Genomic DNA, 239,640 nt, shown 5'->3' with positions numbered 1-239,640 from the left:
CTGTGCTCTGGATAAAACTTAGCAAAAACTTCTTGAGTTGCCACTTGATTGTGGGCACCCCAACCCGTGCTTGTTTCATGCTTATTCCCTTCTTCCTCTTACCCTGTCATTTTCAGAAACCTTTGTATCATAAGTTGCAGAAATGTAAGTCCCGGCTGTATGATTGCTCTTCACTGTTTTACAAAACTCAGGTAGTCTTCCGTAAAGCTTCAAAGCTTTTTCCTCCCCAGGAAAAGCATCCTGGTGCTTTAATGCTTTAATGTCTCAGGGACACCTCAGAACTTCAGGGCACTCCCCATGTGATGTGTAAAAGACCATGTCTCCTCAGAGTGTAGATCCATTCAGGGAACTCTGCTAAGAGACCAGTGACAGGTAAGTGTTAAGTAAAATGGCTGTTACAAATGTGTTTTCAACAAATTTCTGTTATATCTGAAAATACAGTAAATGGCTTGTAAGCCCAGTTTAAGTGGTGTTAGCATTCCGACATTAACCTGGCAACAACTCTGAAGCACAGTTTAAGATACACAGGAGTTTAGTCGCAAATGTGGTCGCTACCAGTAAAAATGTGTTATGTGTACATGGATCTCACAAGCTCTTGTAACATAAAGTGAGTATGTAACAAAGGAGCAAGTAGAGGAGTTGATGTCCTCTTTCCAAATCACACAAAGTGGTCAGTCCAAGCAAAACATTTTGGAGGAAAGAAGGGACCTTTGACGGGGGAGATTGTTTTATTTTTAAATAAGCTATTTTTGCACTGATTACTGGTATGAACTAAAATGAACTCAGTTCCTATGTTTCTTAACTTCTAATGAACACTGTGATAAAAGCTGCAAGGGGTTTTACACTAACGGTGCCTTCCAGTTTTTAAATTCTGTTTGTTGTGACTGTCTGTGGTATGGAGTCATTCCAAAGCTTTTCCCCTTATCTATTTGCATATGTAAGAAAAAAGATAAGGCATATTTGCTCAAGTTTACAAGTATTTTCTCAAAAAGCACACTTTTTTCAAAATAACATAAATTTGCTGGAAAAAAAATGTATTTCAGCCTGATCATATGGCTTACTGTAAGAATTTCAGTCTGGGTTCATTTGTTTTCTCTCCGCTCTGAGCTTTGCGGGAGGAGTGTTGGCTGCCACTGTTAATGCTGAAGGATTCGGTTAACATCAAAAATCAAGTAAAGATTCAAAGAGTGGAGAAATGCAGGTTGCTGTGGAAATAACATGTGAAAAATAATCTCTGTAGCTCTATAGGAAGGACACACTTTGGTTATTTTCTACAGATACAGAGAACTGTTGGACATGTATCCTGACTGTTGCGGAATGAGGATGGCCAGGGTGTGCCAAGGACTTACATAGGATGAGGCTTTAAATCCATCTTAGACTGAGAATAGGACAATTATTAATAAACACTTTGAAACCTCTTTTTGCATTTTGCGTATTACTCTTATTCCGTAGGATGATTTTGGAGGTAACCTGCTAAGCGGGTGTGCTTCTGGAAGAGAAATAAGTGGCAGTGACTCACACATAACATAGGATGGATATTTGCCTATAAGTATACTGTCGATTTCTCATTGCCTTGAACAGGAGAAATGGCATTTTCCACATTTATGATCAAGGTTATTTCAGTCATACATAGAAGCCAGTCTTTTTTTTTTTTTCTTTTTCTTCCATAAAACAACTTGTGCTTTCTGCTTTTCCATGCCTTCCAAGGAATTTTTGGAAAGATAGAGATCAGCACATACAGACAGACAGAAGGACTTCAGATGGGCAGTGTGTCTCGTGAGAATTGCTTTTAAGTATGACATGGCCTCTTAGACTTGTTGCACAGTGTTTACACGACACGTACTAGTATTTCATTCTCTGCTTTAAACCAGGTCTTTCCTCACGTTTGATAGCTAAACAGGCTTGCTACATGAGGATTCCCTCAAAAAGGCAGTTGTCTGTTGGAAAGGAAGCCATGGTTCCTTTCCTACTGTGTGTTGTAGCAAGGTCATCTTGTTGAATCAAAGCTTTCCCCCACCTTAAGTTCATCTACTTTTGGTTTCGTAAACTGATGCCACTTCAGTGTGGGCAGAGAGAGAGGACAATATGCTATTCCCCAGTCCTCCCACGGTCCTTTTTCAGATTCTTATTTGTACAATTTTCTAACAAATAAACGCAAGGATTACCCCAAGGCCTCCTCCTTTGAGTAGTCATGTTCACAGTTCTTTAGTCACAAGCAGAAATTTCATTTCATACCCATGTGTGTGCTAGCTGTCCATAACATTTCATATTTCAGTCACCTTTTGCTTAATTTTTTTTCTTTTCAGTTGAGTGTTTTTCATCCATTTTGTTTTTGTCTTTGTTTTGTTCCCCATTCAGGAGCAATTATGTTTGCCTCTACATATTTTAGAAGAGAAGGGTTTGACACAGGTAGCTGTGACTGTCCAGGCGCTCCTGGAGCTGGCACCCCCAAAGCAGCAGCAACTTCACCACTTGTCTGCTGTGTAAAGACCTCCGGGACCTTTTGGGTTACCTTGGCTAAGCAGAAGGACGTGAAGACTTTACTGCCCATGCAGTGCATCCAAACACACAGAGCTCTGTTCTAAGGAAAGGAGTTTCCGTGATTCCTGACAGGAATGTTTTACTTTGTTTCTCCATTTTTTTGGAGATGACAACAGGTTCCAATAACGTTTTTATTATCAATATTTTTGCCCCTTATTTAAAGAAAAAAAAAAATAGAGTTTGCTGGGAGGAGGGCAGGGAATTCCAGTGGCTGGCTGTTGGAGCTGGCTGTAGAAACTGACCTTGTAGACTGACCATGAAGACATGGGTGTAGAGTTTGGAAAGCGATTCCTAGGGGAATTCGTTTGTTAAAAAAAAAAAAAAAAAAAAAGTTGCTGCAGTAGGCACATAGGGAATGAAATTTCTTTCCTTCCCCACAGGGTTCAAAGAAAGGGAGTTTCTTTGCCTCCAAAGAACAACAGCTGTTTCTATTTTATATATATGTATAAAATTGCAACACACAATCTTAACCTGCAGTGTTTGATAACAGGGACGAACTTCATGCAGCTGTAACTTGTGTTGGCATGTCCTCATTACTTAAAATTTGAAGGGGAAAAAAAGAGTGGATTTCCCCCCCTCCCCGCCCCAGGAAAAAATACTGCATGTTTTCTCTGCAAGAAACATCTTAGTAAAAGATACCAAACCAGAACTGTTCAAATTGTATTAATCACATGAGCATTATTGCTGGGTTCACCTTCTATTTGGGTTTTAACATTTATCTGGAAATTTTTCCAATATCAGGAGGGAGATCTCCTGCCTCCTCTCACCTCCCCTTCTGGTCATGTAGGGATGTGTTTGGTTACTCGGTAGTTTTGTCAAATGATGACTAGATGTCATCCAGAACCATGCATGCATTTTCGCTGCAGTGTGACGAATTGCAGCCTGACATGCTAATCATTAGAAACCCGTTATCAAATAATACATTTATTAGGGGCTGAAGCATCCCATGCAGACATGCCAACACTGGTGACTGTCCCAGCTGCTAGGAAATTTATCATTTTGAGAACACAATTACTGAATTTCCAGAGGTGGACTGCATATTGCAAAAGTTAGCTTCTATTTGTGGGTTTAACAAGGCTTTAATAACTAAAGCCTTTTATCATTGGAATTTGTGTAGAGATGCACTGATTTTACAGAACTACCGTTACTTCCTTCCTCTTTCCTTAACATAAAAATGGAAATTCAATATACAGGAATGGGAGAGGCAGCCAACAAGTTTTGCATTTTGCCGGAAAGTTGACCAGCAAAACAAAGACTAGCTCTGTGTGCTCTGGTCCTAGTGACAAGGCCAAGCTCACTACCAGATCAGCTGCAGTAATGCCACACACCACAACCCCCCCCCCCCTCCCCAAGATGTTGCAAAATCCAGTTCTCCACTCATGCAGTTCTTTTGTTAGGTTTTGGCCAATTTAAAGCGTCCCAGAACGTTATGCTACTAATACATGGTGCCGGGGGTCTGAGACCACCTTGAGGCATCGGAGGTATTGCATCTGGGGATATATTTGAAGCAGAATACACCAAGAGGATTTCATGGGGATAAAGGAAGGAGAAGAAATGGGAATAAGCTAGCTAAAAGTAATTTTTGCTGAAAGAAACCTGCCATGGGAACACTCCAAGGACTGGTCTTAGCCGGATTCTTCCCCTTTTGATTTGCAGTTTTGCTTCTGCTCTGTTATGCTTCATGTATTTCTTTCAAGGTCTGTTGTGGTGACTGTTGAATCCCTTATTTCACATAACTATTCCAGTTGCTTCTTATTGGCATTGGCTGATCACATTGCAAGTGGGGAAGAACACCTGAAGGGTATTTAAAACTGCACAGCTGAAAAGAGAAACCTTTTCATACTGGGTAAGCGTGTTGCCCTGAGCCCTGCAAGAAATGAGAATGCCAATAACTTGCAACACACACAGGAAGAGAGCAGCTCCGTACAGATGTACTTTCCTCCTGAAGTAGGTCTTGTGTTTCGCTTAATTTTGCTTGCAAGGAGTGTTGGTAACTCTTAAAGGATTGGATAAAAGTGTCTGAAGTCTCTGCTGTAGTTTGCTGGGTAGAAGGTTCTGCCTCTCGTGGCCAGCAGTACAGACCACAAGTGTTTCTTGTATGTTTGTCTCTGCGCATAATTTGAAAGGGGGGCACTGACTTCATCTTAGTTTTCAAAATTAGGTCATTTGTATTGTTACAGGGGCATGTTAACTTTTTAATAGTACACCCTTTGTGGCCTATTTAAATATTCCCGTTTTAAGAAAACTGTTCCCTTCATGGAATTGTGAGGGTGTGTTGTTTGCTCCAGGCCAGCTTCCAGCACTTGGGGAAAATGAAACTTAGCGGTATTCAGGTTGGTGGAAGTTTGACATTTCATTAATGCTAGTTTTTAGGAATTAATGGGGTGAGGAGTTGAGCCTGAACTGCAAGAAATGGCCATTTCCTACCGTGTCTGGTTAACGCAGCTGCTCTTCTGTACGGGCGGTGCGCACGCACAGCAGCTGGGTTGGTGTGAAGAGCAGTGGCTGCGTGGCTGGGCAGGCGTTGTGTCCCCGGCATCGCTCGCTTTGGTCTCAGCAACGGTTCGCTCTGGCAGTTTCATGTGGTCATGTTAGTTTGACGTGTATAATTCTGTGTTTTCATGCTGGCAAACACTAAATCTTGACCAGATGTTTAGGACAAAACTCCAAACCTGAAGTTTCATCATATGGTTTATTTAATGTATTACACCAAAAACAACTCCAGTTCTGTTTTGCAAAATGGGTTGGGATTTTTTCAGTGTATTTATGTGCAATTTTTTGTTGTATCCCGTGAAAAGACTGTTTTAAAGAAAACATGTATAAAATTCTACTTTGTGTGTTAAAGCAAAGAGGCAATTGTCTTTCCTCCCTGGGGCATTTGTGTTGGAGGACGTGGGAGGAATCCATCGGAGTGTTCCATGCTGGCTGGTGTTCGTACACTGACTCCATTGTGTCGCCAGCCTTCCTCAAACCACGGCGGGCGCTGAGCAGCGTTCGAGGCTCAGCAAGGTTACGCGCTCGACACCGAGCGGCGCGGGCACTCGGGAGTCCCTGACGGCGTTGTGGTGGTCGGGGCAAAACAGCCGGGGTTTGGGTCTTCCCCCTTGTGAAGGGGGAGGCTTCCGTAAAGGCCCTGGCCTTGGTGGCCCGCTTCAAATAAATCGGAGGCAACTTTTTACAGCGCCGAGAACGCCTCTGGCGTTCTTGGTAGTGACACAATGGCAAATGATATTTTTACCCTTTTATGACTATAAATGGTTCTTTGAAAAAAATGTTTTAGAAACAGAGGACTTCTAAGGTGAATTTGGACATCTAAAAAATTCTTTTGTATAGATATTGTGATGTTTTACAAAGCAATCTAATTTTGTTATTTCTGAAAACAGTGTAAACGTGTAATTAATAGAGTAAAGGATTTAAAGCTTCATCCCATGCTGTATGTCTGTAAATACATTCCATAATTTCTGTTACATATAAATGTGTCTGAATATTGTATACTTTATTTTAAATTGCCTGTATTCTGCCAGTAGTGTGAACTTCTAGCACATTGATAATATAAAAGGAAACCATGGGTAATTTGAAATAAAGTTTTAAAACTTCTGTGAATTACAGTATTTTTCCTGCCATTTTTCTGTTGCATCAATGACTGCCACATCCTCTGTGTCGGGTGTTTATTCCCCTTCCCCATCGTCACAGCTGGCAGTTAATGGACCCAGGTTGTTTCTCTGGTTTTCAGAGTTAACCAGAATAGAAAAATTCCAGCATTTTTACACACATTCTGCAGCCACACCAGAAGCTTTTTCTTGGGGATATTTTTAACCTTCCCCAGACACTGAGAAGCAATGATTTTGTACAGAAACCTTGCTCCTCCCTCCCCCCCTTCTAAGTAAAGTGTACATTCTAGGTTTGGGGAGTTTGCTGCTGCCAGTACTGGTGCTCCTTGCCATTCTTGTCTTTTGCTTGGTTTTATCCTATTGTGGGTTTGGTCTGTTAAACTTGCACCCCTTCTTCATACCCCAGCAGCATTTAAAAGGTTTGTTCTTACTAGCCAAAGCGTTTGTTCCTCTTCCCTCCTTACAGCTCGTTTTTGTTATTTAAAGAATAAAAAATGCAAGGCCTAGAAATTGCCAGAGATCCACAAACCCTCACGACTTTGTACACGCTGTGTACCCCGTGGTACCGTTCCCTGCTCACCAGGCTGGCTTGGCATCCTTTTTTGACCTCCTGGTGACTCCGTTGGTCACTTGGGACAGCTCCGTTCCTGCCTTCCTCAGGGCTGCCCAGCTCTCTCCCGGTGTTCACGTCTGCCCCTCTGTCTAAAGCCTGCTCCTAACCAGCTTCTCAATCTCCAGCCTTGCTTCTCCATTTACCTCCGTGGAAACCAGTTTCTCCAAAGGGTTTGTGATTTCCAGTTTTCCCTGCAGAAAATATCATGGATGTGTACTTTGATCCCATCTCTCGGTAGCTGGAAAAAACGAGCGGTGCCAACCCTGGCGAAGTTCCTCAAAACTGCCGGGTTTTGGGACACTGCTCTCTGCACCCATCACTGGATGCGCTCGGCCCATTTACTTGGCAGCTGTATGGCCAAGAAACAGAAGTCCGCTGCGGTTTCTGGCCGAGCAGGGTAAGGCTCGCGGGGAGAGCAGCGCCTGCGGCGCAGGCTGGTGCGGCGGGGGCGGCCGGGAGGAGCTGGCTGTTCTCACCTGGGAGGCGTGAGCTGGGGGGTCGGCCAGGTTAAAAGCCTTTGCCCCTGTCACGCTGTCACCCAGTGGCCAGGACACTCGTGCTGGGACTTGAGATTTCAGCACCCCCCCATCTTACTGGAATAGCACACCCAATTCTGCTCTTGCTTTTATTATTATTATTTCATTTTTTAAATAAAAACTACCCCTTCCCCTATACACACAGACACAGAGCTTCCTGATTTTGGAAGCAGACTTTGCTGTGCCCATGCAATTTATGGTTTTGGAGTTCTTTTTGTTTTTTCTCTTTGAGATACCGGTCACTGAATTAGAAGTTTTGAATTATTTCACGATCCAGTGCAGTGCGTTAACTTCCTACTGGCTTGTTCACTGCGGCTCCAGGGACTTGATGTACCATAAAAACGAGTGCTCTTACACTGGCCTTGGCAACTGGGTCTTGAAGGGGAGCCCGGCCTCAGCAGAATCCCTGGATGCAGAGGATTTTTCAGAATTATCTTATATATTATTCTCTGCTGAAAAGCAAGCAAAGCCCAGCCCATGCCATGCTTCAGATTTCAGTTGTTTGGTTGCATTAGTAATGCGTGCCTAGAGTTTGATATAAACGGTGGAGATCTACCTCCCCTTTTTCCTTAGCTCAAAACCTCTGAAGAGTTTATGATCAAACTTCCTTCCACCCGGACGCGTCACCTGTTAACACCCACCATGTACAGAAGATGCTAGTTCTAAATTAAATGTAGCAAGTCAGCAGCGCATGAGGAAGAGGAGTTAAAATTAGGAGCATAACTCCCGTGGTTGCTCTGCGGTGCCTCCTGCAATAAGGAGCCGCGGTGCGGACGTGGGGTGTAAGCACGCTCCTGGCTCGGCTCCTGCAGGCAGCGGGCTGGAGCGATCCCTGTTCTTGCCACCACGTGTAAGCGGTAAGCAGGGGCTGGTCACAAAGGGCACGGCAGACTTCGTATGCTTCGAGCTCATTCTCCTGTGTGGGAGCATCAGCAACCAGCCAGCGCAAGCACAGGGCTAATTTTGCTTTGTGCGCAGACCTGCATGTGACTGACAGTCGTGTCAGGAGAGGGGGCTCCCCTCTTGGTTAAAAAAGCAGCACGCTGCTCCCCGACAGCTTCGCACCCTGCCAACTGCCTCGTCTCGCTGCGCAGAGATGGCAGCCAGGGCGGTGGGTACGGCTGTGACGGGTCAGCTCCTGCAGGCAGCGCGGCCGGCTGTCTTTTTCCGTTGTTCCTTCCCTCGGTCGGAAGGCATTTGGAGCTATTCTGCCTATGTGCTGACGTTTTGCAGGACTGCAGGAATGGAAACCTGCGTGCTTTGGCTGCCCTCGTGTTTACACTGCAAACTGTCAGCAGTTTTCCCCCTGCCGACCTAATGCCGGCACTGAGAGCAGGGACAGCGCTGCTTGTGCCCAGGTGCGGGGGACTCAGCCTCCCTGCCTTACTCAGCACCACAGGGACCGCCACGCTTCAGCCACGGCCAGTGCTTTGGGGTCTGCAGAGGAGGTTCTCGGTGCAGAGCATCCCATGCAGGTGAGTTACTGGGCTGCTAACAGGATCACCTCCCACTAGCTGTCATGTTGCCATAAAGCACTTTGGTGGGTACAGCGTTTCTCACTGCTTTGATGCAGTTCCCCTTTCTAGTGGAGAAACAGTGTCGCTGCTGTACAAGGGCAGCTTCAACATCTTAAGAGTTACTGCAGCTTCACCTTAACTGTCTCTGTCACAAACTGTGTTCTCCAGAATAGTCTGAGCTCTGTTGCATGGTTTATTTCTGTCATGTCAGACAGACAGACCGCAGTGCCCTGCCCAGCAATAGCCCTGGAGTGTGTTTGTGGCCAGGTTTCGTTACTTATCGTGTCTTTTTCTTTGCTCCAGCTTTTTCCTTTTTCCTTTTATCTTTCTGCTTTGATAGCTGTTTCTCCCAAATCTTCCTGAGGGCCTGATAGGGGCCAAGGTTTCTGCGGACCATTGTACCTCTCCACCAGGCCTGCAGCTGGAAGCAAGAGAGAGAGGTCTTAGGCGAAATCACTTGCTGGGTCACCTGGTACAGCTCAATGGCCAGAGCATCTCTCCTGCACTCCCCAGCTGCAGGAGGGAACCCATGGCCCACGCGGCAGCGGTTGGGCCTGTGCTGGTTACACTGAAGGTACCCACATCGGGGCCGAGGGCATCTGTTGCTGGTGGCACGGGGATGAGCAGGGGAACTGCCCCACAACCCTCCCTGTACCACCCACCCTGTGGGGCTGGTGTGATGGACACAGCCCCAAATCATTCAAGGAGACTGGCTTCTCCCCTTTCGCTCCCTTCTCAAACCTGCAGCTAGCTGCTGGCTTTGTGTCTGCCCCAGAAGAAAGGGACAGGCTTTATCTGTCCTTTGCTTGTGCCACCCCATACCAGCCAACTTTCTCAGGCCATTTTCTGCCTGAACAAAGCCTGTGGTGCAAATGATTAACTCCCAGCTGCTGATGGGACAGCACTGCTTCAGCTTTGCTCCCCTTTACCTTCAGGACGCTCTTCAGCTCCAGGGCATCTTGCTCTAGTTGTCTTCTTTTAGCCTCCTTTTCCACCCGGTCACTGATGATGGTTTCCTCAAACATCTGGCACTGCAAGATAGCGCAGGGGTGGCAACAACCACATGAAAAACACGTGCCCTGAACTGTAGGGCCAACCTCCCGGGCTCACTCTGCCCAGCAGCTTCCCAGGGCTCACCTGCACCCTGGTGCAAGGATTCTTCTCCACTGGCTGCCTACTGCTCTCGTCCTTGCTACCTGCTTTTCACAGCCCAGCCGGGGCTGCTCTGGCCCGTGGGTCATGGTGCAGGTCCCCATGCTGCGCACCAAGGAGCTCCCTGGCAGCCCAAGGGTAACACCTAAGTGTGGACCTCCCCTCCCCCCCCCCCCCCCCCCCTTTATTTGATCTTTCCTGAACCCAGATGGCAAATGTTGCTCATTACCACCATCAGTCCTAAGGCACTGAGAGCTGCTGCCAAAGTGAAACCTCTCACGGCCTGGGTGTAATTAACCCTCTGATCCTGTGCCGTAAAATGGCTGTCTGATGGCGTCTCAGGCAACAGATGGTGGTGGGATGGGCCTGTGCTTCCCCAGGCTAGGCAGCAAATGGTGTACAAACACACTTGGGACACTGAGATGACAGTGTACAGAGTGAAAAATGAGCGCACAAGCAGGGAAACATCTAACTTGGTCCCATCATCTCAGACTCACTGACAGTAAGGAATGATTACAAGTTAATTCCTTCTGGCTTTAAAACACCTCTTTTTCTAGACACTTCTCTCTGCCCTGTGTTGCCTGCTCCACTGTGCCTGCGTAGCTGTGATCAGAGCCCAGCAGTTAACCAAGAAACTGATGTGGAGCAGGAATGGTTTTAACTGGAATCAGTTCCCTTACAACAACACCGTGCAGCTGTGAATGTGCATCTGCAGGAAGGGGTGGATCTGCCTTCTCCAGTCTCAGCCTGGCAAACCCAGATGTTGCTAGACGGAGCAGATTTGTCCAGACTAAGGCAACAAACTAAGGTGAGGCATGCTGATGGGATGGAGCCGTGTCTTTGCCCTTCACAAAGGCTGTCAATAACTCTCTGATTACTTGCTGGTATTTGAAAATAGCTGTAGGGGAAACATCATCATCCCTCCTTGATGTCACAGGTGGCAAATAGAAGATGAATGCTCAGTCCCTGCCTTCCCAGGACGATGATTATCATCACACCCTACACCTCAAGATTACTGATTTTTTTTTCCATTGTCCTGGCTCCTTATCTGAATGAGAGTAGGAAAAAGCCAGGATGCAGTTTTGTATGGCTGAGCACTGAGATGCTGCTGCTGTCTTACCTCCTTGGCAAGTCTCTGCAGCATTTCCAAGTTGCTTGCCTTTGATGCTTTTAGAGCATCCAGTTCTTCATCTTTAGCATCTGTGTCATTTTCGTACTTGTCCACCCAGTATTCCAGCTTCTCTTCCACCATCTGCATGGGGATAGAGGGGTGCTTAGCATGGTACAAAGAGTGTACAGGGGCAAGGTTTGCTACTGTTATCTGGCCTGCTTTCAGGATGATTGTAAGAGTCACATAAATTTTGCATGGTCACTGTTTCCTTCTCATCTAAGCCTTGAAAGGATCGAACACCTAGGGCTAGTGATAAACGACTGGTGGTTTGCAGGCCCCTCACTGGGCGTTCACCATGGAAGCCGCAGCACTGGACTGGGGATGAAGAGAGACTGGGTTGTGCTTTCATTGGTGCATGAAGGAGGGAGAAGCACGGGGGGTTACTTTTGTGGACAGTCAATCCTGGTGAAGTAAATGACAACCAGAAGCTATTCCTTGTGTGCATACAGAGGGTGGGGGATTTAAGAAACAGAATTTGATAGTGAGAAAGCTTTTATCCTCTGCCTGACTCCCTGCCGGCTTTCTGGATTAAACGCAGCGCACCAGGAATAAGGTCCCAGGGGATAGCACTTCACACTATTTCAGGTTGTGAACTTGGCTTTGTCTCACTCGTGAATAGGAGGGCAGGTGTTGCTGAAACAGTCACCCAGATGACTTCCTCCCATTCACGAATAACTTCTCCATAGCAACAACCATGATTGCTTGCATGGAAAAATAATCTGAGGAAAAGCATCAATCTCATTACGGTATCACAGCTGGACACACAAGGGAGATGGAGGGCATGGTCATCCTCTTCTCTGTGGGCCCCTATAAAGCCACCAGCTGCTGTCTGAGTACAGAGAGAGTTGCACTTTGCCTTCTGGTAGGGGTCAAATAGGCTGCAGCTTCTATGTGCAAAGTCCCCTCACTGTGAGGCGTTGATCAGACTAAGGTTCCGGGATATGGAGGACACTATTTAATTGCTCCCAAGATACAGCACTTTTTTGCACTTAAATTTTTAAAAATTTATTATCTTCTATTATATTTCATACTGGCAGTGATGTTGGGTACCCTGCCATATTACAGGTTTTCTTCCAGTCATGTGGTTTATGAGATGCTTTCCAGCGTTGTTCACTGTAATGGGCACTGCTGTGATGCTGTCACCAACTCTGGAAAGCTCTGAGCCTCCAGATCAACAGCATAAGGACATTCATAGTTGTTTGCTGCTGAAAATGGGTACCATAACTGTGAGTTAGCGATTATCCAACCCTGATTCTCCCTCAGATTAAGACAAGGCAAAGCTGGGCTGGCAGTTTGTGTCATTTCCTTCTTAGTTCCCCGCTCTGTGCAACACTTGGGTCTGTGAAACTGTTGCTCTCACTTTGCACTCTTCACTGAGTCGCTGGGAGCCCCAGCTACTGCCAAGGAAGGTCTAAATAAATTCCAGTTAGCTGAATGCAACTATCTGAGGGTGGAAAAATCTGTAACACCTGAATAAACAATGCCAATCATCACATGAACTCTAATTTTAAGGAAATGTATCCAAATGTAGCAAATGCCAAGTCTGGGAGAGCTAAGTTAATTATGACTTGACGATAAGTAGTCATTCAAACAGTAGCAATCATGAACCTGGCAAATTTGATGGAGCAATAACTGGTTTTCTTTAAGCACTAATTGATGATACAATGTTTTATCACTTGCTATTTTAAGCATTAGCAGACAGTCACACATACCTTATGGTGTTGCCTGAGGAAATTTTCAATCTCCACGTGGACTCGAACCTCCTCATCAGTTTTGCTCCTCAACTTCTGTGATCAGCACAGACAGAAAACATGAGAGACAGTGTTAGTGCATACGTGTGTGCGCACACGTGCTGCTGAAAGCCGAGCTGGTGAGCAAGAGTGCAGGATCTCTCTGTGTAGTCCACAGGCATTTTTCCCAGTGACAAAATTAACCGAGGCAGTCCTTGCCCCTGGGCCATCCATGAAAAAGGGCCAACTAGATCAGACCTTGATCAGTCAAAAAAAAAGCTTGCAAAACCAGAACAGTTTTCTAGTCCAGTTCACCTTATGGCCACACGAACAGCTCTATCAGCATAATGTTCTGTGGGCAATGCTGGGCTGCTCATGTTGCTAAATGGCCTTGTAACTATACCCTTTGGACATAGTTATGGGTCTGTTTCTCTGACGATGGTATTAGTTTAAGCAGTCCCTGCCTCCAGCCACTGTCTCCTGCAGCCATGCCAGCCATGCTGTTTGCAGGACCATACAGAAAAGCAATGGAAGATACAAAGATATCTATCCTGGATGAGTTTCCTGATCCAGTTCAAACAGTTGTGTTGGTGACTGTGATGGAGAACAGAAAGGGCATCTGGGGAAAGAGGGAGGACTCCTTCCTTACTAGCTGGAGGTGCCTTCCAGTAGGGGCCATGGGGAAGGCCTTACCTGAATTTCCTTGTCCAGGGCATTCTCTGCATTGCTGCACTTCTTCTGTGTTTGGTGGACCTGGAGGTCTGTGCTTTTCTTCATGTAGCAGCTCTCTGTGTTCATTTTGGCCTTCATCTCTTGGAGCTCGTCTCTGAGGTAGGCAATCATACTATCTTGGTTCTAGTGGAGGAGAAAGAAGAAGCACAAAAGCAAGCCTGGAGACTGAGGTCAGCTCACTGTTTCTTAATCTCTCCACTCCCTGATGAAGTCAGAAGAGACAAGGCTATAGGCTCACACTTTCCCTGAGTGTTGCCCCATTTCGGCCTCTACTTCAAAGGGAAGTTTGATTTGTAACCCATACAAAAGGCAATAAACCCATCAGCGAGGAGTGACTACCTCTGGAGAGGGTGGAGTGATGAACAGAGTGGGACAAGAAGCCAGGCCTTCTGGTCTCTGGTCCAGGACTGGATTCAGGCATGCTTACTATAAGCATGAAAGAAGCCCAATAATTTCAGCTGCTTAAAGTTAGGCTTTATAAACCTCTTGGATTAGGCCATCTCAGTGAGTGAGCATCTGTAAGAGGAGGATAATGCCTCAGCCCCACGTACGCCACAGTTTGATTTCCTGAAGTATACTCCCTTCCTTGGATTCATTTTTTCTAGTCAGGCAGCAACTGTATAAACACAACCTTAGGAACAGGTGAAAATCTAATCTTGACTCACTCATATGTTTAAACAGTTCTTTCTTGAAATCTTACCAGGTAGATGGTGCCGCTTTGTTATAAAAGCATACACCCAGGGCAAGGAAGAAGTGCCAAGGAAAAGCTGGCTATGAGCTCCCAGCTTCTCCCCATGCCTTGTTTTGCAATGGAGCTGAGCTTTCCTGGGGGAATTCTGTCCCCAGGAGCTCCCCTATGGGCAAGAATCCTGAGCCAACATGCCCTGTTTGTCCAGCTTTTTGAGTGTGCTCAGGAAGCACAGTGCATTTGCTTGATTTGGTAATGTTGTTTTGTTTACTCCTTTTTAATGAATTTCTTTGAGTAACAGATGAAAGTTCATTGATCTGGGGTTGGAACTTGGAAGAACTGCCCGTAAAATGAAAAACTCTAGACTTTTGTATTCAGAGTTAAAAAGGTCATCAAAGTCTCCTGTGCAATTATGCAAGATCAATCTTAATGCCTCCGTTTTGGCACCCGATTGCTCCATTACAGCCTTTCTCTTTGCTTTCCTGCCATGCTATGACGGGTCTGACATTCGCCAGCCAAACCTTGCAGCTGAAGATGAAATACTGAAGTGCTGGCGTTTAAGTGTTTTGAAGCCCACATATCTTGTCTCTGAAGCGCCCTTGCATTCCTTAGCTGTGTAAACATGGAAAAATGCCACAGGAAGAAGCCAGCTCAATAGCGCTGTGTTTAAAAGCCTCTGCAGCATGACTCACTTGGAAAAGGTTTCCTTATAAGAAGAGTCTGGAACAGTTAAAAGGAAAATCCTTCCCTCTGCACCCCTTGTTGGACATAGTTAGAAAGAGTAGAGTATATTTATAAGGCTCAGGACAATTAGGGGCCTTGGCTGATGCTGTTTTGTGGGTTTAAAAGTCATGCGTTCACATTTTTTTGAAGGTTTCCAACATCAGATACTATTTTATGGCCGTATCATCATATGACTGTAGACAGCTACAGACATGACCTATTTGTGCCCTATTAAGGTTTCTGGTAACGGCCTTTATTTTCCCTGGTATGAAATTTTGGTGGCCATTGGGAATGGTTGTGTTCCTGGTCAGTACACATGGGAGGTGACCATACCACTTTATTTTGAGATTGTTTTCCTGTGTCATGGTGGAATCATGTCTAAATTGAGGGGCTGGCGGAGAGACTGGGGAGATGCTAATGAGAAACACTGATTTTTTTGTGGCGCTGAGGCTCAGCAAAGCCAGGCGCTGCTAATGTCAGTGTGTTACTGCTATCTGCTAAGGATCTGCAAACAGGTCAGAAAAGAAGGGTTCAGCCTAGGTTACAAAGCACTCAGATATTACAGAGGTGGGGCAAAGCATGAGCACTTCACCAGGTTATTTTCTTTTTAATTTCATATTTTAGTGAAAAAGTGCTTTTGATTCCAGCACCCCAGGCCTCAGCCAGGATGGGGGCCCATCTGCTCTGTTTGTTTTCTTTATCGTATGGCATGTTTGTGATTTGGATTTGGTCTGTGGTGTTGTAAAACATCTTCGTTAGAGGTGGGGAGTCTGGGGGCTTGGTTACACAATCCAAAGCAGACGGGAAGTGAAATGCAAAACCCCACGGGTGGTTTACAGTAACGCATTCATGTGGAGAGGGAAAGTCGGCTGCAGGCGTGTGGGCAGCTACCGCAGCCCAGCTGGTGGACCTGGCGCCGCAGAACTGGGGCACATTCGGTATTAGGCTGCAGGTAGTAAATGCAGCAGTAAATGTCCACAACCTGTGGGTACCATCTGTGGAGTACGCTGTTCCCTGAACTTCAGGGGCAGGCACTGGGAAAATGAGTTATATTTATTCATTCTGGTTTATCATAGCAAAGGGCCCAGCCAGGACATGGGGCGCTTTCATAGTTAATGCAGTAAACCTCTGGTCTGCTTATTTGGGATGACTTCAGCGTTGAATCTGCCAAACCAAAGATGCAAAATCATAACTCATGTGTCCAAAACTATCACAAAACTGGCAGCGACCAAGATCAAAACCCAGAAAATAGTCGTCAAGAGCCAGTCTGCTTTGAAAGCAGGTAAACAAGCTGATTTTCTCTGATCTCTCAGCTCACAGACATCAGCTCAGAGGCGTGTCTGCTGCTGTTATCCAGTGCCATAGGAGCCTGCCCCACAGATGCTGCTTGGCTGCAAAAGTAACTGTGCTTAGCTGGAGAGGGTATGCGCACGCCTGTATTTTCATTTACTTTGATTTATCTCTCTTGCAAGTGCCACCTAGGTCTCTCAGCTCTTCCACAGCAATTAGTATTTACAGTCACTCAAAATACAGCTGGTTACAAAAATAGCAAACAGGAGTAAACAGTCCAAGGAATTCCTCCAGCAGTCAGATAAACCCCCTGCCGCCAGCAGCACACCCAGCGCCTGCCATTTGGCAGGCACTTGGAGGGGGCAGGGGAACGGGTGCTGTGCTATGTGGAGGCAGCGAGCATGCCGGCAGCGAGCCCTGCTGCCTGCCTCCTCGCTTCCACACCCAGCACGTATGGGCTCAAGTCTCTCCACTGGCAGCTGCAATATCTCAGCTTGCAAAGCCTGAAGATATGCTTAGATCTACACACCTGCTGCAGCCTGGGCTTGCTCCCCCTGAAACCACAACGTGCAGCCCTGCAGACACTTCAATAAGGCCGTAGCCCACATCTCTGCTGCCAGAACATCCCCATGCTGCGCACCCCCAAGAAATGCCTCAGCCAAAAGGACAGCAGGCCTGGAAGGTCACCCAACTTCAGCATAACAGCTTCTGCAGCCCTCTGCTAGCTCACCTCCAATCCCAACAACTGCGGGAGTGAGCTCTGTGAGGGGCAGTTTGCCGGCAGAGGGAGCAGACCCATTGGCAGCAGCACTCTTTTCAAAAGTTCTGTCCCTCTGGAGCCAGGTTTGGATCTAGTGTACCAGCTCTGGGTCCTGCTGAGCTGCCCTGGGACTCTGCCAGCAGTGGGATGAAGTCACCCAGGAGCAAAGGACCATCACAAACCTTGTGCCTTCTACTGTAATCACCCGGTGCGTTTCTCCAGTAGAAACATGCACCAGTGGGTGCGTATATATGTTTAACACATTTGCCCAGAACACTTCATGGATGCATTTGTCCTCCTGGGAGAGGGTAAGGAAAGAAACATGACAGATCTTAGTCGCACTACTACAAGCACTACCGAGTGACGCACTGATACAGTGGAGCTGGGTGTGTTACGAGAGCCCACGCAGAATAAAAGTTACGGACCTGTTTTCACTGGTACCGTGGTGCAACATTGTGGTTTTCTGTCTGGTAGGTAGCCTGCAATATTACTGCTTGTTAAAAAATTATACCATGACTTGCACAGATGTATGGCATGAGTATACCACAAAACCTACAGGATATAAAAAAGTCTTTGGGTGAATTGCAATGCAGGAATTCTGAAGTTTACTTTTCCTAAATTTTTATGTTAAACTATGTAATTCTTTATGATATTAACTTGTTTCAAAATCTGTACAGACTGACATCATTTGTCCAGGAAACCAGAAAAAGTGAGTATTTTTGTACAAGCTAGGAAGTGAACACTGCAGCATCTAACAGAACTCCTGCAGCCAAACTAGAGCTACAGGCGATGCTCCTCCATGGATGGGTAAGAGCAAAACCAGACTGATCATCTCAGCTCCTTTAGAGAGGCTTTCCAAGAGGAAAGAAAACAAAATAAATAAGAACATTTAGCATTTGATTTGTGTTCTATTAGAAAGAAAAATGAGCTGAGCAGGCTAATACAGCATTAATTAGCATCTCATTAAATGGTAGTAAGGCTGAAAATACAAACATACAGGCAACGTGCATGAAGCAAAGACCGTGTTTTTCTGGTTCCATGATTAGATTTGCTCACTTTTGTTTTCTCATCCACTAGACTGGAGACAACCATGTAGGCTTTTGTCTACAGGTCTGTGCATTATTATTGTTCAAAGTACTCCCAAATCAGCAAGCTGTATTTTTGTTTTTAATTAGTTGGCAAGGTGACAAATCATGCAAGTGTCTGTAAAACTGCCTATGGGAAAATCCCTTGGGAGACACAGTGAGACACCATTTTTTTTGGCACAGGAGGAAAGCAGTACTTGAAAGTAGTCTTGTCTTTGATTTGTTATCAAAGCTGAAACTATAAGGAAGCCCAGAAAAGGGCTTTTAAGCTGGAAATATAAAAACAAAATCCCAGATGACTGCAGATCCCACTTGATGAGGCAAAAAGCAAGAACCTAATTAGCAGAAGGTACTGAAAGAACATGGAGAAGAGCAACCTCTCAGCATGGGAGCTACACACCTTCTTATGACTGCAAGAGGTAGGAGAGGTGCAGGGCAGGACACAGAGAAGTGCCCAGCCTGACTGCACAGTGCCAGGACATTGCTGCTAGTGCAAGATGGGGTGATTACAGCCCCCTGTACACCAGTCCCTGGGAAGGCATTAAACCAGAACCGGATACATATATTGTGTGCACAGACACTGTGAGGTTTGAGGAGCACTACACAGAAGAAGAACTACCTCATCATATTCACTAGCTTGGGGGTGGGAGAACAGGAGCTTTGCAGGAGCCATCCGAATCTGACTGAGAAGGGACAATGTGCAGAAGCAAATGGACAACATACAGTCTCTGAGCCTGACAAACTATCCAACTTACTTTGTTTAACTGCCACACAGATGTCAAGGGACTTTTGGGTTGTCCCATAGGGCCTGGAAATAGGCTCCCATACCATTTCCAGTGGCAGTCAGTAAGTATATGTTGAGGTATACTGTTCCCTTTTTCAGTCCTGGCTCTGATCTCTACATCCTTTAGATATTCTGTTTAAATCTGTAGGGAAAAAAGTTCATCCTGTATTTCTCTTTTAGTTCCCACAACTGTTCTTTCTTGGTTTGTCTCCTAACTTGCTAACTGCCCATTTCCTTCAGTGACTCCTCTTCTTTCTCTGCTCTGTTATGTCCACACTTTTTTTCCAGTGTTCTTTTTGTCTTGCTACACTTCCCAGTGTATGTTGTGCATTTCCAGGATCTCTGCTAGTAGATGAGTACTGGCCTAAATGAATTTTCCCATCTTGTACACTCCTGCTTTCTTCTCTGCTGTTCTAATATCTCCCCTGAACTTCTGGTGTTATAGATAGCTGCATATGCTACCACCGCCAATAGATCCTTCATGTTCTTACAACCATCCTGTATTTACAATTAAACTTTCCACTCACATGCATCCAGGCTGCCAACACAAAACCTTCACGTTCTATAAACTGTACTTCACCAGCATGTCAGTGGCTTAAAATTCCTCTCTGTAGCCAACTATATCCTGGCTTGATTACTGTCTGCACTTTTGTCCAAAGACAAAATTCAGTCATACTGATTCTTTCCTCAGATGCCCTTGCTGTCCTCTTGCTCAGTACTGAACCAAGCATCAGATTCTTGTTCCTTCTTCCAGTCCTTGTATGGCTCTGAACCTGCCTGCCTTTTGCTTGTTTTCTGTCACATACTCTTTCCTGCCTCAGCAAGGTTAGGCTACATTTCCATGTTTCTGCACATGTTTTTGCATGTGCTTTTGCTCTAAAGCATGCACAAGCATCAAGTCTGAGCTGTCTGGAGAGCATCAAAGTGACCAGTGATATGCCATTCAATTGATCTGCACTTGTGTAGCAAGTCTGACATGTCCAGGATGCCCCAGATTTGCTGTGCATGCACACACCATTTGCATGCTGCAGACAGAAGGGCTGAAGCTTTCCAGAAAGATCAAGTTGACAGCATATGTGCAATAACATTGATCTGCCCTTGTGTAGGACTCCCATATTTGGGATTTGCTACTATCTGTAAGCCTAGAAAAATAGATTAAAATCGTGAAGTTTTCCCCAGACAAAATTATAGGTAGAAAAATTACATGCCCTTATGCCAGGTGTCTGTCTTTCTCACTCCCTCATTGTCACACTTTCTTCTGTGTCAGGTGTCACGTCTGCATGAGTAAGTATTACAGAACCTTAGATACTGCTATCTGCAGATAACCTCTTTCTTACTGATTGCATGTGTCTGTGCTTTGCCACTCCCAGCACTGTTTTGGGCGTATTCTAAATAGATCATGGTCTCTCATGACTATGAGCATTTTGAGCTCCCATTTGAAAACCATTGGACACTGCTCTTAAAGTTGTTAGCAGGCTTATTCAGAATACAAATCTTTATTGCAGTTATTCTGCTTCTATATTCTTAAATGATGGATCATTATATATGCCACACATCCGCTCATCTGAGTGCTAGTTCCTGGGCAGCAGAGGCGAGCTTGCTAACAGGCTTCCCCCCTGGCGTGATGCCCAGTGCTAAGTGATCTCACCTGAAGTTCTATTTCAGTTTGTTTCTTGACATCTTGCAGCTGTTTCTCAAGTGACTTTATCTCCTTCTTTCCTTCCTCCTCCCTGAAGAAAAATGGGAAAATACAATCACTTGAATATATCAAAAAAGACAAGAGCTGTTTACCTAGAAGGGGAACTTCCTGTCTCCTGATACATTGCGGCACCCAGCTGAACACTGCCCTGCTTATCCCACTCCCTCAATGAGTTTCTAGCTGCTGAACTAAAAGAAGTGCACACAAAAGCTTGGCCTGCTTCTTCAGACCAGCAGAAGACAAGCTGCTTCCCGTGGCTGAGTAGCAAAAAATGCATTCATCTCTTCACCCTGAGCCTCGGGGAGGCAGCACATCTGCGAGTCAGGAACAGAGACTTCTCACCAAAGCTAGTGTCTTGGTTTAGTAAATCCTGAAAGAAGAGGCGCACAGGCTGAGCAAGGAGGATGCAAATGAAAGGGAGAATGAGCCGAAAACCAGGGGATGCTCTTGTTGAAAGCCCAGAGTGGACTTGAGGATGACGCAGTTCCTATAGCAGAGAGGGAAGATGCCTATCATTGAGTCACAGCTTCTGCATTTCAAGCAAAAGTCTCCCTGATTCTGTGCAGAAGCATGCCTAATCAGCAGACAGTGCCAAACTGTGTAAGTTTCATTATACGTATGGAGAATGTTTTTTTCATATCAGACTTACAATCCTCCAAAAAACACTGCCTCGGGTTCTGAGATCCATGAAGGGATGTGAGTGAAGGCCAAAAGCTAGAGAGGTGTTTACCTGTCTAAAACAAAACAGATGCAGTAATGTTCTAGGTCTTATTTCACTTGGAGTGCTTTTCTAAGTTTTTATGCTTATGATTTGATTTAAAGCTAGTAAATACTACAGTTGGTACCTGAGACTTCGTACCCTATCCCAACCTTACAATCAAATATGTATTTCATTTTCAGAGGCCTTAGCTGCGTGACTGTGATGAACAAAAGCTCCTGATAAGGAGTTCCAGTCTTACTGCAGACTGCTTTCAGACTAGTCTTGTTGACGCAAAACCAGACAAGTATATATTGTATTGAAAGACAGATCAAGTTCATTCCATGAAAAGAATATGTAGTAGAACAAACAACACGATATGATAAACAACTAGATATGGTTGACAGAATGGAATAAAACGGATTATGTCCTTTCTACCTTCCAGTATTGGATAGTTGTTCCACAAGCAATTGCTGCTTTCATTTTTGCTTTCTGTCCTTTCCATGGATAAACAATAAAACCCTTGGGTTTAGACAGTGGAAGAATTGGGTTTCATGCTTGAAATCACACATTTCACTGGAAGCTGGGGACTTGCCCCGGAGGCAGACCCCTGAGCCACCACCAGAGCTGTTCCAGTAGGTTGGACTCGTGACAAATCATGACTTAGAGCAGCTTTGCTGTCTACCCTGAGCTGCTACACAGAACAAAGTAGCTTTAAAATGGTCAAATAATTCTCTGATGACTGCTATTCTCTCTGACGGGCTTGGGATTGAACCAGAGCTTCCCATGCTAAAAAAACTCCAAACCTCTAGTGCACAGAAGTTTGAGCTGAGGAATCACCAGTTTGAGTTGAGATGATAACACATCTGTACCCCATACGATTTGGGACAGAAGAGGATCTATAGTGCAGTGGCTGGTGCATTAGCTTTAAATAAGACAACTGCCTCTGTCACCATCTGTGCTATCCCCTCGCTGCTACTGGGAAAAGGGAGCATATTAGCATATGGGTCAGAGCAGATTCTCCTGGGCATCACATAACCTAGAGACCATATGTTGCTGGCCCTGGTTTGAACAGATTCTCTGTTGCTCTGGCTTTCACTGGGGACAAGAGTTAAAGATCAGGGAGCTCCTACATCACATGTTTTAATTGATACGTGGCAGCATTTGCATTAGCGCAGACACTGGTGTCCACTGTGGTCAAAGCTCAGGCAATTCCTAGCTCAGATCAGTATCAGAACCATCAGTTATTTCTTTCTGAAGGGGAAAGAAGTGCGTTTTGTAAAGCAGACAGAATAATTCAAGTAGAAAAAAGTAGAATCCTTTCTGTATTTTGGTTTGTTTTTTTTTCCTTTTTAGCACATACTGAGCAGGAATGGGCTTTGGCTTTCAGCAGGTAAGCAGGGAAGTACTGAACACAACACTGACCTGATGAGAATGTCATGAAACTTGCTCTTTTTTGCCTTCTCTCTCTCATTAGCTTCTGTTAGGCTATTAAATGTTCCTGATTCCTGCATCTTTTTCATAGTGACTGTAATTACATCACTTGCATACTGCCTGCCAGGAAGAGAAGGAACACAACAGTAATTTATAGATGCTGGTATTACAGTGTCTGGCACCTTTATCCATTATTGTTTACAGCTAAAAAAGTAAGGAAATATAAGATCCCATTTCTGTTCCTGTGTCCTATCAAACCCAGGAGTGCTTCTCTCATGGTATCTGCTTCTTGTACATCTGGAGAACTCTGTATTAGGAGTTGGTGAAGTTGATAATTTAAAAATGCTGCCCTGGATGCTACTCTAGCAAATAGCAAAGAGGCACAAACATATCCATTGCTCTGCCAGACTGTGCTGCCATTAGGAAGAAGGCTGCTGGCCTGCAGGAGTGGTGGCAAATAGGTGGATCTCAGAAAACGAGACCTGGGGGTGCAGACAAGTGTGTCTATGAAGGGATATCTGGGTGCCAAAAATATCCCAGTACAGCACTAGGGTGATCTTAACAAATACATGGGCTTGCCCAGTTTATTGAATGTCATGGTGCATGTGGTGTTTATATTTTAGCTGCATTTTCTTAATTTGTGTTAGGATCTTCTTTAAGCCCTTTGTTGAAATAACATTAAAGGACAGAAGCCAGGATGCAGAAAAATGCATACTGAATGCTCAGCTCCCCAGTCTGTCTTTTAAACCAAAGATTGCTGGTATTTCTGCAAATCGAGGCACTGGATTAGGTGCAGGAATAAAATTTATTTTAAAAAAAGAAAGAAGTTCTTTGGTCTTTATATACATTACCTGCTCTATAAAGGGGAATGGCTGTAGCTACCATAGAGGCTCTGTGTGCCCTGCAGAATAACTGAGTTCATGAGACAGTCATAGAATAGAATCATAGAATCATAGAATCATTTAGGTTGGAAAAGACCTTTAAGATCATCCAGTCCAACCGTTAACCTAGCACTGCCAAGTCCACCACTAAACCAGTTAAGGGTAGAGTAATAATTTCATGTTTCCTGGCTTGGTGGCTGGATTATTTTTTAATGAAATTAAAACTAGGAATCATTAAGGTTGGAAAGGACCTCTAAGATCATCAGTTTAACCATCAACCCAACACCACCATGTCCACTAAACCATGTCCCAGAGTGCCACGTCTACATGTTTTTTGAACACTTCCAGGGATGGTGACTCCACCACCTCTCTGGGCAGTCTTTCCATGAAGAAATTTTTCCTGATATCCAATCTAAACCTCCCCTGACACAACTTGAGGCCATTTCCTCTTGTCCTATTGCTAACTACTTGGGAGAAGAGACCAACACCCACCTCACTACAACCTCCTTTCAGGTAGTTGTAGAGAGCAATAAGGTCTCCCCTCAGCCTCTTCTTCTTCAAATGCTCAGATTGCACTTTGCCTGTATATATCTGCTAGGGGAACCTGACTCCAGATACCAGAACATGAGCACTGGCTTTTACCTGGCATGAATTCTACCCAAGCAACCATTATCAACTGGGTAATATTTTGCAACTCCATTCAGAATAAACTGATTGTCATTACTTGGCATCCAGAGGCAAGTAAAGGCCAGAACTAAATGGCCTACAAAGCTAGACCCCAGTGCTCTCTTTAGAAGTACTCCTTCCAGATCAAGAGTGAGGTACACCAGCAGTGGGAGAATGGAAAGCTTGTGGTTTTGCTTTCAAGAGATAGACTAAGAACTTTACAGCTCTGAGCATCCCCGACAGTCATCATATTTGTGCTTCACTCACCTGTCAGCCTGAATTTTTCTGAGCTTCTCTACAGACAGAGCACTGTGTTTCATGGCTCTATTGGAAAGATGATGGGTACTTTTTAGATCTTCAGTTTTCCCCAGCTGCTGCTTGTGTTTGATGCTTTTCAGAGACATGGAGGTAACTGTTCCCCCACTCCCTGGCCTTGCCGACATAAGCTCTTGGTAGTTAATGTCCAGGTCCTTTTGGGTCTCTGTGATTTCTTTCATTTCCTGGATGCCAGTCTAAAAGGGAATGAGAGAGATGTGCTTGCACATTGGGCAGTAGAAATAAACCCTCTGCGACGTTATGTGAGCGGAAGAAATATTAATAATAAACTAGAATGAAGCCATTCTAAGAGCAGTTGATAGCGTATGTTACATTCTGCAAAGAGTAGAAGAGCCGGAACATTTATCTTGGTTAGCTTTGAGCACACAATGTAGGCTTATTAAAGTTTAAGGGATCAAAAGTCCTAAAGTGACAGGATTAGAAAAGGCCTCAAAAGGTGAATTCATCTGCCCCAAGAGATGGTGGTTCAGGCTGTGTCATTCCTGACATGTTCTTAATGACCTCCAGCAATGGAGACTATGCACGCTCCTGCCAGTGCCAGCACTTCACAACAATCTTTACCATAAGAAAGTTTTTTCTCCTCAGCTGCAGTTGAGCCCCTGGCTTCTTGTCCTAGTCTCCGTAGGCACAGAGAACAAATAATTCCATCCTTCTTTGCAGCAGCTTTTATGTACTGGAAGACTGTTAGTCTGTTGCCCCTCTGCCTTCTCTCCATCTTAGCCATTTCCTACTGCCTGTCACCATGACCTTTCCCTACAATATTATTATTATAACAAGAGCTGAGGTGTGTGGAAATAGAAATGATAGACATCAGCTATCTGCTTAGCTGGTTTTTTGAGAGAGTGACAGCAGAGGAAGTATAACATGAATTCAAAGAAGAAATTCAAAATATTGGCAGATCTCTTATACATGAAAAGGTATCTTGTGGCCATATCCAATTTTACTGAAAAAGAAAAAGCCCCAGAAAAGCAAAAGCACATTATAAAATCAGCTGAGGCCTTACTTCTATGAATTTCTCTGCTTTATGTACTATGGCTAAGAATGCAGGCATATACACTGGGACATAAAAAGAGAAAATTTTCTTGCCCGCCTACTGGCATCTCTGGCTCAACACTTAATAGCAGTACCACTGAGGCCAGCTAACGCAGTCACTGCCAGCCCCATCCTAGTCCATAGCTGCCTACTCCTCACCCTGGCTGCTTGGGGAAATGGATTAGAGAACTCACTGAGCTGAAACATTTTCCAGCAAATAGGAAAAAAAAAAGTTTATTTTTGGCAGCACCAGTTCTCAGTCCAGATCTGTTCACAACCACACACACGTTTGTGCCAACACAGCACAGAGGGCAGAGTAAAAACAAGCGGTCAGGGCAGCAACTGTGTATGCCAGTAGTAGTACTTCCAAGAAGTTACTTGTCAAGCAAGGCTCCATTAGTGGTCTGCGATGCTGCCATAGTCTGTGAGGGCAGTGCACAGGGCACTGCAAGGGGCTGCTTCATTCTGAGTATCTTGGACATCTCCGGATGGGACAAATCAGCCTCTGGCAGTGCCTGACTCACCACTGACTACAGAAGAAGTCTAGGTGTGACTACATGCTTAATTTTTGGACAGTTAAATTTACATTAAATGAATCGCATGCAAAGTATACACAGACAAATGAAAAGTACATAGTTAATTAGAAAAAAAGGGTTTAAATAGTTTGCTGGTGATGGCTGTACTTCAGAAAGAACTAATTTTGGCAAACAAACTGCTTTAATATCATGTAGATTTTATGAATGTTCCGATAGATGGTTTTTTAAAGTCTGGGAAAGTTCAAGACAGGCTGTAACTGGACTGTCTGTAAACAGTAGGGACTTACACACTAATAATTACCAAATAACTATGTAAGAGCAAAGAGTTTGTAAACTGCCTGTGTTACCATCTGTGTAGTCTCCTAGCTGTTTATCTTTTGCTAGTCTTTTGCCCAAAATTCAGCAAATAGAAAGGCTGCCTTCCTCTGGGGAATGCACTGCATGAAGCAATATACAAGAGTCCCCGATTTGGAAAATCAATGAGGTGCTGGCCAACACTGTGATTAATCCTCTCAAAAATGTCATCAACTGAAATTTAGGTGTCTGGCTTTGAAAATGTCATTGATTTTTTTGACTGACAGAGCTCCAGGGTGCTTTGCAAATACAGGTCTTCTACAAATATGATGATAGCAGCCAAATGTAAACTAAGAAACAGGGAGGAGTAGCAAATTACAGAGCACCAAAGTTAGCAAGTAGCTTCCCTAAGCCATTTTCTTGTTTCTAAATTGTTTCCTTCTCGATTTGTTTTGGGATCTTTAAGAACACAAGTAGGGTTTATAGTCTGTGAGAAAATTGTGTTTTAAGAAATGACTTGGTAAAAATGAGCATCTGTCATTGAAGAGAACAGTTAAGGTGTTTTCTCTATAATTTAAGTGTACCTTTAGTAGGTCTATCAACCTGAGTCTGTGTGTCTGAAGAACAATTCCTACTGTCCTAGACATATGCTCTTTCTCTGTGTTTTTGCTCCTGGCACATGAGAGGTTTCCCACCCAGCTCTGTGAGGGAGAAACATCCTCTGGAAACAGGTGAAGCTGGCTCACAGGACTCTTTTAAGGGGAGGAGTGCCCTCTATTGCACAGTCTAAGCATCGTTCACGCCCTGAAATTTACTGTAACACCAGCCTTGGCTGCTTTGCAATGGAATTTTTGGAAAGGTGGTAGTATGGAAAGGAAAAGCGCAGAAAACAACATATTGATTTACCTTCCTCTTGCATTCTTAAGTGGTACATTAAACAGAGTGAACAGCATTAGATCTGAAAACTCGGATCCCAGTTTTTATTTTCCATCCTGGTCACACACTTGTTTTTAGTTCCTCTTAAAAAAGAGTTTCAAACCTGCTTAAACTAGAAACAGCCTGCTATGTCATTTAAAATATATGACAACAGAACTTAGAACCATTTACCCCTCAGGATGGTCCCATCCTGTTTCCTGTGTCTGCCAGCTACCAGAAATATCACAACACCTTTCTCCACAGCAACAAACCTCTGCCTGAGCGTTAGGGCTTCTTCTCTGTTCTTTATATCTCTGCCCAAACACTCTTAGTTATGATGCCTATTAGAAATCAACTAATTAATAATGGTCATTGAGAATGGGTAGTTACTAATATATGTTCAAGTGGAATCTTTCTGAATTATTGTCTGTGAGGACTAAAGGAACTTTAGCATGGACTTAGAGAGGAACAGAAATACCTTGGGTTTGAGTATTTTCAAATATCCTGTTCTTCTGCATTTTTAAAATAGCTGTGTATCTAGATAAGAACCTAGATATATTTTGTTTCCTTTTCCCTAATCCTTTGCTTGTCATCTAACCACCGTGATTTTAAAATTATAAGCCCAGGAACCTCATCTTGGGTCAGTGGGGTCCTTTGCACAAAGTCCTGATAAAGGCTTCTCAGTGATGCTGCATTGGTCATCCATTTTATTGTGTTTCTTCACCCAATGGTCATGGAGCACTTTGCAGAAAAAATATCTGAGTTGATTTTTAAAAAACGCTGCTAGAAGACATAAAACCAAGACAAGAAGAAAACCAAGACAGATTTCTTTAAAGAGCAAGAATAGAGGCACATACGTGGCTGATGTCTGTCTTGCCCTCATACGGAACTGGCATGATGTATCCAAGAATTGAGAGCTGATCAACACAATTCTCCAGCACAGCAGTAAACAGCAGAGCTTCCAGATGAGTGAATTTTTCCATTTCTGTAGTCTCTGTGCTCTTTCTAAGAGGAACAAAGGCAAAAGATACCAATGAGAAAGACAGTATGGTGTTAGTAACAGTAGTTTAAACTGAAGGTAGACCTGAAATAGCCTTATTTGCAGCCTTTCATATACTTCCCTAGCTTTGTTTATAGCCTTTCATACACTGTTTATAAGAGGAGCCATCCTCTGCTAATGGCTGCATGCAGGGACAGGGGGAATGTTTAGCTTTCACAAAACAAAGTAGGTCCTGGTCCCTCCTATGGTAGATCGGGTAGATAGGCTGAGAAGGGAAGGATATGGAAGGCACAAACTGGGTGAGGTGGCCTCACCATTCAGTTCAAGGGGGAGCAGTGTTTCATGATGGAATTTGTTCTTTGGGAAACAATGGAATGAAGGTGCCTTTTTAAAAGGAAAAAAATAAATCCACATATCTTATAAAATCTCAGATGGTGAGCCTTCGTGCTCTAATCATTCCTTGTTATTACTGCATAGCCTTAACATTTTTATGACCCCAATCCCGTCAGCAGGAACTGTTACCACCTTAAGATGTTGAAAGTCAAACAAGAACCAATATCTGGACTAAGTAAACTATCTTTACCATTCTGTGTTGTTTTATTTTAAATTGCATTTCCAATACGAAACTGCTCTGATATACACTTAAGCATCCCTTTGCCTTGCTTACAGATGGAATATTGTGAAAGCACATCTAGGGAATGGTGGAAGTTCACTATTAATCCAAGTGAAATTGGTCCATTTAGATAAATGCATAAGAAAACACCTGCATAACAATGGAGGAATTCTCCAAAATGTTTAATGTTTTGGTAAGCCATTGGACAATCCCTCCAAACCCTATACTCACAAAACAGCTATGTCTTGTATAACACCTAGCACAACTGGAGTCTGAGATGACTGAGATCCTGAATGTCATGGCAATGGAAGCATCAACATCCACTAACAGAATCTTCATTTGGCTGCTATACCCACAACTGGATTTGTGTCATCTGTAAAACCCTTGAATAAACATATTCTAGGTCTGCAGAATATTACAGTGCAATCTGTAAGCATGCCAAGGAAATACATCAGACAATGCCTGTTAGCATGATTAACAGGGTAAGACTTGGGCATGTTCTATGAAAATTAAAGAGATTTAGATGCAGTTATACTCTAGATCACTGAAAAACAGTGATTTTTCATAAGCAACAAGTGTTTAAAAAAACACATGCTTACTGTAACCTCTCTGAAACTGTTACCATTTGTCCTCATCCTTTTTTGTTGGTTTTGTTGAAGAAAATATAGTAGTTTACAGTTACAGAACATGAAATTAATTTTACTTGGGCAGAAAATACAGGTCACTTTTCAGTGCAGGTTTAATAGGTGTCTATTAGTAACATAATATGTAAACCAAACAAAAATAACTTAGATTTTATATATTTGTTTCTTGATGTCCCTGTCTCTTGCAGTAAATTGTTTAATACAATATGTATTGAAATGTACTGTCCTTTGTAACAGGGCACGTCTTTCCTTGTGCACAAGACTACAGCTAGAAAGCCTAGTGTACGAGTGGCAGTCTTCTTCATGACAGCTACATGGATAGTCCATGAGACTGGTATATTGCTCCTTTCAGCCTAAACCCTTTTCTTTGATTAACTGAATAATATCTTCAAAATGCAAGACTACCAGGTGCAGAGCCTTGCATTGAGGATTTTCACAAGAATTTCTGCTATGAGGTTGGGAGCACAGGGTGGAAGAGAGGGCTCAGGAGTGTCATGACTCTAATGTTATGAACCATGAATAATGCAAAGTGCTATGATGTAGCAGGACTGGTATCTTCAACAGATATACGGAAGTATTTAGTGCCACTGCATAAGGCATCAGTAAACCTCAGAAAAGGCATGGTGCATGTTTCTAGTAATTTGTATTAAAAAACATGCACAGGTACAGAAGATGACTACTGGGGTGATCATGGGAATAGAAATTCTGTTCTACAAGAGGTTGAAAGAATTGAGGACTGTGATTACTCTCATATGAAGAGTAGATACCCCCTAGAGACAGAGCTATTTAAGTTAAAGGATAATACTGGTCCAGGGTCAAAGGAGTGTAATTTCCTCTAAACCAGGCAATTATGATAAGGTTTCTAACTTCTGGATGGATGAAGATACGGAACAGCCTTTCAGACAAGATAATGCCAGAGGCAGCCTAAATTATTTCAAGAAGAAACATGTTTAAATCATGGCAAGAAAAGATAACAGCAAAGGAGTGATTCTGCATTTTATCAATATGTTTACTATCCTTCTTCTACTATTTATACTGACTTACCTAATTAATCCCACTGTTCGGGGTTTTTGATGGTCACCTGTGACTAAGAAGGAACTGTTTCCTCCCTTTACTTCTGAGACTTTTTCTCTCCTTCCTCTTAATTATATATATAAAAAAAAAAAAAGCCACAGCTTGAGATAGGAATCTGATAATATCATTAACAAATAAATAATAATCTGTATAATAAACTAAAAGCATCACTTTTCCTTTCTTTTCAAACTTGGAATCAGTGATAGAAGTGGAGATGCAGAAATTAAGTATTTTTACATAGAGAAGTCAGACAATGTCTCTTTCCAGTCAACGGACACTAGTAAAATACTTTTAAAATGTTTTACTCATTTTTATTTTTTTAAGAAATTGATGATCCATATTTTGAATCTAAACAACATGAGAATAATCTATTACATGTGGAGTCCTAATGGTAAAAATATGGTGAAAAAAGATTTGTTGTGGGAGAGCTGTGACAGATGATTACAACAGCATTTTTGAAAGAAGAAATAACACTTGCAGCTCTCATAGGAAAAAGTGACTTATTTGGAAACAAAGGAGGATGCAATAGCTTTTCCTCTATCCCATCAGCAACTTCCGTCCAAGAGAGAATTAACTGAAGATATTAATAATGCATGTTAAGAAAGCTCACAGCTGGAATGTTTCTGTAAAGCCAGCTGGTTTGCTCCTCCTATGTATCTCCTCTTATATACTCACTCAGCAGATGCATGTGCCAAGCCAGAATGCTCTGGGCTTATGTTGACCTGGAAGTGAGAAGGAGACTGCTGTCTGGGGCATTAAGAAATACTACAAATAGCGAACTGCTTTCCCTGGATTTTTAGCATTAACACAGTGCCCACAGACCATCCTGATTCAGCCATTGGCATCAGGCTTAATCACTGCACTTTGCTCAACTCCTTCATTGAACTCTATAATAAAAAAAAAGAGGTACATGAAGGATTCAGCTTCCCCCAAGAGTTTAGGTTGACATTCTTTCCCTGCTGATCTAAAGGGAAAGAAATAATTTTTAAAACAACTGTATAAAAGGTCTGGCCTCCTATTCCTTTGGGGATTGCAACTCCCTCTGCTGTGTGAGAGTCTTGGATGCACATTTCTCCCATCCCGCTGCCTGATAAACTAAAATGGCTTCAAAGGCAACATTTTTTGCAGCATTCCTTTTAAGGAGATACCGATGAACTCCAGTGAGAAAATTCAAGTGAGAATGTCACATCTCCTTTAGCTCTGTTTTGCAAATGATTGGCAAAGAGAGATTCTGAATATCCACGGTGGCAGTGGCTAGGCCATAAATCAGAAATACCTTAGTTTTTACCAAAAAAATGTCTCTTAGGCAAGCAAAACAGTTGTGGCCTTACAGAACTCTGCCTACCACTACCAATGTTAGAACATAAGTTGCCCATTTGAAAAAAAAAAGTTATGTATAAGAAAATCATATATAAAAGAAAAGAAACCTTGAAAAGCTGAAGTAATCTTGTTTTTGGCTTAGAGATGCAATTTAGGTTTCATCCTGACTGTAGAGAAAGACTTTCCGCTCCTGGTCTCTGAGGCTGTACTGATGAGAACCCAGGAGAACCGAGTGCAGGAATGAAAGACATGGTGCTGCTTTTAGCTGTATGTCCCATATGGGACTAAATCTGTATGAGACAGGAAAAGATAAGATTTAGGGAGCATTTATTGGCTGTGGCATCTCTACTGCTGGAAAACAGAATGTTTTGACAGATGGTTTCTTCTCCTCAAAGCAGGGATTGTGTCCTTTCCCTGAGCAGAGGTTCCAAGCACACATTTGATACTGTTAACTGGGTAGATTACTAGGCGTTGCTTTGCTTTCTACCTCTTCCTTAAAGTAGATGCCAACAGAATAATTTGGAGAATTCATAATATTCCACCCCTTCTCTGTTCCTACTTCCTGATAATTTAATCTCTCTAAGAAAAACCTCTGCTTATACATGCTTACAACACATTGAGTGCTTCTACCCTGGCCCAGCAAAGTACAGATAGACTTAATTCTCCTCCTGGATCGGGATCTAATTCCTCAGTCCAGGTTCAAGCTCTTCAAGCCCAGCTGGTGACAAGATGATGGTAGATTTTGCTCCTGAGATCCAATTTTTCATAAAAGCACCCTGGGCACACATTCAAATGCAGCTTAAGACACTTAGGAACAAAGTTACAGTGCAAGTCTGGACGGCAGGGCACATTTCATATTGGAGTAAGTTCCTAAATCACTTAAAGTGCACCGAAAATGCACCTGGATTTCTGGTTATGTGAGGGAAGTGACAGAAATCAGGAGTAAATGACCCTGACTTCGGAAAATGGGTAAGTACATGCTTCCACCGGTTCTTATTTAGAAAAACTCAGGATTGTGTGACTTCATTACAGGGATTTGAGCATAGAAATACATGTTTTCTGTCACCGGTGATACCGGGAGTAAAATAAATGTTGAGATGATTCACTAATTCAAGGTGAGAGCGGAGAAAGATGGGCAGGGCTGGGAGAGCAGCCATCAGAAGAGGGCCGCGGAGCCCTGGTCACCCCAGGAGCACCATGCGCTGCCCTTCACCTCCTCCTGCCCCCTCGTAGGGCTCCTCGGCTTGTTCCACCGCCGCAGCCGGTTCACCGCCGCCGGGCTGCAGCCCCGCTCGCCCTGCCAGGCCTCCCCTCAACCTCCGCGCCGGGATTTACCGCCCCCGCGCCCGGCTCCCACCCCGGCCGGCCGCAGGGCCCTGCCCACAGCGGCTGGGCCGGCGGTACCGTACCGGGCCGGGCACCCCCTGCCCGCCCGCCCGCTGCCGGTGCTGGCCCCGGCCCGGCCCCGGCCCGCTGCGGCGCTCACCAGGACGCGGCGGCGGTAGCGCCGGTCTCCATGGCGACCACCACGCTCCGGGGGCCTCGCGGGGCTGCCCCGGCGGGTGCCTGCACGGCGGGCCGGGGGCCGCCCCGCCCCGGATCGCCACCCGGAGGAGAAAGGGGACGCGGGGGACGGGGAGAGGGACGGCGCTGGGGGCCGCTGTACCCACCCCGCCGGGGCCGCCGCCGTTCGTCCGCTCAGGCGGTGCCACGGCCGCCCGCGGGGGGTCCTTCCAGGCCCATATCCCGGAGGGCAGCGCGGCTGATCTCCCTTTCGCCGCCATCTTGGCTCGCCGCCGTGGGGGTGAGCAGGGGAGCAGCGGCGCGGAGTGACAGGCGGGGGGGGAGCTGCCCCCGCCATGGGACCGTCGGCGGGCGCGGGGCTCCCGGGGCGTTGCGGCTGGCGCCGTGCGGAGCGGGTAGAGGGCGGGATGGCGCCGATGTGCGGCGGATGGTCCCGGCCGCAGGTTGAGGCCCGCAGCTGCAGGGGGGCTGAGGCGCCTGGAGCGTCCCGTTCTGTGGGGAAGCGGAGGGGTCCTCTTCCCTCCCCCGTGAGGCGGAGGCCGTCCTGGGGAGGCTGGCGGCCCTCGTGCCCTCGTCGCTGTGCTGTGGGTGGCCCCCGGCCGGCGGGATGCTCTGGTCCGGACCGGGCCTGCGGCAGCTCCCGCTCGCTCGGCTGGACAGAGCTGCCGGCCTGGGAGGCTCATGGCTTGTGTGTCCTTTCTAGGCCTGCTGGGACCAGGGCTTCAGGAGGACGCCATGACCGGGAGGTGAGTGACCTGCCCCGCTGAGATGGCTCTCGGGTCGTTGTTACAGTGTTCCTTTGACAGATCTTGCAAACTGAGCATTTCTGAGAGTGTTTTGTGATCCGTTTTCCTGTGGCTGCTCTCATTTTCCAGGACAGCTCATCTGTCCAGTATCCTGCTGGGTCCTCTGTTAACTGCCCACAGTTGTGTCTCTTTCTTCTGAAGCCTCTGCCTTAAACTGGTTGTAGCTGTTCCTGTGGTGTGCTACGCTTTCCCGGGCCTGTTAATAGATGTGGGATATTAATGGTGGCTTTGTTAGCACAGGGTTTGTGAACCTTCAGCATACAGCAGAGGCTTTGATATTGTTTCCTTGAGTAAGGGAGGTACTATGCCATCGAGTTTTCTTAAGGATACAGGGGTTGAGGTTGTAAATGGTGAAGTCTGAATCACAGCGTTTTGTCTTAGTATTTATCTGTGGAGTTTATCTTCTGTTGTGCATGCATGGAAGGAAGAACTGGATAGCTTTGTTTAATAATGCTGTATTATGGGACAGTTGCTGGATGCAGTTTGAGACAGTGGTGTCATGTACACAATGTGTGGAATGAGCCTTATAATTGCTTTATGTGCATAGTACAAACAGGTCTTTGTCGTGAAGAATTGTTGGGGAGTTTGTGTCATGTCACTTGTCGGGCGGGGGGGCTGTCTCTCTGGCTGTCCCCATAGACCGCAGTTAATTCTTTTGAGGCTACGAATAGTCAATATCTTCTGCTATAGCAGTTACTGCAATGCAGGAGACTCAGTTTATGTGGTGTATAGAAAAAAAGTGGTATTTCCTCATCACAGAGTGTTTGTAGACATTTGAAAACATAGCACTTACTAATGTTGAAGTGCTCTGGTTTTCTTATGAAGCCTGTAGTGTCAAAAGTTCATAACAAGACAAAAGAGGCAAAGTTCTCATAAATACTTCATGTCCCAGTTACTTAGGTTTCCTCTGTTGACTAAATGTAAGGATTTGCAGTCATTAAGTAAAAGCAAAAACAGGGTTTTTTCCTCACCTGAATTTCTACTGGTGTGGAAATAGTTCCTACGGAAACAGAATGTTATTTGGTTTTGCATTTGATAGTTTGGAGTGAATTATAATTTGTAAATGTTTTCAATGCCTTTAGGCTGTGGTGTAAGGCCATTTTTGCTGGCTACAAACGTGGCCTCCGAAACCAGCGGGAGCACACTGCCCTTCTGAAAATTGAAGGTGTTTATGCCCGTCAGGAGACAGACTTCTACTTGGGCAAGAGGTGTGCCTATGTATACAAAGCTAAAAAGTAAGTAACTTTTTGTTGTTATGCTAAATTAGCCAATTCCTGTATCAGCTTTTCTAAATGCCAGGATGTGAACAGTCTGTTTATAGAGCTTTTTGTTAGAACAAAAATAAATTGGGCTCAGTTTATCAATAGAATGTCCATAGAGTACTGTGTAGACCAGTTTCCTGGGCTGGTTTCATTTTTAAAGTCCTTGGTTATTTTTGCTTAATTGGCCTGTGTGTTCTTAACTCAGATCATGAAGTTATGTGAAATAATCATTCACTGTTATAAATGATATGGTAGAGAGCCAACGGGATGAGAAACAAATTTTGCCTGAGACTGGCAAAAACTGAAGGCAGCTTGATAGAGTAAATTGAAGTGAGGTGAACTTGTGTTGAGTACTATGAGCTATTGAGTTACTTTAACAGCAGAATTATTTTGTGAAGCCTGGAGGAATTTTTATCCTGGCTTTTGCGTGCCCATGTCAGAGCACTGTCACTTCTGCTGTGCCAGTATTGGTGGAGGCCTTAAGAACAGTCACTTACTACCTTCCACTTATTTTTTTCTTTGAGTGTAGTTGTTAACAGAGTTCAGATATGGGAGTTCAGAATTGCCCTGAATAAAATTGATCAGACTGTTAACTTGACCACTATTGTTTCCAAGCTGGCATATGGCTTTTGTTCTAAAGCAGTTTTTGCAGTCTTATACCAGTGGTTGAAATTGATGAGTTTTTGGTTTGATCATCTTAGCATTAGTGTTTTCCAGACTTTTAAGTTTTGTTACTTGTTACTAGTTCTCCAGTGGTGCTTCTGACAAATTACAAGCTGCAATACCTATTTGGAAGGTATAGTGAAAATCCCAGGTCTAGCAAATTTCACAGGTAAATAAATGGAATGTGGTCCAACTAAGTATGGCTGTGGAATACAGTTATGGAAGTGCCTTAAAGAGGCTGTGTTGTCTGCCCCATCACCGGTCAGTCCCATACAGAGCTGTGACTGGCGTGCTCAGTGGTTCTTGTCCTCTCTTTCTTCAGCAACACTGTAACCCCCGGTGGCAAGCCCAACAGGACACGAGTGATCTGGGGGAAGGTAACCCGTGCCCATGGGAACAGCGGCATGGTTCGTGCCAAGTTCCGCTCCAACCTTCCTGCCAAGGCCATTGGACACAGAATCCGGGTGGTAAGTGGATTTATTTTATCAACAATATATGTGTTGGTAGTTTTCAGGGTGCCTTTTAAGCCCACATAGTATGAGGGAAAGCTTGAACTGTGGTTTTCTTCTTTTGTGTATTCAGCATGGCTCTTTGATAAGTGCTCCTTTTGGAGCTAGGAGAAGTTTATTGCTGGCTTCTTGTGCTGAGGGGGGTTGCCTCGCTGTCTGGAAAAGCTCTTTGAGTTCAGGGAGTCTTCCTCAGCTCCCTTCTAAAGCTATCTTGATTTCTTTTCCCTGGATATTGTACGTGTATTTTTGTACCTTTCAACTCCAGTTCCTACCTGTTGACAGATTTTTCTCCTACCTCCCAAGTGTTTTAACTGAGGGCTGTGTTGTCCTGACCTCTCCACTAGGACCTGGTTTAGCTGCAAAGGCTTCAATGAGACTGTCCCCTTTAGGTCCATCACCTAAAGTTTTAATGTCTTCCTAGTGATGCTGCTACACTTTTTCATCCTTGCATATCTTCTGTGTAAGTGGGGGGTAGGAGGGTGGTCACTTTTGTAGTAGATGAAGAGATCGATGATCTAGATTGTAACTGCAAAACTTGCATTTAAAATAGTACGTTCCAGTAACAGGATTTCTAACGTGATTCTAATCTTGTCTTTTACAGATGCTGTATCCATCTAGGATCTAAATTTTTATTGGAAATAAAATGGAGAATCTGTTTAATTTTTGTATGTTTCTATTTTTATCCCCTCCACCTATTTTGAGGGACTTTGTTCTTTTTCAGTAGCATATCAGAATTCACAGCGCAGGGATGGAGCAGTGACTCTAAGCTAGAAATGGAGATTTGACCCGTGCTTGGCAAGGCGTTTGTAACAGACTACATTCTAAAGACAAATACCTGGCAGCCTTTACTGCGACCTGTCTGTGCCTCCCATCATGGACTCTGAATGGTTTGCAGAGCTAAACAGTAAATGTTTACAAACTCATAAACTGCACACAAGCTTTCTGTAGAACATGAGAATACTTCCTTGCCTGCCTACTAGAGGGGAACTTCTTATTCCCCTTTCTCTTGTACTTGGCAATGTCTGCTGTTGAGACAAAACTGTAATGGGACACTAAATCCTAGCAGGTGTAAGTCCTAGCTCACATTTAAAAATAGTGCTTCTAGTAGAATCACAAAGAATGAGACCGAACATACCTGGGCAGCATGCATGCCTGTAGCATCTGTTCTGTGAAATTTATTCAGACGCGTTTTTATCACAAAATTCTGTAGTGCCTTGGTGTTAATACTTGCTGGTTTCCTGGCCTGCCTTATCACAATATGTAACATGGGGTGGAGAGGATGCTTGCATCGAACTAGTGTATCACTTCCATGAGTTCTTTAAGGTTTGTTGAACAAGAAGGTGGTGAAAAATGAATTTAAAGATTCTTAAAGTGCAATTATTGGAGTTTCTTAGTACATCCCTCAAGAATACTGGGTAGTTTTAAGGGAGGTTTCAGGCAACTGCAGGTTGGCATGGTTACTGCTGATGTCACAGTCCTGAAATGACCTGTCGATACCCTGGGCGGGTGGTGCCGTTGATTCCATGTCATTGTTCGGTCATTTGGAAAGCACCCCTAGTTAGTGAGGCAGGTAAGTCGTTGCCCTTGCCTTCCCTCGGTCCAGCTCAAGTGCAGGTCCCTCCTCCCTGTGAGCAAGAGCTTCCCTCTCCTGGCCAGGAGCCCTCTGAGCTGGGGGCTTTGCTTGTCTCCTGCGGTGGGCTGGTATTTTATAACTAATCCCCTTCGTCTGAAGGAGGTGGAGTAGTTGTGTATTCAGAGTATGTTATTGGGTAAATGAAGATTTTTCTTTTGAATGGCAATTCAAAAAAAACTGGACCTGGCTACTGAGCTCTGGTATAGAAGGTTTTTTTTCTGGACTTGCTTCAGGAACTAAGCCTGCTGCTACTGCTGTCTCCAACAGCAGGAGAGCGCTTGCAATGGGAAGCTGCATTTTTTAAGCATATGAAGAGAAACTGCAGCTTATGGGATGCTGGGTCAGGTCAAGCAGGGCTTTAGTATTCCGCAAATACCAACAGGCTGTACACATAGGATTCAAAGAAGGATGGGGTGGAACACAAATTGAATTTCCGGTTTTAGGTATTACCAGAGGAAGGAGGAGGAGGAAACATAGTGGGCAAATTGGACTGTAACAGCAGGTTGGTAGGACTGTGATCCCGATCATATGGTTGGGCTCTGCTAATGAGAAGGTAATAAGTGCTCTTGAGTTTGAAGATGCCCAAAAATGATCCCTTTCCCCTTTCATCTTTTTCTAATGTACCAGAATACTGAGGTACAAAGCCTGTTACTGGGATGTCCAATATCAAATAGCATATGGCAGCTACAATTTTTGAATCTGTGTGTCAAAACTCTGCTATTTCCTTTCACATTCATTTGGTCCCACCAAAACCAGCGTGTTTGCTTGTATGTGGTGGCTGCAGAGAGCAGCAGGCGTAGCCTGTTTCAAGGCCTGTGCAATGCAAGTACCTTTGCTACAGCAAACCCCTTCCCCTGCTTTTCCCAGCAGCGCAGTAAAAGGACTTGTGTAGGAGGAAGCTATGGCATCGGAGGAGCCTGCTGTCTGCTCCTTTGTGGACCGAACCACCTGGGAGCTCCTCAACCTGGTGGACATAGTGGGGAGGCGGAACGGACGGATGCTGGTGATGGAGGTGGACAATGAGAATGCGAGAACTCCCTCGTTGCTGGTGGATTTTGCCCAGGACCTGTGTGGCACAGCTGACATCAGGGCTAAACTACAGCAGGCGGAGAGGGTGGAAGAGGAAGAGGAGGGGGAGGTTCGGCCGCATCTGGTTTTTATGCTGTGGCAAGCCACTGTGTTGAAGCAGCTCGTGCAGTGGGATCACCTGGATGAGGCCCTCTGGGATGTGAGGAACCTCCTCCCCTGCCTGCCAGACGTGCTGGTGCTTGTGTTGATCCGTCCAGAGCCCCAGGAGCAGCTGGACCAGGCAGTGGGAGCACTTAGGAGAATGCAGTGTCTGCTGGATGGGGCCTGGCAACTGGTGGTGGAGGCAGCGATCTACAGCCCTGGCCAGCCTGATGGTATCCTGGAGACAAAGAGAGCTGCATGTAGAGCACTGAGAGAAGTCTTAAACTGCCATGAAGGTATCCTGGGACATAACACAGGGGCGAGGGTCAAAGAGACAGGCTTTTTGGAAACAAAAGCATGCTCAGGGTGGGGCATGGAAGGGTCTGAGGGACAGTGTAGACCAAAGTGATGCTTGGTGGCTGGGCTCAGATATGGGAGGAAGATAAACTGGACCTTGCAGGCAATGTGAGCAGGAAATGAGAACGAGGGCTGAAGTGCTGGGATGGGGATGGACAATGTAAGTCTGAACCAACTGTGTGTCCTCTTCCAAGTTGGACGGTGGTGGCTCTTGCTCCTTGCCCCAAAACACACATGGCTATGGAGATGCTGCTCAGTGTAAGAACTGCAGTCCTCACTCCACGGCCGGGGCTTTCCGTGGTTATGTTAACAGCTCTCCGGTCTCACTAACCCTGCATTCTTCATTGGAGGGGTGTGCCAACTTCTTTGGGTGAGCCACAGGCCAAAGCTTTGAGCAGGGTGATGGCTGCTGTTCTTCTGTCATGTGCATTTCCTCCCTTAGAAGTCGACTCCCAGGGTCCATTTATTGTTTCGCTCCCAGAGTTCAGTTACTGCTGTGCTCTGCCTGAACATATGCGACACAAGGTATCGAAGACAGCTGGAGAATGAATTCCCTTGGGCAGCAGTATCTGGCAGGTTGGTTTTAGCGCTGTTCACCTGGATGTCCCTTTGTAGAAATAATTCCCTCCTGGTGCCTTGCTTGTCTGCCCAGTCCTTCTGCACGGACATGATTCAGTATGTGGCTGCTGCCAGAAGGGGACACTGCTCCTTCACTGTCATGCTGTCCTTGCCACAATTTGCTGCATTGGCTGAACAATCTACCCCAGGAAACTTCTATCAAAAAATCACTGAGTTTCTGCTTTACATGAAATGCCTTGCTTGAATATCAAAATGTCCCTGAGAAACCTACTGGGCTGTCCCCAAGAAACCAGCTGCCAACAGAGAGGGAGTGAGAGCAGGCCAGCTGCCTCTGTGTTTTAGACTGTCCGAAAATTGAGATAGTGAAAGAAACCCAGAGGTAAGACCTAAGACTGCTTTTTCCCATGAGAGCCTGAATGCAGGGGTCTTTGCTAGTTCTCATCAGCGCAAAGCTCCTGAAATTCCCCAGGGTTCTTTGTAGTCACAGGATGGCGGGAGAGCAAAGTTGCTGCCCCCTCTTGCTTATTGGACAGGGTGCTGCAACCAAGATGAAGGTCCGTCTGGTGTTGCAGTGCTATTTGCCATTAGTGCATTGGCCTTTCCCAAGATACTGTCCTCACGCCAGAATAGTTGAAGGGTCCAGGATGAGCTGTCTAAACTCATTACTCTCATCCATGGGATTCTGCCCACCTACCCTGATGGAATGACCTGGGGATGGTTATGTGCATAGCATGCTCTGCAACTTGGTATTTCACAGGCAGCCGCTCCAGGCATGCCTGGTAGCTCAGCGTGGTGTGTTTGGGCCTGCGACAGCTTGCTGTCGTTCATGCTATGTTTTCATGCTTGCTGCCTGAGCAGCCCATGAATGTCCTGTCCCTTCAGTATGATGGGTGAAAGAAGCTTGCTGTATCTTGACCCCACCTCCGCTGAAGTCTGTAGATCAGGGTCAGAATGCTGGCTTATGGATGTGTCAGCACAGCTCTTGTGGGAGGACTGGGAGTGGGGTGGGCTGAACCCACAGCGTGTATAGGGCTGAGAATGGGCTGGAGTGAGGATGGTCCTGATCTGAGCCCTTCTGTAGCAGGAAATCAATCAGCATCCTCTTCAAACTAGAGGCACCGCAAGTAAAACAGTACATTCACGTTCACTCCTTCTCATCCTGGGGGGAGGAAATCTATGCAGATGAAAACCCAACGTTTAGCCCACTGTCTGTTAAAGGGGCTGTTTCAGGGAGCTGACCTTACATACAAGTGGGTATCAATAGACCTCCAGCATGTTGAATTACTGGGATGGGTTATTTTGGGTGGGAGGAACTGTGGGAATAGTAGATGAGTTTTGTTTCTAAGGCCAATGGCCCATGTAATAGCTCAACTCATTTCACATTCTCTCTGGGCATGGCAAGGCTTTACGGTTAGCTGCATGTTTTTGCATTGGGAGTTTATTTGCATTTCTTCTCTGTTTTTTTTACAGATCTTCTATCCACCTAGGATCTTAACTATCACCAAAAGAAGTATTAAAAATCTAGTGTTTATTTAATTTCCCTGTGTGTCTGTGTACCTATAAGCTTTAAAGTCGTACATCAAAGACTATGAAACTCCTGCTGAAGCTGCAGGTTTGTGCAATATAGTACAGAAGGGTTGGGATTTGAGGGTGGTACAGAGCCTCTGAACCAACATTTCTCAGGGAAAGGATCCTCCAGGATATTTTTCAAATACGGGTTCTTTCCACATCCTTAAGGACACTGTGGCTTTACAAAGCAAAGCAACCTTACTGTAGGTGTTTGGGTGGTGCCTCTTAGAGGAGGTGCTGGTTCTGTGGAAAAAAAAATGCTTTAAAGCATGGGGGGAAAATGACCTTGTCCAGTTGTCTAAACATAATGATAACACACTTGACCCAATTGCTCTGTTGTGGAAGAGACTTTCCATGAGCAATTGGCCATCTTAAGATAAATTTCCCCTTTTGTTAGAGAGGACACTGGGTTTTGGGGTGGCTTTGTTTTTTTTTTTTTTTTCTGGATCAAGCTAAAGCAGAAATAGTTCCCTTGAGTCAATGCAAGATGTATACAGCTCAGGCTGTTTGTGTGTGCAGAAAGTTTGGCTTTGAGACTCCTGATCAGCACATTAGGGTATCCTTAAAGCAAGTAGCCGTGATGAGGTCCTGTGTTTCTGTTATTTCCTGTAGCATCTGAAACATGCGGTTAACCATCCAAATCCAGGCACACTCCATGCAGCTCTCTCAAGTTTCTCCTCTGGCAGCATGTTTGTGCTGTGTCCTGGCACTTCTGCGTGGGGTGATGTGCGGCACTGCTGAGTGCTGCTGGTGGAAGGGGAAGCTTTGAGGCATACGAAATCCTGGCCAGGACCTGGGAGCACAGGGATGCCCTGCAGGGGCAAATGATGTAGCCAGAGGGATGTGTGGCTGGGATGGGGGGGATTGTGGTCACCCAGACAGCTGAGGAGGGGAGGAGGCAGAATGCCATGGGTGCTCTCAAGCTGCGTACATGCTTTGTTCTCCAGCTAAACTTGGGTGGATATTCAGGAGTCTTGGAGCTCCCTTCTCTGCTGCTGTGACTGCTCCCCCAACCTGCTGCAGTCCAACAAAGGCAAGTCACGGGAGATCTGCTCTTTAAATGTTGAATGCCCTTCTCATTTTGACTAATGCAGGGTTGGCAAGTTTTCGTGTGATAGCTCTGCTGCCAGGCTAGCAGGAGCACTGCGATCCAGCAAAGCAGGAACAAGCAGCTGTGGCCTGAAACCTCTCCAACCAGCTCAGCTAGAGCCCAAAGAGGAGACGTACCAGCAAGCATTAGGAGCACTGCTGCATGGCCCAGAAGTCTGCCAAGGGCAACTGGTCTCTTCCCAGGACAGAGAACAACCTGCTCTGCTCAGCTGGCATCACATGCTGTGAGAGCAGCAGGGAGCAGCCGTCCTGTGGGCTCCTGGCATATGAGCATCTGAGTACTACCTCTGGAAGATAATCTTTATCAAGACAGCACCTGAGCCAAGCTTTGCCATCCAGACCAAGCTTTGCCCATTTCCAAAAACCCTTGCCTAGCTCTGCTCCTCACTGATCTGCCACATTGTGCCTACATGCCAGGGCAAAGTCCAACTGCCCTTCGGTGCCCTGTAGTGTACCAGAAGGGCACCTTGCCAGCTGGTTATCTGTGGCCTCTTTCAGGGCTCAACGGTGTCAAACCAGGCAGATCCAAACTCTTCCCAGCGGAGCAGCAGAGAGCGGAGCGGGCTGAGGGGCAGCCTCCATCGCTCTCCAAGGGGACAGGCAGAGACATCCCTCCTAACACATGATCAGGACTGCCCCAACACCATGGGCTGCCCACACATGGCCCTGTGCCAGGTCCTCATCCTCCTCTTCAGAAATACCTTCCTATGCCCCTCTGCCATCCAGAAAGGGATGATGACTCAAGGAAACCTATGGAAACTTAGGACAATTGCAGAGATGGGCAGGATGAGGCATGGCTTTCAAAGGAAATGGGATTTGGGAGAAGAGAGGCGGGGAAAGCTTTGGGGTTCCTCATCAGGAAGCCAGGCTGTGTTTGAGCTGTGGGGCAGCCACCCTCTTCCCAGCTTTATTTGCTTACGGGGTGTAACCTCCACTGAGTGGAGCTCAGAGGGGTGTGATGACTTGGATGGATCCAGGCCAGGGCTGAGTCTGCACAGGCTGCCGGGGGACCAAAACTGGGGCTGCCTCAGTGGTCCCTGGCGGTGGCTGGGCCTGGGGCGTGGGAAGCTGGGACAGAACAAAGTGACCATCCAGTTTGGATTCAGTTGTGACTGAACTTGTCACAGGAAGGATCCATGTCTGGTTTGATACAGTTCAAGCTTCAGTGGGTGAAAAGTGGGGAGGGTCTGGGTTCAGGGGCTAGAAAGGTTGAGGGAAGTTTTGGAGAAGGTCGGTGGAGGAGATGGGAAGAATCATGGAGGAGTGAACAGGAGATGGGCTAGATGGGGATCAGTGGGACTGGGATGTTCAGGGCAAGGGGATAGGTGGGGTTTGGAGTATTTTCTTCACTACAACTACCTCCTCTGCCTCTTCTTTGGGGCACCCAAGATGATCTCTATGGATGAAGAGCTCGAGGAGTGCTGGTTCCCCGCAGTAATGCTCCTGGTAGCGCTGCACAAGTAAAGCAGATGCTTTCCAGCATCTTGTAATGATGACGTGTTTTTTCAAAGCAGTAAGTGGAAGCACGTTTGGAGAACAGGCCTGTGAAAGAGCACTCGTGCAAAGGTTTGCTAAGGCTTAGCTTGTCAGCAGCCAGTTCCCACTCCTAGCTGGCTCAGGGGCTTTTCCAAGTACCCCCGTGAGCACCGAGGCTGCTGAGAGGAAGAGTTTAAGGAGCTGGGCGACACGGGGGTTCAGAGCTGCTCTCACAGATTCCCTCCTGCTTTTTGAGCCTCTCTGCACTCCTATTATCAAAATTGGCATGAGAATCCTTTTTCCTGTCCTCTTTCTACTCTTTTCAGAAGAGAGGTTGATCTTCGTAAATGCATCTCTTAAGGGGCCTAATCCAATGGACATTTGATTTTGTTTAGACTTCAAGGCACTACTAATACACATGATAAATTTACTTCTCTGAACAAAGCATCATCTCTTCCTCCTTTGAAGTCCAAAATGAGCAGATGTTGTGTTTGCTCTGAACAGCTATGGGCATATGTAAGAGATGTGATTACCCTCATTTAGGGCTAGTCGCAGAGATTTTCTACAAATGTGTCTGTCAGATGGATGTTTGAAGGAGTGTCAAGCCTTGTAAATACATCTGTGTTTTTGCTCAGATGCCTGCCAGAGCTCTGAAGTCACTTTGATGGGGACTACAAATACTGCTGAGGTCATGACTACCTCTGAACTGTTTGATCTGTACCCCTTTAAGTAACACAAAGGAGGATAAAGTTGTATTTGCTGTTAGATCTTACCTCTGTTAATGAGTAAAAAAATGTAAACAAGGTTGTTTGGGTATTGTGGGTGACATTCACCTTTCCAAACAGCCTCTGCTGATGATGGTACATGTGTACCCAAAATTAACTAGAGAATTGCAGTGGCCACGAACAACAGCTCTGTCTGGTCCCAAATACTAGTTTTCAGAGTCTGCGCTGGCAGTTTAAACACCAGGGCCACTGCAGAGAAATAGCCAGTGGTGCTCCTTCTGAGCTGAGTTAGGAGGATCATTTCAATTTTTTCTATCCCTTCTCTGCAGGAATCATCTTCATAAAGTTGGGGAATTGCCTGCTTGAAAGCCCACTTCCTGAGGCACTTTGGGGGCTCTATGCGAGTCACTGGCACAGCACTGCTTGAAAAGAACCCTGCGAGACCCGTGCTGTAATGGTCTTTGCACATCAGACAGGGCATAACTGGCACCACCACACCACGGGCTGTGCTGGCACCTCAACATGCTGTGGGTCTTGTTGTGGCAGTTTGCAAGGAGCATCCTGTCTCAGAGCCACCTTCAAGAGACCTGGGCTTCCCTGGTCAAACTGGCTGAAGCAAATGTCTGTCTGCAGCTTGTTCCTTGCAGGGAGCAGCCAAAGCTGCTGGTCCCTCTTCCCAGAGACCTTCTGCTTGTGACTGGCTTATGAACAAATCTGTGTGAGGGCTGTACCTGAAATTCTGTAGTGGGGGAAAATATGAACAGAGAAACCCCAAGGTGAGGGCTTCTGGGGACCAGCACCCACTCCTGTCCCCTCCTGCTGCTGCTGGCACAGCTCATGATGCTGATTACACCCAGGGCTTTTCTACACGGGACCATGAGCAGGATTCTGACCAGATGAGAGAAAAATCCTTGTAAATACAAAATCTGGGCAACACAAAGGCCAGACCTGACTGTTGAATTATGTCTGACTTTGTAGCTTTGCCATGTTGACAGCTGCTCTCATGACTACCACGCTGGCATGGAAGCATGTCTTGTGACAATAGACTCTGATCTTTGGAAGAGGAGCCTAATCCTCCTGTTTTATTTCCAACCCCCCAGCTTGCTTATCAGCACTTCTTAATGTGAAAGTTACTTTTGCTAGGATGCAGGGCAGAAAGCCTCTCTGAAACCCTTGCCCAGGCTGCCTGGCCCCCGCAGTGCTGGCTTAGGGCAGCATTTGCTAAGCCTGTCATAGCTGGGGCAAACCTTTTCCTGGCTTAAAGTTGGTGGCACAGCGACCTGCCTGAGCTGCCACACCTCTGCTGTGCCTGGGGACCAGCCCGTGGCATGTCCCTTCCCCGCGGTGGCTGCTGATCTGCCAGGCGGCGGGGACGGGTGGCCAAGAGGACAGGCAGGGAGCAGGCGTGCTGGCTCAGCCGCCTTCGTGGCACGTGAGTGTGCCCCAACGCACACGTTGGGAATCACCGATCCAGGGAAGGCACATGGATTTCTGCTCTGCTTTCACTTCCCATGCTCTTGGAGCCTCCTCCGCCCATCGTGCAGAGGTGGTTTGGCTCCGAATGGCCTCAGAGAGCAACAGGCCAAGGTGACTCCAGCCGTTTGCACCTTTGAGCTGTTTATCCCATCTTGTGATAAGACGTTACCTGTTTGCAGGAGCCTGTTCTGATGTGGAACAGGGGAAGTGCTTACCACGTGCCATGAATCGGAGCTTACCGGTTCATCTGCCCGGCACACCGACACCACGCAACTGCCAGGGCCGGGCACAGCAGCTGCCATCACGTGGCTTTCATTCACCGTCGGCTGGCAGGGCTGGCTCGTGGGCTGCAGGCCTTCCCCTGCGCTGGGGCCGCGTAGCGTGTGCCAGCACCGCAGCTCTGATTATAGCTCTGTACTTATCCCTGCAAACATTTTGCGCTTTGATGGGAGGGGCACGTGTGTGTCACTGTGGCACGCTGCTGATGCTGGTGTGGCTGTGACTGTGGAAGGGGATGGATGTGGTGTTTGCGGAGGGGAAGCCGAAGGGCACTGGCTTGGGTAAGGACTCGGAGGTGCAGCGTATGGGGTGGGGGCTGCAGCTTGGCTTTGCACTTGTGCACGAATTGGGGAACTTGTGACCAGTGGGGTGGGTACGGCCTTTGAGGGGGTAATTGTTTCCCAAAGCGGCATTCTTTCCCAAATGTGGCTGTGGCCTGGCCAGGCTGTGCAGCAGCGTAGTGCCTCCTACAGCACACGATGCCCGCAGAGGCCACTCCATCACTGCCTGGGGTACGGTGTGTGACACCCTGGGGGGCATGTTGTACCCTTGGGGGGGCTGCGATCAGCTGCTCCTCTATCAAGGTCTTACGAGTAAAGGCTTTGCAGTCTCACAGCCTTCCTTCAGCCCTCTCTCAGCTTCCTAGCCCCTCCCCAGCGCGTTTTTTGCCTGAATTTTATCACCTCCCCACTGGTAACGGGACGAGCCTCGCAGGAGCCTGTGCGAGGGCTCCGGGCTGGCTGCGGGGCAGATCTGGGGGGCCCGGGTCCCGTCTGGTTCGCTCTGTGCCGTGCCCGCCCGGCAGCAGGCAGGGGCTGTGCACCGGCGGGAGCTGGGGGGGTGCCGGTGCCGGTCCCGGGACGGGGCCGGAGGTGCTGCAGGCCGCCGGGCGTGGGGCGGTGGGGGTATCCTTCACCCCCCCCCCCGCCGCTGCATGGGGCGGTGCGTGGCGCGGGGGGGCCGGCGCTGGAGCTGGTGCCCGGGTGCGGGGCCGGGTGCGCGGGGGCGGGTGGCGGGGCCAGTGGGCGGTGCGGGGCCGGGGGCGGGGCGCGGGGCCGGGCGGGGCGCGCGGCGGCGGCGGCGGGGGATGGCGGCGGCGGAGCTGCAGGAGCTGCGGGCGCTGGTGGAGCGGGCGGGCGGGCGGCGGGCCGTGCTGCTGGTGGCCGAGGTGGCGGAGGGGGCTCCGGCGGCGGCCACGCTGGCCGCCTTCGCCCGCGACCTCCTGGGCGACGAGGCGCCGCCGGGGCCGGGGGGCCGGTCCCGGTCGCGGCGGCTGGCGGGCGGCGGGCGGCGGGCGCTGGCGGCGCGGCTGCTGCTGGTGCTGTGCCGCGGCGGGGCGGCGCGGAGCCGCGGGGCCCGGGCCCGCCTGCGGGAGGTGGTGCGGGACGTGCGCGGCCGCCTGCCCCCCGCGCCGCCGCCCGCCGTCGTCGGCGTCCTCCTGCCCGGCGGGGACGGGGAGGACGCGGCGGTGCTGGACGCCACGCTGCGGCGGCACTTCCCGGCGCCCGGCACGGTGCAGGCGGCCCGGTACGGCCCCGGCAGCCCCGCCGCCCTGCGCGACTGCCGCGCCGCCGCCTGCCGCGCCCTGCGGGCCGCCCTGCAGCACCCCGCAGGTACCGGGGCCCCGGCCGGGGGGCAGCGGGTGGCCGGGCCCCTCCCTCCCGCCCTCACCCACCGGGGGGCCGTGGGCTTTTGCGATGGGATTTGCCCCGTTTTCCCGCGGGATATTCTCCTCCTCGGTGGGACCTAGCCCATCCCGGTGGGATCTGACCATCCTTGATGGGATCTTCCCCCCACCCCAGTGGGATCTGGCTTTTCCCAATGTGAGCTCACCATTCCTGATGGGATCCCCCACCCTGCTCCAGTGGGATCTGGCTTTTCCTAATGCGAACTCACCATTCCTGATGGGATCCCCTCCCCACCCCAGTGGGATCTGGCTTTTCCCAATGCGAGCTCACCATTCCTGATGGGATCCCCTCCCCTGCTCCAGTGGGATCTGGCTTTTCCCAATGTGAGCTCACCATTCCTGATGGGATCCCGTCCCCACTCCAGTTGGATCTGGCTTTTCCTAATGCGAACTCACCATTCCTGATGGGATCCCCTCCCCACTCCAATGGGATCTGGCTTTTCCCAGTGTGAGCTCACCATTCCTGATGGGATCCCCCACCCTGCTCCAGTTGGATCTGGCTTTTCCCAGTGTGAGCTAACCATTCCTGATGGGATCCCCCACCCTGCTCCAGTGGGATCTGGCTTTTCCTAATGCGAACTCACCATTCCTGATGGGATCCCCTCCCCACTCCAATGGGATCTGGCTTTTCCCAATGTGAGCTCACCATTCCTGATGGGATCCCCTCCCCTGCTCCAGTGGGATCTGGCTTTTCCCAATGTGAGCTCACCATTCCTGATGGGATCCCGTCCCCACTCCAGTTGGATCTGGCTTTTCCCAGTGTGAGCTCACCATTCCTGATGGGATCCCCCACCCTGCTCCAGTGGGATCTGGCTTTTCCCAGTGTGAGCTCACCATTCCTGATGGGATCCCCCACCCTGCTCCAGTGGGATCTGGCTTTTCCCAATGCGAGCTCACCATTCCTGATGGGATCCCCTCCCCACTCCAGTGGGATCTGGCTTTTCCCAATGTGAGCCCACCATTCCTGATGGGATCCCCCACCCTGCTCCAGTGGGATCTGGCTTTTCCCAATGTGAGCTCACCATTCCTGATGGGATCCCCCACCCTGCTCCAGTGGGATCTGGCTTTTCCCAGTGTGAGCTCACCATTCCTGATGGGATCCCCCACCCTGCTCCAGTGGGATCTGGCTTTTCCCAGTGTGAGCTCACCATTCCTGATGGGATCCCCCACCCTGCTCCAGTGGGATCTGGCTTTTCCCAGTGTGAGCTCACCATTCCTGATGGGATCCCCCACCCTGCTCCAGTGGGATCTGGCTTTTCCCAATGCGAGCTCACCATTCCTGATGGGATCCCGTCCCCACTCCAGTGGGATCTGGCTTTTCCCAATGTGAGCCCACCATTCCTGATGGGATCCCCCACCCTGCTCCAGTGGGATCTGGCTTTTCCCAGTGTGAGCTCACCATTCCTGATGGGATCCCCCACCCTGCTCCAGTGGGATCTGGCTTTTCCCAGTGTGAGCTAACCATTCCTGATGGGATCCCCCACCCTGCTCCAGTGGGATCTGGCTTTTCCCAGTGTGAGCTCACCATTCCTGATGGGATCCCCCACCCTGCTCCAGTTGGATCTGGCTTTTCCCAGTGTGAGCTCACCATTCCTGATGGGATCCCCCACCCTGCTCCAGTGGGATCTGGCTTTTCCCAATGTGAGCTCACCATTCCTGATGGGATCCCGTCCCCACTCCAGTTGGATCTGGCTTTTCCCAGTGTGAGCTCACCATTCCTGATGGGATCCCCCACCCTGCTCCAGTGGGATCTGGCTTTTCCCAATGTGAGCTCACCATTCCTGATGGGATCCCCCACCCTGCTCCAGTGGGATCTGGCTTTTCCCAATGTGAGCTCACCATTCCTGATGGGATCCCCTCCCCACCCCAGTGGGATCTGGCTTTTCCCAATGTGAGCCCACCATTCCTGATGGGATCCCCCACCCTGCTCCAGTGGGATCTGGCTTTTCCTAATGCGAGCTCACCATTCCTGATGGGATCTCCCCCCCCCGCCCCCAATCAGATCTGGCTTTCCCCAATGGGATCTCTTTCATGCTGGTGGGATGAGAGCCTTCCCAATGGGATCTGCTTCTTTCTGACGGGGTTCCCAGTCCTGGCAGCTGGGGAGGATAAACCAGCGGGTTGGGAAGCACTAGAGCAGCTCTTGGATAGCAGGGATGTGGCAGCTGACGGCTGTGACGCGGTGGCCACCCGTGCTTATGGATGTTGTTGTTGGGGACACAGGACTGGGGTGCAGCCCTTGCTGTAGGGTGCAGGCAGGACCTGACCTTCCTGCGGGAGGAAGGTGCTTGTGCTGGCCTCGCATAATGAGTAAGAACAACAGCAAGGAGTGTTTGGGTTTAAAACCACGTGTCTGTTGGTGGCCAGTTTAAGCAACATGAGGCTGGCAGGATGAAAGCTGGGTGTCAAAGAGGCCTTGAGGAACAGCATTTGCCCTGGGGCGAAAGGCGAGTCAAGTTTGTGTGCAAATGCTGGGCAGGCTCTGCCCTCACGGCAGCCACACAAAACAGCCCAGGCTCACTTTAATCTTTGGCACTGCCTGTTGTGGGCTGTTTCCCTTTCCTCCTCCCTTCTCTCATTTTTCCCACTTTTCCCTTGCTCCCCATCATTTCTAGGGGCTCTGGTGTTCTGCTCTCTCCCTACCTTTACCTCAAGGGATCCTGGCACTTGCCTGCAGCACTACATTGACAGGGTCCTCTGGGATCCCAGAGCTGCTGCAGCTCAGGTGCCTCTTTGAGGCAGCTCAGTCCAGAATCCTGGATCTGAACGTTGAGGAGCTTTGAGATGGCTGGGACCCGCTGTGAGGGCGCAGGACAGTCTTCTGCCAACCCTTTGTGCTGAGGCATACATGATCCCCTTTCCAGCTTCTCTCCTTTCATGGGCTTTTGTCTTCCTCACATTGTTCCTGCTGCAAGAATTTCTGGTGTGCTTGCAGACACCAGTGAACCCTCTGGTCCTGGTCGCGGCAGCCTGGTGGGACAGCAGCTGCAGAGGTAGAAAAACATCTCTGTATATATATGTAACCTTTTCCTACCTCTGCACATTGCTGGCACTTGGCTCAGTACATGTATTTTTGTGGCTAGCTGTGGCTTTGTCCTTCATGCAGACGTGGAAGCAGCATCGCAGCCAGCAGGGTAGAAAAAGGAGCAGAAGGAGCCAGAGCAGGTGTTTCAGCCTCTTTGTGTGTGCTGTGTAAGCATGGTGGGTGGGAGGACTCAGCGTGTTGTTTTAATTCACCTCTGATCTGCTGCCTAGTGCTCTTAGTCATGTAAGTGTCCCAGGACCTGCGTGTGTAATGAGGATGCTCATCAGCTGCAGGGTTCAGCCTTAGGCAGGGGCAGCTTCTTTCCATGCACCTGTGAGCGCTACCTTCCGAAATCTCCATGTGGCCAGAGGGATCCCAGGCATAGTCGTGCCTCTGGAGAGCTGGGGGCCTGGCAGTGTCAGGCACCAGCTTCATTGCAGCCTGGTCTCCTTCACCCCGTGGCTTTCCCCACAAGCAAAGTACAAGGGGAATAATATCTTTAATGTAATGTGAAGGAGGACTGTGGGAAAGATGGGCGTGGGGCTGTGAAACACCCTGCAAAGCAGGTTCTAGGGATGCCACTGTAAAGATGTCCTCGGTTGGGGCTAAGCTTGTCTTGTTTCCCCTCTTGACTTTGAAAAGGGCTTGTGCTAAGCTGACGAAAGATGCTCTTGCATCTGGATTAGGATGCTGGGAGGTCTACAGAGTGTAAGGCTCTGTGTACGTGTGCTTGTGCCCTTTTTATTTCAGCCCAGCCTCAAAGCCTTTTCCTCTTCTACACGCATGGCTGCTCAGCTCTGCCCATGACAGTTGCGCTGGAGCTGCAGCCCCCCCAGGCTGGGAAGGTCCTGGACACTGTTACTCATGCGGTGGAGCTGGGACAAGAATCGCAGTGGGCTTCCTGCGTCTCCCCTGCATCTGGGGGCTAAGCAGAAACGTGCTGGGCTGCTATCCTGTCATGCCTCAGTGGTGTCCAGAGCTCCCATGCATTGTGAGGAGGGCATGTGTTTACAGCTGGAGGTTTTGGTTTGTTGACTGGCAGGAAACACTGTGAACCCTTTAGTGTCGCAACAGTTTGATAAGCTGAAGGACACTGAAGTGGTTTATCATTTGTTATCTTACTAGGAGGTGAAAGGCTGGATGATATTTCAATGGAGATGCTGAACTGCTGCTGTTGGAGACCTTATAAAATATGCTGGTGTAGTGTTTTACAAGCTGCTGTAGTGTTTTACTATAATGGCTTGAAAGCCTGTAGTAACTTACTGTGACCTTCGTTGTCCTCCAGAATAAATACTATACATTGATGGAGGCCACGTGCTTTCTGCATTTTGCAAGCAGTTACAGCTGTAGTTTTCAGTATGCTGCAAGTCTGCATGTCCAGCAGGTCTCCCTGGGAGGGAGGAATTGCTTAATAAAATGGGGAGCTGTAAACAGGTTGATGTGGCAGAAGCTGTGTGACAGCACGAAAGAAGAACTTCCTTCTGCAGGAATGCCCTAACCGTGTCAGTCCCCAGCCTCGCCACGTGTGCCAGCTGAGATCCTGCCAGGTTTCTTGCTCGTTCTGGGCTGCTGCATCCAGGAGGGTTTTGGCAGTGAGGTGGCAAAGTAGAAACTGACACCAGGGGCAAATTTCCAGGGTAGCAGAGAGGTTTCAGCCTGAAATAAGGATTGGCAGGAGCTGCTCTGCGCTTTCCAGCGGTGGGCTCTGTGGAGTGGACCCAGTTTTGCTGCAAGGAGTTGGGTTCATGGAGGGGAGATGTTGCGAGTCAGCAGTGGAGAGGTGGGGGAGCAGCAGGGCTGACCCACTGCCGGTCTGAACTTACCTTCTTTGATTTATTCAGAAGAGGAGAAAGACAGGGAGAGGTGGAGGCTCCTATCCTTCCTGCGGTGCATTTCTTGGAGCCGGAGGAGCTGGAGAAAAGGTCACGAAGCAAAAGCTGCAAACAACGTTCATGAAGGTATGCCCAGCTCCCTCCCTTGTCCTCCCACTGTGACTGTCAGAGGTTCCTCACCGACTCGCTGGTGGTCCTGATGCCCAAACCCCTTGCTGGTGGCCTCCTTAAGCCATTTCCAGCTCCGCAGCTGACGTCTCTTCCCTGGCTGTGGTTCGGCCAGAACCTGAAGACAACCAGTGCACATCTGGCTGCTATGTTGCCGCCTCCCTGTTTTCTGACCTTTTGCTTGTCTAAATAAAACCACGCTCGGTCCAGCGCCCAACTACACCCCTGGGAGCACTGCTGAACTCAGCTGTGTTTTGCCAGAGTTTCTGGCTGCAGAACTGCTGTCTGTCTAAAAATGAATTGGAAGCATCACCCTGATCTTACGTGATGTTTTCTGCAAACAAGGCTGGAAGGAGTGTTCCCAAACCACTTGCATTTGGGGCTGGTGGGGAGGAGGAAGAGGGCAGTCAGCCTTGGGCTCCCTGATTCTAAAGGAAATTGTTCAGGTAACAAATAGCCTAGCGTTCAGCCTTTGCTGTACCGTTGGCACTTCTGCTTGCCTTTCCCAGCAGTGATTGTCTTTTTGCAGAGAGCCCCTATGCCAGAGGCTACAAAGTGCATGGCGTGGAGATCCAGACTGCTCTACGGAGCACATAGAGGAGGGGAAGCTCCTTCACTGTAAAAAGAATAGAATAGAATAAAATAGAATATTTTCAGTTGGAAGGAACCTACAATGATCATCTAGTCCAACTGCCTGACCACTTCAGGGCTGACCAAAAGCTAAAGCATGTTATTAAGGGCATTGTCCAAATGCCTCTTAAACACAGGAAATACTTAAAAAGCATAAGGGTCAGAGAAAACAACTGAAATGCCCAATTTGTGCAGCAGTCATGTCAGAAAATTCAAGTGCCTGATCTTGCTGTCAGTGCCAGGCAGGTGAAGCCTCGTGGCCACGCAGCTTGTTCTGAGATTACTGAGACCGCAGGAGGCCAGGGAGCTGGGCCCTGTGCTCCTTCGCTCCTTCGCTGTTTGTTGAAGCAATGTTGAGTTTGTAAAACAAAATGAAAATCAGTTAATGAAAAAAATCAGCTCTGCTTAGGTTGTGAGTATGTATCAATTGCTTCATCCCATGCTTTCTTTTTATCTTAAGTTGCATTTTGCATGAAGGGTTTCCCATTCACATCTCCCTTGACCCCTCTCTGCTCTTTGCAGATGACCTGCAGGACCCCAAGGAAGAAGTGGCTCTGACCAGCCTGGCCCCCAATGGAAACTACGAAGAAGCTGCCGGAGGCGTGGGCACCTAGGGCTGCTGGGCGCCCAGCACAGTCCACGACCCGGGTCTGCCCGGTGGATTTGGAGTAGTGGGAAGAGGAGCTGGTGCATGCCCACTCACCCTCTCCTCCGAGGACCCACTGCTCTGGGGAGAAGCTGCTTGGCTTAACTCACCGGGGTCTTCTGTAGCTGCCAACAGCCTCTGAGGTCCATGACAGAGAGCCGTCCCCTGCTGCACCCTACTGCCCCAGAGTGCCTGGAGCTGCTGATGGACACTGGGCTTCTGAGAAGCCCTTTGGGGATGTATCTCATGTCCTGGGCGAGATGATGTGGGGACTTCGGGTGTTAAATGCAGCCCCCTGCTGAAGAAAGAGGAACGCTTTCTAATTCTGAGCAGAGTTCCCTGATGAGATTGCCGGGGCTGGCCTCCCTGGCAAACAGATTCTGCTGCCTTGTTTTCCTGCTTTATTGCTGCTTTAAAGTTCCCACCCTCTCTCTGATTAGGGGAAAAAAAAAAAGATAAATAACACAGTGGCCTGGAGACTGCAATGGGACTAAATACGAGGTCTTGGATCTACCAGCTACTGAAAAGGCTTGAATGTAACTGTGTAATGTGAAGAAATGCAGTAACAGCCCACTGTGGGTAAGATACTGATAGTAATGGCATCTGGAGCAGTGTGGTTTGGGAGCAGGATCCATCCCTCTGGCTTGTCCTGGTGCTCACAGACTGACTGATGGACTGCCTGGGTTGGAGGGGGTGGCAGACGGACACTACGGTGTGGCTGGTGCTAGAGGGGATTGTAGGAGAGGCCCGTCTTACCTGTGACATCTTCACAGCCGTGTGGTGGCAGGTCTTGGAGGTGGCCTGCAGCATTCCTCTCAACAAGATGTGGCTGCTTCATAAATAAATAAATATAAAAATAATGTATTTAAGTAGTTCCAAAGGGCTGCCTGTAGCCTGTGGGGCAACGCAATTAATTACAAATCCTTGGTTTGTGAGGAATAGTATTATAATGGTAGGAATACCTTTTTTATTTTTACTTTAATGCAACATAAAACAGGTCTTGTTTTATTTTTAGTACAAGCTGAGTTTTGTTTGGCACTGGCTGTCCTTTTGGAGTTTCAGGCAAGAAACTTCAGCTCATCATGTCCTGCCTACCTCTTCTCTGGGTTAGCTGCTGAATTATGGCAGTACATCCTCCATGCACATCCATCCTTTCTCTCGCTCGTTTTTTCCCAATGGCAGCTGAAGCGTCTGCAGTCCTGCCAGTTCTGGCCAGCACTCTCTCCCAGCAGCATGCCTTCAGCATCCCTCTAGCTCTTACCTGGAGTAGGGGATGGGTTGTTTACCCAGCTCTGCTCGTGATCATGATCATCAACATTTTTTAACAAACCGTTTTTCTGTGCCTCAGTTTCCCCAACGGCAGGATGGGGGCAGCAACACCTACCTACCTCACTGGAGTAATGATGGTAACGCTGGAGTGGAGCTTAGCAGCTTTTGGGTTTAGAGTTGGTCCCTTTTGTGATGGTGCTTTGCTGTTTTGGCTGGGAGAGAGCGGCTGATGGTGTGTGCGACGTGCTGGCAGGGTTGAGCGGGAGAGATGGGGAGCATTTCCGGGTGTGCTTAGCAAGTCTCTGTGTTATCATGCTGCTGGTTTGAATATGTTGGAATAGTTAGGCTTGGTCTACATAGGAAAGCGTCGCCTGAAATGCAGCCATAAGGTGCTGTAGCTGCTCTGTAAGAAGGCGGGAGCGGGTAGGTGGATGCCAAATCCCTGCGAGCAGTGTGTGGGGAAGTGCATGTCACATCTCTTCACAGAAGAAACTGTGGGTATGGGCTGGGGAGAGTGAGCCTCAGAAGCAGCTGACATTGGCAGAGCGTGTTGCTCTGCAGAGAGAGCACTGAACCCGCTCTCCTTCCAGCCTCCAGGATGTCTGTAGGTTCTCTTTGCTTATGACCAGGTGGAAAATACAAATGTAACCAAGTGACTTAATAAAGTCACTCGGTGTGGGTGGCTGTATTCATGACCCCGGGCCTCAGCACGAAGTAGTAAGTGCATCTTAGTGAGATGAAGGTATTTGCCTGCTCCGTCCCTGGCATGAGTGCGTAGGTCTGCTGTGCGGTGGAGTCCCTCTGCTCCGTCTTCACAGCAGAGCCCAGGTTGTTGGGCAGTTACGTACTTTCCCAATAAAGCCCTTGGTTCAGTGAGTCCAGTAGGGCTTAATAGTACAATCAGGTGAATCTTTATTTTCTTGCAGTATTTGGCCTTCGCTGTCTAGAATTTACCAGTGAAGAGGTGGCCCAAGAGTACAGATTTGCAGTGAAGCCTACCTTGGTGCTACAAATCCAATGGATTTATTTACTGGTAATTTTTAAGTAAATGATGCAAGTTTACCCTTGCAGTGAGACTTTTGTGGAAGCGGATGAACTGCCTGGGGTTTAGGAGGTATGAGTGGGAATACATTTGGCCAAAAGTATTGTTTTTCTTTGACTGGGGAATAAAAGTGACTTGGACTCTTTAATTCTTTTTTTTCTTTTTTTTTTTTTCACTAGCTGGGCATATGGAGGTGCAGCAGATAGTTTTACATGTTTAATTGATTTAATAATTTAAGGGCACTGTTACCTTATGTGCTTGCTGTAAAGAATAAAGACATTTAATTTCTGAATAGGAATGTGCTTCAGTTTGGTTTTTGTTTGCCATGGTGTTATCCTTAAAGTAGCATTATGCATGGTTTAACTGATATTTCTCTTGATTTAAATAAAAGGTATATTGGGAGGCAATGGAACTGACCTCAGTATATGGTATCCAGAAGATCAGCAGCATTGGTCTGTGTGCAGCTCAGGTAGGCTGCTCACCTGTGGGCAGTGGGGAAGGCTGGAGACCTTCTCAGTTGTCTGAGAAGAGCGGGGCTGACCCTCTCGGTGTTGTGGGTAGGGCTCGGATAACTTTTGTTAATAAAATTCACTGAGGCCATTAGGTTTCCTTGAGGAATTCAAGCCTTTCAGAAAGTCTTTTTTCCTATTTAGTAGAAACAGGTAGAAATCAATGCTGCTGAAGTCTGGGTGCTTTGATTTCTTCTTGTGCAGCACTGTTGCTGTTGAGATGGATTTTCCTTGGTGCAAATGCACCCGCCTGAATTTCCCATCTGTCTATACTGGAACCAAAACGGGAGCCAAAATGACTCCATGCTCCACCACAAGTGGGGCACCTTCAGGTACCCATATGTGTGGGAGATCTGGACACTGCCCTGTGCCACAGAGCGATGGATGGGGAAAAGGATTTGGTGCGGGGCTGTCAGATGCATCTGTACATGTGTTTCCCTTTTTAAGGGAGAAATGGGTTTGGGGGAGGCCTTTCCCCACAGCTGTAAGGTGTGTGAGAGGAGTCGGGGCCCACAGAGGAGGCCTGCAAGAGGTGGTAAATCCATGGGGTAAAGTCCCTAATCCCTGCAATGCCATGGGACATGCCTGTGCCCCAAAAGATCACAGAACCATAGAATCGTTTAGGTTGGAAAAGACCTTTAAGATCATCGAGCCCAACCATTAACCTAGCACTGCCAAGGCCACCACTAAACCATGTCCCTAAGCGCCACGTCTACACGTCTCTTAAATCCCTCCAAGCACTCAAGCACTTCCCTGGGCAGCCTGGTCCGATGCTTGATGCCACCCCGTTGCGGGCAGCGCGGCCTGGCAGGGGGGAGCCGCCGCCTGCAGCCTGGCGGGGGGGGGCAGCCGTTTGGGGACGGCGCAAACAGGGGCACTCACGGGCTCACCCCTGGGGACCCCACAGCGCGGGGCCCCGCAGCCCCCCTTGCCGCCGCCCCAGGCAGTAGGGCGCAGGCAGGGCAGCGCTGCCCGCCCTCCTGGGCCAGGCAGGAGGGGGCCGTGTGGGGTTGGGGGGGGTCCCGTGTGAGGCCGCGGGGTGCGTGGGGCGCCTGAAGGCGAGCAGGGCGAGGTGCGAGGGCCCGGCATGCGGAGCTGTCCCGCTGGCGCCTGGCTGGTTCTCCGCCGCCCCGCGCAGGCGATCGCCACGGGCACCTTTCCCGGGAGCAGCGGGGTCCTGCCGGAAGGGGCCCTTCGCGGCACTTCCGGGCCGGGCGGCGGCGGAGCGGTAGCGGCGCGGCGCGGACCCCGGGCGGCGGCGGCACCACCGCACCTGGGCCGGAGCGGACCCCACCTCCCTCCGCGGGCCGGGCGGGCGACACCATGATCACCTCGGCCGGTGAGGGAGCGGCGCGGGGTAGCGTTGCCCGCCGGGGTTTCGCTGAGTCAGGGCCGTGACTGGGCACCGCCGCAGGCCGCGGGGGCGCCGGCCGCAGCGCTCCGTGGGGCCGCCCGTCACGGGGGCCTCCCCCCGCCCCGGTCACGCCTGGCCGGTGGCCGCCGTGCGCCCCGGCGGGAGCGGGAGGCCGCCCCGGTGCCCGGCGGCTCGCCGCAACCGGCACGTTAAGGCTGAGCCGCGGGAGGCGGCGGGGGCTGCCCCATGCCCGGTGCTTGCCCGTGCCCCGGGGCGGCCTCCCGCCCTCCCCCGGGTGCTGCGGCGGCCTGAGCCGGACCGGCTCTCCGGCGGGCTCGGTGGGGACGCGCGGGAAGCAGAGGCGGCTGCCTGCTGCCCGTCCCGGCGCCGCCTCCGCCTCCCGCCGGTGCTGCGTGAGGGCACGCTGCCGGCTTTGCGGGCTCCCCGCAGAGCACCGGGGTGCTGCTGCGCCGCAGGTGTGAGCTGAAGGCCTTCACCTGCTGACAGGGAATAACGCGCAGGAGGTGTGAAACCGGTGGGCAGCAGGAGATTCAGCAGGCAATGAGAAAGGGGGAAGAGGCAGACTTCAATTTTGGAGGGGGTCAGAAGCGCAAATGTCTTGCAGAGGAAAAGCCGGCCTGAAGACTCCAAGCTAATGAAGCGTGTGAGGAGTTAGATGTTAAACACTGTTTCTGGATCTACTGAGAGCTTCATAGTGTAAAAAAATAGGAGAAATATTTCCAAAAGTACTCAGGCCAGAAATTAATATGTGACTGGCTGTGGTTTGGTGAGAGAAACAGTGCAGAGGATAATGGTCTGCAAGCAGTGTTCTCTTTCTGAACCCTTTGCTTTATGTTTAAGTCTTATCTTAGCTGAGGAGAAGTAGGAATTCATTTCAAAGGAGTTTTAAAAAGGTAGAAATGGTATGTTGAATAGGAGTGAGATTGTTTCCTCCTGATAGATCAGGTAAATGCAGGAGCTTATGTTTTTTAAAAAAAGTGAAATCATACATTTGGAGTAGAGTTGCAGCAAACAGCTGGAAGGAGCGCTGTGGGGTGGGCTGCTGAACCTGCCTTGCCTAAGGGCCACATCAGTGCTCCTTCAGTTGTTACTGACAGACACGTGTCTAACCTGGTTTTAAAAAATCTCTGATAACGGATGTTCTACAACATTGTTAGGTAAAGTGAGTAACTGTCTTACTGTCAGAAGACTTTTCTTATCATCAAACTTCAATCTTTGAAGCTCCAAATAAAGCTTGGTTTTACTATTCCTGTTCATATCTGACACAAAGATCAGATTATTCTCTTTTTGCTGGCAGCTGCCCTGTACATGTAGGAACTCTGTACCCTTCCCAGATTTCTGTAGACTAACCAGTTACAGACCTCCAGCCAGCCTTCATAAGTCCCAATTGCTAGACCTTTTTGTTCTTATCGTTCAGTTCTGAACACCCTGGTTTGCTCCTAACTCTTAAAACACGGTGCCCAGCACTGGACACAGCGGTCTGGCTCAGGTGTGGTGCAAGTGGCAAGCAGAGGGAAGGATTGCTTCATATATCTGCCAAGAAATGCTCTCACGTACAGTGTGGAGTTTGGGCTCTGTGCCTCTCACTGTAGCCATACAATATTATTGATCATGTTTCATCTTCATCCACTGTACTATTCGGATTCCTTTCTATATTTGTACATTTTAGTTTTGACCTGCACACTCTCCTTTTATTTGTCAAGATCTTTTGAAAGCCCAGTTCAGCCCTCCAGTAGGCTTGCTGGCCTTTCCAGTTTGATGTCTTATTTAGATTTTAAAAGGTTATCAATCTCTACAACACATGAAAGAATAAAAGCAGTGAATTGTGTTGGACTTGGATCAGATCCTCTTCCAACCTTTTCAGTTGCATCCTTGCAGTCTGATAATGAAACCACCTATAACCATTCTTCAGACTGAGCTCCCCAAATAACTGTGAAATTCTCAGTTGTGTCAATTAAATAGTATTTCTGTAGCTGTTCGTACAAATGTTCTGGGACAGCGTCAGGAATCTTGTTAAAGCTGCAAGATATGACATCTTCTCTTAGCCAAGAGGCCTGTTTCCTTGGCATGAAAAAAGTTAGGATGTTTTGACATGATCAGTCAGTTAGGATGTTTTGACTTGCCCCTTGGGGAAGTTGGAAGTGATCCGCTAAAAAGCAGTCGGCAAACTAGTGATGGAGCTGGAAGTAAATCCCAGATTCTCTGAGTTCCTGTCTAATATGTTTTCTTCTAAGAAGGATCATCTCTTATAAACAGTGTACCTTTTCAGTTTTAAATTCTGAACTATTTTATTTCATGTTTAATGCAAACTTGGATCTGATCTCTTAATTTTAATACTGAAGATTTTAAACCAGCATTCCAGAGAGCACCTTCTTTCCTGTTCTGCTGGTTTTGAACTAAATAACATGTTCACTTTTGAAACAGAGGGAGTCCAAAACTGACTATGATCTTGTTTTGCAGCTGGAATTATCTCTCTTCTGGATGAAGAAGAGCCACAGCTCAAGGTAAGCTCTGACATCTGGGAGCAAATAACAGCAAATGCATTATGTTGAGAGCTTAAAATCAGAAATTAGTGGATCTCAATAATTAATGGTTGGACAGCAACAGGTGGGCCCCAAATCATATCTAGCGTGAAGCTGAAAGGAAGGGCTTAATAACATGATGTCAGGTGGCAAGCTTCCTTGTTTTGAACATGGATCAAACTGGAGCTTCACGTGCAAAGATCTCTATTCACCAAAGCTCCCAGCTCTCTGATGATAATGGTGGTTTGTTACTTAAAAGTGTTGCAGAGACTGCCTTTTGACTACGTAAAATTCAAAGCTGAAGAACATCTTGAGTTTTTAGCATAATTTAAGTGATGTAAAACAAAATCACAGTTACAGTTTTCACTTGGGGGAAAAAAAAAAGATCACAGTAGTGGCAGGAGAAGAAAACAGCAACAGAAACTTTACGGTCCACAGAGTATATGAATCCATAGGACAACACCAAATACTCAAAGTGGTGATGTATTGATGATGCTTGTTAGTTACTTGAGCATTAACACAGCCCCTTTTAGGAGGGGACGTGCATCTGGTAATATTGGTAATCCCCTAAATGTTTTGCTTGGAAACAGACATAGGTGGTGATAGATCCCAATGAGCTCTGCTTTTGCTCTGAACTGGTTATGAGTGGGCTGATTCTAGCCTGCATATCATTTATCTGCTAAAGTACTGTGTCCAAATAAATAAAAATAGTTGGCTGGCATAGACCACAGGCTATGTGCTACACAGAGGTTGCCCCAAAGACTTTGAAAGCTTTGTATTTTAAGGAATTTCACCTATCGGTCATTTTAGCCAGTCATTTATCACAGAGAGGCCATGGGAAGGAACATCAGGGTTGTCTTGCCTGTTAAATGAACAGCCCTTTATTTGCAAAGGACTTGCAAAGATTAGTGAATGCTTGCAAAGATCTTTTAAAGTAGAATTTACCCTTGAAATGGGTCAGTGTTTATGATATCAGTCTTAGGGGGTACTTCATTTTTACTGTGGAAAGGTAATAAATGCATTTTTAATATAATATAACTTTTTACTATTTTTTGTAGGAGTTTGCTCTTCACAAATTGAATGCTGTCGTCAATGACTTCTGGGCAGAAATCTCTGAGTCAGTGGACAAAATGTAAGAGAAGGCACTTATTACTTCAGGGTGTGCTGCTTAAATATAACATGAGATATGAAGCGAATGTAGTTCTGGTTGCTTGATACTGGCTAGTACAACGTCTAGCTCTGTATTTTCCGGAAAGCACTGATATAAGTGGATGTGGGGTTGGAGCTGTAGTCCCAAAGATGCAAGTTTGCTCAAGCTGTCATGTGGCCCTAAAGAGAACTGAGCACATGGAGCTGATGCTTTTCTCTCTCTTCTTTGCAGTGAAGTTCTGTATGAAGATGAGGGCTTCCGGAGCCGTCAGTTTGCTGCTCTAGTTGCTTCCAAAGTTTTTTACCACCTGGGAGCTTTTGAGGAATCGCTGAACTATGCCCTGGGTGCAGGTGACCTCTTCAATGTCAACGACAACTCGGAATATGTGGAGACGATCATTGGTAAACAACTGTTGCTGCAAAAGAAAAGCTCTTGTGTTGTCAAAACTACTGTAACTTTGAGATTTTACTTGATTTAGCTGCTTTTCTCCATATTCCTCTTCCTTTCCTTGTATTCATTTAAACTGATGCTGCAGCTAATTTTACACAGTTTATTTGTGCTTTCTTTCTCCTGCTTTGGGATTCTGTAATGGAACTGACTTAGGAGTTCTGGCATTTTTTTCCTATTCTTAACCCTTATTCTATTGCGAGTTCCTAATAAGAAAATTGCTTTGGTTGTTTATTGTCCTTTCTCTCTTTTGTGTGCTAATGTTGTTATCAATTTCAGCATAACTTGGGAAATAATCAGCTAATAAGTGTAGCTGCACACCTAACTGAGGGGTACAATTTCTTTTTTATCCACCCTTAACAAGATAGCAAGTCAGATGTTGAATGCATGTATAATTTGAATGTCTTTTAAAAGTCTCATCTGCTGGTATCACTCACCTTGTACAGGATATCATGGACCAGGGCTGGCTTTCAGTCTCTGCAGCTGGTGCTTACGGTGGAGCTGGGAAGTCTCCTACTGCTGTTCCCTCATTTATTGAAAATATCATGCCACTTGAACAAAAATCATGTCCTTGGTTCCATTTTAAAAATACCTGCTTGGTTTCAGCACTAAAATCAGAGTTTGTTAGAAGAGAATATAAGCATCTTGCACTACTATCTGTATGTGACTACACAAATAGTTCTTGTGCCTCACCTTTGTGTAGTTTCCCATATGCTGTATTTGCTAATAGAATGCGTGTATGCACATACTGGTCTCTTCATCTGTAAAAAACTGCAAATGCTGACTTTTTCCCCCCCTGTATTCGTTCAATATCTTTTCAGCAAAATGTATCGACCACTATACCAAGCAGTGTGTGGAGAATGCAGAGCTGCCAGAAGGGGAGAAGAAACCTGTCGATGAAAGGCTAGAAGGGATAGTGAACAAAATGTTCCAGCGGTGCTTGGATGATCACAAGTACAAGCAGGCCATTGGCATTGCTCTAGAGACACGCAGGCTGGACATCTTTGAGAAAACCATCCTTGAATCGGTATGTGCAAGAGACAGGAGGTGCATGTAGCTAGTCTCTTCCAGGTATGGATCCAAAAGTGAAGTGCAAGATCCATGTTGCTATGGAACTTGCCCAGTTTTGTATGAACTGAATAAAAGATGAAACTCAGGGGTGTTTGGTTCAACATGTTCATGGAAGGCAGAGCCACTCAGGACTATCAAGTATAGAGAGACCTCTACTGAGCTGCAAGTTGCTGGGAGAATATTCCCAGGAAGCTTGGCTATGTGCCCTCTTCTTAAGGTATTCCGTGTCAGCTACTAGCAGAGATACCATACTGGACTAGGCAGATCTTAGGTCTGGCGTAATGTAAGAACAGCTCCTTTATTTTGTTGTGCCTGTCATCTGCTGTAATTCACTGTGGGAAGGGATCCTTAGGGCTAGGTAAGTGATTTATTTATGGCAGGCAAAACAAAAAAATCCAGTAGTTGTGAGCTACTCTGATTTTCAGTAAGTGGCTGTGTGCAGTCTTAGCTGGCCCTGATTGCAAAGCAGTACAGTCTGGCTTTAACATCATTCACTGAGGCTTTAAGGTAAGTCGTGTTACCTAGTAATGGCAGTAAGAGAAGCATGCCTGTAGTCATTTGCAGCAGCTCAGCGGTTGTGTGTAATCTTGTGATGCTGTAGTATCTCAATCGTATGCCAGCCACATGATTTAAATCCTTTACATTCTACCACTTTCACTTTACAGCTTTCTCACATTTTTGGATGTCTCCCATTTCTGTATATGGGAATGAATATCATAAGGCATCCATCTTTCTTTCTGTTCTGTTTGCTGTCCTATGCATTTACTAACTTAATTTCCCATTACAAATCCCTCATTTCAAATTACCTTTCTGAAGTCTAGTAACCAAATCTGTTTCTCAGTCTCTAGCAAGAAATAAGCGTGTTGGGGATCTTTTCTTGGTGCATGGTTTGTTTTGCTGACATTTTATGTTACTGCAGTGAATTTCACTGCATTTGAGAATGGTTGTTCAAACAAGAAAGGTGAAGAAGGGGAAATAGGTATTGAACTTTTAAATTAATCTTTGGCATGTTTTAACTACTGAATTAAATATTAGTCCTGTACATTTTTGGTAGTATTTTTTCTTTAAGCTGCAATACACTTGCATATAAGCTTTTCTGAAATTGGGAAAGGAAACTGTGAAGGTTTATATGTCATGTCTTTTGCTCTGCTTTTTAAAATCAAAAGGAGATACCTTTATTTTAATTTTTAAATCCTGCTTATTGGTCCAAACCCAGACTTGATATCCCTGAATTTTATTTCAGAATGATGTTCCTGGGATGCTAGCCTACAGCTTGAAGCTCTGTATGTCTTTGATGCAGAATAAACAGTTCCGTAATAAAGTCTTGAGAGTTCTAGTTAAAATCTACATGAATCTGGAGAAACCAGACTTCATCAACGTGTGCCAGGTAAACTCCTCATTGACGTTTAAAGATCAATCAAAAGTTACTCTTCTTTAGATGCATTTGACTTGACATCTACTGATCTCTCTTTTTTATTCAGTTAAATGAAATATCTTTTCCTGGTTGTGTGCTTCAAATATACATCAAAGTGAGATCAACTTGAAAAAGAGATGCAAATATTGCACATTTGGTCAATTTATAGAGAAAGAAACACATTCAAAGGCAGTTTGGGGACATAGACAACCCTGTCAGAATATTTCAAGCCTACGTAGGGAGTATCAGATAATAGATTCACAGCTTGAAATTTTATTTATTCCTACAAAGAATATTTACAGTGCTTTGTTTTTTGGTAAGCCATTGTCTGAAAGTGTTTAGACAACCAGTTACGAAGTTACTCAGATGTTCTCAGGCCTTTGCCGATCTTGGTACGCCATGTACGTGTGACTCAGGAGTGTTATGCCTGTTCCTTTTTAGCTGAGACATCCCTACAAAATGACTGATGCTTCTCTAGTGTGCTTTTGAAATTTCTGTGTTTAGTAGGACAACATTGTCAGTTTCTAAAGATAATAGGAAATAGGAAATTGGAAGAATTTCCTGGAATTCTGCATTCCTGGAATGCAGAAATAGGAAGTCTTGAATGGTGTGTCTTGAATTTGTAATACTTGGTCTTGGTTTTAAACTGACCTATGAAAAATCTTCAGAGATTTCTGTTATCTCCTATGAGAGAGAGAATTTTTCTTTCTTTGAAGGGGTGTTCTGTGGAAGCAGCAGATGAGGGAATGGCGGAAATGGAGTGTGGCTTTGGGTAGTGTTGCTTTTTCCTTCTGAAGTATATAATGTCTTCTCCTTCCCCCCACCCCGTTCTTCCCTTTCTCCCACTCAGTGCCTGATATTCCTGGATGACCCACAGGCTGTGAGCGACATCTTGGAAAAACTGGTGAAGGAAGATAATCTCCTCATGGCCTACCAAATTTGCTTTGATCTGTATGAAAGCGCTAGCCAGCAGTTCTTGTCTTCAGTGATCCAGAATCTCCGCACGGTTGGCACTCCCATTGCCTCTGTGCCTGGATCCACCAACACTGGCACCGTCCCTGGATCAGAGAAAGACAGGTGGGGAGATTGGCTTGAGAAGAGGCATAATTGTTGGGTTACAATCCTGCCCTGATGGAGCCTCCTGTTCTGTGTATGGATGCCCATTACAAGCAATTGAGTTACTCCCCTTCATTTAAGTCAGGGTGATAGACAAGACATGCTATTTGCTCAGGGCAAAATTGTATGTTACCAGAATCCACTGTTGTTTGAAAAAATGCATTTTCCTTTGCAGTTGAGGTAAGTATGGCGCGGTTACTGTGGCTCAGCTAATGAGCAGTAATTCATTAAGCCATAGTGTGAATTGCTCAGGAGCGCTCTGATGTTGTGTGGTCTTTACAGCCACTTGTAAAGCTAAGGAAGGGGAGAGTTCAAGCAAAAAGCTCATCACAGCTATGTGCAAGTTTGGTTTCACATCATAGCTTGTGGTCTGCTACCTGCTTGTGGGAAGAGTGAGCTCAGATGATACTGTAGTGCTGTAGACCCTTTTGTACTTGCAGTTAAAAGGAGCTACTTCAAATCTAGTCTGAGTTTTGTCAAAGTCCTGACATTTAAAACTTGTTCATTGGTCAGCATTACTGGATCTTAGCTGCAGGAAGCCACTGTTAAGAAAATCAAAGTTGGCACTAACTGTTCCATCTTCTTTATTTCTTCTTTTGATGGCTTACAGGTAATTGACATAGTTTTGTTTTAAACTTCTGTTTTTAGAGGATTGGCTAATCCATGCTAAGGCTGCTGCCCACCTCTGGGGCAGCATGGAGTAAGTTTGTGCTCCATCTGCTCTTTAATCACCAGAGCTGTCATGTCTGTAGACAACGTGATCCCTGCACTGTCTTTGATAGTGTGTGCTGGAGAATGCTGCCTAGATCAAGGCTGGCTAAATATAAGGGCTTATGCAGCTGTGAGGAACTGGGTCTGAATGCTTTTCAATCAGTGATACGGGCATAGCAAGCATTGTCCTCTCTTCTTTTCCAGTGAAATAAAAGGAAGGGCACAGAATAATTTTAAGTCAGTCTGTGAAGCATTAGGACAAGGTGCTAACAACAGCTTAATATGTTTAATTTCCATTTCAACACTCTAGTATCCATTGTACTAGTGATGAACTCAAGGCCTCTGGGTGAGGGTGTAATTATCCTTGCTGCTTTGTTGACCTTGTTTTCTCACCTGTCTCTGCCTGTTCATTCCCTGCCAGCGTCTCTATTTTTGTTGTCTTTATAGATGGAATAAGAGGGTGGGGTTTTCTGGGCCTTTGTCTTCAAGTTCCCTGAAAATTGAATTGGGGAAGAGTTTGCCTCTCAGCAGTGACCTCCAGATAGTCAGCCCTTGTCATGTCAAAGTCCTGTTTCCAGTCATCATCTCCCAGATCCCAGGCTGCTCTTTCAGGACAGTGTTCAGCCATAATTACAGCACTTGACTACTTATGAATGGTGAACTGGGTTGCATTTTTCATTTGTATTTTATTTCAGTGATGCTATGGAAGCAGAAGAGAAACCAGGAAGCACTTGTGCAGGGAAGTCTGCAGAAATTGTGAGTGCTGTTCCCAAAATATACCTTGCTTAGTTTTTGTTATGTGTTCTCTTTGAATCTCTGGGGTTGCTAAATTGGTTTGGCTAATGAAGAGTGGAATTCCACTCTGTCTTCCTTGGAGACAAGGTGACAGATGATCTCTGAGGATCAAATATCTGACAGTCTAAAAAGCCAGCAGTTCAGATGCTGAAAGTTGGGGAAGAGTGGGAAGTGGGTAGATTTTGGTGGGAATTACTGAGCCCCGAAAAAGGGGACAAAAGGATCTGGTTCACATGTTTGCTTTTTATTGATATTGAAATAATTAGCTCATTCCAGAAGAAAGGGCCTGAAATTTGCTGCTGAGAACCTTAGATGATAAATTAGCTTCATGCATTTTTTTTTCTTCTTCTGAAATCCGGCTGTAGTTCTGGCTGGATAGATCAGATGCTGTTCTGTAGGAACGGCAGGAGGGGATGCTGACGTAATGTAGTTTTTTTCCACGAAGGGGGAAGTTGTTGCCACTGGCTAGCATGGTGGCTGTGTTACTGGGCCAGCTGGTTAGAATCTCTTTTTTTAGTTTCTTTTCCCAAGTATTGGAGAAAGTGAGTTGACTTCTAACATGCACATACAATTGCATTTCAGCAAGTAGAATACCTAATGCAATTCTGACACTTCTAATGCTGAGGGAAGGAAATGCTGCTAGAGAGGAAAGTAAAACCCAAGACAAGTTTTGGTTTTTTTTCTTTTCTTTTTCCCCATGCTGCTTGTTTACAAACTAGACTTGGGAATCTTTGAGAGATTCTTGCAGATCACTTAAAAATTAATCAAGGGCAAACAGAAGTGTTTTCTTGAAATTACATTCCACAAGGATAACAAAAGGGGTCAAGTTTCTTGCCCCATCAAGGAATCTGTAAACAGTGATTTTGTGCAGGAAAGGTGTCTTGAATCAGTTTCTGCCGCATTGGCATTGCTGACTGTGCCAAGGGACAAGTACATAAAAATGGTCTGTGTGGCCAGAAATGTTCTTGAGCTTAATCTTCCACAATTCAGAATGCTGACTACAAGGAAGTAATTGAGGGGGTTAGTTTAGGGGCTGAACTACTTATGCTTTGCTGGTCTCTGACCACCTAACAGTGTCAGTACAAAGAGCTGCAGTGTACTTTTCACCGTGCTCGGGAGGGACTTCAGTTGGAACTTAATCTGTGGAAACTGTTCCATCGTGAGAAGGAAGGAGGCTTTCTCAAAGAGCTCTGGAAGATGAATGCGTTAGAGATTCCTAGTTGTACTAGCCATTGTTCTAAATAAAGCCTGTAGCTCACAAGAATGATGCTGCAGCTCAGCAGGGTCATGCTAAGTGTTGTGGCTTTGTGGTCCTCTCCATTAAAACTTCCACGGAAATACAGGTTCGCATTTATAAAAGTGGTTGCCTCTTGCAGGAGACTCATTGTATCTGTAAGGGCAAACAGCAGCTTGCAGAATATCAGATGTCACTCATATCCTTTTGCTTTCAATGAAAGAATACCTTTCTTTTCAAAGAGTCTCTTCTCCCACCTGCACTGTTGTGTGCAAAGGGACCTGTTTATCTGGGAGATTTGAGCTTGTGCAGCAGGGGCAGAATCAATGTCCTTTTAGTCCTAAAGCCTGGTAGATTTTGGAATATGGTGATGGGAACATACCAGAGTGGCTTCTCATGAACTGTATTTGAACAGAGCTGTAGTTGGGTTCTCTTATTTTTTTCTTCTTTTTTGCTTTTATGTGAAGAACCCAGAGCCTAAGGACCAGATCTCAAAAATGATTAAAATTTTAAGTGGGGAAATGGCCATTGAGTTACATCTGCAGTTTTTAATACGAAACAACAATACAGACCTCATGATCCTCAAAAACACAAAGGTAAGAGGCTTTGTTAGATAAGGTTGTCTTGGATTCATCTGATTCATCCTGTGTTTGTTTTGACCACGTTGCTGTTATTTTACAACATCTTATGTTTTAGCATGGCCTCCCTGGGTTTTGAGGATACAAATCTGTTTTAGTCACACAATAAATTAACGTTCAAAACTTGAACCTGTGAGGCTGAAGAAGAGCTGATTGCATCCGAAGAATGCCATATAATCAGATTGTTTCAACTTACAGCTAGTATGACCTAATGACAGGCTGCTATTAGAATCATAGAATCGTTTAGTTTGGAAAAGACCTTTAAGATCATCAAGTCCAACCATTAACCTAGCACTACCAAGTCTACCACTAAACCAGTTAAGGGTAGAGTAGTAATTTTGTGTTTCCTGGCTTGGTGGCTGGATTATTTTTAATGAAAGTAAAAACTAGGAATCATTAAGGTTGGAAAGGATCTCTAAGATTATCAGCCCAACCATCAACCCAATACCCCCATGCCCACTAAACCATGTCCCAAACTGCCACATCTACATGTTTTTTGAATGCTTTCAGGGATGGCGACTCCACCACCTCTCTGGGCAGCCTGTTACAATGCTTGACTACCCTTTCTGTGAAGAAATTTTTCCTAATATCCAATCTAAATCTCCCCTGACGCAGCGTGAGGCCATTTCCTCTTGTCCTGTCACTAACTACTTGGGAGAAGAGCCCACCTCACTACAACCTCCTTTCAGGTAGTTGTAGAGAGTGATAAGGTCTCCCCTCAGCCTCCTCTTCTCCAGGCTAAACAACCCCAGTTCCCTCAGCCATTCCTCATAAGGCCTGTGCTCCAGACCCTTCACCAGCTTCATTGCCCTTCTCTGGACACGCTCCAGCACCTCAATGTCCTTCTTGTATTGAGGGGCACCTGGCCCCCATTGGTTGTAGAAACTAATCCTTTCCTCCCCCCTTTTTTTGGTGGGTTTGTTTTCCTTCTGGTCAGTAAGATGGATGAACTCGCCCTCCGGCTCCATGACTGGTCCATTGCAGATGCTGCTTGTTGGGGAGGGAGGGAGGGAGTCAGCGAGGACTGTAGGCTACAGTACATTGGTATTTTATTTGAGGTGTTATGTGAGACCACACCTTCAGCTTGGCTAAAGAAATTCTGATACGTGCTCAAGAGACTAATATTTCCACATTGAAGACAAAACCGATCGGGTACTGTACTGTAGGCAGTGCTAGTGAATTGAGTAACCGGTTTTATTTTGGAAGGTGTTACTCAAGGGTGGGCAAATGAAAACTTAGAGGTAAATTAGACTCTCTTAAGCTAAATTATTATTAGAAGCCATAGGAGACGTTTTTTATATGTGAAATAAGGTGCACATCATCAGCAAAAATGGTAGGGGACGCTTGTCAGTGGGTTCATCTATTTCAGGAGGCACTTCAAATGTATTGGAAAATCTTCTCCATCTGCTGTTTAAGTGCTTGGGAGTGATCCTGCACAGTGCTCCAGGGATGGCTTGAAAATGTCAGCAGCACATGCTCTGCAGTGCTCAGTTCTGGGAACCAGAAGGGAGGGCTCTCCAGTTAAGCTGCAATTGAAGTAATCACATCTCTGACAAAAACTCATAGAACGGATTGGTTTGCACTGCAAAGATGAGTTGAGGATATATTAGAATGTATTAACAATCTATTAACTTTGATTAAAGGGAAATTGCCGGTTAAATTGAGCGTAATTACAATCCATTTTTCTAGTGTACTGGCAAGCATGTTAAGCGACCTAGGGCATATCTTTTGCTGACTGGTGATACTGATTGTTTTTTGTTCTTTCAGGATGCAGTGCGGAATTCCGTGTGTCATACAGCAACAGTTATAGCAAACTCCTTTATGCATTGTGGTACAACGAGCGACCAGTTCCTTAGGTAAATCTGTGGCAAGGAAGCTCCAATGTCATTTAGAGGTGTTTGAACAACATTGTTGCCCTGCTTAGCTTGATACTTCCAAAAGGGTGGCTGCAGAACTCTGATGGGCTTAGAGAAGAATAAACAAAGGGCCTGAAAACTAATATGAAGGCAGAGGGAAGAAGCTGGAATTGTTTCCTTTCCTCTAACCTCACAAACTGGCTTTATTTGACTGCTAAACATATGAGCAGTTTGGAGTGTGGAGATCTGGGTTTTCTGTTCTCTTTGTTTACTAGTTGGAGAATTTCTGAGATGATGCATCTTTTTTGGTAGAGACTGACAGTGCTGGATGACTCTTGGAAGGGAAATGTCAGGGCTGACCTTACCAGGGACTTGAGGAAAGCTCCAGAAGCTCTGCTAGAGTTTCTTTCAGAGAGTTGATGGGCTGCATATTGAGGAGTTGTTTTCCACCTTTCACTGAGATCACCAGTATCTAGAAGCTTGACTATGACCAGCCAAAAATCAGGGCTGATGAAGGGGAGAGAAGTATAAAGTGGAAATGTGGTTAGCCTTCTTGCCTTCTGGAGCTGCTTTCTGGTTTGAAAGCAGTCTTTAGTGCTGTGAAACCCTGCTTGCAGGATGAGGAACAGGCTGTATGAAAAACTTGGTATGATCTTTCTCTTTTTGTCTTCCAGAGACAATTTGGAGTGGCTGGCCAGGGCAACTAACTGGGCTAAGTTTACTGCTACTGCCAGCTTGGGTGTTATACACAAGGTAACGTTGCATTCATTTCCCTCTGTTCAATATAAATGCTTGACTTGTGAACAGTGGAAACATTGAAATGGGCATTCTGAATGATGCCTGCACTCCAGTTTACCTAGTCTATTGCAAGGCACAGTTGCAACATAGTCTGTGTCTTTCCACTAAAGAAAAGCTGTGCTTTATCAAGTCCATCTTGTCTGATACCCGATGTAGTTTACAGCATGTTTTGCTGAGCATCAGAACGGTGGTAGGATAACATGGCTCAAGGAGAGAATCTTCTTCCTAACTCTTCTCTTCCTTTGGCAGTTGAACAGAGTCAATAGTTTCTAGCTATTAAAATTGCAGGTGTATATTTTTGAAGTGGTTTTGGGACAGTACCAAAGTCCTTACTGTAGTAAGTTTTGGTAAGTTTAAATGGTGACCTAAGTAGTGGTCATTTTCTTCAAATTCGTTCACAGGGAGGGTATATTTTCTCCTAACTTGTTTAAATATTATCGTGAAGTGTTTTCATCTACTGTTTTTTCACCTTTCACTTCCCACTGTCTTCCTGCTGGACGCTGGACATACAGGGTCATGAGAAAGAAGCATTACAGCTAATGGCAACATACCTACCCAAGGACACCTCGCCAGGGTCAGCCTACCAGGAAGGCGGAGGTCTCTACGCCTTGGGTCTCATTCATGCTAACCATGGTGGGGACATCATTGACTACTTGCTGAACCAGCTGAAGAATGCCAGTAATGATGTATGTTTTGGGTTCAGTAATGAACCTTTGTTTTGCTGGGAATATACAGAAGGGTGATAACTGGTTTAGAAGTGGGGGTTAGAGGTAACTAAGACCGTGGCAGTAATGTGATACTTATATCTCCTGTGGGCCTTAAATATAAGGTTTGGTTTTAACAACCTATTGGTCAAGGTTTAGGTAAGACTTTTAGGAAATTCTTACATATTTGACAGTGAATCTAGCTTCATCTTTCTTACTGCTTGTGTATCTACTTTGTTTTACTAGTGGACCTGCAGTATTCAGGCACTGTTATTGCTTATGGCTTAGCTGTCAGAGGAATAAGCCACAAAATGCTTCTGCTGCCCTGTAGGTTTAATGCACCTTATACAAAAAGAAGTGTTTTCACCACTTACTGTTTGTAGACCTCTACAAGAAGTCTCTTTTTAAGTTAAGAACAGATTAGTATTTTCCCAGCATGTTTCTTTCTTCTCTTTGGGGAATTTCAGAATTTCAGAGTACTTTAAAAAGTCTGTGAATGGATCCCACTTGTCTTACTGCAGATGTACTGCCTTTCCTGTATCCATTCTTAGAACAAAAGAGGATGTAGACTGTTTAAGTGGGTACTGATTTACCTTTCTATTCGAAAGCTATTACTAGGCAGCAGTTTTTATGCATGGCACAGATTTGTGTTTTTACATAAATCACTCAGTGGGGAAAAAGACCTTAAAGATACTAGCAAGTCTCTTGTGCTGTGTGTAAAGCTTCTGATACTCATTGTTTATGGGCTTTTGAACTGCCGTTTCTATTCTGTTTTCTGCCTCTTTCATCACACTTACTGCCTAAGACAGTGAAAGTGGTATTTCTAACAGGTCAAGAGATCATTTTGGGTGGTTTGGGGCTAAAAGTTTGCAGCTTTATATTGATGGAAAGATGTCTACTTCAGCTGAAGCCATATTGTTCCCTGTTTTATCATGACTGAACTTGCATATGCTTCTCTAGATTGTCCGACATGGTGGCAGCCTGGGTTTGGGTCTGGCTGCCATGGGGACAGCACGTCAAGATGTGTACGATTTGCTGAAAACAAATCTATACCAGGATGATGCGGTGACAGGTAAATGTTCTGCTTTCAAAGCAAATAACCATCTGAGGCTTTATCAGGCATCAGGGGTTTTTTGTGGGTTTTTTTGTGGTGTTTTTTTTTTTTAAATTAGGTTTTCTGTTAGCAGCATAGATTGCTTCTAGATTGCCTTAGCTGCGTTTTATTTACCGACCTTTTCCTGATCAGCATGGTTCTTTAGTTATGTGGCAGTAATGTTCAGAGGTCCTGTCAGGACTGGTCTCTGGCACTATGCCAAATATTGATAAGACATGCTAGGTCCTTAAACAGTCCCTTATTTTGCTCTATTCTTTCCTTTATCATACGCTTTTTATGTAGTGTAGTTGATCTCCAGAGCCATGTGGCCTTTTTGGCTGAGAGATAGGCTTGGAGAAGCTTGCAGGGGCTACTGATGCATTGGCAGGGGTTCACAGGAAAATTACCTCAGCAGTTCTTGGCCCAGGGAAGAGAAAATTGAACTCGGTAGGGAAGAGCACTAAGTTGTGGCTGGTAGGTTATCATTACAAGCACATTTGTCCATGAATAATGGGGTCGCTGGGCATGGTGGTGTCCAGAAGTGATCTGTTGGCCTGCATCTTGTGTGATTCTCTAGATATAACATTTAGTGCTTCTGGGAACAGAGTTTGCTTGATTTTTTGCTTTTCTGTGCTGTGCAGGTGAGGCAGCTGGCCTGGCACTGGGATTGGTTATGTTGGGATCTAAAAACGCTCAGGCTATTGAGGACATGGTTGGCTACGCACAGGAAACCCAGCATGAAAAGATTTTGCGAGGCCTTGCAGTTGGAATTGCTCTGGTCATGTACGGGAGGATGGAGGAGGCAGATGCTCTCATTGAGAGTCTCTGCAGAGATAAGGTGAGTTTAGCTGTGACTTAATCCCTGGCCCTTTTGTTACACAGGTGACCTTCCTGTCCTTTTGTGAAATCTCCAGCTACAGTGGGTTGGCTGTTTTGAACCAGGGAAGTTCTTACATAGGTCTGAAGTGGGGCAGTTTCACAGGTTGCTTCACTCTGATCAAAAATACAAGAACAGTGCTTACCTGTGTATTTCTTTAGCCTCATACTCGGTCTCCATAGTCCTATGAGCAGGAACAAGGAGCAGAACAGGGTGTGATGGTTAAAAACAGATGAGGCTTGCTGTAGGTGTGTCATTCTCAAGGATCTAGTAGTGATCAATAGCAGATAATGAATAAGAAGCAGAATGACACATCTGCCAGATACTCTGTTTGGCAGCCTGTGGCATAGCATCTTTCTGTCCCCCTGAAAATGGTAATGACAACCCTGCTTTGGTGATTGTCCTGTTACTCATCCCTAATAACCAATTAAACAGTGAGGCTACCTTTTTGCAGATTCCAGGCCCAAGAGTAGAACAGGTTTAAAGTCAGAATTACTGAGTCCCTGTTTGGATGGATGTTAAATATTGATGCTTTCTCTTCCAGGATCCAATTCTCCGTCGTTCTGGCATGTACACTGTTGCTATGGCATACTGTGGCTCAGGGAACAACAAGGCTATCAGACGCCTACTGCATGTGGCTGTAAGTACTGTGGGCTTAGGAGCACATAGCAAGATTTGTGGTGAGAAAGTAAGCACGTTACTTTGACAGGCTTTGTGTCTACAGTGTTAATGTTCTGGTCCAAATGAGAGATTGTGAAGTGATGAAAGCTTTCCTTAAACCTATGAATAGAAATAACAGGGTCTTCTGACATTAGGATAAGTAGACTTCCAGCAAGGGAATATTGAACCTGGTATCACAAAAAAGGAACCTATTAAAAAATAAAACATGATCCTAAAGTAGTTGGTAATGGGTTTGCAGTGAATAGTCTGTGTAATGATGGGCTGGGGAAAAAACAACTTGAGCTGTGAAAGATGAGGTCTCCGTGCTCTTTGATAGGCTTGCAGTCACAGTGTATGAACAAGGCTGAGACTCTTTCAGCTAAGGCTGAACATGATTGTTAACTCACTTTCTCTATAATCCTGTCTTCTTTATTAACTTGTGTGCTTGACACCTGGTCTGAAATGTTGCAGAGTCCTCAAGTGTTTTAACTATATTCTGAATGTCCTGTTTTCCCTTTTGTAGGTGAGTGATGTGAATGATGATGTGAGGCGGGCAGCTGTTGAGTCACTTGGTTTCATTCTGTTCAGGTACAATATCTTCCTTAGTCACTTCTACAGCCTTCAATTTGATGTCTGTTACATTTTCAGGAAATGTGTACGCTATTGCTTTCACAGAGTGACTCAATTGCTAACTGAATGGAGATTGAAAAGTCTGAAAATTGAGAGAGAATAAAACTTGGTTCAGAATCAGAAGCCTTCCTTAATGTTCAGCAGATGCTTAATGAGCCTTTCTGTATGTTTCTGGACTTAAGGCTTAATTGTCTGAATAGGGTTACATGACGTTGACAAATAGAATGAAAAATTAATATTTGCAGGATTGAGAGTTAATTAAAAATTAAATATACAGTTTTTGTGCCAGGCTTCTTAAAGGCAGCAATACTCAGACAAATATGTCTGCCTAATTGCTATCCAGAACATTCCTGGACATTGTGACTTCGGTAAAAATAACCTGAAGAAGGATGTTGAAATAGTCGTCGTTGTTTTTTTAAGTATCCACTGTTAAACACTGCTACATTGTGGTAATGTAAACCCATCACAAAATAGTCATGGTGTTTGCTTTGGTTCTCTAAAGTGAAATCTGTTGCTGAACTGGTATTTTGTAGTGTTCTGTAGTGCTCTATAGTTCCCTAGGTAAGAGGTGTTTGGGTTTTTTTTATTGGATTGAGGAATTAGAAGGCTCCCCAAGGACTACACCTTCATCTGTTAATACAGTAATCTGTGTAGTCCAAGCACTGAGTGAAGCTGCAGCCTTTGTGTCTGAGAGGAGGTAGTGCATACTTGGGTCCAGGACTGTAATTTAAAAATCTTTGTTCTCATCTTCTTTGGGTTGGTGGCAGTCTGTAAATTCATCCTAAAAAGCAGAATAAGAGGTGCTTAAAGCTGGTATTAAAAAATGGGTTATTGATATGACCGGTCAATTTGTTATTAACCAAGTTGTTCCTCGCATAGACATTACTCGGCTCCATTCTGTTTTATTTGAAGCATATTCTGGCTGCAATTAAATGTAGTTTACAAACAGAACGAATTCTTTCTGTGGGCAGCAGGCGTCTCCCAAGAGCTTCTGCTCGGTTGCTTTCAATGGGCACAGATCGTTCCTTGCTGCATAGTGATCTGTGTCTCTCCTGAAGCCAAAAGGTCTGTTTAACTGGCTTCTGCATCTGTGTACAGAAGGAAAATTCCGTGCAGGCCTTCCATAGTTTCAGGCATCTTTTTTCCAAACAGGTTGTGACAAAGCACTTTTGATCTCTGATTTCAATGTAATTTTTCTTTTCAACAAATGCAAAACATAATTGGACATTGATCGCTTCTACCAAAATGAGACGCTTTCAAGGCTCTGAGCTAAACCATTTACCATGTGCTGGCATCTTGTTGGAGCAAGATAGTTCTGGGCCTGTTCTCTCCATATCCAGCAATGAAGAAATGAGTGACATCATCTTTGACTCTTTCACCTGCTCTGCAGTGGTTCAGATGTTGTCCTGCCTCTTCCCTTCCCTTCCCTTTCTGGAAAGGTACAGTCCAAAACCTGCTTGCACAATATGGAGGAACATTTCCTTGTAAATTCCAGTGTCCACCTTACTTGGTAGCAAAGGACTAAGACTTTTTAGCTGATTATCACTGGCTTCTGGAGGCAAAAGGCTTGTGTTAGGCTGTTGTAGTTGCTAACACTTTTCACTTGGTAACTTTCACAAAATACAGGATCAGTTGTTTTGCTTAAAGGCACAGTCTTCTGGAGGGAGCCCTTGGTTTGTCTAGCCTAGACCCCTGCATTCACATGCGGCGGTAGAAGGGATTTTCTGCTTAGAGGGCCCCACCAATTATCCCCTGCGTTACTCTAATTGTAAACTAAAAGGCATATTTCAATTCCTGGAAAGAAATACTGTCTGTCAGTGTAGGGATCTAGAAGCTGGTTTTACATTTACCTTTCCTGTTTGCTCAAACTGTTAGTTAGCACTAATTGTGTGCTCTGGCCCATCTCAACACTGCAGGCGTACAGAGACATAAAGAGCAAATGGGCTGTGAGCTTGTCAGATTTCATGACTATAAAATGACATCTCTTTCTTAGGACTGTTGTTTGTTGAAGTCTAACTAGATTTACTTGTCTTAAAAGCCACTAATACAGCACTGAATACTGGCAAGAGTCAGTGATCTGTCAGCTGCTAGGTATACAGAGCTTTTGAATTAAGTGTTTTGTGATGGGAGGTGAGCAGATATGTAACACAGTGGGCTAAGCCCCAGAAATTAATCTTGGTTTAGGTGAAGGAACATGACTGAAGCTCCTGTGAGAAGAGGTCTCACTGAAGTCTTTGTGTGTGGTTCCAGAAAGGGAACTCTGAAGTCAGTATTGAAATAAGAGAATAAATTTGTTTAATGTGGTCTACATTTTTCTTGGGGAATTCACATCATTACTGTAGGGTTGAACATGCTGGAGGTGTAAGTTCATCTGCTGGGTTGTACACTACAGCAGCAGGAGTACGCACAGACTCGTGCTTCTGTCTGTTCCTCCTGTAGGAATAATAAAATCCATTTAAAGGTGGAGGTTACATAGTCAGAGGGTGGTAATTTCCTAAGCACCACTGGTGAACATGATAGAACTCTTGACAGAGCTAGAGTCCACAAATTTACTTTGTGTCCTAAATACCTAGTTTGTTTTTTGTTACAGCTATCTGTGAATAAATGTTCTTCCTCTTGGATTTGAACTAGAAGTGTCATAAACGTCACAAAGCCAGCTATTTTTAGGTAATACGTTTGCATAGCAGAACATTCTGTAAGGCTTTTCTGTCCTTGTTTACCTCTGTGAGTCTTCCTTGCTAGTACATATGTGCAACCCTGTGTACATTCAAGAGCACAGCTTGGCTTTTATGGCTAGAGTTAATGAAAGCAGCACCGTAACAGAATAAAATGCAATAGAACATAATGTGATAAAACATGACATTTAATTTTTAAAGCAACAAGGTTTTGCTTTAACTTGAAGATTAACTTTTTAATTTTTTTTAAGCCCAGAAATGTTTTTAGATTTTTTTTTTGTACTTTTTAATTACTGGAAAAGTCTACAGAAGAACGTGTGTGGCTACTTCATTGTTCAAAATTCATGAATCAAGGTTTAGATAGGGTGTTCTAGTCTAGGTTATTAAGTTTTGCCTAAGAATTGCAAGATTAAATTTTCTAATGTGTTATGAAAGATATCAAATTAGCCGGTTACACCATTTAGTACTTTCCTTAGCATATAATACCTTAAGAGAATTTCTATATTCCTTAATGTATCAAGTGAAAACAGTGTGTAGTTATGGCCCTCTTTATGTTAGTATCAGTTGGGGTTTTTTGTAACTGTAGTGCCTTTTATCTTCTCAGATTACTTAAAAAAAATGTTAAAATACACTTTCAGCATTGTTCAGGAGTTTTCTTCCTAGATTCTTTTCCAAAGTCATCTTTGTTGCCTTGGAGCAAAGGTGAAAAGTTGGTGAAATTCTTGCTTCTGCAACAGGATCACTTGCAGTATTTATTCAGCAAGTCCTGTGGTACTTTGAGGGTAAGCCATGTAAGGAACGCTCGATGGACTCTGTGCATTGCTCAAAACATCAGCTATGGTGCAAGAGTTTTGAAAGGATTAGGGGAGCAGGGGTTAATGCTGCTATAGCAGTTACGCACTTGGACATTGGATGCATGCTTGCCTGGCTGTGTGGACGACTGCCGGCAAGTTGCTCTAGGGAGCAGAGCAGTAGCAATCATACTGCTTGAACTGCAGAATACATTGTGGAGTCCCGTTCATATAGCACAAAACTAACTTCCTTGCTCTATTCTTGGACACCCTAAAGCTTTCCAAGAGGCCACATATGTAGAATTGAAGCTTGTTGACCAGCAGTGTTGCTGCTGTTAATTCTGTTTTTGCTGACAGTTTAGAAGCAGTCCACAGGTCTGCAGACTGGGGATCAAAAGTGCAGCTTGCTGGCTGTAGGACTTGGTATGGCTTTTTTCTCTCTCGGCTTAGTGCCTTACAAAAATTAGGCACTAATTATGCATTTTGTGACTGATCATTTGCGTGCCACTGTATTAAATTATCAGAAAATGCTCTGGTGCAAGAGAATTGTTTCAAAACTCTCTTCCTTTCTTCCTCTTCACAAGTAGCAAGACAGTCAAAACAGTTCAGCATAAAACCTGAGACTTTTTACATCTTCTCTTTTCTTAAAAATGGCCATCTCTTACAGGAGACACAGTTAAGTAAAATGTTATTGTAGAATGGTACAGAGGCATGAATAAAGCTTGAGATGTTTGGAGATTGCAGTGTGGATACAGGGCTGTACAAGAATCTGTATTGTGAAATAGCAAGAAGAGAAGTGATGTATTGACTTGGCTACTGTAACGTGTCTCTGTTCTCCCAGTCCTGATGCTTTTGCCAGTGATCATAAATAGCAAACTTACCTTATTGTTGATGTTTATATATTATTCCTTCTTTCTACTAAAGTGGTTTGTAAAATATGTATCATGGCTGTTGGAAAACAGCATTTAAGGCGCTTGTGATTTCTGGTCAGCCTTTTTTTAAGACTATTACGATGAGATGGAAAACACAGTCCATTTAAAGTGTTTTACTTTTTTAAAAATGGAGAGACTTATTTTTACCTTAATTTTACCACTTTATATCACAAATTGGTCGTTGTTTATATGGCAGAGTGAGATGTGATTGGTTTATGTCGTCAGCTTTATTTTTGTATTGTTATATGTTAGAGCAATGCTGCAGTGTATCTAAACACTTTATATATGAAATGAGGAAGTAGATGTTTTATGGGTATAACAAGTCTGGTTAGGGAAAAGGCTTCAATGTGGGATGCAGCAGTGCTTGAAAGCATGAACTAAAAAGGTTTAATGCTCTTGTAGCAGTTTTTAAGTCCAGGGCGATAAGAACCATGGGGAAGTAGGACTTGAGTTGTGGGATGCTGCTTCTGCCTTGGCGCAGTGTTGTTGCGAAAAGGCTAAGGGCAGGAGAGGGAACAATGCAGCCTCTAGAGAGTTCCAAAAGGAAGATGTAGTCTCAGCTGATAAGTGTAGGCTACCCAAACATGGAGAACTCTGCATGGCTTATGTTCAGTTCTTCATCTTAGGATGATGCAAGTGAAATAGTAATGTTTCCTGCTTTTGTATTCTTTGTGTTTACATAGCCTTTGATATTTTAACGCTATATATTTGTTTTAAAGCAAACACAGATCAGATACTTGGATTTTGTTCCAGGAAGGCTTGGACAGTTTGTTTTCTTTAACTCCTACAACCTACCTTTATCCAGTAGGCAGATGGCAGATCTTCTGGGTAATTGAGTATGAGGCTAACAGTCACTCTGATGTGATCTGTACCAGTGACTTTTTCAGTCTATTAATTGTGAAGAAGAGAAATTTAGTGAAACACCCCTGCTTGTTAATTCTTTTGTAGGAAAGATTAAAAGGGTTTTGTTTACCCTCCAACCCATTTTGTCTTTGTCTTATTCAGTCTTCCTGGGGGAGGAGAATGAGGGTCCCTTTCAGTGAAAGGTTAATAGGACCAGAAATCTTATTATAATCAGAAGAAGCCTTAGACTTTCACTGAAGTCTTTTTGGATTTGAAAATGCCTTTATCTGCAGGTCTGAAACTGAAAACGGAGCTGTGTGTCTTCACTGACCACACTGTAGTGCATTGAAGTCACTTGGCACCTCTGGCAAAATTAATCTAACTTCTAATGAAAATTGTAGGTGTACAATCAGATTGCACAAATACATTCATTGTTTCAAACAATACACTGAGATTCTTTGAGCCATTAAATGAAGTTGATGTATTATTTTTTTATGGCAAAAACTTCCTGTTTGATTTTATTAGGGAATATTGATGTGCATCTTGCAGAATAAAAGGCTTATTTGTTGTGCAGGGTTTAATGAATTTGAAAATGAGTTGCTATCATCTGTCTAGAGCATTTTTAAATAGGATCCCTCAAAGAGCAAGAAGCTCCTAATTTTTAAGACCATGATGTCAGAAGTTGAAAAGGACCTCAATACCTGGATGCAAGGAATCTTAGATGTGTGTGGCTAGACAAATAGGGTTTGACATGAATTATTAAAAATAAGAGTAAAAATGGACATTACAGCAAGGCATCTTTCCTATTTTTATAACTAGCTTCCCATTTAAAAATGAAAAAGCTTCCTCTCCTGTTCTGCAGGGCAAAAGCCTTTCTTTGCAACTGGACAAAACAGTGTGTCTCATGGGAATGGACACTGACAGTAAACACCATGGTGTCAAATGCCAAAGCAAAAATATGGAAGTTACTTCTCTCCTGACTGTTGTTTTTGCCATTTTGATGGTTACCTAGAGAGCTAAAGGGGAAGTGAAACAAAGGAGTGCTTGTTAGCAGTTGTACGTAGGCATCTTCATGCTAATGCTTCATGGTGATATTAAATCAGTCCTAAGAACTGGCCAGAACTCTGGGACTCCTGGCTCCAGCTTGCAAGACAAAGAGCCAGAAGAGCTCTGGTGAGCATCCTGCCTTTTTGGGCTCCAGTGTCCCAGGTTGTTCAGTATGCCTTTACCAGGTTTACTGTGCTTGCATTACTTTACCTTTTAAGGCTAATGTTACATATGACAGTCTAGAAAAAGATTTAGGGGAGTAATGCTTTTGCTTTCTCATACCAGCTTGCAGTGCTGTGGATTTTTCCACAATAAGAAAATGGTGTAGGAAAATGACATTTTCTATGAAGCACCAAAAAGAAAAAAAATCAGTGTGCCTCTTGTATGCTAGTGAACAGCTTTTTAGCATCAGTCTCTTCTCAGTGCCTTGACTTCTGCTTAACACTGGATTTTTTTAAACTGTATTATGATGCATTTGAAAATTGATACTAGTATGGCCAGGTGTGATGTGGTTAGGAAGAGTTTTCCACTTGGAGAATACAAGATAAGTGAGGAATAAATTTTTCTGGCTGCCTGAAAGTTTTCTGATAGAATCTGAACTAAAGGTTTGCAGCTTATAGAACCCCAGATGGTTTGGGGCTGGCTTCATGAAATGCGTTTTGTATCACCACAGTTGAGGTTAGCTGAATTTCTTGCTTCTTTATTTCTTAGGGTGGCTTAAAAGTTGGGATTTTGTTTGGTTGGTTTTGCTTGGTTTTGTCTGGGGTTTTTTGTTGTTTTGTTTGGGTTTAAGGTATTGCCTTTATTTGGATTTCAAGGCACTCATTCTGTTAGGCTCCAAACTCCATTATTTTCCTGTCTGCAAGGCTGCTGAGGTGGATATCTTTATAGGTAGTCCTTAGGTCCATGTCTGTGCTGTAATTTTTAATTAGATAGGCAGCCAGAACATTGACTAAATACCTCCTAATGTATTTTAAATAATTAAACAACAACAAAACCCCATACTTGTCCATTGTTCTTCTAAAATGTATTTCTTCCCATAGTGCTTGTATGTTGCAGATCAGCTTTGACTTTTGTCTGTCTTGCTTCTCTAGTAGTTTAAAAAGAAATGAAATATGCCAGATAAAAGTGCCTGTGATAATGAGGGAAGTTGAACTAGGTGGCTGTGTAAGTTGTTATTTTATGTCGTATATAGAGGCCATAGAGCTGGCCAGGGGGTTGGTTTGGCATGGGCCAGATTCTGAAAGAATTCAGAGCATTACACTCCAGAGAAATGAATGTCTTTTTTTTTTTTTTTTTTTTTTTTTAAGTTAAATGGGAAGTGCATGACCCCTTTCTCCTGTAAAAAGGTCTTGTGATCTGTTAGCAAGTGACTGCAAACCTTTTATCAACTATTATTTAGGCTGCTATCTTTATGCAGGAAGCTGGAAGCTATAAAAATACTCTTTCACAGCCAGCATGTAAAAATACATTTTATGTATTTGTGTTACTTAAAGATGATGCTCGTGGATGTAGCCCTGAGCCTCCTGTCTTGCTTGTCAGTACCACACGAGCAGTGTTGTCCTTAGTTACCATACAACAAACCTGTGCTTTCTTACAGTAGCTTGCAGTGACTCTTATTTTCATCATGACTTGCTAATGAAGGTAATGTCTTTGTTCAAATCTGTTCTTGTAGATACAGTTGCTAAAACAAGATCTCTGCTGTCTGTTATGTTGTCTTTTTATTTCATAGTTCTGCCCTCTGTCCTTAGGCTTTCTAAGACTTACCTGAATTCTTAGCTTGTGTGCTTTGTCAGTGGACAAGCAATTTCTTTTTACACTTAGCATGTTAAATAGAATGTGCATGTTTTCTTGATGATGTGTTTCTGACTATGGAGAAATTTTCTTTCTCTGTAGGAAGACTGGATTTTTGATTGGTCACTAGGCCTTTTGATTGAGGTTTATTGTTGCTGACTAAATTCAGTAACTGGAAGATGTTGAGCTCCTATTTATGGCTACTAAAATTGAGAAATCTATATGCTGGCTTGACAAAATACGTCTTTGCTGGGTGAGACTTTTTCAAGGATTGTTTCCTGTTGGTGGAGTCTAACCACTGATTACACAGAGGCACAGAAATTTGCCCTAAGTGTCTGTGGGACTCTTAGGGCAAATTACTCATCATGTTGTTGCTCATTGCAGACTGATGGTTGTACAAGAACGGGATCAGACAGAAGAGAACTAAGTTACCTCTTGCTCTTTCCAGATGCTGTGAGCCAGCTGTGATGTTCCTGCTGGAAAGGGAAAATTTAAGTTGTTGCTGAAAGAGGATGATTGCTGCCTGCTGTATGAGCAGTTTTTGTTTAATTGGCATGGATTTATTTAAGTAGTAAGAGAGTTTTCAAAGATGACTGCTTCTTGCTCTCTGGCTGCTGGGAAATAACCCCTGAAGAACAGTGCTGTGCCCATTTGCCTCTTGGTGTTATTCCTCATGAAGGCTGGTTCCTGCATTGCAAATGATGCTTTTAATTTTTTTGCTGTGATCACTCTGTGCTCGGATGTGATTTCACTTTTACCTGGTTGCAGAGTGCCTGCTTTAGGTTAAATGAGACACTAGTCTGTGACGTTTTCAGCTACATACCTGGAAGTTTTGGGTTTTTTTGGGTTTTATTCCTACTCCCTCCCTCCTTGAGCTTCAAAGTAATCTAGGTCTTATTGAAGGCTTTTGATTCTCAAATATTTTTTAGACGTAGGCATCTTTCACAGCTATAGCAGTCTGTCAATTCTGGCTTTTAACTGCAGGATCCTCTTAAATTTTGATTAATGAAAGAGAAGCGAGAGCAGTTAGAGCTTGTTCTAACTTAAATGGCTAGTGACTATCACCAAAAAGGGGAGGAAGGAGACAAATTAAGGACCACAAAAGTATTTTTAATACTTTCTCCTGGAACTCTCTGGCAGTTGTTATGTTAGGCTCTGTTTTGAACTTGCATATGTTTTAAATTAAATATTTATAAATAAATGTTGGAAGGACATGTTATCTTTAGTACTTTCTGTTCTGTGGATGAAAAAACCTAAGCCTTTTGCTGTACATAATTTTAGTGTGTAACCAAAGAATTCTGAAAACATTAAAAATTAAAGCAAAGCCCGAGCTGAAAATTTTACTGTAAATGGAAACTATCTAAAAAAAATGGTGAGCTGACTGCTTACTGTAAGAACTCCAGTACTTTGCGGATTTCCCAATCCAAAGAGAGATGATCTGGAACTGTCAGAAGCTCCTGATTTCCCAGATGATAGACTCTGGTAGCTTTTATGGATTGTGAGGAGCAATTCTTTCTATGAATTTTGTGCTCTGATGGAAGGCTTGAGCATGTCTGAGAGAGTGCAGTTTGGGACCTGTAATCTTATGCCAATGAAATTATTTTGAGCTAATCTAAACTGTGAACATGTGCAGGTCTACATAGTACTGTTGTTTCTGCTGTCTCTTAAACACTTGCTCTTATTTTCAAGTGAAATAGCTATTCTATCTGTGATTTTTCTACTTTGTGTGAACTATATTGGATGAAGGAAGGCTTTTGTTGAAGTTCCAATGGTCATAAAAAAAGGAAGTTCGTTCATATAAATTAAAGGGGTGTTCCAGGCACTCCCTGTCCTGTTTTACTCATGATCATTGATGTGGTGTTGTCCTATTTTGGTTAAATGCTCTAATTTTCTTAGTACAAAAAGAACAAAGGGCAGCTTTCTGTGACAAATCTGGCAATACCAGGCTTATGTATATGTGAGAGTAATGGAGATGAAATTCAGGTGGGTAAGAGATTCTGCCCACCCCTACAGTAAAACCACAAAGAGATAATTTCAGCACATGGAATTTTTTCTCACCCTGCTGAGAACCAGTTTTACCCCTTGTGGAATGGGCACGTACACCTTTTGGTCTCTGGAGCGAGTGATTCTGCTTGTGATACACATACCCTCAGAGAACAAGAAAAGCTCGTACTTGGATACGCAGTCTCAGCAGAGGAATGTATCTATAGGAGGCAATGCAGTGAGCTTGTGTGCTCTTTTGTTTACACAGAGTAAAGGTGGATTTAAATTTAAACCAGCAAGCTTGTATCCCCCTGCTAAGTTCATCGTAGAGCATCAACCTGCAGTGTTCTGTCTTCTTGCCAGAATGAATGTTAAAATAGTGTTTGTACAGAGATGCTTTTCTTATAAAAATGTGCTTTGAAGAGACTGAAGATGATGAGAACTGAAGTCAGATACTCAAACTGATTTAGCTTTTGTTTATTTTCCTCTTCCTGTAGGCTACAGTTCTGCGTTAGTCATTTATCAGGGAATGAAGTTGTAGTTGCCACCGTGGGCTTGGGGTTAAAGTAGAGGAGACTTTGGAGGAGAGGAATTAATATAAATTTATAAGATATTGCTTGCATAAATAACAGAAAACAATAGTATTTATACCCTCTTCTAGCACAGTTACCTAGAATAATACATACAGTAATACTATGATATAGACATAGCTACCATTCTACTATACGTAGCTGACTTGTTCCTCTGTTTTATCAACTTCATTCTCTGTGAGCAGCAACGTATCCAGCAGAATGGCCGATGACGCTTGGATGGGTGAGCTCCTCAGCCTCATTGGGCTCTGGTACATAATGGGGTTAATCCCATTTCTCATCCCATGCATGACAAAGAGCTTGGAATTTTCTGCCACAGAGCTTCTGAAAGAGATCCTGCTGGAGCGCTTCCGAAGGGCCTTGATAGGCTTTGTGGTCCAATAGTTGCAAGTGATATACCTGCTGAAAGCCTCCCTAAATGTTTTGTTGAAGAGTGTATAGACAAGAGGGTTCACTCCTGAGGATACATATCCTATCCAAACAAATATATCCATAAGCTTTTGAAAAACCTCCTTGTTGCAGGAGTTGCACAAAACTGAACTTATGTTTGTTATGAAGAATGGGCACCACATCAACAAGAAAAGAAAAAATACAATCCCCAGAACTTTGGATGCCCTTTGTTCATTGGTTATCGTTTGCATGGACTTCCTCCCAATTGTAGATGCTCTGCAGATAGGCATGTCATTGGACAAAATCTTGTCCTTTCGGGAGCCATTTAGCATGGCCACCTTTTCTGGTGAGGAGGCAGGTGTTGCATCACGCTGAAATACTGTGGACACTGTTGACCAAGTGAAACGCTGAGGTGGCTTGTTGATCAAGTAGGCCTTCTTGCGTAGCACTTGGATTGTCAGAAAATAAGTGACTATCATGATAGCAAGGGGAATGAAGAACGCAGCCACTGATCCATACAGAATGAAGTCATGAAAACGATCAGGCATCAGGACACACGTGATGTTTGTAGAGTTGCCATTTCCATCTTCAATGCCTCTGATGGGGATAGGAATAGCAATACCTACAGGAGAAAAACCAAGTACTTCAGCATATGGTAATTGCTTGCAATCTCTTTTTTGGGCCTGAAGCCTCAGGGTCTCTAAAGAAAGGTAGCTCCTGAGCTCTGGAGCAGGCATAGGGTGACAGAGAGAACGTGAATCGTTGAGAGTATCACGTGGGTAATTGGGCAAATAGTACTTTGTGAGACTTGGCAAGCTTAGAATGCCCTTTCTAAGGAGATTGGGCCTAACCCTTAGTGATTGAGGAAGCAGTATAAAGTTGCCAACTTCTCAAGTGTAAAACACATGAACTGCTTTGACTCTAGTTATTAGAATTAGTATGGCTTTTCCTCCAGTGAAATGTGTTTCCCTAATGCCACCTGCTTCCCCCCTACTCCCCCCCCCAGTAACCTTTGCACTTTTTGAAGGGTGGTTCTGTAAATACATAAAACTTGTCTTTCCCTCTTATCTTAACCACATCAAGTGACTGGACACAGACAGCTGATTTTTTTTTTTTCCACACTGCTTGACTCCTCCATATATACAAGTAGTTAAATAGATGCCAGAATTATGCAGTGTGTGTTTGAGATGGATTTGTTGTTTAAAGTCTCTTGCATGTTTAAGAGTGTTTAAATGAGTCTAGCTAGCTCTGTAATTCACCACTCGTTTAAAAAAAAATGTTAGCAGTCTTGTCTTTTAAATTAATTTTTTATAACCACTAAATTACAGACAGCACTTCATTGCCAGCAGTCTGACATTACAACAAAAACAACAGGTTCCTTGCTGTCTGGTGAAGGTTATTTGTGCTATGTTTCCTGATACCACTTAATGAGATCTAGGGATTTACTGTATTCCTCTGCTACTCTGCTTACTGAAGTTGGTTGAAGGCAGCAAGAGCAAAATGGTTTACCCTTCAGCCACTTGATCCCTTTTTTAATAAGAGGCACATGTTCAGATACAGCAAACACTTAAAATGAGGATTCATCTAAATTAACCTTTTATTTGGAGAATGCTGGCTCAGCTGCAGAGTACTTTTGTGTTAGATAAAAAAGAAATGGAAAAAGTACAGCACTGATTAATAACAATAAATCAGGCATTAAAAGGTCAACTTGTAAGTGTCTTGGCATACTAACAGTTTCCTTTTTTTGTGATAAAACAGAGATAGCATCTTTTCTCCTATCATCACAGCTCTTCCAGATTTTTTTGGAAGTTTTGGGTTTAGGTGTGTGTGCCTCAGCCAAGAAGGTGGATGTACCCATTCTCCTATGCATCACTGGCCTTAATAATCCAGAATAATTTTGTTCTTTCTCTTGCATGCAGCACTAAGCCTGTGGTGGCCTGCAGTGTGCATTAAGTTATTTGAATTAAATGTTTTCACCTCCTTAGCTCATTTAACAGATTTTTTTTTTTTTTTTATGCATTAAAGACAGGTGAGGTACCACATGCACATCACAGAGGTGCTAATATCATAAAAGTTATACACTAGCATCCTTTATATAAACTGTTCAGGGTTTAGGATTTTTTTTGTGTGGTTTGTTTTTGGTTTGTGGGGTTTTTGGGTTTTTTTTTGCTTAGAAGTTAGCCTTTCTATATGCTATATTGCCAGTGCATCTCAATCTTCAGTGTGAATGTTACCAGCCACTCATTTATCTTTCAATCTTTGATGTAATAAACCATTTTTTAGTTGCTTCATGAGACAGTTGTAAGGTGCAGATTTTAGCAGCATCTGCTCAAGGCTTAAAATTGTGTTTGGGCCAGAATATACTACCACCAGAACATGAAATCTTGCTTTCCCAGGAGACATGCTATGTATGCGGATACTGTCTTCTGATTTTTGGACTTTTAGGACCATGAGGAAGAGTGATGATTATCCCTACTCAATCCTTGCCCTTTCTGGAAAGCCTGATAAGGACCAGAAGTTCAGGCAGATTTTTATGATGTAGCTATGTATGATCCAGGAGGTGGATTTAGGCCAGCCCAGGTGTTAGGGTCTGTTAGTCAATAGTACTTGACCAAATTTTCCATTTTGCCCATCTTTCACCTATTGTTTTGGACATGAAAAGCTTCTGCATTCCTTTTCCAGTCTCCGAGTCTCGCATACCTATTGAAATGAGCCAAACCACGATGATTTTGATGATTGTTGTAGCCCAAGAATTGTACTGACTAGCCTGGATTGGCTTTTTAATCGCAATGTAGCGGTCTAGTGAGATGGCACAGAGGTGCATGATGGAAGCTGTGGAAAAGAGGACGTCAAGGAACAGCCAGATAGGACACAAGGCAGTTGGAAAAGGCCAGGCATTGTCTGAAAGAGAACAGAAAACTCATTAGAATCTAAGCTTTTTGAGAGTTTTCAGTGTGTGGTTTTCCCTTGGCATCAGTACCTTTGAGCAGTTCATAATACTACAGGAACCAAGCTTTACCACTGCCTCGGCTAGATTCTGTCTTACGTTTTAGTTAGCTCCTAACTGGCATGGTTGCCACCATGATATTGATCAGGCTGTTTGTGTATTATAAGCCTTTCTCTGTCTTTTTGTCCTTTTTAGATCACAAGCTTTTTGTGTCAAGGACTCTGGATAAAAATTTTTTAAAAAATGGGCCATGACTGTGCTTGGTCCTTGCACCCTGCTGTTAAATGATTATTTTCAGCTATTTCTCCTTGATAGTCCTATGATTCAAGGTTCTATTAAGTGAAGGAGATAATGGTCATAACCAATGTATTAGTCAATCATTGCAGAACTGTGGTTAAATTTTAGTGGTGATCTTGAAGAATCTAGTCACACAGTTTTAAAATGAGTTTACTGTGTCACTTGACCAGATACAGTTGAGCACTAATGTGGCAAAGCAGGGCTCTTCTGTCTCAGTAATGATTTTATAAAAATTGAAGGGCTTTCATGCATGTCTTCCCCCCCCCCCCCCCCCCAAGAGCTATGGCTTGTATAAATCTGTCATCCTGTTTCTTACAGTAGTTATCTGTCTTTAATGTTAATCTTTATAGCAAACATTAGGGTCTGTCAACTGCATTGTGTCCAAGATAAAGGTTTTGTAGTGTTCAGCTTCCCAGAAGGCTCATGTTTTTGAGAGCTGGGTCTCCCCTATCAATGTTTACAATATCAAACCAAATTACTTCAGTAAAACTCTGATATTTTTTTTTTCTTTAACTGCTTTATTTTCATTCACAGGTAGTTTGTATTGCACTCTGGTGCTAGCAGTGTTCAATATGAGGTGTACCTTAGTGTTGCGTGTCTATAAAAATGTTCTGTAGTCCTAGGGAAGAATATGTGAACACAGAATTTCTTTCTATTTCTAATTGTAGAAGTTGATCTACTAAATATATTTTCCTTCCTTATAAAATTCAGCTGTACTCAATCAGTAGGCACATTAATAGTATTGCCAGAGAAATCAGTTCTTCGTTGAATGTCGATTAAGGAAGGAAGGAAAAAAAAAAGACATTTCTAACAAATCAGATTGGTTTGGTTTTAATCTCCTTGCTCTGAATAAATAGATCTGCGTGCTGAGAATGCCAAATGAGCCGGACTACTGTAACGCCCAGTCTTATCAATGTGGTAGTGTTGCGGTAGTTTGAGATTAAAACATTTTTTCATAATGTGACTGATAGACGGAAATGATAGTGGTGCTGCCTTGACTTGAATTATAAACTCCAGAGGACGGAAAAATTTATAAAGTCAGACAAAGCACGTACTTGTCTGCACTCTTACCTATGTTGGGAAACCTCGCCTGTTAAACAAAGAGAGTGGATGGATGGAGCCCTGAACTGAACCTCACCCCTCCCCAAAGCAGTGGAGTCCAGGTGAGGATGATGTAGGCAGTGAGGCAGAAAGGAAAGAGGTGGTCTATTTTCAAATCATTAACCAGTAAATTTTGATATCTAGCTGCATATTTCCTGAAATAGATATGATGGTTGAAATTATGCTTCAAAAAACTATTCTGTCAGGCAGGTATGAGAAAGTTGTAATTAGTATATTATGAAATGCTTACTCATATTTAATTTTTCTGTCTACACTTTCAGCTGGCAGTAAGGTGTGGTGTCTTTCTGAAGGAAAAAGGAAAACCAAAATGTCTTGTGGCTCATGTAGCCAGCTGGTTTTTAAAAAAAAAAAAGGCAAGAAAAAAAATTAAAAGAAATAATTGATTTGATGGGCTTTAAATGTTTTTGCTCACTCCAGAAAAATAAGACTACTTCTTTTGACTCTGTGACAAAGGATTAATTCAGATAAAATGTGAACAATGGAAAGTGTATTCTACATCTTGAAGGATGGCAGATAACATAGCTGGATTTCAAGTGAGCAGCTAATACTTCTGTTGGAGAGTACTTAACATGCCACTCCCTGGATTATAACTGCTTTGCTTTCTGGAGAATTGCAGCATGATAAATTCTTTCCTTTTGTATTTAATTTTCTCTTTACAGAAGAAAACCCTCAAATATTTTGCAACAAAAACCTATTTTCCTTCTTTTAAATATAGATGCATTTAAACAGCTGCCCGATGCAAAGCAAGCTTGTACGTTTTTGAGTTGTAAGAGCTTTTGTTAATTGATAAGTACAACTGAACAGAGAAAGCTTTGTCTTGTCTTTATTTTTGTCTTGTTTTGAACTGGGTGCAGAAGGCAGTTATGTTATCACATTCATGATTATAGTATTATGTACTATTGTATTTGTGTGTATGAGATTATATTTTTTTATCCAAACAAAATCAGAGTAGACTTTAAATGCAGTAGCTGATAAGAATTGAAGAATATGGTTATTATTTAAACAAAACAGGTACTGTGAAACTGATACCTTAAAGTCCAGAAGAGTCATGTAGTTGTCTAGGATTCATACTGTGGTATATTTTGCTTTTAGTTATTTTGATTTGTTGGTCACACCTGTGTTAGAAGCTCTGTGCCTAGTGTTTGAGGAACTGCTCTGGGATGAGATTTTGTGCTTTCCTGGTGGTGGTGGTGGTATGTATCACTGTTGACCTATTCAGTTAGCTTGGGAGCAGGGAAAAGATGGAATATTAATTTCCCCTCAGGACTCAGAAAGCATCTCTGACCCTTGAACATGATGGTAACCTGCTTGCTTGTTGTCCTGCTTTATAATTCACAGTGAAGGTAAAATGAGTATGTCCTTCCAAGTGGTGATACGAAGCCATTAGCAGGTCATGCTCAGTTTGGATTGTTACAAGTTCTGATTGTCCTAGTATAGATCCAGGCTGTTGGAGCAGACCAGAGCTGCTTTCCTTCAGTAGTTCTGAGTGTTAGAAATTTGGATAACTCTTTTGAAAGCTAGATTTCAGAGAATACTGTTATTTCCTAACATGCTCTCCTTTTTTAGAAGAAATGAGAAGGATTTAGCAAGCAATAAAAGCAATGAACTGTTTGTATAGTCTGATGCTCGCACTCTTAATTTAAAATTGCAGTGTATATTTGTACCAGAGTACATTTTGGTTGCTCTGCTGAGAATAATTCTGCTGCTCATGGTATTATACCTGTGAGTTACAGATGTATTTATTTATCTATAAAAGGGGCAGCTCTTTATTGCAGAGACAATCTATTTCTGAAGATTTTTCTGTAAGCAGACCGTCAGGGCATGGAGCCAATATCTGTAGTAGGTTTTGAATTTGAACGCTCTGTGACATGGTAGTTTTTACAGTCAGGATCACTTAATGTGACTGCACTTCAGTTCACACCTTGTCCCTCAAATATTCTCCACATAATTAGATATCAGTCCCAAATAGGAAGCATAATATTTGTATTCTGTATCTAGAAGCTGCACCCAGCTATTTAATTATTATGGAAACATTCCTGTGTGGAAGTGCCAGGAGGCTGGATTTAATTGGCTCTCTGGCTATCAATGATCATTCGATGTTCAAATAGTTATCTGGCTAATGCAGCTCCAAGATTTAGACTTTTTTAATATTTAAATATTAAATGTCTGTTCTAGCTTCATTCCAGTAACTCCTCATGTTTTGCTCATGCTTTGAACATCTGTAAACACCTCAGCATCTTCTCCCAGTCAGTGAAGAGGCAAAGCAGTTTTTCTGGTTGGCTGCCAAAGAGAGACTTGTATGCAAGAAATTTCAGTTTTAACCACTGCTATGTGAAAGGCTGGTTGCTGTTTTACTTAGTTAATTATAACTAATTTTGCTACTTTCTTGTAAATTTCCTGCAACAGGAAAGATGCTTTTGTTTGACTTTTAAATTAAGATTCCTAGCATGCTTTAAACTGTTTTAATCCAGTGCTAAGACCTGGTTACTTGAGAGATTAAGGAGCAATAGTCTCTTTATAAAGTTAAAAAGAAAAGATTTGTCAGTCTAGCAAAATGAAAATAATAATAAAAAAAAAAATCCAAACCGAAAAAACACCACCACCAAAAAACAACTCCACAAAATCCAGAACTTGCCTTCCCTTTGTATTGATTGCTAGTCCAATACTAGTACTTTTTATGGTTAACAGTTTTATTTTTATTATTAATGAGGCCTTTGGCAGGAACTAAGCAGTTACAGTATCTGTGTGTATGTATGTACGTATCTGTTTCTTGCCTCTGCACACACTTGTGCACATACATGACATACCAAAGCTTTGTATAAGTGACTGTGGTTTTTTCAAATTAGAAATCACTGTCCTGGTCATATATGTTCATTTTTCTTTTTAGAAACTGTTGCTTGAAAAAAAGGCTATTTTATGATCTCAGTGATGAATTCTGACCTCCAGTTCATACTTCTGTTTAGGGAGCAGCAGTCTGTAATATACAGAAGTTCAGTGTCAAGGCATTTAGTGAATAAACACATCTGTTAATAAAGTGATACCAGTCTTCTGCAGCAAACAAAAGCTACTGATGGCCTTTCTGAAATAAAGTTTTTGATTGTGTTTGCTTGTTGCTCAGGCAACTCTTAGAGTTCTAGCACAGGAAAAATTAACTGCTGCAGCCTTTCATTATCTAGGGCGCAGTGGTATCTATACCTTAAAGGTAATTTTGTAAATCCATAAGTTTATTGAAAAACCTGTCTCTTTGATCCCCCCCCTCCGCCATTTGTATGATACAAAAATGACCATTTAAAATGTATTCTTAAAAAAACTTTAGGAGTAGAGAGAGACTTTCCCATGGAGCTGCCTCTGATTATTTGTCAAAAGCAATATCTGAAATAAAGCTAGGCATGAGAGAATATGAAAAAGTCATGCTTGTTCTGTAGTGACTAACCAGAAGGAAAATATCACACCCAATGTATGTTCGTGTAAAAAATACCTATTTTATTCCATGTAAGCCAGACTAAATGATAAATCTGAATCTGAAACATGAGGTACACAGACTGAGGCTTCCTTGGCTTGACAAATGAGTTAATTCTTTGGGATGCTTTACAAACCTGCCCCTTTCCCCAGGGTGGGAGAAAATCTGTTTCTCTGAAACTAGTACTGGTAAAGTTTGTTGTCAGTGATGATACCAGGGACCACCTCTGATTGCTCATGCAGCTTGGAGTTGATACTAAGGTAAAATCAGGTGCCTGAGTCCTAGAAAGTTCAAAACCTGTTCACTGTACTGAACAGATACCTAGTCTTCATTTCACGTTTAAGAGGACTGCCTGCAATTAGTGTAATATCCAATAGAACAGATATACCAACATTGTGCTGATGTTGTTAAAAATAATATTACACTGTAAAAAACGTAATTTCCCATGTCCGGCCCAAATTTAGTATCAGTTCTAAATCTCAGGTGACTTTCGAATGGTTTGTTTCAAAGGAAAGAATGTCACAGTGGGTATACTTCCTGTAAAGACATTAAGCTGTATTAAGGTGAGAGAGAGAGAAGGTTTAGCAGCCCTCATCCAAGTGATTTTTAAAATTGTAATGGTGACAACCAAACAGTTATTCTGTTTAAATTAGACCTCCCCAAATTGTACCCCATATGCTAACCTGATGAAACAAATGCTCTGTACTTACCAAATAATATTATGAGAAGGGCAATTGGCATCACAAACAGACCCACAAGCAGATCTGCCACCGCCAAGGACGTCAAAAAGTAGTTGGTAGCGTATTGCAACTTTTTCTCCAGCGACACTGCCAGTATGACAAGTATGTTCCCCCCAATGGTGGGGATTATCACCAGGAGGATCAGTAAAGCTGCCCAACGCACTTTGTTTCCTTGTTCATCACTTGGGTAGTCCTGCTTGGGTTCTCCTGTTACTGAGACAGGCGACAAAGATCCATTGCCAACTCCAGACCCGTTCAAGAAATGTACAGAATAGGACATTTTTGTGTCCAGCAGAACGTATTCAGGAGCTGTATTTTGCGCAGGAATTGTGTACGGTGCAAGAGTTCACTGTTCCTCTCTGGTCCAGGATGGTCCTGAAGAAAGGCCAGCATGGTCAGTGTGGTAAACTGGTCATCTGCTATTTTGAGATACTGTAACCATGTCCGAGCTGGTATGCAATTTTTTTATCCCGTGCCTTGCTGGGCGCAATTACTTCTTAAAAATGAAAGACCTGTCTTGTGTCCATCTCTGGTTGGTAGGGTTCAGCGGTCTGGTCTCCCCTTTATAGCAAGGTTCAGGTCTCAGAAGATTATAGGAGACAATTCAATAGCTGTGTAAAGTAAGCAGTGCATTAGCTTCCTTTTTTTTTTTTTTTTCCCCCCCTTTCTACAGCAGTAAAAAATGATAGCTAATTTGGAAGCCAAATGGTTCCCTTTAGATACAGTGTACGTAGATTTGCTCTTTTAAGTACAAACTGATGCAAAGGCAGATGCTGGCGTTGTGTATATGCAACTCCTCCTCTCCCGAGTGTCTAGTCTCCAGCAGCGTGTGCGTAGGCAGACGGCAGTTCCCATATTTCCCCTTATTAAGAATCCTATTTCTCCGCAGAGGGTCACCCCAAAAATATCTTCAGAAATTATGTATGAGGTTTCTGTTTGAATGTCTGCAGTTCCTAATTTATCAGGTTAGGGTCAGGAAGCTTGTAGACAATAAAACACTGGTGATAGTCTCAAGGGGACTGTAAAGATTTATGGAACTGAGACATCTAAATTTACCCATTACTTGAAGGGGGTGGGGGTGGTGAGTAAACCGCTTGTTTTTGTAATCTGAGCAAGGCTTTTATTAAGCACAGCCTTTTCTCTCACTCCGTCTTTCTCTCCCCATCTCTCTCTCTCCCCCAACTCTGCTGAAGTCTTAACGCTTACATTTCCCCCTTCAAGCAGAGACTAAAACAGCTGTCACGGTGTTAAGCTGAACAAATGCTCAAGTTACTGAGAAGATTTGATGTGTTGCAATTTTCAGGTGAAGAAAGCCTTACCTCTTTCTCTTGCATTTTAGTAGAGTTCACTTTGCATCCAGGAAGATCCTTTGTAATTTTCTTTTTCATCACGCGGTGGATTTTAAGATAAGATTTTTCACTACTTTCTGGAAAACAAGTTGTTCATTTCATTTTGTTTTTTATAATTTTTCTAAAGCTCATCTCTTTGTGTGCTTTTGTTTAGCACTTAACGATTCTTCTAACACCAAGATTATGAATTTCTGTTTTGGGAGAACTGTTTTTCTTACCCAGGTATTTTCTCCAGCTCTTGAATGGAGGAGAAGAATCATTCTTGCCATATTTTAAAAAAGATAGAAATAAGGTCGTGTTCTTTTTTTTGCTGTCCCTTCTCTTCCATTCTTTTGATGATTTTACTTAAGTGATTAGCAGAGTCTATGTGCAGTTTTCTCTTTGTTCATTAGCAAAGCTCGCAGTCTGCTGCTACCCTTGTTTGTTGATTTGACTCATTCCAGTGTATCCAGCTCCAGTGCTTGGAAAGCAGGGAAGTAAATGAGTGGGGGTTTGGCTGGAAAAGAGCCAGAGAAGGTTAATTGATTCAGTGCTCCAGTACTATAATGCACGCGCCGCGTAGCTCTATCAGGATGTGCAGATCCTGTAAAAGACCCTTCACGCTACAATGTCGTAGCTGTATGCACGGTAGCGTGTGTATGTCTGCGTGCTTGCTCTCTGGACGGAAACAGAGTTAACCCTAAAAAGTTCTGCTGCCCTGTAAACACTCCAATTTTTTTCTTGACTAATTTTATAAAAGCATGTCTAGCACGCTATTTTAAGTGTGTGCACTATTACTTTAAATCTGTCTTCATGCAGCTGCTTTTTGTTATTGTGAGTGTTCTGTTACCTTCCAACTTTCAGTTAGATGTGTGTATGGTCTCTAACGTCATCTTATAGTTCTACGTTAAAATGGAAATAGAGTTCACTTCCAAGCTGGACAAATGTGTCATAGAGTCCTTGAGTTTAAGGCCAGAAGAGACCATGAGATCATCATGGTCTGACCCCCTGTATGTCACTGGCCATTACATTCCATGAATTGCTAGTGTTCACCAGGCTTGAGCTGGGAATCAGGTCCTCAGCGAACTGTGAATCAATTTATATTTGTTTTTTTTAAAAAAAAGCAAACAAAACAAAACAAAAAAACCCAGTAGCATTCATATTTCTAGGGTACAGCTACTTTGGGGCCAAAGAGAGAAAGCTGCTGCCAGAAATTAATAGAAATACTTGACTTGGTGTGTTCAGATCATACAGTAGAATGTCCAGCAATATAGTTTTCACTTGTTCCTTGTTTTTCCTGTTTAAAGGAAACCTTCAGTAAGATTCCATGCTGTATTTGTTTGCAATTTACTTTTGATATCTTTATTCTTCAGAAAAGTATATATTAGGAAATAAAGATTAACCTAGCTATAGTAATTCTGTTTTCTTATCTGGCCACCTCCCCATTGTCACCCCTGACAGTACTGAGAGCAGAGTGCATAAAAACATACAAAAAGCAGAAATCAAGACAGAACAATACTGTATTGGACTAATGAGCATTTGGATGCAGTTTTCCTTAAGCTCAACTATGTATAATCAACTTCTGGGGTTTTTTTATAAATCTTGAAGGCTCTCCTGGCATTAATCTAACTCTACTTGAAGTCTTTACCAAAATTGCCATTGGATTAAACACAGCCAGTGTCCGCTCTTTCTGATTGTGCAGATGAAGCTTGTTTTCCTTCATCATTGACACTTGAGCTATTTTTTTCCTTGTTGAAAGGCATCTGGAATTATTACCACTTTCTGGAGATGGAGCTATTAGCAGTATGTCTGCATCATAAATTGGGGGAAAAAAAAATGTTCTGGAGTAAAACCACCAAAGTATGGTAAAAGACAGAATAATCCTTTAACTTCAGTGATCTATTTGTGGGTGTATGCCATGTGCAGATCTTCATGTCATATCTCTGAATTTAAAGAACAGAATTAAAACTTTGGGGAAAAAACATAGACAATGCATCTATCAGAACCATCTGCTAATCATCAGCATCAGTTACTGATGCAAGCCTATGCTGGAGCTGAAGCATTATTTTGAAAGAGGTTTTGTTTTGCTTTTACTTTTCACAAATTCTTTTTCATAGCGCAATAGACACTGTCCCTTCAGTGTGGGGGAAGTATCAGAGTTACAGAAATATAATTTTGTCAACTTGAGTTCTGTATTACCTCTTTACAAATTTTCTTCACAGATCTTACTGTCTGAGAAGCATCACTGTTGGCTACTGCAGTAAAAAGTTGTTTTGGTCAGAGTGAAAATCAAGTGTTCCCACTTCTCTAGAATGCCTCAGTGGATGTTACAATGTCATTTATATGACAAAATCATCTCTTTAGCCACTAGAATGGCTAAATTAAATAAATTGGGAGGGGGGAGGCACCTTGATGAAGTACCAGCTGAAGGCTGTACCGTTGCCTGCAGATTGCTCTGATGAAAGCTGTATAAACGCATTCATATCTAATTGAAAAGGAATTTTTTTTTTTTAAATACGGATTAAAACAGATTTCTCAAGAACTTGCAGAGGAAGATGATACGAGTTTAGTTGCATGTAGGCTTGCATAGCATATGTACCTTCTTGGTACATTGTTTCATTTCAGATGGCTAGAAAACTTATCTGCCTTTTGTGAAGTTTTTTGAACTTTCCCAGGTTTGAATTATTTCTGAGAAACACATCCTCCTGTATATCTGTTACAGATCTGCAGCAAGTTCTTCACTGCATGCTACCGGCCAGGCTTTTTGTGCAGGCCTCTGTCCTGCCCCATGTCCAGCTCTTCTCCTGTGTTAACAATGATAAACCTTAAATCTTGCTACACCCCACTCGTGGTCCGCTGTAACCAGAATATTTGAACCATGCATAGATATTTTTTTTTCCCCACCCCTTCCTGTTATTTCTGTTTTCAAATTGCCAATCCTGTTTTATTTGAATGGAGCCATGCCTACATTAGATGTGAGCTGACACTGGTGACAGTGTTGCTGAGTTGGTGCGTATCCCTCAAGTGCATCTGCTGCGCCTGTTGGCAGCCCTCAGCCTCATCCTCCTGACAGCGGGAGGCCTCCTAGAAGTTCTCATTCTTCAGCAAGTCTCGCTTAAGCAACCAGGAGGCATTTCAGAGAAAAACACTGTGGAGAAGGAGACTGTGTTGCACATGAGATAGTTGCAGGAAATTCCTGGCACGGGAATAGCTCGGATCCTTTTTGTCGAGAGAGAAAGAGATGGGGTTTACACCCATGCTTAGTCTACACCAAAATATGTCAGTTTGTTGCATTTTTCTCTGCAGGTTTTCCATCTTCTGTGTTTTCCCCCCTCTGCTACACACACCCCCCTTCAGAAATGACTGCAAATTGTGCAATTAGATATCTGCATTCCTCCTTTATTAACTCATTCATGGAGGAAATGAAACTTCTGTTAAGCTTTCCTTTTTTTGTCTGTCACTGCACTACCAAAGCAACTTGTGGAAAGAGTTCTGTATCAAATGATTAATTCATGTCCAATAGTTTAGAAAGTCATAAATATTTAGAATCTTTTGAAATATGACTGGGGAGACTTAATGAGGAATTTAAAAGATATATTTGACATTGTTCTTTAATTCTCTGGCATTTCATTTTTCACCGTGTTGTAAAGTCCTTAAATATTTAGACTAAAAAATAAGTGTATGTTAGTGATGCTTCAGACACTTCCATTTTTAGTCTCAATCACAAGAGCAGTGTGATGGTTTACTTTCAGTATTCTGTTTATTTACTTATTGATGCTACCTTGTATACATATACAGGTTTCAGGTTTAAATATTGCTGAAATATAAAGAGAAATGGCAATAGTCCTCTAACCTTCAAGAAGTGCTATTTACAGAATTGGAGATAAACTGCTCAAAGGTATTTGGATGTGATTCTAACTGGGCTTTGATCTAAAAAACTAAGTGGAATATGCTTCAAGATATGGCAATCTGAGGTTTTTAATTTGACTTGTGGTGGTGTTGCATGCCTCTTGGGGAAAAAAAAAGACTAAAGTGGATTGTTAAACAGAGTCAATGTACCTAACTGTTCCTCAACTTTTAGTAGCCCAAGAAGGCTCTTGTAGACAAAGCCTACTAAGAATTACAGTGTCTGCAGGTGTTGCAGTTGTAATTACCTTCAGAAAAAACCCTCAGTTTAGGTTCCTTCCAGATTCCTAATAATGCTGCTGTAAGAAATGTTTCGTGGTGAAAAGGAAATAAAATTGCAGGGTTCTCTGCAACCTATGGAGAACCTTCCATGGTCAACATCACGGATTGAAAGGAAAACCGACCACCTTCCCTGTCCAGCTGATCTGTTCTGGTGGTTTTGTCATATTAGTCCGTGTTAGTAACAATCGACATCCTGGTCTTTATTTTGTGAATTTTTGGACTGGAGGCTTAAGAAAAACTTTCTTTCCTCTCTTTTTGGAAGTATTGAAGAATCCAAAACTTTCTTTGGTTTCTCAGAAAATCTAGAGTGCTTACAAGCTAAGTATCAGCTTTTGTATATAAAATATTTATATGTATATAAATGTCACTTAAATTTAATTATATCAAGGAGGTGAACATCCCCAGGAATGAGATCAAAGTTGAGGCTAAGGCTAAGGTCACTGGGCAGAAGTTAGGCAGCTCCTTTGTGTTATCTCTGGTTCTGGTTTCACTGAAGGTTCAAAATCCTTAGCCACATAGGGTGTGTGTTTCTTGTAGAGGTTTTGAGAGCAACAAAACCTCTTTTTTGGTGAGTAAAACTAATAAAATGCTAGCTATTATGTTTTGCTGGGAATCTCTCATTGCACTCTTGGTTCATCTCTGTTTTTCTTTATGGTTTTGTTAATGACTCCTGAAACAAACCAAACTGGATCTTGAAGAAAGTCCTTCATCTGCAGCCCATATATCACAACAGTAGAATTTATCCTGGTGTAGAGTGGAAAAAAAGCTGTAGCTGACTACTGTGTTGAAGTCCTGTAGAAGAAACTTTTAGGCTTTTTTTGGCTTCTTGATTCATTTAGTTTCCTGGTAACAGAGATGACAAAGTTGAAGCTAATTGTGATGTTGGTTTTTTTGTATATGGGTCTGGGTTCACCGACGTCTGTGTTTTGATGCCTTATGTAGGAGCAGTTGAGCAATTTTCAGATGAAAATGAAGGAAATAATCAGGCCGTTCTTTTGTCGTCGTTTTGCTGTTGTAGTAAAATGTAATTGCAAAAGCGACCTGCTTGAGTAAAACCAGTGTTAGGAAAAAAGGAAGGAACCAGTGCATTAAAGATAATTTGGTTTAAAAATAGACATTGCCTATCTTTCTAAGATATACAGCCCAGTTTAGAGACCTGTCTTAAGCTTTAAAGTGGGAATTTTTAGCTGCAATTACTGGACTCTGTTATGGAAAGATCAGACTAGAGAGCTATGTTATGTTGTTTCTGTCCTCAAAATATATTAAATATACTCCAGATTTAGAATTTTTACTATGACATTTAAGAGGGGGGGAGGAATCATGTCTGGAGATGAAATTTTTGCCCACTAAATTTCCAGATGTTATCCTAGTATTTCATGTGGTGTTATCTTCGTTTAACTTGCAGTTATGACAGATGTCTGTATTAGGACTGACTAAGAGTAGCCTGTTGTTGAGTGTGACTTCTGATAAACCATTTATCTTAGTACTGTTTTTAAGTTTTCTCATGCTTTGTTACTTCTCTCCCTCTCTCACCAGAGGTTTCTATTCAATAACCACATTCATTCAGCCATGAGCACAACAGAGTGGTGGAGGTCTCCAGCAGGGAGCCAGAGGGGTGGACTTTGTTTGGGAACCTGCATGGGGCTTGGCACCTGTGAAGTGGAAATGTCCTCTGTCAGCAGCAGGACTGCCCCTCCATTGTGCTGAATGTCAAGTTGGTAGCTCATGTGGCTGTGCTCTAAATGAAGGGTGAAAGCCTCGGGCTAGGGGGAGGAGAACGTGGTCGTGTTTTAAACGTATTCCCCAACTGGATTGCCAGTTGGAAGTAATGCCACAGGAGCACTATTGCAGCCTGTAACTGCTTATGAGGGCTTTTTAATTTTTCTTTTGATCGCTTGACAGAATTGTTTTGCGTTTTATGAATTTCATTAAGTGTGGGTTTGGGTTGATGTGAGCTAACCTTTGGCAACAGTGTGTAGGACTTTGTAAAGCATCTCAGCCATAAAGCGAGCAAGCAAATGTTATTGCTTAAGCATTGATGCCAACAGTGCTCTTGTGTACTGAAGTCCTGTTCCTCTGATAAGCATTTTTATGAGGCTCTTTAGCTTCCTCAACCCACTTGTGGTTCTGCCTTCTAGTTGTCTATTACGTGGGAAGACACTTTTTGAAGATTGCGGATGTGAGAAGACTGTGTTACTGGGGAAAGTGGTGGGACCCCTTAAGTAGCTTTAACTCCCAAAGGGGGTTTACAGAAGGCCCCCTGTCAAAATGTTTGACCATTTTATGGATAGATTTGAGATAAAAATGTTTAAAATAATGGCCACAAATAATGTGAATCTGGCTAAGAATTCTAAAATCAATTAGTGTACATTAGTCTTGATTTTATAATAAAAACTGTGTTGGAACTTCTGAGCCTTCAGACACAAAGATGTGTCCAAGTTAATGATTCTATAAAATCCAGTTTTCTGAACAGGAATTTAATGATTAATGCTTCAAAGTGCATAATCACATCTTTGCCAGAAGATGTTTTTCTCTTCTTTGGCTCATAATCTGCCTGTTCAACATTTGCTGAAGTAAAGCAAACATAAAGGTGTTAAGAGTCTTTGTGCAAGAGCTGAAGTCTTCTGTGCAGCTGAATGCTTGGGCTCATTTATTATAGGATTTGTGATTCCTAGTCTCCACATCAGCTCATTTTTAAAAAAACATTGTCAGCATCCAAGCTGTTATTTGAGCAACAGACCGACAGGTAGTTTTAAATGTGACTTTTAGTTTATAGTCTTCACTTCTACTGCTTGCTTGCAGGACAGAATCATTCTGTTTCCCAGCTTTTCCCTCATTCTTAACATTTGTCATCATGGCTGCATGTTGAGAGGCAGCAGGGTTTCCAGCAACTTTGTGTTCGTTCCTCTCTTCTTGCGTGTATTTTTTTTGTTGCTGTTTGGGTTTTTTGTTAAGATGGTGGTGGTAGATGGGATTCTTTCCCCATGCAGATATTTTAGGAAAACTCATAAAGAAACAGGCTGTTGGAAGCAGGGGTGAGGTAGGAGATCTGGATACTTGCTGCCATTACTGCTGAGGGGTTGAATAGCCTCTGAAACCTGGGTGCCTTCGGGTCTCTTCAGCAATTCTGGCACAGAACTGGTGTCTGTGTGGTGGTGCTGCCTGACTGCAATCAACTGGAGCAGGAGAGAGGATTGTAAAGAGGAGTTTAGGACTAGTTATCAGAGGAGACTATGGGAAGGTGTTGAAATGGGACGAGATTAATAGCTTGAGTAGAAATTAACTGATTTTTTGTGTACAGTATAACTGAAGTACGAGTGTGTGGTTATATGAGCATGTCTTTGGTCCTCAGTCACAATGAAAGAAGATAATGAGCTAGATATTGCGTAAGGTCTTTTTTACTTCTGTTTTCTATGATTTGGGTATTCATTTTAAGTAAAACCAATGCTGGAGCATACTCTGTAATGGTTTTTCTACTTCTTGAGTTGTTGAGTGCTTTGATAGACAATGATTCTACATGATGCTATGTTTCCTGTTTACAAAGGTACTGCTGCCACCCTCCAACCTCCATCTTTCTGTATAGCAAACATAAGAAGGGAAGCTAAAACTAAGGTGTTCTTCGCTCTTCCTTTGTACATTTCAGACTGGAATCAGTTTATAGTCAAAGTGAATGGCTTGCAAGACTGCTTTTTAGGATTGTGGATGTGACAATTAAAAAGCTGGTCTGGGCTGCAAGACACAGTGAGATGGAGTGGGTAACCAGATGATGTGCACTTTGAAAACACACATAATTAAATCACTTGCAATTTATAGTTTCCCATCTTTCTTTCTCATGAGCATGTACTTGCCAGCCACATTCCTGCAAAGCTCTTGTGTTCATGGTGTCATTTAACAGATTAGCTGTGATGGATGTGCTTGCAATGAGTTCAGAATGCAGATTTGTCTGACACAGGGATGTTTATTTTACAAATGATTTTGCCTTTGCTGCATTAGAAAAGCTGAAATTGGCAGTGTACAATATTATGAAGTGGTTTGTGTGGCATCAAAATTAAGAGTGATAAATATGACTACAAAGATAGGAGGGAAATCAATGTATGCACACCTGCAAGTGAGTTCTGCCCTACTTCAGAAATACTCAATATTCACAAGACTATTAGGAATATTACAAGACTGTTTGTATCAGCAATGTCTGCTTCTTGCTGTAGGAAATTAAGGGTTCCCTTTCATCTCCCCCAGCACTGGGCTAGAAGTTCTGTTGCTGTAATGACCAACAGGGCACTGGTTCCCAGGGGGGAGGCATGGAGCATATGCTCCCTTTTCACATCTCTTAAAAGGCAGCAACATCACAGCGTGATGTTGTAAGGAGGTAACAGTAGACACTGCTGCTACACTGGTTGGAAGTGTGTGTTGTACCAGCATTTCCTTAATGTGCTTTGATTTACAGCAGTAGGTGGGGGTGAGGAAGAGTTGGCAGAAGCAGTGATTGCAAAAGGGAGTTTGGGACCCACCAGCCTTGAAGGTTGATTGAATACTGGAGTTGGGTTTTGTGTCTGCTGGTAGGAGATTTAGTACTGTGTGTCTCATGGAGAGTAAACCTCTGCTAGTGGAAAGTCTGTCACAGCAGCATGATTTCTAGAGATAAAGACCTCAATCTCAATAGGTATGTCATTCTTCTGGGTAATCTTTTAAAGGCAGAAAATATGCACTAAAAAGGAAGACTTCAGTATTTGGAACTGTGTGTGATATCAGTGGTGATAGGGAAGTTTATTCATTTGTGCACTTCCCTGCTCTCCTCTTAGTCCATTTAGTTCCACCCCTCTGGTTACATTTTGAGAAATGCAAAGCATACAGCATGGAAGAACAATTTTAAACTTTCCAGTATGAACAGAGTGCAGTCTCCATATTTTGAGGAACAATAATAATGGACAACATTCTCTTTTTGCCTTTCTTTAGGACTCCTGAGCAGTGTCCAAGCGTGGTTTCTTTGCTGTCAGAGAGCTACAATCCCCATGTGCGTTATGGGGCTGCCATGGCTTTGGGTATCTGCTGTGCGGGCACTGGAAACAAGGTGAGGACCAGAAGCCATCCGCTGCCAAGACTCTTGCTGCTCTCTCCTTCCACAGAGACATTTGTACGGAAATGTCACACACAGAGTTCAGATTTCTTGCCCATGTACACTGCTAGTCAGCTGGACTAGAGCAGTACTACTTTAAATTCTTTAACTCTCCTGGGCATAGGGATTTTTTTCCTGCTTGTACAGAATAGATATAGTAGAAGAATGTTTTTATACATTATTGCCACATTCTTGGAATTTTGTCTTCAAAACTTTTCTTAGAGTTTTCTTACTGTCACATTGGCACTGAACTTTAAATGTATGTTCAGTACTCCAAAGTCAATACTCCTATGCCCTTGGAGTTGATCTTTTACAGACAGTTTTAGTGGGAACAGGAGGATGCCAGTGACAGGAAAACAGAGGGTGTTTTGCATAACTTCTAGCTCCTTTCTTCTTTTCTGTGATACACAATTCATGGAAGGTCCACATAGTAAAGCCAAGTGCAGTGAAATTTAATGAAATTTACTGTAGTTGCAGGTGCATCACTCACAGCCAGTAAATTCTGTTCTTGCTTTATAAGTGTCAGTGAAGGATAAGTCTCACAGATGATAGCAGGGACCTTTTAGAGTAGAAGGATTCCCACTTCTGCTGTGGGAAGTGAGTGCTCATTGGGACAAGCAGCAAGTAAACTTGGAGATACTTCATCCACATGTGTATATAATCTGTACTGGTACTGAATGATGACACCAAGCTGAGTGGTGTGGTTGACACACCAGGAGGATGAGACGTCATCCAAAGGGACCTGGACAAACTGAAGAGGTGGGCCTGTGTGAACCTCATGAGGTTCAACAAGGCCAAGTGCAAGGTCCTGCACCTGGGACGGGGCAACCCCTGATATCAATACAGGCTGGGGGATGAAGGGATTGAGAGCAACTCTTTGGAGGAGGACTTGGGGGTACTGGTAGATGAAAAGCTGGACATGAGCCGGCAATGTGCGCTTGCAGCCCAGAAAGCCAACCATATCCTGGGCTGCATCAAAAGAAGCGTGGCCAGCAAGTCGAGGGAGGTGATTCTGCCTCTCTACTCTGCTCTGGTGAGACCTCACCTGGAGCACTGCATCCAGCTCTGGGGCCCTCAGCACAAGAAGGACATGGACCTGCTGGAGTGGGTCCAGAGGAGGGCCACAAAAATGATCCGAGGGCTGCAGTACCTCTCCTACGAGGCCAGGCTGAGAGAGTTGGGGTTGTTCAGCCTGGAGAAGAGAAGGCTCCAGGGAGACCTTATTGCAGCCTTTCAGTACTTAAAGAGGCCTATAGGAAGGATGGAGACAATCATTTTAGCAAGGCCTGTTGTGACAGGACAAGGAGTAATGGTTTTAAACTAAAGAAGAATAGATTTAGACTGGATATAAGGAAGAAATTTTTTACAATGAGGATGGTGAAGCCCTGGAACAGGTTGCCCAGAGAGGTAGTGGAGGCCCCATCCCTAGAAACATTCAAGGTCAGGTTGGATGGGGCTCTGAGCAACCTGATCTGGTTAAAGATGTCCCTGCTCAATGCAGGGGGGTTGGGCTAGATGACCTCTAAAGGTCCCTTCCAACCCAAAGCATTCTATGATTCTATGAATCCCAGTTTCAAAACAGGTGCACAGACTGTCCATATGGAAGTAATATTTTGTGCTTCCGAGTCTTTGATAAATCTCACGCTTATCTGTTATCATCCCTTCCTCAGCTAGTATTAAACACTTGGTCTGTGGCTCTTGCAAGTGAGCACTCCCCAGCATGTCACTTGTGTTGTGAAATGCACAGAATGCTGACATGCACTGCCTGCCATCTTCAGTATCTAAAGCATGCAGACTTGAAAGCAAACTGAAAGTCCTATTTTTATCCAGGTTGCTTTATTCTCAAGTGGAAAATGGAATCAAGGACCTAATTATTTTTAACCTGCTGCATCTGACAAGTTGATTTAAGTGCAAATGCTTTTAGTCTCACAAAGAAGTCTGTTTTATTTCCAGATACATTGTGTGATAAAGACCTAAACCATCTGATTATATGCAGACGTGTCTTCCAGAGCTTATAATTAGTAGGTTTTGAAGGCCCAAATATATTCAACTTTGGAGATCAGAAAGTTCAGCTTTTTGTCATAGTGGATGTTCCATACATGGTATTGAATGTGTGCCAAAGAATGAATGAGTCACCTTCAGGTGGAGAAACACAGCCTTCAAGATAGCTCAAATGGCAAAAGCAGTCTAAGTGAAAGCAGATACTGTTCTAGAAGTGGTTCTTAGAAATAGTGTTTTGTATAAAATCACTTGTTTTTAAAAGCCTCACCCTGACAGAAGTAACACTGAGAGGGGTCTGTGCTGGGAGACTCATGCACTCAGTTGCATTTGCTCATGTCCTCAGTTTAAGTATGGACAGGAGAGAGCTCTGTACAAGAGATTAACAGGTGATTCTGTCTGACTTCTGTAATCAGAAGATCACATAATTGAAAACTTCTCAGGATGGATGTCTGTTATCTCTCCTGTTCCAAAGAGTATCTAACAGCCTGCTTCACATACCGCTTCAGAGTGCTTTTAGAAAGCCCTTGCATTGCCACAGACCAAATTTATCTGTGCAGCCCGCGGCTGTACAAACTGCTATCTAAGGCTTACTCTGCTTAAATCTGAAGAGTGTGGTTGGTGAAGGCTGGCTGAGCCCACTAACAACTTGCTGCTGTTCAAATGGGTAGTCTTGGTCCCTCCTGCCACCTTTTGCTCTGTCTCATGTCCAGCTCCCTAGTGAGCTGATTCAGACACAAACTTACAGAAAACTGACCCAGATAACAACAAAAAAGGGAACAGTTCTCTGTTGAATTATCAAGGGGGAAAAGCTCACTGAGAGGTGAGACAAGGGCTGCAGCGAGCACAGGGAAAGGGGAGAGACTGGATAGCTGAAAGGAAATTGAGGAAGGAGATGGATCTTGTTTTGGCAGCAGTGAGTTTAGATGAGCTCAGTTGTCCTGTGTAATGTGTGCTGAGGACCTCGCATGATTAGAAATGAATTTGTCTAATAATTCTATGTATGTTTAAGTCATGGCTTGCAAAGTGGCAGAACTGTAAACGGAGATTAAAAAAATGCCTAAAGATATGATTTAGTCTGAGATGCCTGCAAATTGCACATGCTGGTCTCGGGTACGTCGAAACAGCATTTATTACAATAGACTCTCTTACAGCTTTTCATAATCAATGACTGCGTTGAAAGGAATGTTTATTGGTAGATCGTTGTGGATCATGTTCCTATTGTGCTTAGCTGGAAAGTTACTGAATTTGAAGAAGCAATAGAGCGTTTTGAAATGTTCTCAAAACCTAGATTTACTATATGGGTGCTCAGAGGCAACCGCACTTGATGTTGGTTTGAAATGAATGTTGTCATGTGATGCTAAATGTTACAGGTTCTAACAACAAAGTGTAAGGCCAAGAATTTGGGACCTGGATTGTTTTACCATCTCATTTAATAACCTCCAACATGTTGTTTGATAATCTCTGGTTCATTTGTTCCTTACGCAGAAAACAAAGGTAACGCCGATGTATTTTGTTGGGAAGAATAGCAAAGAAAGCGTATGAATAATTCATGTGTACTATTTAAGACATGTCAGTAGTTCTAATGTGCTGAATGCATCTGTTGCTTACAACAACTTCTGTTTATCTGTTGTCCTATTTCTGCAGGTAGATCTTGTTCCATCCATCACTTGTTTTTTGTGGTTTTTTTCTTCCTGATTGATGAAAATCCACAGAAATACGTATTTCTGCTTCATTTACCAGGAACAGGCAAAATACATTAAAAAGTATATTTGATAGCATCAATCTGATAACCTTCCATTAGAGTACTGAATCCTGGGATACTAAAAATAATTTAAAATTATTAATTATTTATTAAATTAACTAATTATTTTAAAAGTATTAACTTTGTGACTGTTTATTTCTTGTTTTTTTAGGAAGCAATTAATTTGCTTGAGCCAATGACAAATGATCCTGTGAACTATGTACGTCAAGGAGCTCTGATTGCATCTGCCCTTATCATGATCCAGCAGACTGAGATTACCTGCCCAAAGGTAATAGGGCATACCTTACATATCGGCTTGTTAGGTGGAAAAATGGTCTTGGATGCCAAATCTTTAGTGCTTGGCACTGCCCATGAGCATTGGCAAGAGAGTGTACGTGCCTTGTAAAGAGCCAGAGCTGAATGCACAGCAGGAGGCTCCTGCATGGACCAGAGCATTCGCTTTTGAAGGGGGAGCGATGCATGCTGGTTGAAACATGCCTGATAGGTGATGGCATTTTAACTCTAGGCATTACAAGGATAAATGCTCTTTCTTAAAAGGTCTAAAAGCATCTTGTAATGATATGAAAGCAACTGTCTTCCCCTAACATGCACTGAGGCCTGTATGCTCATGATTTATGCGAACACTGTTATTTAGTAAAGAAGTTGGTTTTGATGATAGTAAACTTAGTTTCAGGTGTGGTCAGCCTGACGGGCAGTCCTGTTATAACTATGTTTCTTTTGTAGCTAGTCTTATACTTTTCAGGTGAAACAGTTTCTGCTGCCAGAACTGGCTTAGTGGCTTTATAGCAGATAGATCTTTTTAATGGAGTTTTGCTTTCTGCTCAGAAGGCAAAAGGGATTGCATATGCTGTGTTTAGCTTTTAAAAATAGATTGCCCTGTGAATATATGACAGATGATGATATGCAAACATTTGTACAGACTAAAAGTGCACATTAATAGAAGCTCTGAGGTTCCACATTTCATCTGCTCTGGTGAGTGCTGAGGCAGAGCAGTAGCTGGTACTTTGCTACTCACCTGTCATATATGGGTTGCTTTTATTGATGTCATTTTAGAAATTGAACTGTGGTAAAAACAGCCACTTTTTTACTGCATTTGGATGGGGAGAAAGAAAAAAACCTCTTTGTCCAGTGGAAAATTTTACTTGGGAAAGTCAGTGAAGGAAATCTACAAGTACAGGTGTTTGGGTATTTCCAAGTCATGGAACATGAAGATCTGCTGGCAGACAGTTCGTTCCTTTGAATTATTTAAAAAAAAGAAGAAGAAAAAAAAACCCAAACAAACCCCACTTAGTTTTCACTGAGCAGAATCTGGGAGCACTGTTTATATTATCAGAATTGTAGTTCAACTGAGTAAGCCAGTGGAGAACACTAGAGTCCTGTTGGTTTCTCTCATCTTCCAAGATACAAAGTCTCTGTGATGTTTGAATTATCTTTCTATAGAAAGAAACCGCTTGTTTTTATTGTTTCTTCCTTGGTCAGGTGCTTGGAATGCCAGCCCTCAATATAAGAGTTCAGGTTTGATCATTCTGCGTTCCTCTAATCTTGGGCAAATTGTATAGCTCTCCTGTGCCTCAGTTTCCCACCTGAAAAAAATAAGGATGATACTTTCTTCTGTGAAAGGACATTATGAGAATAAATTCATTTTAGTTTGCAAAGCACCCTGATCCTCTTGGGATGGGAATTGCAGGCTGCTCTGAATCAGTCAGACATCTGAGACTGTTGTGGATTACTTGCTGAGTCTGTCTATTGGAGTTTCAGTCTTTTTGAGATGATAGGTGAGAGAGTCTGGGTGTCCCAAAGAAAAGTACATACAGGAAAACAGCTAGCAAAAATACAGATTATCTGAGGTGTGTAATAAGTCAGATCTCTTTCTCTAAAGAGGCCTGGTAACCTTGACTTCAGAGGTACGTGTAATACCTAGGCTTGTTAAATGGGTGATTAAAATAGTTGGCTAGCAAATACAGGTTGAGATGTATAGTCTGGGGTTCAGTGGCTTGTTAAAAATGGGGAGAGGAACTGAAAAAGCTTTATGCCAGAGCCTTGTTTGAGCCAAAATTTGTGTGGTGTTACATAATATAGATACAGAAGCCAATTCATTACACAGTCATAGAAGCACTGCAGATATTAAAAAGCAAACAAACAACAACAAAAAAAAAAAAACCAAAAGAACTAAGGATTATAAACTAATAAATAATCCCTGAAATATTCTGCTAATTTAGGAACTCAACACAGAATATATAAATTTTACTTGTTTTGAACACCCCAAAAGTTAGTTATAACCATCCTAGTTTCTTGCTGAAAAGTAAAAGGAATATTTTGAGGAATATGCTGCCAATTAAATTATTTATTATCCATGGGGAAGCTTTCTTTGGAGCTCTCTGCCAGTCTGAAGAAAAATTATTTTACTCTGATGTGAAAGGGTGGAGTTCAGAAAACTAGCCATTTTTGGATTACAGTGACATATTCTGATCTGATTAGATTCCTAAGTGGCACGCGGGTGCACTGTGTGCCAAAGTGTCTAACTTGATGTATGTGAGTATTTCCATTGCTGGCTAAACAGCTAGTAGGAGGAGCATGACGTATTTCATATCCTACAAGCTGTACATGTGGTCTTGATGGGGTTACAGAGAAGCTAAATTTTACATATCATCATCTCACTGCTGCTAAATACTTCATGATGCTTTGCATGTGAGAGATGGTGATTATAATAAAGATTGTGACCTATAGTCTGGCCAGCTTCCTGTCATTACTTTTCCAGTTTTGTCTGTTCTAGGTTTGGTGGTGTGTTTTTGGGGTTTTTTTTTTGGTTTTTTGTAAACTTCTTGTTTGTGAGCTTTGGGTTAGAAGGACTTTAAATTCTCTGGTGATAATTTGCAATGAAGATGGTAGCAAACAATCTTCCTTCAATAGATTTAGATTTTTCAGGAATAAAATAACTTCAGAGTTTTGAGAGCTGAGCATTGCAATGCTGAAATGCCAGCAATAAACAGAGATTTAAGAACCAAAGTATTTCGGTTTAAAAGAAACCATTTTTGTTGTGAGAGTATGTAGATGTATGCCTTTGAATCACCTTTGCTGTCCTCTTTCCTTTGTATTCATCTTGCTCTTTGTTGTGCTCGTTCTTTATTTAAACAAATAATTTAAATAGTTTAAATTTAAATAAAGAGTTTAAATAAAGAATTGCCATTATATGAAGGTCCCTTGAACTTGCAAGTTACTTAAGTGCCAAAAAGGATAGGAAATCTTATGTAAAGCTGATTTGGCCTCTTTGGAGTTGAAACACAATTCTTCCATGTGCAGCCAGCATGATTTTTCCTGACCTCTGTTATACATTTAAGAACCATATTAGTGCAGGATATAGAACAATAACAAGTTTATTTTGTGAAATAGAATCCTAAATTATAGATGTGATGAGATCATTGTAACAGAAATCAATGACAACTTCATTATGTATTTGTGACCTGTAGGGCTATTAAGACAGTAATTCTGGAGACAAACTACATGTCTAACATCTTGAATTGATTTTACTTTTTCCTGGTTTTGTGTTAGGATAGTCATCTTGGCAAAATGAGAAGATAATAAGCAAGGTCAAGGCTTTTTCTCCATCCTCCTTCAATCATCTTGGCCTATTATCTTTAAAATGTTGTGAAGAAACCAGGACCAGATTGCTCTTCCTGCCGCTGCCCTCCACCCTCCCTCCCCCCCCCCCCCCCCCCCATTAGGATGAAATGCTAGGTCTTGCTAGGATGCAAGAATGACATTTTTTATATTCTGGTAGCACCTTCACATTCCTTCATCTCTCTTTCAAAAGAGCAACTGTATGCAGAATAACTTTAACTTCTGCTGAAGAAGATGGATAGAACATGCAAACAGTTTAAAACCTGTTTTATTAAAAACAGATTCCTAAATACTCTTTTTCTTAAGAACTTGCATTTGCAAAAAGTATCATGCACATCACCTGCCACTGTTTGCCTTAGTTAACTGTTTATTAAGTCTTATTCTTAACACTGTCATGGGCTTAATGTGCATGAATGTTGACTGGTGGAGGGAGAAGTGGTAAACAACCTGATAAATGACAGCCGCTCGGGTTTGTGGTAGGAAATGGTGCTGTATCATTCTCATGTCTTAAAGCCTGTGTTGTTTCCTCAGTGTTTCCAAGGTTGTACGTTTGGCTTCATTTGAAATCAGTGGCATGTCATTTTGGCCAGCACTAATTATCAGAATGGGGTGTGTATGTATTGTTCGTAAAGATGAAATGAGTCACTGCCTACATTTTAGTGTTCCTTCTGGAAGTCGCCCAGATAAATTTCTTGATAGCATTTCCAAATGCTGTAAAATTTTTGAAGTGCTTGAAGATTTCAAGGGAGGAACAGATCTTGTGGGTTTCATAGCATATTAAATAAACCTATTCAGTAGTTTGGGACGTGCTTGTTGCTGTGGTTTGAAAGAAAAATAGTAGCAGATTAAAGGGCTCTACTAGACAAACTCTGGTGGATTTTGCTTCAACAGCTTAAGAAATTACTGTCTGTTGACATCTTGCTCCATTCTGTAGGGTATGAGTGCCTCAACAGCAAAGGCAGAACAGAGCTTTTGTCTGTACCGCTCTTGCTTTCTCCAAAGAGATGGAGCAATAGCTCCATGTGAGGATGATACCTTCCCAAACTGCGACAGCTAGAGCTGCCAAAGGAGTCTTTCCCCAGCAGCAAAGAATGTTTTCATCTGGGACCTGATCCAGTCAAAAACCCCATTCCTCTAAAGCATTTGCTTTATAGGAATAGCCTGAATAAGCATGCAGGCCTACCATGCATTCAGGTGTTGAGGCAGTCCTTCAGTCTGGGTTTGCCTGATCCCTGAGGCCAGGAGGAGTAGTCTCCCACCATTTCATAGAACAATTTTGCTTCCACTGATGTTAAAGTAAAACTTTGGAAAGGGCACGCTTGCTCAATAAATTTTACAGGGTTGGCAGTGGTCCATGGCTCACGATGCGCAGGTATACAGAATTTATCTGAAAGCAGAACGCTTCTGATAAGGCACTACAAATTTTGCATTTTTATAAGTAAAGGGTATAAAGACTATTTCTTATTGTAGCTATTCAGTGCTTGTTCATTGAATGCCTGCTCTCGGATGATTCCCTGCTGTAACCTGTCTGTGTCACCTGGAGAGGTGGCAATTGATCCACTCAGGTTTAGCAGCCAGGTTTCTGTCCCTTGCAGTTGTGTCCCGGTTAGCTCACTGCCCTGCACAGTGTCCTGGTGCCACAGCTGGTGGGTTCCTAGTGGGCTTTTGCCTGGGTGTTCTGCTCATCTGCTCTGGACTAAGGTCCATGTGAGTAGGAGCTGTGGAAGGCGTATTAGGGAAAGGGTGCTCACACGTAGCACGCCACGAGCAGGGGAGGTGGATGGCTTCCCCTGCTAGCCCTGCCTCGCCTTTCTCTGTGAGGCGTTTCTGCCCTCTGTTCGAGGTGCTGCTCCATCAGACTTCGGATGCCAGCGTGAACATTAGCAGTTCTGCTGAATGTCTTCTCGCTTCACCCAGGGTTTTGTTCTCTGAAGATTTGATTACAGTGTAAATTCCAGGTAACAGTCCACTGAATGAGCTTTGTAACATCTGTCTGTTTTTATAAATATTCCAAACCCAGAAGCTGAACCCAGAGTCACGGGAATGATGTGCTCTAAACAGAGGCACTGGAATCCTACTGCTCAGCTCAACCAGAGGAATAGTTTTACGTGTTGCTTCTGTATGTCTGTCCCAAATAATATCTGAAGGCTTTGGTTCACCTGGTCTGCGTGTGGTTGCCCTTGGTACTGCATGAGGCCCTGTTCCAGGTTGCAAATGCAAACTAAGGTATTTTTCCAATGTACAAGAGGTCAGGCATAAGAAACAAACTATTTATATTAAACATGTAAATGTGTAAGTTTTATAAATAAAAATTGGGAGAGCATGAAAAAGCATAAATGGAATGAAGCAAGAGCAGAGTTTGGTCAGTATATCCAGAATAAACCCTATATTGCATGTGCATTATCTCCCTGCCACACATCTGTCTGTGTGGCTGCCCTGAAAATGTACATTGCTTCTTTTTCTTAGCTTTAATAAATGCAAGGAAATTTAAGTCATCTCCTTTTGGAGACAGGGACTAAAAAGTTTTTAATGCAAAGGGGAATTGGTGAATAGAGAACTAATATTAGCACACAAATTGTTGGACTGACTTACACTGAAAAATAGAAAGCTTCTCTTTCTCCCCTGTCAGTTTTAATAAATGCCTCCTGCTGTACCAGGGAAGTGTTGCTTTGTTCAGCTTCACTGCTCCTTTTTAAAAGTGGCTGGCTGCTCTGGTGCTTCACGGTTGTGAGAATGTCCATTTGTGTGAAACAAAGTAATTTTAATACAGTCGTGTTTAGCAGGTCATGATTTATTTGTATGGATGTTAGTGTCTTTTGCTGTCACAGACTGGTTTAAAGCTCATCAGGTTATATGCCATCAGTGCTGAAGGAGTTGAGGTGACAAGTAGTACAGCTGGGTTAGTGGCTGAAAGAGCGAAGTCAGGAAAGGTGTCGGCCAGAGAGCGTCTGTTCCTTTAGGGCCCCTGTGTTTTAAGCGGTGTGACGAGTTAACATGCATTGAGAACTATTTTGCAGAAAACACGCGGTCTTAATCTGAAGTGTTCACTAAGTGCGTAGGGCTGCCAAGCAGTGTTGCGGTTCTTAGGTGTAATGCCTCGTGGGTTGGAGAGGCAGCCTCTGTCTTCTTTCCATCCCAGACACTGGACATAATCTCTCAAAGGTAGAGTCTCAACTTCTTACTGCCTCTGGTCAAAAATTCACACGTGAAATGTGGTGAAATTTATTGCTAGCATTACCTTGGCTGCAGGATTACCTCATGGCTCTGATGCGCTTTTACTGGGGAATCTGATCTCGTGCTTTGCTGAGAAACCCCTGCAGTTTGATTTATCCCCTCAGTCAGCTTTTCATTCTGCTTTGATCTTTTTTTTTTTTTTTAACCTTGATGAATCCCAGTTCAACAAAACGTTATTCCCAGCAGAGTTCTCATGTCACTAACTCAGTTGTATGAATAGTTGTTTTTTCATGAGCGTGAAACTCTTTCTGTAAGCTCCTTGAGATTCCCCACTGCACCCCAAGACAGGCCACATGTGCGAGGAGTGATGCCTGAAGGCTGCTCCTGGTGCTCGGCGCTGCCCACCCTTAGCACAGCTCTGGAGCTTGTGGTGTCCTGCATGGACAGGGTACCGGCTGGTCGCTGGGTGCTGTTATCAGCCAGAAGAACCTCCTGAGTGTCGCAGTCAGTGTTCAAGCCTCCTTCACTGGTACAATTAGGTACTGGGAGCACCAGAGGCTGTGCAAGAGTACGTTCCTAGTGGTGGTGTTGAAGCTTGGCCTCTTTGCCTGCAGCAGACACTAAGTGTGTTTCACACCTGAAAGGTAGGACCTTTCTTCAGGTGCTTGTCACTGAGCAAGTATCAGTGGTGTCCCTGGAGAGGCACATGCTCTTTGGATGTGGAAAGTGGCTAGGGGGTTGGCTGGTATTAGGGTTTTATACTTGGAAACTTTAACTGCGTTTGCAGTACTAGGAACTGCTCTGTGTCTCTGGTGGCTGTGTCTGACCCTACTGCCTTGGGCTAGAAGTTTGTCCTCTCATCCGTGTCTGCAGATGTAGGCAGAGGGCTTGGAATACCAGCAACAAAGTGGACCAGTAGTGGGGAGAAGCTTGTTCAAGACATCTTGGAAGGAGCCTTTTTGAAAAGACCTCCTTTGGTTTTGAGCATGTCAAGTGAAGGCTTAGTACGAAAACAGAAAAAATGAAAACAAAATGTCACGTAGATATCTGGATTAAAATTAATTTAGGGAAGAGGTATAAAAGATTCTTCCAGACATGCTGTGGATGGGAGGCAGCTTCCCAGGTTTTGACTGGGTTGCAGATTTGGGTTTCCTGGTCTGCTTTTTCAGCTATAAAAATTACTTTAGCTGTATTGTTGCTCCACTGTATATATTAAAGACATAAGTTACTAATCTGTGATAAAGCCTTAGATATTGCTAGATGTGATACTGTTCTGTCTCTTCAACACTTCGTGAACCAATGAAAGATGAGGCTGTTCGAACCAATGATGATAATATCAGCAAAGGTTTAGCAATTCCCCTTACTAATGTGCGCTTAAGATACTGTGGTGAACATACCATGGCATAAACTGTTCTTTACTATGTATTTTCATTAATGATTTTCACTTAAAAGGTAGGAGTACAGTAGCAAAATTTGCTGATGATGCACCACAGGGGGGATTATCAATACGGCAAAAACTTTGTACAGGAAAAACAGAATAGGTTTGATGTTTTCAGCAGTAGGAATTGGAGGAAATTTATAATAAAGTGCAGTGTCACACACCTAGGAACGTATAGTACTTCTTGCTACAAACTCATCAGTTGGCCTTTTATTCCAGTGACACTCCAGAGATTCTCAGGCTATTCCTATAAGGCCTGCAAAATGTGGCTTGGAAATGCATGTCCATCCTGACTATTCTAAAATTGTTATATGGGTATCTTCAAGTGGGGAAAACATCTGTGATTAATTGTTAGTGGGATGACTTTTAACACCAGTGACTAAAGCTGTTGAAAAGACAAATGTCGTCCTAGGATGCAGAAATTCAGGATTGCTTCCATTAAAGACAGGCTATTTGACTTGTGCAGTCAGTTTTATAATCTCTCTCTCTCTCTTTTTTTTTTTTTTTTTTTTCCAGGTCAGCCAGTTCAGACAGCTCTATTCCAAAGTGATCAACGATAAGCATGATGATGTTATGGCAAAGTTTGGAGCAATCCTGGCACAAGGCATTTTGGATGCAGGTAATTCCCCAAACATTTAAAGCAGTCAAAATTTCTTAAACTTGTTTGGCTATAATAACTGTAATAGCAAATTTCATTTGGGAGATGAGGTGCTGGCTTTATGCCTGTCATGTAATAGTAGCAAGAAATCTCAAATTTCAAGTCATTTTAGCTAATTAAAGAAACAAACCCTATTTTGTAGTTTCAGCTTGCATCAGCATGCTTCTGTTAGGAGGGACTCAACCCAGCCATTGGGGCAGAGTTCATGTCCAGAAGTCTGGACAAATATGATCTTTTTGCTCTAAGTCTGTTTTGTCACCCTGAATGTTGATTTATAGTCTGATAGGTCGCTGCTTATTTTTCTAAGTAAGCACCTCTTCCAGAAGTTTGGAAACCTTGTGGTATCCAGTCCTCATTTTGCTTTTTCTGTTAAAAGTTGACATAACCAGTTTAAAAAAAATATATATATATAAAATATGTTTTTAGTAACTAGGTTTTGCCTCTTTGCTGATTATTGAGAGAGGCATTGCACAAATAGGGAAACATAGTTAACTGCATCAGTGTTACTTCAGAAGACCCAGTTAGTTTCACAGACCACCTTTTTCTAGCAGAGGAAACATCATTTCATGGGTGTTAATGACTAAATGTTGAGCCAGGGATAGAATTCTCTGAAGGCATTAGCATTTCACAAGGGCTGAATTGCAGGGCCTATTAAGGAAGGCTTCTGTAAGCAAAGAGAACAGACAATATTTTGTTTTGAATTTTTCCTTCTGCTGGAGTTAAGACTTGTACAGTGTTGTGTATGTCAACAGCACGCCCTTTCCAAGTTTCCAAACATAGTTTCTCCCATCTGGTCTCATGTGCCATAGCCTTTTCTTGCCATGCACCTCCTTATTCCTGTGGTAGGTAGAAACAACCTGGTTTTCCCTGTACTCTGGGATTAAGGTTAGTCCTGAAGTCACATAAGCAAAGGAGTCTCATATGTTTGTCTCTGTGGCATGGCTTAAGCACAGCACCATGCACTGTGGTTATACAGTGTCTTTATGAAATTGCTTGGTGGTGGGGGGAGAAAAACTTAGGGCTGCCTGCACCTATCTGCATGGAAGCATGCTTAAAAAGCTCTCTTCCTGGTGGGCATGCTGCACTTGGGCTGCTCTGTGCTCTATGACTAGGGCTACTCAGAGAAGAAAGTAACAGGAACCACCTTCTTTATCTTTCTTGCCTCCCAGGTACCCCTCCTGGAGCTCAGACTGAGCAATATTCTTGGCACAAGACTGTTAGAATAATTTTGGTCATTCCCATACTCATACTGTGTTGCTGGGAAGCTAGAGCCCGGCTGGCTCAGAGATTTTTTTCTCTCAGCAGTACAGACCTGCTTTAAATTCCAACCTTTAAGATTAAATCATAAAAATGCAGCTAAAACCTTATTTGCTTCCTGTATCACTCATGTATTGTATAATGACTTGGAAACCAGAAGCATCCAATTTATTAATAAACTACATGTGAATTTGTGCCAACTTTAACCTCTTTATTTCTTGCTGAGTGGCTGGGGGAAGGCTGTGAACTACCCTTTCTTAACCTATTGCCACTTTCATTAGAGTCTCTTAAAAGAATTTATTCTTTTATCTCTCCCATACAACTACAAGTGCTTATCTGAAACAATGAGCTATAGAATTTAATTATCACTGCCAGGAAGAAAAGGTTCTTTGTGTCATCTGCTGCCATTGGGGCAATTGAGTTTGGGTTTTTTTGTTGGGTTGGTGGGGTTTTTTTTTGTGGGGGAAGGAGAAAAGTATAATACCCTTCCAATGACAGGCTTTGATTAAAAGTGCAAGATTTCCAGTGCGTGACTAGGAAATGAAGCACCGGAGGTGGGTTTTTTGCTCTGACAATGAGGCAGTCATTAGACTGGTGGTTTCATGGAAGGAGCAGGGTACCTTGGGAGCACTGAAGTGGAAATGAAGAATTTGGTCATTGTCTAATTGTTAGGCTCCAGCAGCTACATTTTTACTTCTTCAATAAAATAAGAAAAATGTAGACACTCTAAATTTAAACTTAGGGAGTTTTTTTCCCCAAAAAACCTGAATTTTTATAATGCATGTACAAACATGCTCTCTTGTTCCAGGCTGATGACTCCCTTTCTGTTCTTTGCAAAATCAATATGTTTTATTTTCTGGAGTATGTATTTGTAAATGTGAGGTACAAATGGATATACTGATCTAATTAGATGTCAGAATTTTACCTGCTTGAAAATTATTTTGCCCTCTGGACTCTAGGTATCTTCTCTGGTTCTTAATGCCACATTTCTCAATCAGTGAGGGAAAAAAAGAGGAGTTGCAGTCACTACACAAGTATCTGCGTAGTATATCTGGAAAATACTTGATATTTAGGAAAGGTTTGGGTGGGGTCAGCAGTGCAGTGGGTTGGGGACAGAGTGTAGCATTGGGCAGTGCAGACTGAAGCCAAAGCAGCTGTTGACAGCCTGATGGTGAATGTACTGGTTTCTCCACAGTTTGGAGACATTTGCAATGAGTGAGGAAAAAGAAAGTGTCAGCCAAATTACAGAGGAAAGAGTTGCCTATCTCCTCATTGCTGTCTCTCCAAATATGCATCTCGTGTGATGTGTTATATTTTGGTTGTTAAAGACTTTACTACAAAAAATAAACTTTGCATAAGGTCTGTTCTCCCACAATTCAGCGCTACTGTTTCCCACCTTTCTCCTGCCTGTTTCTGTTCATGAGCTCAACATGTAACGTTGGGTCTAACTCTCTGGTAGTTAGGAGAAAAAGCCATTGTCCTGTGCTACTAGTTTTGTCCATTAGATTAGAGCTACCTCGTGTTTCATTGCCCATGCGAATCAGGTTGCTGGCACATGCCAAAATCAACTCTGCCAGGGTTTTGATGGCTCATCCTCTGAGGTTTTGACTTTTCTGTGCTGCTTCTAACAGTCCCGGTCATCTTCGTTCACTACATAGATGAAGCGGATTATAAGTCTTTGCTGATAGAGAAACAGTATGATATTGTTTGAAAATGGGATGCTGCCTAGGCCAGGGTTGGAAACTAATTTCCAAGGTCCACAAGGCATCTTTATCTAATGACTTAATTGTGCTGGTGTGTTGTTCGGGGCTATGCTGCCAGAGTGTTAGCAAATGCCACCATGACTATGTAAAGAGTGAGTTCATCGAACTATATAAATCATCAGCATCTGCTTGCTGCACTCCCCCTCTGTTAACTGACGTTAAACTTGAGCCAGCAAATCCTCATAGCCTTTAGAACAGCCACTTTAATTCCAGCAAACCTTGCCACAGTGGCAGTGTGAATTCTGGGAGATGGTCCTTATAGTACTACCCAAGGAGCCCTGAAAATTTTTCTTGTGTGTTTTTTGAAAAAATTTTTTTTTCAGGCACCATCTCACAGCTTTCATCCATCCAGCCAAAGATCTGGAATGTGTTCCCTTCCAGGCTGTCAAGGCTGCTACTTAATCATGAAGATAAATCAGAGTTGTGCAATATCATGTCTCCCCACCTTTCCTGCTCCTTGCAAAACCCTGGGAATGAGGGTGGGCTGTATGTGGGTGTAAAACAGCAGAAAGAAGTAGCGTGACAGCATCTTTTGAATATGAAATCTTTTACTCATCCAGGAAATTCCAGAGATTGGATAATATAATTCTAAAGGTTAAAATAAATTCTGAAAATTAAAGTCTGAAAGTTTGATAAAGTCTAGTTAAGCTGCTTGTGCAACATTCACTGGGCTGCTTGATCCAGAATATCTGCAGATCACTGACCTGGCCCTTATACAGTGATGCAGTGACGGAAAGTTCAAAGTAAAGATGGGGGAGAAGACCAGAAATTTGAGTGTGCAGTGTCTGACATGTTTAAGGCTAGCACAAGACCTCAGGCGGTCCCTCCTTAATGCTGTGGCAAATTCAAGTATAAGGGCGAGAGATTGGTATCGGAGAAAATAATGAAAAGCAGAGCAGACCTAGCAGTAGTAAAAGATGAGATGGTATCATTGCCTTTCTTCAAAGAGGTGGCTGGAATGAGTTCGCTAGTCAAACAGCGGGAGATCTATTGCTACCACAAAAGGAAAAGCAAGGGCATAGTGTGTTTGCAGAGTATGCTACAGGAGAGCATCAAAATCCTCCATCTTCCACTGCTTCTCCTGGGACTAACACTGACAGATACCTAAGGTGAGATTAGTGCTTCATTCAGGGCTTTCATTAGTTTTTGGCAGGAAAAATGAATTTTGCTTGTCTTTAAAACAGACAGCTCCATTGCTGCCTGGCCCTGTCGAGGTGGCTGTTTGTGCGAGGCAGAGGAATGCTACTCCTGTTTGGGATGTTCAGCTATAAAGCGCCCCGAGTTTGCAATGAGTGGGGGTTTGTATTTTGACAAAGTTAACCTCCCTGCACCTGGTCTTGTCAGCAGTAATGGACTTGCCTGGTGCCTTCTTCAACTCAATTCACTGTGTTCGTCAGAAGACTGAAGATCAGATGAACACTTTCTCACTCTGTCTGCAAGCCCAATCTTTCAGTTTGGTTTCTAGCTGGATGTTTTTGCACTACATCAATATATATGGGGTTGGTTTGGTCTCTGCTTTGCAAGTACAAAGCTAGGACTTGGTTGTCTGGCAGAGATGTAATTTTGCTGCAAAGGCTGCAGGAGCTTGTCTCTTTACTGCTTAGATTGATAACCTCTAGAAGCAACTTCTGAAGTTGCTGCTGTTTACATTTTTTTCTACTGAGATGGTGTAGGATAAAAACCTAGGCATATTTCTTCTGAATAACTGACAGTTCAGAGAGGCAGCCACAGGAAGAAAAATTTCTGTATGCACTGCTTTATATGTTTTCCTTTTGAGTCTTGTCTTGTGGATCATCTATATGCTATGTTTTAAAACCGCTTATGGCAAAGGTTTGCCTTTTTCTCCCTCTCCCTGCCTTCTGAATTGTACTTTTGTTTCACCTGCATCCTGGCAAAATGAGCGTGGAAAGGCTGTATTCACTGATTGTGTTTGAGTAATATCCAGCAGATAGAGCAGTTTGGTTGTTATGCTGCCTGTCTGTTTTGCTGTGTAAGCTGAGATCACAGTGAGGGAGGGAGGAAGGTGTATTGCAGAGGAGAAAGCTGACAGCATGGTGGCCTGGCTTGCGATGTGTAGCTCCCTTCACAGCAGCTGTTTTAGAGATGCACTGCTCAGGTGTCTGTGGAGTACCCAGGAATGCATTAAGTAACTTATTTCATTTATGATTCTTTACAGGGGGCCATAACGTAACTATTTCACTGCAGTCGAGGACAGGACATACTCACATGCCTTCCGTGGTGGGGGTTCTGGTCTTCACCCAGTTCTGGTTCTGGTTCCCCCTGTCACACTTCTTGTCGCTGGCTTTCACCCCAACCTGTGTCATTGGCCTTAACAAGGATCTTAAGGTACGTAATGAGCAGAGAGAAGAGGTGCTGATAGCTGCTTGGAAGACTCAAGTGATCTGGGAGGGGTGTGCATGGATTTGTTGGTTTTCTTTGCATGTCTCCAGCTTGTTTGCGCCAGAAAAGGTGCTAACTGGAAGAAGTCTGAAAAGCAGGCTTAATTGCTGAACTGATGGTGGGAATAGGGACAAGAAAAATGTAGAGAGCAGACTTTGGCCCCTTTACTTCAAAGCAGCTTAAAAAGAAAGGAACTCTAGTCAGTATATGTGGGCAGGGAGCACCCCATTATCACTCCAGAAGGTCAAGGTTATTAAAAAAAAAAAAAAAAAAAAGTGTGTCACTCCCCTGCCCTCCCATATAAATTATGTGATATTCTCCCCTGGGAAAGCTAGGGCTGGGAAAACAGGATTTGTTTGGATTCCCTGGGGAGTAAACACTAAACCAAGCAGTCATGGGTACTGTACTTTTCTTATGCATGTTCTTCCAGCTGATCAGCTGTGGCATGGCCCCTGCAAGCTGTGTACCATGCTGGGTCTCCTGTGCTGAAGATCGGAGCTAGTAACTTCCACCAAAAAGCTTCTGAATGTGGCAGCGCAGAGGTGTGCAGCCCCCTCCTGTCATTGCCACAGGCTTATTGGGCGATGCACAGAGCATGCATAGGGCTGGGCTGCTCTCAGAGTCCCTCTGTGGGACTGAGCCACCTTGCTGGATTGCAGCCCCTGGACCGAAACCTTAGGGCTCCAGGTTGCTCTTCCACACTTGTTTCGGGCTGAGTATCGAATCCATCTACACGCAGCGCAAAATTCTCGCTCTGTTTGGAGAGAGGTTTTGCATGAAAATACCTTCCCCCACCCCCCTGAATACTTGACAGGGGTTGCATTGCTGCTTGTCTCTACACCTCCCCGATGGCGATAGGCTCAGCACCTTTTTGGCTGCTTGGCTCTACTGCCATTTTGACTCCCTCTCCCCATCCCTTAGAGTTCCCAAAGAGCCCAAACGGCTGTAGGTGAGTTATGATGTATAACTTGGTTTGCATACTAAAGCCAGCTACAGGCTGGATGTATGTTATGGGCTGCACCACACCCACCTTGCTTCCTCAGAGCAGTCTCTGTTCTGTTGTTGCTCCATGATGTGTTGTAAAGGAAGAGAGTTGAGATGTTGCAGAAATGAATTCAGTTTAAGAATTTGGATTGGCTCTCAAAAGACACTTTCTGCCCTTGCTTAAGTAGCCGAGAGTAAGAGATTGATATTGGTAACCCACCCCCAAAGCGTACTGTCCTTTTGCAAGAGGTGAGTGTCAGGCAGTGCTTGGTTTGCCCTAGCATGCATTGACAGAGCAGATCTTCACTTAGATCTTAAACCAATTTTGTGTTAATATGAGCAGGCACAGCAACAACATCAAAACCACAAAAGCTTCGAAACAATGAAAACAAAGCATGGTGTGAATAGCGTGGAGCATATGGAGAAGGCTAGAAGAGCTTGCCAGAGTCCAATTATTGAATAATTAAATAACATTGTTCTAGTTGAACTGTTGCCACTGATAACAGTTTCTCAGCTTCCGGAAGGGGAGAAGGGGAAGCTCGTATTCTTTAGAGGATCTGTGTTTGTCTCTGCTGGAAGGAAAATGAAGCTAAAGTAATTATTCTGCTGTGGATTTTTCCCCTGCTTTTCTTGTCTCTGACAATTTTTTTAACTGTTTGCCTCAGATGCCAAAAGTCCAGTACAAGTCCAACTGTAAGCCGTCCACATTTGCCTACCCCCCACCTCTCGAGGTACCAAAGGAAAAGGAGAAAGAAAAGGTATTTGGGTAGCTTTCTGCATTGTAAAGACTAACCCCTTTTCGCTCCTAGTATAAACATTGACTTTGGTGGCACTAACAGGGAATCTAAAGAGCGAAAGAAGAATTTGGTTGTTATGCTGCCTGTCTGTTTTGCTGTGTAAGACTACTGCCTCTGAAAGAGAATTCTAGCTGTTTTTCCCTGCTGTGCCTGGGACTGTTGCTGATCATAGCATACAACTGCTGTGCTACTGAGTCACTGTAACCTCCCTTGCCTCCGGTGGTCAAGCAGAAGCATTGATTAATAAAACTGTTTTCTATGCCCTACTGATTTGTATGTGTTTATCATCTTTGTGCAGCAGCAAGCACAGTGGGGTCCTTGTTCATGACTTGGGCTTCAAAATGCTACTGCAGTACAAACATTGAGAATATTAGGTGGGATGCTTCTCAAATAGTCCCATATGGAAGGACACCTGGGCTCAGGGCAGTGGGCCCATGTGCTAGAATAATAGCTGTCAGGCCCATGGATTGCAAAAGGTAAGTGTGGAACTGAGAATATCTAGGTATTGAAAAGGAAGAGATGAGACCTGTGACAAGCAGGACAATAGTGGAAGTAATTTGTCTCCTGGCGTAAGATGGTAAAAGCTGTTGAGCAGACCACAGCCGCAGGCAGAGCAGCCCTTAGGGAGCAATTGCAGCAGTGGAGACCTCAGGCAAGTCATGCTGATGAACGACATTGTGTGAAAACTGTAAAACATTTTACTGTAACTGAATGGTGGGCAGGACAGATTTCCAAGCCACCAAGGAACCCAGAAATGAACTCTGAGGAGAAGCAAAGCTCACTGCTCATAGCTGCTTCCTCACCTTTGGAATAGGATGGGAACTGGACAAATCCTTTCTCTTTTAAACTTCGCTGGCCAAAGTTAAAATGTGCCAGGAGCCCACATTTAGCCTCGAAAGCCTCACCAGCAACATGACAAATGCACTTGCTCCCTGTCCCTCTCAGAAAGTTACTGCCTTACAAAGACAGTTACTGTGGATAGAGAGATGTGCTTGCTGGAAGGCAGACGTGCTGAATTCTTGTATTTGAGTGTTGTTTCTGCGTACTTTCTGGCTCAGGAGTATTAAAGCCTCCTAAGGGCTCCTTCACAGGGCATTTTGTGTATCCACTTCTTTAGACCAATGAGAAACACAGCTGTCTGATTAGGACAGTGGAATGGCTTTAAGTCATTCTAAAGAGTATCTATATGCATGTTTCTTTACCTTGGAGGCTCTGGCAGTGGGTTTTCCTGTAATAAGAGTTCCATTTGTTGCTCTGTTAAAAATAAATAAACATCTCATATAGAGACACAGACAGTAATGATTAATCTCTAAATTAGGAAGTTTGCTCTCCTTCTGCATGTGTGGCTGGACCTAGTCTGCATTCATAGTGGTTTTTTGTCCCATCTGTGCTATTTATTTGCTTTGATGGTGGTGTATTTGTCTCTTAAACAGAGCAGTGGGTAGGAAGTGGAATTGATCTTACTGACACCTGCACTGAGAACTGACCTAACATTGATTTCCCTTTGTTGCCCTGCCTGGGGAGCTGAAGCGCAGCGTACGGTGTTGCAGTCACGCTGAATGCCTCCTCTGTTGACATATCCAGGTTTCCACTGCTGTGCTGTCCATCACCGCAAAAGCCAAGAAGAAGGAAAAGGAGAAGGAGAAAGAGAAGAAGGAAGAGGAGAAGATGGAAGTGGTGGGTGCAAACATTGAAACTTAAATGTTGTCTTCCCCCCTTGTAAATGTGGAAGGTGTGTCATGAAAGCTGGCACCTGTGTTAGTTCTGAGCAAAGTATTAACACATTTCAGTTACTGCGTACACTGGTTAGCATCTTTACTCTGTGTATGTGTGTGCGCTGTTAAAAGCAAGAGGTGGTATTATTTATGAATCCATTATTTCTGAGAAATAACAATATTGAGGAAGATTTAAGTAACTGACTTCCTTAAAGGCAGAAGCTTGATTTGACAAATTGATATGCCTTTAACTGCGTGAACCTGCTGTGCATTATTTCATTGCCTGCTGTTTCTAGACCAAGGGAATTTTATCTTTTACCCATGTACTTTTCTTATTAATGTGGAAAAAGTCTTAGTAATTTCATGTCCTTGGTACCTCTCACCTTTTAAAAAGGACTCAATGTTGTAGCAGTTGCTTGGTGGTGTCTAATTCAGTGGAGAGCACTGAATAGTTTAAACTTTCTGGGTTTGCACGTGCTTAATCCCCCGTTCTCAAATGTTCACCTTTTTGGCAGCAATCTCTTACATGCTTTGCCCATCTATCAATACCACACGTTTATCCACACCCGGCTCAGAACCAGCTGAGCTTTGAGCACAGGATCTATGTGCTGCTCAGTAGTTATGGTGATTGCTTTGGTCCTCTATGATTTCTTTCAGCTCATAGACCTGACATTAGAAGTTGTCATTGTCATCTGTGAATAATGTATCATCCTGGGGCAAGCTGAGGGACAGAGAAATGGCTGGATAATGAATTCTTGGTGGTTGCTCTAATTTGGAAAACATATGGCAGCTAAAATTCTTGCTGTACCCTGACAAAGGACCCTTCCTTTTGTGCTCTGCTAACAGATGCAAATATGCCAAGAACAGCTAAGCTGAAAATGGGTTATACTGACAAGCTCAGTAGAAACCTGATTCCACTTTAACATTTATGTGAGAAAAGCAATGTGGTCACAGAATTTTTTGCGCCTCTAATTTTAACAAGAAACACACAAATGGTATGTGAAGGGAGTGTGGCGTAAGTAAGATCAAAGGTGTATGTATAAAATAACCTTCTGAGACCCACTTAAATGCGGCCATGTTGTAGGCACTGAACTTTATACAGTTGGCTCAGAAAAGGAATCATCTCATGTGTGCAAGGCAGAATCTCTGTTTTTTGTCTTTTTGCTTCTTTATCAATGTTTCCTTGTCATCAAACATTGTCTTTTCTTTGAATTATTCTTACAGCACTGTATACTGAGCAAAATGTGCTGAACAGATACAGGTTCTTCTAAAATTGCTAGGACTTACAGTTAAGTACAGGTGTTGAGAGGAAGCAGTATATTAGAAGGGATTCGCGTGTCGTGTCTGTGTGTGTGTACACTTCAGATGTCCGAGAAGTTTTCTTGGCTGAATCGAGCAGAAAAATGAGGATAGTAAAAAGGGAGCTTGCTGCCACCTGCTGTGTTTGTCAAGTGTTTTGCCATTGCCCTAATGTTGTAGAGGTATAATTGCTTTCCTGGTTTTCTTTTATGCCTGTTATATGACTAGTAATCCATAGCTTCCAAGAGACCTGCACAGCGACAAGCAATTGCTCTGCCAGAGGAAGTCCTGTCTGCCATTATAGGACACGCCATGCATTTGGTGGCGTTCCTGATCATTTCCTATCGGTTGTTTCCATCTTTTCTGCAATCTTTTTTTGCAATTCAGATGTTCCCGAGCAAGAGGGAAAACATGATGGATGTTCTTAAGTATGTAAAGGATGCTGTGGTTTTTTTCCTTCTGAGTATTTGCCTCCAGCTGCTGAGTCACTGCTGCTGGTAAAGGAGGGTTTAACTGCAATTCCCTAAGGAGTCACTGAGGCCAAGTCATTTTGGTTGAGCTGCTGTCAGTGATAGCTGTATAGCTGTGAAAATACAAGGGCAGCTTTTGGCAATTTTCATGTGCTTAGTAATGATATTAAAGAATCTTCAGCTGTGAACAAAAAGTGGTGAATTTACAGAGGAAGTGTTAGAAAGGGAAGCCAGAGGTAAACTGTTCCACTGCCACCTGTTGTTGAACTTACTGTCACCTGCAGTTGAGAGCGAGGCATTGCCATGGTGAGAGTACTTTCATCCACGCTGGCATTGCCTGTGCCAGCTGATAGATACGTGTTAGCTTGTTCCTCAGTAGGAGGATGGCTTCTCACCATGCTCTGGAATTGCTGCTGGTGTTAAGGGTAGCAGGTTTTGCCTTATTCTCCTGAATTGTGAAAGGGCTAGAGATGACTATTAAAATCATGTTGATGTTCTCCTCCCCTTCCGCAGGATGAGACTGAAAAGAAGGATGAAAAAGAAAAGAAAAAAGAGCCTGAACCCAACTTCCAGCTTCTGGACAACCCAGCCAGAGTCATGCCTGCTCAGCTCAAAGTTCTCACTATGACAGAGAGCTGCCGATATCAGCCTTTCAAACCAGTAAGTATCACCTTCCTAGTCCATGTGCTTGACAGAGCGTTCCCAGTGCTGGGCTTGTGCCTAAGGACCCAGAAGTTCTGTGTGCACAAGAGAATACCACTCAGAGCTGGTGCATCACTGTAATGTGCTATAGGGATTTGCAACTTCACTGTTGCCATATTTGCTTTTTAATGTCCTTCTCTCCAAATGATCACATGCAGTTCTAGTTGGGGGAAAGCCAGAGCAGCTGCAAACCTTTTCACCATGCTAATGCTGCTTTATTTTTCTTTCTTCTACATACGTCAAATGCTGTGACATAGAAACCAATCGGACATACTCTGTATTAATGACATTGCTGGGGTCATAAAGACTGAGCCATGATCTTTACAATGAGCTGAGAAGTTGTACAGGCTCGTTATCAAAGCAGTGAAATACATTAGGACATGTGCTGGAGCTTTATTATCCTGCAGCGGGATTTATACCTAAATGGAGGGGTTTTTTTTCATTAAACAGGTTTCCTATTCAGTTACATCTGATCTTAGCAAAGTGCCTTCATCTCCTGTTAACAGAGGTAGCACGTGATTGTCAGGTGGAGAATGAAAAAGATCTTTCAGCGTTAAGCCCAAGGGGTAACTAACTTTTCTGTGAGATGCTCAAATATATTGCAAAGCTAATAAGCTCGCTCCTGACCTCTAAATCGCCTGAGTCAAACTCTTCTGGCCTTTATTTTTGTTCAAGAACAACACCCTTGACTTCCCCCTTTTGCAGGATTATGCATGGGAAAATGGCGTACAGAGGTAGTAATAGTTTTTCCAGGAAAATAGTCATGTTTTTAATAAATGGATTTCCTGGAATCCCACCAGCACATTGGAATTCTCTCTGCATCATCCCTTTTTGAAACGTCTCCTTTAGCATAGCAGTGGAAGGATTTTTTTGTTTGTACCCTTTAAAGAGAGGAGGTGACCCAACTGGTATTTGGGTTGGGAAGATCTGCTGTGTAGTCCAGTAAGTGTCCACTTATGCAGCTGAAATGTGGACGTATGTAGCTGTTTCAGTTTCAAAAGAAGCCGAGTCCTTGGTGAGGGGAGTGCAGTTTCCTGCCTTAAACCCCCATAAATAGGTTTTGAAGAGAATAGAACAGTGCAGTTTTTTGCTGGGATTAGGGTGTATAACCAGGGAGGCTCTCAAAACAGAGCTGTTCTGGACCTTTGGTCTGCTTTGGGGAATGCCAGAGTGAAAGGCCTCTTTTGAAATGCTGTTTATAGCCTGGAATCCTGCTGTGGTCAGAGCCCTGATCCCAGCCAGGCGTGACACAGCACTGCCTCTTCGCACCTTGTGTTTCAGTCCTGGAGACGCACAGATTTGCTTCAGCCTGCCAGGATGTTTGGTTGTGATCTTTGTAATTAATTCCCCTTTGTTTTTACGAGGTTCTGCTAATAGGATTCCTCAGTCAGTGGAAGCTGGTGATCAGATTAGTCTGTTTCAGATAGCCTCCTGGGAGGTGGGTACACAGAGAGGCTTCACTAAGCTTTGTTGCCCTGAAAAGATGAGCCTTATAAAGCAATTATGGTTCAATTAGTTTTCATGTGGAAAGCCCCAGACTGTGACTGGGATAAAGCTGTGAAGCCATATGCCATTTTCTATCGAGTGAGACTTAGACAGTAGAAATACAAAAGGTAGCCTGGATAGGCTCTGTCTGTTCATCCCTTTATCAAGCAGGGGTCTGGGTGAGTGTCAGACACCTTGCTCTCTTCCTGCTGAGGTGTTTCATATGGCCTAGGATAAACACTGTGGTCACACACACTCCACCACGAGGCAGAGGCAAGCAGCTCTAATGGTCGCTGCACTTGTCTTGCAGCTTTCTATCGGAGGCATCATCATTCTGAAGGACACCAGTGAGGATATGGAGGAGCTGGTTGAACCTGTGGCAGCTCATGGTCCGAAGATCGAGGAAGAGGAGCAGGAACCTGAACCACCAGAGCCCTTCGAGTACATTGATGATTAAGACCTGAGGTACAGTGTAGTGTACAGAGTCACCTTTATTAATCCCAGTGAAGGAAAAGCCTCTTTGGATCAACTGAAGCAGTTACCAGCACCCAGCACTCTTGTTTTAGCTCTTTGACGGCTTCTGCACCAGATTCAGAAACATGCTCTGTCCTGATTTGAAGAGTTTGACAGCAATAAAAGAGAAGCCCATTCTTCCGGACCAGGCCTGGCCCAGTCATACTGGATCTGGTCTCTAATGTCACAGGCATGGCTGCTCTTGAGTAGATCCTCGCTGGGCAGAGTTAGAGCAGTGCATGGGGTCACAGGCAACAGCTGAGCTGGGAACAATCAGTTCACGAAAGATGGTCCCAGAGGGGCAAGTGGTTTAAGTAACAAAGCTGTCATCTACTTGACCTCAGTGTGGCAGGATTGGCTGAAAGAGAACTACTACTCTGCTTTCTGGGATTGTCTGGTCTTCCCAGCAGTTCTTAGTAGAATTTAAAGACACTCCAGTCATGGGCTCTATGGTGCTCTCTGAGCCTGACATAATGATACTTGCAGATCTGTTCCAGGCAATGAATGGTGCGGTTCTCAGGTTTCTTGGTTAAAGCTCCTGAACTGATGTGCAAGTTTCTCACTGAGAGGCCGAAACTAGTTGCTTTATTTCCAAATATGGGCTGGCATGTCCCAGTGCTCCCAAGAGCAAAGATTATGCACTTGAATTGGTGGATGGGCAGGAAAACAAACTCCTTGCTAAAAACTCTAAATGTTTCGTCACTGACAGGCTCGGGAGAGTGTGTAGGGCGAACCACAAGAAGCCTTAGTTAAAAACGTTTGCTTTTCTGGTTTCTCTCTCCTCTTCCTCCAGGATCATGTCCTCTAAAGAAGACACTATGCTTGATATCAGAAAGACAGACATGAAGACCTTCCTATCGAGATCTGCTGTTCAGTGCATGCAGCCCTAATCTGTGCTGAGCTAAAGCTGATAGTCTGTGTTTTATGGCTGAAGAACAGATATATGCTATTTAGTGTACTCTTTCACAAAACCTTGTTTTCAAATAAATATATTAAAAACTCCCGACAGAAAACTTGCTGCTTTAAAAAAAAGAAAAAAGGAAGCCTAACAACCTTCTTTTCCACTCACCCCAAACGTTAAAAACTAGACCCAAGTCGTGCATCTTCCTCCAGCAAAGCTTGACTGACTCTGCTCCTCTGTAGAGTTGTTGGGATCTGTGCACATCTCCGCCTTCTCTAGCACTCGTTTGGGCTGAAGAAGGTCACCAGCTCCCATCTGGCCCAGCTGTAGCTCTGATGCTACAGAGAGGGTTGGTCTCTGCTTGCCGGCAGCTGTCCAGATGAGGTCTGCTTCCAAATTACCTCTGTGACACTGACTTTGCACTGATCTTCCCCCTTGCTCGTCTTGGTATTTGTGTGACAGTGTGGGGCTGACAGAAGGGCTCTGGGTGTTAGTGATGGGGAATCACAGAATTCCTTTTTTTTTTTTTTCCCCCCTCCCTGTGTGCTTTCACTGCATTCACCAAATATGAGCATAATAGCTGATGTGAGCAGGCAGCTAGAAATACATTACAGGCCTCGATGGGGCGAATCCAGACATGCAAGTTGTTACACTGATGTGCATCATTAGCCAAGGCGGGATTTACAGTCAGGGGTATGGAATGAGCAGCAGTCAGAAGGAAAGAATGCAGCTCGACCGTTCGCTGTCGGCCCAGCCACTCCTTCACCTGTTGGGCTGTAACGCTTCAAAGGGTGCATCACCAGCGAGCCAGAGACTGCAGCCCTGGTCAGCTGTATGGCAAATGCTGAGGGAAGTTCCATCGTTTGAAACAGCACTTAAACGGAATGAGGTTTTTATTGTATGTACGTTGGGAATGTTTTGCTCCATGTGAACATACCACAAGCTCATGTGCATCGGTAATAATGGAAGACAAATCTTGCATGTAGTGCCTGGGAGCTTTTCCAGCAGATAGTTTATTTTGGTGAATGTTACTATAGCAATAGAATAGTCTGCCTTTGTTCTCTGCAGAGCTTAAGCAGTACAGAGCAGAGGTATGGGACTGAAAGCCAGTTTTGAGTCCTGGGCTTCAGTCAGAAGTCCCTGAAGTTGAAATGCTGTCTCAGTAAGGGTGCTGGTCAGAGCTCGCAGTTCTCAGTGTGATCCAGATCTGTTCTCCCATGGAGCAGAGCCAAGAATGAACCTGAAATGGCTACAGACAACATTACTGGCAGTAAAGCTGGAAACACTGCTCCAATCCCATGGTCATTCAAAGTGAGACCTGGTATCGTGGTGCAAGAAACAGAAGCTGGATACATGTACATTATGTGAGTCTTTCTGGTGCCGGAATCCCTTCCCTTGGAACGGGTACCTGTATCCCTTACTCCTGCATGTTTTACTGATGCCAACCAGTGTGGTATGTGGTGTTTTTCAGGTAATTTGTTAGTGATGGCTTGTGTCATCTTACAAAAGGGTTGTCAAGCATCGGAACAGGCTGCCCAGGGAAGTAAAGTTTGAGTCCCCATCCCTGGAGGTATTTAAGAGACGTGTAGATGTGGCGCTTAGGGACATGGTTTAATGGTGGACTTGGCAGTGCTAGGTTAATGGTTGGACTCGGTGATCTTAAAGGTTTTTTCCAACCTAAATGATTCTCCAGTTCTACAAAAATACCGTGCGGAGGGGAGAACATTGGGAGGAGACGTAAAAAAAAAAAAAAAAAAATTCAGGTCATTCGGCAGCCTGCTGGACAGCCAGAAATTGCTGGGAGATTTCTAGACTCTTGAGTAGGAATGCTGGGAATAGCTGGCTCAGAAGGACCTGAAGTCCTATATTGATACCTTGGCTGAGCTGTGAACACTCTGCTTCTATTCACAGGACTTTTTGTCAAGCCTTTCATGCTATAACAGGCGTTTCAGGGTAGCCAGTATATTCCTGGCTCTTGCTAAAGGTTTGGTTCTCAGCGTGGCTGTGTAAATCTGTATGCACAGAGCAGTTCCCACTGAGCCATGTACTGCCTGGGGCACCATCCAGGAGACTTGATTCTTGTGCTAGATGTTTTTCTTGTGCCTGTAAGACCACTCCTGCCTCCGGCAGTGATGTTTCCCAGAGCTCCCTTGGCACAAGCAAATGTGAAAACCTCAGATAGCCCCGAACTGATTTCTGAGCTGCTACCCTGGGGCCATGTGGTAAGGTTACACTTGGGCAGTCAGATCTTTAGAGGAGCTTTTAGTGGCTATGGAAGAAAAAGGCCATGTGTGCCAGGCTGGGGACACCAGGAGGGACATCTGGGAATTGGCCTGTCCTCACTTCCCCGGCTCTGTGACTCACTGTGGTCTTCACAGTGTAAATGTACATGGGAACTGTGTGGTTTAGGATTGACACCACAGAGAGAGCGCAGGCAGAAAAGCATCTGCTGTCTTGCCTTTTTCCCTCAGCTGCTCTGCGTTTTCCTGCTTGAGAAAATGTCCTAGACAGGAGTCTAGGGGAGGGAGGAGAGGAGCTGGAGGAGCATTGACAGAGGTGGCTGCTGGTTAAAGGGCAAAGCAAATGGATTAGCAGTGTGAAGGAGGAGAGGTGCTGGCCACACCGCAAATCTGAGTTGCTGTGAGCTGAGGGGGGAGTGGGAAGGGGCAGCTGGGTGGGATGGTGCTCGGGGGAAGGAATGACCATGAGAAGTGTTTTCTAGCAAGTGCAAATCAACTTTTCACTGGAGGGCTGATGACTGAGAAGTGGTTCCTCTCTTGGCAGGAGTGCGCACGGTAAGTGGCTTCCAGGGGTTTCAGCCTGTTTGCACCTCTCTCTGGAGAGAAGGCTGTGCATGCAATGAGCAGCTCATTGGTTCCTTGTGCATTTGGTATCAGTAGATGGGGTTTCCCTCTGGGGACTTCCCCAGCTGAGCTCTTCAATTGGAGCCTGCTCCGCTGCAGAGCACCCAGGTCCTTCCCAGCTTCCCGTGCAGTGGACAGCCCCTCCGGTACACGTGCTTGGTCCCCATAAGTTCATAAAGGACAAACCTCTTCCACCCACACCACAGCTTGGGAGGATGCTGGTCCTGTGCCTTGGTGAGACGTGTATAGCTCAGGCTGGTTTTGCTCAGGGGATGATACTTAAAAGACTCCAGACAGCACAAGGACAACATGTCCTCCTACGGGGCGTTTTTTAGAGTTTGTGTGTATATAGTCTATCTGACTATAGAATGATCCCATGCGAATTTTTTTTTTCCTAATCACTACATATTTCTTCAGTTTACTAATCAGGCTGCTGCGGATGCTGCTCTGTGACCACCTGAGATGTCACACGGCGCTTGGCTGAGGTGCTGAGCTTTGCTCAATTGCCAAGGTGCCACTTGGGAAATTTGGAAATGGCCAACCTGTGACTTTGTGAAAAAAACATGCAAAGAGGCAGTAGCAGCACCAGGAGAGTTCAAGTAAACCTCTAGGAAGAGTCTAGAAATGTTCTGGAGATACCTCTAGAAAAAAATACCAGGGAATGGCCAGGAAACCTCCAGAAATAATCTTGAAAGGTGGTAGAAAACCTCCAAGAAGGCTCTAGAAAGCCTTCTGGGCTGGATCCTGCCCCCAAGCTAAGGCATCTGACCAGTTTCCCTGGGGACAGATGGGGTTGGTAACTGCAGGACCGGCTCAGTGCTGTGCTTGGGGGACGGAGGCCACTGCTGGCTTTCTGATCTCCAGTTTGGAGAAGGCACGGTGGGAGCCTGGAAAGCTTCACTGCTGCTTTAAATAATGTCATTTAGCCACAGTGACTCATTAGCACTGATTTCTTAGGAAGTGCTGCTCTCCTGGGCCTGTCTGGGGATGCTGCTGAGGGACCCACCCCTGGGGTGTTTGCCAGGGGCTAATTGGACCTAAAGCTCCTGGGTTTGCCAGTGGGAGAGGCCGAGGTGACAGGAAGCATGCTTCTGTCCCTCCTGACTAATGGGCCGCATCCCCCTTAACCCTGGTGAGAAATAAATCACTTCAAAAACATGCCGCTTCTGACAGATCCCAGAGTCACTCCAGGAGGCCCTGGACATGTCCTCAGTTTCCCCTTTCCACTCATTAACTCGGGTACAAGCCCCCTGCTTGGCACCGCGCTGGGGACCGCAGCAGAGATGCAGATGTTGGAGATAAAGCTCCCAGGGCAAGCGGTCTTCAAGGAGGGGGCTGACAGCCCCCCGGCATTGCTTCTCTGCCCCGGCAGAGGTCAGCAGGTCTCATCCTCCCACCTCTTCCCATCACAGCGGTGCCGCCCTCCCTATCTCTCCTCTTCCTTCCAGGGCCAGGCAAAGCTCTTCCTCCTCGCCATTCAACACGAAGGTTGGGCGCCACTGATAATGATGATGATGTTGGCCGTTTATCTCCCTGCATCCTGGAAGGCTGGAGTGTCCCCCACCCTCGCCCCTGCCAGACCCCAGCGTGCCCCGGGCTCTTCCCCTGCCTGCTGCTCTCGGCATTGGTGATGGGTTGGGTTTTCAGCCCAGCTCCAGGCCCACCTTACCCCTGCAGCAGTGGCAGGATGGGGGAGATGGGGAGCACAGACATTGCAGGACTGTGCAAGGCTTGTGGTGTTCGCTTGCAACCTCTGATGGGACCAGTGGGCCTGAAGGCCTTCACCCAAGGGTGCTGATCTTTCCCCAGGGTGGCTTCACATGGGAGCAAGGGTCTTTGCTCTGTCAGTGAGGATAACTGGTTTTGCCAGACCTGGTTCAATGTGTTTCTCCAGCGCTGGTGGGACTGGGCTGGCCCATGCTCTGTGCCTTGGGAGGAGAAGCTGCCGCAGCCCCTGCTGCTGGCCAGGCTCCAGCTCAGGACTGGTTTGACTTGGCGTCTGAAATCCTGCTCTGTGTGGGCAAATAGTCCAGCTGGCAGCAGCCCAGGTCCAGAGTTTTGTTTTGAGGTCTGTATTCCAGCTCCTGGCATTGGCTGCGCAACTAAAGCTCTGGTTTTTGCTCAGAAGTACTGTGCAGGTACTCAGGTGAGCCATCAGCATCTCTTCCAGCACGCAGGGGAATCGGCGTTACTGACATACTGCAGAGAGGTGACTTGAGACAAATCCTGTTTCTGTTCAAATCCTTTGGACACCAGCTAATCAGAGGTCCTGGAGACCGTAACCCCAGATGTCCCAGCCCTGTGCACTTGGTCTGATGGACCCTCCTGCCTGACACCTGTGTGCATGTGTGTGTTTAAGCAACACGTATGTCTGGGTTTTTTCTTTGTGTTCGCAAAGCATGTGCAGAAAATGGACAGCAGAGAGTCTATACCATAAGGGTCCAGGTGAAGCAGGTCCCGGCGAGCAGGGCGGGGTGCATAGGGGGACACCCTGGGGCTTGCTGCCCACCACCTTGGTGCAGGACTGGCCAAGGAGAAGGGCAGTTGTTTCGTGGCAACAGCATCCCTGGCCAAGGGTATAAATAGCTGCTCTGGTGACCCAGGGAGGAATTGCTGCACAGGCAAGGTTAATTGTCAGCAGAAATTATGGGGACATTGTTCCTCCAAAGATAACCTGCAAGGGATAAAGCATGGAGCAATCTTTTCCCCTTCAGAGTTGAAGGAAAAAGACCTGAAATATTGATGCAGTGTCTTTGTTCTCAGCTTTAGGCTGGCTCTCCCATTTAATTGTTTTTCTCCATTCTGTGTCAATGAGAACCAAGATGGATTGAATTTTTGTTTCCCCACCATGTCCTCCCAGAGAAGAAGCTGAGATAGCTCCTGTAGGGCTGGGCAAATTCTCTGCTTGCTTTACCTTCACACAGAGATCTCTTATTTTTAGCTTAAGCATGAAATCTGGGGTTCAGGGATGAACAAGAAGCAGCTGAAAATAATTTGCTGGAAACATCTGCATTGGACAGCAGAGTTCATTGGATCATTCATAGATGAAACCTGCTGCTTGCTCCTCTTGCAGGCCTGGAGGTTTTGCAATTTGTCCCCAAGTGACTGGGCAGGTGGCCATCGGTCTGTGTCAGTGGCAGCATCAAAGCTGCACCCATGCGATGAAGGCAGTGAGGCTCCCTGGGGCTGTCGCCGGGACTGGGGATGTTTCTCCTGACAATGAAGCTCTTTGTCCTGCTGTTTCTGGGCACCCAGTTTCCCAGCCTATTCTCCATATTTTTTTTTTTAATGGAGCATCTCTAGCTCTTCCCTCCTCCCAGCCCCCTGCCATTTTTGGCTGGAAAGTCTTGCTGTTACTGCAAGCCAAGCCCTCTCATGTATTGGTGTTCATCTTGGTTGGGGGCTTAATGACCCATGTCTTAAATGAGCACATGCCAGAAAGCCCAGCTGGGGCCCCCTTCGGGCCCAGGGCACTGAGCTGCCATCATCCCCCACAGAGGCACCCCCAGCCCCACAGAGGCAGTTGGTCTCTCCTGGTTGTCAGCTCTGTCCCTGTAGGGATCTCTGAAGGGTGATGTCTGCTACAGCTGGAAAGGTGCCGTGGGCTGATCTATCACGATGGAGGAGTAGAGAAGGTGCTGGAAGACTGCCTCTTTCCTCCAGCCTGGGCTGGGCTTTGGCCAGCCCACCCTGGGGTGGTGGCAGAGGCAAGAAGGTTTTGCAGATGTTGGAGAAAGTGGTGTCTCCTCTCCAAGTGGGCGTGGGGGGCTGACATTGCAGGGCAATAGGTTGAGCCCTGGATGCTCCTGTCCCTGGAGAAGAAAGCTCTGGCTCCTTCCACACTGGGCTGCAAGGTGCCTGGGAGCCTCCTTCATCACAAAAACTTCTCTGCAGTGTGCAGCATCTGTTTTTTTAAAATAAATAGAAGGGGGCATACGTGTCTTTATCTTTGAGCAGTGATGCAGTGGCAAACGCTGGAAGCACAGCAGTCCTTTGAGCTGCTGCGGTTTTGCCATGGTCCAGATGTTCTTGCACCATCTGGAATTCTCAACACAAATAAATCCAGGGATATGGCAAAGCAGAGAGTATCTAGAGTGCTTGAGCAGAAGAGGATGAGCCTGTGAGCGAAGCAGAGGTTTGCTATAGCAATGTACCTGGTCAAGGGAAGATGGCAAAGGCGCGTTGCACAAGGTGTCGGATGCTCATCTTCACTTCCAGAACAAATGCTGCCCACGGTCTGACCAATTCCTTCATCAGGAAACCTCATGCCTGATTTTAGTATTGCTAGATTATTTATCCTGGGGCTCTTCTGCCCAACTTCATCCAGCGTATTCCCTTTCTGCTTGCAACAACCCTGGACAAGCAGCCAGCCTCCTCTGCCTGTGTCCTGGCTTGCAGCAGGACACACTGACAGGTACTACCCCACCGCCTCTGTCCTGGGTTTGTATCATCTTCAAACAACACATGGCAGGGTGCTACGATGCAAACCACAATGCCCTGCAGACTTCTCTGCAATGGCTGAGAGCAGTGGGGTCCTCACTGGAGTTTCAGGAATCTGCTCTTCTGTCCCTTCGCCCTCTCCTGTTGTGCTGCGCTTGCTGGGGAAGGAGGGAGCCTGAAGAAAACTGCTGAGGTTTCTCCTGATTTCCTAGAGAAGCTCCTTCTGTAGCAGGATTTCTTCAACTGAGAACGTCTCCCCAGTATGTTGAGTTGGGGAATGAGATGTTTTCAAGGGCCTCTGGCAGAGACAGAGGTGATGGACGAAGTGACCTGTTCCTGGCACCTTTTCATCCATCACATGAAACACAAGTAAGTAAAAAGTGAGTGGTTTGGCACAACCCTGGCTCAAACCATTGCTCTGTCCCTTACCAGGACAACCATAATTTAAAAAAAGCAAGGCATGGGAGGGGGCATAGATTAATCAAGGCTGCTTCTGCCCTTCATAAGATATTTAATGTCTTCCCTTCCTTTCCCAAAGAGAAGCGGTCTGCCTCTGTATTTTATTCACAAATACCAACCCACTGCTGGCTGGCCATGGAGCAGTGGTGAAATAACTCCCTCAGGTTACGGATGGAGCACTAGTGCCTGCTCAGCATCCGTCACAACTCTGTTTCCCATCACCTTGCTCTTTCCAAACATTTCACCTATCAAGCTGATAATTTTAGATCTGGCGAGAATATTCAGGGGTGATTTTTTTTTTTTCCCCTGTTCCTTACATTTTTTTTAAATTGCATAAGAATACCCTTAGATCATGAGCCAAGGGAGGGCTGTACCCTGAACTGCATTCACCCACACCAGTGTTGGAAAGTTAAGGTTTAACTGGGTAATGGTCTTGGTGGAGAGCAGTGCCTCTGAGCTGGCTGGTGAGATTAGCTTTCGGGTTTTGTGAGGTTGTTAAGGGTCAAAATCTGTGTGTGTGGGGCAGATGCAAAGTGTTCCGTTTCGGCTGCCCGCTTTAGGAGCCTTTTAAAGGAAGAAAGATGGTGCCGTGCTGTGCCCGGTTGTGGGACATGTGGAGGACATGGGTCGTCTTAGGTGTTCATGGTGGAAAATAAGGCTGCACGGGGTGAGACCGAAACCCCAGGCAGGACACCACTGGTGATAAAACGTTGTTTCGCTGTGTCTAGCAATGCTTGCTAGAAACTTGGTGTTAATGGCAAGAGGTTCATTAACACCACTGTTAATTAAAAATGGGACAAAGCCTCGATAAGGGGCTTGGCCAGTCTTCCTGTTTGTTTTGGTCAGGTTTCCATGAGACAACGACGTCGGACGCGTGCCTGCCAGAGCCGTGCATGCACGACCCGCTCACCCAGGCTGCGTTGGGGCTGCCATTCAGGCTCGTCGCGCAGTGCTCACTCTCAGCAAGGCTCTGCCTTTTTTGCCCGACATCTTTTTCAAACGAACCTTCCAAGCCGTGAGGTAAGTGGAGCAGGCAGCCTTGGCCACGGGCTGTTTTAACCGGAGGGGGAATTACTCCCAGCGTTTCCATCCCCTCAGAGCGCGCAGCGCTCGGTGGCAGGTGTGGCGGGGGCAAATACTGCCAGATGGCTGTAATGACTGTAATTAAGAAATCATGTAATGGTGCAACTGAAAGCTACGGGCCTACGGACAAGCACACAGCGTGGTGCACTTTTAGAAGGCTTCTGGCCTGCCCAGAATGGCAAGGGAGTACAAAAACATATGTTAAGACTGTAGAACATTTTAAAAAAATGAACTTGACCCCAAACTCTCTTCAAGTTACGTCAGAGAGTGGGAACCGGCAAAAAGCGATTCCTCACCACAACCAGCGGGGAGCTGCAGCTGCCCCTCCCCGCGCGCCAGGGGGCGCTGCACGCCGGCACGGTGGCGCACCCCCTCGTCACGTGACGCGCCCTTCCCGGCCTGGGATTGGCTGAGCGGGATCATGTGCGGCGGGCGGGGGCGGGGAGGGAGGCCGCGGTTGCCAAGGCGACAGGCGGCGGCGCGGGCCGGCGGGGCAGGTAGGGGCTGCGTCGCGGTGGTGCTGGTGGCACTCGGGGTTTGCTCGCTCCCCTCCTCTCTCCTCCCTTCTCCTCCCTTCCGCCTGGCTCAGGAGCTGGTAGGGCCGCATGCTCTCGGCCCTGAGGGGGCGGCCGCAGCGCCCCGGCCCGGGGGGGGGGGGGGGCGACGGGCCGCACCCGTGGGCTGCTGTGTGAGGAGCCGGTGTGACCGCCCCGAGGCCTGGCGAGGGCAGCGGTTCGGGTCGGCGGGGATCGGCTTCGGAACTTCTTTGGAGGTGCCTTACGGGGTGGGGGGAATATCTTCCTCGTGCGGTTTGTCTGGAGATGAGATGGCTAATGGCCTGCGCGCGGCTGGGCTGCGGCCGGGCTGTGTGAGCTGCTGCGCTGCCTGCTAACGCCCCCCGTTACCACTTTCTAGGTTTATCAGCGATGAGACGTAGCAGTAACGCTTAGCAATGGGTGATGTTCTAGCTTACGAAGCTGAGTTACTCGGACTGGTGAGAGAGGTCAGTTTTCTCTCTTTTTTCTTTTCTTTTTTTTTTTTTTTTGGTTGAAATGAGCAAAGCAAAATTTCATAACGCCTGTATTCAGAGCCAGGCATTGTAACTGTGGTCTAAATTCTGGAGTTATTTAACTGGCCAAGTGTTTGCTACACCCTGAAATCATACTGACTCCTGTCATGCTCTGTAGATTCAAAGGGCTCAATGTCCATTAAATGCCAGCAGTCAAATGTCAAATCAATCTGGAATTATCTATTGTTCATTGCAAATGAGGCTTTCATTAAAGGAACAGTTAAGTTGATTAGATCCACAGACAGCTTTGGGGCTCAGGTATAACCTGTGACAATGGTGAGATCTTTAAAACATTGCTTATCTGCCACCTCATTGCATATGTGTATAAAATCAGGGGCATGTAAAAACCCTAGAGCTGACAAAGCCCAGGCTGAAGTCCTGAGACCACTGATCTCCACTGATCTCCAGGTTTAATGTCTAAGCAGGATTTTCCCGCTAGGCACTCCTCTACCCATATTGCCCATATGAGGTAATCAGAAGATATTCTAAAGTGTGAAACGGTCCTGTAAAAAAGATAGTGCAAGACAAACTTTCAAGGGTGGGTGCCTCTCTGGTAGTCTGTGCTTCAGCCTTCTGGATAAATTGGCTAAAATGGGATATTTATGATTTGGAACAAGAACACAAACTGTGATCTCTGCTGCTCATTACTGCCTCATTCTTTTGATCGACACTGTGTTGGTAGCCTAGTTTAGGCCCCTAAGTGAACACCAGACCAACAACCTAATCTCCCTGCCTTGTATGCTTGTGTGACCCAACCTATTGCGGGCTTCCACAGATGCTGGTGCTGCGGAGGGGTGATCAGGAGTGGCAGTCAGCTGTCACTGCCCAGCTTTCACCAGGCTGGCTGTTGAAAGCCTGGACAGTTACTTCCTGCCTAAAGAGTCTACCAAATGGCAAAATCATGCACAACTTAAATCTTTTTGTGGATCTCAGAAAACAAATCTAAAAAGAGGTTTAAGTACTTAATCACTACTACACTATTCTTTATGTCAACAGTGAAGAAAGTAAACTATTCCTGTTCTCTGTGGCAATGTTGGGCATCCAGATTGAGTTTACAAAATGAAATGTGATGTCTTGCCTCAACAACCAATAACTAAGACTCCTGAGATGGGCGGAGGAGGGGAAGTTGTGTGTAATACAGTGACTCTACATTGTGGGAGGAAGAGGCAGGGCTGTTTATCTCTTTCTCAGGAGGATAGTGCTTGATTAGTTGTTCATTCATTTGGCTTGCACAGCTTCACATGAGTGACCTGGCTTAGAATTCAAGCTGTCTGACTGCTGCTGTGGAGATGAGAGTCACACTTAAGAATTCTCCCCTCTGAGAACATTATTTGCAAGGAAGTTATTTACTTGTTTCTATAACCAAGGTATAACATTAATGGATTTTGGTTCTTTTTCTTCTTTGGTTGAATGAAATTACTGACTAAATTGACAGGCATCATTCTTTCAGAGAGGATGTGCTCAGTTGTCAGTACTATTCTCTAGGATGCAGGATGAAATTTAGTTGAGAGACAGTATTTTGCTACCACATGAGGTACAAGTTCTTGGTTTGTTGCTGTGTGGTCTTTGGCATTTATGGACCCTGCTACAGAGAAACTTTAAAGGACTTCGACAATTCATGGGTGACTCATTGAAGGATTAATAATCTAAAAAAAATACTGTTTCTGTATGTTTTTGTCTTGTAGTATTTGGATTTTGCTGAATTTGAAGAAACAGTGAAGGTATTTACAAAGGAATGTAAAATAAAAGGGAAGCCACTACCTAAACCAGTAGGTGTTTCCTCAAGAGATTCAAAAGCTTTGCCTGTTCAGGTAATGCATCATTTAGACTTACTTTGAGTAATACTAAAACCAGTTAAAGGTCACTAACCACCGTGTGAATTGTTACAACAATGAGATTATCTGAACTGTCTGAACAGATTCTTGATTATTTGAAGTCTGCTAGCAGTCTTCTTTCAGTGCAGGAACCTTCAAGTTTGGGGTTTGGTTTGTTGTTTTTTTTCTAGAACTTCAATCCTTTTGAACCTGAGACAGTAGTTTTGGTTCACACTATTTTAGGTTTTTTAGCTTGCCATACTTTGATAAGACTGATTTTCACACACTGCAGCTATGTATTTTTCCCTTATGGTAAAGGTGTGTTCCCCGATCAGCATGCTTGAAAATTTGGACTTTGCTTCTTGTATCGATGGTTGATTCAGGCTCTCAAAGATATTAAAGATAGGGGGAGAAAGAATATTTAGGTTGTCATTGACTGGTGAGAGATTTTGGATAAAACTTTTCATTCAAAGTGTTCAGATGGCTCTTGAATTCTTCATTTACTAACCTACTGTTGAAAAAATGTAGCTCTTCTGTGTCTGGTTTTTCACTGAATGCTTTTCCCCTTTGCAGAAAGATCTGCTTACAGCTTTTGAAAATGGTGAGCAGAAAGTTTTCTTCCAGCTCTGGGAGGAGCATATTCCGTCTTCAGTCCGGGACAATGAACCGGTTGCTCAGAAGCTGGAGTTCTATCTTCACATCCACTTTGCCACATACCTCTTAAAACACTCTATGGGAAAGCCTGTAAGTTTAGTTCACAGTTCAAACTTCAAATTGCTTTTGTTTGTTTTACTTCATTTATTTGTCATTTATTTCATTTATTTGATGAGGATGGGATGTTTAGTAAGAAGAATTCCCAGAATATGTATCCAGTTTTTGGGCCACAGTCTGTGTTTTAGTTGAATCAGATCCATCGTATTGTGAAGTACAGAGATGGAATTTGGAGATGTCCTTATCTTGGAACTCCTCAAGTATTTTAACTTGGAAAATACCAGCATGCTGATACTTTCACAACTCTAATGGTAGTCCATAGGAGATTCTTAAACACTTATTTTACTTCCAGTTTGGACTGAAGCTATGTGTTGAAATGTAAACATTTCTGATAAAATGGGGAAGCCAGATCTTGACCAGCTCAATATATCATGCAGAGAGATCTGGACAGGCTGGATCGGTGGGCCAAGGCCAGTTGTATGAGGTTCAACAAGGCCAAGTGCCGGGTCCTGCACTTTGGTCACAACAACCCCATGCAACGCTACAGGCTTGAGGAAGAGTGGCTGGAGAGCTGCCTGGCGGAAGAGGACCTGGGGGTGTTGGTTGACAGCTGGCTGAACATGAGCCAGCAGTGTGCCCAGGTGGCCAAGAAGGCCAACAGCATCCTGGCTTGTATCAGGAATAGTGTGTCCAGCAGGGGAGTGATTGTTTGCACTGATGAGGCGGCACCTCGAATATTGTGTCCAGTTTTGGGTCCCTCAATACAAGAAAGACATTGAGGTGCTGGAGCGTGTTCAGAGAAGGGCAACGAAGCTGGTGAAGGGTCTGGAGCACAGGTCTTATGAGGAGCATCTGAGGGAACTGGGGTTGTTTAGCCTGGAGAATCATAGAATCATAGAATGCTTTGGGTTGGAAGGGACCTTTAGAGGTCATCTAGCCCAACCCCCCTGCATTGAGCAGGGACATCTTTAACCAGATCAGGTTGCTCAGAGCCCCATCCAACCTGACCTTGAATGTTTCTAGGGATGGGGCCTCCACTACCTCTCTGGGCAACCTGTTCCAGGGCTTCACCATCCTCATTGTAAAAAATTTCTTCCTTATATCCAGTCTAAATCCATTCTTCTTTAGTTTAAAACCATTACTCCTTGTCCTGTCACAACAGGCCTTGCTAAAATGATTGTCTCCATCCTTCCTATAGGCCCCTTTAAGTACTGAAAGGCTGCAATAAGGTCTCCCTGGAGCCTTCTCTTCTCCAGGCTGAACAACCCCAACTCTCTCAGCCTGGCCTCGTAGGAGAGGTACTGCAGCCCTTGGATCATTTTTGTGGCCCTCCTCTGGACCCGCTCCAACAGGTCCATGTCCTTCTTGTGCTGAGGGCCCCAGAGGTGAATGCAGTGCTCCAGGTGAGGTCTCACCAGAGCAGAGTAGAGAGGCAGAATCACCTCCCTCGACTTGCTGGCCATGCTTCTTTTGATGCAGCCCAGGATATGGTTGGCTTTCTGGGCTGCAAGCGCACATTGCCGGCTCATGTCCAGCTTTTCATCTACCAGTACCCCCAAGTCCTCCTCCAAAGAGTTGCTCTCAATCCCTTCATCCCCCAGCCTGTATTGATATCAGGGGTTGCCCCGTCCCAGGTGCAGGACCTTCCACTTGGCCTTGTTGAACCTCATGAGGTTCACACAGGCCCACCTCTCCAGTTTGTCCAGGTCCCTTTGGATGACGTCTCATCCTCCTGGTGTGTCAACCACACCACTCAGCTTGGTGTCATCTGCAAACTTGCTGAGGGTGCACTCAATCCCACTATGTCATTGATGAAGATGTTAAATAGCACCGGTCCCAGTACGGACCCCTGAGGGACTCCACTTGTCAACGGCCTCCATGTGGACATCAAGCCATTGACCACGACCCTCTGGATGCGACCATCCAGCCAATTCCTTATCCACCGAACAGTCCACCCATCAAACCCATATCTCTCCAATTTAGAGAGAAGGATGTTGTGGGGGACTGTGTCCAACGCTTTACAGAAATCCAAGTAGATGACATTCATTGCTTTTCCCTTGTCCACTGGTGCAGCCACTCCTTCATAGAAAGCCACTAGGTTGGTCAGGCAGGACTTGCCCTTGGTGAAGCCGTGCTGGCTGTCTCGAATCACCTCCCTGTCCTCCATGTGCTTGAGCATATCTTCTAGGAGGACCTGCTCCATGATCTTCCCAGGCACAGAGGTGAGGCTGAAAGGTCAGTAGTTCCCAGGGTCCTCCTTTCTTCCCTTTTTAAAAATGGGTGCAACATTCTCCTTTTTCCAGTCAGCAGGGACTTCACCTGACTGCCATGACTTTTCAAATATCATGGAGAGTGGCTTGGCAACTACATCAGCCAATTCCCTCAGGACTCTGGGGTGCATCTCATCAGGTCCCATAGACTTGTGTACATTGAGGTTCTTCAGGTGGTCTCGAACCCGATCTTCCCTTATGGTGGGAGGGGCTTTACCCCCCCTGGTCCCCATCTTTTGGTCCATTGATTTGGGAGGGGTGAGGAAAGAGGTTGCCAGTGAAGACTGAGGCAAAGAAGTTGTTGAGTACCTCAGCCTTCTCCTCGTCCGTTGATACAAGGTCGCCATTCTTCTTTATCAGCGGGGGGTACACTTTCTTTAACCTTCCTTTTCTAGTTGATATACCTGTAGAAGCCCTTCTTGTTATTCTTTACATCCCTTGCCAAATTCAGCTCCATCCTTGCCTTGGCCTTCCTGACCCCCTCCCTACACAACCGGGCAGTTTCCCTGTACTCCTCCCAGGACACCTGTCCCTGCTTCCACTGCCTGTGCAGTTCCCTCTTACTCTTTAGTTTGACCAGCAGGTCTCGACTCAGCCATGCTGGTCTCTTCCCTTCCTTGCCTGATTTTTTACATTTGGGGACTGATAGCTCTTGCGGTCTATGGAAGGTGTCCTTAAAGATCTGCCAGCTCTGTTCTGTTCCCCTGTCCCTGAGGACCGTCTCCCAGGGGGTCCTTCTGACTAACTCCTTGAAGAGCTGGAAGTTTGCTTTTCTAAAATTTGGTGTCCTGACTGTACTCCTCACATTTCCCATGTCCCTCCGGAGCGTGAACTCCACCAACGTGTGATCACTGCAACCCAAGCTGCCTCCAGTCTTGACATCACCAATGAGCTCAAATAGCTCATAATAGCATCGATGAGCTCAAATTTGTTTTAGATAACAAATATTCTGGGATTTCAAACTTGATATTAATGTATTTAGGTCTCTGCTTATATTTACCAGCTTTACAGTGCATTCAGAGTAGTAGTTTTCTAAATAAATACGCTGCTTTATTTCCTAGGACAAAGCTGCACTTGAGGAAAGGATTTCTTGTTTTAAGGTGTATCTGGAAACAAAAGGAGCTGCACTGAGCCAGACTACAGAGTTTCTTCCCTTCTATGCTTTGCCTTTTGTTCCAAACCCCATGGTACATCCTTCATTTAAAGAACTTTTCCAGGTAAGTATCTATTTTGCAGAGATGGTATTTATGACGATTTTTCTCATGGGGCGATAGATATTGAATGATGTTTAGTTTGGTACTTGCTTTTATTGTTTCCTTTAACAGAAACTGTACAATCATAAAAGAACATATATTTGATGGAGGAAGTGTTGTGAGAGTGCTATCAATAACAGAGCACCATCTTAAATATCTTTTATATTTGCTTGAGTCCTAAATGGTACATCAGCTTTGTGTCCATAAATAAGAATTGCTACCTCTTCTTCCTTTCCACATGACCCTGAAATACATGTGCTTCTGGGAATCACTGTATAGTAGCTTAAGTCCACTTACTTGCTTTGAGGTTGTTGCCCAACCCGACTATCTGTGTATATAAAGCTGGATTTAAAATATGATAGCTAGGCATAAGGAGACTGAAACAGTTTCATTTAATGTGGAAAAGAGAAAGTCAAGTTTATAAGTAATCCTCCTGTGACAGAAAACAAGTCACTGATGTCTATGTTCTGAGATTCTTCCTCACCCCCCAGAAAAAAAAAAATGCTGGAAGAACATAGCTGTGCTTAGTGGTTTGGTAACTCTTGCTACAGGCATTTTTCCTAGTTCATTTTTTTGTTAAATATGTGTTAGCCTTTGCCTTTGAATGGCTGTTTCAGAGTTCAGTTCTCGGGCTTGCAGTGCAAGGTGAGAAGGGAGTGTAAAATTTAGTGTGCTTGAACTTCAAAATAGATCTCATTTGCAGGTGCACTTTCAACATGATGATGATCTACAGTTATTCTGTTGATGAAGGGGTAATAAAACACATTGACTGCTTTCTGGGCACCGGGCAGGTAGATGGTTAGGAGATGATGTCCAGACTTGTGATTTGATGTTCCGAAGTATTGGTGGCAATTCTTGTGGGGAGGGTACAGCCCACATTGCACCTGCTGATGGCTTGTTCCTGCGATGCAAAACTGCCCCTTAACTTCTTGGTTATGCTGGAAATGGCTGGTTATGCGGTTGCACTTGGACTGGATCAAGGAACTGATCTCTTTTATTGCCTGTGAAGGTGTGTGTATACAGGTGTGCATACCCAAATTTATTTGTAAAATCTGTATAGTATTTTGCAGGATTATATGCTTGAAATGCTTCACCGTCCTACCACATGGACAGTTCTGCTGGCTTATCTAAGGAGCTGCGGGCAGTTGCTGTGGTGGGAGGAGATATTTTCAGCCTGCATTGCTGCCACACCCTTTTTCATATAAAATCAAAGCTTAAGTGATACTTGCCCTAGGGCTGACTTTAGATGTACCAGCTGATGAGGAGCTCCAGTTTAACACCAAAAAAAGGCATATGCTGCCATTTTCCTTTGGGACTAGCAATAAATAATGAGATGTACTGGTTGACCTCAGAGATGGGATATGACTACTCTTTTTTTTTTTAATTATACTTAGCAGCTTTTTTTTTTTTTAATGCCTTATCTAAGACAAGATCCTCAAGTTTATTCATAGTAACCCAGTGTCCAAGCTCTTAGTCCACAGTCACTCATATTTTCTTGTGGGAATTGTACAGCTCATTCCATGTTAGTGTTGAAACAGAGATTGTTTTATGTTTGAGAAAGAACAGCAGTGAGTCACTAGTCTACTAAGCAGCGTTCTTAAGGCTTTTTTTTTTTTTTTTTACTCAGGCGTCTGATGCTTTATATAGCTGGAGTTCCTGTCTGTTTGTGTAATACATCTTGAAAAATAATATACACTCCTCTCTGTAGGAGACATGGTTCCTTTGGTAATATACAGCGTACTGTGGTGCACCACTGTCTGGATACTGAATTGGTAAATGCAGCAAGTAAATTCTGTATGCTCTCCAGCACGGTGAAATAAGGGCAAATCTGAGCTGTGAGAACAGCTTGCAAAATATACATATACAGCAGTAAATTTCGGAAGCTCCTGCTACTTGGAAGATACTTTTTTTCATCTGTTGGCTAGCTTTTCATCAAGCAGAAACTAGCTTAACTGAAGGTTTGAAATAAAAGACATGGGTATTCAATGAATTCTTAGGTGTAGTTTGGCTTTTTTCCTTAACTGTTATTTTCTTGTGCTTATGAGACACTATGCCAGGCAGAAGACAGCATTCCAGTTAGTGGCTGATATGTTGGTCTATTTTTCGTACATGAGTTGTTTTTCTCCAAATCCTTATTTTAGAAATGTAGTACCCTGATTGCTGATGTCATGTCACGATGCTTGTAATAGGTATTGACAAAATTTACAATTCCCAGATCTTGTTAGGAGAGAAAGATGACTACAGTGATTACTTTTTGAAAAGTAAGCAATGGAAAATAATTAATTTCATATTCTATTTAATAAATTTAAAATTCATATTCCTCTTTTCATCTTTTTCTCAAGTTGCTTATATTTTAAAGGTACTTCTAATTTAGGGGCTGTTGTTGCATGTGCACACAAGGCACCAACACTATATGGTAGTTTTACACTTGAAATAAAGCTACATTGTGTTTTTAGAACTCTTGTCTAGGAACAACACTGAATGCTCTTCTAACTTCTGTACACTTTTATGGGTAGCTAGCAAACGCATTCACTTCAGTAACAGTGAAGAGAAAATCTTTTCAATGCAGTGATGGCTGCCTTGTTTACTAGTGGAAGGTTGCTGTGATCCAAAGAGTACTTTCATCAAAGTGTACATATTTGGTGAGCAACTGTCATAATTTGTTTTTCTTTTCAAGGATTCTTGGACATTGGATTTAAAGACAAGATTGGAAAAGTTCCTGTCTCTGACTCTCAAAGCCAGACAGACTCCCCAGCTTCTCACTTTATTTGTATCCTTTTGAGAAAAAACTTTGAAGATAATTAGAATTACTATAAAGAGGCAGTATAATTTATTGGAAGAGTGTGCTGCTAAGATATATTGCAGAATTACAGTAATGTTGCAGTTCAGTGTTTTTATGATAGGAAACATTGTTTATAGTCCATATTCAAAAAAACCTTTTGAAAAAGTTATGTAAAGACAATGTATAGATGCATATGAACCTGCATATTTATGATATGACCATTCTTTGCTTCCATGTATAAAGTACAGGATACCCCAAGGCACTGACCTGACCTGACCTGACTTCTTTCTTAGCATTTGTAAAGCCATTAGTCTTTTAAATTAGCCATTTCAGGGACTAGCTAAAAGTTTTCCAGAGCTTTTAAATGTTCCAGAAATTATTGTTTTACTAAATGGCTTGTGCTTCAGACTGTATTGTTTTTCTAACAATATTGTTTAAGCTGTGTTGTCAGGCCTAATTTGCAAACTAACTAGCTGTATGACAAATTATCGTCTCCATTTTTGGCCAGTACAGTTAAGGGCAAGGTAGAGAGAACTGAACTGGAGTCTTTGTTTCTGGCTTTTTTTTTTTTTTTAACAGAAGTTGAAAGTCCTTTTCCCACTATATCTTACTTTATTCTAAAGCAGCATCTTGCCATGGTGGTAGTGAATGATGATCTGGAAATTATATTCCTTCTGTTCCATTCCTGCCTATTTGCCAGGATGGGGAGCAGTGATCAAAACACTGCTTTCACTCCCATGTTACGGATGTTTGTGTGGGAGTCTGGCATAGAACAGTTGAAGAAAATTTCCTCTCTGCTTATTCTTCTTTATGGAGTAATGGACTGGATCCTAATTAAGCCCTGAATATTTCTTGGGTATAAAACATCACTTGCCCTAAAAAATTTGTATATATTTTATGTACAATCAGCAGTTTGACTTTTGATTTTGGTGTTAATACACTTAGGCTGGAGTTACCATATCTTATACTTCAGGGCTAGATCCAGTATATTTAAAGGTCAGCAAAAAGTCCCAAGTCTCCATGCAACATTGTACATTGTGCACTTATGGGATTTTTATGTATTTATTATTGATTAATTTATTCTTGCTCTCCTGTGAAGCATCAGGCATTGGCTGTTGCCTGGGACAGTAGGAATATTTGGTTTGGTTGGGTTTGCCAGTTGGTTGAATTTCTCATTCTGTGTCTCTGGAACAAACATGTACTGAAAGGACGCACATTTTCCTGAACTGCTCCTACTCATACAACAGAAGGAGAATGGACAGTGCAACAAAGGTAATTGCTGAGATGTGGTAAGGGTATTCTGTAAGATTATTAAGGGCTATAATAGTGGTGGAAAGTACGCCTGGAATGACGGGGAAACTAGTGATGCATGGCAAAAAGTCCTTTGAAATCTAGATCCTGTCTTGGTGATAGTTATTGCTAGACTGCTTGAGGTCAGTAGTGTTGAGCATAGGCATGTACTAGAAATGGGAGGGGGCCTAATACTGGGATTTGTATTTTAAGTTTGTTCTGTCCTGAAATGTGGTAAAAACGAGTGGAGAATTCTGTACAAAGTGCATACCAGCTCTCCATTTTTTGTTATGATGAAATTAACTTTCCTGAGATCCCTTTCCCATACCTGCTTATGCTTATCTGCATCTTCCAGATTTCAGATCTCATTCAGTTACTCTGATGACTATCTGATGATCTTGGATAAAGCTGATTTTTGTTCCTATTCACTCATCCTGTTTAAACTCCTAAAATAGTACATATTGGTATCTCCTGAATAAGAAAGTGTTAATTTAAGTATGACTCTCTGATGTGTTGCATTTTTAGGTAAGCTGTTCATAACACGCTTAAGTGTTTAAGTGGCTTGGGGTCCTTTAAAAAGTAAGAATTTCAGCACCAAATCCCATTAGATGCTGATGGTACTTGAAATATGTGCCTTTTAAAAATCAGTTCAATAAATAGAACTTAGGTTCCCAAGTCCCTTGCTTTCATCTTTTCACTTGACTTTGTGTTCGATAGGGATCAAACAAATTGGTAGGGATTTATGAGCCCAGCTGGGTTCCTAAAATGACTTTTCCTCTTGAGTTATTTTCATCTGTACTTTTACCCTGAGGATTTACTATTTGTGGATTGAATTAAGGAGAAAGTTAGGCTCATCTCCCACTGTGAGTTACAGATATTGTCTTTGTTATTTTGTGCATTGTGTTGCATTAGACTTCCATTGAATAATAGAAAGATCTTTGTGGATTTTTATTTTCCAGAAGTTACTCTTTTTCCTTGTGATGGACTTTCCTGAAGGCAATAATTCCATACTCTGATTATAAATAAGTAACTACTTGATTGGGCCTGAATTGTTTTGGACCTAATTATTTTTTATTTGGGTGGGTTCTGTGCTTTGTACAAGTACAAGGACTGTCATGGTATTGAATCCATGCAGGCCAGCCTTAATTTGTAGATCTGTTACGTGCCTTGGAGGTTGAGTCGGTTTGGATTTTTCATAAAGGTTACTTGAGGCCTGTCTCGTATGAAAGTTTTGGATCTGAGAGGTTATTTTTGCAGTATGCTGTTCAGATCACATGGGATCCATGGTACATACTCACTGTTGGAGAATGTTTACTTTATCAGTGAAAGAGAAACGCAAAGAAAATTAACAGGCAATGCATGAATGAAGACCAATATGGCAAAGAGTCCTGAAAACAACCTTTTGTAAATAGTTGCCAGTCATTAGTCTGACATACTGAAGCACTTCAAGTTTGGGTGGGGTGGTATATATGCTCTTGAGGGTGTCCTGGAGAGTTTAGTGTGTTTACCTTTCCTGATTAACCTGCTACAGTCTGGCTTTTTACCCATTTGCTAAAAAACTTTAATACCTGTATGACTTTCGAAGCCGTCTGTGTGGCATTTGTGCTTAACTTACAGCTCTCCTATATGTTTTCAGTTTGGCTGGGAAGAGAAAAATTGCGGAATGGTTGGCATCTTGCACAGAGAGTTTCAGACCTTTTGTGTGTCCTCTGTGCTAACAGGAATGGATGGAATGGAGTACGTGGAAGCGTGTTCAGCTACTGTCCCTTTCACTGCCTCATTACAAATCTGTGGATGAGTTCACAGCCACTCTTCCACTATTTTGGGAAAGGGGAGAGTGGAGGAAGTGTGTCAGGCTGCTGCACAAGAGAAGGTGAAGTGTGACCTACTTGTCTGTCAAGATTTGCTGTTCTGAAAGACTATTAATGTGGCAAGATGTCAGTTTAGAATATGGATAGTAATTTTTATGGAAATGAGGTAAGCAAGAAGGAGACAAGGCAACTACTGCCTCTCCTAAGAGCAAGGTTTTGGTGTTACCTAAGGAGCCCTGGTGTCTGACAGCAGCTCTTGGGACCTGCAGCTCCTCTGCTGAGAGCTCTGCTGCATTGTATGCAGGAACTCAACCTGGCCAAAGTCAGTGCTTCTAGCATGTGAGGGTAGGCTGAGATTAGAGACACAGAGAGAGCAAGTGCAAGTTCAGGAAGCATGTTTGATGTGTAGGTAAGTTGTTGGAAAGGATAATGACCAACCTCTCACAGAGAAAAGCTTACGGTGGAATTATGTGCATGTGTGTAACTCCTTGGCTGCTTATAGGAACTGGAGTCAAAACATTAAAAAGGCTTAACAATTACATACATGAGAGAGCAGGTAAGAATACTGGTAGAAACATGCAGTAGTTCAGGTGATGCCTGATGCCAGCATCTTCATTTGGCAGAGTCACAAGCTTTACTGTACACTGTATCTTCCTATACCAGGGGGTTAGTCCTCTGTCCTTTATTCTCCCCTCTTTTTCTCCACAGATGAATAATGGTTCTGGTAGGTATTAGGTCCAGAGCTTCCCTCCTTCCCCATAAGCTTATCATATGTAGAAAGCATTTATTAGTGTTGGAAGTTGTGTCTGGGAGGGAAAGGGAGAAGCCAAATGTGTTACTCTCTTCTTCCTGTTCATGGGTGCAGTTTGATGGCTGCTGCAAGGTGACTTAAATGTGAACTGGCTCTGAAAGACACTCTTTCGTTCTCGCCTATCCTGGCTCAGATGGCAATGATTTAACATTTTAAACAAGCAACTAAATATTAGTTTTTACCTGGACTGGTAACTCCCTGATCTGTCTGCATGAATGGTGTTATTGGTTATGGGGATATGGCAGGAATGCAAGGGGGGAATGGGGCAGCACAGGACCAGCTCTTCCAACAGCTGTCTGTACTTGGGTCAGCTACACATCAATGATGAAAGCTTCCCGCCCTCTTGGTAAGAAAAACTTTAATTAAATATTTTTCCTTTTTTAGTAAAATTACTCATGTGTGAGAGGATAGTGATATAAAAAATGCAAGATATGTCAAGACTTTATGATTCTTCTCTTTGACTCTCTTTTCTCAGTAAAGACAAGTGTTTATAATCGGTAATCCCTGGAATTAACAGGCAAGGGGTAAGGTGGACCCTGATTCTCAGTTGGCAAGACTAGCATGCATGAGCTGCATTGAGTTTTGGTGATGTAGTTTTTCCTGCTGACTGTAGTTGGAAGACAGATTTTCATCACTGGAAATTTTCCCCGCTGGGCTATGAAAAGCAAGCAAATTATGAGTAGCTTTATGTTTCATGACTTGGTGCTTCCAACTTTCCTCTGAGTGAAAGTCACGTTCTAGATACATCCACTGGAAACTTCTGAATCAAATGTGTTGTATCACAGTTAAATAAAAATGTATTCCAATTTGCTCATCTAGGCAAAGGAATAAAGTGCTGAAAAGTGGTTAGTTTTGTGCAATGGTTGCTCTCGGAATCTATTAGTTTAGACAAATATTCTTGTTTTGGAGCTGTCTCATATTAAAGCTGTGGTAGCAGTTTAGCAGTGATGGCTGTGGAATAAAAATAAAATCGAAGTTGAATGATTATTATCAAGGAAGAATAATTTGGGTTGTCTTTGGAAGCTATTTTAACTATTCTGATTTTTAAGCTGATGAATATTGATTGCAGTTGAGATGGTTTTAACAGCCTAAAGAACTTTTTAAAGTTTGGCACTCTCGCAAGATGTTACTGTTACTGGGAGCTGTTCTAGTGTTCTTTTTTTCCAAGTGCATTTTTGCTGGATTTGAACAAGATTTGTGGCTTGTCTCAGCTTCTGTTGTTATTTCACACCAGTTTTGGCTCCCTCCTAGAAAGTATAACAAAAATATCATGAGGGTGTCTTGATTTGCAGTTTATCAGGTGTCAGTCACAAATCCTGCAGGTGCAGAATGCTGTGATTCATGAATGACTCTTAGAGGGGAGGCAGCTGTGAGAGTAAAATAACTGTTTTTTTTTTCCTTAACTCATGAATTTTGAAAAAAATACAGATTTGAATTAAGACAACGCACCTTCTCTGTATTCCATATTTTATTTTAAGACTGTCAATTTATAGCTAAAGTTTATAGCTAGATTAATGCAAATTTTCTTTAAAAGACCACATTAAAAAGATAATTTTGCTAAATTTTCTGAAAGTAAAAGTAAGCTGTTCTGCCATCTACTGCTTTTCGTATAAATGAGATGAAAGCAGCCTATTTCAGAAACCCTAAAAATCCGTAAGATGTGACAAGTTTTTAAAGCAATTTCCAACATCTGAATTCACAGAGCTATCTAATGACTTTGATCTTTTTCATTTGTAATGAAAGCTTTATGAACAGTTCTATTTGATTAGTATTTTTCTGGCAGTTTTGGGTCTCTTTATGTTCATGTGTTTATTGCTTTTTGAAGCAGTTTGTCAGAAGTTGTTTGGCAGATATTTGTGCACGAATAGTACATCACTACCTGCGATATAACTAGATTGCCATTGTAGAAGATGACTTGTGAAGGCTCTACCAGATAAGCCATGGTGCTAATATGGCACTTCCCCTTCCCGTTTTCCCCTTTCTGCTTAAGCTTACCACCCATATGCCAGCTGCCATGCGACAGCAGAGGTTTGTGCCCAAGTTCAGAGAGCAGGGGAGCAAATGGCAAGGGACAGTTTTTAAATAACTACACCTATTTGTACTGCTTAGGACTCTCCAAATGAAGATCCCAAAGATTTCTACTTCTATCAGTTATGTTTCCCAATGCTTCTATGTTACAGGAACATATGATCTACATCTTGATGGAAAGAGACAGTGAATCATGAAAAAGGAGAATGGTTTACTCAAAGATTGTGGGCATAGTCTGTTCAAAGCCAGGAATAGTAACTAGTTTTTCTAGTTTCCAATTTTGCATCTTTGTTTTTCTTCCCTCTGGGTCTGTTTGGACCTAAACTGTGTCATATTGGGCTGTTTGGAATGCTCCACCCTAACCCCAAAAGTTTTTAAATCTGTGAAAATGAATCCTACTTCTGTCTGAAACCCTGTAGTCAAGCTGTTTCCTGCCCATTGTTTAACAGAAAGTCCTATGGTAAATATTCAGTCTGTTTGCAGATGGGCACCATGCCATTATCACAACACTAGAGCAATACTGTCTTCTCAGCAAACTAATTTAAAACATAATGTTCTAGCAAAACACATAAACATCAGCAGTAACAATATAATTACTGTGCCTCCCTTCATAGTTTTGTCCAGTCATGCAGATGTGCACTGTGGTACACAGCTCCACATTCTGTGCCTGACTTCCATGTAGAACTCTAATTTGGCTAGGTCTGAGACTGGGATGGAGGATACAGATTTTGGTGTTTAGTTTGCTGCTTTTGTCTCTGAAGTAATTGAACCCAAAGGAACAAAATGCATCAGGAATGTAACTTTTTTTTTAATTTAGACAGAAATAAAGGAAAAATTGGAGTTATTTTCAGAAACTGAAGGTACTAAAAGTAACTAATATAGGTTACCATCAACCAGTAAATTATGGAATCGCCTGAAAAGTTTTGTGTAGAAGTAGAGAATGAAGTAGAGAATTCCCTGCAACTTCAAAGAATTCAAGGAATATTTTAATAGCAGATGAGGAACTGGATAACTTTGAATGTTGTTTGGTTTTTTTTTTTTTTCCTGTGAGTTGTACCATTTTTCTTAAAAGATAGAAGACTTAGTATTTACTTTAAAATAAGCAAAGCGCTACATAACCTAAATATCAGTGGTCTATTTCTGTAAATTAGCTGGAGAAAACACCCAGCCTCACAGTGTAATATAACAAACACTGGCATGAATCTCTGGGTACTGTCATTCTCCTGTTTTGTTGTTTTATCTTTGAAGTGGCTGCTTGACCTTTCCAGTTGCTTGGTGTGATAATGTCTTTTACCCACTGTTACTTTATTGAATGTAGAAGACAATGCATGAATCTCATCTGCAGATAGCAAGTTCAAACCAAGTCTGAGCTGCATTTTGTCATATATTCTTCTGATTCGTTGCCCACAGCCTCATTTTGTCTCTGATAGCATGGAACTTCTTGTATTAACAAACCTTTAAAACAGTATCGTCTTCACAAATGTATTCAGTGATGTTTACTGTTTAATAGTCGTATTGCTGCTGTAGCTGTCAAGCAATTGTTTCTTTGGGCAATTAAGGCAAAATAAATACTTGTAGCTGTTGCGATGAAATGAAGTCACGGTAGTAGTGTGAAATTATCCTTGCAGTGAAATTCAGCCCCTTGGATAAAAGCAGTTGAAGTTGTCAGAGCAGTAAAAAGGCTTGTGGGTTCTTCTGTACTTTCGGTTGAAAAGGTGACATTGTTTCTTTGTTGTTATTCTCTTGACAGAAATGTTGCAACATCTTCATCAACAGTTAGTGGAATCTGAGCACAGGACCATGACCTACCTGAAACGATTTAACAAAATGCAGGCAGACTACCATAATCTCATTGGAGTCACTGCAGAGCTGGTGGATTCCTTGGAGGCCACAGTCAATGGCAAGATGGTAAGAGTTGAATCAGATGTGTACTTGCTTCCCCCACCCCCCAGAAAATGGAGAGAAAATGCCACTAAAATGTGAATTAAACTTCGTAGTTATGAGCATTTCTATAAGTACTGTGTCTCTTTACTAATGAAACACGGCACTTTGGATGAGATTCTTCCATTGCCCCTGTGTACTAGGATAAAGGTAGTGCAGAAGATGGGTTGAATTGTGCTGGCTCAGAAATCTTGAAGAAATTGTCACCATCTCACAAGACTTCTAGATCTCTTGTGAGAGCCCCCTTTTGAGCTTTGGCATCAGCAGTGATTAGAGGGCATTTCTGTGATTACTGACTGCAATCTAGCCCATCAGAGGTTGTTGTATATTTAAAACTGCTGCCAGGTCTGTTTTAACTTACACTGTGATAGAAACAATCTTCTCATCCAAAACTTTGGTGAGGAAAAGCTTTGTTCTCTCTTCTGCTAAGCTGAACTTGTTAATTTAATTGGTAAAGGGAACTGGGGTAAGAGTGAAGGCTTGGGGAAGAGTGGCTGGAAAGCTTCCCAGCAGAAAAGGACCTGGGGGTGTTGGCCAACAGCTGGCTGAGCATGAGCCAGCAGTGTGCCCAGGTGGCCAAGAAGGCCAATAGTATCCTGGCTTGCATCAGGAATAGTGTGGCCAGCAGGGCAGTGATTGTCCCCCTGTACTCAGCACTGGTGAGGATGCACCTTGAATACTGCATTCAGTTTTGGGCCCCTCACATTGAGGTGCTGGAGTGTGTCTAGAGAAGGGCAACGAAGCTGGTGAAGGGTCTGGAGCACAGGCCTTCTGAGGAGCGGCTGAGGGAACTGGGGTTGTTTAGCCTGGAGAAGAGGAGGCTGAGGGGAGACCTTATCGCTCTCTACAACTCCCTGAAAGGAGGTTGTACTGAGGTGGGTGTTGGTCTCTTCTCCCATGTAGTTAGCGATAGGACGAGAGGAAATGGGCTTAAGCTGCACCAGGGGAGGTTTAGGTTGGAAATTAGGAAAAATTTCTTTACGGAAAGGGTGGTCAAGAATTGGAACAGGCTGCCCAGAGAGGTGGCGGAGTCCCCATCCCTGGAAGTGTTTAAAAAACAGGTAGATGTGGCACTTCGGGACATGGTTTAGTCTAGTCTACCCTTGATTGGCTTGGAGTAGACTTGGTGGTGTGGGTTAATGGTTGGACTGGATGATCTTGAAGGTCTTTTCCAACCTAAAAGATTCTATGATTCTATGAAGGGAGACCTTATCGCTCTCTACAGCTACCTGAAAGGAGGTCGCAGCGAGGTGAGTGTTGGTCTCTTCTCCCAAGTAATGAGCGACAGGATGAGAGGAAATGGCCTCACGCTGCGTCAGGGGAGGTTTAGATTGGATATTATGAAAAATTTTCTTTGCTGAAAGGGTTGTGAAGCATTGGAACAGGCTGCCCAGGGAAGTGCTTGAGTCCCCATCCCTGGAGGTATTTCAAAGACATGTAGATGTGGTGCTTAGGGACATGGTTTAGTGGTGGACTTGACAGTGCTAGGTTAATGGTTGGACTTGATCTTAAAGGTCCTTTCCAACCTAAACGACTCTGTCATTCTGTGATTCTATGAATGAGTTATTCACTGTGTGAAATGGGCTACACATGTGACTGGAGAAGCTACAACTTTCTTATGGGTATTTTTTACACAAAGATGATTTTATGCTTCGTCTTTTGTGCCATCTTCTCTGTGAGCATGCCTCCATACTATAACTTCTGTATAACCTGAAGATTATTCTTATGGCAGATGTTAGTGGCCTCTAGATGCTTTTAAAGGAGCTGTGAATTGTTAGCAGAGAGAATGACCTGGGAGTTCCTGTGCTGCCTGCTGAAAAGTCAGTAGGTACCTTCCTCCTGTCATCAGCGTGAACATCTTGTAGTTTGTTACTCTACATCTGGGATCACTGTCTGCTCACATCATTACTGCAGGGAAGAATTTGCCTTTAGGTGTAGATTTTGCTTTACAGCAGATTAGGAAAGGTGTCTGCTCACATGAGCTTCGATAACAATAAGAAACATATAGTTATTCATTTGCTGCCTCCCATTTCACACTTCAGTGCTCTCCAAGGTGATATCCTCTTACTTTCTGTGGTGGAGGAACCAAGCACTGGTTATCTTTTGTTGTGGATGCTTGTTTAATTTCCTTGTAAGCCTTGTGCTGGGCAGTCATTTGATCCTTCCCAAGTGTGTCCAGCTGAGGGTGCTCTTTCATTAGGAAGCTTGATTTCTGTCATTTTTGCATCCAAATTGGAGTTGGGTACTGAATAAAATCATGCTGAAGTTACAGCATTCTGAATTTCAAGGGTTTTGTTGTCTCACTATAGGTCTGAGAATATCAGAAGTGTCCCCATTCACATTTTTATAATCTCAGTCCTCTCACCTCTGTTCTGGGGAATAACAACTGTTCTGAAATTAAGCAGTTCTATTGTGGTATAGATTTCCCAAAACAAAAGAACTAAACCCACTGACATGTTTTGCATTGAAACACAAAGTGCTGTACTGTGTAATTCGTATTCTCTCTGCTGTACAAGATAGTTGTGTAAGTTCTGCTTTTTAGCTAGACAACACATCAGCATATCATTGTCTAATTCTAATCACAAAACTGCTTCATACTTACTGGTGGACAACTTACCTTTTGATTGAGGAAAATCTGTATGCAAACACAGGTGTGACAAATTCTGTTTTTCTTCTAGGCTGTCTGAAAGTGTTTAGTGTTAGTCTTGTGAATAGCATAACTATACCCAGACAAAGAGAGTTTGCAGTTTTCTTGATTTCTGAACAGAACTGTAGTTGCAATATATACCTTGTGCTTGCATCGAGGAGTCTCAGGTGTGTGATTTCTTGCCCTCTTAAAAAAAAATCCAAACCAGCTTTTAGTATAGAAACACTTGTCTGGTAGGAAGTGGAAGTTTTATATAATCCCATTCTCTCTTTATGTTTCCCAATTTTTAGATTACACCGGAGTATCTTCAAAGTGTTTGTGTTCGCTTGTTTAGCAATCAGATGAGACAAAGCGTAGCACATAGTATTGACTTCACAAGGCCTGGAACTGTAAGTATTTATGTTTGGGTTTTTTACAGTAACTATCTCAAAAGACAATACCACTTAAGCTGTATGTTGAACAACAAATGTGAGATAGTAAAGACAAAACATGTGTCCAAGCTTGTATAAGAATGTGGCAATGCATAAGGTTTTGTTGATCTGAAATGCTGATGAATGACTCAGTTGTGCAGTCATAGCTGCATAAGTATGATTAATTCTGTTGTGATAACAGTTAAGCTGTGTATCTGTTAAAATGTGAACTGAATGTTTAAAAAAACCCAAACAAACCCTAAAACTAATGTCCTGAGTTTAGTTTGATAGCACATCTTAGCCAATTTAATTTAGCTAAGAAGGGGTGGTGGTGTTGTTCAGCTCTGGACACATGCTCTGGTCCTTTCTGCTGTCAGTGGTGTTCCTATAACCCTAAAGTGAATTGGCTTAGCCAGCTAAAGGAGGAGCATTAGACGGGATCATGAGAACAAATGGGGGAAAGAGGAGGAAGGGAGGACTTCCCTTTTTGTAAGAGCTACTTGATAGACGGGTGTTTAGATGATACACCTAAGCCACCTTGTTGATTTACATGATGGGCTTTAACCCCATACCTAAGGATCTTTGATCTTATTCATAAGCAGCTCAGGATCCCTAGGGTTTTTTTCTTCCTGCTTCACCAGCATCTTGGTCCTTCTCAGATGTCTGCAGTATACCTAGCTGCTTGTGCCCATTAATGTTCTGCTCAATCTCTTCTGCCTAAATGGAGAGAGAACTTTTTTCTTTTATCAGCAGCAGAACCAGCTTAGGATAGTTTCTAGTGTCTGTGAAACGGTGCCTGGGGGTCTGAAATGTTAACATTTTTAAAATTTTAAATGATTGTTGTGGTTTAGCCCCTGTCAGCAACCGAGCACCACACAGCCACTTGCTCAGACTTCCCCGCTTGGTGGGATGGGGGAGAGAATCGGAATGCCAAAAGTAAGAAAACTCGTGGGTTGAGATAAGAACAGTATAATAATTGAAATAAAATAATAACAATAATAAAAATTGTAATGAAAAGGAGAACAACGAGAGAGAGAGAGGGGAATAAAACCCAGGGAGAAAAAAAAACAAGTGATGCAACCGGTCACAGCCGATCAACACCCAGCCAGTTCCCAAGCAGCAATCGCGGCCCCCCAGCCAACTCCCCCCAGTTTATATACTGAGCATGACGTCATATGGTATGGAATAGCCCTATGGTCAGTTTGGATCAACTATCTTGGCTGTGCCCCCTCCCAGCTTTTGTGCACCTGGCAGAGCATGGGAAGCTGAAAAGTCCTTGACTAGTGTCAGCACTACTTAACACACTGATGTTTCAGTTGTTGCTATCAATGTTATTCTCATACTAAATCCAAAACACAGCACTATGCCAGCTACTAGGAAAAAAATTAACTCTATCCCAGCCAAAACCAGGACAGTATCCACCCCTTATTCTGTACCATCTACGTCATGCCCAGGTCCTACCCTTTCCAATACATTCTAATTAATCACCACCGCTTTTCCCATCTTGATATATACACACAGATATCATTCCCTTAGTCTATGGGCCATCCCTATAAAATGTCCATTGAGTTTATTCAGTCCATGACTTTGGGTTCCATCTGTCATAATAGTCTTTCAGGGCAGAAGAGATGGTGTGTGGTGTTGGATTGCTGCATGTTGCATGTTGAAGCCAGTTCTGGTTTCATCACCGCTGCACTTTGCTTGGTTTCATCAGAGTTCATTCTTCATTAATCTGGGTGATTCTTATTGTAATACCATTGATATGGCATATAACAACCATAAAAGAGATGACATACGGTATTATATAGCAATTAGCATCATACCATTCAGTTCATTGGCTATTTTCACCCAAAATCAAATCCCCTTGAGGTACACATTGGACTTCCCCATCCTTTTGCGTTACCCATGAAGTGCACCCAGGTCCTTGAGCAAAAGCAATCCCATGAATGTGTTTTTCCTTTGCCCGAAGCAGGAGTAACCCAGACTGTCTTTCCCAGCATATTTTTTACATGCACTAGAGGGACTTTATCCCCCTCTGCAGTACTGTAAAGTTTTGATTGGGCAGGGCCAGCTCGATTGGCAGATCCCCTAGTCTTGACTAACCAGGTGGTCTTTGCTAAATGCGTATCCCAATGTTTAAATGTCCCACCACCCATTGCTCTCAGGGTAGTCTTTAACAGTCCATTGTATCATTTGATTTTCCTGGAGGCTGGTGCATGGTAGGGGATGTGATACACCCACTCAATACCATGCTCTTTGGCCCAGGTGTCTATGAGGTTGTTTCGGAAATGAGTCCCGTTGTCTGACTCAATTCTTTCTGGGGTGCCATGTTGCCATAAGACTTGCTTTTCAAGACCCAGGATGGTGTTCCAGGTGGTGGCATGGGGCACAGGATATGTTTCCAGCCATCCGGTGGTTGCTTCCACCATGGTGAGCACATAGCGCTTGCTTTGGCGGGTCTGTGGGAGTGTGGTATAATCATTCTGCCAGGCCTCCCCATATTCATATTTCAGCCATCGTCCTCCATACCAGAGAGGCTTTAATCGCTTGGCTTGCTTGATTTCAGCACGTTTCACGTTCATGGATAACCTGTGCAATACTGTCCATAGTTAAGTCCACCCCTCGATCACGAGCCCGTCTATATGTTGCATCTCTTCCTTGATGGCCTGAGGCATCGTGGGCCCACCGAGCTATAAATAATTCACCCTTATGTTGCCAGTCCAGATCCACCTGAGCCACTTCAATCTTAGCAGCCTGATACACCTGCTGGTTGTTTTGATATTTTTCAGTGGCCCGACTCTTGGGTACATGAGCATCTACGTGATGAACCTTTACAACCAGGTTCTCTACCCAGGCAGCAATATCTTGCCGCAATGTGGCAGCCCAGATGGGTTTGCCTCTGCACTGCCAGTTGCTCTGCTTCTACTGCTGCAACCACCCCCACAGGGCATTTGCTGCCATCCATGAGTCAGTATAGAGATAAAGTACTGGCCACTTTTCTCATTCAGCAATGTCTAAAGCGAGCTGGATGGCCTTTACTTCTGCAAATTGGCTTGATTCACCTTCTCCGTCAGCAGTTTTTACAACTTGCCGTGTAGGGCTCCATATAGCAGCTTTCCATCTCCGGTGCTTTCCTACAATATGACAGGATCCATCAGTGAATAGAGCATATTGCTTCTCATTTTCTGGCAGTTTATTATACAGTGGGGCCTCCACAGCATGTCACCTCCTCCTCTGGTGATATTCCGAAATCTTTGCCTTCTGGCCAGTCCATGATCATTTCCAAGATTCCTGAGCGACTGGGGTTTCCTGTTTGAGCCCATCATGTGATCAGTGCAACTCACTTACTCCACATAGCATCAGTTGCATGATGTGTAGAGGGGACCCTCCCTTTGAACATCCAGCCCAGCACCGGCAGTCGGGGTGCCAGCAGGAGCTGTGCTTCAGTACCAACCACTTCTGAAGCAGCTCGAACCCCTTCATATGCTGCCAGTATCTCCTTCTCAGTTGGAGTATAGCGGGCTTCGGATCCTCTGTATCCCCGACTCCAAAACCCTAGGGGTCGACCTCGAGTCTCCCCTGGTGCTTTCTGCCAGAGGCTCCAGGTAGGGCCATTCTCCCTAGCTGTGGTGTAGAGCACATTCTTTACATCTTGCACTGCCCGAACTGGCCTGAGGGCTACTGCATGAACTATCTCCTGTTTAATGTGTTCAAAGGCTTGTTATTGTGCAGGGCCCTATTTGAAATCATTCTTCTGGGTCGCTTGATAGACAGGGCTTACAATCAGACTGTAATTTGGAATATGCATTCTCCAAAAACCCACAATGCCTAAGAAGGCTTGTGTTTCCTTTTGCTAGTTGGTGGGGACATAGCTGTTATTTTGTTGATCACATCCATTGGGATCTGATGATATCCATCTTGCCATTTTATTCCTAAAAACTTGATCTCCTGTGCAGGTCCCTTGACCTTACTTTGTTTTATGGCAAAACCAGCCTTTAGAAGGATTTGGACTATTTTCTTCCCTTTCTCAAAAACTTCTGCTGCTGTATTGCCCCACACAACGATATCATCAATATACTGCAGATGTTCTGGAGCTTCACCCTGTTCCAGTGCCGTCTGGATCAGTCCATGGCAAATGGTGGGGCTGTGTTTCTACCCCTGGGTCAGTCAATTCCAAGTGTACTGGGCACCCCTCCAAGTGAAAGCAAACTGTGGCCTGCACTCTGCTGGCAAAGGGATTGAGAAAAATGCATTAGCAATATCAGTTGTGGCATACCACTTGGCTGCCTTTGACTCCAGTTCGTTGAAGTTCTAGCATGTCCGGCACGGCAGCACTCAGCAGCGGTGTGGCTTCAGTCAGACCATGATAGCCTACTGTTAGTTTCCACTCTCCATTTGACTTTCGCACTGGCCACATGGGACTGTTAAAGGGTGAGTGAGTTTTGCTGATCACTCCTTGGCTCTCCAGTCGATGAATCAGCCTATGGATGGGAATCAGGGAGTCTCGGTTGGTGCAATATTGCCACCTGTGCACCATTGTGGTAGTGATCAGCACCCGTTTTCTTTTACCCTCAGCAACCCCACAACAGAAGGGTCCTCCGAGAGACCAGGCAAGGTGGATAGCTGTTTAATTTCCTCCATCTCCAAGGCAGCTATACCAAAAGCCCACCAGTAACCTTTTGGGTCCTTCAAATACCCTCTCCTGAGGTAGTCTATGCCAAGGATGCATGGAGTATCTGGGCCAGTCACAATGGGGTGTTTTTGCCACTCATTCCCGGTTAGGCTCACTTTGGCCTCTAATAGAGTTAGCTGTTGGGATCCCCCTGTCACTCCAGAAATACAGATGGGTTCTGCCCCTATGTAGCTTGATGGCATTAGGGTGCACTGTGCACCAGTGTCCACTAGAGCCTTATATTCCTGTGGGTCTGATGTGCCAGGCCATCAAATCCACACAGTCCAGTAAACCCGGTTGTCCCTTTCCTTCATCTGGCTGGTGGCAGGGCCTCTCTAATCCTGGTATTCATTACTCACTCTTGTAAATATGAGTCAGGAGTTCCTTTGTTAAAATCAGGAGTAAGATCAGCCCTTCTACTCTGTCTGGGGATCTGCCCACTGGAGACTGGATCAGCAGTTTGCCTGGAAGAACCCCCTTGTGTGATTGTTTTCCCTTGCAACTCATGTCCCCATGCCTCTAGGGTCGAGGTAGATTTTTCCATCCCACTTCCTCATGTCCTCTCCGTGATCACACAGGTAAAACCACAGGGTACCCCATGGTGTGTATATATATCCTTTCTCTTGAGCAGATTCTCCTAATGGCTGAGATATTGGTTCATATAGGTGGAGAGTAGGACCTATTCTCTCTGAGTTGCTGGACCTTCCGGGACAGTCTGTCTACAACCGAGACAAGGGAGGAAGAGATACTTTCTTCATATTCCCAGAGTCGGCTAGCCAATTCATCCACCGTTGGTGCCTCTTTATCTTTCCAGGTCAGTATTGCCAATGAGTTGGCATATGACACTGGTGCGCTCCGTACCAACTTCTGCCACATGGGTTGTGTGCACTGGACTTCATCTGGATCTTTGGATAACTGTTCATTGTTCAGGTCACTATAAATCACCTCCAGCACACCTAATTCTCTCAGGTACTGGATACCTCTCTCTGTGGTGGTCCATTTGCCTGGGCGATATATAACATCTTCGTTGAAGGGATATCTTTCCTTTATACCTGACAGTAGTCACCTCCAGAGGCTAACGGCTTGTGTTCCTTTTCCAATTGCTTTGTCAATGCCCCCTTCCCTAGAAAGGGATCCCAGTTGTTTGGCTTCCTTACCCTCTAATTGCAGGCTACTGGCCCCATTATCCCAGCATCGGAGCAGCCAGGTGACAACGTGCCTACCTGGATGATGGCTGAAATCTTTTTGCATATCTCGCAGCTCACTCAAAGATAAGGATCGGGTGGTTTCCATCTAGTTACGAGTTCTTCCTCTTTCTCCTCCTCTCCTTGTGATGACCCTGTTTTTTCATCATCCCTTTCTAAGCTCACTTTTGCTTCCAAGATTTCTTATTGTGTATAGGGGCGACTGATACTGGCACAGGTTGGTTCCCTGGAGTAGCCGCAGTGCCTGTCACCAGGGTTGGAGTAGCCGCAGTACCTATCTCTTTGTCGTCAGATCCAGAGACCTTCTCTTCCCCTTGAGGGTACTGATAGTGTGGAACAGGGCCTGGTAGGCCTGGGCCAGGCCCCAGCACATTGCAGTGATTTGTGTCTCTCTGGAGTTGCAAGGGTGACAGCATACTTCTTCCAAATATTCTACTAATTTTTTGGGATTCTGTGCTTGTTCAGGGGTGAAGTTCCAAAACACTGGACGTGCCCACCATCCTAGGCATTTGCCCATGCTATCCCACACACCCTGACACTCATAACTCTCCAGCCTTAGGGTAGATCTCTGCATTATATTCTTAAATTGCTTATTAACATTAGACAAAACTGAAACAATATTCCCAAGAAATATCAATAGATGTATCTTAATTATCCAAGGATGTTCAAAATACTGAAAAGCTATTGTAATGAAGGAGGAAACATAATAGAAGAAGGAAGCAAAGGTGCCATTCTGCATTTCCTCCATAAAAAACCTCTCAGAAGAAGTAGTATAATTGCTAACTGTCTCCACGAGGTGGTATCTAACTACATTAATGGTTTCAGTACAAAATCCAAATACCAGATAAAACTCACAGTCAGTGTTTTAATAACAAATTTTCCAGGCAAAACATCACTAATCACTGCAGAGCACAGCAAACTGCAAAAACCAACACCAATCTTTAATATGTACAGCAAAAAAAAAGGAGCATGGTGCAGGTCAGATAAACTAAGATTGAGAACAAATGAATCATATCATGACCCACAACTATTAACACATACAAATTCCACAATAAGGTCTGGTTAATCTGTTATTATCTCAAACGCTTCAAGCCCCATGTAGGGCACCAAAAAGGACTGCTTGGTTCAGTCCCTGTCAGCAACCAAGCCCCACACAGCTGCTCGCTCACCTTCCCCCCTGGTGGGATGGGGGAGAGTATTGGAAGGCCAAAAGTAAGAAAACTCATGGGTTGAGATAAGAACAGTTTAATAATTGAAATAAAATAATAACAATAATAGTAATAAAAATTGTAATGAAAAGGAGAACGAGAGAGAAAGAGGAATAAAACCCAGGGAGAAAAAAACCCCAAGTGACGCAACCGCTCATCACCTGCTGACTGACAGTCAGCAAGTTCCTGCGCAGCGATCACTGCCCCTGGCCAGCTCCCCCAGTTTATATACTGAGCATGATGTCATATGGTATGGAATAGCCCTTTGGTCAGTTTGGATCAACTATCTTGGCTGTGCCCCCTCCCAGCTTTTGTGCACCTGGCAGAGCATGGGAAGCTGAAAAGTCCTTGACTAGTGTCAGCACTACTTAACACACTGATGTTTCAGTTGTTGCTATCAATGTTATTCTCATACTAAATCCAACACAGCACCATGCCAGCTACTAGGAAGAAAATTAACTCTATCTCAGCCAAAACCAGGACATGATAGTGTAAGAGCTGTTCAGTGGTACAACCTTTTGTAATACCTAGCTTGTTCAAATTTTTCAAATAAGCATTAACATTAAAACTGCATTAAAACATTTTAATATTGAAATACTGTGTGCCACTGCTTTACAAAGACAAGCCAAACTCATGAACTGTACTTATTTGTTTTGCTGTGGCAGACATTCATGTATACTTAACGTTGTAGTAGGAGAGCTTTGTGAAGTGTCAAAGGAAAAGCAGAAGAAAATAAGATTCTTGCTCCTTATTCTAGCCAAGTTTTTTAATAACAATGACGCTATGGGTACATTTTGTTCCTCTTGAAAATCTGTTACAGAAAGATGAGGAGATAATAAAAATGTTCCCTTTTCTATGTGCTAATATTTTCAGAGATAAATATTATTCCTCATTGCTCTTCAAGCTGTTTTAAATGCCCTCGCTTCCCTGTTAATGGTCAGAACTTCTTTCTCTAACTTGCCATGTATTTAGGAGGGGCACTCTTAGCAGCTTTTGCAGGCTGCATAACCCAGGGTTTCAGGAAGGAACCAGGATCTCTGTTCATCTGCTACGTCAACATTAGGGGCTGTCTGTAACTCCTCTCTTCTCAGATTTACACCATGTCCGTGGTGCATGGTTATGCTGTCTCCCACCCCATAATGTTACCCCCCCATCTTTCTTCTAACCCACAATTTTCAGGGGTCTTCCCTCTTTCCCTGCCAATGGCTTTCTGAGATAATGCTTTACGTACCCCAGTAGTCTTCTGCATTTTTGCCATCTGATGTTTAGGGTTGTGTGTGTCTCCCAGCTCCCCTTCCCTGTACTGAGATCATCTGTTCTGTACAGCTACATGCTCTCTGTTTGCATCAGGGCTTCTCTTTTTCTCCTGTCTTTTCAAGGTGCTCCATTTGCCCATGGTTTCACTCTTATTATTTCCTTTCTTTCTATCATAAGTTGATCCTCTGATCTCTTGAACCCTTTTGGGAAGGGGGCAGAGGGTAGAGCGTCATCCTTCTGCAAGGTGCTGACTTGTTTCTTTATCTGCTCTGCAGAGAGTGCAGAAGTGGCTGAAGCTGTGTCTTCACTGATAAAACGTGTGGATTATTGCTAGACTGCATATGTCTTTCTGTACCCCTACCACATATGCTATTTTAGCATAAACATCTGTCTTTGTACAGTTTAGCCTTTAGGTATAGGCATCTGTTTCCTTCTCTATGAAGAGAAGACTTTTATGAGTTTTAAGAACAGTAAGTGATCATTTAAGAAGTGGGTAAGCAGCAGTGTATAAGCACAGTATTTCAGCCAGAATCTCTGTCACCGGAGGATTTTAAGAACAAGGTAGACAAACGGTTACCATTTACCAGGAATGGTTGATACTTGGCTGCTCCTCCAGGACAGATTGGGTGACTGCTCAAAATCTCTTGCAGCCATACTGCCTCTGTTTCCTTCTAGTAAAAGATGCTCAACTGTGAAATGATTGTTGATCTTATGCATCACGTTTACTTACTCCTGCTTCTCTAAAAGTGTCTCTAAAAGTATTTCTGCTCCAGAAGCACCTTTGCCACTATACTTACGCCACTATGGCCACTTTAGCACAGTCTCCAGCTAGGTAGATAGGTCAGAGAAAGAGGATTTGTTGATGGTGGATTTTCTCCCTCCTGGAAGTATATCTTTGCCTCCCTTCTGTCCCAAATTAGCCAGGGTAAGCTGAGTAAAGCTGTGTTCTTGTGGCACGGTTGCATCTATTTTTATACTAGGCTTTACTAGCATAACTATTTCTGTGTGACTTTATGGCTCCTTTACCCACACTATTTGAGGCAGTTGCTGTGCCAGCAAAGTTCTCTATGAAGGACCAGGACAGCTATAGCACTGAGACTGTTTAGCTTAAGGGTTTCTTGACTGGTTTAGGTCACTCCTTGACAGTGAGTAGCTACTGTGGTTGAAATCTAATGTTTCTATAAGCAGACCCACACACTTAGGCTGTCTGAGCCAAGTTTTGGAGGGCTAATCACAGTCTTCGCTTGTAGACCTTCACTGCATCATAACCAGGTTTCCTCATCTTATCCTTTAGTCTTGATTGATCATATTTTCTTGTTTATTTCCCATGTAGAGAGTTCTGTTATCATACATGAATAGCAAACATGTAGAAACACAAGTAAGTGTAAGAAGAAAAAATATATATAGCCCATCTTCTGAGAAGAAAAATGAGACTCCTTCCTCATCATCCCAAAATACTTCTAACCACTCCCTGACTCTGTTGATCCAGGAAGCCAGATGAGATGGACTAAAACCCAGATTCTGACTGTTTGCTGCTAGGCCACTAAGGCATCCCATTACTTTTTCTTCAAGGATTCCAAATACCTCATTGTTATACACTTAGATGTTATTGTTCTGTCCTTAAGTGGTTTCAGGTTTTTGCATAAGTTTTGGAATAAAGCTGGAGGCATCGTGACCCAGACTAAGTAGTAGCATGAGTTTGCAGCATCTGTGCTGCATTTGTGTTGGAAGGTCCCTTCGCTTTTTGCTCGTAACTAATTAGAGACGCTAGAGTGTGGTCTTTCCAGCTACTCCATTTCACAAAACTCCTGCTGCTGTAAGGGGCAGTCACCTGTATAATTGCAGAAGGAAGAGACTAGCAGAGGGACAGCTCCTTTGCTCATCTTTACCATTATTAGGTCTCTGTGTAGGCAAGATAGGTGAGAGGTTTTTTTTTAAAAAAAAAGTCAACGTCTAAAGAGTTTTGGTAGGCATTAAATGTGGTGGCTTTGGGGTTTTTTCCCCGCTTTGCCTTGACTATTCAGGATTTGACCTTTTCTCACTGACATTACTGATGTCAGGACCAGACCCTTAAATAAATTAGTTTTGGTGGATCAGTATCTCTAAATAGATGAGCAGAAAAGAAAATCATTAGCAAGGAAATTACTGTTTTGTTGTACTGACATGCAGCCTTAAATTTCTACCACTTTTACTTAGGGGATGAGTGGATGTGCATTACATAGTTTTGAAAGAGGAGGTGCTTGAGTTCAATCAGCTATACTGGTGCAACTCAGGACAATCCAGGTTTGGGAGCAGGTTCTGAGAACAGAAAATGCTAAAGCTGCATCATTCTCCAAGATGTGTACTTGAGCTCTGCAACATATTTTGTTAAATCAGCTACACTACACTGGTAGTTTAAAGTTATACTGGGAAGGAGAACTGTACCAGTGCTGTAACCAAAATGAAGTATTGCCCAAGGAAATTAAAGAGTATGCCTTGGATTATATCCTTGGTAACGTTATTTGTCTGCAAACTTGATTTTGTTCCCAGTGCATTGTACTCTGTGCTCAATTTTTAATGTCAGGAAAGTAGTATGGTGTAATATAAGGCCTTGAGGTCTCAGGCTTTGAAATCACAATAAAGGTAGCATATATCACTTACGAATGTGTGTTGTTATTGTACCAACATCAACTTCCTGGTTTGCCCCCTGCCCCACGGCTGAAGGCCTGTCCTTTCATACTGGAAGAAATTAATATCAGGAGGACAAATCCCAGAATGAGTCTTTCTTACTGAACTGGCTTTAAGACCTGAGGCAATGAGGTCTCTTACCCAAAAGACTTTCCTGGTGTAATCATACCCACAAAATCTTATTTAGCAAGGGCTTCTGGTGTCGGCTATTGCTTTGTGCTTTCTGGTAAACTGGCTTGGATCTCATTCTTTCACAGAGCAACTTCATGCCTCTTGCCAGCTCTGTGACCTCCTGGGTCAGTTCATGAGCCGAGCTACAATCCATTAACAGGATGCATCTGCTGCATGTGGTGGGAGAGAGGCCACACTACTCTATTACAGTTGGGAGATGTTTTCAAGGCTTCTCTAAAGCCCTGTTTTACCATAAGACTTTTTTCTAGCTGCAGTTGAATGTTGTCACCATCTTCCATCATGATATTTGACATGTATGGTCCTGAATTGAGAGATAAGAAACCTGAGAGAATTGACAAAGCAAAAGGTCTGTATCTAAGAATAGGAGGTCAGAGCACCAGGTCTGACAAGTTGAGGAAACATACATTTGAAGATTTAATCAGATTCCCAGGAAACATACATTTGAAGATTTAATCAGATTCCCGACTTTCTAATGTTCATTTGGACAGGGAACTCAGGTCAGTAATGGTAAGTTTGAGAAGAACAGTTTTAAATACAGTGATCTGTCATAGTCCCTTATATCTTTAATACTCTTGAGATAACTTGAGTCTTACCTTTTTTTTGTTCTTTTTTTTTTTCTTCTTTCTAATAGTGATTTGTCTGGTGGGTAGGAAGTATGAGTTGTAGTTTTTTGATGCCTGCAATTTTCTGTTTAATACACATCATGAAGCTGAGAGGATTCTAGCTCTTTAACACTGAAGCGTTGTACATTCATTCTCCATCAAAAGTAGCTCTTAAGCATAGGCTCAAGTCTGAAACCCATGAACAGATTTTCTGATTCAAGATGTACACCTTCCTGGAATTTCTTGGATTAGGGATAATGTAATAAGATTCTCTAAACTTTGGATTAAAGGGAAAACGGGAACTGTTTCTTCAGATGCACGGTCTCTGTCAATAGTCAAGATGTGTGTTAACCACTGGAGAATCTTTCTGTGAGTAGAAAGCTGTACAGTTGTTTGCATATATTGCTCCTGTGTCATGGAATAGAATAAATGCCCATTATGTTTTTACTGCTGTTCAATCTGATTATATTTACCTGTAGCTACAATTAGTTGAATTAATGTCCCTTGCAAGTTTTAGGTCTCTTTTGGCACAACTCTTGAAGCTGTGGAAAAATTATTTTTTTAGTTCTGTCACTGGACAAAAACACCAGCTGTTCTGTAAAGTTAAGCTGTCATTTACAAACTGTAAGCAAGGAGGATTTTTTTTAATTTGCTGGTCTGTGCTTTTTTCTTCAAACATGCTTTTTACTGCAAATATGAACATGCCATTAGCCTGTAGTAGTTGGTGGCAGATATTCTGTTTCTTGCTTGTGAAAGAGTTTTCTGCACCAGGAGACCACGTGAAACCTAGGAGACAGGGTAACAGAGGTTGGGTTTGTTTTTTTTTTTTTTTTTATTACTCTGAACCATTCAGAGTGGATTGACCAAGCATTATGTGGATATATGCTCTTTCATTTAAAAATATGCACATTACAGCAAACATCATCTACCCCAAGTAAGCTTTTCTTAGGATGATATGTATCAGTCTTCTCCATCCCTGTCCATGGGATGATTCTTATATGTTACCACTTATATATGGTAAAGAAGAAACAAACCTACCTCTTCAGGCAAAGAGAAGTTCTTTTTTTCTGCTGATATGGTATATGATGTCTTTTTCACAAGTTGCTGCAGGTGATACAACTACCTGCAGCAACTTGGGTGGGGTTTTTTGTTTGCATAAATTCCTCATCTCTAAAGCTAAGGTGGTGGCATCAGTAGGGGTTTCCACAAACTTTTGCTGTTATTGTCCTCAAATCATAGAATAGCATAGGTTGGAAGAGACCTTGAAAGGTCGTCTGGTGCAACCTTTTGTGGTTTCCTTTAATGTTAAAACTTTCCTTTAACGTCATCTTTGTCTTGATGCCTACATACATTTTTACTGGCTCAGGTCATGCGTGTGTTGAAATGTCCTCTCATCACGGTACAGGTTACCTTCTGGTTTCTTTTGCTCACTTACTGGTTTCTATCGATGTTGTCATTCGTCTTAAATTTTAAAATGTCTTTGCCAGAAGTCTGTGTGTGTGTATAGCACCGTGACAGTTAAAATACTCATTCACATCAGGGAGTTCTGAGTGTGTTAGTAATAAAAAGAATAATGTCACATTTTAAAACTTTGTTAAAGAATACAAAGAACTTTATTTTCTACTCATAGTGAAGAGTGGCAAGTTTCTTATACCTTCTGTGTAAGGCTGTGTATGTCTGTTAAAGAGGAACCTGCTAAATACAGTGTTTATGTGCTTATTCATCTGCACAAACATATCCTCTAGAGTAAGTATTGGCAAGTTTGCACAAAAAGACTAGAAGCAGAATAATTAATCTTGGTCTTATTTCATTGTGTTGAACTGTGTACTTTTATTTTGAATTAAGACTTCTTTTTAGATACAAAGCTGTTCTAAGTTAAATATTTTAGTCTAATTAAAGAGAACATGGCATATTTTGAACTAAACTACTCAAACCACAAGTTATCACAGTTTTTTATTTTAGTAACTAAATCTTAGGTTTCCTTCTAGAGACTTTTTCTTAATTTATCCTTGGAGCCTTTTGGAATGAGGAATTGATAACAGTGCTGAAACACCTTAAATTGTCTCTCTCAGCTTTCATTATGTGCTGGTGAGAAACTCCAACCAAAGCAAGTATGGAGAATACTTGCAGCTGCTTTCTCAGAAGCTGAGGTCTTCTGATCTATATCATGTTCATTGGTATCTCGCTCTTAGCTGCTCCAGTGTAGTGAACAATAGAAGTCATATGTTCACATAAATGTGTCAGTGCTTGGTACGTAGCTATTCTAACTGACAGTTATAATGGAATAATGTGCAGACTAGGTATGTTTGCCAGCTGTTGAAAGGAGAACTTGTAATGTAAATATATCACAGGAGAGACAGACTGATTGCAATCCTAAAACATACAAGTATGTGGATTGGGAGAAAGTGCTTATACTTTTCTTTTCAAAGCTAATAGTCTGTTAATTTTTGGCTAATTTTGATTTGTTGGGTTTTTAGAACTGTGCATTTCTCTGTGATTTATTTCTGTTAACTTGTTTTTTTTAATCTTTTTTATTTTAATGTGTGCCTGTTTGCCCGTAAAGGGATATTACTCTATGAGCCCTTGTGATGACGGATATGTAAGTGTCTATATCTTTATATCCTTTCACATTGCCTGCTGCAGCCTGTCACAGTCTGTATTTCTCTTCATTTCACAATGTGTAACAATTTTCCATGCATTTTAACCTGTCATTACTTTAACTGTATGGTTTATAAAGAGCCAAAAAATGTTCAAGGCTTGGGATTTCTGCATGGAGAACAGAACAGAAGTTCTGAGTAACCTTATGGCTTCATAATACATGTGACATGTCAACAAAAGAGCAGCTTTGTCCACAACTTTTACATGCAACACAGCTTCTTTATAACTTGCAGAAAGCAATTGTTTCTTCCACATGAACGTCAGTGTATATAGCATATGATGTCTCTGAAGTGTGCCAATACCAGCTGATGCCACAACACCTTTGAGTAAGCAGATGAATATTATTGCTTAAGATAATACAGCAAATTAAGTTGTGCTATTCAGAGGTGCATCGTATTTTAAGTATTTGTATTTTTAAAGTGAAACTTTCTTTCTGTAGTAAAAATTATCAAACTGTTTCATACAATTAAAGTGGATCCTCTTTCATTGAAAACTGAAAAAGCAAAACGGTATTCTGTGTACTGCCTGTGACTTCTGTAACGCACATGGAAGTTAGTATTCTGGCAATATTACAAGTACACCATAAGTATCTAATTTTGCCCATAGTCAATGCATTCTTTGCAAAGAGAGGAAATGAGTCTACTTCTAAGTAACTTGGTCTGTAATCAAATCATAGAAGTGATTGACACCAATTTTGAAAAATGTCAGTCAGTATTCTACTTTAAAATAATCCATATTTGTATTTTTATCACTTTGGGTAAAACAAGATTTCACCTTTCAAGAAAAACTACTTTTTTTCAAACATATTCGTCACCTGGAGTTACAGTAACCCCTGTGGGCACGCAACTTCCTGCTTAAAAACATTTTGTTTTGAGAAACAGTCACATAATTATTGAATGCAATGGACTTTTCCTTACGTGCTTCTTTTTATCTTGATGTAGAGAATACTATCCACATTCACCTGTGTTAAAAGACCACCTGTATCCATCAACCTGTTCCTGTTGATGATGTGAATGGTCATAACGGACACCATCTGCTTGACATTTAACATTTTGTTCCCTCTCATAATGGTCTGTTTTGAGATTGAGAAAAGTTAATTACAGATGAGAAATTATGAATTAAATTATCTTTGCTAAAGAAAAGTTTTGCCCTTATACATGTAGCGTTAGTTAAATGTAACTTTATACAATGTAGAATGTAATAACTTACAACACAAAGCTGTTTATAAAATTTTTGTAAAGCCACCTGACTCTAATTCTGAGGTATTTCTTGAATACATAGATAGCTTTCAGCCTCCCCTCACTGTTCATATATAGTCTTTTATACTTTTTCTGGCATTTTGTCTTGTCATTACATTATCACATAGTATTACAGTGTGACTTTTTTATGTACACTTCAGATGTCTTAGAGAACCTGTTTTATATGCCAAGTGGGAAGTTTTCATAACAGTATATCTCTAGTATAAGTAAAAAAAAAATTAATTAAAAACATTTGGAGATCTTCTTATGAAATAAATTTGCATAGCCCCAGTAGACCTGCCAGGTTACACAAGCTCAGAGTCTAACCCATCAAAGGCTGCTTGTAGCAGTCTTATTTGTTATGTGCTAATGACAATGAGCTCAACATAAACTTGTGAGTTCTAATAATATGTACAAATTTGCTCAAACTTTGGTTTTACTCTTCATGTATTCATCACGTATCTGTATTAATTCTGAATCTGCATTGAACTTACACTGAATTCTTATAGCACATTTTCAGAGTGGTAACTAGGACAGAATCTGGCTTTCAGCTTTAGCCTTCAGCATATTATGAATATATACATCAAGTAGTGGAATTGGTTTGAATACAGGGCTACAGTATTTGATAAAATCAATTGTGGTTTTGGCTTGCACACATGAAATGCATCTGTTTTCTTTTATAAATATTGATTCCCGCCCCCCTGCTTTGAACTTTGTTTTATTCCATGCTGTTCATATTCATGCCTTGCTTCATTCAAAAATTAAGGGCTGCCATCTGTGGCTAATCTGCATCATGACAGAATTACTTGACTTAATATGGTACCTGGTTTGGCTTTGGCAAGAACCAACACAAACAAGTCATACCCCATGATCCTACCAGAATGAGCTATGCTTGGGCTGTTGTTTTCTTGTGCTTGTTTCTTTTCCTTTCCTTAAGACACCTAGTTTCTGCATGTATTTCAATTATGACAAGTGGTTCTGTCTCAAGACAGGTTTTGCATGAAAAGTATTTGTTCAAGATTAAATCCATGAATGTTGGGAGTCGTGTATTGCAGATGAGTCATGTATGCCCAGTGTTCCTCACGCTCTTTTTATTGATGGGCAATTTAAGGAATACTATTACTCAAAAGCTTGAATTAATATTTAACCTCTTCCAGGAAAGGTAAGATTGGGGAAAGGAGGAAATGCTGAGGAAATAAATGCTTTTTAATCTAAGAAAACTGGTAGTAAAGAGGCATATGTAAACTCAGCAGACTGAGGCATTGTCTGGTGGTTGACATGATGGATGTATAATGAGGAAGTTACCTATTAGCAGTGCCTTTGACTCTGCCTTTCAGTCTGTGGCCTTGGATTCATCACCTGGAAGTGAAGATCATTGTGTTTCTACTAACCTTATAAGAATGTTAAGAATTTACTTTCTATAGAGTGCTTTGAGGGCTGTGAATGCACAGTGCTGATGGTTTTATTTTCTCTTGTCCAATTATTTAAAAGCAGCTATTGTAACTAAGACTCAACCTTCCAGCATCTAAATACTCTCTCTGAAAAACACAGTACAGTTGGAGTTTTTGCCCTATTGCCACAGAAACGACAAGATATCAGAGTTCAGCATTTAGCTTTGAGAATGAACACCAGGAAAGGGAAGAAAGGATCTGTGAGGATCAAAAAACCAAAAGGCCAAAGTGGGCTCTGTTCTGCCTACCTCCAGACTTCAATATTAACCTTTTCCTCAGTTACATGTATCCCTTTGTTCCTAAAAATAATTTTTAAAAGCTTCATGTTTTTACATGTATCTGCAACGTAGAATTTTTAAAAGCATATGGCTAAGGTTTCGCAAAGAATTTAAAAATGAATTTTGTTATTTATTTGGTGGTAGGGCAGGTTTTTGTTCCCAAGAATCTCTTGCTTTTGCTTTCTGTGGTAGCAATGCGTTGAGGGGGGTGAAGGCTGGTTCATCTGGCACTGCCACCAGAAGTAATGCAGGTGGAAGCTTGGCTTTGGATCTACTGTGTACAGAGATAATGGTGAAGACCGTGACCTTTTTCCACTGGCTAGATTATACATCTTAAATGAAGTAAGTGTGCTGATGTAAGTAAGCCCAAGAGCTGATTTGTGGGACCCAGCTGTATTTGAGGTGCGGTTTTCCTTTTGTTAAAGTTAATGCACAAGCCAGGAACTAGAGCGTAACACAGCTTTTTGGGGTTAGGTTATGTAAAGATATTTAACTGGGTAAATATCCTGAGACTGGGACATCTCAGATCCATACTAAACAGGAGAAATGGAAGCAAACAAACAAATACTACCCAGTGGAGTGGAAAAGGAGGTGCTGAGGTGGAAGTGTATTTGCTTTGGTGGGCTGCCTGCTAGGGAATTTGTAATGCGCATTTACCCTTCCCTGCTTGTGTGGGGCAAGGCAGTTTGTGAGGCAAAGAGCACTCTGCTTAAGGAATTAAACCAAGTTAAAATTAAATGTTAGGATGGGTCTGTATTTCACTCTTTTAATTAGAAATGTTACTGTTAAAGAAGACATGAAATTTTCAGCAGAGTATGGGTCGTATTCCCCAGGCTTAATTTCCACCTGAGTCCATAACCCAGTGCTTCCTATTGCCAAGACTTCTGCTTCCAACTGGTCAAATCTGCCAGCGTAACTAATGAGGCGTGGGGCTTGGTACAAACCGCTGTGGCCCAGCAGGGCTATCAGCTTGTGCTCTGTGCTGGGACAGGCACCCCTTGATGCTGCTGCTGCTGCAGGAGGCGGTGAAAGCAGCCAAGGAAAGGGTGCAGAGGTGGTGCCGGCCAGACTGACAGCGGTCTGGGAGCGAGAGCTGAGGAGGCCATGGTATGAGGAAGGGAAAGGCTGGCAGGGTAGCAGGGCTCCAAGGGTCCAAGGAGCCGCATGTCTTTCCTCTTTAAAAACGAAGATAAAAAGATGAAAAGTTGAGACCCTATGGCAAGAGGTAGCCTGGATGTTAAACTGAATGATCAGCACTCAGTGGTACTGTATTTGGATCACTTGTCTGGAAATTAAACCGATTGAAAATCTCTTCAGACACATTTAGATGGAGAGCGCGTGATGCTGTCCCTCGGCATGCTGCGTGGCTGTGTGCTTCGCAGGGTGCCTCAGCTGTCTGACCCAAAGTAGCGTGGACTCTGAAATCATAGCCCTGTGAGCCACAGGAGAGCTGCTGGATTGCGTAACTGCCAAAAAATGCCCAGTGAAGAAAGAATTCTCTAGCGATATTTTACTGCAATTCTTGTTCCCATGAAATTACTTAAAATAGAGGCTTAAATAAATTCCAGAACAGGAAAATACTTGTACCAGAGTTGTTACTATACTGTATCAGCTGTTAACTTACTTTGCGGAATTATTATGTCATAATCAAACACTAAATCTGTTGGTTTTCTGTTTGTGGTTGTTGTGCCATTAGCATTCAATTGTTTAATTGCAAAATAACAATTTTTAGTTCTTGCACCCTGCCATTCATTGGTAGATCTCAAACACCAGCTTATTCAAGAGATTGATGCCTGTGTCTGCTTTCCAGATGAGAAAAATAGAGGCCCAGAGATGTGAAATGACATGTTTAAATTCTGTCTGCAGTCGGTAGCTGAATCAGGACTAAAAGTGTATCTCCTGAGACCGAAGCCAATGTCTTACTCAGTATGCCATACTGGATGGATACAGATTAGCTTACCTAAGGCTAATCACAATCATGTAGATGAAGACGAAGAGAGGAAATCTCTGCCTGTAACATGGTTGCATTCTTTCTGCTTATCAGTGGTGCTGACCATAGTCAGTCAGATTCAGAAATGAAGGTGCAGTGAAGGACAAACTACCCCTGAAAAACTTTTCCCCATTTCTGTTTTGCCTTGCTGAACCTGATGTAGTATGAACTGTATCCTTATTGCTTTCCCAAAACCACCAAAAGCCTGAGAGTGCTTCCTTCCTCCTGTGCGGGTTCTAGACTGATAAACTTGGGTCTGATCAGAAAAGTGAGTGCTGGACAAGAAGGCTTTCTGTCTCGGTGGTCTGTCCTTCAGAGGTCCAGTATAGGGTCTGCCTCACTGTGTGGTGCCTTTTTGGTGTAAGTAGAGTACAGAGCCAAACCATACTAAATGCTTTGCTGTGCTCCATCTGCTGGCTTAAAAAGTAATTTGGAATTAATAGGACTTTGTCCTGCTTGATCTGATTGATTTTTTTAAAAATCTGAATGTTTTCCCAACTGAAGTTTCTGTAGTTTGAAATTCATAAAAGCTTGCAAAATCTCACACTTGCCAAAAAGTTTTATTTGTGTGGAAGGGTGATGCATGTATCTTTACCAATTATATATCCTTTAGTTAGATTTTGGTTGGACCACATGCTTTTCTTTCTAAGGCAGCAAAGAAGTGGTAGGTAAAAGAGGGTTTTGCTGAGAAGCAGAGAGCTTTTATATACATCTATTTACTCTTAGTGACCTGCTCTATTTCTTTTCTCACTAAAGTTCTTTGTCTCACCTTCTCAACTTCAAGGGCTCTGTCATTTCTTTTGCTTTAAAGTACTATAGTCACTTTCTTCCCCATTTCTTTTAATGAAGAAGGGTGCTGAGGAAGGCAACAAAAATGATTTGTGATTTCATTGCGCCCTCAGGTACAAGATGATATGTTTTGACTGGGAAAACAGTTTTGTTTAAACAAAAGTTAACTTTTGATATTTATAAAAAATGCTAAGGAAAAGGAATACAAATAAATGAGGGGAAAACACTTTAGGTAGATATGATGCTTTGAAAGATTTTTGTATTGCATAAAATAAACTATGATTTGAGAACTGCTCTCAAGACAGGTTCGTTTTGAAGTGTATGACCTGTTAATTGTCTATTGTGTACAAGTCATTCATTGACTTAAATGTAATATAAAATGCTTTCCAGTGTGCGTATAAGCTTATTTCGCATCTAAGAGAGCAGTTCCTTGTATTACAAAAGATACCCATGAGGTAGTGTGTTCAAGAATATCTCAGCTGGTGTAATTCAGTATTCTCTATGGTATTTCACGCTTTTTGTCTCCTAAATACCTCGGGTTTAAATCTGACAATAGACATTGATTATATAGCTCCCATTGAAAGAGGCTAGGTTAGAAGAGAAGACTGGTTTTAAAGGCATAAGTGGTAAGGAGAGGTTTTTTTAGAAAGCGAGTAGGGAAATCAACACAAAGAGATGACACTGAATATTCTGTGAATATGGCATGTAGTTGACATCAGAATGCATGATGTGAAGCACTCTTATGCCAGAATTGCTGCTTCTTGGCTCACCTACAATTAGCTCTAGCAAAAAATATTTACTGAAGCAGACAATTTTTATATGGTGTTGATATTCTTGACTTGTTCAGCAGTGGTGCCTGCATATGCTGTGTCACACTGCATCAGAGGGGAACCATCCAGGCTTAAACTGAACTTATCCTAGGCAGAACCACTGAGAAATGGCACGCTGTTCCGTATCGGGTTTATCCATACTAGAATACATAGTCTTTTCTTTCCATATTAATAGTTATATATAGGCGAATATATTAGTAGCAACAGGCACTCTGATAACATTAGTGTTGAAAGAAAGAATTATAGCAAATTTGGGTACAGTAATACGTGCTAGGTCTCCAGTGAAATATTATTGCAACTTTAAGGTATGAAAATTTTTGAAGTTAATAAATGTGTTTAGTAAGTTCTTAATCTTCCTCAGTGGGCTTTGGATGGTAGTTTCTACTCACTTTTTTTCCTTTTATTTATTTTTCTTTAAATGCTTCAAGTGTAGGTAATTTTTGGAGTATAACAGTGAAGATAACATAGCCAGATCATAACAGAAGAGGTTTTTACCTGTGAAACACTTTCAGGGAAAAGAAAGATAAACACTGAAGTCCTCTCTTTAGCTGTGTTTCTATTTTGCAGCGTAGGTTTTATAGGAAAAGAATTCCACAACATCAGTGGAAGAATTCACTGTGGACCTCATTAGTAACACTGTTGGTGTGAAATTTGGACTAATCTGTTGTGATTTCTTTTTTTCTTTGTTTTTCTGATCTAGGCTTCCACAATGTTAAGAGCGTCTTTAGCCCCTGTGTAAGTATTTATTGCTGAGCTTCATTTGTATCTGTAGAGAAGACGAGGAGGGGTTTGTAAAATGAAGTGCACTGCCAGTTGTCTGCAAATGGGAATCACTCGTCCTCTGTATGCCTCCTCAGATCACAGTGAACATTGTATGCAAATATTGTGTGATCTGTATTCTTCTGTTGGGAAGGTTCAGTAACACCCTAATTTCAGCAGGATGTTGCTAGCACAGTAAATCTGCCACTCCGCATCTGTGAGTTGGTTGCTGTATTTTCTTTACTGTTTCCGCACAGTACAATACTGTTGTTGTAATTGGTTTGCTTCTCACAAATCCAGAAAAAGGGGGAATTGGTAACGTGGATTTTTGCGTGCTTCAAGTTTCATTTTTTTGTGGCTGACACTTGGCTTATAAGATCGAATAGAGGTGGGATATCTGAGGTGAAGGTTTTGTTAAATTTTTGAGATACTGTTTTGATCCTTCTGTTGTTTACAAGAAAGTTAAAGGGACAATTATACATATAACAAAATTTGTTTTAAAAAGATAGGAAGATAGGAGTAAAAATTTTTTAGTGGAATATATTTAAATATTAAAATTAAAGCATTGACTGGAAGCAGTTTTGTTAAGGGAAGCTTCTATTGCAGTGTTAAAACTCAAATTAGCAAGACAGTACTGGTGCATAGAAAGTGCTCCTATATTAAGTCTTATGTTAAACCAGCATAGTCCAGCTTGTAAAAATCCATTCAGCCTACCACCTTTGCCTTGGAGAAGACATTTCTGTGTGCATGAGGGCTTAGAGGTAAAGTTGGAGCTGCAGCTTGTTACTGTGTCTGTTTATAACTGTGTGCTAAGAGCCACAAGCTGCTGCCCTCAAGCCCTTGTGGTCCTCACAGGGCAAAAAAGGATGTTACTGTACTGCTTTGTGCCACAGAAAAGCTCAGATCATCAATTGGCCAGTGGTCAGAGTTTAGTGTCTGCAAGTTATGATGGTAAATGAGCTGCATGCATGGTGAAAAAATAAGTCCGAGTTTAAAAAGTCTGTTGTTCTAACATGGTAATAGTAATAAAGTAACAAAGGTGTAAAAATGTGGAAGCTCTTTTCCTGAAGCAGGCTTCCTGTTTTGGCTCTTCTCACCTCATTAACATCAGCTGCACTGAATAAGAAGAGAGAGTTTTGATTAATGTGTTTCCCGTTTGCATTATAGGAAGATGCAGGATGTGCCATTGTTGCCCTCTTTGGATTATGAGAAACTGAAGAAAGATTTGATTACAGGGAATGATCGTCTCAAGGCCTTCTTACTGCAGGCTCTGCGCTGGGTAAGGGAGATGGCATCTGCACAAAAAAAGAAATAGGTCCCTTCTGGAGGGGTCCAGAACTGAAATCCATCTTGTGAGCAACATGATTGTTCTGGTGATCAGTTCAGCATTATAGGCAACTTCTCTCTTTGTCAGTGAAGCTTGCTGAGGCTCTTGAGATGATGAAGAAAGCCCAGGCAGTAGGTATGTATTTGTAGCAGTACTCTCCCTGTCTGAGGAAAGCCGGATAGGAATTCCTGGGATCCTTGGTGGAAGTAATTTCTGATGTGTTTTCAAGGAAAGTGTTGTTGTTTTAGGCAGTTCCTTTTTTCATGTATTGCCCTGGTTTAGATTTATATAGAAATTTCTGTATCAAAGAGAGACCTGACTCTAATCACCAGTTTTTCTTTATAATCAAGATGTTCTGCAAGAACCTCCATTTTGGTTGTCTCGGATCATGTAATGATATTTTGGAAGAATTAAAGGTGACAACAGGAAGTTACATTTTCCTGCTGAAAAGGAAGCTGATGGATTGAAAGTGACAGACATGAAAGATGATAATAGTGGAATTCTGATCAAGCTTTAATGTCCATTTTCACATAAAAAAAAATCCGTTGGGTCTGACCAGTGGTTCTTCTAGCTCGGTACTCTGTCTCAGATGTTTTAGAAAAGGACCGCATCTGTAGCTATTAAAGGGGCTTTTTAACTTTATGGGAAGTAATGCTGTATCCTTCCTGTATGGACAGTGATGACAGCTCCCACGTAACAGTTTTGTAGTGGATCACTGAGCTAAGGTCAAGTCAGTTCATCTCCTCTCTCTCCCTTAGGTCACTGATGTTGAATTCCTTCTCCTCATGAGAAGAGGTTTCTCAACTATAGTCTATCAGCACCTTTAAAACCTTCAGTGGTCATCAATTCACATTACCATTTATTTATTTGACTGGTTTATTTGTGTTGTTATTTATTTTAGCGCTTAACAACATCATATCCTGGAGAACAGAGAGACACGGTCCTGCAAGCCTACATCAGTAATGACCTCCTAGACTGCCACAGCGACCGTCAGGTCAGCCGGAAAGGGTTTCCCTTTCCAACTTGTATGTGATATTGCTCATTTGTTCACCAACAAAATTAACAGATTTTTTTTGTCACTGACTAAATATTAATTTTGGATATGAGCTTTAGCTGATAACGGTGTTGGTTCATCATAATTCTCACCCTACACCATGGAGCTTGATGGTGTTTTAATAGACTGAGCCAAGGAGCTCTAATTTGCTTATTTGTTCATTTTCCATCTCTCCCTCAGCCCCCTGCCAATAAAGAAAGAAACTGGGAAATTTTAAATCATATTGACATTATTTAAGATATCAATATGCATTCCAAGTTTGTTTGCTGTGAAAATTTAATGAAGTTTTTAAAACATTATAGAAGACTATAACTTCTATAACTATAACTCTGTTTTTTCCTGCTTTGATGAGTTTTTATTAATGTTTGCTTTCTTTTTCAGAGAAGTGTCCTCAAATTATTACATTCTAAGAGTGAGGTAGTCAGACAGTATATGGCAAGGCTCATCAATGCTTTTGCTTCCCTGGCAGAAGGTAAGAGATCTGCTGAAAAAAAAAAAGACAGCATTTTCATATAAGGCTGGCTTATAGGTACTTCACAAGTGCATGTCACTGCATGTGGAAATTTAGAGCATTATTTGCTCCCTTTTTCTAGGGATTCACTGTCTTTTGTTACATGCATTCAAAACTGGTTTTCAGTGTCTTGAAAGTTTTCATTTTGACACTTGTATATTCAGCATTTCTGACTTCTTTTGATGATTTGTGGTCTATGTGGGAGCTTACCCAGGTGCTGCCTTTAATATAGTCTTCAGTCTCTTCAGGAGGGTTAAAAAAAAGAAAAATAGAAGAAAAATCCCTGTTAGTTAAAGGTCCTGTAGGCAGACCTGCTACCAGGCTGTACAACAGTAGTTAGTGCAGCTGCTCTTGCATCTTCCTGGTCCTCACCTGAATAAATCTTTGTGCATCATTGCTGTTTGGTTGCATACATATGCAGCTTTGTATCTCTGCCTGTCCCAAATTAGCTCTTGGTTTGGTGCTACTTAAGGAGCTAACTACTGCTAGGAACTGAAATCCCATTTAAAGTCAGTAGCAGTAGGGCACCTAACTTTCCAGAGCACTTCGGACATCTCTGTTCATTACCTAGAGAATGTAAAACTGTGATAGATCAGAAAGCATGTACTGAAAGAAGGATAGTGGATTCTGTGTGGTACTAACTTGGCAAGTGGGGGCCTCTAATGCCCCAAGTGGCTGGATTGAATGCAACTGGTCTGCTAGACAACTCATTTGTGCAGGTTTGTCTGGGTCTTGGCACAAGATAGTGGCTTGTCAAGAAGAAACTGAGGTCAATCCTACTTACTTTTCCAAGGAGAGGGAGCTTTTCTGTCATAAGCTGGTATCTCAGCATCTGTTCTTTCATCGCTTTTTGCACCAGGTCGTGTCTACCTTTCTCAGAACCCAATGTTGCTGCGAATGCTGGAAGAGAGACTGAAAGCTGAAGACAAGGATTCCCTTACATGGGAGAATGTTCTGGGGGCTCTGCAGAAATTCAGCCTCAGGTGATGAAAGCACAGCACGCAGTGGTGACAGCAGGAGAGGAAATGCAGGCTACTTAGGCTCTGTTCAGGGAGGAAAGAAGAGCACTTGATTTTCCCATAACAATCATCAGAACCTCTGATGACTGATGAAAGCAGTGTTGTTTGTTATGGAGGAGAACTCAGTTTTGCTGACTGAATTAACCTGACTTCCTACCAGCTGTCAAGACTCAAGTAAATGTACATCTGCCATAGCATTGTGTGCTTGTATTCCTTAATTGAACAAAGTGAAAATCTTAATGTAGAAAGTTCTGAAGATTCTGTGTAGAAAAAAAGAGTTGCATTACATTCCAAAGCACAAGGTTTTCATTATCCTTTTTGCAAACATTTTTCAGGGATTTCATCCTCATCCTGTTGATCCTATTTCCTGGAGCTGTATATGCATGGGCTGTCTTGTTTCTTACTTTTGTATTAGCAGTCTGACTCAAATGCCCACCACAAAAGAAATACTATGCAAAAGCAGTAAAGGGCATGATGTTGCTCGCATTTATCAAATAAACACGACCTAGGAACTCTGTTTTCACAGTACTCAGGAGGAATATTCAGCCCTGAATAGTTAACTAAATGTAAGGAGGTAGATGGATGTGTTTAGCTCTTGTTATTTTAATTCATGTTTCTTCTAATTTAAGACTGCAAGTGTTGGGGTTTTTTTTATTTGTTTGTTTGGCTTGTTGAAGAATGAGGGCTGCTTTTGGGTTTGCCTCATTTAGAACTTGTCTGGATGCAGCACATGCAAATGTGCTTTGGGTAAAATTCTGGACTGCTTCCTGACATGATACCTTATACATATTTGAAATGAAAGAGAATGAATCTTCATACCCTACTGCTTGAAATCCTAAACCAATCTTAGAGAAAATTATTTTTCTATTAAAGCGGTTGTTGATAGTACAAATTAGTTTGAATTTTGGGACCTAGGCACTAAGCTACTGAAAATTTGAAAGTTTTTTACTTTCTAAAATATAACAGATAATCTTGTAGAAGATTAATTCCAGATACTTGACATAAGGGACTCTTGTTTTTTAATGTGTGGTCAGATGCTCCCTTGTTTTGCGCAGTCCATGCCATAGACCTACTGCAAGATCCAGGACTGAGAAAGTGTATGAGCTTTCAAGAGCAATCCAAATCCTAGGTACTAAGACCAGGAAAACACCTGCTTTGATCTTTATAATTTAGACTTACTGCCCATTGGAAATAATGTGATTAAAAATGGTGATCTTCAGTAAGACCTTTCTACCAGTATATACTTCTTTTTTGTATTGTAAAGCGAGGAATTCCTGTTATAGGAGATCACAGTTGACCACCTGCCACTTTATTCAGTATACTCTTCGAGGGCAACTACAGGATGAGTTAAAAGCATATGTGATTTAAGAATCTCTAGAGAAAAGAGCGAATAGATTTAAGCAAAAAATCTTGTTTGTCAAATCAACAGTACAAAAGTGCTATGGCTACCTATGGCAGAGGAAGCAATTAATTTGTTTTATGGGTCTGTTGTGTGTAGCTGGCTTTTTTTACCAATTTTAAGACAACTGAAAATGCAATTTTAGGTGGAGTTAGAAGCCTTAGAAAACAATGAAAAAACCTCAGCAGTTTGCAGGTTTAAAAAAAACAAAACAAACCACAAAAAAACCCAACCCACCCAACAATATTTTAGTCCTCTAACCTTATGGGAATCTGCATCTTCAATTTCTTCAGGCTTTGTTAATTCTTTAGTTTAATTGATAATGCCAAAATGGGTAGGTTTGGGTTTTTTTGTTGGCAGGCTAGTGTATAGCACGTTGATGAAGTAGGGTTTTAATGTGCTTATATTAGCTATAAATGTATTTGAAAGCTTTTTATGATGTGGTCTGATTTTTGTGGGCTTTTTGTTTTTTAATCCTAGGCGTGCACTGCAGTCAGCAATGATCAAAGATGGGCTCATTTTCTGGCTGGTTGATGTCCTAACAGATACAGAATGCCTGTCTGATTACACACTGGAGTATTCTGTTGCCTTGCTCATGAATCTTTGTCTGCGGAGTGCAGGTGTCTTACATTTTGAATTACAACCTTATTCCAAGAAATGGATAGGGAAGACTGTGAATCCTTTTTTCTGATACACCTGGATTCATTCAAGTGACTATAATTAGTAGCAGGGACTCATATAACCAGAGATATTTGAGTGTTATAACCAATGCTTTTGAGCAGATCTCTTTCCCAAGAATCCCATACTATGGAGGTTAGCTTGACCCAAATCTAAAGAATTAAGAAAACAGTTAATCAATGGAATCCTCTAAGATTTGATTCTTTTTTTGTATCCGTATGTGAGGACTTGCCATTCCAACATTCTAGGCCCACATTTCAAAGGACACTTCTTACTTGCGTAAGAGATTTGTTTGAGTAAAAGGAAGTCAGAACTGAGTTGATCAATAATAGCAAGGAGCTTAACCTTCACCTTGTGGAGTGAAATACTTGCATGCTTCGCTTCTATAACACCGAAATTCCCCCCAGGAAACTAAGGTCCTGTCTATATCCAAGAGACTTAAAAGAAGCTTAAAGTAAGTTTCCTTTTAAAAAGGAAAGTAAGGTAAGGGTGAAAAATCAACTGCTTGCCATAAGCAAAGTAATGTCTTTGTTAAGCTTTTTAAAATCCCTTTGTGTTGCATCCTGTCCAAGATTACAACTGTATAAATCCAGAGTAACTCCACTAATTTCAGCTCAGTTATGCTGAGCAGCATTTGGCAGGGACAAGGAACAGTATTGCTCTGTGTAAATTATATTTAGTGCTGATTTTAAGAAGTAAGCAGCTTGCTCTGATCTGTTACTTTTTTTTCAAGCATATTTATGTTTTCTCCCTTTGTAGGGAAGAAAATGTGTGCAAGGATTGCAAACCATGTGCTCAAAGTTCTCTCTGATCTTCTTGGCCATGAGAATCATGAGGTATTTGTACAGCGAACTTTGGGTTAAGGAAAAGGTGGAAAGAAAAATTAAAGATAAAAAAAGACAAGAAAGGAAGAAATGAAAAAAACTAAATTGGCTTTGTTTCCCTTATTAGACCCATGTGTAATTATGTTCCATGAAATTTTCCTAAAATTCACAATTATGTAACTTTTTTCTTGTTGGGCACTGGTCTTTCTAGACATAATTATGTCTTCTGTTAACAAATGTTGGCAGCTAAGAATGAAAGTCGTTTAGATGCATAGTTATCATGCAGCCCATGTGCCTTCTTGATTGCAGTTTCTGATGCTGTTTAAATGTCATCTCACACCAAATCATCTCAAGCTTAACTAGTTCATTAGATGAACAATGTGTGGTGCAATCCATTATGCAAAACATCAGGTGCAAAGAAGCAAATTTGCTAGTAGTTTTAAGGAATATTATAAGAAAGCAGTACACCTGTGACATTCAAGCCCTAATATGTTTTTATCTATCACTTCATTTAACCTGCCACTTAACCCTTTTGTGGTTCAAGTTTCTTTTCTGTCTCCAGACATGCTTGCATCTTAGATGCTAAACTAAACTACCTCAGAGGAAAATGCTAAAAATTATTAGTTATTTCTACGTAAAGCTTTTCAACACATCACTCTGATATCTGCTGTCTGCTATATAAAGCATTGTTTCAGCTGTCTCTGCAGAGGGTCACTTCTTTAACCATGGAGTAAAATTCAAGGCAGGAGAAAATGTGGGCAAATATTGTATGAAGTTGAAATCATAGGGAGGCAGAATTCTGGATTGATTCCTTGGTGATTGTGCAAGGTGCAATGAAATACAAACTCTGGTGCCTCATGTTTATATGCAATGATTGTATCATCAGGTTTTTTGTTTATCACTTAAACTGAAAATAGAGAATAAATTTGAATGAAAGGTTTACTCCATGTTTTGGGAATTCATTAGAAGATGTAGATCAGTTCTTTACTAGCACTGTTTTGATTAAGATGAAACTTGGCATACCTTTATTGTACTGTTTCACTTTTTTATGAATGATGACAGTTAATACAGTACATACTAATACAAAATAACATCCCAGTCCCTAGACTGAAGTATTTAGAAAATGCTGTCATAGTGCAGAAGTCTGTGCCTTAGAATGGCCTTGAAATTTCTCTCAGAGGGTGCATTCTTACAACCTAGTTTATAGCAGCGCAGCTGATAGAAGTTTTGTTATCAAAGGTAGACGGCAGTGCTCTTGGGTGCCAGGAGAGCTTTCTGAGAAGCTGTGGACTCCTTGTGTAAATCCCAGTCCCTTATCTCTCTTTGCTTCCCCTGCTCCCAGCCTAGCTCATTGCTCATTTTTCCAAGGGTATAGACAGAGGATGACTGGAAATCTTAGTGCTCCAACAGTAACTGGCCAGTACAAAGGGTCACATAAGTGCTGATAAAACTAGTTTGGCAGATCTGGTGGCTTTGACTAACCATAATACAGAGCTTTCATGTTAGCTGTTTTTCTTCCTCTGGTGAGGGATAGTAACAGGCAGCAGAGTGAGAGGATGTTTGAAGCTACCACAGCTTTTACCATCCTGCCTAAGGCTACAATGCTTGAAGCCTGTCTTGAGCTCATGCTGACACAGTCTTGTCCCTGTTCTTTGTCCTGTTTTTTTTATACTGCCAGTAGCGTTTGTCAGACACTAACCTTCTTTGGGTTTTGTTTTTTTGGGTTTTTTGTTTTGTTTTGTTTTTAGGGCTGGGTCAATTTGCAAGAATACATTTTCAGAAGGGGCGGGGGGGAAATCTGCATGCAGCAGTACTGATTTAGATCAACCATATCGCATTATATTTGCATCCTAAAAGTTCACTGCTTCCCAAGGAGGGGGGGGGTTGGAAGTGCAGGCTAGCCTGATTAAACTCTTCTGCATCTTCACTCTTAAATTTTGTTTATAGTCAACTGGGGTGAATGTAAGAGTTTTTCTCAGTGGTATGACTATTTTTTCCTCTTAGATACAACCATATGTGAATGGAACACTGTATAGCATTCTTGCCATCCCTTCTGTCCGAGAAGAAGCCAGAGCAATGGTAAGAAGTGCTGCTTTGCATAGCACAAAGATCAATACATATGCCAAAGATGGCGTGCACGCAGGTACCTGTTGAGCAGCGTGCAGCAGGGTTGTGAGGTAGGAGCCATGGCATTTGAGAAGGAAATCCACAAGAGGCCCTCCACCTCTGATATTCAGGCAGGCATGAGTGTATGTCTCAAACACTTTTGCCATATTTGCTGGTCTTTTCCCAGAAGTGGAGCCCCAGCAGTGTGAAGGATTCTATCTAAATTATATATTAAAGGTGTTATTTTAGAATAGTGTTGTCCATCTAGCATTTTGTAGACTGGATGTGGCCCAGGAGATGCTTTCAGCTGACTTGCTACTTCTTTCCCTTATTTAACTTACTATACACCAGTGAATAGCCACTAAGTGGATGAGTTCCTCTTGTTGCTCTTGTTTCTGCCTGGTATAGACATGGTTAGCTGGGGAAGGCAGCAGGAGGAAGGTTTTAGCAGAACTAGGAATTGATCTTCCGTGAAAGTTAGTCTAATGGTAATGAATGTGTTTTGACTTCTGGATTTGAGGAAGCCACTCCTGGGACAGCAGTGTATCTTTATATCTTAAGGATTAACCTAGAGAGTTATGCAGACATAGAATCATAGAATGCTTTGGGTTGGAAGGGACTTTTAGAGGCCATCTAGCCCAACCCCTCTGCAGGGAGCAGGGACATCTTTAACCGGATCAGGTTGCTCAGAGCCCCATCCAACCTGACCTTGAATGTTTCTAGGGGTGGGGCCTCCACTACCTCTCTGGACAACCTGTGCCAGTGCTTCACCAACATAATTGTTGTCAGATGTTTTACCTCACAAAGCACAGAGGATTGGAAGTCATCTTAAATGAATAAAGATACAACATGAAGCCTATAAGGGGCCACAAAGAGAAACTGGGTTTAAGAGAAGGTCAAAGTCGGTCCTGCTTTTTGCTTTCCTTCTCTGAACCTTGCACTGTTGTATCTATGAAAACAAATTTGCCCTTTGTACTGTGTTCAGAAGGCAGAAGCAGCAGATCTGTTGTAAAAATTTGCTGTTCATCATGGATACTTCTGTATTTAAACCTAGAAGCAATCTAGACAGCATATTTCTTTTGTCTTTGGGAAGCGTATAGACAAAATGGAGTGCTTAGAGCTGGACATGGTGGTTTGTTTCACACTACCTTTGTTTTTCCTGACAAAACAATGACATTTTAGCTAACAAAACTCTGTCACTGTGGTCACATGAAATACTAATCTAGCAATGTTTTCCACTACATCCAGGGAATGGAAGAAATTCTGCGCTGCTTTATCAAGGAAGGAAATGCAGAGATGATCCGACAGATTGAATTTATTATCAAGCAGCTCAATTCAGGTCAGAAGAACAGATGCAGCTATCTGAGCTATAAATCTTTCACAAAAGCCATAAGAAAGCTCATGTTTTTACTTGGCATTGAAACTCTCAGAGAATAACAATAGTGTGATGGTCTGAGAGAGGGTGAATAGTGAATGTTAGGATTTGAATGTCAGATGTGTTTTAAAATTTCCTTTTGTGTTACAATTCTAAAGAAGAAATAAAAGGCTGAGTAGGTCTAAATTCCAAAGTTTTGGGACTGTAAATAGAATGACCTTGACTGTTTTCTTTCATGCTCATGGCCTCACAGTAATGAGAGACTGCTGTCAACTGCAAAAATAAACAGGTGATACAATTTGTAAAGCAGGATTTAGGGACTAGGTCTGTATCTGCTCACCTCTTGCTCTATTGAGGAGTGTAGCTTTGTTAATCTGAAATGGCTTATCCTGAACAGGGGGCAGAGACCACCCTTTTTTGAGAGTTTTTTGATGGGTCTTAGGAGTTGTAGATGCTGTGTTAGTACAGACAAGTATGAGGAGGTGGAATATTTATTGTATTTGCTGTTCCCTGTGGCTGAATGGAAGGCTGAAGAAAGAGAAAGCAAATAACGAAAAGGAGGTGAATTTTGATTAAATCTTTCTGTACAGAAAAAATAGAACAAGTTTGATTGCTTTCTTTGGCTTTTGGAAAGAGCAGAAGACAGCATATCTTATGGTCCTAGCTTGTAAAAGAACAAATAAAGTATTTAAGCACTATATTGCCACTATGCAATATTTGTTCATCAAGGTTATAGAATTGCTCCTTTTCTACCTGTGAATGGTATTTTTAAAAGGTTTTGTCTGATTGGTGAGTAAAAGTTGAGCATACAGATTTCCAGTATAAGCCTGGCTGCTTTTTTCTAAGGGAAATGAGTTTGTCCAAAAGCCACAATAAGTATTTTATGTATTATCTTTTTATGTATAAAAGCAGTATAATATTGGACTGTTTGCAGGGAGATGTAGAGTCTTTTATTAAAAATTAATTGAAAAATAGACAAACTTGCAAGTGCACATGCTTTCATTCAAGTCTTGTTGGTAAATACAGAGACATCATAGTGGGATTTATGAGAAAAGAACTATTCCAGAGTGTTTCTGTTTCTGCCATTTTACCAAATATGAATTTATCTTGGTGATTTCTAGAATGCTTTATAGAGCAAATAATTCCAATAGTTGTCCCGAAAAGAATGGGATGTTTGTATGGGAAGCAAGCTAAATCTTACTGTTGTAAAAAAGGAGCAATAACTAGAGATTCTGTTAAGTTGCACAGGTATTCTTACAGCATTTTGTTTTGCTTCTTTCTAGAAGAGCCATTAAATGATAGTATTGTGTCTGATGATGAAGAGGAAGAGGAGGATGAGGAAGTAAGTTTAAAGGCCTTCAGGCACCTTCTAGAAAAATCCTTAACCTTCTAGACAGAAAATATTTGTGTCAATAAGCCAGACTTTGATTTTTGGGGTGGTTTTTTGTTGTTGTTTGGTTTGGGTTTTTTTACTTTTATGTAATTACCAGGGTATATTAACAAGAAAATTGGATCTGTTTCCATTACCTTATCTTCATTTGAAGTCCTACTCTTTAATTTTGGCAAGTCACCACCTCTGTGATAAATAAAGGATTATATCTTGAAATAAGTAAAGAGATGAGTCGTAACTCTCTGTATGTAATGAAGGAAAACAGTAATTACAAATTAAGAAATAAGTCCCATAAAAAGAGAAAATTAAAAAAAAAGAAAGTAAGCATGAGAAACTGTCATAGTAGATATAAACTGGTCAGCTGTGTATTTCTAGCTCTGCTAATAAACGCATTTTATACTAATACTTCACCATTTTTTAAGAAGCTGTCTGCATAGAATAATGGGATCCCAGGTGTAGACAACACAGCATATTTGGTCATCTAAATTAACAAGCAAAGCAAGGTGTAAATGATGCAAGGGAAATGTTAAACCCAGTCTTCACTGGTGATGTTACTATTGCTATGTTGCCATAAGTGCGGGGGGAGGGGGGGGGGGGGGTGTGAAAATACACTGTGTAGGCAGTTACATGGGAGTTTTAGCTGAAAGAAGTCTACCACATAGCACTTTTATTGAAAAGTCTTGCATGAGGCATTTAAAAGAACAGCTATGGTAGATGTCTTTGGAATAGTGTTTGAACATATTTAGGTGGGTGTATATGTGCACATACGTTTATCTCATGTATCTGCCCTGAAGAGGTCAGTGACATTGAGAGTTGGTGATCTCTGCAAAACGTTCTTGTATTAGAAATATTACTTGAGATCATGTTTACTGAAAACCAAGTTTTTAGACAAAAAATAAGTTTTTGTCCTGAACCAACAAAGAATAAAACACATAAAACTTACCAAGTCAGTTGCGTCCACATTCTACTAGCTTGTTGCACATTAACGCAAATGCTAGTGAACACTGACAACCATGCTACAGTGTAAAACTTGCCTTGTTACTGCAGGGTGACTTGAGTGCATTTTCAAGTGCACGTTGAGCCTTTTATGTTTTGAAAGTGGAGAAAAATGTAAGTATCCTGCTTGTAAAAGGTGTGGTGCGCTCTCAGCTGCCATGAAACGCAGCACCTTGCAGGATCCAGCCTTTGCCTGGCAGTGTCCAGGGAAGTTTTGTACTGGTTGCATTACTTAGCTAATTTCTGTGTTGTGGCACAATAGGTGGTGAACATGTGAACAAATTACCCTTGTGACTTTATCTAAATTTACAGCGATGTGGAAATTCTAAGTTTAGAGCTACAAGGAAGTTTTATTTAACAATGGGCTCTCCCCCTTTTGTTCTAAGCGTGTACAGTAAACTGTTTTTTTTTTTCTAATAGGATTAGATTATTGTAATTGTTTCACCTTCTGCAGTCCTGAAGTGAGTTTTCAGTAATCTTTCCACTCCTCCCACCCAGAATCAGTGCCTGATGTGCAAGGTGGGGTTTCTGGGGATTAATCATTATAACATCCCTTTGTTTAATATCCTGCTTAACACCCTTTAACTCATGTTCCAAGACTTTGAGTGTCTTATGTGTATCATGAGAATCCAAGGTGGTTATATTTTCTCTTGAACTCTAGTGTACTTTTTTGTTTTGTTGGCAAGGCACAGAGATAAGGAACTCCTTCATGAAAGGTGTGGCATTGAATTGCATGATAGTGTTGAACACTTTAATTACTTTATCTGCTCTTGGGATGAAAGGAACGTGAATTCTCCTATTCAGTCATACCCCCTAGACAAGTTGTTGCTGCTCACAATCCCTAGCCAAGGGTCTAGGTCAAATTTTGAAATGCATTGTTACCACTGAACCATCATGTGATTAAAATGGACTTCTGTTACTTCTTATTATTTGACTCAAAAATAAGAGTAGGCTTTTGAAACAGAGAAATGTCTGATTCCAGTTTTTCATTAGCTTTGCCATTATATTAAAAAGAGAAAGTCTCATTAAGCCAATTTTAAAACTGTTTCTAGTGTAACATTAATTGTGGCACGTTCTAAATCCTTATTGCTCCTGGGAACTATAATTCTGTTCTGCTGCAAGGAGGCCTGGTTTCTTAGTCCCTCGGTTTCAAAAATATAGTATACAAACAGCATGGCAGAAAAATGCTACACCAAATATGTAATGTTGTTACTTTGTTAAATAAGCAAAGATTTGTTGACTCACTGCCTCAATGCTTGGAGCCCTTTTGTATTTTGGAAATGCTGTGAGTTATTGTTCTGTGATGGGGTTCTGTGATAACATCTGATGTTGTGATCTAGCAACAGAAAGTTTTGTAAAACTGTATCAGAAGTCTTGCCTTTACGTAACTTTAAACAGACTGAATATATTTCAGAATACGTCCATATATTGGCAATTTAATGACATGCATTCAAACTGCTTACTGATATTATAATGTGTTGCTGATCTACTTAATATTTATACCTTCACAACTTAAGAAACTACAAAAAGACTCCTTTATGCAGACTTAGTTTGCAGGTTTTGCCCCAGCTTTTATTGTTTCCAAGAGCATGCGAAGGTTCCCCATGCTGTTACTATTACCTTTCATGGTTTCTTGCTTTTATCTGTGTTTAATTTAGAGTTGTTGAATTCTGTCTTGGCTTTGAGCAGATCTTGTGGTAATGACTACTTTCTCCTAAACATTGCCGCCAAGATGCGGTTTAGCCTGTTGGAGGATAATTCTGGGATTTCTAAGGGCATCGTACACTCAGAAATTTAAGATTCTGTAATGTGTAACATTGGAGCACATAAACTGAATAAAAAAATGGCTATGTGTATACTGTTATTCAGAAATAAATTGGCTTTCAGGTTTGTCTGCTGAGCTTTAAATTAATTAGTGTAGAGCTCAGGATGCAATGGCTTCTGGTGTACATACCCACCTTCATTATGTTAGCCATCTGTGCTATGTTGACACCCACAGTCACAGTGTGTATTTTCTGGTGCTTAATAGAATAGTCTCTCAACTGTTCTGTTAAATATTAATTTAATTTATCATCAGAATTTGATCTTTACGTTTGCTTTTTATTTGTCTTGGACCATCTTTAAAAGCTGCTTGTAAAAGTGAGTATGTGATATCGTAGCTCTAATTCAAAAGTTTAGTTATAAAATTGAGCTACATTAGATAACTGTACAGTGACAATTTATCAGACACCCTCTGATCCCCCATCACTCAGCACCTGGCAATAAAATCAGTAAACTGCAGTGTGAAAGCACACTTCAGCTAGAGAGTATATCAAAAGAAAGAGAGCTTAATCACAGACCTAATCGCAGGACTTCAAGCCATTATGTTAAAGGACTTAGCTGCCAATGTCTGCTGCAGCCTGCGAGCAATGGTGAACAGGGCACCAATTGTGTTATTTCAGCGGTGGAATGATGGCATGTCTGTCGAAGCTCTTTTTCTGTACAAGGAGGCAGAGGAAGGACACGCTCACGCTCAGTTACCTGGTATGTTAAATAACATCAGGGAGCAAGGCTGGCAGGGAGAGGTACTTCCCAGAAACTGGTGTTCTCTGTCTGACAGAATGTGTCAACCAGAATATTTGAAGAAGTGGAACCTGGGGAAACCAAGGCGATCTGTGAGGAGAAGTTAAATACATCATGTATGCAGAGAGCTGGATGAAAGAGCAGGGTGATGCTCTGACTGTAACATGTAAGACTGTACCCAGGTACAGTGTAGGCAGTCTTCTAAAAAGTATCCTTGCAGAAAACTGTTAGCTCTTGATGCTGCATTAACACACCATACAAAAAAAAAAAATTCCACTAGACTATTTATAAAGCTCATCCTTGCAATTTTTAATTTCTTTTTCAAACTACAGTATATTGAGGACTTTGGAGTGTGGGGGGTTTTTTGTTTTGCTTGGTACAGAAGATTGTTGCCTAGTCTACAAGTGTTTATTTGTGTTTTTCCATTATCTGGGTTATTTTTCACACCTACCCAGCTTCCCAGGTAATTAGGAGCTGATGGTAACTTACCTTGCCTTGGAGACAGAAGCAGCTTGAACATCTTCCTGAGGTCCTATACAGCCTTATGTTTTATGGCTGAGCATCTAGAGAATACATCTTTAGGAGGATGAAGAGGATGAACAATCTGGAATCTTCAAAGCACTTACAGAAGAACTAGTTTTTTTATTAAATCCATGCACGAACAAATACATTAAGGAAAAATTTTACTCTAAACCTTAGAGCAATGTGTGGATTATTGGCAGTATTTCTGTAACTGCTTCAGTTGTTCACATATAGGCATCTAATGTCTCTTAAGATTAACTACAGCATTGGAAGGACTTGCACAAGGCTGTCAGATATGACTTGGGACCTGTGGGAGGCTTGTGCCCTTTCAGAGCCGCAGTGGAAGACCAGGCAGGATATTTCAAAGTAGAACTGGATGGTGCTGTGGGCTGAATTGAGCCCTTTGTGTGTGTACTTTTTATCTCTGCTTGAGCAATGAGAATAACTAAATCAAAACAAAAATTATGTTTTTTAAGCCATTTGATACAGAGGTCATTGAACTTGAAAAAAGGCAAGCCTGTAGAGCTCTGGGGAAGCCGATACCTACTTGGTCTGAGTGATGGTAGTCTCGTTGTTTTGCACCAGACGAAGACTGGAATCAGTCGGCCATTTCCGTCGTAGGAAATACCTTCCCTGTAGACACTTCCAATGCTTTTTTCCTCATGCTGTTTTTGCATCTGTCCAAGCATCAATATTATTGGCTAATCTTTGTGGCAGAGGGTATTTCTTACTTTGGCTATTTAAAACTATTTGAGTCTAAATCTCACTAGAGCAAAACTGGTTTTCCTTTTCTTTGTGCTCTGGGGCTCATCAAAGTTCAGCGGCCATTGTTTTTAATGGAGTTTATGTCAGGCTCTCTACTATTACAATATACCTTATTAGAATGATTCATTTACTTTTCTGACAGTCTTTTACATTTACTGTCACAACCTGTTTCAAAAGCAAAGCACATTTTCTTCATCTGGGGTGGGTCTTATTTAGGGTATCTTGTGCAGCACAGAAGAGAATTCTTTTCAGTAGCAAAACACAACCAAAAATCTTGTTCTTGTATTACTACTTCTGGGTTGCTGGAGGAGTCCCTCAAACTTTAAAATTTCCTGGCTTGTAGCTCTGTAGAAGCTACAGAACTTCCATGAAAGCTGAATCACCCATTGTTATACTAGAAATAGGCACAGGCGAGTGAATTCTTGGTACTTTTCACTTGAGAGGTTGATCACATTTGGTTTTTGTGGAATAAAGTCAACAGAGGATTGTTACCTTCTTGTATGATGTTTGTATCCTAAAGTACTGATTCCAAGAATTTTGTATCAGCCCCATATTGTCAGCTTTAAAGCTTCCTTGCAAACCTGAGTAGCTGCTGCTGCTGCTTCACGTTGCTCTAAAACCAGCTGCTGTCATACCCCCATCGTCTCACCTTTCAGGAACCACTGCTTGAGGAGGGGTTTTGAATGCCCAGAAATAAGGAATTTTTTTTTTCTTGAATGATTAAAAATTATGCCTCTATTTCTTTAAAAAGAGTAATAAAATGGTTTGGGCTTTTTTTTTTCCTTCTGGGGGAATAAACAGCAACAAATTAGTTCAGTGTTTTTGTCAAGGTAGAGGGACATGCTGCAAAGTGTTGAATATGCATATGGGCATTTTGATCTCATGGAATGCTAGTATTATATTCAGGAAAGACTATGAATTGTTTTAAGGTGTACTTACTTTATTTTTACTGCTAGTTGTCATAGTCTAACTTAAATTTATGCTTTTATTACTGTCAGATGATACTGATACATAACAGGATCCAGACAAGTTTTCTATCAAGTTTCCTACTATCCTCTTTGCTTGAATGATAACTTTCTTGTGCCCTTTCTTTTCTTTTTTTTGGGATTGACTTACCTTAAGTTTCGGTTTTGTTTTTTCTTAAAACAAGGGTAGCATTTTCTTAGCCTCCAGTGTGGCTGAGAAATGCCATCAGGTTGGGTTTTTTTTAGTCTGTACTGTATGACTAGATTGAATTGGGCAGATCTGCAAAAACTAAAACTCCAAACTTCATACCAGCTGCTTGTTAAGGACAGAGCATTGCGTCTCTTCAGACTAGCATGCAGTGTTCTATGAAGATACTAATGACTGAAATTTTTCCTGAGCCTTTATTAGGTCAGGCAAGGAATAATTATTTGGGGTTGGAAATTTGAAGGAGAACAACTTTTGAGATGGATACTGTACTTTTTGGGGTAGCATTTGTGGAAAAAGTGGTAGGGGTTTTTTTCTTCTCTCAGGATTCTTTAGTTTCTGGTTATATCAAAAGTTTAGGTGAGTTTGTCTTTAGGTGTGTGCTTTTTTGGTGGAAAATGCTTGTACATTACATGTGCAGTACTAAGAGTTATTTATCTGGACAGTACATATCATCCAAGTGATTACTGAAGTGAGAACTAAATATGAAGTGAAAACTCCTTGGAACCTGGGCTCAAATAACATGCATGTTGCTGTTGCAGGATGACCATGACATCATGGAGGCAGATCTGGACAAAGATGAGGTTTTGCAGCCTCAACTGGGAGAGCTTGCAGGAGAGAAGCTGCTAACAACTGAGTACTTGGGAGTGAGTACCACCCGTTAGGATCTTGAAATAAATTAATTTTCTGGATTAAGAGTTTAATTTCAGTACTTGCATCACTTTCTAAAATCTTTTCTTCAATTTGTTACTTGAAGAGCCGGATTCTACCTGCATAGCAGTCCAATCTTTCACAGTCTGTTTTATTAGCTGCTGTTCAGAACAAGTAGAATAAGTTTGAGAACAGTAGCTACCATTTCACAGGAGGTGGTCAGGCTGTGGCTTAATAATAAGCTAAAGGCAGCCTTAGGGTTCTAGTGCTACATCAGTGACTCTGTGGGCACGCAAAGCCAAGTGCTGAGCAAGTTAATACTGGAACACTCTGCTAGTCTGAAATTATTTTGAAAAAAAAAGTTGAAAAGTTAACTGCTCCTGCAGGCGTTATGCCAGATCAAGTATTGTGCGTCTTACCTCAAGCAGCAAAAACCATTAAGTAAAAAAGCATAAAGTTTGTATGAATGCCATTTAGTGTGCTGTGACTAATTTGAGATAAATGTGACTGTATGCCTTCTGGATCCTGGAGTCCCTAGGTCTACCAGTGCTGATGATGGAAAAGTGACCTGAGATAAGATGTCATGGAACAGCCTACACTGATTCCAGGCAATTTTGTCTAGTGACACCAGAATGCAACTTAGTTTCTGATACAACGTTTCTACAGAATTTTCTCTATGGCTCCAGTTACTTGTCTTTCCGCTGTGTTATCTTTTTTTCTTTTTTCCCCCATTTCTTTATTTCCTGTGTATCAGATAATGACTCATACTCCAAAAACCAAGAAGAAGCTGTTTCCTGGTGTCCATCAGAGTGTAGATGAGCCTCTCCAGAGACCTGTGACACCAGGTTATCACAGAACTGTGTACCTAATGTAAGTCCAAACAAATGAGACCAAGTTACATTTTTTTAAGCTCCTTTAAAAAACAAAACAACAAAAAAACCTCCAACAATGCCTGATAAATAAACCTTTTCTACTGAAAAGTCCATTGCCATTGTCATTCCTTAAAGATAATTTCAAAAAAAGAAAGGGGAGGAATATTGTAGGCAGAGAAAGGTCCATTGGCTAAGGTCACATGCTGGGAATAGTTGAGTAAATGTTACCTGATCAGATTGATTTAAATTTGCATTATATCCTGTGTGTTCATAGTCCTCTCATCTTCTCATAATATATTCTATTGGTAAGTTGCATGGAGTGTCTAAAATGCCTGGGATCTTCCACTTTATAAGCAAGAAAGAATACTGCTCTGGGGAGATTTTCTAGACACCCATAAGAGGACAGATTAAAAAGAAAATGGGAAAGACAAAAATCTTGTTATGTTGGATTTCCTGCTTTGGAAGAAATACATTTTCCAGTGGGAGGGTCTGTGACCCTTGCTCTTCCATGATTTGGGTCAGAGGTAGAAGGCTGCTTTGTAAATGGAATAAAGAAATCTTATAGTATAGAGCTCCTTGAATGTGCTCTGCCTTCTGTTAGAACAAGTATATCTTAGTCTTTTAATTTCTGAGATGAGACTTCTCCTTTTCACTGTCCTGACTGAGGAAATAAAATACCAATGAGATCTCAAATGATTTTTTTACTTTCGGTTGCATACAGTTTTTGGATTTGATCAAATCCAGGTGGCTATGATACAGGCAGCAGTTTATCATGAGGATTTAATGTTTTCATTTCTGCAGATACTTAAGCCATGAGACTACAAGTCACTGTAATGAAGTATGGATAATAGTACTCAAAAGTCACGGTATTGGTATAGCTAAATGTGTTAAAATGAATGGGTAACATGAAATACAATAGTGTAACAAAGGTAAAATGTGGAGGTGGTTCTTTGAAGAATGTATCAGTACTGAAGTCTGAAGACTGTCCCATGTCACCCCCCTGCCACTCTTTGCTTTCATGTTCTTATTTTCTATTTCTTAAAATACATTTCTTCCCCATTTCAGTGTGGAAGATCCATACAGAAAACAGAGAGGACTGATTTAGGCTGTAGTTACAGAGGTGTAGTTGAATCTGGTCAAAGTCTACTGTTTTGGATAGGGAGTGGTTGCAGCTTTATCTTGCCCACGTTTATTCCCCATCACTGTCTTATGCTGGCATTAGCATTCATACAAGCAGGTGATCTGACTGGGACCCCTCCTGAGTCATCCAAATATGTCTTTTTGGCATCTGTACCATTCATATGGGATTATATTGATTATGGTACCAGGGTCTTAGAATGGACAAGTGTGACATACCAGATCTGGGCATGGAAAAAGCCCTGGAAGACATTTCTTTTTTTTTTTTTTTTTTTTTTTTTAAAGGAAGATGAATGAAACACACACTTCCAAAGCAGAAAAAGAACCTTTGGCTATCTCAGGGCAGAATTTGTCTTGCACAGTCTTGATTTTTCTTCTGGGTACTAGCCTAGAAAAAATGGCATCTGTTTGAGCATGATGCCTAATTCTTCTGCTTGGTATAGACTGAATGCGGATTTGGAGTTTTTGCTTTGTGTCCTTTCTCACAGTGGTCAACTTTTGCACCATCATAATGTCCACAGCTTTTGCAAGCCCTCTCCCTATAAATTAAATGTATGTGTGTTTGTGTGTAAGAAGAAAACAGGAACTAATTAATATGAGCTCATATTAGTAGCATAGTGATTATCTAATAATTTTCCTGGAGTCCTCCAAAAGAGCTGCAGACCTTGAAAATCTAAACTGGCTAATACATGACTAAATATAAAGTGCCACTTTACTGCGGGGTCAGTGTTACCGAGTTCAAGGTCCCACTTTCCCTGCACAGTATTTTGACCATGGTGGGCTAGGAGACCTGGATGGATTCTGTGGAATTGGCTGTTAGGGTAGCCTTACAGCCTATTTAGAAAGTATTTTTCAGGAATAAATCTTAGTTACCACTGGACTGTCTAAGCATTATATTTCTGCTTTATAAGTGGAGAGAAAAACAAGCTTGTGAAAATGAAGTGACTTTCCTATGGGAAGTCAGAAAAACAGTGGCAGACCTGGGGAAGTGGCTTTTATTTCCTGGTGCCATGTAGTGCACTGCAATTTATGCATCAAAAATAATCTCTAGAAGTGATTGCGTGCCTCTCTTCACCACCACCTACCCAGGCAGTGTGTTTACTTAACAGTATCCCAAGATACTGGAGTGACGCTGGTCCCGTATTTTGTCAAAATTTGAATCTCCTTATGAACAGCTGTGCAGCTCATGCCTCCGCAAGACGGCTTCAGGTCACTGCTGGACACAAATTACAAACACCTTTCTACCATACTAGTTCTGGTAGCTTTGGGTCTAAGAGAAGTGTCAGTTTGCTGGTATGAAACAGTCTTTACAGATTGCCTCACTGTGCAAACTAGGGAGGAAAAATGTAAACAGCAGAAATCTAACATGGTGAAAATATGTGAAAATGAATTTCCCTCCTGCTCTGGCCAAATGGTAGAAACAATATGAGTGTTTGGTGCTCCCATGTTTTAAGTAGGAAGCATGAAATACCACCTTGCATGAGAAGTTTGTATTTTATGTCTAACTAATTTGCATGCAAGAAAACTGCAGTAAATAGATGAAGACATTCTTGAACTAGATTTTACAACAGAAAAGGACAAGCTTTGATGGCTTTTATGCTATTCTAATTTTAGTATGAATTCATTTACTAAAATAAGGAAATACGCTCTTAGGAAGCCTTGCAAGAGGAAGGCAATAACAGTGACCAAATCTTAGCTGCCTTAATTTGAAAGCAATATCTGAACTGGATGTATTTCCTATTTTAAATAATTTAAGTGGCTTGTGTTTGTGTCAGATGAAATGGCATGAAAAATGTCAGACTTTTTAGCCTCGTATGCAGCTCATCTACCTGGGGACAATCCAGGACAGTTGATATAAATTATCTGAAGTTTTGGATTCAGCAGAGCAGTTAAACTACATTAAAAATCTTTGTAAATGCTTGCATTCAGAATTGAATATAACTTGTTTGAAGCTCTTCATGTGAGACTCGATGTAACATATTCCTTTTTAAAAACATTGTGAAAGAGGAAGCAGTTGATAGAGACACTATAATGTATCTCTTTGAGTTGTTGGTTCATACCTCCAAAAGGGGGGGGGGGGGGGGGGGGGGGGGGGGGGCGGGGCACAGATTTCTAGTGCTGAATAGAGGTATTCACACAGAAAATTAATGCAGAATAGCCGCTGCACATGTAGCAACTATTCCATGCTAATTTTTCTATGACTTCCCAGTGCAGACAAGGCTCTAGTTACTTCAGATGAATTGTCATGGGATCCCTATATGGACAAGCTCTTGCTGTATGGAGCTGAGGAAGCCAGGAAATACTGGAAAGCTGCTTTCCCCCCCACCCCAAGACTCACTGGCTGAGATCACTCAAGGGGGACTGAACTACTTAATATTCTGATAGCTGTTTCCTTAGAAACTGATTTAGCTGTGAAATCATTAACTGCCTCCTTGGACTGCATCCTTTCTAATTAAAAATATAGTCTAGTTACCTTAACCTGATACTGTGCAGGGAAACTTTCTGTGTCTGCCAACTTCTTTTCACACACTTTTCACACCCCTCTTGCTTCTGCTGTGTTTTATTGCTTATTACTAAGTAATCTTGTCCCTGTTCTGTCCTTCAGCTACTTCAGTTTCTTACTGATCCACCTCACTTGGGAAATCAACAGTTCTACTTCTTATGTACTTTGTTTTAAATCTGTATTGCATATTGCTCTGTAAAGTGAAATGCTTGTAATATTCAGGAGCAAATCTTAAATCCTTGAAAAAGCTAAGTATTGAAGACCTCAGTCCCACTGCTACAGTTTGTTTCTTTAAGTGTCCTGCTGGTATTTAGGGTCTTCAGACTGCAATGACTTTCCTTTCCTCAGCTCTTTTATTACAGTAGGAAGAAATGTTAATTTCAAATACATCTAACATCAGCTGGTTTGGGGAAGCTACAGTGATGCAGTTAAATTATATCCTTAGCACTAGTTTGCAATATGAAATATAAAATAATTTCAGTATCTTCTATGTCATTACAGCCAATTAGAAGAAATTAGAATTTACTTTCATGCAACTTTTTATACTGCAAGCATTCATCGCCCTGCATTCTCCTTTCTCCTCCAGGCCAGAAAATGATACCAATTCTTCTCATGATAGGGATGAGAAGCTGCAGTCTCTGCCGAGTGATCATCCTCCCATTTGTGGTGGCAGCAGGTCCAGCATTTCTGACCTCTGCATTTCCCCTTCATGTAAGGATATTCCGTGAATGCTGTTGTTAACTGTTGCTGTCTTTCTTGACTGGGGCAGGCGTTTGGGGCCTAGCTTGTGTGTTGTAGATTTTTTTTTTAAATGTAGAACTGGCCCTCCATTTGTAGGCCCTGGGCCATTCTGCAAGACCTTGGGGCACACGGTTGGATTTTGGCTCGAGCTGAATGAATGGCTGCAGAAAGTAATGTGTGGTCAGCAGAGACCAATGGTCTCACTTGCCTCGCTCTATCTTGCTTCCTGTGGAAGGGCCAAGGATCGTACCCAGAGCTTCCGATGTGCAAAGTATACTGTATTTCACTCCACGATGTCCTCTGCCTAGGGAAAGAGCTGTAGCCCAGAGACAGTGAACTGCCCAACAGGCAAAGCCCCTTACTTGATCAAATATACCCTTGTTTGGATCTAAATGAATCACTGTCTGCTGGCACCTGCAGGCTCTGTTGGCTAGACCTCTGTATTAAAGTTGAAGGCAGCTGCAGTTATCTGCTTAGATTTGCAACTACATTCAAACCATAAAAGGCTGTGGAGGATGGGAAGCCCTGTGCTGTATAGCTACATTGTGGGTGATGCTGCTAAAGATTCTGTCCTTGCAGCTTAAACTGAAATTAATGCAAACTCAGCTGGACCTGAGAGCTCAGAAACATGTGATGGAATTTAAAAGGTTATAGGCTTCTGAAATACTTCATTTCTGCAACTTCTGATATCCAAAGGATCGTGAAACTTTGGATGTGGGAGTTTCAACCTTCTTGCAGGGATTCATTAACATTTCCAATTAAGGATTTAAGGCAAAATGTTCTGCGGTCTCAGATAAAGGATCTTGCAGCATATCCGGTACAGAATTATTAATAAGTTCAGACAAAGCATGCCTTTACTTCGCTGAAAAATATGCTTTGAAGCAGTAAAGGAATAGCATACTTTTTACTCTCTCTTCTATTTTTTTAAATTTCCTAGAGGAAATGAAAAGGATTCTGAGAAAAGTAACCAAGGTCTTGCAGACAGGAATTTGCTTGCGTAATGCCTAGAGCTGATAAATATGCTGAATGAAAGCCGTATGATAGAAGCAGATGAAGCTCCTGTTCAAGACGGGCACTTGGATTCCCGCTGTTGTGTAGGAATGAGAGCTGCTGTCCTCACACTTTTCTTTGCGTGGTAGCACCTTGAGTATAGCTGAGTCTGTTCTGCAGGGAGGTTAGCTGGCCAGGGGCAGCAACTCAGAACAGCAGAGGCTGTAAACTAATCAAAAGCATACTGACTTGACAATTTTCCTATATAGAAGAAAAAAAAAAAGGAATTTTACAGATTTATGCTTCGTAAAGGAAATTAAGCCAAGCAGATATCAAAGGTGCTCCTATTAGCTGTAATTGGATAGTGTAATTGGATGCAATTTCTAAGATATTATGCAAACACCAGGAGCACAGCGTGCCTTCTGAACCACATTTTGATAGTATCTTGCCAGTGAAATGCATTCACTCACCTCTGTCACCTTTTCTGTGCTGCTGATGCTGTCCAACAGTTTGCTTGTAGAGATTTGTGGGGAAGTTTAAACAGGGAGCCTAAGTAAGTCAGCAAAGTAAATGTTGTTCATTTTTGATGGCAAATATTGCTTTAAAGCCTTCATGCTGAAGAAATTCCTGCCAACTTGACTGTTTCACATTGTCAGAATTTTGCTTTGTAGCCTCTGTCTAAAACAGTTTGTTAGCTGTTTTCAGTCAAAATTATATGCAGGTGGATACTAATGCAACTACTAGATTATACTCTTTTCTTGTAGAAAAATCATGGAGGTCAGAATATACAGCATATTGCAAGTTTATATGCATTATACATGTAAAAAGACAAATATTTTTTGTGTGTGGCAGAGACAATTTTTCCTAGCAATAATCCAGGCTATAAAACAAAACACTGAGCTACTTGAAGGATTGCCAGAGGTTTGTTTCAGATTTTTGCAAGCAGCCATTGAAATACATGCTTGTCTTTCTTACCTTTTGGGATTTAGAAATGAGGAGTAGGAGAAGAGAAAAGAAAAGAGAGACTGCACTGCTGGATCCCCTGGTTGTTCATGTCAGTGACAGGACTTTAATTCTATATAATGATAATTGGACTGGGTCTTTGGACATCCCCTGTTTTCCAAAAGGCAGTGGGTTTTCTAGTTTTTAAATTGGAAAGGCTTTAATTTAAGACAATGGAAGATAAATCCTTTCTCTTCTAGTGCCTTCTAAGATATGGCAGGGAACAGTACATAACAGGAAGGTGTACAAATAATTGTACTGCTTCTAGAGACCCTCATCATGCCCCGGCAAACATCTTTGCTGTAAAATAAATGTGCAGTCTATTGAGTTCTGATCTTGGTCTGATGGTCATTATGCAGTACCAGGAACCTGCTCACTTCAGAATATGGGTTTTCCAGCATCACGTGAATACTTTGGTATTCAGAGTTTCATACAGTCAAGTTGTGAATGAACAGTAAGAGACCAGGAGTGAAGGTCATATCAAGGTCATATCTCAAGGAAGCTAAGTTTAGCCTCAAGAAACCTTGATCCTCTTTTGTTTTCTAAAAATGAGATCAATTCTTAATGTCCTCCATGCCTGGGTATATTCAGCTGTTCTTGAATCAGTCTGATTTTGTCTGGGTCCATCCTCCCTTTTTATCACTTTGGTACAGAACCAATAATTCTGGCTCTTTTTTCTTTTTTGTCTTGTGACCAGAAAACTTGTGGACTGAAGATGGACCCTAGCGATCTTACTACACTTACTATGCTGAATGTCAGACGGATCATGCGCTGGGCAGCCAAATGCTTGTCTGAAAGTAACCTGATCTGCATCCATATCAGGATGTGAGAGCAAATCAGGACAGCAACGTGTCCTGAGCATGGGAGGAATAGAGCTAGGGATTTCCCCTAAACTCGTATTGAATGTGCACATGTTGGTAGCCCTGTGTCTCTCAGCAAACTGACTGTCCTTTCCTTGTCCATTAGTGCAAGGCAGAAACTGAGGTATATTGAACAAATGTAATAGATCTGAAGTCTGGCGCTGGTTTTTGTCCGCAGTAGCAGCTTGTTACTATGGATATGTACAGACAACTGCAAGTGGTTGCGTTCCTGTGGCTTTAATGAGATATCAGCCATTAGCTGATATACGTTAACTGATGGTCTGCATGCTCCATTGCAAATGCAGAGTGTAGCTGCTTTGAAAATGATCCAAGCATGTTTTACTTTCCAACTGCAAATGGCTGGAAGTATGCACACTTGCAGTTGGCTTGGCTCAACTGATGAGCCGTAATGCACTCTGCCACACTAACTCAGTAGCCTGCCATTATCTCAAGGTTTCCTTCATACAGCAGGAACTGTGAATTGATTGTGTTTCTCGTAAAATTGTAGAGACAACTCCTCACTGAACTGTGTTTCTTTTTTAAATAGCAGTTGAAATGAAGTCATCTAAAGTATTCTCAGCAGGCCATAGAGTGGACCGAAGCATCCCAGCTGATGGCAATATCTTGTCTTCCCGATCTACTGACTTCACCCAGGACAAAGTAAATGGGCAATCACATAGGTATGATTTATCCAGAGGAGTATCCAAAAGTGCAAGAGGAGTCTGAGGGGACTTACCAGCTAATTCCATGCTGCTGTAAAGACAATCTGTGAAGTCATTTGATGCATGATGTAGTCTGGTCTGAGACAGCCGCGGTGGTGCTTGCCAAACAAAATACCCTTAGCTGTGCCAGAGGCAGCTGTTCAGTTTCTAAGCATCTGGTCCAGAATGGGAGAAATCTCAAGCAAGACATTATTAATGAACTTCACATGTATGCACAACGCACTCTTCTGCAAATAAAACTTCCTGATTGCTTCCTTAGATGACTCGACTCTAACCCATGAAAAATCATTTGTTAGTAAAGAAATAGGTAGGACTGTGGGAACAGGGCAGGAATTGCAGAAGGAAGAAAAATTAAGCATTTAAGTGGATTCAGAGTGTTTAAACATGCCAAGTTGCTAACACTACTGACCAGAGTCCCTGATTTATCCACTAGGCAGGTATAGCAAGGGAGGCAACACTGAGTTCTCCCAGCAATGGGTTTCAACTCTTTCTTGAAATAATTTCTGTCAAAAGAAGATGAAAGGTCTTGCTCTCCCCCTGTTCGCACCTTGAGCCCACTGTGAAGCCTTTGTCATATGTAGGACTGTGATGTTATATCTTGGATGCGAACTAGGAATTCATTAGCAATTGGACCAAGGTTTACTGAAGTTTTTCAGGGCCCGCATGTGTCCTTCAGACATTAACAGCTTTTTCCTATAGCTAATTTGATTGGGCCAAGTTTTAAACAGTGAGTGTAGAGAAATTTTAAAAGCAAGTACATTCCAGAAGTAAAACACAGAATGGGTGGAGATGTGTTAAAGGAAAGGTTTTACCAACTCTTTATGGGTATGAGTTTTCAGAAGTGCTTAGTTATTTGTGTCAGTTCAAGCTCTAGCACTTCTGAAAACTGGAGTTTCTGCTTAGAGCTTTGTTTCCTTCTAGCCTACAGATGCCTGTGTGTGGTTTTGGGGGTTTTGGGTAGTTTGATGTGGTTTTGTGTTTTGTTTTGTTTCGAGGTTTTTTTTTTCCCAGTTGTGCTGTTTCCATAGTGAGATCTAAGAAATTATATATGTTGTCAACAAATTATCACTGACTGGTTTTATTTCTGTTGCCTGTCCTAACAGTAGCTAAGCATATACTACAAATACAAATAGACCATGAGAATTTTATGGGCAAATTGCTTGCTTTGTGATGGAGAGAGAGATTATTTTTCAGACTTTGGCTTGCAAGAAACAAGCCAAATTGGCAGCATCTTGCCCCCCACCTTGGTGAGAGGCTTTGCTTCTCTACAGTCATAACCTATTATTAAAAAGACGTGTCCCCAGTAATCTTTAATTTTTCTTCATAAATGTATGTCTAAATCTCAGTAATAGATAGGTGTCTAGTGAAGGCACAGGTGCAGTATCCTGCAGAATAATATAGTATTTTTTCATTGCGTGCTTCCTTAACGTGTAATTTGTATTTACGAACGCAGCCTCAAGTTACGGATATGGGAATGTAGCCTTTCACAGTCCAAGTGAACACAGGGTTCCCTCTGTCTTTTGTCAATATGTTGGTGTTGCAATAGCTAGAGCTGCCCTTTCATTCTTGGAACTATGCTTTAATTTGTTTGCAAAACAAACAAAGCAAATAAATCAGTGCTTTGGTCATAGTTTTGACCACTGTAAGAGATGTCTTATTCCTACTAGGCAAATACCAAGACCTTCCTAGAAGAGGTATATATGAGAAAAGGAGGGCTGAGTTGTGATGAAACAGTCACTGCTATTTCCCCTCTTCCTTAGCAGATCAGTGAAATTACGCTAAATCAGTCTGAGAGAAGAGTGAGGCCCTAGTAGTGACATGTCTATTGCAATTGGTTTATATCCACAGGAACAAATGATTGTTCTCGCTGATGTATGTCAGACTGGCAGCTGCCCCTGCATTGCTATTCCCTGCTGCATTTTGATCATGGAAGAATATAGATCTGTTGTGCTTTTTAGCTAATCAAGGATAAATTTGTAATAGACTTGAGTTTACAATTGTGGCCGGCTGAAAAAGCCCTTATTTTTTTATTGGGACTATGTCCAGTATCATCATAGTAAAGAGCTTAAACTCTGCAGGGCCTTCTTAGGTTTCTAATGGTCTTGCTTTTCTGATAATCCGATAAAAATGGCCAAAAGTCCAAATGTATTCCGCTTGGAGAAAATGGTCTAACTCATCTTTGTATGTTCAATTCCTGTCATGTCTCCTGGTTGATTATTCCGATCCCAGTGTCAGTCTGTTGTCTGCTTTTTTAAATAGACAGTTCTTTCCATTTTTCAAAGTAAACAGTTTTCTTTTTTCTCAATACAAATGTAGGTTTCTGCATGAGTTTGTTGTGGGTTTGTTTTTTGTTTGGTTGTTTTGTTTTGTTTTTTGTTCAAGTACTTGCTCTCACATTACCATACCTTGTCACAAATGACTCCTTTACCAAATACCGCGGAACATTTTCCCACAGTAGATTTTGCTGATTCTTTCTTCATCACATCAAGTTCTAAACGATGCCAAATACCAGCTTTGTGTGTTTTTCTGAGGATTAATTATTTTCTGTTGGTCTTGGCCTATTTATTGATGTAGTAAAAGATGAGGTGGTTCTGTGACACCTGGGCACATGGAGACAGAGATCTGCTCTGCATCCTGTCAGAAAAAAGGCAGGTTTTTTTCAACTTTACAGTGTTTGCTACCAGCTTATTTCATATAGTCCTTTCCTGAAGAGTTTGCAAAGATGTGAGCTATCCTGAGTGATCATTGTGTATCTCTCTCTTTGGTAAAGTATAGTGTATAGTGACTCTGGTTGCATTACTTTGCTTTGTCTCTAAAGTGCTTATAGTCTAGCTGCCTAGGTTACTGCAGTGAAACTCAGTGAAGATTGTTGATGGCTATAAAAACACTTTTTAATGTATGGCAATACAGATCCCAGAGTATAAAAGCTCATTTATGGCTCAGAAACTGCTGTGAGACCGTTAGAGCCTCCTTTTTTATCTAGTTAGCATACCATAGTACACATAAGATTACCATGAAGAGCACTAGTGAATTGGAAACCCAGCTCTTGAACCAAAGTGAATAAAATGACAAAAAAGCGGTAACAATGAGACTATTTTATGGACAGAGATATTTAAATATGTCTGTGGTCCACTCCATGGCTGGGGGTTTTATCTAGCCAATCTTTTGGGGTTTTGTTTTGCTAGTATGTTTCTGCTGCCATCTGCCACCTCCTCCTTTGAAATGAGACAAGTGCAGTATTTGTCATACTCAGAGACAGGTAGAGGGCTGCAGAGATGGCTCTTAGCAGACCAGTTAGCATGTCTCTGTCCTTAATAGTCAGCATATACATATGCAAAATACAGACAATTAATGCTATGCAAAATACAAAGGAAACACTTGCTCAAATCTCCCTGCAAGGTGAAGCAGGGGTATGGAAGGGCTAATCAGCACTGACTCAGCAGCATTCCCAGGGGAGGACGGGAGATTAAATGTCTTGAAAATCCTGCTAATCACCCTTTCTGATGGTCACAAAGGTTCTTTTGATGGAGCTGATAAGATGGGGACTTTCCATTTTAATCCCCTGTCTTTAGATGGAACCTTTTTCTATCTCCTGCCTTTGGCTCTGCTTTTATTTCCTTTTTAAATGCGATAAGCTTTTTCATGTAGCTGTTATTAAAGTTTAACGTTTTGCCCTTTTAAGAGAAAATTGACTCACTAGAGCAAACATGAATATAGATTCAGAATTATTTTAGAGACTTGCTATTTCCTGGTAGCCTCCATTTTTGTACCTGGGAAAGAATATATTGATGCTAGGGGCAGGGAAGGACAGTGTATCCTCACACAGTCATGGACTGAGTTTTAAAAAATGGTATTCTTGCAGCACACGCGGACTGTGAAATAGCAGCAGCTGTTTTATGTTCTCAATGTGAATAAGGAACCTGTGTGCTTAGGGAATTTATTTTATAGATGCCATCACAGCTTTTTGCTCTTTTGACAAAGCCTTCAGGGAGTTCTACAGATCTTATCGCAGCTGGGAGCCAGGGAGGCTGCCTGTGTCTGCCAAGATTGCGACCTATACCTAGGAGAAATAATAGTGCCTGTGCCCTGAAAGGATGTTTTCTTGTGCTGTAGCATTTCTATATGTTTTTTGCACCTCAGTTTGAGTCTGTGTGTGTAATAAATACAATGGAAAACAAGCTAAAGATCTAATACTTGTTTGCAGGGAACTTAACTGAACCTGTTCAATCCTGCTGTCCAAAGAACCAGGTTTGAATAGGAGAGACAGGTCAATAGAGCCAGGTTTAGAGGCTGTGTGGTGAGTACAAGCCCCAGGGCAGTAACTGTGGTGCCATGTTCCTTTCCATTTGCAGTGTCCCTGAATTTTGAGCAGTCTGTCATGCTGTCACAGCATGTACTGCAGGTTTCACTTGGTTGCGGACTTAGTATGCATACATATTTCTCCATGCATTGCTAACCCTTTCCATCTCCTCCTACAGCGAGTTTCCCTCAGCCTTCACCAGCAAACCCAAGATCCCTCGCACTCCTGAAGTTCAGAGTGCCAGCCCTAGAAAGGGAAAGATCCCAGCCATTGCCCCCCAGTTCTCTCAGTCTGGACCCCAACAAACAAGCCGTCCCAGCTCCTCAGGATCATCCACAAGGAGCAGACAGAGTAAGTGGAAAAAGTCATCATTCTGTTTGTCAGTCCTTGGAGTGGGAAAGGAGGGAGCACTGTAGTAGCTCTCCAGGAACAAAGTTGTATGCTACAAATGTGCCAGGAGTATATGATATTGTACTTGTCACCTGCAGGATGTACAACCATGTAATTATATCCTGCTGAACACTGCTCCTATTTCCAGGCTGTCATGTGAGCAGTTGAGAGACATGCTTTTTCCTGTCACTGTGTGGAGAAAAGTGGCCCAAAGTCTCAGAAGTTTGAGGGGGAAGCTTCTAGTCTCAAATTAGACTTTCTCTAGGTGTCGTTAGACTTCTTCCTTTTCTTTAGACACTTGCTCGCTTCACTGTGTAACTTTAATGTTCTTGAATTTGGATCCCTGGGTGTTTCTACACTGCAACTGAATGTAGACCAGACGTCAGGCAGTTCAGATGGGCTTGGGGCAGCCTAGTAAGCAGACAGCCAAACATGGTGTGCAGCTTGTGGCAGTCATCATTCCGCTGGAGACTTGTATTTAAGAACCATATGGATGTGTCATTGCCTGGAGAAGTTTAAGCTCTACTAGTTTGCAGTGGGCTCAGAAGAGAGGAGGGCCATGACTTCAGGTTAGAGAGAAAGGATGGATGCTTGCCTTAAGCCAGCCAGCACAAGCCCAGTAAAGTGGAAATGTCGATCTCAGATGCTCACACAACAGTAAACACATGTATGGTGTGTAAGCTGTGGGTTTTTTTGGGGGGAGATGGGGAAGAAAGATGCATTGTTCGGTAATGCGTAAGCTTTTTCTCTGGCGTGTGGCTAGGACTAGCTGGATTCAAATACACCTCTGGGTCCATCATGAATGAAAATGGCAGGAGCTATGTGCTGTATATTCTTATTCCAAACGTATCGTAAGAGGTTTAGTGATGGTTATTTTATCACAGTGTAACATCAGCTCTGTTCTTTAGCTGTAGCTGTTATCTTTAAACATTTCACAAAAACATGGTAAGTCATAATACCTTTCAAACCTTCCCAAGAAACGTGAGGTATGTGTATATCATTAGCTCCTTATTACAGGTAGCAAAAATGAAACACAGAGAATTGAAATAACCTAGTAAATGAGCAATAGAGCTGGAAAGAACTTCCTAAGTCTTCTGTGTTGCTCACTCGCTGTCGTTCCACACAGTTGCATGTGCAGTGAGATGAGGTGGTTTCATTCACGGAGTACAGGTGAGGCAATGGGAGGGACTGTCCTTGGTGGTTAAGGGAGATTTTGACCTAGAGACTACTTGCTTGAACAGTCCCATGCTTAGGTAATACTACTTACTAGCTCTTTTGGCTTTACTTTTGCTGCATTTGCTCTGTGTTTTACCTCTGACATCAGTGCTTTCTGTTTCCTGTGATAGGAGCAGTGTTCTGCCCTGACTAAATGTGGTGTTAACACCTGAGAGCCTGTCCCTGGTTCCTGTTTCAGTTCATTTACAAAAGCGCTAGTCCATTGAAAAGGAGAAGCTCTGCTGAAGAAGGGGAAAAGCATAGTGCGTGTGTGCACACATAAACTTCTCTGCATTTTCTAATTTCTCCAGGGCAGCTTTAGGCTCCTGGGTGCATGTGTTCTATGAAAGATGTGATGTACGTATGTTGCTCTCATAGGGCTCTGGAGTAAGTTCCTTTTCCAGTGGCACAGTGTATAATGTATTTGATTTTGAAATTGCATTAAAGCAGAGCGCGATCAGAGTTCTGCATCACTTGGGTTTCTCTGTTGATTCAGTATATGTAATTCGTAAGTCCAGACTCTTGGGCTCTTCTAGCTTTTATTGGATAGGATTTGTCTCACAATATACCTCTTATCTTTGCTGTGTCTGTGCATCCTAAAGCTGAATGTATTGCGGGCGTCACATCTTACTATGTGTCCATTTACGTTTTCTCCCGTGTTTTCTATTGGGGTTCCAGGTAATTGTTTTCTGTATGTCCACGTGTGCCATGAGACAGTCTTGGTATCAGCAATTGAATGTTAAACTCTTATCCTTCTGCTAAAAATAGCAAAGAAATTGTTTTGCAAACAAGTCATCTTCCACTCACTTTGTGTATATGTATCCTGCATTTGTTGTCTGCTGTCACAGAGCATCTATTAGTTATTGCCCATCTTGCAGGGCCTTTCACGCAGGTTTTCATGGTTGGGAAAAGTGAGAGGAAGGTGACAGAGACTGGATTTTTAAAGGGCTAAAAAGGGCTTTAAGCACCTAGGTCCAAACTTGAGGTTCTCAAAGGTGATCAAATTACCAGCTGTTACTTAAAGGTGCAGGAAGTGATCTGAAGCAGATGAGCCCCTAATGTTTCTCTAGTAAAGCTTTATGCTACTGTTCCTTTAATTTTGTATCTGACTTATCTATAAGTCAAAAATGGTATCAGATACACAGATATCAGCAATGAGCAGATTTCAGCAATTGCTGCCTCCCATTTGCCTGCTGCATAGGTATGTGAGTTTTTACATATCAAGGGACTCTATCCCAGTGGAAGACTGTCTTTAGTTTGTGGATTTCTTGGTATTTCTGGAGAAATACAAGTTTTTGTAGCTGATGGGCATGATGAGAAAAAGATGAGTTTCTGATGGTACTTAACTTGATGTGCTCACTTAATTTAGAGACACATTTTTAGCTTGCTTTTCAAATTTATTATAGGTGTATTTTCTGGAAGTAAGTTGCTTTTACACAAACCTAGCTGAACTAGCTGGACTGTTCCTCTTGTGGAGCATGGAGTGTGTGGAATGCCTGAGGAATGCAGAGGAAGCGCAGGTACTTAGTGCAGCTACAGGCCTGGGGCCAGATTCCTGCCTGAGATTTAGCCCGCTGCTCTTAGCTGAGGTCTAAAGCTGTACCTTAAAGCAGAACCAAGCTCCTCCAGATAAAACCAGCCATGCTGGGCTTTTCTGTGGGTGCCACTTCCTAGCTGGTACAGGGATGACACTGGCAGCGTGGCTAGAACATAGGGTGGACCTCCAAATGTAGATTTTTTTCAGCTGCACGTATCTGCTCTGTGTGGACACGGCTGAATGGTTTAATCTATCCTGTGCCTTACTCTGCATCTCTTCCAAGCTCCTCTGCATAGGCATGCTTAAGCTGTTTGCAGTGTACCACGTTCTGTCTAAGGCACAGTGGAGCTAGAGTAGTACAAAAATCTCTACCAGAAGAATGAGGAATGATTTTTGTCAGGAGTGCGACTGGGCCCTGGTGACTTGTGCTCCTCCACAAGTTCCTTCAGTGTCCCCTGACAAGTTGTTGCCATTAATACATTCTGCATTTTTAAGTTGCAACATCAGTGGCTAAGGTGCTTTGTGCATGTTCTTTGTGGTGTGTTTGTCACTGTACAGGTTCAACAAGTGTTGCCCTCAGGCAGCTCCTGTCTTGTAATAAATCCTGCTTTCAGCTGACAGACCCTTTTCTTGCTGTTTTTCTGCAGGCAGCCAGTCCTACAGGAAGTGAGAACAGTTCCTTTCCTCAAGAATCACCTGCCACATTGTTAAAGGACCGAGCCAGCTTCCTGTAATGAGCTTTACTGGGGACCTACTGAGAAGAGAGTGAGGTTATTGACATTGCACGGCTTACGTCTTGCATGGTGATTCAGGGATTATCTGATGGGATGCATCTGTTGTCACCTCTAAAGCTGGCTAAGACAAGGGCCTTGTTATTTCATTTCAAGGTCTCAGCAGCAGCCCAGGACTGATATGAGAGATGGATATAGTCCCAATGTCTCCAGTAGTTTATTCTAAAGTGACTTTGCCACTTCGAGAAGAAGCTCTTGCTCTCTGCCTTCTGTCTCAGAGTAAATGGCCTTTGGAGACAGCATGTAGGGCTCAGCACAGGACTATGTCTTGTTTACATATTGCTTGCTGAACTAGCCTGCCACTGGCTTGTTTTAAATTACGCTTTTGTGAATGAGTTGGGATATATCTGTGTTCAAAAGATCTGCACTAGGAGAGAAAATGTTCGCCATATGTGCAGAGCCTCACTGCCTGGAGCAGTCATGTGTGGAGTGAGATCTGTGTTTGGCCACCAGAGACTGGAGAGAAAGTATTTCATCAACTTCTGATTGACCTGTGGCAGTTGAAAAACGCTGTGCCAGTGCCCAAGGCAGCATCCATGCTCACCTCTCAGAATCTGATCAGCAACTTTATCTGCAGCAATTAGTCCTATTCCTTCTTCCTATGTTTTTTTTCTTAATTCTGCTCTTTAACATTTGTGGAATGAAAAATCCATTTTTTCCACTGGAATGAAGAACTTTGTTTCTTCATTCATAGAAGAAACCATGAGAATGTGAACAGATCAGAAGTAACTTTCTCTTTATGTGTGGCTGTGGACAATCATCTTTTGTCTTTGTTGCTTTTTTATGTTCTTCACTTCTGAGCAATGGCTGGTTATGCCTTGATGGAATTTGTGCTGGTCTTCAGTGAATATGAAGTGCTGGCTAGGCAAGAGAGATCAGGAAGCCCTCCACTAAATAAAAACACATTAGTTAATTATGCCAGTGAATTATGAAGCTAGTGCTGTTTGTTGTTCTTCCTCTCAAAAGTAACAGTGACCAGGAAACGCTCAGGTCTTCACTGGGGGTTGGCTTTTCAGTAACATCCCCTCGTGTGACACAGTTGTTAGGACAACAGCAACAACTTTTCCAGAAATGCAGTTTACATTGGAATTTGGCTGCCGCTGAGACAGAAACGCACAAAAAGCAGAAGTGTATTTGCAGACTTCAAAAGCAAATGCTTTAACAAGTACAAAAAGGGAGGAGGTAAGGCTTTTGTTTTGGAGTTTCACCTTGAGAAACAAACAAGTGGAACACAGCCTGAAAGGTAGAGCAGCTCCAATGGTGACACTACCCTCCCCTAGAATAAAGAGTTGTAAAGCCACCAATCATTTCCATAGGACCAGAAGAAAGCTTTACGCTTCTGCTGAGACCTTGAATTGTGCCTCTTGGTATGTGGTGGCAACTGAAGAGCCAAGGCCATTTCCTCGTGTTATGTAGTTGCCATGAGACTCACCAAGATCAGTAATGCTTTGTCAGATGTTTGCAGAAAGGGCTCCCACGCACAAGTTCAGGTAACACCTTTGCATAATAGAGTTAAAACTGGAATCAGGATGTTTGTGTAGGAGAAGACGTCCCCCAGTTTAAAATATAGTCATATTCATGTGGAAGTTACAGTTTACTGCTCGGTAACTTCAGGGTGTCCACAGGCCTAACACAAAGCAGGCAGAGTACGAGTGTTGCTTTAACTCTCAAACTACATAGGACGTAAAGTATTATAGACACTTGATGGCCCCTGTTGCATAGATCTCCATGCTAGACAAAGAAAGCACAGAAAATCTCTGACTTGTGCTTAGATTCATCCACCTCCTCTCAGAGTTGATAAACACAATTAATGGAAAAATGTCCTCTGGTTCACAAAAGGGCAGTAGTGGAAAACAGCCATAAAAACTCACCTAGTGGTTTTCCGGGGTAGGCAGGTTTTCTTTTTCCTCTGAAATGCTGTCTTTTTTCCAGCAGGTAATATCAATGGCCAAGTTGTTAACACTGAAGTGCTAAGCACATTCATTTGCATATGTGGATAACACAGAATGCTCCAGCAGTTGAGTTCTGTTTATTTTACAGCAGTGCTGAGTTTCATGTTGGAGCAGATCTGATTCTCTGAGATGCAGAGCGGCTTTTGAAAAGCGTTGAGTGCAGACTATTTTTTGGAGGGGCGGCAAGTGGGGAACAACAACCCTAAAACCTCACTGGCTTTACCATTAGTTGAGGTCAAAACTTTATCACTCCTTACGAGTCAGCTGAAGGTGGTTGGTAGGTACGGCTACAACTGCTCCAGCAGATCAAGATTAATGAAAAACAAAATGCATCTTGCAGAACTGGACTCAAAGGAACAAGCTGAAGTTTATGTACTTGTTTGTTTCTTACTCGGGCCTATTGCAATGCAGAACTATACATACATTTTTCCATGTTCAACTCTTAGGTGTTTTGGATTGTGAGTATAGAGTTTGAAAACTGAGACTATTTTTTATATTAATGTTTGAGAAACTTCATTTTCCAAATACTTGAGAGAAACTATGGATATGCTTAGAAATAAATTATCAGCTGAGCAGTAATTTGAGAGGCCAACAAAGTAATGTGTCCTCCTTTTCTCTGTCTTGTTCACAAAAAGCCTCTGTGATGCCAGTCGGAAGGTTTTGAAGCTAATGAAAAATGTTGATTCTGCCTTTGTTAATAGGACTCCACTATTCAGGGTTGAAAGGTCCCTGGATAGAGGTCAGTAACACACACATAGCAAATTCTGCACCTCACTCTTCAAAGGTGTTAGGTTATTTTTTGTATATGCCACGTAGAGGCTGCTGCTAGATACACCACCACCCTGGTAAATTCATAATGGGCGCAGTGGAAATTGCCTGCCTGAATGAGAGGGGTGTGATTGTACTTAAAGTGACTGTAATTTTGTTTACAATAAGCAACTACAGTTACTGCATATGACACATAGATCTGCAAGGGAAGTTTTTCTGGGACCAAAGTGCTATGTGGTGGTAACATGCCTTTTGGATACAACTTCTCTATATTCAGTGTAATTTTGTTTATGGACAGTGTTATATGAGACATAAACTGCATAAGGCTATTTAAATTTGCATGGAGGACTGACTGACTCTGTACAAGTGCTTTAAAATTACCTGGCAGCAACTGGGTAAAAATGCTTCTAAAGGGATTTTTTTTCTTTCTCTTTTTGATAAGTTTGTTTGGGGTTTCATGAACTTCCAGGGTGTGCATTTGTTTACACTTCACTGTGTTTTATTATCAACAAATTCTGTCCCCGACAGTTTTGTCTCCACCTGAGCTGAAAACACAGCTCCCTTCTGTTCAGCCTGGCCTGCCTCTGCAGAGGTAGCATTGTTTACTCAGAAGCTTTGCAAAGCAGGCATGAACCACTCATTGTTTCTGGTCCCTCATGAGGAGAGCCCAGGATGCCACCAGAGACATTAGTTTGGTGTCAGAAGTATTATTTGTTGGAGGATTTAAGTGTGTAGGGGAAGACAAGCAACAAGTTATCTGGAGGAAAAATATTGCCATTATGGGGAGGGATAGTGGTTGCTTGGTTTGGCTTCAGGTTGTTTCCTTTAAAAAAAATTCCTCTAGTCTTTATAAATCATGGTGGAAGTTACAGCGTAGAGATAAAAAGTGCTGCGTTACATTCGTGCACATCTTTGAGTAGCAGTAGCAGAAGAGCAAACAGGCTACCTTCCTCCCAGGTATTTAAGTACATCCAGGCTTACCTTTTAGCTTGCGGCTTGAATTCATCTTTGAGCCAGATCTTCCTGGCAGTTTGGACCATCCTTGCACTTGCTTGCAGTCTGGCTCAATATTGGAACAAGCCCTTTCCCAGGAGAGGTAATGTTGGAGAGCTGGGAGGTGTGCCTTGCTCAGTGAGCGTAATCTAATCAGGGAGCGTGTGAGCCCTGCAGGCCACCTTGGATGTGCCTGGCTGTGCCACGTGGCATGCTGAGCTCAAGGAGGTGTGTGGGCATGGCTAGCAAAGAGGATATAGATGTAGCCTTGCAAACCTCCACTGACCCCGGTGGGAGCCAAGTACCAAAATACCTCTGTGACTAAGCCATGTGGGCTTCTCCAGGCCATGCTGCACTTCCCTAACCTCTGCTATTCATATAAATTGTAAAAGGAGTGAGACTCTTGAGAATTCATTGACGGGTGAGAAACAGCAAGATGTTTCAAGGCAAACAAAACAGACTTTAAGACCAGACAGTTCTGGCCAAACTGTATGGGAATCTGTTGCTAATAGATTTTAAAAAGAAACCAACTTCTGGGTGCAGAACATAGGACATTGTCCTACTGCGTTATCAGACTAGTAATTCTTCTAGCCTGGCATCTTGTCAGTGGTTGGGATCTGATGTTTCAAGGCAAGTTTCTTCCCAGCTCCAGGCTGCCTTCTACCCTGCAGTGGAAGGGCATTGTATTCAGTTACAGGATCATGATCCAAATTTCCGCTCTTTAAGGATCTGATGCTCTCCAAACAACAGGCTGAGTGGCACACCCCAGGACATCTAATAACTTTCTGGAACGTGTCCTCCTTTTATTACAAGTTCTCTCAGCAGTCCTTGGTATATGGTCCAAGTTTCCAAGAAACTAGGGCAGTAATTTCTTGCAGTGAAAGTGAAAATGCTTCACACAAACAGTAAGAAATCCAGGTTACAGTTTTAAATGTTTGGTTTGTTCTTCTTCAAATATGGGAAATGCTGTTCTAGTACAATTGTAAGTCCACAGGTTTAGGGAGTGTCCGTTATTTTGCTCACTCTGAGTGTGAGTGACCTAGTGCTGTATTTCATTTAAAAAATGGTTTCCAGTATGTCTTGCTGGTTTTAATTTTAAAAGTCTTTAAAGTGTTACTTCATTTTATGTGTTTTTCTTTTAATGATGCTGAGAGCTAGTAAACAGGACAAATAAAGAGGAGTGGATATCTGAAACAATAGCATTCATCCTGCAGATATTTAAGGTGCCTTCTATATTAGGCTGTAGCTGACAGCTATGAATGCAGAGGCCATCTGAAAATCAGAGCACCTACTGAGGGATTTTAGGAGGTGAAGACACCCCCCTCTGCTGCTCTCAAGGAAAAATTCTGGCCTTTGTAGATCCAGATTTCATTACAAACACATAGTCCTCCTCTTCCTCTGAAGAGTGAAAAAGTTGAGCTAATGTGAGGATGGGATGTAAGTGCTGGAAATAGCAGCTCTGTGCCAAGTGATACAGCTCCTCATTTGGTCTGCCATGTGCCGGTCTGCCGGCCCTGGCCCTTGTCTGGATCCGGTTGACTGTTGGCAGAGGTTGAATGCTTCCTGAGAACAAATAACTTTATTGTTCATGTCTGCTCATGCACTGCCTTTTGGGAGCATGGTTCATGTTGGTAGCAAGAAGCAGGACCATTAGCACCAAATGAATTCTTTGTCAAGCAGCAGGTTTTGCTGAAATTTTTACCCTTTTCTCCAACTGCTTTCCCCCTGGATCAAATTTGCAGTATCCTAATGGACTGGCTCCTATTAAGCAGATGACTAGGGTTTTTTTGTTGTTTGTTTGTTCAATTGGCGGATCGTGGCCTACCATGATTTTCCACAAAACTGGCTCCTTTCTTTTTCCTCCTCTTCCAAGCAAGCAGCTGGGAACTGAAATGAGGCAGCTCTGGGACTTGAGGAAAACAGTTGTTTCTATTAAGCCCCTTCCATCCTCAAGCCCGGTGGAAACCAGGCTGTTTGAAACTGCCAAAATTTCCATCCTGACTAACTGCACCAAAAGCTCCATGCCAGAGAGCTCCTATTCATGAGCCACCACCTCAGGGAGTGGTCCACAGGCAAAGTACAACAGCAGTTCTCAAGGATCCCATCCCTCCAGCCATGCCCCAGCAATACTAGCTACAGAAGCCGTCACTGTCCTGTTGCTGCCCAGATCCAGGGATTGGAACTGTCCAGAGCGGCTGTGCCAGTGAGCCACACTGCAGCTGGGGGTAAGTCATGGATTGGGAGCCAGTACCACTGGTCCCATAGCTCTCGTAGTCAACCTCAGTGCTTATGTGACATGAGGACACGAGCAGCTTGGCCCATAACTAAGGCTTTTAGGTGCTACTGCAATACACCGTAACAGCAAGAAGAATTTGGCTTGCTTCTCCCAAACTGAAAAATTGGTCTGGCTGAGTTTTCAGTCATGCATGGAGCTGACCTGAAGTCTAGTGTCATCTTCTCGCTCAAATTCAGGACCTGACCGTTGGAGAACATGGTTCCCCAATTTGTGCAGAATGGGAGAGAAATAATTTACTTTTGCTTCATTTTCCACATAGATTAAAAACTTGGAGTAGCTAAATGACTGTTTCCTGTACCATAGTTGAAAATGTCAGCGTGCTTTGGGTAGGGGCAAGGAGGGAGCATTGTAAGACTGTGTTTCTCTTTAACCCTTATTATCCTCATGACTCTGAAGATGCAGGTGGTGAGGATGCAGGTTTTCACAAAGCTGTGCTGTGCATTGCAGGAATGAGGGTCTAAGTGACTGTGAACTTCCATGAATCTTGTTGGGGCTTCCGAGGTTCTCTGAAACCACCTTTATAGCAACTAAAGCAGAAGCCAATGTCAGCAATTGTATGTCACTTCCCAAGTCACCCAGAAATGACAGCAGTGAGAATCAATTTCATCTCGAGTGCCAGCAGGTTGTCTTGGCTACTGGATCATGTTCATGCATGGGGCAGAGACCAAGGCTTTTCAGCCAAAACCAACCCAGGTGATCTTACACGTTTCTGGTAACAGTAACACATTTGCGTCTGTGGAATCCAATCTGAAAAAAGAGATATACTTGCTGTAAGTCTCATTATTTTCATTACTTGTTGCTGGTGAGATAGAAATATGTCCTTATTTCAGCCCAGTCCAGCTCCCCCCGAGCGGCTGTGAGGAGGAGCTGGTTTTCTACAAGCGTACTCTCCTCGCTGGCAGCAGGGCATGGTTTGAGCCTTTGTGGAAAGCTGATTGTTTTGTTCAGGTGCCTGAAATGAGTGGCAGAAGGAACCTCAGCACGTGCATAAAAATCTGGCCCTTTATCCTGCAGCATTGGCCTCTCTGAAGAGTGTCCGTGTAGTTTCCTGTCTCTGCTTCCTTCCCTCGCTCTAACTTTTTGTTTTGTTTGGGGGGGGTTGTCTTATTTTTTCCTGCAATGGGAATTATTCCATAGGGCTGGATCGTAGTGCATTACAGAGGCAAAGGAGGCTTTGAAAGGTGCTCGTCCCAGGCTGGATCTCTCTGAAAACTGGCTGGATGCTTGGTGCTTGCTGGCTGTAGCCCCTTTCCTTTCAGCTGTACCACAGCTTCCTCCTGCAGCACAGACCTGATCCCAAAGAGATTCCAAAGGAGAGCTTTTCCATGGCTCTGGTATTATGCAGGAATCTCCTTCCTTTCGTGCTCTGGCTGATTAAAATCTTGTTAGCTTTACCTTCTGACGTCTGGCGCGAGTACTTCATGCAAAACCATTTCCTAACGAGAACAGTTTAGGGCAAGTCAGCCAGTGAAGTGTCACGTTGCCAATGGTGAGACCTCTGTGCTTCATTAGACGCCTCTCAAACCATTCCTGGGCAATGGGAATGGGACACTGGGTTGCTAGCTGAGGTGGCGTTACATTTTGCCTCTTCTCGCAACACCGGCTGTTGCGCTGGGCAAAGCAGCAGGCTGCAGACTGCGTGTTCTCACTTTTACTCTTCCGATTCTCTCCCCCATCCCACCTGGGGGGAGTGAGCGAGTGGCTGTGTGGGGCTTAGTTGCCAGCGGAGGTTAAACCACGACAGTCCTTTTTGGCATCCAACGTGGGGCTTGAAGGGTTCGAGATAATGACAGGTTTGTTTGGAATGTGCTAGATTGAATTTATAGCTGTTGTTGCTGTTTAGCTATTAATTGACAGGCTCCTGTGCTTGCCATGGGGCTTGCTTGCCTCACTGTGTATTAGAGTCTGGTGCTCGTTAGTGGCTGCTTTTTGCTTTCGTCTTGCTGTGCTGCTTATCATCTTAACTCTGCTGCACCAGGGAACATTTTGATAACAGCAATGGCCATGTGCCTGGGCTGGCAGATGGCCAGGGCATGACTGCTGTTTCTGTGCTGCTGCACTGGATGAGCTGGAACCTCAGGGTGAACTCAAGTTGAAAGCACTGTGACCTGTGGGTGTGTCCATGTGGGAGCAGGACACCCCGAAATGTCTGTGGCCATGGATACGCCCATGCCAGAGCAGGTACATCTTGAAGCGTCTGTAGCTGTGGTTATGTCTGTGCTGCAGCAGGTATACCTCTGAAAGGATCATGCCCCAAGGATAGGTCCACGCTAGAGGAAGTACACCTCAAAGTGTCTGTGGCTGTGGATAAGTCCATGCTGCAGCAGGTACACCTCGAAGCATCAGTGGCTGTGCATGAGGTCATGCTGGAGCACCATAAAGCGTGTGGCCGTGGATAAGTCCATGACAGAACATGTACACCCCTGGAGGGACTGCAGCCATGGGTAAGGCCATGCTGGAACAGGTGCTCCTCAAAGTGACTGTGGCTGGGGATAAGTCTACGCTGCAGCAGGTATACCCCTGGAGAGGCTGTTGTTCATGATCAGTACTAGCTTATGCTTATTTTCTTTTCCAGGCACAGTCTGAAGCTAGTATTTGTGACCCTGAGGGCTAGGAATAGATTTTATATGTCAGGACAACCGCATGTCTACCCGGCTTGTGTGGTTCGGGGGGGATAGCTCCTACATCCTATTAGTTTCACAGTGAAATTGCAAATCTTTCATCCTGCATTTGCATAAACTTGGCCCATGCTATACCTGCATCAGCTAAGAGCTGTTACACGGGATCTGGCTTTTCCTCTACATCCACTGAACGTGCAGCCCATGCCGAAGGTTGGGGCTGCATGAACCCAGTGCAGGCTTTCCTTTGTTATACTACCCACAGCTAACGGGGTGCAAAGTAATAGTGCAACATGTCTCCTCCTTGCAGGGACTAATGTACCTCCCTTTTGCTTGTAGCCTGAATTTTACTTTTTTCTGATGCACTGTTTTACACAGGCAGCATCTGGTCAGGTTTCTGTTGCTTCAGTGCGTTTTCTGGGTATTACTCAATTTATTCTGGTACAAAGGAGTGAGCGGGTTAGAGCAGGTTAGAGCTGTCCCACCTGGCCATGCAGGAACCAGCGACAAATAAAATCTCTATAAATACAGTGTACATTTTTCTGCCTCTCCCTTTCCTCCACACATATATCAGTTGCTTTTCCAGATTATTGAGAAAAGAACCTCTGTATTTCCTGGGTGTGAAATGTATTGGTTCTCCCTTTGCGAGCAGCAAAGAGAATTTTGCTAGTAGCACTGTGGCTTGGCCCAAGGCTCTGCCGCTGGATGGCTGAACCCAAGGCTGACAGGCGCAGCGGAGGTACTGGCCTCAGCCCTGTGAGCGGGTGGCGGCTGCCTCTGGATTGCTCGAGTAGACTGGGACCCCCTTGGGATGTGGGAGCAGCCCAGGATGGAGCTGCCTGCAGGGGCAGGGCTCCCCTCCTTCCCTGTCCACCCCAGCGCTCAGTGTCCTGCAGGGCTGGGACGTGGGAAAGGTGCACCGGCCCTTTCCCCACTTCTGCAATGCTGGACCTGGGAAACGGGATCACTTTGGGCTCCAGGACTCCCAGGGGTCATTATACATTTAAGCCTTATCCATCAGCCGTTTCCCTGTGGCTGCCATCACCCCTCTTCAGCATCATAACGTCTGGCACAGCTGCCATTGTCCCCCGCAGTGGGTCTCGTCCTCCCCATGCACTCCCTGGGCTGTGCTAAGGGGGTGATAGGGTTCATCCCCCCAGTCTTTAACAAATCAGGTGATGGTGGAAGGACAACCGGGGAGGGAGGGAGTGGAAAAAGTTTTGCCAGGCATTGTTCGCTCTACAACCTAATGCAGCAGCACTTGCTTTCTGCTCCGAGACAGCTTGGCCCCATGGGCTGCGCTCGCTGCTGTGATATGCAGAGGGCTGGGGACGAGCTGCGTCCTTCCCCTGCACTGGGGCTGTGTGACCATTGCCACCGGTCACAGGGCTCTCTGTGGCTGCTGGCGGCTGCAGTGGTGTCCGCACACCAGTGGCTTGAGCTCATGGCCGGGAGCGTAGCTTCTGAGTGACGTTTCCCAGGTTAAGCACAGCTTGCCAAACCCTCACCCCTCTCTCTGGGCTTGTAAAATGCAACTTCATTTGTTGTGACAGTTTCACTGCAGATAGGAGCTGATGGGGGACTTCATTGCTACTGAAACCTGGCAAACACCCAGAGGGGAGGGTGGCTGCAATGCACATCTCAGCCCTTCAGACACCGCATTCCTCCCACCAAGATTTTGAGATTTTGCCTCTCTGGCCCCACTTCTGGAAGAGAATAAACAGGCCTGGCTCCTGGGCAGCATCCTTCTGCTCTCCTCTACAAGGAGAGATGCCTGGGCGAAAGCGGAGGCTCCTCAGAGTCCGCAGCAAACCCTGGGCGGGGATTCCCCTCCCAGCCTGGCTGCCTGCCTATTGCGGTTTTTAACAGGTTTGTAGGTTTTTCCCCTTTCTCTTAGCCCTGTTCCCTAGCCCAGACCTGGGTTTGATGCAGATCCAAGGGGGATAGTGCAGCTTCGGCAACGTCGGTGATCCTGCAATGCTGCCTCGGGTGTGAGGGTCAGCCCCTTCGTTTTGCTGAGAGCTGCAATGAAGACGACCGCCCCAGGACACACACACACTTCTGCCTCTGCTGCAGAGGAGTTTGTGACTGATTTTTTTCAGGTAGTTAGGGTATTTCGGCAAACTAAACAGAAAATCACAGACGAAAACAGCAAGATGCAGGAAGGAACAAGGCAGAAGACACTCCTGCAACCTCGTGCACAGAGGCTTCCCCTGGGTTTAGAATCATAGAATCATAGAATGCTTTGGGTTGGAAGGGACCTTGCGCATGTCCTTGCTGTGTCACCCATGCTCACAAGAATTCACCATTCTCTTTGTGTCCTTTGGGCTGCGCGCACCTCGCTGGAGAGGCTGTGACAGCTGAAAAGCCCTGGCGTTAGGCTGTGGCAGGTGGGTAAGGCCCCACCCTCCCCTGCAACGCTACGCATAGACTTGCCCAAGCTCCAGCACTTCACCGCAGGCTACAGGACACAAGTCCCCAGGGAGGTGACAAGTCTCCTTGCACAGGCAGGCCCTGGTGCAGCACAGGGGATGATGGTGCTGTGCCGCAGGCAGCGTGCCTCCAGCCCGCTCTTTGTGCAGCCCTGGCCCCGAGGAGCTCCTTCTGCAAATGGGTTTTCCAGCGGCTCCTCCGATGGAGGATTTTGCAAGGTTTTCAGGCAAAGGTTTGTATGGCAGTGCCCACCCCACTGCCAGCTGGGAGCCGAGGAACAGAGGAGCCCCTTCTCTGCCCCCATCCCGGTGCAGCAGACAGAGCCCCGCTGTTGGTCAGAGAAAGTTTGGTGAAGGCAGAAGGGAGGAAAAGGCTCCTGGCAGGTTTCGTCTGTCAGAGCCAAGAACGGTCCCGTTAGGAGCTTGTGATCCTTTTTTTCTTTTCAAATACATCTATTTATTTTTTTCTTAGGCTGCTGGCTGTTGCTCAAAGGGACCCGGGCTGCGAGTCCATCCCAGCCAGTCGACCACTTGCTTGTGCCTCATCCTGGCCCAGATCACGCTGGGAAGGGCTTCAGCTTCTCAGCCGTGAAAGCCGCTCTCTTTGCGAGGGCGCGGATGTCTCCCCTTGGCCAGGAGCCTGTGCCGGCAGCGGGCGCTGGGCGGGGGGGCTCGGCACGCCAGCGCTGGGAAGAGTGGGGCAGTGTTCGGGGCCGAGGGCTGCTGAAAGGGCTCAGTGTGTGCTGAGCGTGAGTCACCCAGGAGAGCTGCTACAGGAGGGGCCGGCGCCCCAGGAAAAGGCGGCGAAATGAATATCATTAGTGTGGAGTGGAGGCAGAAGGGCCCAGGGAAGGAGGGAGGCTGGGAGGCTGCGTTTCCAGGGGCAGAGGGGTTTGAGGGACCTGGGTGTGTATGTGGGGTCAGGAATGGGAGCGGGGAGGGATGGGTCGGTCTGCCCCCCAGGTATGTTGCTTAATCTTTGCGTGGCTCTGGGTGTCAAACTGAAATGAAGCCTGGGGAAGAGCTGGGAGAGCCCTGGAAAGCTTCGTGGGGTCCTTGAGACAGGGAGCTGCCTTGTGGCACCCTTCAGTGCCCCGAGTGCCGGCTTGCAGAGCTGGTGCTCCACCCCAGCTGGTGCAAAACAGCCCTGGAGTCGCTGGTTTTCTCTGGCTGTAGCTCGGGCTCAGTTTGGCTGCGCGCTTCCCAGTCTGGTCGATACACACCCAGGAGGCTGTTGGGTTGTGCCAGCCCCTTATGCATCCGCAGCATCCTCTCCCTGGTCCCCAGGAAGCGGCTTGTGTCCCTCCTGGAGCAGGGACCATTGCTGGTGGCTCAGTGCCAGCCCCTAAAGGGAGCTTGGCTTCTTGAGGACATTCCAGCTAGGACCTCCGCATCTGGCTGCATCTGAGATGAGAAGCAGGGAGGGTTTTCTAGTTTAGCTTGAACACAAACACGTGTGGGAATGTCTAGGTCCATCAAAAGCAAACAGCCCTGCTCATGGGGGTGCCGGCACCTCAGAGGTCCCCCCCAACATGTCTGAGGGTTAGCCATGTCCTACTGTATTCCAGAGGCATCATGTGCTCATGTGAAACACCAGTGTGTGTGAGAGAGAAGAGGCCCCTTGGGGTTCAGCTTGGCCCCGTCCTCAAGCCCACGGCTGCTGGGGACAGCAAGAGGCTGGGCCCGATACAGAGAGGGCGTGTGCGGAAAGTGCTCCAGTGGTGGTTGACAGGAGAGGCGTTGGACACAGATATGCTTTTTTATGGGGTTTTAGTTGACTGACCTGCAAAGGAGTTGATCTTTGCTGAAAACTCACGCTAAGGCATTTACCTCTAGCACGAATAACCACAGCCCAGAAGTACCAGGTCTCGCCAGCCGAGGAAATGCGGAGGGTGGCTGATGGCCCCGGGCAGCCCAGCCACGTTTCTGTGCCTCCACACCTACCAAAAACCACTCCACAGGCTGGAATAAGCTTATTGGCTTTACTGGCTGCCATCCCAGGGCCAGTTTCTCCACCAGACCTCTGGTTTGTTGATCCATGGGGCCCCACAGCTGAACCCCATGGCCACATGCCAGGCATTGGCACCATGAGCTGCTGGTGCCAGGGAGTGTCCCTGCCACCTTGCCCCAAGGACTGATAGGCTTTCCAGCCTGCTCTTTTAATGCTGGCCAGCTCTCCATCCTTCCCCACCTCTGCCTAACATTGGGCAGCTCTTCAAGGCTTTGGCCCCACAAGAGTGACCTCTTAGGGTGGTGCTTTTCTGTCCTTTTGTCACCAGTGGCAGCAGTAGGACGGAGAAGTAAAACATTACAGGGAGCACAGCGTGATGATACAAATGGGCTGGAAGGACCCATGAGAGCCATCAGTTTGTCCCTCCACCCTGCGGCAGGACCCAATTTCCCACGGTGAGGCGGGGATCAACCCAGCAGCGGTGTCTGGAGCCTCCCTGGCCCAAGATGCTAGAAACGCCAGAGCCGTGGCAGCGCAGCGGAACCGTCAGCCTGACGGATGGCACGGGGCTGTAGCCACGCTTGCTGTGAATCAGGGAAGGAGCTGGATCCATGCATTAACTCATTGGCCATCTTAGCCCACAGCATGACTTCACCGTCGGGTGGGATCACCATGGAAACCAACCAAACCTCAGGAATGCAGCTGGGTGTGCCGGCTGTCTTTCCCCCGAGGGCTCTTGCATGGCTAAAATACTCCCAGGCTAGCAAATTGCTGTTGCCAGCTCTCCCACCAGCTCCCTGCGCTGGGCTGGGGAGCGATGCCCATGCAAGGGTCATCCCCTGCACCGGGTGGGTGCCTGCCTGGGGGCGGCACCTTGGGTGCTGGGTGCTGCCCTCCCTTCTTGCACGTGCAGAAGCAAGGAGCTTTGCCGTGGCCTTAATCTGGTAGCCCTAGCAAAGGCGGGGGGGAAATTCATAGCCGCGTGCCCTCTTTCTCCCTCACTCCATCTCTTGCTGGAGACAGACCCACCAGTGGCTGTAGCAGAGCCCAGGTTTTGGCACGGGGGATGAGCGGCAACGGAGTGATGATTAACGGTGAGCAGAGCGGCAGGGCCAGGGATGTCTGAGTCGCCTCTGCCTCCCTCCTAAACCAATTTGGCCAAAAAAGGCTAACGTGAGCATTTCTGTGTCTGCTGGCCCGGGAGGGGGCCCGGTCAGAGCTCAGGGTCTCGGCAGGCGTGCGCCGTGCCGGGGCCGTATGTTTTTCCACTTGGGCTGGAGAGGGGCCGCGGGCAGGCAGCCGCTGGGCTCAGGTGACTCCTGAGCCGCCCTTTCCATCTGACTCATGAGAGATGTCGCGAGCGCTCTCCTGCCTGATGGAAAACACGGCGCCTTGTAGCTCGTGGCTTCTGGGTCTGTGCCAGCCCCTGAGGCTTCCCAGGCCTGTGAGCGCAGCGTGCTGGCCCCCCGAGCCCAGCCCTTCCTAGGCTGGAGCTGGGAGAGCGGCTTCTGTGGGCTGATGCCCAACCAGGGCTTTGCCTTCAGCCTGCGCAGTGGCCAGCTTTGCAGGACGGTCAGGGTGGCAAGGCTGAGCAGGGTGGGTCCACGGTCCCTGCAGCGGGCAGGAGCATCTCTGCGGGCAGGACTGCCGGCTTCAGCGCTGGCGTGACATTGCTTTCCCTACCCTCCAATCTGGGAACTTCTCCCTCCTGGTTCCCTCTCCTCCATCTTGGCTCTTTGGGACCGTCTGGGATGCGAGCAGTCCCCTCCGGCAGCAGGACAGGTCCTTCCCTTCCTTTCCCCTCCTGGAGCCAATTGCACCAACATCCTCCTCCCTCCTTTCTGGGTCTGGACAGCGCAAACGTGTCTCCCTTTGCAACCCCATGTTCCCATCCCTCTTGGCTTTTTCCATCCTGCTATCCTCACAGACTTGTCTTCAGTGCCTGGATGCCATCCTGCCACAGGTTACCGGGACAAACTCAGACCTCAGGGCTTTCTGCATGAGGCTGAAATGGGTGGCTAGAGAAGGGGAAACTGAGGCACGCTGGGGTAAGCACTTCTCGCAGGGCACACTGGGCTGGGAGACACAAGCCAGGGCCTCTGGCTTGCTGTGTCCAACCACAAGGCTATTCCCATCATGCCGCAGAGGCAGCCCCACAAGCTGTCTGCTCCCCACCCCCGTGCCCACCGCCAGAGCCGCAGCATTGGGCTCCCCCTGCTCCTTTGGGAAGGGAAATGTTTTCCCTTTCCCCTCCCTTCCCTGCTTGCCAGCATGAGTCCGGTTTCCCCTGCATGCTGCCGCCAAGCACCTCCGGAACCACTGGAAAATGCATAAAAGGCCTGGGCAAGGCTGCGGCGAGGGTTACTCACAGTCACAGCTGGATCCAGCTGCTGATTTAAAGCAACAGCACGGCCACACCGGGCTCCCCAGGAGACCTAGGCATCCCAGGGGCACAAATCCCCCAGGGAGGGGAGGCAGCGTCCCTGCCAGGCAGCAGCCCGGAAGCTGGAGGGGAGCCTTTTTGCTGGGAAAACTGAGGAAGGAGCAGCCCAAGGAGGCAAACCCATGTGTGGATCCAGCCCCAGGGTTTGCTCCCCCAGGCTTGCTGAGCCTTTTCCCCTGCCCTGCTCCTGCAGCTCCTGGCACAAAGGCTGGGGCAGCATTTCCCTGCTCGCCTCTGCTCCTGTCCCACCTGGGGATGCAGCTGCAACAGCATCACCTCCACCGACACCGTGCCACCACCCTGTCCCCTGCCTTTCCCTGAGCCCGTGGCAATTGGGTCTCACCCCATCCTCCTAGTCCCCAACACTGTGGCTGCAGTGTACCCTCCTGGGCACCGCGCTCTTGTGGGGTGGCCCAGAGGCGCATTGGGGCTGCAGAGGGCAACAGCGGCTTGGAGGGGGCTGGCCTGGCCATCGCCCTGCAAAGCAACTTCCCCTCCTCCCCCGTTTTTTGAAGAAATCAGGCAAATCCCGGGGGGTTCATTCCCAGCAGGGCAGCAAGCATTGCTGTCAGCTGTGACTCAAGGTGTTTCAGCAGCCTCTGGTCTCTCAGTGTGAGCTGCAGAGGCCAGTGGAGCGGGAGAGTGAGCCCGGCTTTGGGAAGGCAGAAACCTCCTCCTGCCTCTGCCTGGGAGCCAGCGCTGCCCCACTCTGGCAGAGGCACTGGGATGGAAACAGCCGTGGGGCCCTGGGGTTAATGTGTAAATTAATCTCCCCACCTCCCATGCTCCGGGTCTGGTTTATGGCCCTGGTAACGATGGGCAAGCAGAGGCAGCTTTCTGGGCCAGCGGCTGTCTTTCCTGGCATTCCACGTCAGACCTGGCCAGTACATGACATTTGCCCCAGTTGCCAGCAATAAACCAGGGTAATAATTAGTCCTCACCACCCCGGGGTACTTTGAGCAAGGGCTGGGACCAAGGCAGTGCCAGTCCCTGGTCATAGCCCCGAGCACCCAGCACAGGAGCAGTGGTGACAGGTGAGCCACCCAGGGTTACTCTCTACCTACTGGCACAGCCCAAGCAGCATCTCGAAAAGTGCTTAGAAAACAGATGTGCAATGAGAAATCAACATTCCCTGTCCTATCGCATCCAGGATGTTTGCCCACAGGATGTTTGTCCACAAGTGCATGTAAAGTCCTCACACAGCGGTGCAAGTCTGGCTCAGCTAAACAAACAGAGACCTTGGTGGACCCCTCCCACCCCGGGGTATGTCGCAGGTGAGTTCCTTTAACAAAGAAAAACCTGAAAGTGTGACCACCCCGTGCTGCCTGTTGCAGGTCAGACTGAGCCCTTGGTCTCGCTCCAGGCGCTCAGAGGTTTGGGGATGAGAGGGCTGGTTTGGGTTTCCCTGCAAGTCGCGGGGCGACGGGACCTTGGCTTGTGTGGGAAACCCAGCCCAGGGGCTGTGGCACTGGCACGAGTGGCCAGGAGGTGTGAGAGTCACCGGATGAAGAGATGAGACTTTTTGCTGTGTATGTATAATTTGCTGGAATGGAAAGAAATCAGAAAACAACACAAAAAAAACCCCGTAGCAAAGAAACCAGGGCAACTTTTCCCTGTGAAACAAAACCCAAACCATCAGTGGGAAAACATTGGCTGGGTCAACCTGCCACAAGCCTGTCTTCTGGGATTGCATAAACTTCATAAAAAAAGCTCACTTCTTTCTTTGTACTTATTTTTTTATAAAACATTTTAATTCAGGTCCACTTTGAAATGAAAAGAGGCTTCTTGAAACAAAAAAAGCATTGTGGTTTGCTTTGAGAACATCTAAATGAGCCACTTCGGCATCGCCCCAGTCCTCGCCCTTTCCCTTTGCCCCAGACGCTGTCCCATAGCCCCATTAGATGCCAGCTCCAAAACCTCGTGTCCCCACAGGTCGCTTGGCCCCATCTCCAGTGGTGGCAGTGGCAGGGATGCTACGGTGGGAGGCGAGCGTGTGGCACTACTACCGGCTGTCTCCAAATGGGTCCTGGGAGCCAGTGGCCGCAGAGGTGGCTGCTGGCAGGAGGAAGCCGATGTCACCCCAGCCGTGACTTGGGTGTCACCTGGGAAAGGTCCCTGCATTATCTTCCCCTTCTGCCTCTCCGTGCAATGCAACGATAATGTCCCCAAGTGTTATTTCTTGCAGGTCCCCTTGCCAGCTTTCACGGGACCCCAGCAGCTCGGCACGCCTCGAAATGTCACTGGTGTTGCGCACGACAAAGGAGCTCGGCTTTCCCATGCCTGAGCAGCACCTGCCACCCAAGAGCCCTTCTCCAGACACCCACAGCTCTACCAGCAGTGCTAAACAGGCACTCAGAGCCTCCAAATTTCAGTCTAATGGCTTAGACCTAAGAAATAAGGATGCTTGCAGCAAAGGAGGGGCAGGGCAACTGATCCAGCCGCTCTGCTGAAGGCAGGGGCAGGCAGGAACGGCAGGGATCTGCTGGTGGCTGGGTGTGCTCATGGCAAAGTGATGCTGCCCTCAGCTCCAGTTGTGGGCAAACAAAAAGATTCAGGTTTTGCTTTTTCAGGTTTCGCTCTCAGCAGAGGATTGCGGCTGCTAGGGTAAAACCTGCTCTCACCAGGTGCTGGAAAGAGGCAAGGACAAGGTTTGTGGAGGACTTTTTAGAAAAAAAAAAAGCTTTCAGTTTTGCTCTAGCCTTCCTTCTGCCTTTCTGCTTTCCCCAGGTGAATCCGGAGAGCATGAAAACTTGGGTTTGTCCTAAACTTTTCTATGTAATGATGACACAAATGTAAAACATGCTGCTTCATCTTAATATTCAGCCTTGAAACATGAGCTGGTGGTGCTAGGGGTGCCTAGGACAGTGTTTGTCACTAGTAGCCCCAGACCTGACACGACTTGAGTCTTTAATGAACATCAGAAGTAAAGCTTCACACAGCCATCCCGCTGCAGGTCTGCAATGCTCTCACGCAGCGGGATGTGCATCTCTCCTGCACAGGGGGAGGTGGGA

The 239,640-nt window shown here is 43.7% G+C and overlaps 6 protein-coding genes across 9 annotated transcripts; 4 read left to right on the top strand and 2 right to left on the bottom strand.

Moving 5' to 3' along the window:
• Positions 1–9,095: 9,095 nt before the first annotated feature.
• Positions 9,096–33,935, bottom strand: DRC9 (dynein regulatory complex subunit 9). Its single transcript, XM_075716844.1, is given in 11 exon segments — positions 9,096–9,239; positions 9,748–9,849; positions 11,091–11,222; positions 12,854–12,928; positions 13,565–13,726; positions 20,582–20,663; positions 22,755–22,883; positions 24,578–24,822; positions 28,281–28,428; positions 33,561–33,658; positions 33,741–33,935. Coding segments are annotated over 11 exon segments (1,512 nt in total).
• Positions 33,848–37,498, top strand: RPL35A (ribosomal protein L35a). Of its 2 annotated transcripts, none has more exons than XM_075716527.1 (5): positions 33,848–33,878; positions 34,302–34,344; positions 35,487–35,639; positions 36,652–36,793; positions 37,440–37,498. In XM_075716527.1, exons 2-5 carry the CDS (start codon positions 34,334–34,336, stop codon positions 37,461–37,463), a joined length of 330 nt encoding a protein of 109 aa, XP_075572642.1. In that variant the 5' UTR covers positions 33,848–33,878; positions 34,302–34,333; the 3' UTR covers positions 37,464–37,498. The 2 variants fall into 2 exon arrangements, with proteins under 2 accessions (XP_075572642.1, XP_075572641.1); XM_075716526.1 differs by having other exon boundaries at positions 36,652–36,796.
• A 10,801-nt stretch (positions 37,499–48,299) lies between these two features.
• C9H2orf72 (chromosome 9 C2orf72 homolog) lies at positions 48,300–55,168 on the top strand. Its single transcript, XM_075717133.1, has 3 exons — positions 48,300–48,825; positions 53,766–53,882; positions 55,077–55,168. Exons 1-3 carry the CDS (start codon positions 48,300–48,302, stop codon positions 55,166–55,168), a joined length of 735 nt encoding a protein of 244 aa, XP_075573248.1.
• Positions 55,169–59,310: 4,142 nt separating this feature from the next.
• Positions 59,311–134,395, top strand: PSMD1 (proteasome 26S subunit, non-ATPase 1). Its single transcript, XM_075716346.1, has 25 exons — positions 59,311–59,359; positions 61,856–61,899; positions 62,976–63,049; positions 63,299–63,468; positions 64,336–64,541; positions 65,829–65,972; positions 66,850–67,076; positions 68,522–68,582; positions 70,323–70,451; positions 72,261–72,349; positions 73,024–73,102; positions 73,660–73,833; positions 74,812–74,923; positions 75,586–75,782; positions 76,366–76,461; positions 77,005–77,069; positions 107,192–107,306; positions 111,266–111,382; positions 119,861–119,963; positions 125,199–125,368; positions 127,072–127,164; positions 128,788–128,880; positions 131,201–131,347; positions 133,185–133,339; positions 134,181–134,395. Exons 1-24 carry the CDS (start codon positions 59,344–59,346, stop codon positions 133,329–133,331), a joined length of 2,868 nt encoding a protein of 955 aa, XP_075572461.1. The 5' UTR covers positions 59,311–59,343; the 3' UTR covers positions 133,332–133,339; positions 134,181–134,395.
• HTR2B (5-hydroxytryptamine receptor 2B) lies at positions 87,898–97,002 on the bottom strand. The gene is made up of 3 exons (XM_009477912.2): positions 96,693–97,002; positions 90,857–91,057; positions 87,898–88,778 (listed from the first exon to the last, which is right to left on the bottom strand). The coding sequence occupies exons 1-3, from the start codon at positions 97,000–97,002 to the stop codon at positions 87,898–87,900; spliced, it is 1,392 nt and encodes a 463-aa protein (XP_009476187.1).
• Positions 134,396–144,086: 9,691 nt separating the features above from the next.
• On the top strand, positions 144,087–204,990 carry ARMC9 (armadillo repeat containing 9). Of its 3 annotated transcripts, XM_075716445.1 has the most exons (20): positions 144,087–144,137; positions 145,889–146,014; positions 146,591–146,761; positions 150,060–150,215; positions 152,929–153,021; positions 154,281–154,305; positions 160,724–160,881; positions 163,852–163,950; positions 185,709–185,743; positions 186,935–187,046; positions 187,996–188,088; positions 188,530–188,620; positions 189,519–189,642; positions 191,558–191,697; positions 192,515–192,591; positions 194,584–194,658; positions 195,934–196,024; positions 197,347–197,402; positions 204,008–204,112; positions 204,871–204,990. In XM_075716445.1, the coding sequence occupies exons 1-20, from the start codon at positions 144,087–144,089 to the stop codon at positions 204,988–204,990; spliced, it is 1,998 nt and encodes a 665-aa protein (XP_075572560.1). The 3 variants fall into 3 exon arrangements, with proteins under 3 accessions (XP_075572560.1, XP_075572562.1, XP_075572561.1); XM_075716447.1 differs by lacking the exon at positions 163,852–163,950; XM_075716446.1 differs by lacking the exon at positions 204,008–204,112.
• Positions 204,991–239,640: the final 34,650 nt, after the last annotated feature.

This window comes from Pelecanus crispus, chromosome 9 (genome assembly GCF_030463565.1).
Source record: "Pelecanus crispus isolate bPelCri1 chromosome 9, bPelCri1.pri, whole genome shotgun sequence".
Lineage (NCBI taxonomy): Eukaryota > Metazoa > Chordata > Aves > Pelecaniformes > Pelecanidae > Pelecanus > Pelecanus crispus.
The sequence above is the reverse complement of the archived record's forward strand: the minus strand, read 5'-3'. Positions and strand labels throughout refer to the sequence as shown.

Excerpts from the sequence above, each read along its gene's own strand:
- HTR2B (XM_009477912.2), bottom strand. The coding sequence starts at position 97,002 with ATGTCCTATTCTGTACATTTCTTGAACGGGTCTGGAGTTGGCAATGGA. Across the intron at positions 91,058-96,692 it reads CCTTCTCATAATATTATTTG|ACAATGCCTGGCCTTTTCCA; the intron begins GTAAGTACAGAG and ends GTTCTCTTTCAG. Across the intron at positions 88,779-90,856 it reads GGTTTGGCTCATTTCAATAG|GTATTGCTATTCCTATCCCC; the intron begins GTATGCGAGACT and ends TTTCTCCTGTAG.
- ARMC9 (XM_075716445.1), top strand. The coding sequence starts at position 144,087 with ATGGGTGATGTTCTAGCTTACGAAGCTGAGTTACTCGGACTGGTGAGA. Across the intron at positions 146,762-150,059 it reads AACACTCTATGGGAAAGCCT|GACAAAGCTGCACTTGAGGA; the intron begins GTAAGTTTAGTT and ends TTTATTTCCTAG. Across the intron at positions 187,047-187,995 it reads TACTGCAGGCTCTGCGCTGG|CGCTTAACAACATCATATCC; the intron begins GTAAGGGAGATG and ends TATTTATTTTAG.
- RPL35A (XM_075716526.1), top strand. Across the intron at positions 35,640-36,651 it reads TATGTATACAAAGCTAAAAA|CAACACTGTAACCCCCGGTG; the intron begins GTAAGTAACTTT and ends CTCTTTCTTCAG. Across the intron at positions 36,797-37,439 it reads TTGGACACAGAATCCGGGTG|ATGCTGTATCCATCTAGGAT; the intron begins GTAAGTGGATTT and ends TGTCTTTTACAG.
- C9H2orf72 (XM_075717133.1), top strand. The coding sequence starts at position 48,300 with ATGGCGGCGGCGGAGCTGCAGGAGCTGCGGGCGCTGGTGGAGCGGGCG. Across the intron at positions 48,826-53,765 it reads CGCCCTGCAGCACCCCGCAG|AAGAGGAGAAAGACAGGGAG; the intron begins GTACCGGGGCCC and ends TGATTTATTCAG. Across the intron at positions 53,883-55,076 it reads TGCAAACAACGTTCATGAAG|ATGACCTGCAGGACCCCAAG; the intron begins GTATGCCCAGCT and ends TGCTCTTTGCAG.
- PSMD1 (XM_075716346.1), top strand. Across the intron at positions 119,964-125,198 it reads ACAAGGCATTTTGGATGCAG|GGGGCCATAACGTAACTATT; the intron begins GTAATTCCCCAA and ends GATTCTTTACAG. Across the intron at positions 127,165-128,787 it reads AGGAAAAGGAGAAAGAAAAG|GTTTCCACTGCTGTGCTGTC; the intron begins GTATTTGGGTAG and ends TGACATATCCAG.